General features: G+C 46.4%; 2 protein-coding genes and 3 long non-coding RNA genes across 12 annotated transcripts; 3 read left to right on the top strand and 2 right to left on the bottom strand.

Moving 5' to 3' along the window:
* Positions 1-54,742: 54,742 nt before the first annotated feature.
* Positions 54,743-207,399, top strand: MBNL2 (muscleblind like splicing regulator 2). 8 transcript variants are annotated; one of them, XM_028527067.2, is made up of 10 exons: positions 54,784-54,995; positions 103,974-104,738; positions 154,134-154,298; positions 163,190-163,390; positions 166,129-166,392; positions 172,729-172,782; positions 173,418-173,571; positions 179,914-179,949; positions 181,266-181,360; positions 204,620-207,399. In XM_028527067.2, the coding sequence occupies exons 2-10, from the start codon at positions 104,565-104,567 to the stop codon at positions 204,632-204,634; spliced, it is 1,158 nt and encodes a 385-aa protein (XP_028382868.1). In that variant the 5' UTR covers positions 54,784-54,995; positions 103,974-104,564; the 3' UTR covers positions 204,635-207,399. The 8 variants fall into 8 exon arrangements, with proteins under 8 accessions (XP_028382872.1, XP_028382873.1, XP_028382874.1 ...); XM_028527071.2 differs by lacking the exon at positions 172,729-172,782 and having other exon boundaries at positions 54,743-54,995; XM_028527066.1 differs by lacking the exon at positions 181,266-181,360 and having other exon boundaries at positions 54,768-54,995.
* On the top strand, positions 104,764-105,891 carry LOC118497308. The gene is made up of 2 exons (XR_004899832.1): positions 104,764-105,719; positions 105,781-105,891. It is a non-coding gene; the product is annotated as an uncharacterized LOC118497308 (long non-coding RNA).
* LOC118497310 lies at positions 129,524-133,762 on the bottom strand. The gene is made up of 2 exons (XR_004899834.1): positions 133,715-133,762; positions 129,524-133,515 (listed from the first exon to the last, which is right to left on the bottom strand). It is a non-coding gene; the product is annotated as an uncharacterized LOC118497310 (long non-coding RNA).
* On the bottom strand, positions 150,407-160,133 carry LOC118497309. Its single transcript, XR_004899833.1, has 3 exons — positions 160,123-160,133; positions 158,973-158,977; positions 150,407-151,100 (listed from the first exon to the last, which is right to left on the bottom strand). It is a non-coding gene; the product is annotated as an uncharacterized LOC118497309 (long non-coding RNA).
* A 43,516-nt stretch (positions 207,400-250,915) lies between the features above and the next one.
* On the top strand, positions 250,916-279,474 carry RAP2A (RAP2A, member of RAS oncogene family). The gene is made up of 2 exons (XM_028526684.2): positions 250,916-251,508; positions 275,754-279,474. Exons 1-2 carry the CDS (start codon positions 251,195-251,197, stop codon positions 275,989-275,991), a joined length of 552 nt encoding a protein of 183 aa, XP_028382485.1. The 5' UTR covers positions 250,916-251,194; the 3' UTR covers positions 275,992-279,474.
* Positions 279,475-288,358: the final 8,884 nt, after the last annotated feature.

Here is a 288,358-nt window from a genome sequence, read left to right as displayed (position 1 = left end):
TGAGAAGCCTGGGCTTCCTACTGGGGTGAGGGGGAGGGGGTTGCACGTTCCAGGGCAGAGGAAGGGATGCCCCAGAAGAGCACTTCCTTTGCTCCCCGGAGCACGCACCCACCTGCAGCTGCAGACTGGTCAGATCCGTGGGCTTCCACCTCCAGCCACCACAACGACAACACGACCACGACAAAGACCGCCTCTGTGCCTCCTGGTGGGAGGGCAGAACGAAGCGATGTGCAGAAAGAGCGTCCACCACACGGGGGCAAGCGCAAGCCTGCACTTTTCATGACCTGGACCACCTTCCCTTTTCCGCCTCTGGCCATAACCTTTCGGAGCCCAGACAGGAGGACAAAGAGGAGGAGCCAGACAAAGCATGGAAGCTGGAACGTTACAGAGCGCGTCCCTGGTAACTGAGGCAGCTGCGTCTGCCCGGAGGCAGCCTGCCCTGTGGACACCGAGAGGGACAGGGAACGCACCTGCAGGCACAGGACTCCTCCGCGGTGGAGGACTCGCCAACCCGGGAAGGGGGCTTCCGACCTGCGCGCTGCCGGGTCAGGAGGCGCTCCTTCTCCACACCTCACGCTGCCAGCTCGGGACTCCAAATGAGGCGGTTCTGAAAACCTCTCTGAACTTTAGCCCTTGGGCAGGGGGTCAAGTACTGTGGTTATCACAGGAACCTGTTTGCCTGAGCAGCCACCTGGGTGATTTGTGTGGCCGACTTTAAATCAAAGCACCCCTTGAGCCCTGGCTGGCGTAGCTCAGTGGACTGAGCGCGGGCTGCGAACCAAAGCATCGCAGGTTCGATTCCCAGTCAGGGCACGTGCCTGGGTTCACACACTGATGTTTCTCTGTCTCTCTCTTTCTCCCTCCCTTCAATCAATCAATCAATCAATAAATAAAATCTTTAAAAAACATAAAAATAAATCCAACCTTCTTCCTCTGGTTCCCACGGGCAATAGCTCTGACGGTCTCCTTCCCCCACCCCCAACATACACACACCCCAGCAACCACCACCCGCCACTGGCCTGCGGGTCCCAGTGGCTTCCTGCATCCTAACTCAGGTAGTTTGTGTGTGCCCAGCTGGTCGACAATTTGCAAACATAAACTTCTTTTGGGTGGAGGAAGGAAATGCTTGGTGGTGCAGTGGTCAGAAGTGTGGGACCCAGTGCCCCGTCATTCCTGCCCAGGTCTGAGGGGGCGCTCTGGGCCCATCTGAGGCTATTGTCCTAAACCAATTATTCCTGCTGGTGGCGCTGCCTTTGCCTAGAATGCCTACCATCCCTAACACACACACACACACACACACACACCCCTCCACATGCACACCACACACCATTTCTTCTTTCTTGACAATTCCCGCTCCTCCGTGAGGACCCAGATCCATTTTCACCCTCACCGTGAAGCAATTAGCTGACTACCGCAGCCCTCACCTCCAGTACGGCCGAAGGGGATCCCATTTGGAAACGGGGTCACTGCAGACGTCATTAGTTAAGAGGAGGCCAGAGTGGAGCAGACTGGGCACCTGGTCCAACACGACCGGCATCCATGTCGTAAGAGGAGACACAAACAGACGGGCAAAGAAGAGGACCCTTGGGAAGGCACAGGTGCACAGAAGGAAGGCGGCCACGTGACCACGGAGGCAGAGACGAGGGAGCTGCATCTACCACCCAAGGAATGCCGGGACTGCTGACCACGCCAGGCGCTACGAGAAAGGGATGGGACGGAGTCACCCCTCGAGCCTTCAGAAAGGCTCAGAAGCACGCTCCTGCGTCTGATACCTTGATCTTGGACTTCCAGCCTCCAGCACCGTGAGAGGATAAATTGCACTGTTCTAAGCCGCTTGGTTTGTGGTAGTTGTTATGACAACCCGAGGAAACTCATACAGGGGCCGTTCTCAAGATATCCCGGCAGTTTGCTGGTGCTCCCTCAACTGGAATGTAGCACTTTGCTGGGGCCCTAATCACAGCGGGATGGTTAGGGTTTACACGCCTGTCTGTAGAACTAGCTAGCTAGTGATTCTCAAGTGCCAACACTAATGAACACTCAGCACAGTGCCTGGCACACCGAGGTGCCTGAGGAACACAGAGTGAGCAACTGACAAGTCCATGCCAGAGGAAACAAAACTCGGATACTTCCTTACAAGTCTGGGTGAGGCAGAGCCACGGTCCAAAGGGAGGTGTGGAAATAACACAGCAAACACTCCTATTATGCTGTCGCCTAATGGGGATTTTTTTATAGTATTGCATTAATTTTTAGACTCTGCTTCTTTTACAGAGAGCCAAATTGAGACAACTTTTCACAATTAAAAAAGCAGGTCATGAATTTCCCCTGTTTCTAAATAATGCCGAAGGGAAGCGTGCTTCTTAGCTCCAGGGAGCCCCAATTCTCACACCCTCCCCCCGACACCAGGGGTGCCTTCAGTGACCAGGTCTCTCCTCTGTTTGGTCTGACCCTCCTGGGGGCAGAATCAGGCAGTTCTCGTTACCTGCCACACCCAGGAAAGAAAAACTGCCTCCGTTTCCAAAACACACTCTCAGGGGCCAGGCCAAAGCAGAGCCCGGGGGGAGGAGAAATGAATGTTTTTATCACAATCCTTTAAAAAGGAGAAATGTCACCTTAATTTAATTGGGGCGTTGCTATTACATCTCTTCTCTATCTGTGCCACAGTTCAACTCTATTATCTAAAGCACTGACCCAAGATGAGCTACTTTTCCTCAAAAAAAAAAAAAAAATCTTCCTGACATCATTTTCCCAACGTCTTTTGTACGTCCTTTGGTTCTGAATTAATTATTCAGAAGAAGAGAGAGTGATTCCGAATTTCAGTTGGAAGGTTCGGGAGCCTGAGTAGTCTGAAAAGCATATTTAAAATGGGGACACAGACGTGTTCCTAGAAAAATGTTTTAAATATTTTAATAATGCAAGGTTTTAAAAGCAAAGAGTGACAACTCCTCACCAACAGGGACACAGAAAACGTACATATCTGGGTGCCAGCCGCTCACCAGCCCCGGGACACTTCCCCAGGAGGGATGCTGTTTATCAGAATCTGGAACGTCAACACCGTGTAATTCGTGTATTTATGCTTATTGAAAAGAGACATGGCTTTTAAAAATATACCACCATGTCTCATGTTATTTTTTCTTTGTATAATTCATATGTATAATTTAGATCTTTGATTCCTTTGGGTATCAACAGCCTTGAAGTCTGTCTCCCAGCCGGGGAACTGGAACCGACTGCTTGGGCAGACTTCCGCCAGCGCTGGAGCTGTGCAGGCCCCTCTCCCCGTGGCTACTGTTTATCAGTAGGAACAAGTAACCAGACAAGTAGCCTGACAAAGTAACAAGCAGCTAGAGACCCTGTCTCCTCACAGGGGATACCTGCCATGCAAACACGAAGGAGCAGTTTGTTAGAGATCTAACGAAAATGGGGCAAGATTGCATGAGTCTCTTTGGAGTATGAGAATAGTAGTTCGTGTTTGTTAAAGACAATACATATTCGTATTAGGGGCAGACATGGTGATTTCTTAATGTAGGCGATGTATTGGTTAGGATGTTTCCTCCCTAATTAAATGCATTATCAGACAGCCCATGCATCATAGGAATTCAGAAATCCTTTTAGAGAGTCGATTAACATGTTCATGTACTTACAGTAGGGGGTGCTTTTCATCTCCACCTTAGCTGCAGGTGTGGACCAAACAGGTAGGTAAGGCATTAGACATCCGCATGCTGCCTCAGTTCTCTTCCTCCTTCTGGTCCAAGTCTGATTGCGGCTGGCAGGGCAAGGGGACCCCCAGCAGCCTGAACAATGCACTGCCCCCAAGGTCTTGCTCCACCCAGAATTTCCTTCCAGGGGTCTGCTGTCAGGGCCAAAGTCACAGAGCTGAGATACAAGAATGCCTTCCATTTTACCCAGCACAGAGTAGGTTCCCCATAATATTTATTTGGCTAATGCATAAATGAATATTGAAATATTACAAATGTGTGCGAATAGTGTTGGATGTGCTAAATAAATTAATATTCAAATACCTGCCTTTCTCAAGGATAGCAATTAATAGAATAAAATAGCAAAGGATCATGCCATCTGAAATCACAAGAATTACAGCGATAATCGAAATAACCAAATAAATCAAAGAGAACATATGTGTGAGAGTACCTTTATTTAAAGTAGACTGAATTCTTTTCGGAACTGCCTTTTGCTGCTGTGTCCACCTACCTGCTCCACAGGGTTCCCATTACTTATCAGTTATTTTTTTCAAAGGGTGGATTTGAGACATGAGAACCAGAAAGTAGACATTCTTATAGGGAAATCTAAAAGGTAAAGGGAATGAAGCAAAAGCACACAAACAAAAACCCATACCCAAGAACGCTACTGGGAATAAATTACTTCTCATGTATAAAAGTCTGTATTGCATTATTTCCAAAAAGTAGAATGAATCTCAAACTGGACTCATGCATTATATTTTCTCTTTTTTATAAGCCAGCTTCTTGAGCATCTTTAGACAGGTTACAGCTGAGTTTTTATTTAATCACGAAACTGGGTATTTCATAAAAGGCTTCATTTTTATACGGATCATAGACAAGGGCTTAGAAGTAATGTTTCTCTATCCTTCCAGAGTTCTTTATGTGCCAATGAGCAGAGACCTTTTTGCAAACAGGAAATGAGGTTTAGAGCAATGAGTGAGTGCATTCTATGCTGTCTCAGAAAGTGTCTTATTGGTCCCCTATTTGTCAAATGGTAGGTGCACTAATTTCTTGCCACGTTAGCATACATCGTGACAGGGAGAAAAAGAGAGAAACTCCAAAACTTGTGCTGGCATATGCTTTCATTTAAAAACTAAGAAGCGTTCCAGAAGTTTTAAAAAAAAAATCGACTTCAGCACTCATCAAACACGATCCCCAAATTAACTTGTATTTCCCTTGTGGCTCCCCAGAATTGTCAGCAAATGGAAAACAAAGGAAAAAAAAGAACAGATACGATTGTAGACAAAAGAGACTAGAAATATTCTAGCGGTCTTGCGCTCCCCATCTCTGTGCCTTCCTTTCCTACGTTACTTCCCCACTGAACTTGCCATCTTCTCATATTTACATAATGTTTACCTTTATTTATCATCCCGTGCCCCTGCTAGAAAGGAAACTCCGTGAAGGCACAGATTTTTTTATGTTTTATTTTCTGATGCCCCCTCAAGTGCTTAAGCTGTGCCCGGCACATAGTAGGCATGTTGCAAGTGTTGGACAAATTGAATTACCCTAAGGAAGGACCTCAGGTATCGTGGCCACATCAAACAGCTGAGTCCCAACTTCCTATCAGCGTGTATTTAGAACAGAATGTGGTCGAGTGCTCTCCCCAGGAGTACTAATTCATGCTTTACAGAAACAATAAACTAAATAACATTTCTATGGCACTTAAGCAATTTACAAAGTGCTTTTCTGGGCACTGTCTTATTGGATCTCCCAGCAGCCTCTTGGGGAGCTTTTATCTATTCTCTGTCACAAAGGAGGTTATTGAATCTCAGACAGATGAAAGGAGCTGTCCCCAAACACAAAGGCCAGAAAATGCTGCAGCCCAGGTGTGAAGCTGTGCCCTTTGATGGCAAAGTTTATCTTCTCTGCCCTCAGCCTCATGACTTCTCATTTCTGGATTCCTCTCAGGCTTGTGCAGGCTGCACCCAAGCTGCCCTCTGTACAACATCCCTTTCTATGGCCATTTCAGTGACCAGTGACTTTGGACCATGAATGGACCTAGGTCAGCTTGTTGAATGCTTACTAACTTCATGGTTGTCTTGCTTGACAACCATGTTCCTGCAGTTCTTATTGGACGCTATTTTACCCAATGAAATAGAGAGCACAATTTTCTCAGGTGCTGTTATTTCCTTTCATTAGTAATTCCAAGCTGTCGATCACAAAGGAATGCAACAATTAGGTACAGTGGTAAACCAGAGATGCTTTAAAAAATGATGGTTTCCATGATTTTTTTAAACCCTCCCTGTAAACTAGGAATAGAGAGGAACCTTTTTCAACTTGAGAAAGAATAGCTACAAAGAATCCTACAGCTAACATGATACATAAGGTGAGAAACTAGAACCTTTCCCTCTAAAATAAGTTACAAGGCAACAAGGTGCCCCTGTCACTCTCCTGGTGCACACGTGCAGGGAGTTCTAGTGGATACAGTAACACAAGAAAAAGAAATAAAAGGTTTGCCGATTGGAAAGGAAGATAAGAAACTGTCTCTGCTCACAGGTGACTTGAGTGTCTATGTAGAAAACCTGAAAGAATTGATAAAAACAAACTCTTGGAACTAATGAATGATTGTAGGAAGGTTGCAAAAAATAAGGTTAATATATGAAGGTCAATTACTTTCCTATGGACCGGTAATGAACAAGTGAAATTTGAACCTAAAAACACACCACCACTTAAGTTAGCACCCCCCAAAATGAAATACTTAGCTATAAATCTAACAAAACATGTGCAAGACTTACATGAAGAGAACTACAAAACTCATTAAATAAAATCAAAGACGAACTAAGTAAATTACGAGATAATTTATGTTTATAGGTAGGAAGGCTCAGCACCGTTAAGATGTCAGTTCTTTGGAAGTTGATCTATAGATTCAATGCAATCTCCTCGAAGTCTCAGCAAGTTATTTTGTGAATATTGACAAACCGATTCTAAAGTTTGTTTGAAGAGGCAAAAACCCCAAAGCCACCATGCTAATACTGAAGGAGAAGGACAGAGTTGGACGGCTAACACGGCATGACCTCAAAACTTACTGTGAAGCTACAATAACCAAGACAGTACTCTGTCCAGCAAAGCCATCATTCAGAACGGAAGGGCTGATAAAGTGCTTCCCAGACAAGGTAAAGCTAAAGGAATTCATCACTATTATATGACATGTGAAAGGGAGTTATTTAAGCAAAAGAAGGTCAAAACATTAAAATGGCAATAAATACGTAACTATCAACACCTGAATCTAAAAAACAAACTAAGCGAACAAGCAGAACGAAAACGGAATCACAGCTAGGGAGGACATTGCGAGGGTGGCCAGAGGAGGGGGCCTGGGGGCAAAGTGAAGTGAGCACAGACTGGTAGTTACAGAAAAGGCAGGGAGATGTTCAGAGCAAGTACAGGACACAGAGTTGCCGAAGAACTTACATGCATGACCCACAGACATGAACGAAGGAGGGGGGACTGCCAGAGGGAGCTGGGGGTGCCGGGTGAAGCGGGACAGAGGGGGAAACACTTGGACAACCATGATAGCATAATCAATAAATAAGGCAGTAAGGTACTGGCAGAAATATATACAGATAGACTAACGGAAGACAACAGAGACCCAGAAGCAGATGCCCATACATGCAGTCAATGGATCTTTGAAAAAGGAGAGAGGACGATATCATGGAGCAAAGGTCATCTCAGCAAATGATGCTGGAACAACTGGACATACACATGCCAAACAAAATGAATGTAGACATGAACGTTATACCCTTCATAAACATTAACTCAAAGCAGATCACAGACCCAAATGCAAAGTGGAACATGGTAAAACTCCTAGGAAATAACATAGGAGGAAATCTGGGTGACCTGAGCGTGGCGATGCCTTTTTAGAGGCAATCCCAAAATCACAACCCATGAAAGAAATCATTGACAGCTGGGCTTCATCAATACAAAAAAAAAAAAAAAAAAAAAAAACACCCTTCTCTGAGAAAGACGGTCAAGGCAATGAGAAGACAAGCAAAGGAGAGGGAGAAAATGTTTGCCAAAGACATATCTGATGAAGGACTATCACCCACAATATGCAAAACCAAAAATGCTTACAGCCCCAAAATAAGAAAACAAGCAACCCAATTTACAAATGAGCTAAAGGCTTCAGCTGACCTCTCACCAAAGAAGAGATAGAGATGGGAAGTGGGCCATGAGCACAGGAAAGGATGCTCTCCGTCATGTGTCGTAAGGGCAATGCTGATGAAAACAACGGTGAGATACAGCCACGCGCCTATCAGAATGGCCAAAATCCAGAGCCCTGGCAAAACCACATGCTGCTGAGAATGTGGAGCAATGGGGACTCTGGCACATGACGGTACAGACACTGTGGATGACAGTTTGGTAACAAAACTAAATGGGCTCTTACTGTACAATCCAGCAATCACTCTCCTGGGCATTTACCCAAAGGAGTTGAAACCTTACAGCCACCCAGAAACCTGCCCAGGGATGTTTGGAAAAGGCGGAACTATGGGGCCTGGGGGAAAAAAAGGTCAGTAGCTGTCAGAAGTTGGTGGAGAAGGGGCACAGATAAAAGGGTAGAACCCAAAGGGTTTTTTAGGGCAGTGAAACTGCTCGGTGTGATACTACTACACTGGATACATTTGCCATTACGCACTTGCCCAAGCGCGTACACTGTATGAGCATGGACTCAGGGGGACACAGATGTGTCGATGCGAGCTCATCAACTGTGACAGATGTACCCCCCTTGTGGAGGCTGCTGATAATGGGGGAGGGTGTACATGTGTGTGGGTGGGGAGTATATGGGAGATCTCTGTGCGGTCCCTTTGCTTCTGCTATGAACCTAATACTGCTCTAGAAAATAGTCTTAGCCCTGGCTGGTGTAGCTCAGTGGATTGAGTGTGGGCTGGGAACCAAAGTGTCCCAGGTTCAATTCCCAGTCAGGGTACATGCCTCGGTTGCAGGCCATAACCCCCAGCAACCGCACAATGATGTCTCTCTCTCTCTCTCTCATCTCCTTCCCTTCCCTCTCTAAAAAATAAAATAAATAAAATCTTTTTTTAAAAAAAAGAAAATAGTCTTCATAAACACACACACACACACACACACACACACACCCATACTGTGGTTTCAATTCTACCTACCCATGTCCAGACATTTCCCCAGATGTCCTCAACCAGAGATAAATGAGGTTGGAAATTTTGCAAAAGTAAGATTCCTCTGCCCTCACCGTGTTCTGAGAAAACGCAAGCTGGCCCATGCCCAATATTTTACTGTACTTTGAAAGCTTTTTCTGTCGCTAAGTGGCTTCATGAATGCAAAATGACCAGGCAATTGTCTTTTGCATTGAAAGATCTCCATCCTTCCTGGGGTTTATGGTTTGTATGTGAAAAGGTCAAGGTAGAAAGTCTGATACCAGGACCATCAGTCTTCCCTTCACACCACTCCTGCAGCCTGGCCGCCCCCCCGTACATGACCGGGACCACCCTTTGCAGCTATGTCGAGTACCTGCTTGCAAGGAACGAGCTTCCCGATTTTACTGCATGTCACCTGAGTGGTGTTCTGGGAGGTTATTTCTCCGTGACGCCGCCACACGGCAGCCCTCCACCAGGGGACTCCTGTGGTGCATACAATTTAACGACCGAATCCCAAGGAGACGGCTTGAAAATTTAGCACATCTTGGAAAGAAATTCAGTTGCTAATAAAGAAGCATCTGATCATTCTTTCCTTACATGGCTGCCACGTCCTAACAACCGCCTAAATCATTGAACTCCAAGGCTGAAGTTCTCGTAATCTTAGTAGTGGCTGTTCTGGTCATTCTGACACCACACACAGCGTCACCCTGACCCCTGTCACAAGGGCCACCATTCTGTGATTAGGACGTCCGTTCCCTTACTTGCTTGAGTTTGTCCTGAAGTCCAAGTACCAGAGGACAGTGAAGAGCTACATACAGGTTTATGATAATATTGGAAGTGTGTGTGTGTGTGTGTGTGTATGTAAATGGTGCTAATAATTATCACTCACATTTACTGCATACCAACTATGAACCAGCCACTATTCTAAGTGCTTTGCATGTGTTATCTCATTTAAAACGTTCAATAATGATTATGGGGCATAATTCATCCCCAAATGAGTGAGTACCTTGCCCAAGGTTGTGCAGAGAAGGTGCTGGAAGGATTTTCACCACACTTCAAGCGTGCCCACTTAATCATAACAATAGTTAATACATAAACACTTAGCACCCGTCATAAGTCAGACACCATGAATGCTGATATATTATCTCATTTAAGAGTCACAAATCAGGTAGATGCCGTTCTTACAAAGAGGAAACTGATGCACAGAGTTGTTACGGGTTTTCCAACACATCACACAGCTTTTAAGCCGAAGAGTTGGATTGAAACCCGACAGGCTGGCTACTGGCAGCAGCCTTGCTCATCACCACCGTGCTGTTGCCTTCTCAGCGCAACCAATACCCTTAAAGGTAATTTTGCAAAGCCACCAGAACTGCAACATTTTCTTTGAAACCACCTAAATGTGTCCATGTGTACCAACAGCACGCCGCACGACACGCACTGCACGCACAGAATTTGCATACTTCACACCCCTTTCTTGAAGTCGTCCCCACATGAATCGTTTAGCGTCTGAAACTTACGGAGCCAACTATAGGCCATCTGTCTACGGAGAATATGTCTAGAAAGGGCCCCCTTTTCCCTCCAGACAATTCGCACAGATTCCCGTGGACACCGAACCAAACAGAAGAGGAAGGGGACTCAACCTGCCTGCCACTCAGCGTCAGCCTCCCTCTCCATTGTCATTGGTCTGCCCCAGGGTGAGGCCAGGAAGCTCATTTCTGTGACCTCCAGGACCGCAGACAGCGACCCCAGGCACAGAGTGCTCAGGGCCCTGCCGGACACACTGTCACCTGTGCAGACTCAACCTGGTCCTGCTCTTGTCCCAGATCCTCGTCCACCAAGCCCCACGGACACTCCTCTCCTCCGTTTCGTTCTCCACGAAGAGCGCTCGCCATCTATTCAGGGCAGAGCTCTGATCTGGATGTCAAATAAAACTGATTGATTTGATGATTCTGTAAAGGTTACCTCAAAAGGTGAGACGATTTCTGCGGCAGAAGAGCACCTATCAATCCAGGCTCTTCGTGACAGGTCTCATCCCACCGGAGGAAGACGACTCTTGGATCTGCATCTACTCCTGGAAGAGCAGACTTTCCATTAGATGTGGCCTCCAGGCACCAGGGAAGCTTCCATGTATAAAGGCAGCGTGGTTAAATGGGAGTTTGTTGTCAATTGTTCCTGGAGTGGCACTGAGAAATCATCATACTATTCCACTGGCACAATAGAGCAACACCTCACTTAGTCACCTCGCTGCCATCAGCAAAGAGCCCAGAAGACATTGCCTCCAAAGGACTGCAGCGGTCAACATGTAACAACAGGCCATCGGACCCTCCCAGCTCTTCCAAAGCTGGAGGGCCAGGGGTTTTCCCTTTGGATGTCCCAGAGTAGGCGTGCACAAAATGAAGTTGACTGACTACATGCATTCCATAAAAATCTTTGACACGTCTTGAATCTCTGGGTCTCCTCAAAACTCTCTGGGATTCTTGGCTCGGCAAATGAAGGGTGAGAGTAATGGGAGATGCAGAGTGTGGTAGAAAAGTGAGGGAGGAATGGGAGGTATGTTGTGTGTGTGTGTGTGTTCTGTGTGTGTGTGTGTGTATGTGTGTGTGTACTTGTCCAAAAAAATAGTGCAACAATGGTGGGTGGGCTGTGGGGCATACAGATCTAAAGCAGGAAGATCCACTGAGCACGTTTACCTGTCATTTCAATTACCCTAAAAATAACTAGCAAAGAAAAGGCAGTAGGGAAAACTGGAAGTCGCCTAAAGACAGGAAGTGAGGAAGGGGAAGGACTACGGCTTCTGTGGCAAGCCCTGAGCCGAGCTGTGTGGGTGATGGTGGTCTCTGACACACAGAGTGACCGCCACACAGGGATGAGGTGGAGTGCCGTGATGCACGGATGGTTATTGGTGGAGCAATGATTCCAGCCTCGTCTCTGGGTGCAGCTGCTGCCCTTTATTCTCCTCGATTCCTGCTCTCACCCACCTGGTCCACGCCCTCCCTGCCCCCTGCCGGGCTGCCAACCTGCCTTGCCCTCTCTGTAGTCCTGGAGGTGCAATTGGTGATCCTATGGCCCCAGTGAGACCACGTCAGTCTTCTTTAATTCCTTGAAGCAGCACCACAGGACTCTACGAACTAGACCTTGCTCTTTGCAGCCTCCTTTAAGACCACGCTCCTGCCTCCCACTTGTGCCGTCAGCCTCACAGTTCACCACACGTAGCCGGCTGTCTGTCGCCACCACACTCGGAGACTCCTGACAGCCTGGCCGAGGCACTCTCAGACTGCACCGCAGTCCTGGGCCCTCCCCGACCACGTGTCCCCTTCCCTCTCCTCTCTCACGCGCCACACTGCACTGTAGTCTGAATGGTCTTCTTACGTACGCCGGCCCCTCCTCCTTTCTTCCTCATAGGCATCTCCCCCAGGAAATGTCTTACACACCTAACGCCGTCTTGGGGTCTTCTTCTCAGAGGACCCGACACAGGGGTGCTAAAGCGGTCCAAGCAAAGTGCTGAGGTGGAGCGTGAAGACTAGCCCCTTCACCGCCTGGCTGGCAGGGAGGATCCAGTTCTACCTGGAGCACGGAGCACAGTTGGTCCCTGGGATCTGCGGGAGCAGTGATTCCAGATGATCGGGTATTTAAGGGCTAAGAGGGGAACCCCCTGGCCGGGTAGCTCAGTTGGTAGAGCATCATCCTAATACAGCCAGGCTGCGGGAGGGTTCGACCCCTGGTCAGGACACATGTCAATAAGTGCAGCAACAAATCAATCCCTCTCTCTCTCTCTCTCTCTTTCTCTCTCTCTCTCCAATTAAAAAAAATTTTTTTTAAAAAACCACTAGGAAGGGAAGAATGGAATAATGCCCACAACCACAGGAAAGTTAGCTAGTAATTACTAATTTATATTGACACTTTGTGGAGGGATGATCATACACTGAGGGCACTAAACACAGTTCATGGCTAAATGTGAGAGCTGGAGGAACTCTCCTGTAGCTCACAAATGGGCCCTCCGTGGGGCCAGGCCCAGGCTCAGAAGGGAGGCATGGTCAGGAAGGCAAAGTGGGCCCTGGCCTGGGACACACACGTGGCGGGGACAGGGGGAGGCCGGAAACCCTCCCCCTCCCCCGTCAGGCTGTTCCCGCAGGGGCCGCAGAGTGGGAAGGGTGAGCAGTAGGGGGCTAGGTGTCTGGGGCTGCTCTGGGGCCTCCCAGGCAGGGAGCACACCTTGTTCTGAGGTCTGGCCTCACCCGGCGCCCCTGGGTCCCTGGGAGCCGGTGCACACTCAGAGTAGTGTGGGGCGAGGAGGAGTAGGGTCTGAAAGGTGCCCCTGCCGTTTTTACTGACCCACTGACCTCTCTGTCGCTCAGCCCCACAAATTCTCTCCTTATTTGACGACGTTAGCAGACTCCTCTTTAGGCTAAGCTACCACACTTTCTCCTGTTCTCTGTGCCCCTCTGGTCACTCCTCATCTCTCCAAAGCTTCTGCTTTTTTTTTTCCTACTTGATAGGCAGCTGTGCTCAGGGAAGTCCCCTCAGCCCGTGTGTCCGATTGGCCAGGTCCAGTCCCGGGCTCCCCTCTGAACTGGGCTCTGGGGCTGGCCCCCCAGCAGGACGTCTTCCTCCTGCCTCCTCGGTCTTCAGTCCCAGCCTTTCTGGCTTCCTCACTCGAGCTCAGCTAAGAGGAGGTCGTCAGGTCCCCTTGAACACGCCCTGAATCTCTGGGCCTTTTGTGCTCTCTTCTACCCTCAACCCCACCTCCACCCCCTGCAATCTCCTGAGAATGTTCTCTGGGCCTCAGAATTCACTTCCTGCTCATGCTCATCTGGGCAAAAAGCATGCCTATCAGCCCCACTGAAGGAAGGGATGCAGCATGTCCGAGGGGCAGAGAAAGACGTCCCAAGGGGCTAGAGAAGAGAGCGCAAGGGAAATCGTGACTGAGGATGAGGTTGGGGAGGGGGACTGGGGCCACAGGGCCTGAGGTCTTTTACTCAGCCTGAGGACTCTGGTCGTTAAGACCAGTAGAAGACTACTGAATCACTTGGAGTGTGGAATAGATGTGCTCAGCTTTTCATTAAAAAAAAATGAGCTCGGATGAACGCAGAGGATGTGTAAGAAGTGGAGGAGAGAAAACCAGTAGAGAATGGTGCAGAGGAAGAAAACGGTAATTGGGTTCAGGTGGGGATGGTGGGGATGAAGAGGTGCCGCTGAGCCCGGGAGATGCAGGAGGTGAAATGAACAGGACTCCACAATGACTTGGTTAGGGGCGAGGAGGGGAAGGCATCAAAGATGACCCCCAGGTTTCCGGCTTGAACAGTGGAGTAGCCGATGGCAGCAATCAAAGATAAAGAAGGCTGCGGGAGGACTGCGGGGAAAGAAGATGATAGATGTCTGAGCTGGAGATGTGTTTGAAACCTCTAAGTGAAGATTTTTAAGAAGCCGGCTGGACGTGCAGTTATGGATCATGGAAGAATCACCTGAGTTGGTGGATAAAATTGGTGTAGTCCCAAGTGTACCCATTTCCTGTCGCCTCTATAACAAATTGTCACAATCTCTTAGTGGTTTCAAACCACAAAGATCTAGTACATGTCAGTTCCAGGGGGCCGAAGTCCAAAATGGGTTTCACGTGGCTAACATCAAGGTGTTGACTGAAGTCGAGACGCTGGCTTTTAGGGAGAATTGGTCCTTTCCTCTGCCCAACTTTCAGAGGTCACCCGCATTCTGCATTCCTTGGCTTGTGGCTCCTTCCTCAGTCTTGAAAGCCAGCAGGGTAGCACCTCCAGATCTCTGCCTCTGCCTGTGTATGTGTCTCTCTGTCGCTGTCCTTGCCTCTGTCACTGTTTCTCTCTCTCCCCCAACCCCCTCTCTCTTTTCCCCTTGACCTCTGCTTCTATTGTCATTTCTCCTTCTCTTACCATCACCCTCTGGCCTCCCACTTTATAAGAACCCTTGTGGTTAGGCTGAACCCATCCGGATAATCCAGGCTAATATATCATCTCAAGATTCTCAATTTAATCATATCAGCAAAATCCCTGTTGTCATGTAAGGTAACACATTCCCACTTTCCTGAATTAGGATGCAGATGTGTCTGGAGGACCATCATGCTGTCTACCACAGGTACAGAGACACAACTCTAAAAATGTGTTGCCTAGGTGATTTTTTTAAATGAATGAAGTCTTTTAAAGGAGATGCTGTTTTCTTCTAATTTGAGAGGATCAAATTCAGAAAGATGGGGAAGCATAATCCGTGCATCAAGGGAAATAATGGAATTTACAGTGCTGTCGAAACCCAAAAGTTATAGGGATTTTTAATCCCTAAAGAAATTGTCCTTTTTGAACATTTGTAGAAGAGAGAAATTATTCCTGAAACCTGGCATCTTGGGACCTTGTCCCACAGTTTTTATGGAGGCATTCTCACCGTGATTTTGGTGAGCTGCAATACACGGCGTGTCTAGTTCTGTTACATCACCGCTCTGTGAGGGGGTGCTTCTCCTGGCCTTCTCACTCTGTGTACTAGTGTCTTGCTGTTCTTTGGCATGACCTGCAAGGCATACACAGCCACTATGAAGGTGACAGAGCTCATGGTTATATCCACTGAGATACTCACAAAAGTTTTTGCTTCTTGCTCCTGTGACTCCGGGATGTGCTGCTTGAGAAGTTTTAGCACCCGGTGGAGGCAAGCTCCTGTCAGGAGCCAGGGCGTGGTTCCAAAGGAGAAGCGCTTCTCTGCAACCTGGCTGTCCCATCACGCCACTCGGCAAACAGACAACAGAAGCGTTAACACGTAGGCTGGTGTGTTTCCCGCTGACCATCAAGAAGCAATACGGCACTGCCACACAAAGGTGGGAGAGGGAGAAATGGAACCAGGGAACCCCACAGATGCCTTATACCAGCCCTTACAATGTCCATTGGATGACTCATCGACCCAAACAGAGAGACCCACCCCGAAATACATGTACGGCCAGGGGCTCCAGTCAAAGAGAAACTGAAGTACAGGGTGGAGAAGGAAGTCATGAATGATCAGTTACCACCGAATGACAGTTACTAAAATAGTAATTATAATTATTAGTGATGTTTCCTTCTTTGCTCTGCATACATTGAATGTTTTACCTGAGTTCTCTTCTCTTTCCTCTCCCTGTCTGCCTTACCTTAGACAGTACTCGCTAGTGACCGATATGTCATTAGCTCATAGCTGGAAGACTCTCGGTGAAAGCGATGGGACACAATTGAACGCGAGGAGTGGGGGTCACTCAGATCATCTAGAGCTGGAAATGGATGGAGTCACTGGCAAGACTCTGGATTATCTTCCTTTTAAGAGAGGGGTTTAGTGCACTTTTGATGTGTCAGGAGGGTTAGCTTATGTCAGTTTGGGGCCTTAGATGTGGTGGATTTTAGGCAGCCTGGTTGCCTACATGAGACGTATGTCTCCTCCTTTTTCTTTGTTGTTGTTTTTGTTGTTGCTGTGTTGCACGGCACCTTTGAAACTTGTTCTGGGGAATTGTTTCCGTCCATTGTGCATTTCATCTTGTCACGCTCGCAAAACAAAAAGCGGACAGATGTTCCCCCAAGTATAGATATGTCTATTTGCATATGCAGAGAATGATTAACTCGAGACTTTCATAATGTCAAGATAAGTACCTGACTTTTTACCCCCGTAGAGTGAAGGCATACACTGTTTACTATACTGTTGCTACATGGCTCAGTCAAGCATGAATGCAGCTGTGGCACAACCAAATGTTAGAGGACAGGGCTCTCCTGTCACCTCCGGTCTCTTCTCCACAGGGACTGGAAATGGCTTAATGTACACATGGATATGTAGCCCCTATTTGGGTTTTGTCTTCCGCTCTGTTCGTTCAGGACCAACGACATCTCTGTGAGTCTGTTTGTCCCAACCACTCCTTCCTTCTCTTACGGTGTTTACTAGAAACCGTAGCAAATTCTCTCTCTCTCTCTCTCTGAGTAATTGCTCAAAATTTAGCAGCTATTTCTTGAACTCTAGTTACCTCTGTTCGTGCTTACACAGAACTTAAGGTTCCTTCTATTTCCAGTGCACTCATAAAATTCCTTCCCTTTGTTTGTGTGAGACTAGAATTGTCTATTTGGGAGAAACATTTTGGCAAATACCTTCACATCACCCCACTGATCTCTCTCTCTCCCCCTCTATCTGACCCCTCCCTCACCTGCCATCATACTCTGCCAAATACCCCGTGGGATGCCCTCTGTGCCCACCGACCCATTTGTGTTTCTCCTGAACACATAGTCGCAAACACCTGCTGTCTGACAATTCCACACCCTCAGGTGGGTGCACCTCAGAAAAAACCTTGGCCTGCTTTCACTGGAAGGTAAAACACGCACCCTTCACTGCATGCCTTCGCGCTTCCCCTTTCATTTTTCTCTTAATGCTGATTTTTTTTCCCTTAAGAACATGAAAGAAAAGGGATTGGAATCTTAATGGTAATTTCTGATCCTTGCCTAGGTGGGTGGTGTTTACTTACCTTCCCATGACAGGGCTGAGGGAGGGATTGTCCTACCTCCTCTGGCATTACCCAGTCTTTCTTCAGCGGTTGAAGTGCTTACATAAAAGTGCTTCCAGGTGAGTGAGCTAATGATGCGGCCCGCGGAGGAATCAGACAATGGGATATGAAACCAGAGCCCCGGGCTCTTTCCTTCACCGCTGTGCTTGCACTAAACATTCTGATAAGAAGACGAAACTAAGGCTTTCTACATGGAGCTAGAGATTTAGAGGCGGATATAAAATACTTCAGCTTAAATGATCACTCGAGACCCTCTGATCCAAGCACGCATGTTAAAAATGAGGAAACGCGGGCTCCTGAAATGGAAGCACCTTTCCCACGGTCCAGAGGAGGGAAGACTAAGCTCACGGTCAGTCGCGCCACTGCTGGGCACTGCTTCTCTTCCCTGCAAGACAGGAGGAGGGCCATCTTGGGAAAATGGGAAGTGCATGTTCAGCGTAGCCTAGCTCTTGCTACACAGCTCTGCCCGATGCTTTGGAAAGCCCTGAGAATCTCCTCTCTTCTCTTAAAACACACCCCCCAAAACAAACAGAAAAAAAAACATTTTACTTGCTTTTCTGCTCTCCAGCTTCCATGCTGGTTTGCTCCCATCTTTCCCTCCCTCACCAGTGACCTCCCCACGCTGTACCAGTGACCTCCACCCGCTGTACCAGTGACCTCCACCCGCTGTACCAGTGACCTCCACCGGTTGCACCAGTGACCTCCGCATGCTGTACCAGTGACCTCCACCGGTTGCAGCAGTGACCTCCACCCGCTGTGCCTGTGGCAGCCAACATGATTTCTCCGCGTCTCGCCCGCATTCCCACCTCGCCCCTGAAACTGCTCCTTCTCCACCAAGCTGCTGTCACTGTCCACCCCCCCCAAATTCTGCACCGCCTCCATTTCCACCCCTGCACCCCCTTCCTGCACTCCTTTATCTCTTCCCTGACTCAGACACTTAGGGCTTCTTTGGCACATGACTTTTAAAAAACTGTTTTAATTTGTTTTAATTACAGATTGATTGAGAATTAGAGAAAAGGGCCAAAGTATGATTTATATTCCCATGTTTCTAATGAAACAATTCTTCACTTGAGATAGTTCCTTTTGGTCTATTTTCACATTTCACACATTACCTCAATTATTTTTTGTGTGTTCCTGCATATTTTTCTTGCTTTGAATTGCTGCATAGGATTCAATTGAATTCCTAACGTAATGGATGATATTTGATATCTGTAATAAAGAACAAAATCCATGTCCATGATATCCTGAATCACTCTTAAGAAAATTTCCAAAATGGGAGCTAAGTACAAAGGATAAAATCTGTAGTTGACACGCAATATTGTTCATGGAGTAAATAATAACTTAATTTTATAGAAGAAAGATTTCTCGAATCTGAAATGCCTATGAATAGGAATCAGGTTTTTCCAGACTCCCTCTGTATTGCTAGAGTAGACTGAATAATTCTTCCCCCAAAGATGTCATCTCATCCCTGGAACCTGTGACTGTGCCACCTCATGTGACACAGGGATTTGTAGATGTGAGTATATGACCTTGAGATCAGGATAATCCACACTGGGCTCCATGTCGTCACAAGGGTCCTTGGAAGAGGGAGGTAAGGAACGAGAGAGGGTATTTTGGCCATGCAAGCATAGGTTGGGGTGATGCACTTGGAAGACAGGAGGGACCAGAAGCCGAGGATGCGGGCAGCCTGTAGAAGCTGGAATGGCAAGGGAAGAGTCCCTCCCTTCGAACCTCCAGGAGAAATGCCCATCTGTCAGCACCCTGGCTCTAGTGCCCAACACCCATTTCAGGCTTCTGACCTCCACGTGAGATGGGGAATATGTGTTGTTTTAAGCCATTGCACTTAGGATAATATGACATAGCAATCACAGAAAACCAACACAACCCCTTTCCACCCCCAAGGCCCAAGCTCTAGAAGCTTCCTCCAGAACCGCTATGGCTTTGCTCTAGTTCCGCAGGATCTCTTCCCAAACCCTTCCTCCTGCCTCTCCTTTCACTGCTGCTCCTCTTGCTGCCACTTTGGCCCGATGTCTTGTTTTCTTTCCATCCCGTACCCAGCCACTTTGGATTTGGACTAGTCAACTGTGTTCACTTCCACCTGGATTCTCTTGGGAACGTCGCCTTTGTCTCATTGATATCTGGAATTCTAGGCCAGAAACAGTGCTCTGAGCTCAGTGCTTGTCCGAAAGAAGAGATCAGGCAAGGATTCCCAGATCCCCAAGCCATGGGCAATTTGTCATTGTCCCAGAATGGTCCAGAATTCTAGCCATGTATGTGCAATAACATGTTGGACACGTCTACCTGGACTGGCCCATGGATGCATGAACTCAAGGTGTCTGAAACCGAAACAACAATGGTGCCCAATCCTGCCTCTTCTATCATATTCTCAACCCTGGTTACTGCCAGCACCCGGTCATCCACTCCTCCAGCTGCGGAGTTATTTTAGATCCCTCCGCCTTCCTGTGGGGTGCGTGCCCTGCTCACGCCCCGCTATGCAGAAGTGCTCAGTTGTTCGCTTTGTTTGCTTTGATTCATAGTCCTTGATGAACAGTTCACCCATTCATCGAGGATAATGAGTATAGTAGACTTTAGCTATTATTTTAGTATAATTGAGCTATCACTAGCTATTAATAAAAATTACATATGATACTAATCTATAAATAAATATAGTAGGAAAATGGGTTTTTCAATCAATAAAACAGGCCAGAATGAATATCTAACCCTATTCAAAGCACAGGTTTTTAGGTACACAGCGCTGTTCCCTTACTAACCCGAAACCCGCCCTAGACTTTTTCCCAGCCTAATAACAGCTTCTTTCCTCTATGACTGTGGCTACTTTGCGATTCTTCAGGAAGTCACAGCAAATCATCATTTTATTTCTTATAGTATAGAAAGAGGTTATTCTTGTTTTCAGGCTACCCTGATGATAGCGTTAAAAAGGATCACTGTAACCCATAGGCATTGGCACTTGATCAGACACAGAAAAGGAAGGAGCGGCACTCCACACGTGCCACCTCCCATGACCAAAAGAAAAAGAAAAAAAAAAAAGTGTTACTGGGTTAAGATGATACAGACACACTGAAACGGGATCCCAGGGACTGACTCCCCGGATGGTCGCTCCGTGACTTCGTTTTGCGGGGACCCATTCACTTCCGCCGCCTTGTTTGCAGCCTCTGACAGAACAGTAAGAAGGCTGTCCTCAAAGGCGTCTCTGTCCTGTGCATTTTGTCCTGCTGAGGATGAGATCATTAGAGACCCCATCTAATTTTCCCTAACAGATGACTGCTGAGAACTGAGGGAGTGCAGGCGATGAGACGTTCAAACCGTGCGCTTTGTGGAGTGTACATTAGAGAGAATGTAATTTTTCTTTTTCTACAGGAGAGCCAACCTTCTTGGGTTTTCTGTTTATAAAAAATATATATTCTCACTACAAAGAAGTGAAGATGAGTCTAAACTAAGAGGTATAAAATAAATACCATCTGAATCCCGCCACTAAGGTGTAATCACTGTTTATGTTCGGTTCAGATTCTTCTAGGGTTTTGTCTAAGGAGCAAGTAACTCAAAGACTTCTGTCTGTGCCAGAGGGAGAGAAGTGAAACAGAGAAGCTAAAAAGGCTCAAAACTGGGAGAAGCAATCTCCCGTTTGTGCTGCGGCAGCAAACACGGGGAACCAGGGCCCCAGTGCCTCGTGCGGTACTCCCTAATGCAATTAGGAAGCCGAACCTATCTTCCCTTCTGCCACTGGGAACCCTCAAACTGTGCAGCATGCAGCTAAAAAAATAAAATGAAACTGACACAATGTCTTTCCTTAAATGCACTGAGGACTGGAATGGTAGTCCCTAACCCATGGAGAATTGATATCGCTCTTGATTTACTAGAGAAAGCTGCGGGGGCACCGTTTGGTTTCTCATCACCACTGCGGACAGATTCATGCTTGGAGCAAGACTGCTTTAGGTGGCAGGAGGACTATTTTCTCTAAATTTGCCCGCAGAGTAATCGTCCTTAGAATGAAGCTACAAGAGGTGAGAGGGTCCTGAGGTGGCACTTGCGCTGACACAGGGCTCCACGGAAGCCATCACCGGAGAAACGGGGTAATTCCATCCCCTCTCCAGACCCTCACTGTCTCCTGGCAGAGTGGAGCTAGGAATCCATTTTCAAGTCGCCCTGCAGGGAGCTTCCCCAAATAACACCCCGTGAACCCCTGTGAGGGTGCTCAAGGATAACTACAGTTGGGCACAAGTACCAGGAATTGCCATCAGGCCTGGGGCCTTAATCACACCCCTCAGCCCAGGGTGGTGGATGTTGCTGGGGACCCACGTTTGCCTCTCCTCCCGTATTTGTTCGGAAGAGAGATCTCCACCTGTCACACACACATGGAAATACACAGTGCCTTCTCCTTACCCTGATCTACAGCTTCTCGGGTCTTTCCCAGCCAACTGGCTGAGGACGCCAAACATCTGCATGCAGCTGACACACGTGTCATTTCCCCAGAACATGGATACAAGTGAAAACCAAGCCAAAAATTTTTTGGAAAGAAAAAGGAAAGAGAGCCAAGGACAATACGCATCTTTGAAGCCTGATTTTTCACTAAACTCACCCTGGTTCCCTCTGGGCCGCAGGCCAGAGCCTCTTCGAGGGTGCGTTCTAATCTCCTTATTGCGATATCCAGTGTTCTCCCATACCCAGTTCCAGTCCGTCTCTTCCGGCTCGTCTCTCACTGTCCGACCCTCACCCCAACCAACCCTGACCTCACCTCGTCTTCTGTACTCTCAGCCAACACTGGCTGAAATTCCTGCAAGGGGCATGCCCTCTCCGGCCTCTACTCCATTGCCCATGCACATTCATCTTTCCCTCTGGGGCTCTTCCATCTCCATCTGCTAACGCCAGCGGACCCTTGACACAGCTTGAGCGTGCCTTGACCTGGGAAGCCATGTCCGTCACCATGAGTGAGAGAGAGAGACAGGCTCCGTGCTCCTTGTACTGACCCTACCAAAGCCCCATCTGCTGCATTCGAGGGGTCAGTTTAGTTGCCTGAGTGTTACTGCTAGAGTAGGACGCTTGCTTCCTAGCTTTGTTGTACAAGTACTTGGTGCCTGGTACAACTCAGCAAATGCCAGTTGTGGGGAAGAGGGAAGGAAGGAGGGAAGGAAGGAAGGAAGGAAGGAAGGAAGGAAGGAAGGAAGGAAATTAGTTCTAGGTGGAAATAGTACATTTGGGCTTTGCTAAGATGAAACTGAATATTTTGGTAGGAGAAAAAACAAAATAATTTCTTGTTTCTGTGAGAAAGGACACACACCACACACACACACACACAGAGGGATGTATATGCATATGTGCACGCACATGCATGCAACATATGTACAGATTGTGTCTGTGTACATGTGTGTATACATATGCACACATGCATGCATGCAAGAATACATACATACTTGTTCCAGTCCTCCTGGACCATCTAGCAAGATAACGGGGTAATCAACACAACCCACAGTACGTACAAATAAAATTAATATGATCGTCACTTAAAAGGACTGGTAAGGACTTTTAACCAATCTTCAGCAAATGGTTATTGATGCTTACTTTTGAACCACATGCACAGCATGTGCAGCTGGTGATGCTGTGTGGGCCACCTGCCACCTTGTGCTCCTTCAATCATGCTTGATTTCAAAGACGAGGGAAAAAATAGCAGATAGCCCAAGCTGATACGTGTTTTATCACTTAGTCTGTGTTGGGCAAAGGAGCTGGAACCAAGCCTGTCAGCGGTGTAGAAGGTGGCCTGGGGCTCCGGCCACCTGCCGCAGCGGATCCCTTGCTCGGTCTCCATGTGCTCTGGTGGCGCGACAGAAAGCCGATCCACCTGTCCACAGTAGGTGACGGGAGCTAAAGCTCAGCCCCGCCTGAAACCTGCCCGTGGCCTCACCGATGCTGACAGCCTTCTGAATAAATTTTCCAGTTCCCTTGTCCTGTGTAAGGAGATGTTACCAAGGAAATAATGATCCGCAGTGATAGAAAAACACGTTATGGAGACCGACACAATTATCCTTCGTTTCCTGAGAATGGAACTTCACAGTTTGTTCGGGGGTTCACACATGTCGTTTCATTCCCTCTTTGTAACAGAGACTTCCAGCGGGTGCACCGCAAACAGTTATAAAGCATGCAACACCTGAGTATTTAGTCAGGGACCCTGATCTCTTTTCCCTTAGATTGTCAAATTAAAAAAATGATAACAGCCAACATGACAATAGACGTCTGGTGTGAATGAAACAAAATGATACCTAATTTTTGTCAGATCATTAAAAAAGGGTAATTTTTTTGGTGTGCCACAGAATTCTAGTAATTAGTTTACGTGTGCCATGAGATGAAAAAGGTTGAAAAGCACTGCCCTATAATGATGGAGGAAGGAAGACAGAATGTGGTTTAAGAAAAAAAGAATGAAGACAATGAGAATGGGCAGGTAAAGCTGATTTCCTAGAATTACTCCAGATAAGCCTTGAAAAGTCACGTTTATTTGGATCAGATGTTTACTCCGAGTCAAAGCCGCAGTGGAGCAGAAGGCAGTGGGCCGAGAGGCAAAACGTCTTCACGTTTGGCCACGTTCGCCCGGAGGACTTGGGCGAGGCGTCTGCCCTCTCCAGGACCCGTACCCTCCTGAAAGCACGTTGTGAGTCCCCAACGGCTCCCTCCCGCCAGTGCCTACTGCCGCCCCGTGGAACGGTTGTCCTCTGCTCCGGCTGCCCTTCTTCTGAGGCCGGCCAGCCCGGCAGGGTCTGAGGCCTAAGGCTGACTTACACCACCCCGGGCACCCATCCGCTCCATCCGCTCCTGGCACCCCAGGCAAGACAGAATAGGTCACACCTTCCTCAGTCCCATACTGGTGTCATCTTTTATTGTAACTTATCTGGCAGCTAAAATAGCTCCTGTGGCTCTGATTATGGATAGCCACACTTAAAGCTTCCGTGAGAGATGAGGACTTTCATTAAAATAAGTACAGCAAAATGGAAAACAATGTCATTGACTTGAAAATCAATGCCTATCATGAAGTCATGCTACTGTGTAAAAAAAAAAAAAAAAGCAGGGGGCAGGGAATGACAAGCCCTGATAAAAGGGTTGTCACCTGAACCCTCCACAGGAACATTTTTCAATGTGCACAGCTTGTGATCCCCAAGTTCCCTTACAAGTTGGTTGCTCGAAATTTATAACTCGAGTCCCACAGAACAACATGTTACCCACGTCAGGCCAGCCCCGCGAGGCCTATTTAATCACAGAGTGGGCGAGAAAGGAGGAGTAATCATTCTGCTGTGCTTGGGAGTAAAAGGAATGTAAGTGGACTGGCACGCGCATCCATTCACCATCCTTAGGAGGAAATGAACTCAGGGATGGTCACTCGGGATGCTCCGAGTGCACATGCGCAAGTTCAGAACACTTGCGGCAGATGCCAGGCCGCCCCACCCCCACCCCCACCCCCACCCCCCAGTGAGCAGACGCCCCTGCGGAAGGGCCCTTCCTCTGCAGCTGCACCGGGCGCTTGGCACGGGATGAGAAGGGCTCTTCCCCCCGGAGCTGCCGTAGCCTCTCGCAGGAAAAGAAGAAAATGTGCCACCTACGCTTCGGGGCTCAGCACAGGACAGCCCTATATATAGGACATTCATAATTTAGGTGTTTATAGGTCAGGGAGGGACTGTGATGCATTTCCTAATTTCTATCCCCTGCCGTAGACACAGAAAACAGGCAGTCTTTAAAAGATTTCAAAGAAACAGAAATAACCTGGCCCCGGGGTGGTCAGCCTTGTTACTATGGCAGCCTGGCTGGCCTTTTCCAGCTTAACATTCAAATCCTCGAGCGGAAGTAAACAGTATGAGAGACTGACATCTTCAGAAATTGAGGCGGACGTGACATTAAAGGATATTTATTTGGGGGGGGGAGGAGAACAATCTTCATTGTTCATGCTTTCACAAAAATGTATCAGTTATCTAATTCCGCTTGGACCTGACCTCACCCCTGTCTTTCCAACGTTATTTTTGCTTTTAGGACAGATATGGTTCTGGGCTGGATCTGAACCGTCGCTAGGAAGTTCTAAGATCAGAATATGGCCACCTGGCAGGTGTGAAGTACAGGCAATCGGAATTAGAAGTGAAACTAGACAATTTGAAATGGAAGGATGGGCTAATAATACCAGAGTGGAATCAAAATGATGAGTGTTCGAAGAGTTAGGCCAGTTGGAAAGCAGAGGGAATTACGCACCTCAATGTAAACAAGGGTGCCCAAGGGTTGTTGAATCTGAACAGGCTCATAGGCGCCCAAGTAAGCACCTCTTTCCTGTCCACGGTTTGGCTACCAGGAAACCGGGATCTGGAAAAGCAGCCCGGGGCCCTGGCTGGTGTAGCTCAGTGGATTGAGCACGGGCTGCGAACCAAAGTGTCACAGGTTCGGTTCCCACTCAGGGCACATGCCTGGGTTGCAGGCCATGACCCCCAGCGATCGCACATTGATGTTTCTCTTTCTCCCTCCCTTCCCTCTCTAAAAATAAATAAATAAAATCTTAAAAAAGAAAAGAAAAGCAGCCAGGAAGAGCCTTATCTAGCAGAGGTAGGAATTGCCCAGTGTTTAGAATGACTCACGTGCAGGGATTCCAATCCCATTAATCCATGGCAAGCCCAGGCACCTGTGGGCCTCTCTATGAAAACCACCGTACCAAGGGACAGTACTACATTTCACCCCCAAACAAACAGGTCCACTGCAACCCCAATAAGGGAGTAAGTTAAGATAAAGAGGAAGTGAAATCAAAGCCAGTACGGATGCTCAGTATCAATCAGCAGCTTCACATGAACCCTGAAACAGGCCAAGGAAGCCAGCAGATGAAGCAAGAAAACCAGACCCATTCTGGGCTTTGGTCCCAAGACAATTTAATGAAGAGGGGCTCAGCGAATGTTTCCGTGTGATAACTCTGTTCCAAGCTTTGCCCATTTCCCACCCATGTATGAAGAGTCCTGACATGTTTTTAGCTGTGTGGTTACACAGAGGGCAGGAAGAGCTTCGAGAAAAGGTTACAGGCAGGAGCCTGGTGTGGAGAGCGGGACCAGAGGCAGCTTGGCAGGAAGAGGCCGGAGGGAAAGAGAGGAGGCCCACGGTGTGAGGAGGTCCCAGCAGCAGCACTGTCCGGAGAATGGGCACATTCTCCTAAGTACTTTCTTCCTTATGCAAACCAGCCCTGGGGAGAGATGCACTCCAACAGCTGGACTTGGTTCTGCCAGCGTGGTGGTCACACCCTGAGGGACCTAAGATTAATCGAGGGCAAGCTGTGGCGAGTCAGGACACTGAAAGATGTGTTTCATGGACACACGGACTTGCCGGCTTCCCCTGGGACACACGCTGACCGGGTGGGGAGGGGAGCATGGGGTTTAGTGACAGGTTCCACCGCTGAACCGTTTGCATCCTTGGCGTTCCTGCTTTTTGGCTCGAGAAACTTGGGCAAAATACTTAAATCACAACTATTTTATCAGTAAAATGCAGATAATTATAGTTTCCAAAATACCTCTCGGGTTCTTGCAGGGATTAAATGGGATAATCAAGGTAAAGCGAGTGGAAATTACTAGGTAGATTCTATCTATGATGGATATTATTATATTAAGGTCTTTGTCTTCTCAGGCCTTTCTCCATCAGTCAACCCCCTTCTTTCCGAGCGCTCCCTGACCACTGGCTCACCGATGCGTATTTCGGCACTCAAACCACGCTCGCTTTAAAATGAGCCGCTTGTCATTTCCTCACCTGCCGTTCCCTCTGCTCGTTCCCGCTTCAGCTGCCCTCGCCAGGGTCCCTGATGGCATCATTGCCAAACCTATAGGCACCTCTCCAAAGGCCACGTCCAGGACTCTTCACCGCCGCTGGCACCTGTCCACTCACTCCTCCTGGGCATCCCTCCCTCCTTCCTGGCCATCCCACCAGGTCCCCTGTTTCCCCATTTCATGAGCAAGTGACACCTTCTCGATGTCTGGCAGCTATGCTTCCTCCGCTCCACCCTTCTGTGGCTTCTGCCAGGGGCCCCCCATGTCTCACCAGCATGTGTCCATATTGTGGTCGTTTCCCCAGTGTGTTCTGGCAACCTCCCGAATCTCGGGATGGAAAATCTTCTAGGATCTAGAAGTCTCCCTCCCTGCCCCAAGTCCCACATGCCCCACAAAGCTCACTAAACCCACCAAGTCACAAGTAAAGGTGTTATGGCTCCTGTCCCACCCCACCCACCCTTGTCTTCAACAACTAGCTTCATCACTGATATGGTTGCCCAGACCGTAAAGCTAGCAATCATCTGTAATGGAATGCCGTCCCCTAAATCTGAGAGCCATGTTGAAAGGAGACAGAACGGTGGCCCCTCCAAAGGACACCCACCTCTTGCTATTTCTCTGGCAACCGTACAAGTGCCAGCCACCGTGACTTCCTCCCTGGACACCTGCCACAGGCTCGGCCTTCCTGCTTCCATGCCCGCCTATCTGAAGTCCGCTCTCTGCCTAGCGGTCAAGGTCATGTCACGTCACCTCACTCCTCATTGCCTTTAAATGCCTTCCAGAACATCTTCAATGCACTTCCAAACATTTGCCCTGAGAGCCACAGTCTCTCCTGATCTGACCCCCGCCAGCCCCTCCAGCAACATCCTGCTTCACTCTCCTCTCTCTTGCTCTGCCCCACCCTCACTGGGCTTTTCATTTCTGGGGTAGGTCTAGTTCCCCACCAATCCCAGAGCATGACGTTACTTGGAACATCCTCCCAAAGCGTTCTTCCGCCTGGAACATTCCTCGCCCTGATCTGAGAGTGGCTGTGTCTTGCTTGGCTTTGGGGTCTTTTCTTCCATGGCAGCTCCTCAGGGCAGTCATCTCGGAACAAACCCCCGGAGTCCATCCCTCTGCCTTCCCCCACCATCCTCCATACCAGTGCCACTTTCCATTGTACCAGCTATAATAATCTATACTACTTTACTCAATAGAATTATTTTTCTTCCACTAGTCACCCACCACACCTGCCTTAGAATCTAAGCTCCATAAGCCTAGGGACCCTCACCTTTGTGTCCCCAATGCCCAGCCCAGTAGCCCAGTATACAGAGGTAGGCTCCTTAAATCCTTATTAAATGGCCAGATGAAGTAAGCCAACTACAAACTCCAGTGGTCTCCAGAGATTGCACAGCACACAAGGGCCCTGCCTGCCTGCCCAGACCCTCCTCCTAGCACCTCTCTATTCGTTCGTTACAGCAGCCAGGGCAAGCCGTAGGCAGCTCCTACTTGGAACATCCTCCCTCGGGATAGGACCGCTCCCCAGACTGCTTGGCCTGTGTCCTGGTCCTCTGGAGAGCTCGGGCCTTACCTCCTCTATGATCTCAGCCTCCATCCCCTAGCCCACTGCAAAGATTCCGCCTACCCCCTCCTACCCTGTCGTGTTTATTCCACTCTGCATGCACCCTATTTGGAATGATGTGTCTCTCTGCAGTCCTGCCCTCCTTTGGGCTGTGTGTGCCTCAAGGACATATTATTTGTCACGGTATCATCAGAATCTAACACCTTACATCACTGGTGCTCAGAAAATTTTTTCAAATGAATGAATGAATGAATGAATATTTCTCTCTGGCTCTTAGAATAACTGTATTTGGCTACTCATTTATTAGTTAGTATGCTGATCAATTTAGACTAGAAATTTAATATGGCATATACAGTGAATTAGCATGGTGGAAGCCATCGTCCTAGAATTATATTTAATAGCATAATGATACCTGGTATCAGGTAATTAGACACGATAAGTAGCTTTAAAAGGTTTTAGGTGCATTTCACTAACGGTTAATTCTTGGTAAGCGTGGGCATTTTTAGTGTTGCCAATTGACACGTAACTTGGTAACGAGCTGTTTTAGCTGTGAGAGCCTCATCCTCAGCAGCGTCTCTCTCCAACGGCACAGGAAACGCTATTCTATACGTTGGTTCCACTGGACAGTCAAAGGCAAGTGCAGGATAATCTCCTACCACTTCCATGCTCCCAGCAAGACATATGTGTATAGGTGGCTGCATTTGTTTCAGCTTGGAGAACACTCGTTTTCACATAATTTTGATCTCGATCTTTCCCTCTCCGTGTCCTATGTCAATTCTATGAAGCAATGGCAAATATCAGCCACCTGTTTGTGTCCTACGAGGCTGACGGTCTGTCCCTCCAGCATCCGCTGGGCATGACAGAAAACTCAACGACTGAGAAACAACCGTGCAGAGGAGGAGGTGGATCTGGTTGCTATAGGAAGCAAACAGCTTTGCAAAGAGCCTATAATTCACCGATTTCTTCCCAGAAATGTTAAAATCACACCACATTTGAAGTACCAGAGAAGGTGTTCTGGGAAGTTTAAGAATATATAGTCTCTATTCTTTCATTTTTTTTTTGGTTGTCACTGAAGAATTACTTAGCACGCTTGTGTCCTTCAGGAAAGCAGCATCCAACTGAAGTGGTTCAAAAAAAAACCCAAAAAAGGGACTGTCCGCAAAGGAGAAAGGGGGTAAAGGCAACACATAGGAGATTAGCGCCAGGGGGAAGCCCTGACCACCTTTAGGTATGAAGGGGGGAGGGGAGAGGGGAAATATTGTTGGGGCCACAGGGACAGGGCCATGACACAAGCTGGAGTTATGTAGGGTTGCAGGCCCTTCCAGAAATGCCACTCAAGACGAGGAAGGGAAATTCCTCCTCCTGGGCATCCTGGTGACTCAGTCCATACAGAATCAACACCAGAAAGGTGAGCAGGAGGTAGAGACAACGGAGAATAAACAACTAGCCAAATTCCACGATTCTGATCACCATGACCGCCCCCCCCCAATACACACACACTTTCTTCTGAACCATCCCATTTTCCAAGATATTCTTTGTCGCCATGTTTCTTGGAGATTGGTCACTGAGAACCAGCAACCTAGACACACGCAATTTAAACTGAACCTTCCTTTAATGTCTGTTTTGTGATCTTTGTTATTCAGATTGTTTACTTAGACCAAGGGTCACCAATTACTTTGCCCCTAGAGCTAGATTGTGGAATGCCAGGAAATTGCTTTCTGTGATACTGCAAATTAAAAAGAAGAGTCACAGAACCTCAAAAGATGTTGATTATCCAGCCCGATACTTTACTGGGGAGGTCGGATACAACCCACACGCCCCCCCTACATTAACTCTCCCATCTATAAAATTAGCAAAAGGATTTTCCTCAACTTCAGTAACAGATACACTTTATTTTTTGTGTAGATAAATTGTCTTGATATTGTGCTTTTACCTTCATTAAAAATTACTGTTCTCTGCATGCACATTCTGCCTTATATCCTACACATTTACTGAATCAGAAGACATTCCAGGAACGAATTCATACTCTATGCAATATGTTCACATTTTTATAAGTGAAATTATCCATCACCCTTCCTTAGTTAGGACGACAACTTTTTGTATTTCTAGTTACTGAGTTTCTACGTTTATTCCATTAGTGTGCCAAAGTCAGCTTTATGTTCATTCGTTTTCCTGGAATGATATTGATAATCTCTCAAACATTTTCTACTATAACTGGTTTTATTTTCATTTGCCCTAGAGGTAGTATTTCATTTGTGCAGGCATTTTTTTAATTAGCCACTTTTTTTCAGCCGGTTGTGCTCATTCGCAAAGCTTTCCCGTATTTAACTCCTGAAAAAAAGTCACATGAATGATATATCTGTGTTCTTTGATCTACAAATGCACTACTACTTAATTTGAAGAACTTATAATTTCCCTAATTTTCATTTCCGTAATGTAATATTTCTGTAGAGAAGGGTATTAATGGGTATTTGGATTATATTGGTATCCAATTAAACTAGTTAAGGTTGTTAACTCAAATGTTTGCCTGATTTTTATCCTTAGCTGTCATATTTTTCCCCACTGCGGTTATGGATCGAGCCGCTATTTCTATGCTGCATATGAAGGTTAAGCAAGCACTGCTCCTGCTGTCAGGAAGATTTTAGTACGAATAAGACTTCCAAAACCGTGTCTCCTGCCCAGCCCTCTGCACTGAACCTCAGGCTCCCATTCAACTGCCTTCCCTTCGGTGTCTAGTAGGCATCCCAGACTGAGCGTTATGTCGAGCCCAGCCCTTCCCTTCCCTCCACTCATTTGTGTCTGCCAGAGGCTGCCCTTTCTGAGTAAATGCCAACCCCGCCCTTCCAGGTGCTCAGGCCAAAGGCCTTGGAGACCTCCCGAGCTTCTCTTTTTCTATCCCGTTTCACAGTAATCCTTCAGAAGACCCTTTGGTTCTATCTTCAAAAGACATACAGACCTTCCATCCTGATCCAAGCCACCATCGCCTCTTGTCTACTGCAACGATCAATAGCTTCCTAATTCGCCTTTCTTGCCCCACCATGGGCCCCCATTTTCTATCCTAAAAGCGGGCTAGATCAATTCCCTCCTTTGCTCAAACCTGCCAGTGGCTTCCCATATGACCCATTGTGAAGGCAAAAGACCTTACAGATCGCTTGCAGAAGGCCCGCCATGATTTGCCCTTGCTGCTTCTCCGGCCTTATCCGCACTCATCCTCGGTCTTGCTCACCTGTCCTGGTCACGCCGGTCCCCTTGTTGTTCCCAGAACACGCTGAGCCTCTTTCCCTTCACGCCTTTGCATGTGCTGCTATTCTCCCTGCAATACTTGTCCCCCAGAGCTCTACTGGCTGGCTCTCTCCTTCTTTCACATCTTTACTCAAGTACCGCCTTGTAGGAACACCCTTCCCTCCCCACCCTACTGACAGGGCCACCCTCTCCTCTTGACAATGACCATCAGTCTTGTTTTTCCCGGGGGCAGCTCTCGCCACCCCACATGTCATGCATGCACTCTTTAATTTAAAGCCTCCCACTAAAACGTGAACTCCACGGGGACAAGGAGTTTGCCTGTTATGCTCCTTGCCTGCTGTATCCCAGATAAGCTCTTAGGCAATGTTTGTTGAATGAATGAATGAATGAATGAATGAACACGTGCATCAATGACCGCTGTTGAATGTCAAATGTATAATTGCTCTACAGGCCTATGAGACAAGGGCTGTGCGTGTGCTGATAAACGATTACCTCTGGCTAGAGGACCAAAGACAGTTCGGCTTTTTTGGTGGAATGGCAGGCGGATAGCACAGTGGTTGAAAGCTCAGGCTTCCCGTCAGATGTACCTGGATTCAAATCCAGACCTGGCCACTTACAGGCTAGGTGACCTTTGGCACTTCGCCTTTCTGACCCTCCATTTTCTTAACTGTAAATGTGAGTAATTCCTGTTTCCTGGGGTTAATGTGAGACTGAACAGGTAAATACACGTCATGTTTAGCTGCAGCTGGGTGCAAGAAGCATGCCCTCTTGCATGGTTGCTCTAGGTTTTCAGACAAACAAGACCTGGAGGTGGCATCCTGGATGCTGAGACCAGGGAAAGCAGACAGAAGAGTCAGGCAGGCACAGGATGCAGCCTCTGAAAAGCAGAGTGAGCTGACCTTCCCGAATATGGGGAGCACCCAGGGAACAGAAGATAAAGAGAAGGAGGAGATGGTTGCGACCAGACCACGGAGGACCTTGGATGGCAGCACAAATGTGAACTTGATCCAATGGAGGCGCCATGGAGTCTTGAGGGGGTGGCATCTGGGTGTGGCTGGGGTGACGTGGTTGGGATAGACTGATTCTAGTCCCTGCAAAGGACAGATTGAGATCTCCATGTTCAAGTTGCTATTGCAGCATGGACTTTAGAATGAGATGAACCCAGCTGCCGGCTTTGCAATGTTCTAGCGAGTTACCTAATCTCTCTGAGACCTCAGTCTCCTCATCAGCTTCCTAGAGGCAGTAATGGTATCTGCATCAGCAGGGTTGACATGACGATTAAATGAGTTAATACATCTGAAAAGTTTAGACTCTGCTGATACATGGAAAGCTGGCTGTTAGCTACTTTCAGAGCCTTATTCCATAGTGAGATTGGGAAAAGACAAAAAGGACAAATTCTAAAGGCCATATGCTGGCAGATGGAAAAGGACTTACATCTTGCAATGGCTTAGTTAGAACTGAAGAGGATTCTGATGTTTTGCCCTTCCGTGTCTGTATCAGCCAGGTTTCAGAATCGTAAGTACATAAGCGAATCTGTCCTAATTGGATTATACATTTAATCCTGCCTCCCCAGCTCACAAAATCTTTAGAATGTCCAAAGAATGGGGCTTGGAGACTATTGAACAAGAACAGTGCACAAAGCATACTGCAAAGACCCTACTGTTGCCTCGGGGAGCAGACGCCACACTTTACAGCCTAGAAACAGGCAAGGGAAGCCAGAGCATCTATGCTTGCTGTCCTGGAAAGCCAAAAGCATCCAACTGCAACCCTTGCAAGAAATGAACTTGAAATAGTGCCTCCTCTATCCCATTTGTCTCTTTGGAGTGGAAGTCATGCCTGGCCGCTGCTGATGCGGGCAGCCTATGGCCAACCGTCGCCAGAGCTTCGAGGAAGGCTAGGAAAGAAATGAATTTAAAAGATGCAAAAATTGAAATTTGGGCTCAGATTCCAGTGGAATATTCAACAGAATACGTCTCGCAGACGTTTGAATGCGGATTCGGGGTGCAGAGTGGAATTATGGGGATGGTCACACGGAGGTAGGGATTGCTGAAGCGATACAAGAGTGTGAAGTTGTTTGCGAAACTCGTAATGTGTTGTTTTTGGACATTTCTGCTAGATTTCGCTTTTTAAAAACATTTTGAGAATTTAGTTATAGTTGGTAAAGTAAAAATATACAATGCTGAAAAATCTATGATGTTTGTCGTTATCAAGTGGCAGATTCATCTTCCTGTCAGTTGTCTAATAATTATTTAATGGTCAAAGAAATATTTGATTATTATTTAATGGATTATTTAAATTTTAAATTAGAATCATTTGATGCTTGATTGAATTATTTAACTTAATCTAGAATTGTTATTTAGTTTTCAGAATTGATATATTTTTATTAAATTAATTATTTAATTATTCAATAATAATTGTTGGGATTATTTAGTCATTTGGAATGATTTTTGCTCTTTCGGTCTTAATACACAGAATATAGATTAATAAATATCTTGCTGCATCAGAAAAGATCAGGTACAACTTGGTATTTATTATACAAATTGCTTGCCAATTTGGGGAGTTTTTACAGAAATTTTGGAGGATATTTTTTACTTCAAGTACTGATTGAATTTTAGTTCTGAAGAGTTTTCTGGCTTCATAGCATTGTTGCATCTGTCAAGGTCTGGCCAAGGAGCAGAGTTGCTATGTGCAATGAAACATAAGAGATCCGTGATAGGGTTAGACCCGTGTGCAGGTGTAGCTGCTGGCGGGACAATCTCTGCAGGCAGTTAGCTCTGCATCTCATGGTGAGCCTGAAGTGTGGAGTTTGGGGATCAGCCAGATGGGCAAATGGAAAGGGAAGCTGGGTGTGGTTGACAGCCAGGACAAATGGGAGCCCACACTGATGAACTGGAGCCCCAAGATGTCAACTGGAGCCCGTGGGGCAGATTGGAGCTTGCATCTGTCTCTCACCACCTTCAACCCCCATACCACGGGTTGGGGGCAAGGGGTTGTGGAGAAGCTGGTGTCTTGCAGCACCAGGGTACACGTGCTCCTGCTCTGTGCTTGGAGAAGCCGAAGGGACAGATCTGGGGGAGCTGGAGATAGGATGAGCTGGGGTGCTGCACTGCACCAACCAGGCCAGCGAGTAGATAAGCCACGACGTGCACAGTCTGCCACCATGCCTGCAGCCTCGCACTGACCTTCAACTCTGGAAGGCAACATGGCTATGGCTTCACTTCCACATCTCACATCAAATGTCTCTTGTGACCGGCCCTAACCCAGAGCCGTATAAGGAAAGGAATCTGGGGAAACACAGCCCCTGCTTAGCTAAGTGGACACACCACAGTTATAAGAATTTCTACTCATAATATTTGCATTTTATAAATTATTTCTGCATGGAATATTAATAAACATTGGACAAGAAAAACTTCTTTTGGACTAGGTTCTCGTGATCTTAACGGCAAACATTTTTAAGTCTATCTGGGCCCTACCTCTTTAACATGTGCAATTTACTTAATCTCTCAAATAGTACTTGTATTTGAATATTTTATTTGAAAGCCTAGCACCTACAAACAGCACTGAGATGAAGGAAACAACTGTGGAGCAGTTTGAACTTACTGGCTTTAAACCTTAGACCTATTGGATTACTGTAGGCTGAGGAAACACACTGGTCTCTCTATTCCCGGAGCAGACAGGTTGCATCTGCTTCGGGGAGGGAAGCTGAACGGCTGCTCAGAAAGCCTACGCTGCCCGACGTGCTGCCCAAGGTCCTGTGGTCGTACTGTGCTCTCACTTACGCTCTTTTAAATTTTCCTTTCGTTTATGAAAGTTCATTATTCATCATCCGTCCTTGTTCTTTGTCCCTCTTTTGACTTCAGACTCTCCTCTCTCACTGAGATTATTTCCTCTCTCTTGCTCATTAAGCTAATAACCTAAAAGGAGAAAAAACACAACCGTTCTTAGAAAACCCACTTCTTCCTTGAAGCCCTTGAGTGATAAGCTTTTAACGATCTATCCCTTTCTTCTTGGCAAAATGAGGCTGGGGGTCAGAGTCACTTGCCCATAAGAAGGAGAGTGGGACTTCAAAGACCCTCTTATCTTTAGAAACCCATAAGCCCCCCTGTCTGATTCTCATCTGAGTTCTCAATTCTTTCTTTTTCCCTCATATTACATAACAAAGCAATCACACTTGCAATGTTGCAGTTCATATGCTTGACTATATTGTGTTCTGTGAACAAGAATAGTTTCTTTTCAAGTACGTATTGTACAGAAACTACTTTTAGAATATGCCTCGCTGGATACATAGGTAGTTACATAAATGCATGGATGGAGAGATAGATTGGTGGACAGGTAGAGGGGTAGGCGGAGGGGTAGGATAAAGAGATAAATACACTGTGTGTCAGAGAGGAAGTAGCTGTATAAAGTCATTTACCTAGGATCATTCTTTTTTATAACACCAATAATCCCACTTTTCCAGTTAGAAAGATTTGTTCACTAAGCAAATCTTATGTATAAAATCCAATCTTTGGGGGATGATATATATATAATAAGTGTCAGAATATTCTAGAATTTGAGAATTCTGCATGTTAACTCACTGATAGTTCAAGCCCCTCATTTTATTACAGGAAACAGAGGCCCTGAGAGTATAAGTAATACGCTTAAGCGTAGAAGCCAAAACTTGAACTTAGATTTTCTAAATCCTATTGCTTTCTACTATGCCACTTGGAGAAATATATGGCCTAAGCAACTTGCATGTAAAATAGACTCATTTGATTAAGCCCCATTTAAGTGTTAATGCTGGAATACAAATGATATGATTAGCAGGTCAGTAGATTTATTTCTTCATCTGTACCAAATCATATTATACCTGTGAGCTTATGACCTTGTCATTAAATCACAGCTTGAGACTGCACACTTAAGGTTTTTGATGAATTATTGTTAGTATTTTTAGAGGTGAAAATGGTATTACGGTTATATTTTTAAAGTTTTCTTTTAGAAACACAAATTGAGATTTTTATAGATAAAATGATCTGATGCCTTGGATTGCTGCAAAATAAAATAGTGCGCAGAGAAAACAGATAAAATAAGACTAGTCGCATGTGGTAGTTATTGAAACCGAGGGATTCATACATCAGTGCGTATTATATTCTTGCCTCTACTTCTGTTAATGTTTGAATTTTTTCATAACAGAAAGTCAACTTTAAAAGAAGCTACTGCCACTGGAATGTTGGGGTGATGAGCATAAGCTCTGGAGTCAAAAATGAAGGGGACTTCCATTCCAGACCCACCACTTCCAAGCCGTCCATCTGTAGAATGGGTGTCAAGTAGCTTCCTCCTAGGGCTGTAAAATTAAATGAGATCACACATGTATGGCCCTTAAAACAACCACTCCTAGCACTTCTATAATTACTCAAACTTTACCTAATGTGTTATTACTGTTACCGAAGATACGTGCCTCAGCTCCGTGGCTCTCTGTTCTGCTCCACACCTATGGTAATGGTTAAAATATATATGTTAAATAAAAGACATGAATAGCATTATCCTAGGTTTTGAGACACAGAAGGGCTCACTAAAGTTTTCAAGTGACACCTTTAGGCTCTCTGAGCAGCATCATGGTGACAGCAGGTGCTTTTAGGCAGCGAAAAGGGAGCCAGGAAGAAAGTGGCTGACCCATTTCCTACGGAAGGTTGAGACGCTGTGAAAGCACCGGCTGTGTTCAGTACAGGAAACACAGGAAAGCACCAGTCACAGGAACTCAGAATCGCACCTGTGGGTCTCAGGGTCGTGCTTTTGCAGGGAGCCTGGCTGATCCGCGACATGAGGACGTTGCATCTAGAAAATTCAGGTGAACTCCTGGGGATGTTCGGGGCAAAAACTACTGGAGTCATTTCCCTGGAATGGATCTTGCCTGGGACAAAATGTGCTTCGTGGTCAAAAGATGGAGACCACAACTGAAGCTCATGTTGAGGTCAAGACTCCCAGCTGTCATTTGCTTTGTCTGCTCTGTGTTGGTTTTACTAGGAAACGCAACGACCAGATTCGGAAGACCTGTGTGCTCACCAGATCCGGGAGATGATGTGAATCGTGACCTGAGGGGTGCGGACAGATGACTGGAAAGACGCAAGCAATAAGTGCACCCAGATCACACTGGGGAAGACGGAGAAAAGGCCTGCCAGTCTGTTTATCTGCCCCGTGGTGTCTGTTAGAGACGTCAACGTGCTGAAGAAGCCCCGGTTCAAACCGGGAGAGCTCATGGAGCTTCATGAGGAAGGTAGCAGCTCTGGCAAAACTACTGGGGATGAGACGGGCACTGAAGCTGAACAAGCTGAGGGGTACGAGCCCACAGTCCAGGAATCTGTTTCAAATTCAGACTTTTACTGGTGACAAATGAAAACAAAAATCCTATTTGTGATATACAAATAAACTTAACAAAGAACAAGTTTTTAGATGAGAAACAGCAAGGAAATCGAAAGGTGAGGTTGCAGAGTGCAGAAAGTAAAAGAAATGAAGCGTCTTGATTATAAAGACGCACCTAACAAAGTGAAAGCAATCCGATACCGTGCACTCAGCTGAGAAGCAGGCACCCCAGGGGGCTCTGGCCTGGGGCTGGGCGTGTGCTGGCTGTCTCAGCCAACAGGTTTTATTCGTTGCCGTAGGAATTGTTCAATGTTGACACCCTTTGGCTATTCTTTTCCTTCTGTGCTTGTCTTTCTCCCTCAGTTCTCCTTCCACCGCTGATCTTTTGGCCTTTCTTTATGGAGAAGCCCATGGTTAGAGTGAGAGGCAGACCCCAAGGACTTGTCTGCGAGGGCTCTACCGGATATGGGGCAACTATAAGAAAGAATGGACACCTTTAACCAGAACTAAGGAGCCAGCACATAATTCAATAAAAAGGTCGAACCCCACTGTTTTGCAGAAGACTTTTTAGGTGTCAGCAGTATTTTGCCCATTTTCGACACTGTTAAGTGTATAGACGTGGAAACGAAAACCTCATATTGTTAATTCACATATATGTTGATAAGTGCAAAACAGATCAAGGGCCCTATGAATAGACCCAAAGGCTTTAGAATGTCATGCAAGTCCATACACTGTCTGGAGCACCCTAACTATCACCCCCACCCCCACATTTTAACTAGTCTGACATTTCCTCCTACCGCTTACATCCCTACCCCAATGCGTCCCAGCTTACGCACATCCTCATTTCAAGGTCTCTGGGCTTGTTTTCCTTCCCCTCAGAAACAGGACTCTCAAGTGTCTCCATGGCTTGCTTCCTTAGTGTTTGACAAATACAACCTTCTAGGTTCAGTCTCCCCTGACAGCTGATTAACACTGTAAACCACCGCCTGAACCTTCATTTGTTATCCCATTTCCCTGCTTTACTGTTCTACATGGCACTTGTCACCTTTTCACACACTACGTAAAAGTTTAAATTATGAATCTATCCCTTCCTCATGAAGACACGGATTTGTATTTACTTTCTTCTTTAATAGATCCCCAATGCCTGGCACAGTCAGTACTAGATAAACATCTGTTTAATGGGATAGATGATCATGAATGAATGACCAGGGAAAATAAATAGTGACAGCAATGTAGAGCTTGTCATTACCAAGCGTGGCTCCCTCATTTCCTACCGGCCAAGGCCTGTTCCCTCTCCTGCGTACCTGTGGGATCTGTCTTCCGAGTCCCAGCTATCTGCCTCAGGATCTGATCTGCCCCAGACACTCACGGCGGTGACGAATGTCCCCTTTCCGGGCTAACTGCCATGTGACCTTCCTCCACCGTAAGATGATCTCACGACATGAGATAGTCTCCGCAGTTTCTCCTGAGAGACACGCGGGGGCCGTGAGGGCTGCAGTGCGGCGTGGGGTCCCAGAGCTCATCTGTAGAGAGTTTCGAGGTCTGTGCCTGAATTGAGTGCCTTGATTAATTATCACATGCCTTAGAAAAAGGCTTATTTGAAGTAATAAAACATCCATTTTTAATAGTTTACAGAACATATTCAAAATAAGCCATCTAAGTACATAGAAACAACTCAACCTCTTAAACTACCAATAAGCAGAAGCATTTATTTACATAAACTGCTTAAATGTACTGTTTAAGGAAGCAAAAATATACACTTAGGAAAGTTGAGTAATTTTTAAAATTTATATAGCGGTTGAATGATTTATCAGCGTACGTAGGAAATCTTTTCTTCCGAAGGAGTCGGAAGGGGGTTGGAGCTCAGCCCACGTGCGGCTGGTTCCCCGAAACTGCCCGGTGCACGTTCCCCAGGTCGGCACAGTTGTCTATAAAACACCTCAGTGCTTTCCACAGAGCAAGGTTGTGCATGTGCAGTGACGAGAAAAGCACAGCATTTCCCTTAAACCCTCCCGATCACTGGCATTCCTTCTCAACAGCGAGTTAGATTAGGTAAGTCCTGCATTTTATGGCAGAGTACCCTCTTAGAAGACTCTGAACGTGACATTGCCGTTGGATCACACAGCACAGCGGTTTTCCTCTTATAAGCAGAAAACTCTCAGAATGAGGTCTGTCAGGGGGTGACAGCTGTTTTTCGTTGGATGTGGGTTGAAGTAAACAGTTAAGACAGTGGAGCTCTTACTAAGATGATTTAATAAAGCTCATTAATGTGGTCGATTTACATAGCTGACCCGAATAGAATACAAAATTTATCTCTCTGCTTCAGTAATGTGGCATCAAAATATATCGGCGTATTAAATGCACTGCCAGTGTTACATTTTAATTCTAAACTTAATCAAGCTTAAGACAAAGGACAACAAAAAGGGAGAGATATTGGAAATACTGGGAAACAGCTTCTACTTATTTTTCTTTGTTCCTAACCCATGTAAAGTGCTCAGTCCGCTTTTAGTATTAACAGCCTTCTCACGGTGATGAAAAACACAGACACCGAGTTATTTTTGAAATTATAGAGTAGGGCTATTAGATCAATCAATACACAAGCCCATGAGTAGTTAGAGCAGGGCGTTAGCTCTCGGTAAACATCCCCCGTCTCTGTCAGCTGTCCTCACGGTCATGAGTCAGCAGGAAAGCATCTGACCCAGCACTGCTCACCCCTCCGTCTGACTCGGGGTTCCTACAACACTGAGCTCTGGAGCGCTCCACCTTCAGCTCTGCCCCTCTCCACTAGCCACCCGGGGAGGGAGGACATCACACGGTCTACTTGGTACCAGTGTGACATTTCCCCTATGAAGATCTCTTCTTTTCCCTCTGGTTTCACAGAGAGGCAGGGGAGGGGGTTCTATTTTACTTTCGATCCCCTCAGTTCCTGACAGGCGATAACTAGGGCTTGGCTGCAGAACGTGTAAACTGTGAGGATTAAGCTATGAATAGCAATAATGAAAACAACTGGCAACATCTACGGAGTATTGATTGGAATGTTGTCAGGAAGTATTCAAAATATTTTCTGAACATCAATACCTTTAATCCTCTCAACAATCTCATGCGATTACTAGTTCCCATTACAGAGATGAAGAATTCTTGGCATAGGGGACACCGGGCAAATTCACACACATGCTGATCAGTGGGAGAGATGGGACTTGAACTTGAGAACCGGTTGAAGCCTGCACTCAGCCACTATACCATGATGCCTTTCGATAGCAGCAATTTAAATAAGAGCGTATATTGTGCCAAACACAATGAGAGTATGGAATTTGGAGTTAGCAATATGGGTTCAGGCTAAATCTGTGCGCCAAACTGGTAGTGTGAACTAAAGCAAGTTATTTGACATTCCTGAGTCTCAGTTTGCCAAAATGTAAGGTAGATTTCATAAAACGAGGCCAGGTAGCAGGCTTCCCTCCCCGAGTTCTCTCTGTCGCTCTTCAGAGATTCCTTTTCCTCCACTCACCCCTGTGGCCAAGCAGGCCATTGAGAAACCCAACTCTTTACACAATGAGAACCTTGGAAATGCTCAGGAAAACCTGGACATGGTCAAGGTCGGGCTTGATCTTGTGGATGCCACGAACTAGCTCAGCAAGGAGGGTGAGAGGCCAGGCGAGACTGTCCAATCACGCAGGGGAGCACTGTTGGTAGAACCTGTTTTTCTGTGGATTTGCATTTGCCAAAGTGCATTCTTGGTATGACTAGGAGTTACCAAAAATAAATAGGAGTCGGGGTAAAGAAAATTAAACAGATTTATTTTTTGCAGGACGTTTATAATACAGTCTGGGAGTCCCCCAGTGAACAAGGTAGTACACAGAGTTCCCTAAACACATCTACAAGGGAACTTTTTAAAAATTCTCCCAAGTCATCTTGCAGAACTCATAATTCAGTAGGAAAAAAAAGGGGAGAGTTTGGGACACGAGTGGCACCAGTAGGACTCAATGCCCGGGATTGTCCCTGCCGCAGGCGGAGGGGGATGACGAGACCAGCCCCCGGGCCTCTGATCCCTTTGTAGAGCAGGAACTCGAGCCTGTGGAGGGAGCTGCAGCCTGGCCCAGATTGCGCCACAGAACTAGATTGTTCCTAGAACTCTAGAAGGAAAAGCCGATCCACGGGTTTATCTTATCAGTCTCCCGGGACAGAGGAACCGTGGGCGCTAGTCCTGAGGCTGTTCGAGCGGGTGTGGCGCAGTCTCAGTGGTCGATGATGTATCTGGGTCAGGGGCTGGAGAAACACTTAAGGAAGTAATGACAAGATGTACGTAAGCCTAGAAACAAGAGAGAGGAGAAACAAAGATTATCTAAAAGCAGTCAACCTGTGACCAGCTGCTCTTTGTATACCCACCCCGATCTTAATCTGAGGCTGTTAACCGGGGAGACAGACCTGGGGGAACAGGCATCACCTAGGGGTGCACATATTTCAAGAATGATGACTACGGCCTGAATAGCGCCCGGGAGACGTGCCATGTGCAACCTCCCTGGCCCTGCAGAGAGGCCCTGGACTTTAACCTCGGTGACCGAGGAAGCTCACTGAACTGTGCTCTTGCGAAGTCTTACTTTGTTCTGGCAGGCCGTAGCTGGTGTGTCCACTAAGCAGAGCTCTTAAATGGAGAGGCCAAAAAAAAAAAAAAATCAAACAGGCCACCCAAGCAGCTAAAATCACACAGGAAGTAAATTTTAAAACTACCTTAAAGATATAATTTGGGTACTTATGAATTTTTTAATGAAACCTCTCTATTTTCTTTAGAACGTTGTAGGAAGTCCTCTCTATCTCCACGTTCCTAAGGCAATCTCTTCCCTTGTTATTTTCTTCTGTGCGAACAGGAAGACCCACCAACACGTCCCTTGCCAGCTCTCGGCTAAAGCGTGTCAGTTGAATATGAATCCTTCTCAGCTTTTGAGATTAGACTGTCTGAACGTTTGTGCCACCAAGGAGCCTACATTTTACACTCAATCCAGGTCCATCACCCAGCTCAGCCACTAGGTTCTTCTGAGACCCAGGGTGAGGTTCTCAACCTTCTGTGCCTTAAGTCCGCTCTATTTGTAAAAGGATAACAAAGGGTCTCCCCGATTATTTACAAAGTACTGTAAAGTGCTTTTCAAAAGACAGTGTGCAAGTGAATGCTCCGTAGTGATCTTTCCCATACTGAAGACACGAAGATAAACTAGACAACCCTCTTGTCTCCTCTGGGAACAACGCTAGAATTCATATTTGGGTGTCAGTGAGTGTGCCTGGGCAATAAGTACTTATTAGTTGATTCAGTATGAAAAACGTGTTCTAATTGCCCATTTGGTAATATTTACATTTTTCTGGAAGTCTGGGAACCTCTCGTTTGGCTGTTTTCAATATTTAAAAAATCCTTTGAAAGACAGACATTGATTTCTAACCAAAAGGCGAGTTCCTCATTAGAGCTAAATGGGAAACCTTGAAAATCGAGAATTTTGAAAAGTGTGGTCCAAATGATTATTAACTCAGTGATGTTATGTAACTCCAAGTATATAATAAGGCAGAGTTATAAATGCTTAATTATGTTAAAAATAACTTTAAGATTAAAATAGATTAAAAATATCATCTGTGCTGCTTAGTCAGGGATCCAGCAAATTAAGAACTTTCAACGTGCCTTGTGGAGCACGACAGCTCACGTGCCCGGAATCCCGCGAAGGGCGCCTTTGTCTCAGGGGCGCACGCAGCCTGCGGTTCCGAAAATTGGGAGCCAGCTCTCACCGTATGTGTGTGGATCGTTTTCTATTCATTGATAGCAATTTTTCCTGTCAACATATACCAATCTTTATTGCTGTAGATCAATATAACTTCAGTGACTCTGCACAACTGTGCATTTTGAACTGTTATGCAAGACCCAGGCCCGTGCTTAAACTTCCAAAGGGAGGCGACTGAGTCCCATTTCGGGTGCAGGAAGGGTTTCTGGCCGCTGGGGTCCAATAGCTCAGTGGGTGGAGGCGCTGGGCGTGCGCGAGACCGGGGGAGGGGTCAGGGGAGGGGTCAGGGGAGGGGCCACGGGAGGGGCACAGGGGTTGGGAGGGAATGGGACTTCTGAAGCAAGATCCGACGCTGCTGCGTGGAAATCCTTGCTGAAATTTTGAGCCACCAACTTCCAGAGAGTTAAAATCTTTTCTGTCTTTAATAAAAGGCAAGCATTGTGCTCCTGTCTGTTTTTCCGTGGCCTTCAAAGAAGGGACTAGAATCTAGATAAATAGTAAGGATTTCTTCCAGCCCCAGGATGCATGATCGTAATCTCCGCTAATCGCCCCAGGGCTGACCTGCTTTGCTAAATAAAATAATTGCCTGTGCGAGTGGTCAGACTTGTTGAGGAGGCCGGTGATCCAAAGGGTTCAGGGCTCAGGGAGGGGGCTTCTGGGCACCAGCCTGGCAGATCCAAGGGTAGGTGGCAAAAGTTCTGGCGAAAATGGGAATGCATGGGAAAAGAACAATTCTCATTTTGTCTTGCTGGGGGAGAGAGACCTGCTAACAAAGTTCGAGATCGTAATGACTCAGTGAATATTTAAATATAGTTCTTTCTTTCCCTTTTTAAAGCCTTTTAACTGCAGAGATCTGTAAAGGTTTGAGATTTTAGAGAAAAAAACACCGCGGCAGGAGAGCAACGTGATGCAACGTGATGACATCAGCATCAGACGGCTGTTGCTAAGTGAGCCAGCTTCCCTCTCTCCCCCGGATGCAAGGCTAAGTAATTGCCCATTTCGGGGAAGCCATGTATCTATGACACGAGCTGTGTTCTGTAGCAGATAAAACAAAGCCAGATGCTTTCTCTTTGCACACATTATTTTTAAAATAAAGATTAAAGTTTTATTATAAAACATAACACATGGTCTTGGAAGGAAGCTCAGAACGTTTTATATAAGTCTGAAATTTTAGTGTATCAAGAATATGTACTGAGATCTCACTGGCTATCAGGAGGAGATAGTAGGATGAGTCAACCTGAAAAGAGGAGTATTTTGAATTTAGTGAAAAGGGGGGTAGGGAAACATGCAGACTCGAAAAGAAAAATCTGTCACCTTATGATGGTTGGCAGAGGGAAGGCAGCCAGAGGAGTGCTGGGTTTGAAGACAGAAGCATTCTTTTTATGGCTGTTGACTGAATAACGGATTATGCCATTACTATAGGGAGAACAGGGCATCGCCAAGGAATACTAATAAAGAAACAAGGGGTGGGACTCGGGGACAAACTGGAGGCCAGTGCAGCTGGACACGGAAGTCCCTCCCACATGGACACCCTCCAGAGCGCTCCCTGGGGTTTGCATCCTCTGCTTGGGACATGTTTTTCTGGGGATCCCATGACAAACACCCTCCTTGCTGCAAATCTCCTCAGCACCTTCTTTCTCAAGGAGCCCTGAGCTACATACACCATGTAACACACACAGACCCCTTCCCAACCCCACCTCGGGTCATCCGATCCCCCTTACTGTGCCCTACCTTTCTTTTTTCCTTCGCACTTAACATCTCCTAATTTATCCACTGATCTTTCTGTTCCATGGAGAGCCAACGAGGTGTAGTGGTTAAAGAACACAGGCTCGGGAGCCAGCCTGCTGGGGCAAACGAGCTCCCCTCATGGCTAGTGTGAGACCCCAGAAAGGTTACTTAGTCACTCGGGTAACTCTCTCGTCCATAAGATTGGGATAGTGAGACCATGGGTTTCAGCACTGTACTCAACACATGGTGATTGCCATGTAAACATGGAATAAATAAATCATCTCCCCACTCCGCCCCCGAGACTATGGGAACTCATGAGAAGATGTTATTGTGAGTGGCATGTGGTACAGGAAAAGGAGGAGGCACACATTTTTTGAGACATTGGTGTTTTTGTTGGACTGTGTTAGTGTTTAGACAGAGGAAAGGTCACTGTGCAGCCACCAGGGGCGCTCTGCTGGTCAGAACAACCCGGGCAAGGAAGTGGTCTCCAAGCTGTGACGGAGAAGGAAGGCAGGGAAGGTGGGGCCAGCCGAGACATCCTGCAGTCCCAAGGACCTCCAGGTAATAACAGTGGTTCCCAGAAATGCACAGAAGTAGCATTGAAACATGGTGGATGACTCAGAAGTGTTGGCAAAGTGGAGGACCTTCCTCAAGTAGGAAGATGAAGCATCAGATACAAGTTGAATGAGGTAAGCAGATAGGAACACAGTCCAAATTACAGGAAAGAAAGGGAAAAAAAAAAACCAGGTTTATCTGGGCCAATGTTTCCCCAAATGCATCCCCCAGAACACCGTACTAATTAGGTGCTTTTAAATGAAAAGGTCTAGGGTAGTATAAATCCTCCAACATAGCAAACTACATACCTTTTTTTTTTTTTTTGGATATGCACAAAGCACGTTCCCAGAATAAAAGCTCTAAGACGTCCTCCGGTGGAAGCACATGTTTAAGTGGTTATTCCAACATTTCCTGAACTTACTTTTCTGTGGCTCTTTTTCCTCAAGAACATTTTGAGACCTGTGTCCAGAGATCTCCCTTTGGGGCACACTGTGTGGGCTCTTCAAGCTCTTCCGGGTCAGGTGGGCATCTCACTGGTCGTCATACCTTCCGCGCCTGAGCTGGGACCCACATACAGCACGCATTTGATACATTCTGATCAGATGAGGGACAAAGTGGATGTAGACAGGGGGCAATCCCGGGGGAAACGAGGAGAGATGGAGATGGGCAAGAGAGCACTGAAAAGTGTTTCCATCCAGGGGGCTTCTGTTGTATAAATCCAACCCAGTTGCGGTTGCTGTTTCAATGCAAGCTTGTCACCAGAGCCGCACTTACCATAAGCACGGGCCTCGTCTTCCCTCCCCCAGCCAGTTCATGCTTTCCCTCAGAGATGACAGTGTCTCTTCCAGGCAAGGAGCTCACGTACTCCCCCATCACAGAGGCTCACTCGTGACCTCACCAAGATCCACCTTTCGCTCACAGCCACCCACTTCTGAATCTCTCGACAAAGCAGCCATTCCCACTGCATTAAAGACCCTTCCAGGGACCTGGGCTGCTCGTTGACATACCATCAGGTGGCACCAATGTTGCACTCTCCACTGGTGTTGTTGACTCTCTCCTGCTTTGCAACACGTGGCTCTAATGGCCCTCGGAGGCCCCTTAGGCAGTGCCACCCCAGCTCTGACGCTTGCCCTTATGTCTCAAACAGTGTCCTCCCCATCCCGTACCACATTTGTCTTCCCACGTTTTACTCCCTTGTCTAACAAATATTTATCATCAGCCCCATGCGTCAGGTCCTGCAACAGGCCCTTGGAATAGACCAAGAGCAAGACAGAAAGAGCCGCCTGGCCACGGGGTGCTCACATCCCAGAGGACACAACAGACAACACACAGTGATCCTCAGGTAGATTGTGTGTCAGGCCGTAGCCGTCACAGAAAAGAAAGGAAAAGGAGAGCCAGGTGAATGGATGTCCTCTGGCCCAGTGGCTCCTGGACCCCTGTCCAGCTTGGCCTCTCATTCAGAAGACGGGCAGGAGGTAATAGATGGAAACGTCCTTCAAGTAACCCAACACAAGGCAGAGCGTGCCAGCTACCGTGAGCATTCCGGGTTGGGAGCGTTCATGTCTCTGTCAGAAGCACTAATATGAGCAGATGGAGACAGGGCCTAAGGATGCTCATCCTTTGTTACAGGTAAAACGGTCAAATTATAAGGAACGTGGAAATAACATGAGGAGAGTGTGGCCATCTCCGAACCAGCCTGTGAGACCAGAGGGGATGAGTGGCGAGGATATATGGAGCCTTAAAGAGAGGAGTGGTGGGGAAAAGACACCTTCCTCCCCCTTTACACCCATTTTTAGAATTCACCATTTCAATAGGCAAATGGCCACGGGCAGCTCCCCTCCCGTGAACTGCAGGCAGCTGGACAATCTTCTTCGTTTCTCTGCTCACTTCTCTCTTTGGCCTACAATCATCTGAAATTCTTAGGGACCATAAACCTCATCCCTATCACAGATTCTTCTTTCCACATGACTTCCGTTTCAGGGCTGGACCCGACCGACAGGATCTCCCTGCAATTTCAAATGCCTTCCAGCCTCAGGGCAGGAGGCCCGATGGTAACAGTTACACAAGAAAGGACAATGGGACGGAGGTCACTGAGGTTGACCAACCTTGCTGGGACCCTTGCCTTAGGGCCATCGCCTCCCAAATGGGGCTGTGAATCATCCTGCAGGGCTGACTGGGCATTCACGGGGTTTCCACTGGACATTTTCCATCCTGGGGGAAACACGGCCATGTTCGACATTTGTCAGACGCTGTGCGAACTACTAATTCGAGGTAATTCAGTTTCAGAATTAGAATCGCACGACGTCCCTTTCGATACTACTATTCGTCTTTGCAAAGCTGGACTTTCAGCCATTGCTAAGATGAAAAGCGAGTACTCCGCAAAAATCAATGTGGAGCAGGAAATGAGAGCAGCAGTTGCAATCTGAGGCCCCGCTTTGAGAATTGCACGCCGTGCCCAATAAGCGTTCACAATCCATTAATAACTAATTGGGCTTATCTGGAATGAAATAAAAATATTGTTTTCCTTTCAAACATGTTATATTAACTTTTCAAACAGCGGCTAAGTTGTTAAAACATAAATACTAAGTTGTCAGAACATAATTATTTAATAAATAGAACAATTATTTCTTGTGGCCCTGAGAGCATAGTGGGGAAAAAAAATACCGAGCATCAAACCAAGCACCACACACCAAGAAAGTGTAGAAATCTCTATTTTAGGCCATTCTCACTGTTTTGACGTAGTATAATCACTCTTCAGTGACGTCTCCCTAGAATTCTAGAACCTCACAGTGGTGACATGGTTGATGATGATAATAACACTAGGCATCATAGTAGTAGCTGCCATATACGGAGCTCTTAAGTGCCACATTCTATGTGAACGGTTTCTCAGATGTTATTTCATTTACATGCTTTATACAATTCATTTCACTCCATTTTCCTTACCCCAGAAATGTGGCTCTTCATTTTCCCCAGAGTCTTCTCTCTCTAGACCTATGGAGAAAATTTAAAAACAAATTTTAAATTTTGACCTTTCTGGTGGTAAATTCCATTGAAAATACTATAACGTTTTCTCTGACAATTATAAAACCCACTTTCTATTCCCTGCTGCATTTTCAATAATCGCCCATTTAAAAAAAAATTTTCCAGTCTCTTTTACAGGATGCAAATTTTCTCAAGATTCCTAAATAATAATAGCAATCCATCAACCAAAATCCACTCGGCACCGCTGCATGCTAGGCGCTGTGGATTCAGGAAGGCTGGGTGCAGGGTCTCTGCCTTCACGGGACTCTCAGCAGGGTGTATATACACAAAACAACCGGAGGAAAAAAAAAAAGAGCATACGATACAGGACTAAGTGAGTAAGTACAGGCTAGAAATATTATATCAAGAGAGAAATGCACCCTAATACTGAACTGGCCCAGGCCATGGCCACCTGCAACCTGTCATTCTGTCTTACTCTCTCTTACTGGAGACAACCCTCTCTTGCTTTCCAGCCCTCTCTTCTGGAATGTCAACCATTCTGTCGACCCTAGGATACCTACCATTTTCCACTTGAAGGAAAACTTTGTTTCTATGTAAATCACCTCCGTTTTAAACATCACCAGAGATTAATTTGCCTCTTGCCTATGAACTTGTCAACTTTGGTAGATCCAATTAAGGAGATGATCTCATAACTGCATTGTGCCTTCTGGCTTTTATATTATTTCTCCCTTCCCTTCCATAGCCTGTGTGTGTGTGCCCGCTTGTGTGTGTGTGTGTCTTTAAACCCATTGTCTCTATGGCTTAACTGTCATTTTTTTTATTTTTTGCTTGAGCCCTGCATTTTTGTCTTTGCCACTTTATCACTAGTGCTATTTTCAAGTTTACCTATTTAACCACTCAACAACTATTTAGTAAGCATCTGCTATTATATGGCTGCATGTTCTAGGTACCAGGGATAAGCGGATGAGCAAGAAAGACATGGCCACTTCTCCCACAGAGACTAGTGAGGTACATGCACAAGTAAGACCTATTTACAATAGAGCATGATCATTGCCATGATGAGTGAGAGGTCAAGGTGCCAGGGAAGTCAGGGTGGCCAGAGGAGACTTTCTCCAAGGGGTGGGATGAAAGCTAGTTTTCATACTAGAGGTGAAGCGGCACGGAAGTCAGTTCAAGAGAAGGAGTGAAGAAATATCCTTGAGAATTAATCAAGGGATTTATCCTGAAGATCATGGCAAGACATTGTATGCAGGCAATAGCAGCATTGTAAGATTTGTATTTTTAAAAGAGCGGCTTGGCTGCAGTGTCGCGGATAGAGTGAAAAGTTAGGGGCAAGGCTGAAGGCAGAGGAGCGAGGCGAGAGTGGTGGGGACTTGGACTGGAGACACAGCAGCGAAGATGGAGAGAAATGGATGTATTGGAGACGTAGGAATCTGTGAAACTTGGGAATATTTGAATGTTGGTGGCGAGAGAGAGGTGGGCATCAAAGATGGTCGTTTGCATTCACAGAAATTGGAAACATGAGAGAAATGCCACTTAATGTAATAAAAAATAATTTTAGTTTGGGGTGAGGTGAAAATGAGGTATCTCTGGTACATTTCAGTTAAGAATTAAACCCAGAGGTCAAGAGAGAAGAATGAAGTTATAGACCTTGAATTTCTCCTCCTCTGCAAGATAATTGACAACTTCTATTGGACAAAACAAGCGTTATTATTGTTTTGAAGTTTTTTATTTTGTTTTGTTTTGCTTTGGTTTGGTTTTATTTTTACAAATTCTTCCTTTACTTTGTCATAGTTTGTCCTCTTCTTGACATTGTTGTATGTTTTGTCTCTCAGCCATTCTCTTCCTCTTGAGTATATCATAACTTCAATAAACATGAACTTTCTTTCTAAGACTTCAATGTTGAAATACAGAAAGAAAGAGAAAAACCAGGAGGAGGAGGGTAGAGGAAAAAGAAGGAGGAGGAAAGAGAAGAAGGAGAAGAGAAAAAACAGAAAAAAAAAAACAAAAGTACAGCTTGGATCTGCTGTATGTGACATTGATCAATTCATTAATTCAGCACACATTTCTTAATGAGCATCTCCTCTCATGTACATACAGCCAGGTACATGCCAGTTTAAACCCTGGAGAGAGAACAGTGACTTCTGACGCTGACAATCTGGTTGAGAAGATAGATCTTAAGTAACTAACCAAAGGAATGAATGGTTATACCTAGTAAAAAGGGCTATAAAGTAAACAACATTTACAAAAACTTGCTGCCAAAGAGTAGTCCACAGACCAGCAGTGGCAGCATCACCTGGGAGCTTGTTAGCGAAGCAGAATCTCCGTATCCACCCAAGGACTACTGAGAGAGAACATGCATTTTAACAAGATCCCTGCGAGACTTGCACGCACATTACATTTGAGAAACACTGCTCCACAGCACAAAGGGCTGTGAGAAGAAACAACAGGTTTTCTCTTGAATTTGTCTTGGGGGTCAGGGAAGAGTCCCCCAAAGAAATGGCCTCTGATGAAGCTACCAAGGTAGGCAGGGGCTGGGTAGCACAGCAACCTCGAAGGCCATATTGAAAACTTTTATCTCTTTCCTAGAAGAGCAACCCAAACATGTTTAAAGGTTAGCTTACTCAGTCAAGCTGTCTTAATGAAATGCCAACGTCTTCAACAGGAGAAATCTATTTGCTCACAGTTCTGGAGGCTAAAAGTCTGCAATCAGCAGGCTACCAGGGCTGGGTTCTGGCGAAAGCTCTCTTCCTGGCTTGTAGATGCCTGCCTTCTCGCTGTGTCCTCACTTGATTAAAAGAGAAAGAAACATTTCACTACCTGATGGCTTTTCTTATAAGGGCACTAATCCCCTCAGGGGGCCCCACCCTCATGACCTAATTATGTCCCAAAGTTCCCATCCCCAAATATCATCAGGTCCGGGGCTCAGTGGCTTGGACATATGAATTTTCAGAGACAAAATTCAGTGCATAACAAAGGTTTTAAGCAAAGGACTGCGGAATAATCGGAATTCTACTTTTGAACATTTACTCTGATTGACATATAGAAAAGGCATTGAAGGGGTCAGGGATACATACAGGAGACCAATGAGGAAGCTATTTCAGGGGTCATGGTGGAAGAAAGACTCCAGTAGCTTAGACAAAGCTGCACTGGTAGAATTGGAGCAAAGTAAAACATTTTTAAATATTTAGGTGCTAACTTGGACAGGCTTTGATAATGGATTCCCTATGGTGGTTTCAGGGGAAGGGTCAAGGATGACTGCCAAGTTTTGGGCTTGTGCAATTAGATGGCTGTGATACCAATTCTTTGAGAATAGGAATCACGAAATCAGCAAGTTTGTGCATGGCATTTGGCTAAATGCAATGAACAATGGCCATCGCTTAGTGATCATTTATCATGGCCAGCCACTGCATAGATGCTTTACATATATTATCTTAATATACTACACAAACTTGACCTTTGGAGATAGGAAGATCATCATTCAGGCTACAAGAGTCTGGTGAAATGAGCAGCCCAGAACGCTTCCGAAGGAGAAGAACCTCAGGGAAGACAGTGCCAGCAGGAAAGCCATACCAGAAGAAAGGGGAGGCGTGCTGAGATCTAAAGGCTGGCTAATATTCTGTTAAGAGAAGCTCTTCGGAGTCTGGCCCGGGATGGACTGGAAGAATGGGAGCCTGGAGACGTATTCGTGACTCCATCAGAGAGTCCACTGAGGAACGGAGTGTCAAAGAAGCTGAGTAGAACGGGAGGGGCCAGATTAGGAAGGACCTTGAAAGTCTGTAATTTAGATTGTATAAAGAGAAGAATTTGAGCACGGAAGGAACATGACTCTACATGACAGGAAAACCTGTCTGGCGGCAGGGGAGCTTGAACGTGGGGAGGCTGGAGTCCCAGACGCCAAGTCATGAGCGTTTTATTATGCAGGGAATAGGTGAGCACTCCGGACCAGCGAGGAGGAAAACTCAATGAAACTCGCTTTCACTGGATGGAACTACATAATAGAATGAGTTAAAGACGATGACAATTTTAGGAGTAAAATGAAGAGAATGCTGGTGTCAGAGTCAGAATCAGGGAGCTCGGGGACAAAGCTGTGACTGTTCACTGACGTGCAGTGTCATGGCGGATCAGAGAGATCATTTACATTTGTGGGGGGAAGCTTGCAAGATATGATATATGACGGGTTTACATTGGGATAATAAAGAGTATAAGATTCAAGTGGAGTGAAGCACGGTACTCTATTGGGGAAATAGCTGAAAATCATAGGAAACATTGTGTTGTTAAGCTAGAACTGGCAAAATCAAAAGAAACCTTTGCATTCCACCCCCCAGCTACGACTTAGTTACAGACACACCGAACAGTTGCTTATAAACAATAGTGCATTAGATTCAAACTTTCCGATAAACGAGGCTTTGTTCTCGTCTTGGTCTAGTCATGTAATCATGACACAATTTTTTTTTTTAATTCAAAATGCTGTGTTTCGTGGAAGGAAAATGTAGGCTTTTTATACTTTCCAAATGCCATATGGTTTTTTCCCCCTAAAGCATGAGTACAGTTGACGCGGAAAAAAAAATAACCCTTACTAATCTTTCCTCTTCCCTGCTTTATCTCAGGGAACTTCAGCACTTCTAGAATGTTCTTTGTGGAGTGGCACCTGCGGGTGCCCCTTGGATCACATGCCGTGTGTGGTCAGCGGTAAACACCTTCCCACAATCGCTGCTTCATTAATGCCAATGTGGGCCAGTGCTCGGTGCCTGCCAGATGATACCGAGGGTACCTCAGGGTTAGGCTGAGGCTCACCTGATCGTCCCAGAGAGCCCCCCAAGAACACAAAAGGGTGGTGTACAGGTATCAATTGCATTGTTCAGAATCACCTATTCGAAGTCGCCAGCGGTCTGCAAACTTAGATGAAAGATACATGGGCTAGAGTAATCGGCCACCACAGTAAGAGCTGTTACACAGGAAAACTGTGTGTGCGGGGTGTAAGTGTGTTTTGACTTTGAACACGCACTCGGGCTCACACACTCCTGCTCACTAATGGAAATCACATGTCGATGTTTTTCTGTAAGGTATGCATTTTCACGGCCGATGTGGAGTTGTCTCCCCTTCCAAAAACAGAGGCTTTTGTCGGTGGTGTGCACCACCTGGATTTCTCTGGAATCTGCAGAGTTTTGCCTTTTCGAAAGTATTCCCAGAGCAGCCACACGCTTTGGGCTGGCCGTCTTCAGGGGTGTTTTCTCCAGCTACCCCTCTCTCTGCTCTGCCAATTATGTGCCACTCTGCCTTGGTGCTGTGATTGCTTTCTTCTGAGAGGGAAATTCCTCTTTCATCAGTATGGATGCACTGTTTTCACACACTGCAAGTGCTGTGTTGCTGTGTCAGTCATCCTATGAGGGCCAGTTTCAGACGAGCAGGGCTGACGAACTGGCTGCGGATTGGCTGCCCGCGGCTGGGAGGGATTTGTCGGAAGGGAGGGCTGCAGCTTACAGCAACAGAGTTTAGACTGTCTTTGCTTCATCATCTGAAGGCAAAATTTTCCAGCCAAGGCAGGCGGCTCTCGCAGAGTACAATAAGCAGGGAACGAGAACTATTTACATGGAAATTTCTTCCTCACGATGCAGGGGAGACGCCTGGGCCGCTTGATTCTGCCAGATGTTCCTGGGATGACTGTAAAAGGGAAGGAGAGGCAGAGCTAAACAAGGTAGGAGAAGCACCCCCCCCACACCCACCCCTTCTTCTTCTCCTTCTCCTTCTTCTTCTTTTTTGAATGTTTAAGGAGTTTACTGCAGTATGCTGCATTCCGTGTGTGTTGCTTGGGGAAGCCGGGGGAACTGGATGCCACTGATTCAAATGTAATACTTGCAGGGGATCCTGGAGTTTTACGTAACATTTGGATTTGAGCAAAAGAGATGGCAAAGCTTGCTCGAATCTATGCCGCCTGTTTGGGAGTGCGGCATCCGACGAGTTTTTATTCAAAGACTAGATCCATTTATTATTCCACAAAGACACATTGAGTTCTTGGGGGGCATTCTTATTATTTTGTTGTTGTGGTAGGAAAAGTGTTCATACTGCCACAGTTAGCTCCTGAATAAATAAAGTTTACGTGGATCCTATTATGTGAAAACAGACTTGTAATGAAGAAAAAAAAAACTTCATGGTAAATAATCGCCGATTGAATGTTTGTGCCCGAATGTATTTCTGTATTAGGAATTAGGGACCTACCTAACCCTATCATGCCGTGGCTTTGGTTGAGTTTCAAAAGCACATTTTTAACAAGCTAGCAGGAGGTAGCTTTCTGACAAGTTTTCGATACTGTAGTTCAATGTTTACATTTCTTTTCCTGGCGTGTCTGAGCCTTTGTTTCCAGCTTAAAAGTGGAACCATTATATTCAAAAGTAAAGCTGGGTTAATAATGCTTACTGCAATTATCTGGTCTTTATGCATTTTTAATGAGAACACACAGCCAGCAGAATAATTTAATGAGGGCAGGCGAGCTTTTAAAGCTGTGTTTTTGCTATGCTGAAGCCATATCAACTTTCTGGCTGAGAAGCAGCCCCGAGAAATGATGGAGAAGATTTATTTATAATACACTCTGGCCCGAGAGGAGGGAAGGATATATTTGCTAAAGAATTCTTTCTGCCCTTTCTCCGTTTAAAAATCTCTGCCAGGCATGAGGAAACTGTGCTTTTTTTGTTAGGCCTCGGAAGCATGTGTTTACAATAAATGTGTAACATTTTTAGAATAGTTAGCAAGCATTGAAGCGAAGAAAAAAAAATCTGACTCGCCTACCCACCACGGCCATGAGTGGTCTTCGAGAAACACGACTACCCTTTTAAAAGACAAAGGTTAACTGGAAAGATAGCTCGACTGAGTAGGATATGCATTTGGGGAGATAATAAAATAACCAAAAAAAAAAAAGGAGGACAGTCTTATAACCTTCCAATAAGATGAAGTTGCTTCGGTTATGCTGCCTGTTTTGTGAGAGAGAGTAGAAGCACTCGTTCAAATACGAACGATGCCACGTAGATTCTTCTAGACCCACTGTTTTTACTTTCAAGGAGAAGTGCAGGACACTAGCCCAGAACTTCTGACGTCATCTCCCAACTATTTCTGCTGTGTGTTCTTTTATTCCGGCTCGTGGAGAGCATTTCTTTATGTCCTGGCCAGGAACACTCTAACTCTCACTTGGCAGGGCTTGAGTTATGTCTTCATATTTCAGCCCGTCCTTTCCAAACCCTCAGCCCCGTCTCCCGCAGAAATAGGACATCTCCCCCTACCTGCCTGGTCTCGGGCAGGTCAGAGCAGGCTCTCTGCAGGGTTCTGGCTGCACTGGCCGAAGGCGGTGGGGAGTGGGGCACTGCCCAGCTCCCCCTCGGTGCAGCCCAGCACTGCCACCTGGGTGGACGGTCCCCGTGGCCCCATTCCCACTCCTCCCCGGGGCCACCATGTAGGAGCCAGGTTCTGCCACTAAGCTTGGGGCTTGCTGTGATGGTGGCAACAGCCGCTTTTATGTAAAGACCACCACGTCCTAGGGCAGAAGGGGCCGAAAGCAGGGCAGTCTACTACCGCAGGCCGGTAATCCCGGGTCACAGGTGTCAGGCTGGGCCGGAGACTCGGGGGAAGGCTCGCTGGTGACGGAGAGCCTCTGAGGGTGCACTGCCATGAGCCCAGGCTAGAGTTGCCGGCAGTCCGGGCCCTAGGTTGCCTCCCCTCCCGCACTGCTCTCGCAGCCCTGACCACGTCCGTGCCCCTCTGTTGTTCTGTCTCTGAACAGAATTGAATAATACTTGCTACACTTGGCCTCATAATTCTAGACTTGGCCTCTCATTCTGAGAGGCCTTGACTTTGTACCAAAAAAAAAAAAAAGTTGTTTGTCTCTTGGCACAATGAGCTATTTAAAGTACAAAGGGATAAAACCTCGTATTAATGAAGCTGTTGGCCCAAGTCTCGGGGTATTAAAACACATAGTCGTATATACAAAACCCTTCCCTCTATTTGGTGTTCATGTCAGTTTTCTAGGGATATTTATCCTTAGATCAACAGATACAATTTCCAAGGAAACCAGAGCTTTGCCGTTTGCATTTTCTCCATCCATCTAACGTAACACAGCAGAAGCTCTGCAAACCAGACCGTTTCCGACGTGGGCCCTGGAGCGCCCCAGACAGCATTCTGTGCTGTTGTTTTTGCTTTGACTTGTGCATTCAATCTGTGAAAGTAGGAGTGAAGAAGAGAGAAAAATAAGAGGAAAGGAGAGAAATGCGCTTGCAAAATATACCGGTTATGCAGCTTTCCTGGTTACCAGCCTGCCTTCTCTCTGCTAGTTGTTGTAATTTGCTGTTGCTATGGTGAAAACAAATCAATATCACATGGCTCCCGGCCAGTCCCGCGCTCGGGGAGCGCCACAGAAATTCAAGATCAGGTACTCGAGACGCCAGGCAAGAATTGGGGGAAGAGGATTTGGATACTGAGCTTAGGAAAATCCCTTGTGAGAGAATGACTAGGCTCAATCTCGCATGCCTTTCCTCTCCTTTTCTCCCTGCCCTTTGCTGCCGGTAACAACAGGAGATGGGAAGGAAGGCGTACTGATTTGTTTACGTTTTCCAAAATGACAAAACATATTATGGACACGGAAGTGAGTTTGTAACATTGCGAGGGGTAAAGGATTCTGATTAATGAAAAGGTCAGCCCAACCGCTGGGTACGTGAGTTGCTGAAAACGTGGTTTGCGGCCCTTTGAGATCTCCGGGGACACAAGTACCCCTGGGAGCGGTCAGGGTCAGAACCAGCTACTACTCTCTGGTCAGACAGAGACACCTGGCAACTCTAAAATGCAGGCGGGCGGTGGGGGCGAAGGGCATTATGGGAGGTAGGCAGGTATAAGCCATCAGCCACAGCAAGTAGCAAAGCCGGGGGAGAGCTGTAGGTCCAGAGTCAGGCCAGGTGTGAACATGGAACGCCAGGGGTGGGGCAGGACAGAATGAAAGGTCACCTAGCTCGTTTCCCCAAATGTACGTGAGGGCCAACCTGAAGGCTCAGCAAGGAAAGTGAAGAAGTGGCTGCAAAGAGAAGGAAAAGTATTGTTTCTGGAATGGTCCCCTGAACCTGATGGGCCTAGCTGTTTGCTGCTGGAGGGGCTGGGGTGGGGGGGAACAAAAACCTTGGTCTCTCATGCTGTGTTTTCTCTGTGAAGGATGAGGCAGGAAGACTTAGATGGGCTTTGGGGACTCATCACCACACTGTTTTCCTGCTCTTTACTCAGCCCAGTTGTTTTTCGGCGTGTGTTTGTTTTTCAATGTGTACAAACTGTTCACGGCAGCTATGGGGACGGATCTTCGCAGTAAGGAGTCCGTAGGTGGCACCACGGCGGTGGCAGGGCCGGTCTGCCCCAGGCCTGGGCCCCCTAATGCTCAGCGTGGTTTGGCTGAGGCTAGTCGCACCTCCACAGCCGAGAGGCCGAGAGTGAAAATGAAAATACGTGTGAAAGGCCAGGTCCTAAGGTTTCTCTTGTGCACCTGAGTCCCAGAGTTGATGGACGAGTTTTCAGCTGTCCTGCTTTCCTCAACATAGCAGAAGCTCTTGGTAACAGAGGTGGATCCACTGATTTACCTTGGTGCACGCTGACAAAGGATGCATTGTCTGGGAAACCCTAGGTCGGTGTATTCCACCCATCTGTCAACAAGTGTTTATTAAACACCTCTCGGGTTGTCTGGCTTTTGCTGTTTGGTTAGAACAAGTCAATCACCCAATACCCGACTCTGTGTGCGTGCAAAATAAAGGGCAGAAAGAAATGATGAAAAACTGTAAGTGTCAAAGACTTTAATAATAACTTTCCTGACTAATGTTGATTTAGTGTTGATAACTATCAGGCAGTAATTGTAGGCTTGAGACAGTTTTGGTGTTTGGGGGAGAGCAGAAGGAACTTTGAGTTTTAAATGCCTACATAGACTTTCTTCACCTCCATTATATTTCTCAGCATAGATGCTGTTTAAATAGCGTATAAAGACGTCAGGTGAGCAATAAACGTGGGAGAAGGATGTGCCCCCCACAAAATCCAAAATAGGAGGCTGCTGAGAACAATCACCCGGTCTCAGCACGCCGAGATTCAGCCCCAGAGTAGTCAACTGAGAAGTGTGGGCACCTGGTGTAAAAAGCCTTAACCACCCAGCCAGCAAAAGGGCATCCTAGACCCTCTCCCGCACTTTGGAGCCTCGGGGTGCCTCTGATAGGATGAGCTCACCTCCCCCTCCCAGCGAGAAAACCTGACTCCCGTCTCTGGAGGATTCAACTCCCCCTCCCCCCGCCCTCTTTATTTTCTTAAAAGCAGAGCTACTTGTCAACATCTATGTGCCTCTTTAAACCCAAAATTTTTGCTTTGTTTTGTTCATCCTAACACCCACATTAGTGCGTATTTTCTGGGGGCGGGCCAGTTGCAAGGGAAGGGAGCTGGTTTGGGGAGAGCTGGGGGCTGTTGGGGGGAGGCGAAGGGTGTCACTTAAGGGATTCTTTTCAGCTCTGGCTCTTGGCAGACAGCTGGGCAGCGTCTAAGGTTTTTGAGCATTTTGGGCAAACTGGCTGCTGTAGACGAGCTTTGGGGGTCGACCAAGGGAGGATGGCAGGGAACAAGGGAAATGCCCCAGGCCCCTGGTCCTAAGCAGTTCACAATCCACAGTCCCTGGGGAACGAGACACTTACAAACAAGATAAGAATAGGTCGCCACACAAGTGTCCTCAGAAGGATAATTAACATATGTATAGTTCCTTACTCTTTACAACCCGGCTTTCACAGACATTATCTCAATTAACAGTTCAGACGGAGGCTGAAAAACAACACACACAAAAACAAACAAACAGGAGCTGGGAATCAGTGCACTCCAGCCTCCCTGCGCTAGCTCCTGGAGGGGAGGAGTTATACACCGGCTTTTAAAACTTTCATCCCTTTTTTCTCCCCCACTAATGAATGGACTTTACACTTGAACATGAAACATTTACAGATGTCCCTGGTATATGTACGCGTGTCACTATCTCCTGTCTCCAAGTGCTTTCTATGTCTTTAATCCTTACCTGAGGATGTGTTTTATTGATCTGAGAGAGAGGGAGAGGGAGAGGGAGACATCAATATGAGAGAGAAACGTGGATCGGTTGCCTGCTGTACGCTGCCTGATGGGGGACTGAAACGTCAACCTACGTGATTGCTTTCTCGGACAACACGTCCATTTATAACTAGTGTAGTGGGCAGCCTAGACGCCGAGGCAGAGCAAGAAGAGAGGTTGGTTGGCTTTGCTCTCTCAGCTCTGACTGCTGAGCAGACACCAGGAGACAAAACCTATGCTGGCTTCTCACCCCAACCCAGCCACACAGGAGCAAGGCGGGCTACACTGTGAATGGCAGGGACGTGCTTCCAGAATATAAAATTCCTTAGTGGTTGTAAATGGCCTGCAGGTTTGGAAAAATCAAAGGCCACAGTGGAACTAAAATGCGAAGTATTCTATTTGCTGATTAGAGGTCCCTGTCCCTCTAAGTTCTCCTGAGCCTGCTGAAGTGGTGAGGGTACCCGGGGAAATGAACATCTGAGTGGCATGTGTTATAAACTAGGTGCCTCACACACACATAGCTCATGTCATATGAACCTTCGAAGAACCCAATGGAGTTAAGGTTATCCCCACACAGTTAATACCGGCCAATGGGAAAAGAGAATTCTGGAAGGTTCTAGAACCCAGCCCTGATCTCACAGCTGATACTTGGCAGAGCCAGGGTGTAAACTCAGGCCCAATTTTACATTTGAGTTCGACAGAGAGATGACACTCTGTCATCAGCTGAGCCAGTAAAATGGAGGAAACAAAAATAATTCACTTGCAGGAAGAAATAAAAGCCGAAGGAGGGGGTGAGGAGGTCGATTGCTTTGGAACTCTCAGAGGTGCTTCATGCTGTTTACATTATAATACAGAAATGCTGGGGGTCATGAGAACAGATTGTCTTACGTCCTATATCATTTCAGTTTTTATGTTTGTCGTCTTTTTCATGGTCCCCAAAAACCCTCTTTGTTTGCCCCAGGTTTATAAATTAAATAAAGACGGAATTTTAGCGAGGTTAAACAATGTGTTAAAAATGTCACTCGCCAAAAAAGTGGAAAAGCTGGCCCTCAAAACTGCTTTGAAGTCAAATTGCACTGCAGTCTGACGCGGGGTTTTCTGGCAGTGAGTGCTGCAGTGTGGAGGGGAGCCCAGCCCCAGCAATTTGGGGGCAGACGGTCATGTTTTTAATTAAGATATTGGATCATCTTTAAAATCTATACATTTCTGGCATCTTCGATACAAGCCTCAATTAATCAACTAAAGAGTATCAGTGAAACATATATTGTGTCAACGGCTTACTACTTGTCATTTTACATGCTCTGGGGGCTCAGGAAAGTAGAGATCTGGGCTGGATGGAGTAGCAGATAAGGCTCCGCGGAGGAAGAGATACTTCCTGTCCTTCTGAATGGGTCTATTTGTGTAGTGATCAGTGTTTCTGCAATGGGCCATCTACACCCCAAGCCGAAGGCAAGGTCATCATCCTCTGTGTAAGGAAACGAAATAGTTGAACTTACATCTTATATATTATTTAGCTCATCCTTTTTAAACGTCAATTGTCTTGTATGTTTGACGCCGTATGTAACATATTAGTATTGTTATGCAAGAATAACATTTATAAATAAGTAAATAGCCTGATAATGGCTGTACCTGCCCAGAAGTGATTTTTGTCAGAAGGGCATAGGATCAAAAACGAGTGGCGAGCACAGCAGTCAACATTCGAGAAATGAAGTTCATCTCAAGCAGGAGCAGCAGCTCGATGTGATGTGGGGGCCAGTGTGGAAGGTGACTTTGGAGAACAGGGGTCAGATGCCGGGCAGCAGCGGGAAATAGGGTTGGACAGAGTGGGGGAGGCCAGAAGGCGGAAGATCAGGAAAGCGTGCGGAGGAGTTGGGACCCATCACCTGCAACATCCCAACTACTGCCTCCGGAGGAGAGAGATAAGACTTGTAAGATCAGGTTAGAGGTTAGAAAGTTTTTAACGAGAGAGGCTGCTGGCTGTTACACTTTGGAAATATTACAGGCACGTGATGGGAAGGAGTGGATTAGAATGGCCACATGAGGGTAGGGAAGAAGGGCCAATCGCCTCGAAGGAAAAATAATAGAAGCCAATGAGAGCTCAGGAGAGTCAAAGCGACACTGTTTCTAGCAGGAGAAACAAAGATGGGACCCTAACAAAAACGGGGGGCGATGGGAAAGGAGACCCGTCAGTGGGAACGGGGCCAGGGGAAGGAGGGAGAAGGTGAGTCCTGAGTTTTGGTCATGGTGTTCTTCGCTAACAATGGGCTCATCCAAGCGGGGCGTCCCGTAGACATGGGACAGTGTGGGGACAGGGAACAGCCTGGGCACCAGGCTGCCCACGCGTGTGTTAAAGCTGTGGATGCGCACACTACTTCCCGTTCAGAGGGAGCATAAATGGAGACAGGCAGGTGTCTAAGGGGGAGCCTCGGGGAGGACGGCTGGGACCCCGAAGAGAAGAGGAGCTAGCGAGGAATCAGGAAAGCAGACCCCCACGCAGGAGCAAAACTCTCAGCCTGCAGGTGAGCAGCCGAGGCTGTTAAGCGCCATATATTGTCTAGAGGCACAGAATGTTGGATGGATAAGAACTTGGTAGCCGTATCTTTCTTATTTATAGTTGACTGCTTATTTACTTATTTATTTATCTATCTATCTACCTATCTATCCTCGCCCGAGGACATGCCTATTGATTTTAGAGGGGGAGGGAAGGGAGGAAGAGAGAAGCAGGGAAAAATGTCTATGTGGGAGAGAAACATTGATCGGTTGCCTCTCGCACAAGCCCTGATCAAGGACCCAACCTACAACCTAGGCATGTGCCCTGACCAGTAAGCAAACCCGAGACCTTTGGGTATATGGGACGACGCTCCAACCAACCAAGCCACACTGCCCAGGGCTGTATAGTTGACTTTTTAAATAATAAATCTCCACTAATAACCAAAAGAGAACATTTGAAGACAATAGCTAGGCCCTGGCCAGGTGGCTCAGTTATTTAGAGCATTGTCCCAATAAGCCAAGGTCGTGGGTTCAATCCCTGGTCAGGGTACATACAAGTACCAACCAATAAATGCACAAATAAGTGGAACAACAAATCAAGGCTCTCACTCTCTCTCACTCTCTCTCTCTCTTCCTCTCCAAAATCAATACATTAAAAAAAGAGAAAGCTATAAAAACCATAGTTATCAAGATTCCTGCAGCTATATTTCAAAATATAGATTTTTGAGTGTGGGTTAGGGCAGGGACTCCGGAGCAACTGGAGATGTGGCTGGATACTGGCCATCCTGTTCTCACACACCCGAGCGCTCGTTTATTCCTGGATCTAGTCTCAGTTGAGCCCAGCCATAAGGGCTATTCCAAAAAAAAAAAAAACCGAGAAGGTTCCCAAAGTATGCAAATGGTTAGTGCCCTCCTGCCAGATCCCTCCAGCGGCCGGACCGAGCAGCACTGGTCACCCTCATGTGCCTAGCCAGTCAGGTGGGGATCTAATTAAAAAGTGTGGATCCCGATTCAGTAGATCTGGAGCGGGGCAGAGCCTTCGAACGTGCTCCCAGAGGGTGAAGGCGTGGCTAGCCCACGGGGCTGCAGAACATGCAAACGCAGAGGGCAGCAGCGCGCATGTGTAGATGCAACAGATGGCCGCAGCCCACCAGGTCTGCGCCGGTGTTCCAGGAGTGCTCTGCACGGCTGAAGGCCAGGGCCCACCTACCTCCTTCCTCGGCGCAGTAGCTGCTTAGGCCGGGAGCAGAGCTAAATAAGCCTGAGGTCGCTCACCCCAGGAGCCTGGCACCGGGGCGGCTGTGGTCCGGGGCGCAGAGGGAGGGAGGGACTGGAGCAGGTCTGGCAGCCGGTGGCCGCAGACAGCCGGTCCGTGGGCGTGTCCCCAGCCTGCCACGGCTGTCTCTTCTGTGGACGCAGATTCCCATCAGCTCCTCTGGAGGTTGGCTTCCTGCCTCCAGAGGCGGCTAGTGTGTCTGTTTGTGAGTCTGTTTTGGAGATATGTTTTTTAAAAAGAAATACATGCGTTCAAAATCAGCCTCTGACTGTTTTCTGGAGACGGCGATCAGAACTGGAGCCTGCAAGTCTGACGTGCCTGTTGCAGCCACACCCTCAAGGCCTCAGTTTGGGGAACTCGGACAAACTCACGTTTCCTCAAGACGTAGATAACGCCCTCCTCCCCTCCTTCCTTCCAAAGAACGTGAAGAGTATGGAGGAAATGTATGCAAATTAAAATGGCCCTTGTATAAAAACGCTACTTTTAACACCTTGCCACGTGAGAGAAGCCATTAGTGTGTCTTCCATCTTGGTTTGTGTCCGTCTGTCTTCCCGCCCCCGAGTGCTGCCCTTTTCTCCACATCCCAGGTGAGGCCCGAGAGCCCGCCACCTCGCTACACTGATTGAGAGGAAGCCTTCCCCGCCCAGACGCCCACAGAGCCCGCCCACAGATGGCTGGTATTTTTACGCATTTTTAATTGACCAGCAACCTCTCAGGAATGAAAGGGAACAAGTGCTTATTGGGTTTATTGAGTGGCTACTAGATGCCAAGCCCTCTGCTGAGAGCTTTATATACATCAGCAGAGTGAAACCTTTTTACCAAGAAAATAAAGTCCGGGGAGGCTGAGTTGCGTGCCAAGACTGCACAGGAAGGAGCGCCGGCGCAAGGGGTGAAACCCCAGTGGGGGGGTCTCCAGACGTGCAGACCTGTTCCAATCGCGCTGACTCGGGGGCTGCCACAAGAAAGGCATTGGCTTTGGAGAACCCCCTCCTGCTTTCGCATGCACCGTGGGCAGAACCCACTGAACAGGTAAACAGAACACGAGCGAGTGGGGCCTGGCGTACAGCGCGGGCACCAGCTCAGTGTAGGCAGGGAGCTCCTCCTCACAGAGGCACTTGGGGAAGCGCCAGGGACGGCTGGAGCGCCGTGGCCTCCACGGCCCGTGGGCCCGTTCCTGACTCTCAGGTCCCCGTTGCATGCATTGGAAGGAGCCGAAAGACTCGATGTTGACAGCACGGTCTGGAGACCTGAGACAGGTGACATCTGCAGAAACTCATTGTCAGCGGGGGTCCTGTCGGAGAGGGAGGTGTCTGCGGTGTTGGGGCTTTGCCGCCCTCTGTGAGAATTCTTAGAAATCCCTCCGTCTCCTCCATCGGCCTCCCCCTGCAGGTGCGGGGCTGGGGGCCGGTCTCCCCACCTGGCCAGTCACCAGTCCGCTGCTGATGGTACCGAGGGCCTGGGCTCGCTCTCCGACCTGCGTCTGCTGTACCCTCTCCCTGCAGCCTCCCTTCCTCTTGCCCCGCGGCTCCTGAGCTAAGCCAGGGTCTCGGTTCCCAGGTTCTGTTCTCTCTGCTGAGGCTGTACCTGGCATCCCTACCGAAGGGCGCACGCACAGAGATACCTGGTGTTCCTGGGGTTCCAGCCACACCTGCCTGTGAGCTGATGGAAGGGATTATTCCTTTGCCCCCTTAGGAAAGCCCATCATTTGAACCTGAAGTATCAGGCTTCCTGGCAGCCACCACAAAGAGCATCCCCTCAGGAAACAAAACAAACCCTATCTCTAGAGTTTCTCCATTTCTTTCCTTTAAAGTTCCCTGATGCAACTAGGCTGCAATTAAGAGGCAGGATCAAAAGGGCTCACCGCCTCTGGGGTTGCCGGGACCTGCAGAGAGCTGAGACCCTTTTAACCCTTTCCTTCCCCGCGACTTGCCACTCCCATCGCTTCTCTGTTGCCTTGGGTGCTCAGGTACCCGCAGGGTGCTGAGCTGTGAGGAGACACAGCAGAGCCAGCCAAGGAACTTCTCACGGGACACAAGGGTCTGACCGCCCCTCCTTTGCGACATCCACCAACCAACAGCAACCACAAACATCGGAGGAAAATCAGAAGGGAGCCCCAAGTTGGAAGGAGTCGGAGGGCTCCTCCAGCACAAGCCACGGCCACCCTCTACCGTAGCCTCGGCAAGCAGTGTCTAACTGCCGCTCGGCCACCTCTGCTGGCCGGACACGCGTGACCCAGAACACTTATCGCCACCCCCTTTTGTTATAAAATTCGTCCTTGGGTGGCAATGAAATGTGACTCCCCGTGACCCTCCCTCCTCAGCCCTCATTCAGGCTTGTGGACTGACTCTTAGCAAGTCAAATGCCTCCCCGGCAGGTAAACCGCTCACCTGCCTGACGGTAGCAATCAGGCCTCCTCTGATGGGGGCCATTGGCACCTTCCCTATTCAGGATGTAATGCTTGTATTATGCAACCTAAGACACTCTGAGTTTTGTTTTTTTTTGGCAGTTTTGTCAGCTTCTTGACCCCCATCACTATTGTACTTGAACCTTGAACTAGCTGTATGGGAGAAAAGGGGGAGTCACTTCCTTCTCCTTCAGCTCTGTTTGGACCTGAGCACAGTGGGGACGGGTAGGGGGAGGCTGATGGGTGGAGGCGAGGTGGGGGGACAGACCTCTTCCCCAGCTGTGCGGAATGCTTCAGAGTTGCCTTGACTCCCAACGGGAGGCTCTGGGCACCTCTGCACGCCTTTGGCTAGATTCTGGGCACTGACTTGGAAAACTGCCCATAGGATGATCGCTAGACATACACAAACACACGCACACACAGAGAAAGCTATAGCTATACGTTAATGTATAGCGACGTAGATGCACACGGCTGTAGATTTAGGTCTAGATGATTGTAGATATAGGTTAGTATTCATTTATACAAATAAAGGTGGACATTTAGATCTCTATATACACACAGGTAGCTATAAATATAGATTAGCTTACATAGAGGTACAGATAGATACAGAGAGATAGGCAGGTAGATAAGTGAGAGACAAACAGATGAGCTTCACACCACCTGAATGGCCCACTAAGACAGTGTTTAGAAGTTAATTACACATTTTCGGTTTGTGTTGGTTTGGTTTGGGTTTGGGGCTCAACAAAACAGTGCCATTCGAGGGGCTGCCCTGCATCCTGAGGAGTTTCCCCGTGGCTCTCAGCACCGTCCTCAGCAGCTTAGAGACACGCTCCGCCATCAGTGTCTGCCAAGGTCACCGGAGGAACTCATTAATCCCAGCTCCCGTCAGCAGCAGGCTGCGCTAACCTGCCCTCCTTCGTCCGACAGGGAGAAGCCGGAGAGGATTTGCGCCCTCAGCCCCCCCTGGGCCCACTCAGGGACACCCCGAGCAAACAAAGGGAGGGTGAGGAAGGGCCGGGGAACCATTTCCTGCCGAGCTGGCCAGAGTTTCCTCTTGAGAAAGCCAGAGCAACCCTGTCCAAAGGCTTGCAGACTTGACCTGAGACCAGCCCTCCGGGTTTTCTTAGGAAAACTCCCAGGTTGATATTTAACCTCAAGATGCCCAGGCCCCGACTGGATTACCAACTCTGCCTCTTCCTCCCTGGGCTAGTAGTTTTGCTAACGTCCCATAAGCCCCCACCAACATTCCTTGACATGCGGAAAATTTGCCTTTCTAATTAAAACTACACATTTTCTAGCTAGCCGCTAGGAAGTGTCATTTTTTTCTTTTTTTAATGCTCGGGGTAAAATTTGATGCCGCAGATCTTGGACGGCACTCAATGATTGATCAGGAAAAGGAACAGGCAGGAGCGATTATTTGGGGGTGCCCTGGGGGTCACTAACCTAAGACGGGAAGTTGGAGAGCACTGGCGTGGAAAACACCTGGGGTAACAACAGAGGTCACGTTCGTCCCCTCATGCAGACCCAGGTTGTGTGTGGAGGTCACTGTCCCGCATCTGCGAGTTCGGATTTCACGTTCTGATCTCTTCCTTCCAGCTTGGTGACTAGCACAGAAAGTCACAGAGAAGCATGGAGAAGGCCCGTGTGTGCGCTTTCTCAGAGCCATCAGCTCAGTGGCGTCTTAGCCTGTGCCCCTCTGCCGCACCCCCGGGGCCCCCGAAGCTGCCAAGGCTGGGGGGGTGGAGGGGCCGCGGCCTGGGAGTGGGTCTCCAGTTACAGTCTGGCAGCGCCCAGCAAGCCCCGGAGTTAGCTCGTGACACTCTCTGTCTTGCTCTGCACTTGGAAACAGAAAACGAAAAAATCAAAACCATATGTTCGACACAATGCCGGGCTTCTCGCGCACCCTGGGCCGTGAAATAACCACCACCGCCCGGTCCACGTGGTCGGAGGCTCGGGCGGGGGCGGCGGCCCGCTCTGGCCAAGCCAGAGGCAGGTAGAGAAGGCAGCTCGGCCCGCTTCCCTCCCCAAAACGGCACGTCGCTGGCCCCCGTCCAGCGCCTAATGGGGGAAGCAGATCCAGGCCCGGCTTACTGACTTATTTCCCTCCTTCCCATCTTCCTCCTTCCCCGCACACTTTCAGGATTGGAAATTAGAAACACTTTTCTCCTACACACAAAATGACTCCTCACACACACTCTTCCCCCCACCCCCCCGCTCTGGAATGGCGATTGCTGCCAGAAGAGGCTTCTAGAAGAACACATGCTTTCCCTGGCCAGAGACAGTCCAAGGGCAGGTTTCCAGGGTCGCCAGCTAGTTCACAGTGGGGGCTGGTTAGGAGGGAGGGCTCACCCTCTGGAGAGGGGAGGGTTAGCGCTGACACAGAGCCCCCGGGGGGGTTCCTGGGGGCCTGATAATAGGTTATTTCTCAGCCTGGGGGTGGGTCACACAGATGAATCCACACTGTGAAACTCCAGGGACGCGGACACTTAGGATACGTTTGCTCTTCCGCCTGGAATGAAGTTTGTCCCCAGTGGCTGGCTCCCCAGCACGGTCTACAGGCCGAGAAAGGGAAACCTGCTTGAGAGTTTCTGCTGTGTCCTTCCTCGGTGCTCCCCCGCGCCTCCCCCCCCCCCCCCCCCCCCCCCCCCCCGACCCCGGTCTGTTTCTCTCCTGACTCCTGGGCTCCCGGCCCGCGAGGCAGAGAACAATGACACACCACGACATCCTGCTCCTGGGCCAGTGGGAAGTCCGTGCTTCCCATTCAAACTTGAGAAGAGAGGAAATCATGGCTGCTAACTGATGATGATGATGATGATGATGGTGATGATAACGATGCTGCTTGTGGATGGCGTACAAAGCATCTCCGTTACTCTCCACGTTTTTATGTCTTATAACCACAGGAGAGTTCCGATGAAAGGGTTTAGGTTGGTTTTGTTTCGTGTTTTTCTAATCCTGTTCGGCAATCAAGACTGGTGGAAGGAAGGGACCGTCTGGGGGCTGCAGATGGTGATGCCTTTTGCCCCTTCTTGCTCCGCAACCCGAGGTTCACGGCAGAGTTTAGGTCAAGGGGGTGCAGGTCTCAAAAACACATAAGGGTGGTGGAGGATGACAAGGGTCCAAAGCTGGCAGGTCATCAACACGGGTTTGAAGCCCGGACTCCCCTCGCTAGGAAGAACCGAAGTTACCAGATCACCTGGGACTTTGAACGCCTGGCTGGTGCAAGTCTAGATGGTGTGTCTAAGGACTTCTGTGCTGACTTGGAGAAACAACGTACCGGAAGTGCCCCCCACACAGTGAAAGCCCCCGTGTCGTTGGGAAGGGATCATTAATCGTTGTTAGCCTTTCCCTGCCCTGCCAGGGCAAGTGTGTTCTGCCGAGTGAAGTTTTCTTGGTGACAGAAAATTGTGCAGAAAAAAAGGAATACCTTGTGAAAGGTCATTCCTTAGTATGCCTTAAATTTTCCTTATTTCCTTTCCTCTCATGGGATTTATGCTTTAGTATAACACATAGATATTTAGTATAAACAAATCACCATGGTGAAGGTAATGCATGCCACAAGAGAGTTGTTAGGCACCCTGACAGTAGATTACTGCTGTCTGGGTGAGGCAAGGAAGGCTTCCTGGAGGAGGCAGCCTCTGAGATGGCCCCTGAAGGAAGAATAAGGTGGCAATGCACCTATGCCGTTTTGTCTGGTGTGTGGGGCAGAGCCTAGGGAATACTCGTGGGAGCACCACCAAAATGTTTGGTGTAGACTCAACGGTGGAGGCCAAACTATAGACTTACAACTTGATTCCAGAGCAGCCGAGTGCCACCAGATGTGGGTGACTGAGTGATTGATGGGGTGAGACGCTGCTTTAGGGAGACGAGAAATGCAGGCACCCAGGAAGTCGTGGGTGCGTTGAGCCGGAGTAGTGGCAGTGAGAACCCAGCCGAAGGTGACGTGACAATGCAGGAGCAACTAACTAGTTATGGGTGTGGGCAGGACTGTTGAAGCCGAGGGACAGGGAGGGAATTGAAGACCACCTGGGGACTGTGAACTTAGGTACAGAAACACACAGGAGGATGGGAGAAGGCCATGAGGTTGGCCGTGGCCGTGATAGGTTTGGAGTGAGGCTGGTGTGTCTTCACAGAGCTGTAGGTCTAGAATTCCGTCGAGTGTACAGCGAGATGTGCACTTGGGTCCGCCCACGGTGGAGTGGTGTGTGAGGTCACAACGGCGTTGAGACAGCGCAGGAAGTAAGTGATCTAGAAGGCAGTTGATGGCGCCGCCTTGAGGAATCTGACCCTGGCGGCAGGGGGGCTCCCCACGCCCACCTGTGCTGACATAGCAAACCCATGACAAGGAAAGGCCCATCGGAGAGGGCAGGTGTTCCTGGGGACAGGTATGTGGGCCTCGGCACATCTCCCAATGCCTTTGGATCTGTGAGAAGGGCTCATGCTATTCACTGTTTCCTAGAAATGATACTGGTCAGTGACAGCATATGGGCATGGATGAGGCGCAGGGATTTGGGCATCTCTGGGCCACAGTGGGAGAAGAAGAGTTGTCTTGGGCCACACATTAGATACATTGCGACACATGACGACAAAAAAGATCTCAAAATGTTTTAAGTAAATCTACGATTTTGTATTGGGTCACATTCACAGCCACCCTGGGACGCATGTGGCCCATGGGCTGCAGGTTGGACACCTCTTTTAGGGTTTCCGAGAGCCAGGTGAGAAAGGGAAGTAAAGCCAGATTCTCAGTAAAGAGAGCTCAGTGAAGGGGAGGATCAAGCCTGGTACCGTGACCCATGGATGTCCCCTGACCCGTGGACATCCCCTGACCTCTGGGAGACACTTTTGGAGAACAGTGGCAGGGGAGTGGAATGGCGAAGTGCCAGGAGAGTGGGGCGGGAAAACATTTAGGGGGTGTGGAATATGCAGAGCGATCCAAGGAGAGCGAGCAGAGAGGAAGCAGGGCTGAGATAAGGGGGTGCAGGTTTGAGGGGCAGCGGGCTGGGCTGGCCTGGCCGCACTGAGGACAGCGTCAAGCCTGAGGAGGTTGCATGGGGGGTGGGTGGGCTGAGATGACCAGGGCGAAATGGTTTTCGAAACTTCATAGAAAAATAGCACTGATGCCACTGTAACAGGAAAAGTGAGAAACATTAGAAAAATCTGAAGAAGGTGTAAGTGGGTATTTAAATGCTTCTTCAAGACTTTGTCTTGAATCGGATCCTGTTTTATTCAAAGTAACAGCAGAGGGAGGCGGCCAGTACACTGCATCAGTGCCCCACTCTTGAGTAAAGATGAGCATTGTGTCATCCCTGCTTTACCAAAGTACAAGGACTGCCGCTTCCTTCCAAGACGCTTCGCCAATGGTGTTTGTTGTTCTCCTGTTACTTTCTCATTTCCCCTAGTTTTCTCCTTAACCTCACGGGGCTCAGCAAAAACATACTTCACGTGCCTAGTAGCCTCTCCTACATAACAACATCCGCCAGCAGAGGTGTCACAGGTGGGATACTGTGAGTCTCCTCACTGCCCTTGTCCCCATGTGCTTTATACTTGAGCCAGTGTCTGGTACGTAGTAGGTGCTCAGTAATTGTCTGTGAAATGCAATCAGATGATTGAAATGTCTTATTCAAACAGGCATCTCTATAGATGATCATTAGCCATGAGTCATACTTACAAAAAATCCATAGTCCACCGCCCACCCAAATACACCCAGAAGTTTCTATTACAGCTGAAGGGAGAATGCACCCCGCTCCCAGAGACTGCACACAAGCCTACAACATTGTACTTCAGTACTGAGGACAGGCCAGCTACGCCCCTGCCCCTCCCGCCATGGCTCTTGTGGTCATGTGACCTGCAGAGAAGAAGCGTGGCTGACAAAGGGGAGGGGCCGAGAGAGACGAAGGGCAAAATGCAGAAGCCAGGGAGGGATCTGGAAGGCTCCAACTTAAAATGAGCTTGAGTTACTTAATTGCACGCAGGACAGAGACTTCTGGCTGTGTGCGGCTGCACAAAATGTACAGCACATCTCACAAAATGGATTGACCTATTTATTTGCCTTTGAGGGCCACTTGAAAACTAAGTGAAAAAAAAAAAAAACCACCACCACCAAGCCTGCCCACGGTCAAGGCCAGAATGAGCTTTTATAGCCACTGGGACAAGGTCATATTTCTGTATTACATTCAGTCCCCCACTCAACTTCCAGCCCCAGGAGAAGAAAGAAGTTGTGGTTCTTTTTCCCCAGACCCATGTCAAAAGCCCTTACTCATTCCTCCAAACGCAACTTTTGTCAGCGGCACAAACTCTTGGGAAAATTGTTAAAAAGGCAAATGACAACTTCTCAGGCCCCAGCCCCTGAGATTCTGAGTTGGGGTGTCTGGGGCAGGTACCCAGGAATCTACATTTATTGCAGAAGCACGGCGTGAGCGGAGTGCAAACGAGGAGCAGGCCTCCTGGCAGAGGGTTGCAGACATTTCAGACCCTGCATTCAAATTCCGCTTCTGCCACGTGTGGATGTGCAAGTTCAGGCAAATCTTAAAATTGTGTGAATCTCAGTGTGCTTGTCTCTAAAGTGAAGGTGTTAATACCCACTTCTCTGGCTGATGGTTAGGATTACACGAGACCCCCTATGTAAAGAAAACTCTCTATGCTGCACAGAATAAACACTCAACACATAATATTTGGATGTATTTGTCTGGGTGAACATGGGTTTCCTGGCGGATAATCGCAAATTAATGCTACGGACCCTCTAAACAATTCTAGAAAGAGTATGGACTTCAACACGACGATTGCTGCAGTTTCTTAAAGTTTTGTTATTGCTCACAAAAAAAAAACAACGTGACTGTTCTTGCAACAAAACAAAAAGATTTTATAGTCTACAAAATAATGTCCATGTCAGCCTCTTGGGAGTACTTACCTTTGGTCAGGATTACACAGAACACTGTAGCATGTTGCCCCAGACTAGAGGCTGACCGTTGCTTTGGAAAACAGGAGCCTGGGCAGCATTTGGGAAGCCTCACACGGTGCGTGTGTGAGGATGGCGCACTTGACCCAGCTCCGCCGTGGCTTGAGCTGCTCTGGCACAGATGGAATTGACTCTGGCCCCACTCGGGCCGTTTTTAGGTCATTCAAGCATATGGTAACTGGCTCACACGGGGACCAAACTTCTGAGCTTCAACTTCTAGGAATGAGTGAATGAACGGATGAATGAATGAATGCGTGCATTTCCTCTGGGGCCAAAAACACCCTGACATCTGCCAGCCCATCCTGGCCCTCTGCTCCCTGGAGAAAGCACGGCCCTTTGTGGCTTAGAGAACAAATAAGCAAGGATTGCTCCAAGGTGTTTCCTGCGACGACGTGCTCCTTCCTTCCTGGCTGGAGTGACCCAGTTGCCTGTGTTGGAAGTCTCGGTGTCCTGTGTCCTTTTGTCCTTTTTTCCCCACTGAGCGCCCGTCAGCAGCAGAGATGGTTTCACAAGTTAGGCGCTTGCCGGTGCCCCAGGTCACGAGATGTGGGTCACACACGAGCCGGAGGAAAGGAGTGTGGTGCAGAGCCCGTTTGATCAGCTCCCGGGGAGAAGGAAACACGGAAAAGTGGCAGGGGAGGGGAAATCAAAAATAGAGAGAGCGGAAAGAGAATTTTATGATACCCTGGGATGGAGAAGTCTTAGGGTCAACTCGTAGTTGAGACAGACTTCCAAATGTTTCCAAATCAAAGTGCATTTGTAAATCTTCCAATCCACAGTGAACCACTTTCAAAAGCTTCGTTCCCTGCCTTCGGAGAGCACTGATTAAAATCCAACTGTGTGCCTAGTACATTGATGCTATTTAAAGGCAGCAAAAACAGTTGTCTGGCGGCCAGCAATTGCACTGAGGTGCATAATATGCACAGGTGCATACACATCTCTCTTTCTCTCCCCCACCCCCGCCACACATGGATACGGGTGCACCCCGCAAAAGCCCATGAAGAACGCTGACACTGACCCTTTGTGGTTTAGGAACCCCAGACACTTAACGCTTAATCTAAGGCAGGAGGGGATGGGGAGGCCCCCGGAGTTGGGCCAGTTGGGCCCGACTCCAGCGGAGTGAATTCCAAGTGCAGAAGGATGCCTGGATTTAGACAGTTGCACATGGGAGCGGAAGGCAGCCCCTATCAAAGGAAACCAGTTAAACAAAAGCCAATTGGAGGAAATGAGCCCTTATTGTGTGCACACATGGGGTTCCAGAGGAAGGAAGCGGCCTGCTTCGGGACCCTTCCAGTGCCTCCTGAAGCTGCAAGGAAAGGCTGGGTCTGTGTGTCCGTAACCCGGAGGAGGTGTCTTCCTCAATGCCGGTTTGGCTGCAATGCAACTGGGAGGATTTGGGTGAAACCACCCACATTCCTAGACTTCCAGATACTTGGGCTGCAACACGTGCCCTTGGCAATGAAAGGCAATGCCTTGCGTTCTTCCTTGTGCATCGGAGTGTTTGGATCTAAGAAAAACTGGGGAGCAGGTGCTGGGTTTAGATACTTTGGTTGTTGTATGGGCAAAGCTCATGCAACAGGCAGCCTTTGGGCCGCAGGGCCACCTCTTGGCAGGGCCACCTCTCTGTAGGGTCCTTGCCAGCCCCTGAGAGCGCTTCTTGGCATAAGGACCCTTGATCCCCTAGACAGCAGTAGTGTCCAGCACCATCGGCAGCCTCGCTACCTGCCATCTTCTCTCCAAAATGTAGTCCTGAACACAAGCTTTTGATCGTGCAAGGTACAGCCCTGTGCTTGTCCTGGGCCCCCCGGGGAAACAAGGAAACGTGCATGGTGTTCCCAGTCCCCGGCGATTTTAGAAGGTCTGGAAGAGAAACTTTCATTCCAGCAAACACAAGAAACAGGGATTTCCCTGGCCCCTGGAGCCCCCCGGGAGGGACGGGTGGGGGCACCTGAGAGTTGTTCGAGAAGCAGGGAGCAAGCCGAACTTGCTATTCCTTTTCTCCTTTGTGCGACTTGATTGACAGTTTGAGTGCAGTTAAGCTTGATCTGTGGGGATGCTACTTACTGTAAGTGGTGTGTATTATGGAGTCATTTTCCACTGACGTCACCCTCTGAAAGTGGTGCTGGTGGAGGGAAAATGAAGGAAGACTAAGGAAGGCTGCATGCTCACAGCCCAGGCTGGGCTCCCGCCCCCACCTCTGCCCCCCCCACCTCCCACTGGGGGGATGTGCTCCTGTCTGCCTCAGCCTGGCTCCCAGAGGTCTGGCACAAGGTCAGAGTGTTACAGCCCCAGGGCCCCCTCCTCCACCCTCCCCCAGCATTCGCCAGTGGCAGGCGAGGACGGGAGACAGAGGAGAGAAAGTTGATCACGAGACAGCACTCCTTGAACAACACATCAAGTTCCACCGCAGCTTGGGTAGAGGGATTTTCCAGCCAGGTGCTGCTCTGGGGGCCGGGCTAGAAAGGGGGGTCATCGCCACACCTGGGCTCAGCCGGCTGGTGTTCTAGCCAGACGCAACAGCAACGAGGTCATTTCAAGGACAAAGGACTGAAGTACAGGAGGACATGGGGGTCAGGGAGGGTGACAGTGGCTCTCTGGGGCAGTGCGAGTAGGGGGCAGGATTGGCAATGACTTTCTAAGAAGGGACATTTGAACTGGGCCTTGGAGGATGCCCCAAATGACAGCAAGGAAAGAAAGAAGCGAAGGGTGTCACACTCCCCTCTAATGAGCCCACTCCTTCTAATTAGTGGCTGTTGAGGCTTATCATCTCATCTATAAACTAAAACTAATGGGCGGTTAGATAGACTGTTCTCCTTCTTTCTTCCCTCCCCTTGAAGGGAGAAAACACATGAATCAAGAGTTAGTCTGCCAGCAAACAGCATAATGTGGATGCAAGGAAACGTGACTGTTTTATTCAGAGCGGCCACGACTGGCTATTCAGGGAGGTTGTCACCCCCCCGCCCCTCCCCCGGCACAGGTCGGGTTTGGTTGCAAGGCCTCTGCAGCTGCGGGCGAAAGGGTAGCGCCAACCTCTTCTGCAGACTCCTGCGGGTCCTCCCTACACCTCTGTTTCCTACAGCGTCAAAAAAAAAAAAAAAGAAAAAGAAAAAAACAAGAGAAAGAACTGCACCTTTCTTGTCAGGCCACAGCGTGGACAGGATCTGGCCCTCCCCACTGGCTAAACATGACGAAATGCAAAAACAATTCATCTCACATGACACTGGATAATGGCGGTTTCAAAATTCCTTGCAGTTTAAAGGCTAATTTCCAGTATTAGGTCATCGCAGTGCTTGTAAAACTCCAATGTGATCTTCCGGTCATGTTTAGATTATTTCAAATATTACCACTTGCCCCCAGGAAAACCCCCCTCACAAAGGGAGGATATTTGCACTGAATTTAAGTCCCTTATATTCCAAACATCAGGACCTTTTTTTTTTCAGCTGTCCTGAATAAACAACACATTCTGTCATTTTTAAAGCAACCAACTAAGGGAGGGCCAGTGCCAATAATACTGGTAACTACATCAGGATCCGGGACAGCGATGGGGGTGGGGGGGCACATCGTCTGGTGAGAAAAATAAGGGAACACACAGAGACAAGTCAACTTACACTCAGGACGAGGCCCCAGCCCCTGAAGGTCACCTCGGACCACGCCACGCTGGCTTTTTCATGTGTTCACAGGGCTTTTGTGCTCCTGTTTTCCAGTGTGGACCAGCTGATAGTGCGCCTTGTTCGTCATTGACTTTGCAATCTCATTCTTCGCCACAAATATAATGGCCTGTTTGTTTTTCCGCCCATGCACCCCGGCCAAAGAATCGGACGTTTGTTCCGCCGTGCTTGTTGTGAAGAAATCAGTTCTGGGCACGTCTTTACACCGCCCGTAAAAACAGAGGCTTATCTGGGTGGAAGACACCTCGGGTTTGTGCTGGGGTAGACTTACAGGTAGCCTCGACTATAAAAAGGGAAATTGGGACATAATGAAACTTCATTCCCGTCTAATCACTGAGGCTCCTGATTCATAGACGATTCATAAAGATGTACACTTTTATTCATTATAACGACATACAGCAATTTAAACCGGCCAAGAGTGTTTTATCTCATAATGGCTCTTAAGAAGTTCTTATTAATGAAGAGATAAGAATGATTTATGAGGAGTATTACAGGTATTTATGTCTAAATGAATGGGGATGAAACGCCTGAGAAGTTGGGTCTCCTAAGTAGGGTAAATATTCCCTGGAGAAATAGGTTAAGACTGGTAATTTATTTAGCAAGCGTGCCCCTTCGGCCCCCTTTTCTCATAAGCAGTTCAAAGGTGACCTTTAGCCTGGGGGCGGGGCAGGTTCAATTCAGAAGGGACTCAGATTGGGCCGGTGGTGGCTGCCTGCCTGTGAGCTTGTTTGGAGAAAGTTTTGAGTGCCGAGTCTACATGCACAGGGACAGCACCCCGGGGTCCGATAGTCACGCCTGCCCTGGACGGGTGAGGTGAGCAGAGGGGGCCTCAGTGACATCCACTTGCTGTCCTCGGCACAGGACTTTCTGAAGCGTTGCGAACTTGAGATTCTTCTCAGCCGTCTCTGGCACGGACTGGAAGGTGACAGCCGTGCCCGTGATGCTGGACACGCACTTTTGAGGTGTCTCCAAAATTCAGCCCCGGCAGGAGTCCCTGAACTCTCGCGGGGCACTTAACACCCCCAAGGAAGGAAGCTGAGTTTACTAGATGTCGCTGTGGAAAATGCATTTTTACTTTCCTCAGACCGAGGAACAAAATGACCCTGCCACGCTCCTCTCTCCTGAACTCGAGGTCAGGGTCAGCACGGGGGACCAGGCCACTGGAAGAAGCCCTCGGAAGTGGAATTTTGATCTTTTGTTTTCATTTGAGGTGTCGCCCTTCGTGTAGCAGTTTTCGAAAGAAAGTGAACAAGTGCTTATTTCTCTCCACTAACAAAAGAATAATAATAATCTGAAATTCAGGGCAAGGCCCACAATGCAGCCCAGTTTTCCTTCACTTCTACGTGAAAACACAGATCACAGGGAGGACAGAGCGAAGGTACCATTCTAAAGCGCCCACTCTGTTCTAGGGACCCTGACAAGTACTTTCAAGATGCTAGGTTTTTTTTTTTTTCAAATTTTATGCTCCCCACTGCCCTGGAATATATACGGTCCCATTTTATAGATGAGAGGAGTGAGGTTTTGAAAGGTTAGTTCGGTATGGAGCCCTGCAAGCTGGCTGAAACTTCTGTTTGGAGTTCCGACTTCAAACATGCACCGCTCACCGTAACTGTTGAGCAGGACTTTTATAGTGATGCTCTGTGCATTGAGGAATAAGAACTCCAGAACTTGAACGTTTTTTGAGAGCCCTCGATCAATGCTGGCTTCTACTGTTTCTCTCTCCCCACCCCTCCCCTCTTTTCTCTCCCAGTCTCCCTCCCTTTGTAGAGATGGACATTTATTGAACTTCAAATATTTATTGCAAACCATGTTGCCTTTTTATTTCAAACAGAAACATGAATGCCTACTCTTTCTGTTAGAACATTATCTAAACCTAGAAAGGGAACATTTTTATGGGAGGATAAAGACCGTAACGTACACAATAAAGTCAGCAGTGTGTGTAAGAAACCAGAATATTGCCTTGACATTTTATATAGTGTGTCAATTGGGGTTCTAATCCCGAGGAAGTCTGCTTTGAGTGAAGCCCTCTGAATAAAGTCCTGTTTCTAAAATCCCCCGTCTCTATCTTTCGGTGGGTGGGGGGCAGTAGGGTTGGCAGTAAGAGAGGCTTTTTTTCTCTCTCCCTCTGAGAAGGCTTTTTATTAATTTCTCTTGCTGAATGTTTGACCCTGCCCAGGAAAAGAGGGCTATTGTGCCCGACCGCAGAGCAGGCGAGGCACCCCCAGACGGGATGTGTCCGTCCTTCCTGCCCAAGGACACAGCGAGCAGCTTCATGCGCTGGTCCCGGCAGCGTTATCGCAACGCCGGTCCGTAGTCTTAATATACGGACCGCTGCTCTGTATGCAGCGGGGGAGAGGTCGTGAATCGGAACCACTGATGGGGTCAGGATGAGGCTCGTACTGGTTAGTAATCTTGCAAAGACGAGGTTGAGTCGCCTGAATAATGGCACTGGACACTGGACTCCAGCCTCCCAGCCAGTCGCTTGCGCACCTGTGGCCTGCCTCTGAAACCTACTGACATGGTGCATGCTGGGAGCACGTGAATCACTGAATACGGCATTCTTTCTAAGTGCAGCTGATAATACTAATAAAAATCATTGGATTAAAAAATGTTAATTAAGGCATAAAGAGGGCTCTAAGATCATCTGCCATGTTTCTTTAAAAAGATGATTCATTGCCCTGGCCGGCGTGGCTCAGTTGGTTGGAGCACTGTTCTGTACACCAAAAGGCGGGGGTTCGATTCCTGGTCAGGGCACGCACCTAGGGTGAGGGTTCAATTCCCGGTCAGTACATGTATCAGAAGCAACCCATCAGCGTTTCTCTCTGTCACCAGTGTTTCTCTCCCTCTCTCTCTCCCTCCTCTGTCTCTAAACTGAAGTATGCTTACTTTGTTTCTTTACCTGCAAGACTACTTGGAAGAACAGGCACCTGGACCCTGGCTCTGTTAGTAATATATAAACCCTCAGAAAACAAGCTGAGATTTTTTTAAATGGCATGCCACTTTGGTTTTCAAAATTCTGAATGTCTTTCGATTCTTTTTGAAGGAGTGGGAGCTATATCCTAAGGTCTGGGACAGGAAACTGCTAGCTTTTACTTCTAGAACGTTCCTTCGGTTCTTCCAGAGCTCTCGGGGAAGGTGCCAATGTTCTCCTCTCTGTCTCTCCTGTCTGATGGATGACGTTCATGGCAATCTGGGGCACGGTTCTGTGGATTCAGATGCTAAGTGTCATTGTTGTTGAGGCAGGTGTTGCTTATACAAAACGTGTTTAGGGCCCAGGGTGTTTTCTTTAGCTCCTTCTTTGGTCAAAGAGCTAAAAAACAAAAACAAAACAAAACAACAAGCAGAATGGTTGGTCGACTCACTGTGGCCCCGACTCTGTGTTTGAATCACATTTTATTTCCGTGGCACTGTTTTTATTTTACACAGTTCATACTATAAGCAGCTCACACGATAAACAGTGCACATTCGAACCGGCAGACCAAATACTCCACCTGTGGTTTTCCCCCCAAACACAGGTGGACCCAAACCTGGAGAACAGGTAGTGTGGATGAAAGCCGAGGTGGCGATGCTTCCCCACCCCTTCTGGGCTAAAAATAACTGATCCTCAGACAATCTCTTTCTCATTTAGTGTTTTTCCATTGCACTAGAAGTGACATTCCCTGGCAAATATTCCTTCCCAGGTTCATTACTTCTGGATTTCACATGTAACTATTTATTCATAACAGTGTACTTTCCGTAGTTCATCGTCCTGGCTGAGGCTCTGTCTTGTATGTGGTGAACCAGCTGAGCTGGTGAAGTGTGGGCCAGGGATTATGGGTCTCTGATACCTGAGGCTCATGCTTCCTCCCGGACCTCAGCCGGCTGTTCTAAAGATGCACGCCATGAGTCCCCAAAGGGACCGCCACCCCACAGCACAAGATTTTTAACCGCTTAAAATACAAAAAGAAATTCTATGTTCATTATTGCTGTTAAGAATTAGAAGATTTTGATCACTTTCTTCTCTTAGAATCACCCCCCTCTTCGTCTACAACCCTACAAAGTCCAAGGAGGGGAAGAGAAGGGAGAGCCATCTCCACACATGTCATGTTAAAACAGTCTCACTCGGGGCCCCGGTGGTTAATTTTATATTACTCATGTTTTATTATTAGAAATAATAGCAAGCAGTTATAATTTCACATTTTAGGCTGCTCTATAAAAAGTGTTGTGCCAATTGTACTATTATTAGAAGGCTATTGTACAGTTTGCAAAGCCATCGTCACTCTGTTCATTATTTTATTTCATCTCTTTTTTTAAAAACTTGTCCGGCCCCTCACCACCACCCTCTCATGGTGAGTTTGAATGGTAATAAACTGTGTTGTACCTTGTAACGCAGTTTCAGCCACACTTTTTATCATTATAGTTTCTGCTGAGCAATGTGGACAGCAGGCTGTGATGTACAATATGCTTATAATATTATCTCACTGCGCCAAGTTTACAGTTGTACCAACAGTGTGTCCAGACCGAGCACAATAATGTGACTTTTCTATCTTGCTATTTTCTGGTACTTCGGGATGCTCGGTCCGGAAAGTGTATCCACATTTTATAAATGATCATCCCCAGCTCTTCATAACATTTGACCTATTGTTCTGTTTCATAGGAGGAAAAACATGGGTTACGTGCATAAGAGCCCAGGGGGCATTTTTAGAATTTTTGTCTCAGAATGTTTTTGTTTTATTTTAATTCCTGATGGTAAAATATTTGCTTCCTGAAGAAAAAAGATATATAAAATATTTGATACCATGTGATAAGCATTTGGAGCTGACATGTGACATCATTAGAAAACATGGTTTTGAAGAGCTGCTGAATTTCCAGCACTGTGGGGATGCTATCATTTATTTCGGTATTTTTTTTAAGATTTTATTTATTTATTTTTAGAGAGGGAAGGGAGGGAGATAGAGAGAGAGAGAAACATCAGTGTGCGGTTGTTGGGGGCCGTGGCCTGCAACCCAGGCATGTTACCCTGACTGGGAATCGAACCTGCGACACTTTGGTTTGCAGCTCGCGCTCAATCCACTGAGCTACACCAGCCAGGGCCTATTTCGGTATTTTCTGTTACATTGGTTCTAATTGTTTATCCTCATAAAGTATGCTGTGATTAATCTCCCGGGACACAGACATTTAATCCCGAGTCTGCTCTTTCCCTTTAGTATGTACTCCTCACAGTAGGATTCCTGGGAACCGCTACATTTTTAGATCTCTTGCATATTTGAGAATAGTTTTCGTTTTCACGTAGGAAGTGTATTATGATTGAGTACATTATTGGGACTAATAAGGTTTCCCTCAAAATCCCATTGCCATTTTCCTGTTGTCAGTTAGTGTTTTCTGGTGCGAAAGCAAAATCGGAAGCCAATCAATTCATTTGCAGTCAACTCTTTTGGGGGCAGAGAGGCTAAATACTGTATTTGGCCGTGTATGATGTGCACTTTTTTGCCCAAACTTTTTAGGGAAAAGGAAGGATGTGCATTATATATACATGGGTAGTACTAATTTTGTGTCTATATAAATGCTTTTAATTCTTTTATGTATGCTTATGTGTTAAAAGTGTAACTCTAGAAAGCAATAACGATATTGGGATATATCACAAATAATACCCTGAAATACAATCATCGGTTTTGTTTCTGAATATAAATAAATAAATAATTGAATTAAAAAATTAAAACGAAAGATTTTTTTTTCCTGAAAACCCTGGCCAAAAATGTGGACACACGTTATACACAGCAAAATGCGAATTTTAGAAATCTTCCTTTGTCTTGGCAACCGCCAGGATATTGGTTCTCAGAGTTTTCCGTTGGCTTTCCCTGGGGCATGGAAGTCTCCTTGGATCCTTTTTCTGAGCTCCTTTTTGAGCCTCCAAGATTCCCTTACCTCTATCTTTTAATTACTGGTCCTATTTCATCTGTGTTTTTATTTGTTTATTCTGTCCAAGGGCATTAGTAATCCTCATATTGTCAGGTGTTTGTCTTCTGAACTCCGTATCTGTCAATAGCTCACTGATCATTGCAATCTCTTTTCCTTTTTTCTCTATCACATAGAGAAAATGTCATTTCAGCTCCTTAACAGTTAAGGAGTCGTTGCCTTTATACAACCCTAAAATTATTTGGGCCCTTTGAAGGCAACCGCGAGGCTGATGTGCCCCCCCACCCCGCCCCGTGAAAATGAGTGTGACACCCTGCTCTGTGTTGTGTAAATATGTCTCAAGAATATCCTCCGCCTCACTGGTTCCATCTGATACACTAAGAGTGCTTTACTGCCTAAAATTCAGATTTTAATTCTATCGAAGTGTTGGTTCCTTCCCATTCCTTTCTATGTCAACCGACTGCCACTTTGATTTCGGGCTGTTCTTCAGACCCTTTTCAGTTCAGTCTACTGTAGTCTCTCCTTCTCATCTTGCCTGTGTCACGAGGTCACGGAGAAAGGACGAACGTATTGAAAACACAGAGCAAGAGTGTGGTCTCAGCATTTCTTCATTTTTTAAATGGCTGACCTCTAGCTCTCCATCTTGACCCTCTTGTTAATTTGCAGAATCTTTCCTGTTGGTCTCATACGGATCTTTGTAGCATATCTAGCTCATTTGTTGTTAGGTTTTCATTCATTCATTCATTGCGAGTGCCAAGAGGCCTGTCCAGGTTTGGTTCGTCTTTACCCAAGACAGAGCAGAGAACTCTTTGTGTAGCCTCGCACTTGCTGCCCATCAATAGAATTACCTCCTCAAATAATAAGCAGAAGACTCTTTGGTGTAAAATCAGCTGAGCCCAACGGTGCAGCAGCTTCAGCATGGTGCAGAGTGGGTTCAGGGCATGGGGCATGCGGCAGGGATGTGCCATCTCTGGTCAGTTTCTCGTCACAGAGCTTCTCCCTCTCTCTCCAGCATTTCCTTTACTTGGCCTGGATGCCAAGGTCACCACTCAGCGAAGCCACTTGCCGTTGCTATTTGCCGTACACGAGGGAGATGCACCACTAGACAGACTGTTGGCTTTCAGTGCAATCTAGCTACTGGGCAAAATTTGGGTCTTTTCAGTGTAACTTGTAGTAGCCCTGAGACTTCCAAACAGGTAGATGATACATTTTTCTTGTTTTTAACACTGCTTAAAACTTTCCTTTTCCATATTTTTAAAATCAATCCTTAGTTATATCACTGAGGATTTGGAGGGGGGTGGGGAGAGTTAGGTAGCTACTTGTACTCAAGTTGGCTTTGTCCAAGAAGTCCGAAGTTTGAAGTTAACACATACTGAAGCCATTAAAAATAATTGACCTTTTTGTTCTTCATTTGAATTTTTTAAATTCGTAGTAAGATTTGCATGCCTGTTATCAATGAAAGGCTCATCAGTATATACATAGTTTTTGCCCTCTGTGGATTATTTTTTTTGATCAAATCAGTAAGGAATTTATTTGAGGGCATAGTGAAAGTTGGATTTGTAAATTAATTTATTCCCTATTTTTTCAATTATTCTAAATAATACATATTGAATAAGGCATCCTTTCCCCATCTGGGACCCTAACTTCTTAGGTGTTCTGGTATCTCTTTCAAAATATTTTTAGTCTGTTCCATTGATTTAGCTGTCTATTCCTTCAGCAGAAACAAACCATTTTAACTGTTTTAAATTCACGGTATATGCATTTATCTGCTGAGGCCAGTTCCATATATTTTGATTCTTTTTCATAAATTTATGTTCTGTCCACATCTACTTCTTCCTCCAAATAAATTTCAAAATCATCTTTAAGTTCTTTCCCACACTCATAACAACCTCCTCTAAACAACAAAAACAATAATTTGAGCCTTTATTAAAATTACATTGAATCTATGAATTAATTTAGTGAGAATCCATATAATAAGAAATAATATTTTTAAGTGATAAGAATGCTAATGTAGAAATACCTCTCCACTTCATTCAAATATTATTCTATATCTCCAGGTAAAGTCTGTTCATTGTTATGTCTGTCTGAATACATTTTCAGTCAGCATTACTCCCAATTGTTTTAGGTTTTCTGTAGCTATTATGAATGGTACATTTTCCCATTATATATCTCCCTGATTATTGCTGGAGAACAAGAAAGCTGTGGGTTCCATTTAACTTCATTTAGTTATCTTATTTCTGGCAGCTTAACAGAACTCACTTTTTTCTGGTGAGAAATAAATTTAATTCTCTTGAATTTTCTGGGAACATAATCGTATCATCTGATGATAATGATAACATTTTTCTCCTCTTTTCCAATAGTTATGCCATAGATTCCTGTTACATATTAATGTATTGGCTGCACCATTTCTTGACTTTCTGAAAATTTTGAACAGCTGATCTTCTGAAAATTTTCAGAAATAATTGATTAGTGACAGTGGTTTCTCTATATTTTATATCCTGCTATGAATGTGTTTCCCCAGGGAATTTTAAAGTATTTATAGCAACCAGCAGTAGACTCTTCATCTTGCTAACTGAAATCTAAGACACCTGAGCATCTCATAAATATTAGTGTTGTGATATTAAAAACAAAATTTAGACGGAGTTTACGTAAGTTTCCTGCTTCATAGAAAGTATGACTTTGATATATAAATTTAAAATAAAAAGAAACATCTATTTTTTTTTTGCTCTGTCCTACCCATCTGTCCATCCACTGATCTACTCAACAAATAGTCTTGAACCCTGTGTCTGAAGCAACGAAATGTGGAGCGTAGTCCCAACCCTATAGAATCTCAGCCCAGACTTGTTAAGGACGCATAGTTCTGTTCGTGTTATTGGACCCAAACACACTCATAACTTGATTAAGTGGTATAAAATGAAAAGCTATGTACTTATTAAGTCCTAATTCCATTCTAATTGTATGCTTATGAGTTAAAACTTGGTCTTCTGAAACGGACATGTCTGGGGCATGTGCATAAAAACAAATCCACCTGTGGATCCCGTGTTTTCATTACCGGAGGCCTCCCCTGCCCACCCTTCAGTCTCTTGTATCCTGATCGAGGTTTCGCGGTTCAAGACGGTTGGCAGCCATGCGGATGAACGCAGGGAAACTGAACGTGTTCCAAGTTTATTCATTTGCGCATCATTGAAAAAATCATCATCTAATCCTCTCTTAATGAAATAGTGACACACACAAATTTTCTTGTTACGGTACCACCGCACATATTGTAATACTTGTTATCAAAATTAGCATGCAGTGGTGTCTTTGGAAATTTACATCGCAGGAAAATGTGCTAGATTTTTCTTAAGAGGTTTCTCATTAAAAATTTTCAAGCAGATGAAATTGTACCTGATAAATGTTGCTGAGTAAGGATCATTTCGATGTTGAGATTAAAATATGACACTAAAGTACTTTCAAATGTGTTAATGTTTATGATTCCTCTTTGAAAAATGAACCATAATTCATATCTAAAAATCTAAAAATCTATATTAATTTCAGCCTTTGAAACATAATGGAGGATTTTGTCACATTATGATGAAAAGGAAGGCATGTAGCAGTCTTCTGGGAGTGGCTCATGAAAAGTTTTGTTGTCAAAGTTTAAATTAAAACAAAAACCAATGGTACTGACTTACTCTGCCGCCCTTACTCTAATTTACCTCTAAAACGCCCTCCAAAAAGCATTTGCCTCTTTTAAAAATATTTTTTTCAGTCGAAACATTTGATTTTAATTTGCACTTTGACTCTCTGGACCTTAAACCCAGTTTTCCCGTCCTCTACCTTTGAATCTTAGGATTGTAGGGGTACAAGGTGACCTACCACCCAAACCCGTATTCCCATCACTGCAGTATCCTCAGTCACAAGGTACACTCCTGAGAAAAGCAGTTGATCTGCTGGGTTCCATAAAGCCGGCTGGACTGTTGTCAAGCCTGAGCAAACCCGACCAACCGTGGATGGCTGCTGCTTCTCAGTGGCCGTGAGAACCGGTCAGATGCTCTCGGCTGTCCCGGATACCGTGGTGAATAAATTGGTCTACTAGATCGCCCAGCCCCAACGGTGGTGACACTGAGCGCAGAGCATACCCCGTGGTCGTTTAGGCACCTGAGTGGCCTGCAGAAGCAGCGTGGTCTGCTCTGGGGAAGGTCAGCGATTGCGATGAAACCTTGGGCTTTAACCAGCCTCGTCGCCTTTCTGCCGCAAGGTAACAAAGCAAACCCCGATGGACCACGGTGTCTCCCTAAAGAGCCCTCTCACACGAGGCAAGAAACGTGGCTCTTGGCATGTCCAGGGGCCCTGGGGACCCTGCCGCGCGCTATTTCTCAAGTGTTCCTTCCCGCTGAGGCACCCTTGCAGCAGAAGAGGGAGGATGGCCTCCCGAGGCTCAGAAGAACTGACAGAAGTCTCTTTGTTTATCTGAAGTCTTCTAATCCGGCCTTCCACTCCGCTGTGTGTGCTTACTTTAAAATAAAGAATAACAAATAAAAAAAAAATTAAAAAAAGGCCCTGGCTGGCATAGCTCAGTGGATTGAGTGCAGGCTGGGAACCAAAGTGTCGCAGGTTCGATTCCCAGCCAGGGTACATGCCTGGGTTGCAGGCCATAACCCCCAGCAACCGCACATTGATGTTTCTCTCTCTCTCTCTCTCTCCCCCTTCCCTCCATAAAAATAAATTAAAATAAAATCTTTTAAAAAAAGAATAAAATAAAATCACTTGCCCCTTCAGCAATTTGACTTGCTCTTTCATCCCAACCATTTTTAAAGTAAAATCGATGCTTCCTAAAGCTGCACTATGTTCACCTTTGGCATGTGGTCACTCACACCTGTGTGTGACAGCCAGGCTCTGCCCAGCATGCCAGGTAAACGGAGGCCTGGAGAGGGATTGGGAGTGTCCCCAAATCTCCTGACTGCACAAACACTAGCACTCGGCTGTCCCAACTCCCAGCCCGACCCATCTCCTGCCAAGTCAGCGGTTTGGCTGCTCCCAAGAGCGGTCAAGTGCATTTCAGGTGGCCTTTACTTTTTATGCCTTTACGCTTTGGAAAAGAAATGCTAGTTGCCCTTTCCTTCTAGACACTGCCTGGGACCTCGTGAGCTAAGTGTGTTTTTACGGAGGGTAAGAAGAGCTGAGCCAATTACCTACAAAGCGTCCATGAGGTTCCCCTGGAGGTACACATGCAAGCCACCCGTCTTCCCTCTCACCCTCGAAGCCAAGCGCTTCTCTTCTTCTGGGGGGGGGCCCTCTGGGAGAGCCTAAAGCATCACCAGAGACAGATGAGGGGGAGCCCATACAACACCAGCTTGGGGTCATGCATCTGTATTATCAGTTTTCTTAGAAAACATTGCAACTACCACTGGAGAAGCTGGATGAAACCTCAGAGCGCCTGCCAGCAGAGTTGGCGGGAAGCTGGTTGCAGCAACCAGCACGGTGAAAAACTCACAGCCAGGCTTAATGAATATCTGCTGCTGCTGAGTCATGCTCGTTGGAAAAAGTGATGCAGGCAGGATCCTCCCCGCCAGGTGTGGCCGAGGTCATCAGAGTGGCCTTGAGCACGATGTCCACCGTCAATGAGGCAGACTTCTGCAGGGACATGGTGAGGACCCCAGGAATGAAATGCCTTATGCCAGTGCTCTTCCATGAGTCTTCCAAGGTCCTTCACAGACAGCACATCAGTAGTGTTTCAGCACAGCCCAGTGTAGGCGAGACGACGGGAGTTTCCGGTCCTGTGGCTTGATGAGGGGCATGTGTTTCCAGCACGTAACTTAGCAGCGTGGACTCAAGTAAGGCATCCATTTCTCGCCCATTAAAGGCCCGCTTTTGTTAAAACCGTAAGACAGTCATTTTGATCACTCCCAAGAAGACACATTCCAGTAAGTGAAACATCATTTACATCGGTACATAGAGTTGTATTGGAATCGTAACAATTATTTTGCATTCCACCCCTCGTTACAAAGAGACCGCATTCGCAGAATAATATCATCGGTGTGAAAGTATTACCATGTGATCATGTTGCTTTTTCGTGCCTGGTGTTCAGGACAAAAAAAAAATGTGTTTGGTTACTGGACTCAGCTTAAGAGGGTAAGCCAGGAGCCGTGTGCAACAATCCGCATTCCAGAAAAGGTGTTCTTCAGACTCTACCTTCTCTCCTCTCGCATTTTATCTTGTCAGATTTGGTTTGGTTCAAAGCCACGGGCTCTCTCCGAGAAGGAGGTCAGAGCAGCGTGAGGGATAAGCTGCATTAGAAGAGCAATTGAAGTATGCACATGGGAACGCAGGTGATAAAATCATTATGGAAAATAATGAACAAGTAACTTGAGAGCGTGTTGTGAGGGTGGGATCGCGGGTTACGCCAGGTTATTAATTTTCCGACTCAGCAGTGTGCCTCTTAAAAAACACTTAAAGGAAAATGGATCCGTGTCTGGAAGAAAATGCAATTGGTAGGGAAGAAATAAGGAACGGAGTGAAGTTCCCGGGAAAGCAAAACGACTTGCATTTAAGTAAGAACTGGGTAGTTGAAAAGACACGCGAAGTAGGCAGTGAAGAGAGCGGGGCGCAGCGCCTGCAGCAGCGGCCTGGAGATTTCTCGGTTTCTGTGCGCGATGCCAAAGCCCCCCACCCTCCCCGCGCTTGTCTGTTTGTCTTGCACTGGAGGCTTGTTGAAATGGTTCAGTCAACGTCTCATCAACAAGGGGGCACGGCCCCCTGGGTAGGGTGTGGCTGTCACCTCCCTTCCCAGGAGCCAGAGAGTGCCCTGGCCCGTGCCTCAGTTTCCCCTTCCACAAAATGGGAAGAAGCGCGCCCGCCACCTCGGAAGTTGCTCGTGACCAGGAGCGGCTCAGCCCCTGGCTGCTCCTTTTCCTCCCCCCACCGCCCCCACTTTCCCTGTTGCACTCCTCCCACGGGTGACCCACTGTTGCCATGGCGACACCACACAGGGTAATGTTGCTTAGAAATAATGACAACTGGTGGCAGCGGGGAGGCAGAGCCGGCGTGTCGATTGGCCCCAGAGGAGAGCCCTGCCTGGGCAGCCAGGCAACAACAGAAGCGGCTCTGGGCGCGAGGGGAGGAGCGCGGGGCCAGCTTGACTTATTTACGAGGTCGGGCAGGGAGGCTACCTGCCTGCGTCCCGCAATTAGCAATCCTGTTACCTACTAACCCAGGGATCAGCGCCTTACATTTCTACAGAATACACACTCTGTTGCCAGGTTTATCCTTTTTTATTACTCAGGGCTCTGGGCTTCAAGTCCAATAAACACTTGTTGTCGACCTTGGCTCCAGCAGTTAGCTCCATTTCCTGCGAGATAAGAGGGACTGTGGACTGGGGCTCCTGTCTGGAGTTTGCTTTTGTACTCGGGCCGGGGGCCTGGGGTCCTTTCTTGTTCAAGGCGGTTTGAAACCTATGGCAGGAAATTGATTTTTTAAAAACTTCTAGGGTGACTGAAATGACAACAAAGTAAAAACCTTGTGGCGATATAGTGTCCTCTGCCTGACCCTGCATTCCTAGGTCCTACCTTTCTGCTGGAACCTGACGCTGGTCTGCAGGGAACTTTTTGTTGTGTTAAGTATGAATGTGGTGCCACCCCCCAACCCCCGCCCGCACGTGTGCCCCGTGGGTGTCCTTCCGGCAGCGTTCAAACAAACAAGTGGCCTTCTGCATCCTCCGGGGTCTCCTGAACCTTCGGAACATCCACTCCTCGGGCCGTCCCTGGCTCCCTGCTCTCATGATTGTGTTCTGCAAAGTTAGGGGGTGCAGGTCTTCCCAGCGGAACCTCTCTGGGAGAGTCAACAGCCAACTGCAAACCGTAAGAAGGAAGGGACCTAGCCACAGCCACTGCCTAGGGGACCACGGCAGCAGCAGACCTGCTCTCTCCAGGCAGAGGTCACCTCCTCGCAGCGGGCGGTGGTGAAGGTCTGTGTGTCCGTCCCTTGCTAGAGCACACCAGGGCCCGGGACGGCACCTTGTGACGCTCAGGCTCACCGAGGAAGACTCTCACATCCACTCCCAGCACGCTGTTCTGCCGACTCCTTGGGCATTCAGGAAGTTCAAGGCCCGGGACCACAGCTGCTCCCACTACCACCACGCCGTCAAGATGGGGCTTTGGGGGTGTTTGCGGGTGAGCTCTGGGAGAACAGCAGCTTCTGGGTGCTGTTCTAGTAGGAAAGACAATGTAAAGAAAAGGGCTTAACCCTCTGGGGTACCAAGCCCCCAGATCTGGTGGTCCCTGTCCCAGCCTGGGACCTCAGATTCAACACCTGCTCTTTCCTGGATGCTGAGTGCAGAAGGCTGCCGCCCCACCTGGATGCCCCCTCGGTTCCAGACTCTGGAGCAGGAACAGAGTGGGCCCCCCAGGTGCCCCCCCTGCTCCGCCTCCCATATAGACACGCTTCTTTCGGATCCCACAGCGCAAACGGCCTGACGACAAATCTAGGCCAAACCCAGCCGAGCTGATAAGATTTCCAGAAGGGTTCCTAAAAATACACTTCTCCTTAAACCAGCCTTTCCAATCACTACAATCACAGAAATGTAACGGCAGAAGTGGCCTCAGACACTGTCGTACCCCCTCTATTCGAAAGCTAAGACATCAAAGTCCCCGAGCACTGAAATAGCAGCAAGAACAACAATGGTTGGGAAACATTTCAAAGCACATCCAGAGGATGGAACAAACACACCATAAAGGCAGGCAGAAACTCTGAGCTGTGTAGTACATTTATTCGTTTATTTGTTCATTCATTCATTTATTCACCAAGCACACATTTCTTGAGTGCTTGCCATGTCCTGAAGGTTTGGTGTTGCACTGGATGTCAGAGATGCGGACTCTGCCATCACAGATATTAATTACATTGTGGTCGGAGGAGAAAATGGTCAGTAAATAAGTATGTGAGTGTTGAACAATGATAAGGACTTCGTAGGGAAATAAAGCAGGATGGGCCAGAGTGAGGAGGTAGGACCAATGCAATATTACATCAGGAACAGTCTCCCCACAAGCTGTCATCTGAGCCCAAGACTATGGGGAGAAGCATATTCTTAGTAGAGGGGAAGTAAGGTCAGAGCCCTGTAGCCAGTGCTCGTTTGGCTGCTCAAGAACCAGCCAAAGGCAAGGGTGGCTGATGGGGAATGAACAAGGAAAAGGAAGTCAGGAAAGGTGGGGGCCCGTCATGGCGGTCAGCATGGTTTACGGCAACACTCTTGGCCTTCCCACTCAGGAACTGGGAGCCATTGGAAGTACCTGGGCAGGAAAGAGACGAGATCTGACTGCCTCTCCGAAGGATCTCAGTATCACGTGTTGGGACGGACTGCAGGGAGCAAGGGCAGACGCAGGCGAGACGGGTTCTGGGGCTATGCCGCTAACCCCAGTGAGACCACGGTGGTTGAGCACAGAGGGCAGCGGTCTGGGCAGGGAGAAGGGGCTGGATTCCGGATCTATTAGAAATGTAGAGCCGATGGAATTCCTAAAGGGTTAGAAAATAGGCGACCGAAGAGAGGAAAGGAGGGAGGAGGGAGGGACAGGTGACAGAGACAGAGAAAGGAGTTCCAACTTGGGCATCGTCACTGTCTAGTGGGTTTGAAGTCATGGACCTGGAGGTGAGGGCAGGGGCCAGCAGCCCGGTGGACTCTCGTGTCCTGGCCCTTTCCTCCCGCCCCGCGGTCTCCACCCACAGACAGGCTGGCTGCCCCTCTGCTCCGCAGCGCTGGCCACCGGGCACACACTCTGATGGCTCTCATCTTTATCACCTTTCGCCTCAAAACATTATGTCACTGGTTCTCAATCGATGTTTGCTCTAAGCTAGACCCTGGGGTTTGTCTCGCCATGAACGATGCTAACCCCAGGTTAGTCCTGTCATCCCGGGGACCTGTCCGACGGCGCTACGCTCCTGCTTCCTCCAGCGCCTGGCTCTCTCTGCTCACTGACACGTGCACACTCGTGATACCTTCCGTTCGGCTGCTCGTTCTGATCTAAGGGAGGTCGCTGGCGTGTCACGCGTTTGCAGAGCCCACGTGATTCTTCTGTGCTGAGCCCACGGCTGACCCAGCCCCTCTTGGTCGGGGATACTAGCCGTGCCCACTTCTGAGATCATGTGCACCTGCCACCACGCGCATTACGATACTTGATGATGCGCTGAGGAACAATCATGTGCTAACAGATAGCATCCCCCAAGGAGAGAAGAAGAGCTCTCCCCTGCCTCCTCATTTCCAACACCTTCACTTGTACTCTTGTTATAACTCAGACCTCCTGGTGACTTTAATTTTTTTTAAAGATCTTATTTATTTATTTATTTATTGACTTATTTATTTACTTATTTATAGAAAGAGAGGAAGGGAGGGAGAAAGAAAAGAATACATTGATGTAACAGAGAAACATTGATTGGTTGCCTCCCACACGCGCCCCCATCCAGGACGGAACCTGCAACCCGGGCACGTGCCCTGACTGGGAATCAAACCGGTGACCTTCCACTTTGCAGGAGGACGGCCAACCCACTGGGGCACACTGGCCAGGGGAGCCTCCTTGTCCGTTTAAATTATCCCACCTTGAAGGCCTGGGCCTTTGAAATTAGCAGCAGCTTGTCCCTGCCCCTGCCCTCAGCCCGTGAAGGGTGCAGGGGGAAGGCAAGGACCCATGGCGGCTCATTCCGGAATAACATCATGAGCCCCCGCCGAGGTGGTGCCTCCTGGGCCGCTGGACGTTCCCTCACTTTGTCTCTCATTCTCTTCTCCGGCTGCTAAGGAAGACGATGTCAGCCTCAGCGTGGGGAGTCCTCTGTAAGTCCCCAGCCCCGTCACTGCCCGCCTCAGCAGGCAGAGCATCTTACCTGGCCGAGACAGTGGGGGCCACAGGTCAACAGCCGCCCCGTTTCATTGTCCTGCTTTCCTCCTGAAAATCAGGCTGTCTCCCTCCCTTCCCCCTTCCTTCAGCCCCATGTCTGAGGAATGAGCGTTTTATTTCTCGCCAAGCCCCAGTGAATAAAGTCCAGGGGTCTTGCCCGCTCTCCCTCTCCTTCGGTGGATTCCAGCTCGCTGGCACCCCCGCCACCCTGCCCTCCCCCAGGGACCCCCTGTGTTTCCCTCCTTCATTCAGAAAAGAAAGGCAGGAAGGGCGATGGGGAAGCAAGTGCTCTCCTCTCCTAGGTGCTTTGCTTCCTACCTCCATCCAGTTCCCTGAGCAAACCTGGCATCCGAAAGGGTGCCTTCTCCAGAGTGCACAGGCAGCCCGTGCCCGCCGGCCTGCAAGACGCAACGAGTTCAAAACTCTCCTTGCTGCCCAGGCTGTTCTAGCAGCACCCAGCACCCCGGGGAGCCCCAGGGCCCTTCCCTCCCCCCACCCTGCTGTGGGCTACAGACACGGCCACCTGGAAGGTCAGCGGTGCCATCCTGCTTATGACGTCTAGCCCCCACTCACCGTCCACATGCCCTTGACCTCCTCGCGGCCTTGGGCTTTTCTGTCTACTCCCTCCATCCGGGCACTCCGAGCTCTCCCGGCGCCCTTCATGCCGCAGTAGGCAGAGGAGCTTTGGACTGCCATTTCCCCCTGTGCTTCGCTTGCTGCTCTTTTCATCTGTCACCTCTCAACAAGTGAATGTCCTGCGCTTGGCCCTGCTCAAGCCTTTCCCTTTTCCCTCCTAGATGGACACACAGATGCAGATACAGATACAAAAGCTTAGTGCCTGTCCCTTTCTGTGCCACTCACTTCAGCGTCTGAGGTCCTAGGGGCGTGTCCATGACCACAGCTCTGCGCCCCGCTTCCCCTGGCCCCCCGCTTCCCCTGGCCCCCCGCTTCCCCTGGCCCCCCCGCTTCCCGGTGCCCTTCCCGCCGGACCGCGCGGCGGTGTCCTTCCGCCCGCGCAGGATCGAACCGAACGTTGAAGTCTCTTTGACGCCTCTCTTCCCTGCTCTCCGTATTCCCGGGCCCCAGAGGTTATTTATTTTTAACCAGCTTATTTATGAACCAACGATCGGGGGTTGGCTCCTTCCCGCCACTGCGATGTAATTTCAGCCCGGATTATTCCTCTTCGCCTAGACCATTGCTGTAATCTCTAACCAAGTTCACCGCCCGGGGGGTCTTCTAAGTCTAGCGCACCCTGGAGGATGCTGCCAGAGAGAGCTTTCTCCAGTGGGGGTCCTGTCTAAGTCTCTCTGGTGCTCCCCCACTTCTGCGGCACTGGTGATCCTCATGTTTTATACCGTCTTCTTAGGTCAGATTTCTGTAGCCTAAGACCCTCTAGCAGTATTACCGATGGGAAAATGTCATCCCCTAAAGAGAACTTTAGAAATTTAAGCAAGCATTTTTGTCCCCCGTTTCTTAAACGACTGGAAAGCGTCTCTGGAATGTGGCGGGCAGGAGTGAAGGGTTTTGCTGTCATGCAGTGAATATGGCTCCCCCCGTGTTAAGAGCTGGCTGGTGTCCCATGACCTTGGACGGCCCTGCTGGGTGTTAACATAGAGAAAAGCAGGCACACACACACACACGCACACCTGTTCATCGTGATGTGGGTCAAGATCGTAACTCTGTTGTACACGTTTGTCCGAAGTGATTTCTCACATTTGTTTTGTATTTTTTGGACAGTCGTAATAAAACTCAAGTTTGCACAAATACCACAACTGTGTAAATGGAGGCAAAGTGTTCTTTCGCTTGTCAGGACCCTTAACAGGAATGGTTTGGCGTTTTGAAAAGCCACACACCCCTTGTCATACCTGTCGGTCTGTGTTTGTGTCCGTCACATTCAAAATAAGCCACACACACACACACACGGGTGTAACTATTCGACCACTTCATTCTGTCTCCTAATAGACCTGTGCCTGAATGTTGAGATTTTAAAATACATTATTTATTTTTATAAAAAGTTACTTCCTTTGATGTCTTAGTTATATTTCAGGTATGGCAATAGATTGAATTTTTTTTTAAATGTGTGCATGTTGTCTAGATTGTACGTCATAAAAAGTTATGCTGTGAAAATCTGGTCCAGAAAAGGGGTATCGGCATTAGCAGGTGTCCAGGCAGATGCCGTAGCTGGCCGGTGGCCGTGGAAGAAAGAGAAAAGGGAGACGCTCAGTGGCAAAGCGGCCCGCGCCCCAGAGCCTGCGGCCGGGGAAGGAAGTGCATGTTCCGACAGAGACTCCTCCGGGCGTGCAGGGCCGGGCTACAGGCTGCAGGCTGCCCTCTGGGACTGCAGCCGTGGGGTCCTGGACATCCGGGAAACCAGCAAGCACTGTCCATCTTAAATGGCATCTAATACCACCGCTTTTATTCTAGTAAGAACGGCTCCTAACAGAATTATAAAGGTTTAGATAGAAAACACAGATGCGGGGGAAAAACATACTTTGAATACAAATACGTGTTTGCATAAATTGTAGCTGGCTGTAGTTTCGGAAGTACATTTAGACATTTCTCCTCCTCTCATTGAAGGTGGGATTTCTTTCTCTGCCCATTCCTGGAAACGGCAAAGCAAATGGACTGGAGAATTAATTCCACGTGTGAACCTGAGCCCTGATTTTATGAATTTGCTACTTGTACTTTAAGAGACAAGATACGAGGGAAAGAATTAGTTGGGAGTTCTTCCTTCTGTTACCGTTGTCATGAACTTGTCCGACTCACTCTGTGACCTGGCGTATCCACGTATGTTTTCTTCTCCGTATGGAAATGTATTTGAAAATACGGCCACACGAGCAAAGGGCCACACAAAATGAAGGCATGGCCATTAGCCGTGCTTCTTACCTGGCTTGGAATGAACGTGGGTTTGGGGTCAGTCTCAAAAGAGCAAGTATCTATCAAAGGGTTGTCTTGGGGGAAGACTTCACAGTATGTCCTTCACAGAAAGGACCCTTCTTGTACCTTCTGCTACTGACGCTTGCTTCACTTGGCAGAACTTTGGCACTTTCACGTTTGCTGTGAGTAGAAGTCATTTCCACCTGTCTCGTGTGTGGGTGGACACGCACATGGGTGATAGATGTAAGGATGCCTCCTCTAAGGTCGGCGAGGGCTAGAGAGCATGCAGGGAGTCCTTGTAACACAGTACTAAATATACTGCGGTTGCAATATATGTATATATTTACGGCTTAGGTACTTTTCGCCCCCTGGGTTCCACACAAAGAAACTGAAGCTCAGAGAGCTTACGTGGCATCACACAGCTCCTTGGGGAAGGGGAGCAACTGGAATCAGGGTAGACAACTTGGTTGTTACCCCTACACCCTGCAGATGTTTCAAAACACCATTTCACTTACATGTGCAATAAAGTTAAAAAAGAAACCCATGTTAAGGTATTTAGGGGAAAAAATCTCTTTAAGGACAAGCACTTTTGCTATTCTCCCTTTATGCATTTTTCTATCAACAAGTCAATGAGGTTCTTGGTTTCTTTCGCAGCGGGACCTGTCTCGTCTCTGTATTTTTACTGGTCCATTCGGCGTCCTGGGGGTAAGACTTGCGAGAGACCTCTTCTCGCGAGGCTGTGATTCCAGGGCAGGATTGCCCCCACTCCTGGAGGTCAAGTGGCCCTCAGCCCAGTGCTCCAGCCGCACGCAGCTCCTGCAGGTCCCCGGTCCAGCCCAGGCGTCTGCATCTGATAGGCTCAGGATGTGGCCGAGTCGTTCATTGATCCAGGGAAAGAGCACATTGAGAGCTATTTTCGCAGAAGCTCCAGAAATAGAGGTGAGAGGCTCAAACATGAAACCACTCACAGGAAGGAAAGCTCAGTTCTGAAGAACTGTATTTTAAGAATTTTCAAAATCAAAGCTGGAAAACGCCGCAACTCCCAGAACAAGGAAGAGGAAACTCGGGGAGGCATAGCTTCTCGGTTATAATTAGATTTATGCAAAATAAAATTAAAGGCACCCCATAAATTACCTAATGGATAATGAGCCCTTGACTGTCTGACTCAGAAATCAGTTGTTTTGCAAGGATCCTTTAATCAGCTCCCTAGGAGGCCCAGGCCTGGCAGACAGCTAAAATACCGAGGATGACCGACAGTGAACTGGAGGTAGCTGTGTGCGGCAGAACTATTTTTCCTGAAGGCAGTCTTAAATTTCGAACAATCTCAGTCTCAAGATCGGACATGATGGATGCTTTTCCCTTCAAAACTGTACAAAGCAGCTACAAAGCGTTGGCAAGGCAGGGACACCTGGGGTCCAGAGTCCAGGCTTGTCTGAGACGTGTGGGAGGCAGGGCGCTGGTGTGGGAGGCAGGGCGCTGGCCTCCCCGGTGGTAGAATGATAGGCTGTCACCAGGCCACATCACGGGGCGGTTGTAAACGACTGTCGGCAGCGGATTCTTTTACGCTGTCCAAGTCACAGATTTCTGAAAATCGAACTCCGAGGTGAGTTCTGGATAGATTTGGAAAAAGGAAACGTCACGTAAGTAAAGACCCTAAAAATAGCTTGGGATTAATTATTCTGTAAAGTCGAATGGCGGGTCCTTTGATATTTCAGGAAATACAAGGAGAACCTTGTTTCTGCGTCCTTGAACTTCAGGCTCGCCTTCCCTTTGAGGATGAGTCACACGGTGAATCGCGATATTGGTTAGAGCTGGAGCTGTCTGCAGAGGGTGGGTGCTACAAAACAGCCCCTCTGTAAAGACCTCCGGCAGAAAGGGACCGAGGACTGAGCCGCTGGTCACCAAGGACCACCAGGCCCCTGAGACAGTCCACCCTTCGACAGAGGTCTTGTAAACAAAGTCCCATCCACCCCCACCCGAGGCCTGAATACAGCCTACGGATTATGCGTTAATTCTCATAGAAAGAGGCCTTATCTGGGACAAATGTCTCCGGTGTTTTCTGTTTAGTCTAGTTTTGTCTTGTTTTGTTTTGTTTGTTTTTATTGATCAGACACATAGCCACTGGGGGAAGCCCCCAGCCAGCCTTCCTACCATTGTTTCTGTGAGAATCCGTGAGCCCGAGACTGCGTGATGAAATGAGGACAGACGCCTTTGTTCCTGCAGCGCCCAGCGGGGTGCCTGGCGTGCAGAAGGTGGCGAGCATTGCTTACCACCGCGGTTCTCAGACTCGGGCTGGCTTCAGAGTGGCACCCCGAGAGCTTGTTGAAACAGATCGCTGGGCCCCGCCCCCTGGGTTTGCAATTCAGTCCCTGGACCTGAGACCTGAGAATCTGCACTTCTAACAGGCCCCTGGGGGGCGGTGGCTGCGGCGGCGGCTGCTGCTGCTGGCGGCTGACCCAGGCACCACACTTGGAGAATTTCTGGGTCTTGAAGTTCCGATTATTTTTCCCTGGGAAAGCTCTTTATTCTTATCCCCAACCTACTTGGCAGCAACAGGGCGAGGCAGTCACACCTGCTGGAATTTTCCTACAGGGAACTAGGGGAATCCCCAGTCTGAAGCCTGGTCCCTGCGGATTAGACTGTGGTCCCTATTGAAACGCAAACGCTCGTTGGGGGAGGGTCGGGAGTTCCTGTGACAAGCATTTGTTGAGCGTATTCAAGGAACCGGCCACTAAACCGAACTCCAGAGATTTGAAAATCAACACTTAGAGCTCTCGTGAATTAGGGAATGCTGGTATTTCCTTAAAAGTAGTTTTCAGACAGTGTTGAAAGATGGCCCATAGCGTGGCTGTCAAAGGGAGAGGAAGGAGGTCAGGCAGGAACACCGCTTCGGGGTGAGGTGGGGACTCCGCTGACCATTCAAAGGCAAAGAGAAAGACCCCCTCCGTGAGGGGCTTAGCAAGGCAGCAGGGGGAGACCACCGGAGGCTGCCGAATGCCTGAAGAGGACAGAGAAACGGCTGGGAACAGCCGCTTCCACACCCTGCCCGGGTTCTGCACTGCACGGGGCTCTTTGGAGTGGGATTACCGGGCTGTTGGCAACAAGACTGAAGCACGAGTCAAAAAAAAAAAAAAAAAAAAGTGAGAAAATGAAAGCCAAGCATTGGGAGAAACTTAGGAAAAAATTAGAAAATACTGTGAGTAAGAGACCCTATTTCTCAGTACAATCCAGAAACTTCTAGGACAGGTAGATTGTGCCTTGCATAGAATCAAGGCCAGTGCTGACATACATGGGACCTTTCTGGGAATTAGAAAAACGTGCCCGCTCCATAGAGATGTATTTGAATGGGGAGCCCCCGGGCAGATGAACTAGAAAACACGACCCATTCTTCCTCGCTCACCCAGAGCGTGTCCATGAAGCCCTCCAACCAAGAAGGCTCTCTGTCAATGCCACCAGCATATTCAGGCGACATATCACACCTGGGGTGACAGCTTGGGCCCTAAAAGGACTTCATTCATTTCCGGGTTAGTAGACGCTGGAGAAAGAGAGCAGGTTCAGGCCTTTGTAGCAACACTGTTGGTTTTGTGCTTGGAGAAAGTTCTCTGTGGGTCCCCTTCGGCTGCAAACTACAACAGTCTGACAGTCTGAGAAGTGGAGGGTGCTCCAGAGAAGTCAGCTCTTTTGGCTCTGAGGCACTGCCCTGGCTTCAGAACCCATGGATGGAGCAGACCCACCCCGGGCACAACCCTGGGCACTGACAGAGAACTGTTGCAGAGAGAGAGAAAGCCGTAAGGTGCATTTATTCGATGAATAGGTACACAGCAACTCCTCCTTTCATCCCTTGCATTTGGCTAGCACTTTGCTGTTTACAAAGTATTCCTGCGTTTCCTCTGCAATCTGTCCGTCGTGGCAGCAGCCTTATAAAGTAGGTAGAGGCTGTTATCAACCCTTTGCAAATGAGGAAACCGGAACTCAGAGACATGGACTTACCCAAGGTCATCTGAAGGATGCCTGGCAAAACGAGGGCCAGAAATGCTGGATCTTAGGACAGGGTACTTTCCGCTATTCCGGAGAATTCTATGTCGGCCAGTAGAAGAAATGCAAAAGCCACTAAGATAGTGCCATCAACAGAAGTATGACAAGAGCTTCACAGATAATTCTGAATTTTGAGGTGCTAAAAGGGAGTTATCATTTAACTTTAATGATAATTATAACAATAATATTTATTCCAATGTATTAAAAAAGACTATCAATTTGCCATGTAGTAATTATAAAGTAACATTATTATTTTATATTCAATATTAATGAGATGTTTTCGCTGTCTTCTTTTCATACTAAGTCTTCGAGATTACTGTGTATTTCCCACTTCGAAGTGTGAAATACACATTGATTTTATACGCCTCTCAACTCGGATGCGAAATTTTGATTGGAAATACTTGATCTTTATTTGGATTTCATAAACTTCACAACTGAAAAGTAGATTCACGTACTCAAGTCGGTCCAAGAACACTCAAAAGTTTTCCAGTAACTCGGAATCAGTTTTAAGTTAAATTTACACTCCTTAAGACTAAATACTATTCTTCAATTTCGTTCCTCTGTGGCACTGGCTACATGTCAGGGGCTCAATGTCCACGTGTGACAAGTGGCTTCTGTTTTGGAGAGTAAAACCCCAACAGATAACACCCGCCCCTTCCGACCCCAGGAACTTGTAGTCTGGTAGAGTCAGCATGTCTTTGGTTTATGAGTTCGTGTGGTTTGATCTTGCCCCTTGATGACCGTGTTTAAAGTCGTTCTCCATCCATATCCATCATGGCCCCTTTCCTTTGGTGGCGTCTTTGATGACAGGAGCTCTGCCACTTTTAGGAAACAGAGAACCAGCAGGGAGGAAGAGCGGATTTCTGGGAGGTGGAGGGGGCCGTCCACTGAGGTGCAGTGTGTGATGCACCTCCCTCCCCTCCTGGAACGTCTGTGGCATGCGCAGGACTCTGGCTCTCAGAGAGCTTGGCTGTTCTGCTCTTGAAAGCAAGTTCATCGTGATAGAGTTTGGTCATCTAAATTCTGGTTGGGTTTCTTTAGTGACTAGAAATGGTACTTTGTTCCCCCCCCCCCCCCCGCAAAAAATGTCTTGTTTTCTAAAAGTATAAGCAAAAGTGTACCGCCTTCACGGGACTGGGCTGAGCGCACGGCTCCTGCTTCAGGGATGCTTGAGTGGTCACGTGCCGTCCACGTATCCACACGGTCACCTGGTTCTTTCCCTACACGCGGAGCCTCTGCAGAGATGACGTTGCAGGCTTCGAGAATGAGCGCCTCCCGTGTCTTTCTGGTCCTGCAACTCCACTGGGCCTCGGTCCATGGGATTCAGGGGCTCCATAAATATGTTTCACATATAAATGCAATGTGTCCAAGCCAGCTTTTGACATGTCCTTATTCTTAGTGCCTCACCTGCACTGAGTACACAGGGAGAAGTATTTCCTTGTCCCTGGCTTCCCTCATGCTTTGTCCTCCACGGGGGGTGGCGGTGGGGGTTGGGGTGATGAGGCTGCAGGTCCAGGCTGGTCTGTGAAACCTGACCCGGAGCACATTCAGTTATTAAACTCATCGTCTTAAATGCCCCGAGTTAAGCTGGTTGATGTTAGCTGCTGGGAACACAGCGCTGCCTGCCAGGCAAGCAGGAGCCTGCCTGTCCCCTCAAATATTTTGCAGTTGAAGTTAGGTATGTGTCATAGCTTTCAAGGTTTCCAGTGTCCTCAAATGCACAGCCAGTTAAAACTCACTCAAACACATCCACTAAGAAGTCAAAGTATGGGGATGAAGTAGCACTTCCTACTCGTCCCAAGGGATGTGCTGCTAGATAAATGTTTCATAACCAGATAAGGCTGAGAGACCCGTTGCTTCTCTCCCCCTGTTAGAAAGTCAGTCAAGGTCAGGGGGTGGGGGGAAGCCATGTTGCACGGAAGCCCATTCAGGTTGACTTACCTGGAGCTAACTAAACTTAACTGAGTGTGGGACCTGCTCTTTCCAGGAGCACTTGCAAACCACGTAAGGCTTATTGTTTTCTGAACTTATTTGGAATATGCTGATTTCAAATAACCTACTTCCAGTCTCCATTAAGGTCTTAGTCATAAATTTTTAAAAAAGATATCAAGGCTAAGCACGGATTTAAGGTTACATGTGGCATATACAATGTATGAAAATGACCAACTCCTGCTAGTTACTCCTTTATGCATGCTTGACCCAATAATGTTAAATGGTTAAGGTTTTTAATAATTTCACAACCCTTGAAAATAGTAAAAGAAATGAAATATGCTGATTTTAGAAATCTGAACTTACTAGTTATATTTTTGCTGTAGATAGTTAATTCCAGCATTCCGCCAAATAGAGCATCTTTAGGTGGTAACTCCATTAAAGTCTAAACTGAACCTAAAATTAACTTGCATTCATTCAGTCAGTGAGTCAATCATCAGTCAAGTCTGTCAATAAATATTTTTTGAGGACCGAGTAGCCATGACCTAAGGCTCTAGGGATACGGAATTGAAAACACAAACAGTCCTTATTCCCTGAGTTCCCTATGCTTACAGCATAGAGGGGGACACGAACATTTAAGGAAGTAATAACAGTAGACAGAAAAGTATAAGCGATATGAGACTAAATATCAAGAAATCTCTATCTATTCATCTCTAAGTTCAAATCTCTGTAAACTAGGAAAGATATAAAGAATAAGGAGCCTGCATTTCATCCAGAAGAACAATATCCTTATTATATAGGAAAGACACATCCCAAATAATTGTTTATAGCATTTTCAACAATAAAATCAATGGCCCAAATGTGAAATTAATTGGAAGCTACAGTTCTATTACACTCTTTTGGCGATGGAGCGCATTAGATTGAATGGATTCGGAATGCCTAATTATTGTGTCTGCCACACTCATCTCTTTGAGCCACTCCTAACTTTTGGATGGCTGCCTGGCTCGTTTCTGCAATACGGATGCAGTTGCGTGGTTTTTTTCTTCTCTCCCCCCCCCTTTTTTTTAATGCATAACTTTCCCTACTGTACTCAAAGCTCAAAGGTCTCAGATGCCTTTTTGCAAATTCTTGATGAGAGCTAAAGAATTTGTTCAAGTGTTGATTTTGTTGAGTTTGGGTGCCCGTTGATATTTTATCGGTGTTTTGCAGGTTGATGATTTAAAAGTGCCTGTGTGGAGTCGCTGTTGCTGGACACTGCAGCCCGGGAGCTCTGGTTGTGTTTTCAAGTCTTGTTTCTGTGGCAAATTACCCTGACCTTAGGAGTGCGTGAAGATACCTCAACTGTCTGCTTTCGGAGCTTAAAAGGGTGGAAGGAAAAAGAAATCCTGCCAAGATCTGAACATCGAAGTGGCTTATTTTCCATCATCGTCCATAGCTGTAGTAAGCTTCAGAACTATACAGATTCTCCCAAGGAATGCCATGATATTGAAGCCGCTTTGTTGAAAACAGTGGTGTCTGCAAAACGGCCGGGAGACTCGGACCTTCACAGCCGGAGATGACACTGAGCACGCTCTTATTTCGGCCCACGGTTTTCCAGTGGGGCCTACTGATGGATGTCTGACTACCTGCCGACAAATCCTCCTCTCTCTCTGTTTCTCGGATTGGACTTCCCTGAGCGATTTATCACGTACCCTCAGACTTCCATGTGGGGCTTTTCGCCACAATAGTTCTGGGTCCTTGGAACTTGCCTTGATTTCACCATTTAACAGCAACTAACAGGATCCAAAGTACTTGGTCATCATGGCTTTGAATGTCGCCCCAGTCAGAGACACCAAATGGCTGACGTTGGAGGTCTGCAGACAGTTCCAAAGGGGAACCTGCTCTCGCTCTGATGAGGAATGCAAATTTGCTCACCCCCCCAAGAGTTGCCAGGTTGAAAACGGAAGAGTCATTGCCTGCTTTGATTCACTGAAGGTAAGACAAAGCGTTTTGGCTACGCCACATTGGACTGACATTTCCCAATGAGATGTTTTTCCCTTGTGCTTTGACAGAAGTTTAACAGCTGGTCCTAGATTCTGTTTTCTTCTTTGTGGTGACCACTGAGAAATTTTCACTTAGTTTTGTTCATATCAGGCATGTATAAATGTTTTACAGATCCCTGTTTAAATTAAAAATACATGAGGCCGTGTATTGGGCCTAGCTTGACATTCACATACCCAAGAGTTTTAAATCAAAGTCTGGCTTGTGAAAACTCAAGATGAATATTTTATTAACGTTTGATCTTCTCGAGGTTATATAAAGGTGAAGGAATTGAATGTGTCACTTTTGCGTGCCAATTATCCGATTCACCTCTCGAAGCATTTTCTCCTCTTGTGGCTTTCTTTCCCGGCCAAGGGCTTCCTAAAAAAAAATACATCTGAATGTGTTTTTCATTCTCTTGACAATCTGGTATGGCTAACAATGGTTAAGCACACCTTCAGTACTCCTTGACAACCTACTGTGGGAAAGTTAACACATTACACGGCACAGAAGATGAGAAGGGGGTGCAAGATGGCCCCCTTGATGGGCTCCCTGTCTGGGAGGGAGCATATGGCAAGTGCAGAAGCAAATAATGCAGGACAGAGAAGGCCTTGCGGAGGGACTGGAGAGGTGACTTCTCTGGGAGTCGATAGAAGGAAGAGCTGGCTTCCAGCTGACTGTGTTAAAAAAAATGGTTTCAGAGGCTGTGGCACCTGAGTTGTGTACCAAGTAGGGTGGAGTTTGGACTTGAAGAAATGGGAGAATAATGTAGTGAAAATGTAATGGAAGGAAATGGGGAGACTTAACCCATACTTCTCCGTGGTTTCTTTTTCCCCCAAATTACGGTTCTAGGAATCCCAGATTGTCTAGGACTGTCCTAACATTATCATGATATTGTTTACCATGCAGATAAGTAAGATATATAGCTTAACAAGAGTTTAATGGTTATATCTGCAAAAGTTTATTAAAATAACCTTACCAAACAGTAACAAAAAAGGCTGGTTCATACTCTTGATACAGGATTTGGGAAATTCCTGTGCTGTGAGTTCACAAAACAGTGACCTTAGCTTGTTCTTGGGTATTGAAAGGACTGGGTAAGTTCTGGAGGAAAAAATTTATCTTAAAGTAAAAAATTGTGTAAGTCAAAATTGAAGTATAAGACTTCAAATCATAGGTTTAAGTATACTTTCAAGGGGAAAATTTGTCTACACACTAACGACAGAAGAATATATTGATATTCCAACAGAAGTCTTTTAAAGTTTGAAATTTTTAAAAACACATGTACTATTCCCCTCACTAACTACCCTATTTTATTCCTTTTTTATCATTAAAAAATATTAGTTAGACTTTAAAATTATGAATCATTTTGTCTACACAGAAATGAATAGAGATAAATTATAATTAACATAAACTATAACAGTATAAACAATTTTTATATTACTTTTTATCTTGCTTTCATAGTCAAAAAAGTAAAGCAAGTATGTGTTTGCTTCTGTGATTATTACCAACAGGAGCATTCACTCTAAAAAGCAGTGTCGATTAAAAGTTAGATCTCAAAAAAATAAAATAAAAGTTAGATTTTAAGAACACCCAAATACCAAAACAGGCCAAAAAATGAGAAATTCATTTTCCAGGTTATCCTCAGTGCCTTCATTTTATTAACCCAAGCCTTCTCTGGTTGGATATGAAATATTAAATAAACATTTTAGCTAGTCTCTTAAAACTTTTAATTTGTTTTAAACTAGTTAGAGAAAGAGACCTGACTCAGGAAGGTTGGGTGTTTCCTGAGATCAACAGCACACAGATCCTTAGAATCCCTGGCCTCGCTCTGGCTCCTCTGGGACCACAGTTGTTGGCGGAGTCCAACCCACGCGACGGAGAGCAAGACCAGCCCTGTCTCCCGTGACACCAGAAGCCAAGCCCTGGGCATGCTGAGCACGGCTCCACTGAACAGGAGCTTTAAAACCTTATTTTTAGAAGTGTGCATTAGAACCGCTCTCAAGTGTTGAACCATACTTGTATATTGCCTCAAGTCATGGGCTCCATTTTAAAATGGTACATTTGCAGCTTACTTCATGGGAGTGTGTGCTCTGTATTTTTTTTTTTAAGTGATCAAACTGTAAAGAATGTGACAAGAGCCCGCAGGCACACGCGTAAGACAGACGGGAATCTAAATACCTGCTCCGGCACCTCCCAGCCTTGGGTGGGTCCTTTATCACTCCTTATCGCTGCTGTCTCGGCGCTAAAAGGAGGGTATCGCCTGTGAAACCGACTCGAGCATGCGCTGTGTCCAGCCTGGTGTCAGCACAGTCACCGGGCAAGGTGGTTGCAAGGATTACAGGTTTTTTCAACAGGGGCTGATACACAAAAAACTCACTCAAAGATTGTAGCTAAAAAAGGGGGATGGCAACGATAATAATTAAGCTACTTCATTTTATTCCCTTTACTATATTAAAAGAAGACAGTGTTGCCCAGTGGAACAAGCCTGCAGTAAGGAGAAGGGCGGGAGCTTTGAAGTTAGACGTGCCAGGGCGTGAACACGCCTTGGCCAGGACACAGCATGCTACCTCCTTGTTTTCAGTTTCCTCTTCTTTAACATGGATATGATAACTCCTGCTTCAACCGGCCTAAGATATGCCGGGTGCCCAGCACGGGGCTGGACGGGGTAGGGACTGGCCATGTGAGCTTCCTCCCTTCCACAGTAAGGGATCGCAGCAGAGCCCTTGGTTTGGATGACTGGCGTTACAGCAAGAAGTGCCCCACTGCCGGGGCATCCGACTCATAATGTGTCTAGGCTCGGCCCCGGACTGCGTGCGTGATCACACCTCAGGGACACGGATTAGTCACCACATTCAAAGCAGTCCTGGTGGAGGAAGATCTCATATGTCTAGTTATTTATACACCGTGTCATTATCTGCAAACATTGTGAGGTATTTTTATTCATAAAAATAGGTAAAAGGAATCTGTGTTGGCCTATCAATATAGAGCTAAGTCTGTTATGAGGCTGAGATATTCCTTTCTTTGCTTTTTTTTTTGCGTGTGTTATGGGTTATTTGTATACAGGAGTCATCTTCCATAAATACATACTAAATACATTTGCAGGTGCCTGAAAGGGAGATTTGCTGGGGTCTTTGAAAAGGGAGTTAGTTATACATCCATAAGTACTTTCATAAAAGATGTTTCAGAAAATATAGTCGGGTTCTTGCAGTGATATTTGTAATTTATTCACAACTGACTTACCTTGTTGCATTTTATGTGATGCAAAAAAATGTGATTTTTTAAAAGTTACACTATTATTATAAAGAATGGAATTGCTTACATCTTTTCTGGATGGCCGGAACATTCTGGAACATTGTGTTCACAGCTAGATGAACTTCACAAAATACAACTTGCTTCATGATCGACAAACATCTCTGTAGCAAAGGCCTTGACCTCCCACTTCCATACGTTTATGTCCATAAAACAATTGCCCTCACACTTTGAGATTTTTCTTTTCAGGTTCTTCCTCCTGTAACTGATAGAAATGAATGTGGGGTGTTTTGTTTTTGTTTTGTTTTGTTTGCAAATTGAAACATCCAGAGAGGAATAAATAGTTTTAACGCTTATTGAGACTTAAGGGTTTTTGGCATTTATCACTCTAACCAAGTATTTAATATATTTGCTTCAACATCTGAATTTGAATTTGGCTTAAAAAGGAAAACATTTTTTAAAGTATGTTGCTCATTTTTGCAAAAAAAAACACAACACCTTAGAGTACTGGGGGATGTTGTTTGGACCTTACATAACCCTTCCCAGTAAAAACTCGTCCAAACAGTGTGATCCTTTTCCTGCCTGCATCAGAGGATGCCAGTCCCGCAGTCAGGGCCTCCCCGAGGTGCCCACCTCACCCAGAGGAAAGCTCTTACGATCCTTCCAAAAGCTCTGCACAGCCTGGGAGATCGGCTTCCCGCCCTCCGCCTCCTGACTTCAGACCTACCCCTGCACCCTCAGCCACTCCGCTCCAGCCACCCCTCCGCTTTGTTCCCTGGATGTACCCACACAGATGTTTTTCACACAGTGACAACCGGGAACCAAAGATGAAAAGCCCTGGCCTGAGAATCTGTATCTGATCCCTGACTTTCCTGCATGCTAAATGTTAGATCATTTCATCTTGACGGGCTCCATTCCTCCATCTGCTCGTTCCTTTGTTCCCTCGTTCCCTCTTTAACAAACAGGAGATACAAACTCCAGATCTGCAGGCATCAGCAAGTAATGTGAATGAGTGACTCAGCACTTGCTGTTGGCACAACGCAGGGCTCACTGGTGGCCGCAGAGACTGAACAGAAGAGCAGGCAACCTGCAAAGGGTGGCAGCTGCCACCCGGGCCATGGGCAGCTGCTTCCTGCCTCGTGAGAATCCTGGGGATCTTTCCAAAAGAACTGGGGAGACAGGTTTTGGTGTGAAGCTTCTTGATGTCTTTATTTTTCATTTAATTTTCATTAAGTGGCTTGTCCACTTTAGTGAGGTCACATTGGTCAGTAGCCTTACGTGAGTTTCAGGCGTACGACATCATTATTCGGGATCCGTGTGTGCTGTGGCATGCTCACCACCAACTCCCCAGTTTCCATCATCACCACACCTATGGCCTCCTTTACCCATTTCTCTTCGTCCTCCCCCTGTCTCCCCTTCTCCCCCTGACAACCCCCAGTCTGTGGTCTGTATGGGTGAGTTCGTTTTTGTTTTGTCTTGTCTGTTTCTTTTTTTGTTTTGCATTCTTTCCACGTGTGAGTGATTGCATACGGTGTTTGTCTTTTCCTGTCTTACTTCACTGAGCGTCATCCCCACAAGGTCCACCCATGTTGTTGCCAATGGCAATATTTCTTCTTTTTATGGCCGAGTATAAATATACGCACCAAATTTTCTTCACCCGTTCGCCTGTTGATGGACACTTAGGTTGTTGTCATATCTTGGCTACTGTATATAATGCTGCAATAAAATAAGAGTGCAGTTAGCGTTTCTGAGTCGTGCTTTTTCATGTTCATCAGATAAATGCCCAGAAGTAGAATAGCTGGATCATTTGATGATTCTCTTCTGAACTTTTTGAGGAGCCTCCATACCGTTTCTCCTCAGGGCTGCACCTGTGTCCAATCCTACCAATCCAAGGGCTCGCTCTACTCCATCCACATCATTTCCAACACACCATTCCTTGTCTTCTTGGTAATAGCCATTCTAACGGGTGTGAGGGGATACCTCATTGTGGTTTGGAAGTTTCCCAATTTCTAAATCTTGGCAACACATTTAAATATTTTTAAAGCTTGAAGTTCAAAGAGAACGTATCTCTGGGATGGGCTCAGCCTGTAGACTGCCACATCTAACCTGAAGTAAACAAACACTGATCACGTGGCAGGCCCTCGCTGGGAGCAGAACAGCATACACAGCATCTCCCGTCAGGAGAGATAATTGAGAGCAGAGAGAATTTACTCTGCTCCTAATCAGCCTTGAGAGACTGTATTTACATTGCTTTAGTGATTCGCTCTCTAGCTTTGCCCTCACCTTGTTGGCAGCTGCTTCTCTCTCTCCCTTCCCAAATCTCCCTCCTTCTCTTGACCTCTACGTGCTGATGTCTCCCCAGGCTTGTCCTTGAACTTCTTCTCTACATTTCCTCACACCCCCAGTGGACACCCTATTCTTCTTATAATTCAGCAAGCGTGTTGTTGCCCCAAAGCCTTTGTCCTTTCTGGACCATCTGCCAGAAAACTGGACTTCCTAATCAGATGACCTCATCCAATCCAATGGCCACAAACATTTTCTATATGCTGAATATTTCTTTTTTTTTTTTAATATTTCTTTTTTTTTTTTTTAAAGATTTTATTTATTTATTTTTTAGGGAGGGAAGGGAAGGGGGGAGGGGGGGGAGAGAGAGAGAGAGAGAGAGAGAGAGAGAGAGAGAGAGAAGCATCAATGTGCGGTTGCTGGGGGTTCTGGCCTGCAACCCAGGAATGTACCCTGGCTGGGAATCGAACCTGGGACACTTTAGTTCCCAGCCCGTGCTCAATCCACTGAGCTACAACAGCCAGGGCATTATATGCTGAATATTTCTTAGTTTCTATGCCTATTCCTGATTTCTCCCCTGAACTCTAGACTCATGTATTCAATGGCCTGCCTGACGCCTCTACCTGGATATGTAAGTGACATCTCAACTCGAACATGTCTTGAGTTCTCCTCCGAGCTATTGTTCCCGTTGTGCCTATTCTCAAGAGATGATGCAATGCATTCATTTGATCAAATAAAACATTTTGGAACCCGCCTTAAATCTCCTCCTGCAATTATAACCATAGCCAATCCATTAGCAAGTCCCACTCTCTCTGTCTTCAAAAGATATCGTAAATCCAAGCACTTCTCAACACTATTTCCATGACCACCATTCCCCCAAACCACCATCGTGTCTCAAAGGACAGTTGGAATAGCCTAGAGTAGCTCTCACCATCCCCTAGCCTGGAAGACAGAGTGACTCCTAAATGTCATGTCATTCTCTTGCTCAAAATTTCCCAATAGATGCTCATATCACTTAAGCCCCCGTATGATCTGCGGTATTTCCGGCCCCATAGGTTGATCATGCTTCCCCTCACCACGGTCTCCCATCACATGGGGCTCTTTGCTCCTCCGGGCCTTTGCAAGGACTGTTCCGCCTGCCTGGAATGCTCTTCCCCCAGATACCTGGAAGACTCAATTCTTTACTTTAGTCAGGACTTTGCTTAAATGCCACATATCTATCCACAGCAGCACCCTCAGAATTTATCCCTAAGGGATGTTTTCTGTCTACAGGTGTCTTCCTTATCTGTCCCCACTGCTAGAAGGTAAGGCTGTAAGGTAGGGATCTCACTGTTCTGTCCGTGGACCTGGCAGCCACTGGGAACTCAGTCATGTTTGTAAATGCATAAAAATAGTCTCAAATTCTACACTTTTAGACATCACTTTTCCAACAAAACTCAAATCACTTCTCTGGTTATGTATTGCTCAATCTTGAAAATTAATTTATAGGCAGAAAACAATCAGAGTTAAAGGCTTTGTACAAAGAAGCTCTTTGGTTTCTATCCCCAAAGGTGGTCCCGGGTCATTTCGTGATTTTGGCTGTCCTGATAGGCAGGTCACCTGGAGACTGGCCCGCAAGTGTCAAAGAACTATGGAAACGCATGGAGTGGCTCGTCGGACCACTGCGGGCCACTCAGCAGTCCCCAGGGTCGGACAGTAGACTGACGCTTATGCTGGACATTTTCACTAATCTGTTGTAAAATAAGGACACCGAAATACCTTCATACGTTTGTCTTATTTTTTTTTATTATTGTGGTAAGAGCACTTAACAGGACAGCTACGCTCTTAACAACTTTCTAAGTGCACGATACACTATTGTTAGCGAGAGGCCCTGTGTCGGAGCAGCTCTCTAGAACTTACTCGTCTTGCATAACTGAAATCGCACGAAGCACTTCTTTTTATGAAGGTAAATTCTCCCAATTCAAATTCAAATTTGATCTTCATTCCAAGATTGCTTCTTCTTATTTTTCTTAATTATCATAATATTCTTTTCTTTTCTGAAATGATTGTCTTAATAGATAAGTTATTTTTGTTCTTTTTTTTTCCTTAATGTTCTTACTCAGTGAAAGAAAAAGTGGGAACTGTGTGTCAGTTTCCCATTGCTCTTAGAAATATTATTGCTCCTAGAACTATTATTGCTCCGTAAAATTCAGAGGTAGGGCCCTACCTCTCCGTACTATTTGGCCTGAAACCCCCACCATCAGACTCACTGCTTTGAGTCACACACGGAAGAAAGGGTTTGTCATCAGAACATCTCTGTTGAGTCCACATGTTACCCGAGAGGACCCTAGAAGTTCCTCAAGCCTCGTCCCTTTAGCAAGTGACAACAGCTTGATCCATTGAGTAAACCAGTGACCTGTAACCAATGTGGCACAAGAATTTGTAAAACATGCAGTACCTGACTATTTAGTCAGGGGCACTGGCCTCTTTTCCCTTGGATTATCAAATTTTAAAACATGACAACAGCCAACACAACAATAGCTATCCGGTGTGAATGAATCAAAATTATACCTACTTTTTGTCAGATCAAAAAACGATATGTTTTGGTGTGCGGCAGAATTTTAGTAAGGTTGAAAATCTCTGGACTAAGCTCATTTTAAGTTTTTTTTAAGATTTATTTATTTATTTTTAGAGAGGGAAGGGAGGGAGAAAGAGAGAGAGAGAGAAACATCAATGTGCAGTTGCTAAGGGCTGTAGCCTGCAACCCAGGCATGTGCCCTGGCTGGGAATTGAACCTGTGATGCTTTGGTTCGCAGCCCGAGCTCAATCCACTGAGCTATGCCAGGCAGGGCTCATTTTAAGTTTTGATGGGTGGGGGAGGAAGAGACCGGCCAGGGACCCTGAGACCCAGGACATGTCCAGTCCAGGGTACAGGAGCAAGTCCCCAGGCCACGGCAGGGGACTCCCTTTCCCCTGACCGGGAGAACCAGGGTTGTTCTGGGGTAGCCTAACCAATGACAAACCTCCCCTGCTTTCCAATTTCCCATGGACGGACCTGCTAATACTAAATAGCATATTCTTTCCACTTGGTTTGGTTCAATTTCCTCTGGCTGGAAGATTACAGTCTAGTGTGTATTACTTTCTCAGCACGGTCGTGGCCGAGAAGAATAAAACTGATAGTTGGAAAATAAATCCCCCCTCCACCCCCAAGCACCCTCCTTCGGATTTCAGGGAGTGAGTGGATGTTGACATATTTATTCGTAATCAACCTCACCTCCCCATTTTGTCTAGCCAACCAGCATTTTGGGAATGATACTGATGAGACTATTTTCTTATGACTGCTGAGGTCTTACCCTTCGTGAATCCTAAGCCCTGTAGGAGATGAGACACGGCCAGGAGAAAGGGAAAAGGAAAACGTCTCAGATGCTATAACCTAGTTCAAACCAAACAAAATGACGAGATTCACCTTCGGGCATGTTTGTATTTCATGTATATTTCATCTTACTGGAGCATTTCATATTCTTAAAAAAATGATTGCTTAGGATTTTTGACTGAATAAGTGATATGGATACAAGGTCCCTTGGTAATCGGTATTAACACAGGAACTTGTTGCAAAGTAGAATACAGCACATGTAAGCGTTTTCAATATGCCCATCTGGTCCACATCTCAAATCTCACTCAGAAGAGTATTTCAAGTGCTCCCAGCCCTTGGTAAAATCATTAATAATGACACTAAAGATATCATTTCCACACCTGTCATGGAACTAAGCACTGACCCAGATGCTCAGGATCTAAAATTAATCAGCAGCAGCCTCATTTGAGAAATTTAATTCGCATCGCTTCTCTCGCATTCCCGTTGGGCACTCGGTTGTTAACAAGAGCTGTTGTATCTGGAAAATATTGGGATAGCAGAATCCTTAATGAAGAATTCTGGCAGATCCAGATGTGCCGCGCGGTAAGAAAGCCGAGGAGAGAGAAATGTCATTTCCTAGAGAAGTTCGATCTCTTTATTCATTCATTTATTCTACAAGTAGTCATTGAACCACCACTAAGTGCCTGAACAAGACACCGGAACTTTATTTCCCTGGAACTCAGAAGGAAGGAAACAACAAGAAAACAAACTAATCCAATAATCACGATTTATCAGGGCTGCTGTTCACTCCCGGGGTACTGAGCGCCCACAAAGCGGGCAGGCGTTGGGCCGGGCCGTGGCCATAGAGCATGCCGTGAAAGCAGAGAGTTTTTTGACCTCGTGGGGATTTCATTCTCATGGGAGTGACAGAAAACAAATGGGTAGAAACAGTGCCCCCGTCCTAAAAAATTTAGTTATTTTCAAGCTGTAAGAAGTGCTAAGAGGTAAATAAGAAAGGTCCTTGTGAGGAAAACACACAACGGGGAAGGGTTCAAACTGAAGGGCGGCTGGGATGCTTGCTCCAAGGAGGTGCTTTCTGAGCAGAGAGCTGAAGGATGGGAAGAGGTGGCCCGAGTGGGAGCTGCAGGAGGAGGCCTGGTCGGGAGCTGAGTTCAGGAGCTCTTCATGGTCCATAGTACTGCCTGGTCCGTATTACTGGGGCGGTGGAGACAGAAAGAGAAAGGAGTGTGTAGACTTATGAAATTACATTTTGGAGGCAGAATTATTAGGAGAGGTGCATCATGACCGGTTGGTAAAAGAACCAGTTAATATGCATCCTGGCCCCATTTGTTCCTTGCCCTTATGGTACCTGGAACCACTGGTTTGAAGGGGGGACTTAGCCTTTCCTCGTAAGACTATTTCTCCTGGCCCTGTGTGCCCTGCTGGTTATTTTGTTCTTAATGCTTGTTCTTATCGTCTCTGTGGTCACTCAGGAGCTGGGCGAGCAGGAGCAGGACTCCAGGGAGAACTTGGTTTATTGTCTGGGCAGATGTCCAACCACCTAAGATCAGACTGCTACTATAGAAAACCCTTCCAAATGTGTACTGTGTAATTGATGCTCCTATTACTTTTGGGCTTTTCTTAGTCAAGTCTTGAGAGTGGCTTGAATCTCACGAACTTCTTCTTAGATACTATACTTTATTTTATTGTTTTACTTTCTTACTGAATTCATTGGGGTGACACTGGTTAATAACATGGCATAGGTCTCAGGGGTGCAATTCTGTATAACACATCCTCTGTAGATTGTACTGTGTGTTCAGCACCCCAACTCAAGTCTCCTTCCCTCAGACATTTCACACAGAAAGTGCTACTGGCTAATTGGTTTCTCAGAGTTATTTTTTGTCTCCAATCTCAATCGTAACTTTAAACACCTAAATTATTCTTACCTGCTTCTTTAATTGCACTGTAGAAAATGTCGCCAAGAACCAGATCCATCTCTCGGGGAGCTGCATGTCCCCCAGATTTCTAAGATCTCTAATTGAAGTAAAAATAACTTCTTGATAAGTGAGTGGTACAATTCCTTTTTTATCTGCTTATAGGTTTTCTTCTCATGAAAGGATTTACATTTTTCTGGATTTACATTTTTGTCAGTTCATTACCTATGTCACCAAAGTTTTCAATTTAATCACTCAAAAAAACTCATTTCAGTCTGTTATATGCCTCAATCTTCTAATTTTAATAACTGTACTTACACATTTATTTAAAAACTTTATAATTTTTCTATTTCTTCTAGTTTCTTCTTTGATTAGATTTACCAGATTTGCCAGAGACTGGTGCATTTCATTTGAAGACCATTTGCTTGTAGAACTGATTTGCTTAGCTATCAACTCTATAAAAGATCGAGTTCTTTTATCTCATTATCTTTCTTTTATTTTTATGTCTGTCTTTATTGTTTTCTTTCTCTCTAGCTTCCCTTAATTTCTTTTGTCTTTCTTTCTGAATTCCTATATATGCTGTTTAGTTCTCCTCCTGTAATTATTTTCTTTAGGCACTTAGGGCTGTGACTCGACTACAGAAAGTGGCTTTGGCTGCATCGCATATTTGTTGTTCAATAATGTTCTTACTCCTGTTACTTTCCAGTTTGCTTCACTTGGTTGTTATTTATGTGACTATTTCTAAATATCCAAGTAATTTGGGATTTTTTTTAACATTTAGACATTAATATCTAGTAATATTTTATTATAAAGATAATGAAATTGTGCAATTTTTACTTCAGAAATGCATTGAAATATGTTATGGTCCGTGTTTATAAATGGTACATGTGCTTGAGAAGATGCATTTCCTGATCTTAAGCACAAAGGAATATCAATGCATAGATATTTATTCAAACATTGAATAATTCATGTACTTTGTCCTTAATTATTTATTTTTGTCTCCTTGACCTCCCAGTTACAGTAATGCATGAAACTTTAATACGACTCATGTAATTTCTTGAATTTCTAACAACTTCTGCTTTTCGTAGGCTGACACTGGCTGTTATTTCACACTAGTGTTTCATGACTTTCAGGGCTATTTTATGCTTTTACTTTGTATCAATGTTCAATTAGCCTTTGGTCCAAGTTTATTATTTTTTAATATAAGTATACCGCCCCAGCTGTTTTTCTTCATGCTTTCCAAACATATCTTTTACTATTCTTTTATTTTTAATTGATTTGAAAGGCAGAGAGAGAGAGATGTCACTTTGTCATTCCACTTATTTATGCATGCATTGGTTGATTCTTGTATGTGCCACAACCGTGGCATTTTGGGACAATGCTCTACCTAACTGAGCTAGCCAGCCAAGGCCTTAATTTTTTTTATTTGAACTGTATTATTTATTTGTATCTCATGTAGGCATCATTTTTTGAATTTTATTTTTATTTTTTAATATTTTATTTATTTATTTTTAAAGAGGGAAGGGAGGGAGAAAGAGAGAGAGAGAAACATCAATGTGCAGTTGCTGGGAACCGTGGCCTGCAACCCAGGCATGTGCCCTGACTGGGAATCGAACCTGTGATGCTTTGGTTTGCAGCCCGCGCTCAATCCACTGAGCTATGCCAGCCAGGGCTTGAATTTGATTTTTAATTCAAATTAACTTTGAAACAGTCTCTGTCTTTTTCAGTAAAAAAAGTCTACCTAACTATTAAAGGGAGCCCCTCATTCTGACTTTGGGACTTTTATCAGGGCCCTACAGGATCCACCCTGAAGACGTTGTCAGAAGACAGAATTGCACCAAAAGAGGTAGAATTGATTGCTCTCTTGTGCTCCAGAAGGGCTAGAAATGCAGGAAATAATAACCTACTGACCACATTTATAAAGGTCAAGTTTGATGGGGTGGGGAAATCAAGCATTCCCCCTGAACTCCATCACTTCCACTGGTAGCAGGCCACAAACAAAATGCAGAAACTTCTTTCCAAAGCAGAGGCTTCTTTAACCTCCCCAGCCTTAAACTTTCCCAGCTGGACTCCCACGTCTGTCTCCTTGCCGGCTCTAACTTCTTCTCCCAAAACCTCTCACGAATCATTCAATGGCTCTGTTCAATGTGGCGCCGTACTCCATGGGAGAGACATAGAAACGTAAGATTCAGTCTTGCTCTGAGGGATTTTACAAAATAAGTAAAAGACAAAAAGCCACGTGACATTAACAATTAAGTACTAAAATATTTGATACTGATTGTCAGCGGAAGAGGCTGGTTTAGAAAAGAGAGAGAATTACTGGCTGCAATACAAGGGGGCTTCACAGGCTAGGTAGAATTCAGCGACTGATCTTCCTGTCCTGTGCCCTGTCTTCACGGCTTCCCAGTGCTTTTCCCTCGGGGACTTCTACAGACACCTGTTCCATCATAAGTCTGGGTCTGGATCCCAGGAATCTGTATGTTTAGAAAATATGACTTTAAGTGATCTCATCACACACTCTGAAAATGCTTGCTCTTATGCAGCGTAACATCTACTAAGCAGGCATCCCTGAAAAACCTTACTTAAAGTTTCTATCGGTCTTCCAGTTTTCCAATAAGGCACAAAAACTGTGTTATTTCCAAGTCAGGACCGCTTTTCTAAGGTAGTTACAAAATGATCAGGCACCTGCCCCACGCCACTTGACTCCTTATTTCGGTGCCAGTTTTAATTGCGACATCCAGCAACACAACCGCCTAGAAGTCACTAGCCCTAACTGTAAACTGTAAAACAGCACAAGTCAACCCCAGTTATTGTCCCCTTAAAATACTATGGGGAAATCATGGGAATGCATAAGTGAATGAATGAGTTTGCTATGTTTGTTCTGGAGGAAGAAAGATGTAGAGAAGACATGATAGCCATCTCCAAATATTCAGAATTAGCATGTTGAAGAGGAAGTAAACTTGCTCTGTGTAATGAATGGAGCCAATGCATGAGGTCTATAGCCAGATATTTGTTCAATAAAAGAAGAAATATATAAACATGCCAGGAGGGACAAGAGTTCCCATCTCAGCAACTGCTCAAATAATGCAAACCTGGGATTTGCATTGTGTCCTTTAAAAGGTGCTTTCTATGCCAAATATAGGAAGAGACAGCTCCATGCAAAACTAATTACTGAAATGGCCAATCTTAGCTTAGCAAGAGAAATTTTCCCTGGTGTTAGTGTTGGAACATTGTGTTGCCTAGCAACCGGTAAACATCCATGACGCAATGGAAAATCACTAGTTTGTTGTCTGAGCTGATTGTACAAACACCACACTTGGTTCATTTCATTGATGATAAGTATTCCCATTATAGTTTGTTACAAAGCAAGAGGGTGTTGAGCTGCAACTTGCACAGTGCTAATCTTTATCAAACACTCGCCAGCTGCGCAAGCTTAGCCACAGGGCACACAATAGAAACAGATGTTTGGTCCACGCAGGAGGGATGGGAGAAGAGGGTGAGAACAGAAGAGTTTGGAGACCTGTACAGCTATGAGATGAAGTGAAACCTAGTCGAGTTCCTAGACAAGTTTAGTCACGAACTCTTCAACTTCGGAATTCTGTGGATTTTTAGCAAGTGACTAATCAGAGCATGTAAGGTATAGAGCAAAGTTTAAAAATGTAACACATTGTCATCCGTAACTTTCTGTTCACAGTCTCCTACGAAACTGACAAAATGTATCTGGATAGTTCAAAAGTTCGATTTCATTTATAAAGAGCTGCTTTACATTGTAAGAACCAAGGAACTGCTCTTCATCAAACTTCCCCATTAAACATCTGCCAAGCTATCTTATCGAGTTTTCCTAGTAATAGTGACTCAGCACACGAAACAGGCCGTGGAGACCTGTCAGACTCCATCCACACTGAGTAATGGGGTACTCATTTCCCCTCCTCGGTCTGAGCTTGCAAACCCAAATCGTAATTTTCTAAAGTGACTGATTTTGATGAATTTTTCTCTTTCCCTGAAAGATTTAGAATTGCTCTAGGTAACTTTTTCTTAGCCAGTCCAAGACATTTGTACAGCCATATAATTAATAGCATTTTTAATGAAAATGATGGCATATTAATTGGTAATTTTTGGACAAGCGTTCTTCCTAATTACTTATTAACCTTTAAATCAGGTATACACAGGGGAATGGGACAAGATTCATATCTCTAAGTATCTGAAAGCTTTTCAAGGTGCTTTTTATAAAAAGAATCTAGAGGCACTGCTTCTCCCTCCCCCCGCCCCCCCCCCCACCCCGAGGAAACTCAAACTTACATCAGGAGAAAAGTGTGGTAGGATGCTTAGTACATTAATATGCGCAAGAAGTTTTTAGTGTATCTATTCTTGGCACTTCAGTGAATCATCACTAATAGAAGTATGGTAGGATAGGATCCTTTAATAGGATAGTAAAGATAATGCCATCAATTTTTCTTTATTACTTAAAGGTGTAGTTAGTTGCAAAAGTTACTGAAAAGGAAAAAAAGCTATTATTAGTTGAGATGACTATTATATATTCAAACTTCTACTTGAATATTTCAAGATATCTACTAGAAAATGAGGAAGGCTAGGTTCACGGAAGATTTCTAGATCTTTGGCCCCAAGCCACAAGTCTGACCTCATGGAGCTAAAAAGGCCTTTTATAGGTAGGCATGGTGAACGTGACTCATCGCCGTTTAAACAGTGGGTCCATTTTCGTGGTTAAAGATAAGCTAGATAAATAAGTGGCTGGCAGAGAGCAAGAGTCCAGTCCCATTTCCTCTGATGGGGATGGGCATTGCACTGCGGGCTCTCCCCTGTGGCCCTGACTTGCTCTGAGTGTCCGTCCGGCGTTTCTGTCTGTCTCCCATCGTTGAAGGGGAGTTACTACTTGAAGGTCAAAGTTGCTTTACGTTCCTTCTGGCAATTCATGTTGTACCTGTCCCTGACCTCTGGGCCTCTGCCCCTTTACCTTGTTTACTTTCTTCCTCTGTCTCTGCCTTACATTCATTCATCAGATGTATTTATTGGGACCCAATATAGTCCCAGAGCTCTGTCTGGCACAGAGGGTCCAGCGGTGAGGACAGGATGCCTGCCTTCAAGTTGCTGGAACTGAGGAAAGAGAGGGCAGTCAGAGGCCAGGATTAGGCCACTGTCTCACGGCACAATAAGTACTCGGAAGGGCGTCTGTCCGCCCTGGGGCATGCGACTCGGGTTTGATCGGGAAGCACATCGCGGGGTAGCCAACGCAGACTGGGAGCATGGCGGGGGTGGGGGTGGGTAAGAAGGCAGAGCATGCCATCTCTGAAAATCTTCCAATTCCACAAGGCCACTGATTTTCTCAGTTGCCCCATCTCTCTTCTTTTGCCCGGTTTCCGAAGTCTCTCCATCTTCCACGTCTCCCTACTGGATCCATATGTGCTTAAAGAGTGGGCCCTGTGGGAACCGTCCATCAGACCACTACACGGCAATAAAACGTAAGAAAATAAGACGCTGCTCCGAGGGCCTGCTGCAGACTGGAGAGGGCTGCAGGCTGACAAAGGAGTCTGGACAGTCAGTCGCCCTGCTCCGCAGAGTGACAGTTCCCAGAGGTCTGCACACAACGGCAGACAGAGTCACGGCTGTGGCTGTGCTCACCCTGCCAAAGAAGGGAGAGCTGCCCAGGGCAAGGGGCGAAGGGAAACCGCCAAACTGTAGACAGAGCAGCAATAAATGTGTCCGTGCATTTAGACATACATTTTTTAATGAATAAACAAAACGTTTCCTGGAAGGAGGAGAAGAGGTAAACAAAAGAAAATAGCAACAATCACAGCTGCCATTGACTGAGCACAGCCTCTACATCATCAACTTCTTCAGCCGTGTGCAGGACATAATATGTGATTCTTAAAACAGTTCTTGAAGGCAGATTCTTTTTCTTTTTAAGTTACACAATGTTTTTATTTTTTTTATTTTAATTGTTCAAGTACAGTTTTCTTCCCTTTACCCCCACCCCAGCCCACGCCTCCAGCCCTCCCCACCTCCCTCTCGTCTCCACCCTGCCCCCTTGTCATTGTCCATGTGTCCTTTATACTAGTCCTGAGGGCAGACGCTTAAAACAAGTCCTGGAACATTCTCTGTCACCAGGTATGAGCTCAGTAGCTTCTTGTGGAGTAAATGAATACATCAGTATTTCTGTTTGCTTGATGTCTGTCTCTCTTCCCCCAACCCCTGAGATATAAGTGCACTGAGAACAGAAACATCATTTTGCCTTTTCCTATACACCGAGCACCTAGACTGGAGGTTGGTACATGGTAAGCACTCGATAAAATGCCTTTTTTAAGATTTTATTTATTTTTAGAGAGGGAAGGGAGGGAGAAAGAGAAAGAGAGAGAGAGAGAGAGATATCAATGTGTGGTTGCTGGGGGTCATGGCCTGCAACCCAGGCATGTGCCCTGACTGGGAATCAAACCTGCGGTGCTTTGGTTTACAGCCCGCGCTCAATCCACTGAGCTACGCCAGCCAGGGAAAAATGCCTTTTTTAAAAGACAAGGGAACCGAGACTTAGTACGATTCAGTATTCTCTGCAAAATCACACAGAAATGGGGAGGATCTGGGACTTGATTCCAAGGGAATCTATGCTCTTCTTCCCTCTACACCACCCCAGTCTGGCCTTTCCTTCTCCATAATCATTCTCTAATTATCTCAGGCTTGTTCATTTCCAGAGACACTTTTCTGTCTATAATTCACCAACGAAGTTTTGCTTAAAGGCGTAGCTCATTAGCATGTATCGGTGAATCCAGTTGGCTTCTGAACGTCACAGAGGTTACAGGTGCCAACCCCCAGCCCAGTGAGAGACCACGTATAGCTTTCGATTCCCCCAAAACTTGACTAAGAGCCCACTATCAGCTGGAAGCCTTGTGGATAACTTAAAGAGTTGATAAACACGTATTTTGTAGGGTATATGTATTATATACTGTATTCTTGCAATACAGTGAGGTAGAGAAAAGAAAATGTTATTAAGGAAAATGCATTTACAGTATTTATTGAAAAAAAATCCATGTATGAGTGGGCCTGTGGGGTTCACACTCCTGTTGTTGAAGGGTCAACCATATTTAGCACGTACCTATTCTAGCAGCGACTCTCAGATTTCCTAAAAAAGAACTGGTGGGGTGGGGAGGAGGAGGTGGGCAGCGGGGAGAGATGGAAAATCTCATTCCTCCGGCCCGTGCCACAGAGACACCACAGGGCCACAGAGGCAGCACGGACTGCCTGTCCGCTTCAGCTGCGCTGGGCCTTCCGCTGCTGAGGCCAGGTATTGGGGTCTCCCCGTCGGAATGTATTTACCGTGTTAAAGGGTAAAGACAAACACACACTCACCGGTGCATTGTGGTCCTTCCTCGTAATTAAGAAAGGTCGTTACGATAACCTAGCGCATGAGCAGACTTCAGTCTCGCAGTGCAGGATCGCAGCGAAGCAGCTCCCTGGCAGGGGACCTGGCTGACCTGGGAGAGGCCAGAGGAAGGCGACAGAGGGCTAGGAATGACAGGATGGAGAGGGACCGTTGTTGCCACCTTCGGGATAGTCCAGGTGACTCAGAATGTCGCCACGTGTGATTGTTGGTGCTCCTGGCAGCTTGCCATACTAGATCCCAGCTACTTTCACCTTTTGGATTCTAGGTTTTCCTGAGTCTTTCTGTAATAAGCTTTGCTCTCTCTTTCTCCCACTGGCAGGAGAAGATGAAAGGTTGCTAACACTGACAGCGGGGTAGGAAGGTATGTGCCCCCGTGGGCTGCAGAACTGCAGGCTGGCTCCGACTTTCCCAGGACGGTTTGGACACGTGGCTTACACCCTTAAGTGTCCACAGCAGCCGACTCGGCAGTCCCACCTTTGGGTGTTCATGCTAGAGAAACACTGAACGGGAACAAAGCAGCACGTCGTATATTATTAATAACACTTACAAATAAAAGCAATCACAACACTAATCAATGAGGTAATCTGGTAATAAGGTCAGGTGGGGGGATGGTTACATAAACTGTGGATCATTGGTACTATGAAATTCAAGTGACATTTCAAAAATGAGTTAGAGTTACTCTATCCGTCTATCTTTGTACGGTCTACTTTAAGTGCATACACATCTGACTGGGGAAAAATCTCCAAAACGTGGTATTATTTAGTAGGAAAAAAGTTAGTTGCCATACTTTACACAGTATTATCTATTTGTATTTAAAATATATTTCAAGAGATATATTTCTACAGGCATATATATAATATACCTATATGCATGCATTATATATTATATTACATTATAATACCACATGTTATAATATATCATATAATGTTTATATAACATTTGCATATAATGTATATCATAGTATCATTTGCATGCATGTATAATGTTATATATACATATGCATATACATATATGCATATATTATATATAAAAATATATATTATACACACACACACACATATATCTATAGATATAAAATACAGCAAATAGATGCTGGGGTTCCCCCCATATCATGCCTCTGCAATTCTCTAAGCCTCAGAGCCTTAGAATCTATGTGGTCAAGCCTGGCTCACTGCCCTATCCAAGTTCCAACAGCCTCAAGCGAAAGGGGAAAATATGGGACATGCTCCCTCAACCCTCAAGGGCCCCAACTTGGAGACCGCACACAGCACTTCCACTCACCTTGGCTACCCGTCTACCAAGGAGGCTTGACAACGCAGCCCTCGGCCAGAGGACCGCACGCCCCGATTGGTGCAGCGGGAGTAAAGGGAGGACGTCTCGGCAGACAGCCGGCTGTCTCCCGCACTGCGTAAAAGAAGGTAACCACAAATAGAAAATGGAGGGGAACGTGGAGTTTTGCTCTAACGTGAGGATGGGGCAGCGCATCAGAGGAAACCTTTCCTTTAGCGGTGTTCTTCAAGTTTTGTAACGTGTGCAGGGGAGATTACGCCTGCCCCGGAGCTGGTCGTGCGGTCAGGTGTCTCATCTCTTGTCTGGTTCTCCGTGGGTGATAGATCCGCACAGCTCGTCTGGCCTGCCCCTCCCCTGACCCGTTGCAGTACTTTCCTCTTCATGCTCCTCTGCACCCTCAATACCTTCACCCCACTCTCCTTCCATGCTAACCCCCGGTGGAACGCTTAAAAAATCTGGATGCTCAACTCCCGTGGATTGTAATTTTATTAAAAAAGGCAGGATGCCTGCCATCCACCTTCATCCTGGCCCTGGGATTGTGTCACACACTCCGTAACTCACGACTCCATGGAGCATTTCTAACCACGCCACATACAGGAGGAAGCTGGGGGGACGAGACAGGCTTTTCCCTGATGCCACCTTCCCCTGCAGAAGGACCCATCCCACCGGCCAAACAAGACATCAGTGTCTGAATCAGTGAGTGACGGTGACAGATGATGTGCCCGAGTCAGTGGCAAAGCCATAAAAATAAGAAGAGCTTCAGAATGGTAAATGATCCCCGGGAAAAGGGGTCGCAGTGAAGATTCCTCCTCAATGAAATGAGACAGGAAGTGGGCCCCTGGGCAGGTGTGACGTCCGTGCAGACGTGAACACCTTAGCATGTGTTGGGAGCTTAGAGTGAACGTTGATTTATGGCTCGATGTCTTTGCATCCATTACTCCAGCTACCCTTACAACACATCATGAGTTTGCAGAGAAGGAAACTGAGGCAAAGAGCGCGTATGGGAATGATTCCCAGAGCTAGTCGGTGGAAGCAATGGGACCGGTGTCCCGACGCATTTATGTTCTGGGTAGACCTGGACCTACCTGGTTTCCAGTTACTCACTGTGCCTCAGAGCGTTTCCGGCAGGAGAGAAAGCAGGGGCCACGGGGCAGAATGAACGCGTGTCTGGTCTGTCGAGGTGCACGGAGGAGAGCAGGTTGAGTGGCAGGGCGTCATTGCACATGCGTCGGGGCTGAGGTCCCCCTGGCGTCTGAGCGCGCTCTGGAGCAAGAGGACTGGAGAGTTACTTGCAGGAAGTGCTGTGTCACGCTTCCTTTGGCACTGAGCTCTCCCCCAGCCGTGAGGGCAGAAAAGCTCTGTGAGTCACTCCAGCTCCACTGGCCTAATTTACTAATTTAACCACGCTGGAAAAGGGGTTTCTCAGCAGAAAACAACCCCAGCCGGTATTAGCTCATCAACAGCACACGGGGACGGTTCCAGGTCATGCAGAGTCACTAGCAACAAGAGCAGGTGGGTGTCCCTGCCCCAGGCCTACGAGGGCTGGAGAGCAGTCGGCTCCGCCTACTCCCCTGAGACTCCTTCTGCGGGGACCCTGCCCCAGGTCCTCAGGAGGTGACTCCGCTGCAGTGTCCTCTTAGAGACCGTGCCCTCTGAAACCGCTGCAGACTCCTGCAGCACAGCCCCACCTTGCAGACGGCTCAGCTCTCTGTCCCTGGGACTGCGGCCATCTTCACTGGCTCCTTCCTCGGGAAGTCCCTCTCGTCGTGGGAGACTATGCAGTTCTCTTCCTGGGCTGTTCTGCCTTCTTTTCTTCTCTGACGCCAGCCACAGACGAATTCCAAATGCCCTTTCAAGGGCTCTCCTCTCAAAGCGCTTCTCTCTGACTGGTCAAATGGGGGGCAAGAATCCCAGTCCGCTGAAAAGCCAGGGCGGGAGTGTTGGTGCTCTGGACAGCCTGCTGCCAAGTGGGGGTTTCGCACATTTCCTGAGGCGACCTGCTCAGTTGGGGAAAGACCTGGAGTCCCTCAAACCAGGTGTCATCCGGTAATAGCACGAAGACTAATTGCCAGTAAAATAGACCGTCTTATTACCATTACAGCATATTAATATGTGCCCAGTGCTGCGCCCTAATAGCATTCTTTCCTTTAAACCTCACAACCAACCCTACGAGGTTGGGCCCATTTTGTGGACGTGGCAACTGAAGCTTAGAGGGCTTTGTTCTTCCTGTGGCTGGCGTGTGACAGGGCTGAGTCTGACGCTGGTCATTTCGATCCCAACGCCACGGGAGCAAATATATCCCCGGAGCAAAGACAGAACGACTTCCAGAGGCTGGTGTGGAGCCCGGACGTGGCCAGGGACAGGACTCAGTCGGCTGCAGGAGCAGAACAGGAGGGAGGTGGGACAGCTTCCACCAGAAAGGCTAGCAGGCTGAGAGTAGAACGGAAATTGGGGGAGAGAGGGGAGGGGACACCCGCTGAGCGCCCTGCCCATGTGTCAGGGGCTGTGCCGTCCATCTCCACAACGACTGTGGGGAAAGATCTTCTTCTGCCCGTCCTGTGGTTGCACAAACAGAGTCAGAGGCTTGAACTCGGTCTGCAGCTCCCACGCGGCAGGCGGAGCCGGTGAAAGCCGAGCCCTGTGTGCCTTCCAGCGTGGTGTCCCCTGCCCTCCAGTGCACTGCTTCAAACGCGGCTTCCGCCTGCGGCCAAGGCCTCGGGGAGGAACCACAGTATCATTCCCAGAACTAGGGACGTTGTCGGGGAGAAGCGCATGTGAGCGGGCTTGGGGACAACCAGTGTGTCCGGGGTGCGGTGTCAGAAGCCTATCCTGGCAGGCGTTTCTTGAGTCTCTGGAGACTGGGGTTGGCAGCGCCAGCCAGGGCGGCTGACGTCATGAGGCTGCAGCCGCTCAAGGGAAAACAAGAAGAGGTGGGCGCAGGGGGGTGGCCAGGGCGGGGTTGCCCACAATGGGGCCTGGAGAAACCATAGAAGCCAGCGAAAGTCATGCAACAGCACCCAGGAGGCAGTAAGAGGGTAGGATGATCAGAGCCTCTCCACAGGGAGCCGGTGGGGAGAAAGTCTGCAGTCTGAGCGCATCTCAGCCAGCCGGCCGCCAGGTTCCCCCAACCCGCCGGGGCTGCCACCGCGCTATTTTGAATCGTGTCAACTTTATTAACACTCTATTACGTTCCATTAAGCTCTGTAACCACGGTGGACAAGGAGGAATTCACTCTCCCAGGAATCACTGCGGGGGTGGCAGAAGGCCCTGTTTTCCCTCTGACTGGGTGTCCTTCCCCATGAAGCACTCACTGGCTGAACATATTAGCCTTACATAAACAAACAGAAAAAGAGTAGTGAGTGTATACTCCCTTGGAACATCGTAGGAAAGTGGAGGCTCCCATTTAATGAGGTTTGGAAACAACAGAGCAGTTTTGATGTCCTGTCGAGCTTGTTAAATTGCGATTCTACCAGAATTTTACCTTCTGCCAGAACCGGCACGTCGCAGGGTAGAAGGGAGGCCTAACTGGATAGGCACCAGTTCTTTCGGGTCACCGGCCTGCCCTTTAATGCTGGAATTCAATAAAGGAGACTGCCGTGGCCTGAGAAGTTCTCTCCCGAGACTGGTAGCCCACTCTCGGGCAGTAACTGGGGAGGGCCTGTCCACTGTGTGATTGACAGGCATTTCGCAAACCCAGCGCCGCATCTGAGGAATGGCTCCCATCAGGGCTACGGGTTTCTATTTTCAATTGAGGGGTCAGGGACTGGCATTCGTGAAAAGTTCTCTGACCCGTTCTGATGGAAAAAAAGTCACATTCGGAAAGCACTGTTTAGGTTATTTGGGGAGGAAAGCTTTATTATATATTTCATCTGCCTAAACTTGGTCAAGGTCGACCTGGTGGGGCTGAGTAGGGAGGGGTTTATGTGATCATTGCCTACACCAACTATGAGTTAAAAATTAATGTTAAAAAATTATGTGTCATTTTACAGAGGTCAAAAATGTTGATGATAGACTTAATTTTTACTTTTTATTTTTTAACTTAATGATATTTGTTATTATCCTTTGGTATGCTATCCAAATTCTCTACTACAGCTGGTCTAGGCCAGGAGGGTAATGATGTGAAAAGTGAAGGATTTTGTAGTAGATCAAAATACAAGGTCTCTGAGAACCTGCCTTTGGGTCCTGTTGATAAGGCAGCTGACCTTAAGCAAGTTATTTGTGAAGTAGCAATAATAATGCCAGTATCTAGTCTGCACAGCTCATAGAATTTTCATAAACATCAAATGATATGAGGAAAGTGACAGTGCTTTGCAAACTATTAAATGCTTATCAATAGCCTTGGCTGGTGTGGCTCAGTGGATTGAGTATTGGCCTGTGGACCAAAGGGTCACCAGTTCAATTCCCAGTCAGGGCACATGCCTGGGTTGTGAGCCAGGTCCCCTTAAGGAGTGCATGAGAGGCAGCCACACATGGGTGTTTCCCTCCCTCTCTTCCCTTCTCCCTTTCCCTCTCTAAAAATAAATAAATAAAATCTTTTAAAAATATTAAATGCTTGCAAGTGAATGTACTACTATCAGAATGAAAGTCATACGCTCTATGTTGTGACCTCCAGGGTGGTCCCCGAGGAGAGAACAGTGGGAGGGGACTCAGCACTGCTTAGAGAAGCTTATTTGACTTTTCTGTCTTATATTTGTTTTAAATATTGGCTTTCTACATTAAGGTTTCATTGGAAGCCTGCTACTTTAACAAAAAAAAAGGTTGAAAATAACTCTTCTATATTCTATCGGGCTGTCTTCCCAAGTTCTTTCTCCTTTAATTGTCAGCCTCCCCCACCCCCACCCCTTAAGCAGGTAACTGCTCATTACCACCTTGCAGGCATTTTTAAGAGGTAAGATTCCAGTTTGCTTCCTTCCTTGACTTCCTATCAGGAGTTCTGGTTAAATTCTTCCTTTGAGTTGAAAACTAATGGTTAAAGTGTGTTTTTAGATGAATTACTATTATTCTCAAATTATAGTTTTACTACCCCTGTGCATAATTAAGAAATTACTACAATAGAATTTCTTCCTAACTAATTCCAGTCTACTACTGGGAAATACGAGGGAAATCTTAGACTTACACATGTACCGGGCAGGAGAAGCAAATCAGAAAACTGATCCGTCCCTCCTGCTCAGCTAATACTAAGTCGATATAATTGTAGTAAATGGCTTAAAAGCCTAAATCATTCCTTCAAAATCTCAAATCATGTATGTGCAGGCTTATTCTATTTTTTGTCAGAATCTTAGGGTAGGTTTCTTGCGAAGAGCTCAAGGCATTTGACAGAAAGTTACCCAGCCCATCGTGAACCTTTCTAAGAGGCCCTGCACGGGAGGGGAGGTGGAGGAAGGCACAGGAAATAGGAAGGAATAGAACAAACGCATTCCCACACACGCACGCACGCTGTGGCTAAGAGCAAACAAAACGAAACAGAATCCCAGGGGCGGCTGCCTGTGCTGCAAGCACAGAGGCGTGCTGACGTTGTTAGTGCCCGGGCTGGGCAGCTCCCACGGTCCGTGCACACCCACCCCCCCTGCCTCTCCTGCCCAGAGCTTGGCGGAGAAATAGAGAAATGGTCTGTAGCCACTTCCCAACCCTTGTTCACTGCCCTGCATCTGATTTTTGCTCCCAACAATCCACCCAAACTGTCCTAGATGAGATCCCCAAGAGCTACTTAAATGCCGTGTTCAATGATCAGTTTTGCAGTTCTGCCTCTTGCTCAGCCTCTCAGCAGCATTTGGCAATGCTGGGCGCTCTCATTTTCTCACCGGGTCACGCCACTTTCTCCAAGTCTCACACATTTTACACATTTGAAGGAAAAAAGATCTGAATGTATTTTCCCTAGACTAAAACCACACAGTTTTTTCCAGAAATGTACCAATGAACGACAAAGTGGTTACTCTGGAAGCTGACATGCCATTATATTAGATTTCAGAGAAGCCAAGTAATCCCATCTTTCACACGGCTCCAGGTGAAAGAAAAAGTATTTAGTCAGCAACAGGGAAGGGAAAAATAAATCCAAAAGCTCTCTTGTGCAGGTTTGTGTTATGAAATCTGAACAATATGGTAAATTACATTAGTCAGGGAATATGAGTCACTCTTTAGACAAAAGAATATTCATGACATTACTGCCGTTTAGAGATAACATAGTTCTCTTTCTTGATCATGGAATCATACAATCTTGGATCTGGAAAGACGTGAGATAATCAAATTGCTCTCCACCCAATGCCAAGACGGACTCCCTTGGGGCAGGGATCGTATTTCCTGCTTCCTCTTCGAAAAGTCCACAGTGCTGAGTCAAGGGCTGCACCCTCACGAGAGTCCCTTAAATAACAGTCCACCATGTGTGTGCTGTCCATTTGCTGCTGCAGGGGTTGAAAAGGAAAATCTCAACTCCCCTTTCCGGAATTGTCTTTCTCTTTGTCAGCCACCCATTTTGAGCCATAGAACTATAATAAAAGTAGGGAGGATTACATGTTTGGGATTTTTCCCTCTGTCACTCATTGAAATGTCACCCAAAGAGCTACACTGGTGCTTTTGTTGCCTGACAGGCGTTGGCCGGTTGCCATAAGGCCCGCAGGCCACAGTGTATACAGAATCTGCACATGAGCTGCTCATTCAAATATCGTGCCCAGGGCCTTACCTCTTCCAACCGCTCACAATGACTCCAGATCAGTATTCCTCTCCGAGTGGTCTCCGTCCTACCAGCTGTCACTTAAGGGTAATTAACACATCTTTCTCCATTATGCACGCTGGTGGAAGAATTTCAAACATTTGGCTGGATAGCAAATTCATCCCCTCTGTTCGAGAAAGGTCATTCCCTTGGCCATCTGGATATTTACTCTTCTTTAGAAATGAACTTCATGGAATTTTCGGTGAGGAGGGGAAAATGTGGAGGACAAAGGGAATTTCCTCGTAAAAGTAATTAGCTCCCATTCAACACATGCCCACACACCGGCGATCTCACACGTTACAGCCAACCCTTATTGTATTTCAATGCTACAGCCAACCCTTATTTTACATACTAACATGATGAACATACATCATGCTTAGTCTGCGTGGCGTTATGACAAGAGCTATGTTAGATGACCCCGCTGTGTTGTTATTGATCCCACAACAGAGTATCTCCTTTAGCTCCTGTGTGTTCATAAAAGGTAGCAGCAATCACTTAGAGGGGAGCTGGAAAAGAACGGCGCTGAGAGATGTGGACGGATGGGTGAGCCCTGACTCTTAAGGAGGATGCAGGATAGCAGGAGGGAACACGGAGTGCTTGCAACACAGCGATCATAATCCTTAACTGCCAGCGAGGTACCAAAACAAGGCCGCGTGGAGGAGACACGGCTGAGTGAAAGTAGGAGGTGGCAGAGAAGACACCGGAGACGGGCCGCTGGTGCGGAGGAAGAGGGCGCTCTAGGCAGAAAGAGCCGCTGGAGCCTGTGTTTGGAGGCGGGAAAGTGTGGGACGCTTGGAATCCGAGAGCAATGCAGCTGGACGGCAGGGTGGAGAGACGGGGGCGTGGAGAGTGAGGGGAGAACAAGGATCCATTACCACGGGGTTGTGGGAGAGCATCAACACCACAGGGAGGAATTTGGACTCCATTTGGTAACTCAAGACAATGAAAGATTTTGAAGAGGGAGATGAAAACTTGGAGAAATGACCTTGGCAACTGTTAGACGTCAAATTGCATCCCCCAACAAGTTCTTATGTTGAATTCCAAAGCATGCCTTTATCTGGAGCTGGGGTCCTCACGGACGTGGTCAGGTCAAAGCAAGGTCTCTAGGGTGGGCTCTAATCCACGTGACCAGTATTCTTATTAAAGGAGGACGCCTGGATGCAGAAACACACAGAGAGGGAAGATGAGGCAAAGAGACAGAGGGAGAAGATGGCCGAGAAGAGAGGCCTGGACTAGATTCTCCCCCAGAGCCTCCAGAGGGAGTGTGGCCCTTCCAGTACCTTGATTTCAGATCTTTAGCCCCCAGGGCTGTGAGACAATACACTTCTGTGGACTTAGCCTGCCAGCCTGCAGTGCTTTGTCAAGGCCACCCCAACAAACCAGCGGAGCACTGGTGTTTGAGAAGGAATGGCGTGGACAGAACCTGTGCGCTAGGAATGAACTACACACACCTCGAGGAGGGTGGTGTGATGGGGATCAAAGGAAGAGAGAGAGGAAAGACAGATGCTGCATAACTGGGTCCCCAGCAGAAATATCAAGGTGACAGGGAAAGCAACTCACTGGCTCCTCATGCTTTGTTCAGGGTTTGGGTTGGGCATACAAAGGCCTGGGTGCTCATTAGTTTTGGTTCTAATCCCATAATAGTTCTGTGCTTCCAGACAAGGCCCGTTTCTCTCGCCAATCCAGAGTCTCTATTGTAAAAGGAGGGGAAAGCGCTAGATCATCTTCTAGCTTCCAGATCCAAGAATTTATACTCTACGATGCTAATGAGAAGAAGTTTTATGTTAGACGCAATACATAAGGTAATACATGGGTATGTGTGCTTGCGTGTGCACGGGAGTGAGCTTTATTTTCTAATCCACCTGTTTCTTCAAGAAATCCGGGGGAACTGTCAATCCTCAGCACCTGGTCTTCCAAAAGAACAACCAGGTGGAAAATCGATGCGACGGAAACTAGAAACATATCACAGGTCACCTGAGATGAACTCATTCCTGGACTTGAACTTTAGCTCTAAGCTTCCTGGCAGTTCAGGCAGAAAGAAATGCATGTGCTCATTGTCTGATAAAAATCGAGGTAATATGATTAGTTCCAGAGAAAAACATCTCGACATACTGAGTGCTCAGATAAGATTACACTGAAGAATATGCTGATTCAAGACACCTTAAAAGCCACGCAAAAATCCATATTCCTTAATCCAATAATCCCACTTCAACCGAGGAAATAAAATGGGAGGGGGAAGGCTAGGTTGTGAAAACGCTGGTCACAAAATTATCTGTGAAAGTGCAAATGTAGGAAGAACCAGAGTGGGAGCAATAGGTAACTAACTTCCTCGTGGTGCGCCCGTTCAGGGGAGGGTAATGCAAACACAGGAAACCACACTCCGCAGCTGCTGGAGGGACGAGGGGATGATAAGCCCGATGACAATAATCGGGAGATAAAATTATTTGTTTTTCCAAGTCGTTAACTGTATAAAATATGGAAAATATCAAAGGGAGTCCTCAAACATAGTAATAATTACAGTAGGGTGGTACTCTTAAGAGTGACCCCCCCTTGCCGTAGCTCAGTGGATTGAGCACGGGCTGCGAACCAAAGTGTCGCAAGTTCAATTCCCAGTCAGGGCACATGCCTGGGTTGCAGGCCATGGCCCCCAGCAACTGCACATTGATGTTTCTCTCTCTCTCTCTTTCTCCCTCCTTTCCCTCTCTAAAAATAAATAAAAACAAAATCTTTTAAGAAAAAAAGAGTGACCCCCCCAAATACTCGCAAACTGTTAAACTGTTTACAACTAAATTTAAAAGAACAAGTCAACTCCGATACTCCAGTTTCACTTTCTAGCTGTGTTTTATAGGACTGCGTTTTTTTAGCTAAAAGAAAAGAAAGTGGTTTCAGAAAGGCTCTGGCAGCAAACTGACCTTGTATTCCATGGGGGGAAGTTTGAAATAATTTTTGTTTGTTAGAAATGTTTTTTAACGTGTGGCTGCTGGTGGCCATGCAGAAGCCCCCCTTGTTGGCGTCTGGGTAATTTAATGCTGAAGCCGGATAATTTAAAAATTAAAAAGAGGTGTGAGGACGTGCTGTTCAGGGGCCAGGGGTGGGTTAGGGCCCGTACGTCCTCTGCCCACAGCACCTTCCCAGGCCCGCACGCCTTGGTCCGATCTCCTCTAGTCAGCTCCAGGGCACCAGCATTCCTCCTGGGCGTGCCCTGCACCATCGCTCATTACAGATAACTCCTCCCTGCGCCATTCTCCATCTCGTTATTTCTTTGAAGGAAAAGAGCCTCTAACCCTGGTATGCATTCAAATGAAATGACCAGGAACTAACCCCTCATGTTGAGTCGAAACATTGAAAAGTTTTTAATTTTTAAAGCCCCATTTATGGGGGATCCGCTATGTGAGACCGATCTAGAAATGAGCCAGACTAGGCAGTAACTTCAAAAAGTTGGTTCACACCCTGGCTGGCGTAGCTCAGTGGATTGAGTGCAGGCTGTGAACCAAAGCATCACAGGTTCGATTCCCAGTCAGGGCACATGCCTGGGTTGCAGGCCATGACCCCCAGCAACCACACATTGATGTTTCTATCTCTCTCTTTCTCCCTCCCTTCCCTCTCTAAAAATAAATAAATAGAATCTTTTAAAAAATGTGAAAAAATGTCTTTAAAAAAGTTGGGTCAGAGGAGAAAGACACGGGTGCAGCCTCTGGCGAAGCACTTCGGCACACCCGAGAACCGATCGGGGGAATGTATCGCGCTGATAGAACGCGGTGGGGGGAGGGGCATCATTTCAAGGGGCTCAGGAAAAGCATTGGACGAAACTCAGCCGCCTCTGATGGTAAACAGAAGTCAGTTTGTCTTCTGCTCGTGGCCCTTTTCCCACTGCAGCTTTCTGTTCTAGTTTTTCCCTAATTTCCCATTTTTTTCATGTCTACTCTTTTCTTTCACCTGAGCCAAGTGTTAAACAACCTACCTGAGAACGAGGAGGAAGTATCCCCAAGAAAGGGTTCTGCAACGTGAGGCTCAGACACCAGGACACCCTCCGAATGCTTCTCCTTCCCAGTGGCCTCACTGGCTCGTGGGCGCCGGCCCAGCAGCCGTGGAGGTTAAAATGGAAATGTCAGCAGCCCATGATGTAAACATGCGTGTCTCGTTTCTCAGTTACTACGTGTAGGTTTTTGAAAAAGGAAAATCCCTTTTTAACATTGAAAAAATGTTTCCTTCGAGACCCTACACTACTAGTTATGTTTTTATCACCTGTGGATTGAAAACGCACCTTACCCAAGTGACTGGGAGTTCAATGAGCTGGCGTGCGCTTGCCTCTGAATGTCACCCGACAGCAGCACGGATCACTCTGGAGGCCGTAGCACCTGTATTTGCAAGGCAGCGTGTGTTCGGTCTGCAAGCAGTGTTTCAGTGGCATGCACCCCCATGTTCCTCTGGCAAAAAACTCCCTCCGCTGGAACAGCAATGCCCATGGAGGCTGGTACGCAGATAAGTCCAGAGTAAAAGAAGTTCCAGAAAATTCTTAGAAGGAGTTTCATGTCTATACGCCAGAAAGAGCTAAGTGCCCCAGTGCCTGAGGATCTCGAACTTGAAAATGGAGGTGCAATTTCCATTCCCCAGTGGTGCACCCTAAGTTCTAAAGCTCCGATGGCTCTCGGCACCCGCACATGTGCCAGGCTAAACGTGCAAGTCCGGTGTGTTCCCTTTAAATCCTGAAACTAGAAACTGGGGTTTCAGTGTGGTTATCCTGAGGCAGATTTCCAGGGCTTTTTCCGGCTTTCCTTCATTTCCATGTATCCAGTCGCACACCAGCCCCCCCCCCCGCCCCCCCACCGCAACACACATTATTAAGCCCCGCCCCTTCACGGAGGGCAAAGCAGGAGAAACTGGCAATCTCACTGGTCAGCGCTCTCATGCCTGGATGCTCTTCACATTAAAAAAAAAAGTCTCATTGAACAGAGAGGTGAAACTAGGGGAAATGAGATTTGAGGATTACTTGATAGTGTGAGGTGTAAATTGGGCGGCAGGAGTCAGACCGGGCGTTTTCTGTCTTAAAGATCTTTCCTTTTCCTCTCACCCCCCTTTGAGAAGCATCTGCAGCCCTTGTTTAAACAGCCTTTGGTAGATGGCCTTCTCCCCGCATCGCAGCCCCCGGAGGTGGTCTGAGAGGCAGCCCAGTCCTTTCCCAGCCGTTTGGATTTCAGGGCTGAGCAGGGGGCTGTGGGGGGAGCCACCTCTCTTCTTTCTAGAAGGAGAGCAGGGGGAAAGGTCTGGGGGCTGGCTTGCTGGAGATATGGTATCCCCCCCCCCCCCGCCAGCCCCCCTGCATCTGGGCCTATTGAATTTAAGCCGTTCTTGCTCTCCCAGCCTCTGGCCTGCCCCCTGCTCACAAGGGCAGCGCTAAATGGAGATGTGTATGAGATCAGCAATATTTCGCGATTGGGAGTCTGACATAATGCACTTTCTCATAATTTATTAAAGTTGCTAATACATTTCAAAACTGCGCAAAGAACACAGAAACCTCTGGGTAAAACCGTCCTGTGCATTAACCCTCCATTGATTTTTGCATCTCAATCAAAGTAAAAGCCCAAGTCCTCCTGATGACCCGGAAGGTGCTCCATCCTCCGGCCACCTCAGTCCCCTCACATCTTCCGTCTTAGTTACAGCTCTCGCCCTGGCTCACGCCGCCATAGCTGCACTGCCCTGGTTGCAACTCTAGAATACTCTCGGCACACTGCTGCCTCAGGACCTTTGCACATCCTGTCTCTTCTAACCAGGCTGTCTTCCTGCCCCCTCCTCACCAAGGCCTTCTTTGGTGCCCTTAACAAAAATTACAAAGCCCCCACCCACACACTTCCTACCATTGTTAGGTGGATTTTTCTCCCTAGAGCTTAACACATTCGTGCCCGCTATGTATTTTACTTACGGATCTTGTTCTGCCGAGTCTGTCTCCCCCGCCCTAAAATGTAAGCTCCCTGAGGGAAGGGACTTTTGCCTGCTTTGTTTGAAAGTCCGTCTTCATGCAGACAGCCCCGGCTGCCACAGAGGAGGAGCTCGTTTATAGCACGCACTGAGTGGATAGTGGCTGGAAATGAAGTGGGTTCTGTTCAAGGACAGGACCACTGGAAGCACCTTGTTGTATTACACCTTTCCTCTGCTGAGACCGTCAGCAGCTGGGACACTGAGGTCAACAACCACAGAGAGCGTAGAGGGCTTCCAAGTGGAGGGAGGGAGGGAGGCCAGGTGCCAGGGCAAGGAACAGTGCCCTTGGCTTTCCAGAGAGCTCGGTTAGAATCCTGACTCGACCAGCCACCAGCTCTGTGGCCGTCGTAGGTGAGTTACCTCTCTCAGTGCGCTCTGCGCATAAGAGAAAGACAAGGATGCAAAATCCCAGGGTGGTTGCAAGGGTCAAGGTCAATGCAGGTGAGACATCTGGTGTGGAGCAAGCCCTCAGAAACATAAACCCTCTTATTAGGTATGTAAATCATTCTTGTTAATTTGTAGTTGTTTGCGTTATTCATAAAAGTAGGAATTCACATGCTTGTTGGAATATTTATCGTAGGGAACACGCTGAGACTAGTTTAAATTTTTTTATTTTTTTATTGACTTGAGAGAGAGAGAAAGAGAGCCATCGATTTGTTGTTCCATTTACTCATGTGTTCATTGGTCATTTCTTGTACGTGTCCTGAGCAGGGATTGAACCCACAACCTTGGCGTAGCAGAATGGCACTCCAAACAACTGAGCTACCCAGCCAGGGCCACACTGAGGCTATTTAAAAATTCCTTGCAACTTTCTTGTCTTTTTATCCTTACAGAAATTTCCTTGTGAGGCTTTTTTTTTTTTTGTCCTCATAGAATTTTTTTCAAAAGCCTACTTCACACACTTTTATTAGATTCCGGCATGTATTTGTACTATTTAGGGATCATTAAGTGGGAAGAAATAGGCTCTGAAGCAGTGAAAACCACCTTCAAGGTGTATTTGTTCACTGCCAAGATCCTATCCCTCAAGGTTCACAGGGTCTTGCCTTGCAAACTCCGTGTCCTGCAAAGATTCCTTTGTTGGGCAAACATGGACAGTGTACAGGCTCTCTCGCAGGCACAGTGCTCCGCCTCATTGGCCGTTCTGAGGCGAATGGGGGAGAGCATCTCCCGAGGAGCAGCTCCCAGTGAGGCTGAGGCTGAGTCCTGACAGCCCCTGTGACAAGAGCGGGCATTTGGCTTCAGGTATCACCGCAAGGTGCAGATTGCTGGAGAAGGGCCAGGACGGCAAAGGTGCTTTTCCAGGGGCGGGCGGGGAGCAGTTGGAGGATGATCCATGCGGAGGAGGGTCTGTTACACTGGACCTTGGCTGGGAAGGGGCATTTGGACCATTTGAACTGGGGGAGAAGACAGCGGCGTGAGTGACAGTGGCGTGAACGAAGTCCTAGAGGAGGACGGACAGAAGGCAGCAGGCCTCCCGTTCCCCGCTCCGGCTGGACGGGAACCCAGGCTGTAGGAAGGGAGAGTAGGGGCTTGAGACTAGAAAGGAAGGAGGCTCGCTGTCTGTTCTTACCCATGGGCGGCCTTGCTCACGGGTAGGAACCTCTGGACACGACCCAGGAAGGAGTGGAGGTCCTAGGAGGTTCTGAGAGGTTCTGGGAGAGAGACGGGTGCCCCCGGGGCCGTAACCGAAGCGGTTTCTTCATGGCTGCCAATGCCTTTCACATGAGTGCACCTCCCAAACACACATCTCCAGGCCACACCGCTTTCCTGAACTTGAGGTTCCCGCATCCAGTGGCCTACTTGGCACCTCTACCCTGACATGCTATAGGCACCTCAAACTAATGTGTTCAAAACACACCTGCTGCCATTTCCCCCGGACCTGCGTGAACCGTGCCTTCTGCCCCTGCGTGGATGTCAGTCCTGCCTTCCCGAAGCCCCACTGTCCTCCTTGGCTTATCTCTCCCACCCGTCGTGTCCAGTGTGCCGGACCTCCTGTGGGGTCTACCCTCAAATACCACCAGCACCCACTTCTTCTCACCGCTTCTACTGCGGCCAGCCCGGTCTGAGCCGCCCCAGCCCCTCCCCTGCCCACTGCCCCAGCATAACTGCCCCCCCCACCCCCACCATGCCTACTCTGGCCCCTATTCTCTGTTCTCAACGTAGCAGCCAGGGCAAGCCTCCTAAAATGTCACCTGTGTGCTCAGAATCCCCATTTCCTTTCAAGTAAAAAAGTCGTCCTTACAATGGCCTCCACAGCCCTGCATGACCAAGCCTGTCACTTCTCTGACTCTCGTTTCCCCTCTGCCCGGCTCATGGTGGCCCGTCCACCGGCCTCGGATATGCCAGGCACGCCCCTCCTTGTGCGTTGGTGCTGGCTGTTCTCTCCACCTGGAGTGGGCTTCTCCCAGACACAGGCATGCCCACCTCCCCACCCGCTTCAAACCTCTGCTCCGAAGTGACCTTGTCAGTGGGGGCCCTGCCGGCGGCGCTCCCCAGTCCACTTCTCTCACTCCTTCTCCCCCAGAGAACTTGGCACATTCTGCTCGTTAACTGAGTCATAATACTTGCTGCCTGTCTGCTCCAACCAGAAGCTAAGTTCCGTGACGACAGGATACTTGAGAATTGTATTACTGATAGAACCCACGTCCCTAGAACATTTCCTGGCACATAACAGATATGCAACAAATGTTTGTTGAGTGAATGAAGGGCAGCGTGCTGAGGGGTCTATGGTCGGCCCCGGGCCACATCTGTGGCTCGCACAGGCCTGATGGGGGGCAGGGGGAATGAAAAGGGAGGGCAGGTGCCCCACGCAGAGTGGATGTGTATGCAGGACCAGATGACTCCACGCGGGAGACCTGGGGCTGCGTGAGAGAGGAAGGAAGCCACAGGCCTAAGACACCATGCTCCGGAGACAGGGGCTGCTTGCTTCACCCTGCCCCCTTGTCCTTATTGATCACTGAAGCGACCGGCTGAAACTGAGCAGATAAGAATGAGCAAAACACCGTCCGCGGAGCTGGCTCCACCCTGCGTGCCCTCCCAGCGAGTCCCACCACAGTGTGGCGGATGCCGGCGCACCCAGGACAGACAGACGCTTCACGCTGGGGTCGTCTGAGGGAGCAGGGGAGTTCCCCACCCCCACCCTGCTCTTCCCCAGGAACCTGCAGCTTTAGGGCTCTTCAATGCGCAAAGCACAGATGCAGGCCCCACACATGTCTGCATCGTTTGGAGGCTGTAGTTGGATAGATGCGTAGCCCATTCATGCCCCTGACGCCCAGGGGCCTCGGGTACAGATCTGAAAGCTTACAGGGCAGGTTCGAGGGCTGTGCACAGCGCCTCCTTCTCCTCGGGCACCCGGAGACGAGCTGGGAGTGGCCTGCTTTGGCCGTTCCCATCCATTATTAGTTTGATGTACTCACATTCCACCATATGTATAAAATGGACTCAATCACTGTAATTGGATTCATAAAACTGCATGATTTATGAAACTTCACTTGGATCCTCTGGCTAATATTAGACTTGACTTAAATATTACTTATTACTACGGTTTCTTTCCTTCCTTCCAGCCATGCGCGTATACATTGCAGGTCTATGTCTCCTGGTTCCTCAAAGAGAGGAACAATTTATTTTTCATCGTTGTATCCATTTGGGCCTGGTGTAGTACCAGCCATATGGTAGCCACCAATAGTTTATATCCTCTGAGCATGGCAGTTTTGGCTGAGCCAGGACGAGTACATTGAAATCTCGGATCTTCCCCTGGCAAGCTGTGTGACCTCAGTGAAGTTACTTAACCTGTCTGAGCCTTGGTTTCCATATGGGAAAATGGGGATAAAAATAAGACCTACCCTAGAGGCTTATAATGAACACCAACACGATCATTCTCATCAAGTACACAGCCCCACGCTTAGCACATCACAGTGTTTGATAAAGGACATTTTTACAATGATATGATCGTGTAAAAGAAGCACAGTGATTGAAAGCAGTGGCTGAGGGGCCGCATGGCCTGGGTGGAAATCCTGGTTCTACCTCTTGCTGCTTACATGAGCTGGGACAGGGTTGTTCATCCCCCCGGGTATCATCAGTTCTCCCGTGTAGCCCGTGGGGGTCCTAGTGGCCGCCTCCCCTTCTCATAGGTCCGTCTGAGACAATGCATGCAAGACACCGTAGCCCTGTGCCTAGCACATATATACTAATAAAGAGTCAATAATAATAATAATATCAATATTTATGGATGCCCAAGAAATATTACTAAGTATTATCACTATATATATGTAATTCTCTCCTTTTAAAAAAAAAAAACCAGTGGAGTATATAGTCGTGGAGTATGTAGTAGATTCAATTTACAAATACATTTGACGAGCAGTCTCTGAGCTCTCAGGAGCTTAGGCATCCAACCAGTGGAGACGGATGGGGAGCATTTGGGGGTTGCTGAGGGAACGTACTTCTTCCACAGCTCACAGGGAGGTCCTGAGAGGCAGATGGAGTCCAGTTGTATCTCGGGGCTTGGCTGGATCTGACTAGAAGGGACCCCAGAGCCTGGAGTTCATTCTGCAAAGTGGGCCCGAGAGGTGCTGAGCCCAAGAGCGCTGTCTCAGAGTCTCTCCCTCCGAGGTTCGAGTTGGAGAAACGTTCAACCACAGGAAGCCTGAGCAAAATCAGCAGGGCGTCTCCTGAGAGTGGGTGACAGCGAGGGCAAACCCGGGAAGATGGTCCCCGGTGAGGCTGTGGGTGGGCAGCAGCTGCCCCAGGGGCCACAGGGCCCCGTGGGCGGGCTCTTCCGGATGTAGAAGCCAAGCAGAGCTCTGGTCTGGGAAGGAGGCTGGACGACGGCAGAATCTCAGACCTTGAACTTGGAGGTGAAACAGCAAGCCCTACGGTGCCCTGGAGCATAAGAACTGAGACACCCAGTGGGTGAACAAGGTCAAGACAAAGGCAGGAAGAAGTTTGGAGCTTGGGTCAGAGCGGCCATCTGCAGCAAAACCAGACGTACCGAGTCTGGGTCAGCCAGGGCCAGAGACCCCGCCTGGGTCTGGGACTTGTCCTGGGGACCAGGGAAAGAATGAATAGGTGAAGTGGTGGGAAGGGTGGAGTTACGGGCAACCTGGTGGCAGACCTCTCTTCTCTGTCCCCTCCTCACTACCCTTGTCCTTGATGCGTCACTTGCCCGTGAAGGTGGCCTCATGAGTGAGGCCACAGAAAGGCCTATTGACCTTCATCAGAGCAACTTCACACTGCGGGCCAAATCCACACATTTCCTTTGACTTCCTTCCCCAGTACTCGACTGAATGGTCCCTGCCCCGGCACCGTGCAATCTTAACACCAAGAATGATTTTTATCCGGTTTTTCTCTGTAATCAGGATATAAAAATTATCCCAATATTTCTCTTTGAAAATGGAGCTTCAGAGGCTCAGTAGGCCTTTATGCATCACTAATGATTTCTTTAGTGAACCATTTTGTCTTTTGCTAAAATAAATCTCTCCCATTAAATCTTCCCTGTGAAAAATCTGGTCGCATTTAAGCTGTCTAGTTTCGTTTGTAGAAAATCTTTGTACTTGTTAAGGATTTAGGAGTTGTTACAGTTTGTTTTTGATCAGACAGAGGGAGCTTCTTAGCTGAGCTCATGGAAAAATTAGAACATGTAGTCGCAGAAACCAAATCTTTGTGTGAGAAGAGAGCCCAGGGCTTTGCTCGTGTGGCCTCCAGTCTCATGGGGGGAAATGGAACTTGTTATCTAGCATTTTTGTAGGCGACTGTATTAGCTTCCGAGGGCTGCTATAACAAGTACTACGAGTTGTTCTGGTGACTTGGAACAACGGAAGTCTATCCTCACACAGTGTGGGGGGCTAGGAGTCTGAAATCGAGGTGTCAGCAGGGCCCTGTTCCCTTGGATGGTCTTTGGAAGGACCCGTCCCAGGCTCTGGCTGAGCCAGATGTTCCTTGGATTAGACACGGCCGTCTTTTCTCTGGGTCTCTTCACACCATCCCCCGCCCCCCGTGTATGTGTGTCCCTGTGTCTGAATTTCTCCTTTGCATAAGAACACCAGCCACACTGGAGTAGCCGCTGCCCCAGTGACCTCATCTTAAAGTAGTGACCTCCGTAATCATCCTATTTCCAAATAAGGCCACATTCAGAGGAACTGGGGCTGAAGACATCAACGCATCTTTCCAGAAAGACACAGTTCAACCCCTAACACTGACCATCCAGTGTCACCTCCCTAACATTCGCTATCACACAAGGCTACCCATCTTTCACACGCCAGGACAAAAGTCTGTTCCCTACAGTTTCTCGTACTGGCCACTAGGGGCAGCAGTGAGAGTACGCTTTTCAGTGATGGGGGAGCGTCATCACCTCATGGCCTTGGGAAGTGCCTTCAAATCCCTCGGAGCTTCATTTTCCTTACCTTTACATTGGGATAACATATTACAAGAACGTTGTGAAGCTATAATGGGATACGGTTTTCAAGGCGTGATGCCAGTGTTTCCCTGGATTTCAAGCTTGTTGATGACAGCTCCGCAGGGGGCCAGGGCGCAGGCTCGGCAGCCGTGCAGGCTGCGATGGACACCCAGCCGCGCCACTCACTGCCCGCGCAACTGTGGGAAGCTGCTTTCCCTCTCCGCGTCTCTCTTTTTCTCCCATAAAATGAGAATATTCACAGTACCTCTGGTAGGATCTTGGACTGCAGATTAGACTGTGGTCTACGAAAAGCATTTGGCAACTGCCTCGTACAGGACAGGCGCCCTATTATATGCCTTAGTCATTTCTACAGAGGGTAGGACCGCGCGCATCTCAGTGCCCCGCGAGCAATTCCATCCCAGTTTCTGGCCCGGAGCAGATGCTCCAAAATGTGTGTTGACTAAAGGAAGGCAGTCTGCAGCTCCTGCCCCCAGGAGAGACCGTGGTTAAACCCACACCTCCTCCACGTGATGCCGCTCAGCTCACCCTCCCCCAAGCAGTGCACAAATCCCCAGGCGGCGGTGGGGCGAGGTGCCATTCCCTGCACCTCCTCCCCCTACGCCCCCCTCTGGCTGTTTTGTCCTGAACAAAGTGCAGCTTCCTCCTGCTGCAGTTCCCTTTGCAGGTCAGTCCCAAGCCACCAAGTGGTCAAACCGGCCAGAAGGGATTGTTCTTTTCTTCCATTACTAGGAGTGAATGCACTTTTTAAAAGACACTCTAACTTTCCATTTTCTTCCAGTTGCTTCTGCACCCAATAGTTCTTGTTTTCCTGGTGTTTTTCCCAATCTCCCTCCCCTTTCTGCCCACCTCTTCCCCATGCTCCAGTCCTACATCACCAACCCCTTCACCCACCTCCTCCTGGAAGCCTTCCCAGCTTGACACCAACAACCAGGCTACTCTGGATTTGTCATAATCATATTTGTAATCAGATGCGATATGCAAAATATTTTCATATACATACCTCTCAGGTGGGCAGCAACCCGTGGAATGCACCAGAGCTGGGGGAGGAGGGGCAGTGGTCACCTGCTAGGCCAGATTTAACCCTTTGATTCCTGGGATCCAGGAGGGCGAAGTGGTCAGATTTGGGGGAAAGGGTTCCAGTGACCGAAGGAGTAGGGGAAACTTTGGGACTTGACAGACTTGGGACAGTGGCTGTTTTTAAACGGGGACAGAAGTATTTCCATTATGTTGACAAATAGCACAGCCGTCTAGGAGCACGGCCACTACCTGTCAGACTTTAAGAAGGATTGTCTACCTGCATCCGAATTCCAGGAAGCCTTGCGTGAGCGTAGGTGGTTCGCCACCTGGTTTTCAGATCAGACTGAAGAAGACTCTACAAAAACCGAAGACGCATAGTAAGCTTTCGTGTCTTTGGATAAACCTCACTTACTTAGCAAAAGAGCAGCTTCTGGAATTGCTGACAACTGACCATCATGAAAAAAGAGGCCAACATCTATTTACTCAGCATTTATTCCTGAGCGTGGTTCCCGGTGCTGTATCGGAATGGAAGGCCTAGAAGGTGTCAGGGATTTAACCTCCCCAGAGTGGCTGTGAATGAGCCCGCCTTGGCTTTGTTTCCCCAAGTGCTAACTCTCCCTCCCCGCCCTCCCTCCCCATGTGCCCAACTAGATCATCTAATGAAGGCTTCTGTGTAAACGTGAACTGTGCCTTCATCTGCAATGTGACCATACAGCCACTCGAATCCCCATCATCGCATTGATTACTCTCTGTTTTAATTGCCTACTTAATATCACAGGGCTTGGTCCATGGAGGGGCCTCAATGAGATTTGCTGGAGGAGAGAAAGGGGAATGAACATTTTCTGACTGTGTTTGAGTGAGCCCCACGAAAGCATCCCTCTCCCGTGGGCTTTGAGAAGCATTATAAGACATGGGCTAGAAAGGCCTGCCCTCCCCCCCAGGAAAATTCTGTGATATTCATGTTTCACAGAGCTCCTGTTCCACCCCTGGCCCTGGCGATGCTCACAGTGACGAATGTGCTGTTAGTAAATCCAGACACTCTGAAGTCACGTGGCCACCAGGCTGGTTCTGTGTTATGTTGGTGCATCATCAGGGTGCACACCCACCAGTGTACCTCTGTGTCTCAGAAGACATTTACTTCTAGTTAGAGAAAATAATTTGCAAAGGAAGCATCCAATGTCCCAAAATTAGTTTCCTTAAATCTCCGGAGAATGGAGGGACTATTTTTGGTCTCACTGATTTCTCTTAAAGGTCACATTTGTAGTAAACATGTAAAGATAACAGGATGGATAATCCTTCCCAGTGTAGACAGGGCTTAGCCCCTTAAACTGACAAACGGCTCTTTCCAAACATAAGACACAAGTGGTATGAGAAACTAAAACTGCCCAAGCAACCAAATCCATTAAAAAAAAAGATTTAAACAGGCTTTAAAATGGCAAGCTACAAACAATTGACCCTCTTAGCTTCTCCGCCCCGTTTATTAATTTTATGCCTCACCTGTTTGAAATGGTCACAAAATGAGGTCTTAGCGGCAGAAGCCAGCCGCGCTGGAAGCATGGGGGCAGGGGCACCGGGACAGCGATGAATGAGCACGAAGCTGTTTGAGGAATGCTGCAGCTCACCCCGAGGTCTCCCCGCCTCTCCTCTCCCATGATCACAGGCTGCCCTAAATGCAAAGCTAGAGAGGGGAAGGCTCAGAAGCACGTGCAGCTCCCTCTGCAGAAGTTAAAAACACCAGCACTTGGGGAGACAGCTCTAGGTGTCCCCCCCACAACCACATGTGGCAGTGAATGGTAGATTGTGCCGGTTCCTATGGTTTTCTGGGGAAGAAATGAGAACTCAGCTCCAGTTTCTGTTCTGTTCTCGGCCATCCCTCTGCACTATTTGATCCCCACGTTTTCTTATCCTCCCCTAAACTCACCGTGTGCAAACACTGGTGGTGGGTAAAGCCGGAAGTACCGTAACTGCCCACCAGCCTGTGTGATTTTTCCTACTGTTCCATCCATTCCACCCATCGGCTTCTCCAGTCTTCCCCGTGTTTTCCCACGCACTTCCTCTGAATCATAGAAACAACAGAGCAAAGGAACACGCCCCAGAAAGGAGATCGTAAATATTCCCTTGTTGTATCTTCAGTGGGCACTTTTTGTGCTTTTAACAGAAGAGAATTGCACAAAGGATGAATTGTAATATAGATTGAACTGAGTTACGAATAAACAGAAAAGACTTCATATAAATTCTCAGACAGTATTGATGCAATGGGCAATTGTTCCATTTTACGGAAGTTCTGGTTATCCCTTGTTGGCTGGTAGTGATTCTCTGCACCCACGCTTTCCTCTAGTTCTCATGCCCTTATGGGGTTGAATTTTATTTGCTGCATTATGTAGTATTATTGTGCTGTATTATGGAACCAATAACACAAACAGCTCACGTGGTTCAGTTAGTTTACTAAAATTCAGAAGAAGTCTAAAATCTTAACCTGCCACTTGCCTTAGAGTACGGCCACCTCAGTTCCTTAGTTAACATTGTAGATGAAACCCTGGTGCATAACTAACCATTCCATCTGCCCACACTTCGCCTTGCCCGTGTCCTGCCACAAATGCGCCGGAGAAGGAAGAGAAGGTTCAGGCCGAATTTTAAACTTGGCCTTTGCCACCTGTTAGAGACCAATAAAAATGATGAACCAAAACAAACCTGTTCACCTACTCCAATCATTTTTTTTCCTGCTTTCAAAAGCCTCGAGAGAGTTTGAAACTGTAGGGACACTGGCACTGTGAGTGTCTGAATCACCCAGAGTCACCCAGCTGTCTCGGTCACTTAGAAAAGTCCACTCCACGACACGTGCATCCCCAGGACCCTGAAAGTGGTCTGCGTGATTGAATTTCTCACTTTCAAGCTGTGTACACTGTACGTACTTAACAAATCCTCATAGACTGCATCAGTTTTGACTGAATTGGCCACTTCTGCTGATACTCCCCCTCATGCAGCCTCCCCACAATTCTCAGCACCTGCCGGGGCTGCCGCCAGCACGGAACCGTGGAGGCGCCTCTTGCCGTAGCTGTCGGGTTACTTACACACGGGGTCAGGGGTGCCCAGTCCGGGGCCCGTGGGCCACTGCAGCCCGGGATGGCTGTGAATGCAGCCCAACACAAAATCGTAAATTTACTTAAAACAGTATGAGATTTTTTTTATTACAATGAATTTAATGTGCGGCCCCAGACAACTCTTCTTCCTCCAGTGTGGCCCAGAGACGCCACAAGGTTGGGCAGCTCTGCTAGACCAACCAGAGCAAATTGCTGTTTTGTTTTTCTTTCTTCAGAGCAACTTTCACTGCCTCCTGGGCTCTCACAACCATCAAAAGGAGTGGAGATGTGGGAGTATAATGACCCCCTTGGACAGATGAGAACACGGAGGCACTGCCTCTTATAAATTCTTTGTAAAAGTTCGCACGGCCCCTTTGGGATGAAGCCGCCACCAGGGTTTTCCAGGGTTTCCCCACTACGATCTGTAGCCGCTTTCAAGTCTAGACGAGCCGTGCCGTGTTCGGCAGCCCTGGTGAGCGCCGGCAGGACAGATATCAAAGGAACAGAGATCTGAGGCCCTTCTGAAGAGAGAAACGCCGGTGCTGGCGCGGGCGGCGCGAGCGAGTTAGGGGCAAAGACCCAGCAAAGGGGCCGGAGGGCAGCCCAGCGCTGGAGCCACTGAACTGGCTTGGGGAAGGTGGTGGTTCATACCGTGTCTTTTTATCGGCCATGCAGAGGAGGTGTGAACCCTGATGGTAATAATGAGGAGGAGGAGGAGGATGCTGGTACTTGCAGAGGGCCGAGGACTGTTCCAGCACTTTCTGTGGGTTAACTCTCAGTCCTTGCCAAAAGTCTGTGAGGCAGGGACTGTTGTTAACTTTCCCTTGAACATGCAGCAGCTGGAGGGCCCAGGTCCCCCCAGCAGAGCTGGGGTTTGGGCCAAGCAGCCCAGGCCCAGAGACTGGGCCCTTTTCCCATGAGGCTAAAGGGCTTCTCCAGGAGAGGGTCCAAGACAGCCGGGTGTCCGGGACAGAACTCCGGGACGAGAGCCTCTGCCACGACGTCAGTGTGTCACCCAGTTGGTTTCACACGTGTGGAATGCGAGGGGATCGGAGAGGTTCTTCATGGCTTTTCCATGACCCACTCGGGGTGCAGAACTGGCCCCTGGACTCAGTGTCCCCTGCAGGCCACTTCCGGAACACGGACCACCCGCCCTTGGCCGTCGGAGAAAGCTCGCTGGAAACCACCGTCATGTGCGGAGAGCAGGAAGGGGCCGAGAAGAGGCAGAGGTCAGTGGGCCCGGCAGTGACCCTGGCCCTCGGCGGGAACTCTCACCTCCCACAAGGGCATTCTCGGAGTCTGCTGATCGATGACGGGGCCCCCGCCAAGACACAGGTCAAACTATTCCCAAGCAGTCCATCCATACAGCAGAGAGGCCGCTCGACCCTTTCAGTCGTAGGTCACATGCAATGCGTTGCTTTTTCCCACGGAAACCGAATGGGACAGAGTTGTCTATGGGCTGCTCCTATGAGCAAAAACTCCTGTTGTTAACCCCTTTAACAGTCTCCTAATTAATGTTTTCTCTTTTCCTCCCATATTTTAATTGACTTTTTCAATTAGGAGCCTACTAGGAGAAGAGTCTAAAAATTACTTGTTTTAAAAGAAGCAATTAGAAGAATCTCATGTTCCAATTATGCTTTCTGTGTCTCACACACCGACCTGATTCTGAAATCTTTTCTTGGCCAGAGCTCCATTTATTCTCATTTATTCTCTCCCACGCCATGTAATGGCCGTGGAATTCCGATAGCTCTGATCTGTTGTTCTGCCAAGTACGTATCTCAGTAGTTTAGCATCTTTCTTCATCGTGCTGAGAATCAACATGGGTACTCTGTATCAGAATTTCCCACGGTGGCTGGTTTTAATAAACTTAATTCAGCTTTACATTTTCACTTTTTTTCTAACCATCCTCCCTAATCTAAATACTCCTGGAATGGAGGTTATCTTTGGAGATAGAATAAATAGCACCAATACTATGTAAACTCTGAATTACGTGATTTTTTTAAAATAAGCAGTCTCCAAAAAAAAATGTAAACTATAATACAGTTAGAGATATAAAATCTAATAGGGTAAAATTTCACCTGTGGCATAAAACATAAACCTGATCTTGATAGTCTCCTGCTTAAAAACATACAATGGCAATAAAATCTGTAATTTTGACTTCACTGTCAAAGTCATTTGGCTCCGGCTGCAGTCGGCTGCTTTCTGTTCCATCTTGTATCGTTCCTGCCACACCGACCCCCACCCCCTCTCTCCGCCGTCCTGGAGAAACTCGGAGAAAGTCCCCAGATGGTACCTTCTCTTCATCTTGTTCTCATTCTATATTCTCCCCCTCAACACACACACACACTCACACACACTCACACACACACAGGCACACCCTTCTGCCGCCACTGACTACTTTGCCAAATTCATTCTCAGCCGTCGGGTCTCCGTTTGAACATCACTTCTTCAGAGCCCGTCCTTGACTCACCCAGTCTCCATTCGGACCCTCTCCCACCCTTCCCTCCCAGCATCCTCCTCCAGGACACGTCTCTCAGTTTGTGAGCTGACACGTTTCTGTCATCGTTGGGGTCATCTCTGTCTTCGCCGCTAGACCGCTAGACTGCAGGCGGCAGGACGGGGGGGCAGCACCTCTTCTGTTTGCTCCCCTTTGGTTAAGTAGCACTGAACACGACGCCTGGCACGTAGTCGGGCTTCAGTAAATATTTGTTGATAGAATGAATGAATACGACCCTTGCCTGGAAGTACTGGACACCGAGAACGGTGGCGAGTGTGATCGAAACCACTTGCTCTCTCCACACCCGGTGTGTCCCCCCCTGGGGTGAGCTAAGAGCCGGAGCTGGCCCCCGTGACTCCGGGAATGCAGTCTACACACTAGTCCCCGGGGGTGAGCCCACCTCCCTGGGCTCCCCGCCCTCCCCCCCCCAACCCCCTCCACCCCACACAAGCTGTGACAGTGCCCTTCTCTGAGGGCTGGACCCCACACCTCCCGTATCTCTCTGGAAACAGTGTTCAACCCAGAGCTGCAAGGGAGGACGTGCTCAAATAAAACAGAAAACAACCCTAGCAGCCACAGGAAGACGTTTCCAAGACATTTTTATCTTCATGTCTTGGACCGAAACTGGGAGGCACTATTTTTGACACTTTGTTTTGTTTCGCCGTGCCGTACAAAGATGCTTTACATTTCTGTGCGCTGCCCTCTCCCATTCGGTTATGACAACCTGCTTTGATAATCAACAGTTTCTGTGTGATGATGTGCAGCCTGGCAAATCTCACACCTTCGCAAAAGCTCCCTGACAAATTGTTTACTGTGTTAGCTAGCTTGTTACATTCTGACAGTGGCTTTTCCTTTAGCAGCTCAGAATCCTATCAGATCCCTTCCTGAAATCCCGCTGCCTAGAGTTCCCCAGTGCTGGAATTAATATGCGTAGACTTCGTGGTACAACACACTTCAAAATATTAATGCACTGAACTATGGTTCAGGGCTGTCTCTTTAAACATGGGCACTCACAGAAACACCCTGTAGAGCTGAAAATGTTGTTAATATAAGATACCTGGGTAAGTATAATTAAGTAGTTTTTGTCATGTTTTCAAGTGAAAGTTTATTTTATAAAGGAATCAAAAAGCCAATCAAAATACAGCTAAACTTCTTACTTTACCTCTACTGTGAACAAAATGTCATACACACATATTTTTCTTTCTTTGGAAATATTGACAACACTTATTTTGTGTCTACTATTTGCCAAGCATTTTTTTCCAAACTTTGTGCATGTATTAACTCATGCAACCCCACAACAGACTTTAGCGGGAAACACAACCATTACTTGCACTGTGCAGATGAAAAAAAAAAAAAAACAGAGGCACAGGAAACTCACATAATTGGCTCAGACTTAGAAACGGTCAGAGCCAAAGTTATGTGTCCGGACATCTGCCTCTGAGCCTGTGGATTTAACCACTCCTCTGTCTTCCTGCCAATGACCAGACCCAGGCAGGTGATCTTTCCCCATTCCCAAATCCTCATATATATATGTTTTTACATTTCAGATTGTGTCCTGCCTTCTATTATATTACAGAGAATCACGCTAGATTTCTCTCCCCTCGCATCCCTGGATTTTAACTATTGCTAGTAAACAGCGTGGCGTAGTGATGTGAGCCAAGTAGACCTGGATGTAGAATCCAGCTCCAACGTCTACCATTTATATGATCTTAGGAAAGTTCCTTCGTCTTTCTGAGCCCATTTTGCACAATAAGGATCGTTACAGCTACTTTCAGGAGAAAGTGAGATAGCCACGAATAAGTTGTCTGGCACCTGGGTGATCGATAATATACCTAACCCCAGGCGTGTAAGTAAGAACACTAGGAAATTACATTAATTCTCATGAAAAAAAAAAAGAAACAAATCCACCAATAAATTACTAATTTGATATTGTCATTTATGTTCTATTGGCTGAAAATAGTTTGTACAGTTCCTTAAGAGTCCCAGTTATTTCAAGAGATAACAGCATTTACAAGAAGAACATATTTTAATCTAGCCTAAATTTTCATACACAGCTACAAGGCCTTGCACTAGAAGACAAGCGGTCAGACAGTTAGTTGTCTGAATGAGCAAAGCTGAACAGGCAAACTGGCGGAGGCACGGATGTTTCGAGAAGTCTGTCTCTATGCTCTGCTCTCCCAGGTCCTCCCCTACGGCCGCCTCTACCTTGGCGCACGTTGGCCTGTGAGTGGACCTTGAATACACGAGCCTCTCTGGGGTCAGCTTCCCAGCGAAGGGCCTGTGACCAAGGAGAGTTGGAACTGAGGTTATCACAGAGAAGCCTGGGGTGGCTTAGCCTCTGTACGAGAAATGTCATCCCGTTTCACTCTCCCTGGCCCCGCCTCCCGTGCCGTGGCCGTCTCCCATCAGGTGTACGTACAGGAGCACCTGGCATAAAGGCAGCCAATCCAGAAACGGGTCACACACCTGTGTTGCAGGAGCAGGTACGGAATACTTGCTTGGAGGTTGGACTTGAGCAAACTGAGAGACGAAAGCATTTATAAGGGAGGGCAGAAAAGGAGGGGAAAGAAGAGATGCCCGAAGCACGTTGGTAGGGCTGGAGGGACCCTGGGACGTCACAAAACAGGGAGCAACGTACAGTTAAGATAAAAACCTGACCCCAAGTCTTGCAGAGCGAAGCAGATGGGAAGAGAAAGAGACAGATTCCTCTACTGCTCTGATGCAGACTATCTTTAATCATGGTTCCACTTGACCTGCATCTTTCCAACAGACTGTCCAGCTCTGGACCGTAGAAGCTGCATGAAACATCACAACTTAAACCTGAGTCTAAGGAGACGTGCTGGCTTTGCTCACTGTGGCAGAATTTCCTTAGCAGAAATAGAACTGGTTCCTTCTGATGTGCCCAGTACCCGCCCCCATGTCCTCCCTGCAGAGGGTGACACCGTCTCTCATGCCGCTAACAGCGGAGCCTCAGGGCAAGGTCAGCTGAGGAGCACGGACCACCGGGACTGCGCCTGGGAGATGCCTGTCCTCTTCCAGGGAGATTCGCACCCCGGAGGGAGCCCGCGCTGCCGAGAGAGCAGCTCAGATTAGTGGGAAGCGGAGTGAGGACTCCAGATGTTTAGAATTAGGAAGACTATAAACACATTTGTATCCCCGGATCCACCCAGCTTGCTTTTTAAAATTATTTTTGTATCTGGTAAACAAACCCATATTCTCTCTTTCTTGGTTGCAAACAGACTGATTCTTTAGGGAATGGTAATACTCATACTGGGAAACACGGTTAGCTATTCTTTCCCCAGAAATTGCAGAATTCACACGTCAACATGATTCTCTCAATTGGTAGTTCTGAAAACTTGGGACTTCAGCATAAACACTACCATTTGCAAAACTCTTCAAGACTGGTTTTATGCATGTGTGCCACCTAATTTTTTTTTGCTTTGCCAGCCTTAATGTCCAAATGTTACTTTTGCCATAGACATTCTTCACTATGTCATATCAAGACATTGGACTTGATACAACTGTCATGGCGGTGGGGCAAGGACATGGGGTAGCGGCTTTTGTGCACCACACCAATCTGTTGTGAGTGATCATCAGAGCTTATGTCTGGAAATTTCAGCGATGCATCTGTGACTAAGAAGAGTCCACTCCTACACTACCATTGCCTCTTCTTCACTACTTTGAATCAGGGGTGTGTTCGCCGATCTGAAACACACATTTCAGGAGGTTCTTATTGTCATTCCTGCTTTGTCATCGCCCTAGCATGCACAGCCCAACGCAGAGCAGGTTCAAAGCCCCCTTTTGAGAAGTCACGATAAACAGGCCTCTCCGATTGCCCTCCACACTACCTAGCAGGAAGGTCTGTCTTTAGTCCAAACAGTCGCATGTCTTCACAGCCCACTCTCAGAGACAGACTCCGTCAAAAGCAGCAGCAACAACCCATCTCAGGAAACACCTCTACTCAACAGGTTTGTGCAAGGTTGATAGTCACCTCATGCCCGATTCACTCCTTGTAGGTTTCAGCTCTGCTCTGTGTTCCAACACATGCGTGCGTGCACATGCAAACACACACACACACACACACACACACACAGGAGGTCCTTGGCTTTGCGTGTACAGAGTGATTGTGATGATAGGGTTGAAGGCTGCGGATAACGGTCCTAAACCACCATGTTCATTTTACAGGGCCGTTGTTCGAGAGAGAACTGCAAGTATCTCCACCCTCCTACCCACTTAAAAACTCAGCTAGAAATTAATGGGAGGAACAATTTGATCCAGCAAAAAACTGCAGCAGCCATGCTTGCCCAGCAGATGCAATTTATGTTTCCAGGAACCCCACTTCATCCAGTGGTGAGTACAGCGCATCTCACGACGGGCTCGGTGATTAACGTGCGGGTGCAGGCGATGCCACGCTGACCTGAGGGGGCCTCCCTCAACTCGGTCTCTGGCCACAGTGAAAGCAAAGAGCTTTGAAGCTGAGGAGATGCGGAAAATAAGGTGTTTTAAAAATTAGTCCGATGGAAAAATGTGTGTGGAGACAGTAGGCAAAAACAATTTCTAATCGATATCCAGGAAATGCGCACCACTCCCGCTCGTCCTCACCAGGAAACACAACGTTTGTACCACCTCCCAGCAGTGATCACTCTCCATGTTCATTCAGAGGAGGGAGTGGTGGTCTTCGTTAACCAGAGGGTTTGGTGCCTGAAACGTTTTCTTTAAGCAAGGCAGCTGACAGATTATTTAGTTCAATGGCATCATTTTAAGAATGAGGAGAGTGAGGAATCAGAGAAGTGGAAGGATTTGGCCGGGGGGGCGGGGGGCAGCAAGTGAACGGTGGGGCTAGGGCTGGGCCTGGGACTTCTGGACCAGTCTGCCTGCCTGGAGCCCGGCCCCGGCCCCAACACAGAGCGCCTTAGCCACCCACGCCTCCCAGCCCTCGGAGGTCTGCGTGGGCTGCAGCGGCCCGGGCAGGGACCACAAGATTAAATGTATTGTATTGTGTGATCGTTTTCTTCACAGTATTTCAAAGTCCTTCCTTAAAGGTCTGGAAATTGCTTTAGGCATGAGGCCCCGGAGACAAGCAGTGCTTTTGGCTTTAGCGGATTTCATTTGTGTTTGTGAGTTATTTGTCCAAAACAAGCTAATTTTTTAAAAAACAAAGCCAGCGAAGTGAGTGAAATCTGCTTTTTGGAAAAGAGCACTACACAAAAGACTATTGTTTAAAAATCAGCCTTGATTGTATGAAAATTCTACATTGTTGAAAGCTGCTAAATTGCAAGGGATAGCTACCCAGGAGTTCAGTTTTCCTATTGTGCATCGGTGAGAGAGGACGGGGAGGGAGGGTAGGCCGACGCAGCTCTGGGGCAGGGGGAGAACCGGGTAAGTTGTGAGCGCCATGTTTTGCCGTGTATAATGCACGCCTACACGTTTGGCCCAGACTTTCAGGGAAAAAATCTTTTGTTTTCATTTTTAATTCAATTTGTATGTATTTATATGATACTTGTTTTTTGCATTACAAAGGAATTTTAGCACTTATCTTTTGAACATATTATGGTACAAGAAATTTTATGTAACAAATAATTGTAAAATGAGAAGAGATACACAGTATTTCAGGTACTACCCATATATAATGCACACCTTTATTATTCCCACAAAAATTGGGGCAAAAAAAGTGAGCATTATCCACAGCCAGATACGGGCAAAGCTGCTTCATCTCAAGGTCAAGAGTGGGGGCACAAGGTAGCCAGAAACTAGCTCTGCCCAGATTTTTAAAAAGTGCCAGGTGCAGTGGCTCCAACGTAAACCAGATAGGATAGTCTTTGGGGAACAGGCAGATTCATGGAAAGGGCAAAATAAGATTCAGGCCCAGGATGTTATGATTTTGGATGAGGCCCCAAATAAGTGAGAAGGACGAGTGGAAGTTAACCTAAGTTTAAGGAAAACACGAGTAGAGTTCTAAACACATCTAACACCGAAAATAGGCATTTAAGTAGATCTACTTAAAACTATACACGTATAAGTTATGGTTCTCTTTACGGATGCACGGGTAAACTATTTTATGAAATTACCTAAACACTAAGGTCATTGAGTTACATGGCATTAAATAATGTCTATGGGAATCAATGTAGAGCCACCAAAGTTAGCACAACAACGATGTACCCCACAGAGTGCTGGGGAAGGAAGGCCCCGTGAGTGTGGTCGGTAGGGTGATAATACGGGTGTCATAACTTATAGTTTTAATGTGAACATTTCCCCTGCAATGTCACATGCTATGCTTGAGTGTGATATCGTTATGTTACAGAATGACGTGCTTATGATTTTGTAGTAAAAGATTTTGTGATTTAAAAAAAAGGGGCGTTATTTCTGCTGGACCCTGTGTATCTCACTCATCTTAATCATTCACTTCGTATTTATTTAGAATAAATAAGGATTAACCCTGGTATCAATGGTGGCAATGTGAATTAAGAAAATTCCCTTCCCGTTGTTAAGTATGAGCTGAACTTTCTTTGAAAGTTATGTTTGTGTGTTATCTAAAATATTCATTAGAAGTTAATCATCATGATTACAAAAAAGGCACATTACATTTCAATATTTTAGCAGAGACTTACAGATTACAAGAAGTATTAGAATAAAAAGTGTGATAAACTTAATCATCAATTCCACAAACAAGTAATTTCAGAGTTTCGGGAATTAACTTGTGACTTAGCCCAGTGTCACAGGCCAAACAGTGGCCCTGAAGAGTACCCTGCACCTGTAACTGTCACCTTAAAAGGAAACAGCCTGTTTGTGGATGTGACTGAGTTAGGCATCTAGAGATGGGGAAATCCTCCTGGAGGAAATGCGGTCAACTCCCTCCGGGTCTCTATCCCTCCGACACCTAGCTCCTCCCCCAGAGAGTCAGCAGCCCCCGAAGCAGCAGAACGCAGTAGCCTGGACCTGACTAAAGGTCACAGGACCCAGGCTAACGATAACATCCTGACCTCAGTGACGTCTCATTTCCTGAGCCCTGAGGTGGAACCGCCCCCTGGCTACTTTCCCATGAAACAGAGCAGGGGTGACACTGAACAGACCTCAGGGCCGTCCTCAGGACCTGAAGAAACCATTCATTACCCTAACCTCCCCTCCAACCAGTCAGCTCCCCAGCACAGCCCCGAACCCCTAACCCATGATGTCTTATGACTTTGCCCTATAGAATCTGTTCCCTACAAGCCATTGGAGAGACAGTCCAGGCTTTTGAGCCTTAGCTTCCCATTATCCCGCCTGGTACCATTCATAATAAAACAGCCAATATTTCCCTATTGCAAAAATCAATCAATCAATCAATCAAAATAAAAATAAACGCAATCACAACCTTATGAGAGAAGAACAAGGAGAGAGCTGGCACGTTCAGAAGAAGAGGAAGGCTGTGAGCCCTGACAGGCCGAGACTGGGGTGACGTGGCTGCACACCAAGGGGGCCAGCCACCGCCGGCAGACGGGAGAGACCAGGAAAGCATTCCTCTCTACGGCTGCCAGAGAGAGTGTGGTCTTGCCAGCACCTTGACTTTCTCCCAGTTAAACTGACTTCAGATTTATGGCCTCCAGAACTAGCCGAGGATAGACGGATATGTGTTGTCTGAAGCCACTAAATTTTATGATAATTTGTTAGATCGGCCACAAGAAACTAATACTTGCCGAAATTGCTCAAGACAAGTAACTTGGTACACATAAGAGTGGCAAGTACCATTCCATTTTTAGGAGACCTTCTAAGTTAATCGTCTCTATAATTTTCCTCTCCCTCTTTCTCCCATCCACCTGAAATCTCTCACCAATGACCTTCCTATCTCTGAATTGATGGTCGCTTTCACCTTCATTGTATTCATTCGACCTCTTAGCAATATTCAGCATGGGTATCAACCTCTCCTTCATGGAGCACCCCTTCCTCTCCTATCTCTCCTTCCTCGCCTGTCTCTAGTATGTTTCTCTGCTACGTGCTGAGGCTGCTATGCATTGAGGTCCCCAGCAGTGGCCATGTCTCTCTCGCCTACCTTCTTCCTCCTGGTCTCATGCATTCCCGTGGCTATCCACCATCCAGAGGCTAGGGACAATCCCAAATGTGTGTTTCCAGTCCAAACTTCTCCTCTGAGCCTCAGGCCCCTATATCCAACCTCCTATTGGACTCACTCTTATTTAAATTTCCTCATAGGAATTCGACTTGTTAAAGGCCAAATTATTTATTCCACTGCATTCCCATCTCAGCAAATGCAACCCACAGTTTCAAACCAAAACCACGCGGACTGTCTCGTGTCCACTCCCTCATATGCAGTTCACCAGAAAGCCCTGACACTCTGCCTTCAAGGCCACCTACCTACTGCTCCACCTCCCGGCTCCCTTGTCTGAGCGACCGTCAGCCTATTTATCCACACACTTTATGAGGATTTCCTTTCTAATCTCTCCGTTTTCACTCTTGCTTTCTTTCAACATATCCTGCATATAGCAGTCATATCGTTCCCTTAGGTAAAATCTTTCAACACTTTCGCAGTCCGCTAGAGACAAAGCCTAAACACGTAACCTTGACTCTGATCTACAACACCGTGATCTGGTCCTCACCCAGCTCCCCAGATCACCACTGGTGATGGCCCACTGTCCCTCCACCCACTCAGACCAAACCAACCCTTCAGTGCCCTGAACACACAAGGTGCTTGCTCGCCTCATGGCAGTGGCTCTTGCTGGAAGTTACCCCATGACCCCTCAGATGTTACCCCATGACCCCTCTCATCCATGAGGACTCCAGATCTACTGCCATGGTTTACCCCCAGTCGCCACCACTGTCGGTGAGGCCTCCTCATTTCCACTTAGCCTCCAAAATGAATTGTAATTTTGCTTTTCTTGCCCATTAGAGCTGGAGCTCCATAAACGTACACACAGTGTTTTGGCACCATGCCTATATCCATAATAAAATGCACATCATTCTTTCCTGTCATAACTATTCTCTCTCAACTTCACTATGTGTGAAAAGTCCCCTTCCCTTTGTTCCTCCTAGCACGTTTTCTCTCCCCCTTCCTGGTCGAATATAACAGTAATTCTTCTTCTCTTTTCCTTCCCAGCATGCTGCTCCCCCTGCCACCACACACACACACACACACACACACACACACACAACCTTCGTATTCTCACTCAAGATAGAGAAGCAGATGGGAGAAGCCGTTAGTAGGACAGTGATTTCAGAGCCTGTATAGTATGGTCCTTGGAGCAAGGTCTTTCATTGAGTACTCTGCCCTCCTGGGTGCTCCTGGGAGTAAAGGGAGGAGGCGGGAGGGATGCCATGTTCTCAGCCTTTCATTCCGAGTGCCAAAGGCCTACCCTTTGAAGTGAAGGCTTTCTAAACACATGAACTCTCACACTCTAGTTTTAAGAAGTTAATTGACGAAATTTTACAGCCATTAATATCCCAAGCCACTTAGTCATGCCTGCTCAGTGCCACCCTTTCCTCGCCACTACAAAATATCAAAGACACGTGGGCGTGTATGGCTGTGTGTCTGTGTGCCCAGTCTTTGAACGTGGATCTACTGACGTAATGCACTGAGAAGAAAGAGTGGACAGTTCGGAGCAGAGAAACACAGAAATGTGAAGTGCAGAGGGGACAAAATAGCAAGACCAGCACTTCAGAAACTCTTTTCTCCCGGAAGACTGTCCGTGGCTCTCGTCCTCTGGCCTTCCTCTGGCCAGTCAGGGCTGCGGGAGGACCCAGGGCCAAACGGATCCCATCTCCATCAGCCCTGCAATGGCCCTTCTGCAGAAACCATGGGCCAGTGCTCCCGGGCTCCGGTGGGTGTGCTTCGAGGGGCAGACTCATTTGGGGGTGCTGCCCTCTCTGTCCTCAGCTGCCAGCTAAGAACCGAACTCAGACACCAGGACAGGCCATCAGCCCAGAGTCTCCCTCCAGAAGGGTCATTGTAATTGGGGGTCTGGGAACCCCTTTCTAGAGGCAAAAGCCCTGCCTCTCTCACCTGCAGGAGGCCCTGGGTGGTGGTGGGACACAGCTCCCCACCCGCAGTCCCCCCTTCCCTCCAAAAACATAGGGACCGCTGGTGTTTTTTCTTCTTCTTCTTCTGTTTTAAGAAATCACCAGCAAAATCGAGTGAATGCCAAAGAATGGAAATAGCCGCAGACTGGGAGCCAGGCGTCCCGGGTACCTTGCCCTGACTCTGCCTCGGCAGTAATGACCTTGGGTAATCCTGTTAGTCTCTGCACTAAATTGCTTTCGCCTGTGAGACTGCGCAGTTCTCGCTGCCACACTCGCTTGCCGTGGACAGTGACAGGATTGAAGAAGACACTGTGTGTGAGAATGCTTTAGAACAGCCAACACTTTCACAGATGCAAGATATTACTATCACCAATAATAATAATTAATAATAATGATAATATAGTGCCCATCTCTGAAAATTACCATAATAGCATTTTTTTTTTACTAATCAACTCCAACAAAAAAGACTGTATGTAAAAAATAAGGAAAATGTCTAATGGAATCTACCTTTATACAGCCTATGCACTTTTCACTTTCAGCCCCACGTGAAAGAAAAAATATAATTCCCCAGCCCATATTTCAAAAAAGAGAGGGTAGTTTCTGTATTTAATAATATTTTATACCTCTATTATTGTTTTTGCTATGCCGATGACATCCCTGCTTTCGAATCCTTGGATAATTTTAGGGGCAAACTTTACTAATACTACTTTTGACACTACTGATGACAGCTTCTGCTTACTGGGTGTTGACCGTGGGCAGTGGGAGAGAAGTGGCACCCCGTTCAGCCCGGCTCTGTCAGCCCAGTGGTTTTCCCTCCCTCCCCCCTGCAGATGAGGAGACTCAAGCACAGAGCGGTTCACTGCCTACCCAGGATGAGCAGTGGTAATGGGCAGAGCTTTGGGTTCGAATTAGGGTCTCTCTTCGTCCAAAACCCGTGTTTTCACTTTCCAATCACACGCCCGATGCACTGAGTTCCAGCTATCACCAGTAAACCAACCGAAACATCCATTTGAGATCATTAAATTAGATGAGCAGGTAACGTATTTTGGAAAGCAAAATTTAGCCCATTACAATAGATCTGTGGAGACCCACAAAGGTTTCGGTAATGAGTTTGGAGGTTCTGCTCTCCTGTCGACAGGCAGGGTACCCCCTGTTCCTGCGCTGCCAAACTGACCCCGGCTTCCATGATGCGCAGGAGAGAGGGCTGGGAACTGGCTTCCACAGAAAGTCAGAAACGGAAGGGTCTGGGTGGGGGGCTCTTTCCTCTCAACGTTTGCTTTGATCAATAGTCTTTGGGTGAAATCACACATTTAGTACAAGTCTTTCTGAATACTTCTTTTCCCTCCTTATCTATGACAAAGGCCCCCAAACGGGGCCACACCTCAGGTCCTGTGGTCAGTGTCTTTAATGCACACGTCAGCCTCTCGGGTCAGAACTTGCGATACCTCTGTTCATGAAATGCCCCCCCCCCCAGGTATTTCTGACGTAGCTGGCTCTTTGAATCCCTGATCTGTTGTGATTTATGACCTTTCAGGACTGATTTTTTTAAAAATCCTCACATTATATAATAGTCCTTATACCATCTAGATCCCTTGGCTTTGTTTCAGTGGTACTAAATGATAAAAGCCTCAGTTCCTGAAAACCACCACTTTCTGTCATTATGACTCAAATGGGTTGAAAATGGAAAACATACACACATAAAAGTTTGTAGAAAGTCCAGGGTGAAAAAAATCCAGCCGGCTATTTCCCATGTTGAGGCCTCATGTTGCAACTTTCTTCCAAAGTGAATTTTATGTCTGAGCCGTAAAAACCCCAGAGCCGCTTGCGAGGGTGCCAGGCGGGCAGCGGCAGCCCCTGGCCCGGCTGGCATGCCCTCGTCAGCCCTCCGCCACCGCAGGGGACTGTCTCCGCCTCCCTCCGAGAACCCCCCGCACAAACTCTCAGTGCTTCCCTGTTTTCTAACACAATCGCTTGTAAGAGGTATTTTTTCAGTTATTGCTGTCAACAAAAAAGTTTGTTGAATAAACAAAGATTGTTATTTCTCCCATATGTTCAACACCTCATCCAGAGCCTTAAAAATAGACAGGCAGGCAGAACGTTACCCACGACGCGTAAATCAAGCAGAAGCACGACAGCCCTGACAGCCCAGTTCCGCGGCAGAAAATTGCATGAACTTAACATTGCACACGCCCAAAAATAAGAAGGTTAAAAGTCATCCAATAATGGAAAAAAAAAACCAAAGCCACCAAGAAGAACTATTCAGGTCCAATTCGGTGTGAAATTTAGTCTAAGAACAATCTTGATGTAGCATCTTAAATTTTCAACATTGTTTTTTTTTAAAAGTGAAACAAAGTTCGTTGTTCTCTTCCATGGCCATCATTTTTTTTCTGAAAGGCATATTTTTAGGTGGGGCTTTCAGAAACAGTCATCCCATCAGACCCCTAGCAGATCTCTTCTTGTCCCTGCACAAGAAGTGTATCGGCAGAGAGGAAGTTTAACAGCTACTCCAGGCCTTTATCACTGCCGCTCTGGTTCCTCAACCCAGGAAACCCAACCCGATTTTAACAGCCAGTTGAAACCTCCAGCTTTTCCATCCCGTCTTTCAAGAAGGGAAGGTTAGTTCAAGACACACCTACTTGAGCTAGAGGAAGAAATAGCATGTCTGTACTAAAACCACGGATGAATTTTGGAACTAGACACGCTAGTGAATGTGGAAACAGTGGTGAGTGTGAGAAAAATAAATCCCCAAAGTAACTCGCACTTTCTGAGAATGTATAAACTTGGTCAAGCAACAATCAAGGTGTTTTTTTTTATTCCTCTTCCTTTGAGAAACATGTAGGAGGAATGAAAGATTATGAATCAGTATTTCATAGGCTTTGCTACATTCGTGTTATACATTTACTAGGTTGGAATCACGAGCAATTAGAGTGCATATTATTAGCTTAAGGATACTTTCACAGAAATAAAAGTTTAGCCCGTTCCCTGTCATTAGGCTTCTTCGATGATCTGTCATAGTTTTGTATGGTTTGGGGAAGAGAGGATCTATGCGGATTTAATTTTCATTAAGCAAAACAAGCAGGGAAGTTTAATGAACTTTCACAGTTCAGAATTCATTTGTGCAGCTAACATAGTCTTGCATACGATGAATTAACTTTGCTCAAATGACATTTGCCAGCGATTTTTTTTAAAGTTTCGTTCTAAACATATCTTAATCCTGTGTTGTCTTTCTTTAACAGCCCACCTTTCCTGTAGGTCCCGCCATAGGGACAAACACGGCGATTAGCTTCGCTCCGTACCTAGCGCCCGTCACCCCTGGAGTCGGGCTAGTCCCCACGGAAATTCTACCCACCACACCTGTCATTGTTCCCGGGAGCCCACCCGTCACTGTCCCGGGCTCAACCACAACTCAGAAACTTCTCAGGACTGACAAGCTGGAGGTACTTCCGTTTTACTTGTGGTTTGAAATGCATTGGTGGGAGAAGCGCCCTCCTATGGAGGGGGATGCCTGTAAGATATTACACACACACATTCATCTAACAGCCATGCGTTCGTGCCTCTTTGGTTTGAATGGAAGGCCAAGTAGGCTAAGATTAGTCTATGGGAAAAGAATATGTTTAATAAAAAAATCAGCTGTTCAGGGGCAAAATATTAACAACCAGTGGACCACTGAATCAATCGCTATGCAAGCCACAGCAATGGCTCCTGAAGGCATCCAGCTGTGCTAGACCTTAACCTTGACTGGACTCTGGATAGGTCAGAGGAAGGGCAAGTCAGAAGTCCAGAAGCCAGGGCGATGGGGGGCACTCAGGAATGAGGGTGGGAACAAGTATGATATGACTATTGACCAATGGTGTGATCATATTTCAATATTTTAAGAACTATTATGTCTGCACTGCAGTGTTCCAGATTATCAGCCCGGTTGTTTGTTAAAAGGGGGAATTGGAAGTTGGGAAAACTTGTCGTTTGAGATAGTTTCTTTAACGTAAATTTAAGTGGTCTATAAAAGTCAAGAAAACAAGCACATATATTTAGAAACTATAATTCTTAAGTCATGAGTCAAGCCAATCTGTCTATACTTGACTCGGTAGAATTTCTCTTCCGTCAGAAAAGAGAATTCACCCATTTCTCTTAACTACTATGTCCCATGGTGTTTAATAGAGCATTTTACATGGCTGTGCACAGATTTTAATAGGTCTTTCAAAGAGCTCCTTTAACCCCACTGCCAAGTAAAGTTGTTAGATGATACACGTATAGTTAGGACGTGCACAGAGGTTTATGTTGAATCCTTCAAGAACGTTCTTTCAAATGTGCATTTGTTTAAATAGTGGCCCAGTAAATCCTGAGGGCCATGCAGTGTTGCTGCCCAGCAATATCAGTTTCTATCCACAGCACATGGGTCTCAAAATGAAAAGACTCTAAGTTCTAATCGCTGCTGTTCTGATGTAGCATTTCCCCGTGAAAGTCGAACAGGCCTTGCCGGGGACTAGAAAGCGTGTTGGGCTCCCCCTGCTGGCCGCATGGAGGTTCGGTGTTCAGTGACTGTGCGGTTTCGAAAACACATTAAATCAGCCGCGTTGGGAACAAACTGTCCTTCCCAACAGGACTGGTGGACAAAGATACACGAGAAAAATGATTCCCCGTGACTTAAGCAGAGCAGCTCGCGGTTTGTTTCAAACCGGGAATGAGGTCGGCCACACACAGAGACACTCCCCGCACCCCCACCCCGGCAAATGCCTGGTGGCTGATCTGCCCCTCGGAGGCCGTCTCAGACCGAAGTCGCTGGGTTTCCAGAAGGAGGCTGACTCAGAACTGTGGGCACCTCTTAGTCATTTCCGTCTTGTCCATTTCCTGAGCTGGAGATGGAATGCTGGCTGATACTCAAAGTAGGAAGAAACAATGGGCGATTTTGTGATCTGTCTGTTTACTCTTCAACCCCGCTTGGCCGCTGGGCAGTGACACTGTCTCTCCCAAGTATGTCCGACCTTCACGAGATTGAATGTCACGCCAGGGAACCTTCGTATCGGATCACCTATGATCCAGATGTGAGCCCCCCTTGGAACACTCGTATAGCCACTTTGTGACTGGAACCTAAGAAGAAAATAACGTACAATTTTACTAGTAATTCTTCCCTGCTAATGATATTTATCAATATAAGTAGTATGCATTTATGTTATTCATGTTATTTCTTGTTACCAAGATCCAGGGCCAAATTAAGAATACTCTTTAAATCCTAATGCAAACTCTCTTTGTACAATAAACTCTTGATTCACCAGAATTTTCAGAGCCTGGAGCATTCTAGTTACTGGAGAATTCAGGGTTAAGGAATTAAAAAAAAAAATAACAACAACACACCAACACTTCAAGCTGTATCCTACTTCCCTTCATTTATTTCTTTCCCTTTATCTCTTCCCATATTTCTCTTCTTTTTATCTTTCATAAATATGTGTGTTTTTTCTCCTGTGCTATCTAAAATCGTAGTATGTTGACCTCCAGTTAAAAGCTTTGGTGTCTTAGATATTGTAGTTCTTCCGATTTAGGATTACAAGTGTAAGTTATGTTGTGGACCTAGGGGAAAACAGGAGAATTCAGATCAACCCCAACCTCTTCCCCATCCTCAGGGAGGAGGAACAAGCTTGTCTCTTCCCCTGGTTCTTTTTGGATTTGTACAACTACGACCTGGTAGCGTAAGCTATGGTGAAATTATCCCTCCCTGCAAAAACCCTGTAGCACCCCAGAATTGTCCCAGTAGGAGAATATTTGCATATACATGCGGATGTCCAAATTATTTATTTATATACATAGGCTTAGATATAAACTGCATGTTATTATATATAATATGTATATCTATCCCACAGACAGTGGGGGCCCTCCCAGGTGATTTTTCTTTGTTGTTTTAGCTAAGCTGCAGGTTTTGCCCCATTTTCTCAATATCAAGTCTCAGCCCAGAAAAGAGGGTGATGCAAAACTCAGAACAGTGTTTATTAGGAGTTCTGGTGACTTCTGGATAATCAAGTGTTGATTGCAAACGGCACCCAAGCCACCACGAAAAGAAAGGGAAAGGATGAACTGAAGTTAAAACGACAGCGTCAATGGCCGCCCGTGCCAAGGGGGCGGCGCTCAGGCGGCCCTCAGGCCTTCTCCTGCATTGTCTGCTCTTGTCCCCCGTGTGTCCCAGGTATGCAGGGAGTTCCAGCGAGGAAACTGTGCCCGCGGAGAGACCGACTGCCGCTTTGCACACCCCGCGGACAGCACAATGATCGACACGAACGACAACACCGTAACCGTTTGTATGGATTACATAAAGGGGCGTTGCATGAGGGAGAAATGCAAGTATTTTCACCCTCCTGCACACTTGCAGGCCAAAATCAAAGCTGCGCAGCACCAAGCCAACCAAGCCGCGGTGGCCGCCCAGGCAGCCGCGGCGGCGGCCACGGTCATGGTAAGTGGGGCGCTCCCGCCCTCCCCTTCCTTCTGCGCAAGCCCGGGAGGCGCGCGCCCGCGGGGACTCGAGCGCTCCCCAAAACAGTTGAGAACTAGGGAAGGCTGCTCTTCCTGCTGCTCCGCTGCCTAAGTTCTGTGGTTGTTTTCCCCGTTTGGTTTGGTTTTGTTTTCCCCTCCCTCCCCTCTTCAGCACAATAAGTAAATCCCTGGGGCGCGGGGAAGCAAAGGCGAGGGCGCAGGGCGCACAAGGGCGAGGGGCCAGCGCCCTCCCCAAGTCCAGGGCGACCAGGAGGGGCTTGGGCTCTTCCTCAGCGCGGGGCTCAGGGGCCTAGTCACAAACGGGAAGGTGGGCTCCAGAGCTTCAGGGAGTGGAAAGCGCAGCTGGAGCGCTGCCGCTGAGCCAAGGACAGCAGCCCTTCCCAGGGCAGCGCCTGGGCCGGAGAAGCCGGTAGGACCTGCCAGCGAGGGGCTCTTCCCTAGCCCTGCTGTTCCCCCGTCTTCTTCCACTCACCGCAAGGACGATGCCTCAGACTTTCTCTCCCTGTAAGAAGTTGCACGCAGAACATCAAGTCATGAGACAGATGAAGATGGAGTTCTATGGGCTGGTGCTTTAAAAAAATAAAATTAAAATTAAAATAAAATTTAAAAAAAGCAAGCCCAGTAACGCAGTCTGGAAGTCTCGAGGACTTGGGCCCCTGTATTGTTGCTTAAGAGACCAACAGCAGGCTCCTCTGTGGCAGCCCGAGGGCCTGTGGCAGCTCCAGCCTCCCGGGCCCCACCCCAGACCTCTGGGATCAGAATTTGAGTTTTAAATTAACCCCAGGTGTCTTGTGTGCATGTTCACCTTGGAGAAGCACCTGCCTGGAAAGAACACTGATCCTCAGACTCGGTAGTATTTTGAAATTACCCGAAGGAAGGCGTCTTGAAAGGTTCAGACACCAGTCCCTTCCGCTGGAGTCATTGACTCAGCTGGTCTGGATGTGGCCTGGGCAGTGGCCCTTTGTTTGGAAGCTGCTTCCAAACCGTGCAGCCACGTTTGAGAACCACCGCACTAGGTTTTAGAAGCTTCTAATAATCTGTCACAATGGGAGACCTCTGGCTTATCGGCAGTCTGTGTGAATACATGCCAGGCACCGTGCAGTCACCATTTGCTGAGACCTGCCACGTTGCTGCGTCGAACAAACCAACCAGGCGGGCTTCTCTGCCCCCCCAGAACCCCCAGGAGTGGTGTACAGGAGCCGTAATGCTCCGCAGGGACAGGATGGGAATGCGTAGCAGGGTCCAGTGGGGCGTGGACAACTCAGTGACCAGTCCTCCCTTGGGAAAGACAGCCCTTTCAAGGTGAAAGGTGGCGTTTACAGCACACTGTCCCAACGAGCGACGGCCACCTCAGACGTTATCAACCGACCCAAATGCGAGGGCAGTCGCTGTACGAACAAGTCCACGCTGTTCAGCGTTCTTCCCGCCAGCGTTTCTGAAGGCCTGGCCCCGTGATGAGCATCAGGGGTGCAGGGGTGAAGGCGCAGAGCCTGCCCTGCATGACCGCCGCTCAGCGTGGCCTTTCCAATCTGAGGCTCGTTTCCAAGGACCTGGAGGACTGGGTCCTTCGTCTCCCGCTGCTTCTTCTCAGAATCCCTGTCCACTCGGTGCTGTCTCCTCACGTCCTCCTTATGTTTCCTCCTTATGTCTCGGGACGAAACGGCGACTTTTCAGAATGCGTCACTTCTCCGTGTCTGCGGCCGTGTGCAATCCAGGGCAAGAGAGTCCGCACAACACAGAGAAATTCTCCCCACATCTTCCTGCTGTTGTGGTTGTTCTGGTAAAAGACCGGTTTTCAAAACCGGTTCTAGTTGGGAATGGGGATGTCGAGAGCAGGTGGCAGTAAATTGGTTACTTAATGCTGGGGAAAGCAAAATTCTTTTTTTTATTAAAGATTTTATTTATTTATTTTTAGAGAGAGAAGGGAAGGAGATAGAGAGAGAGAGAAACATCAATGTGTGGTTGCTGGGGGTTCTGGCCTGCAACCCAGGCATGTACCCTGGCTGGGAATCGAACCTGCGACACTTTGGTTTGCAGCCCGCGCTCAATCCACTGAGCTACGCCAGCCAGGGCTGAAAAGCGAAATTCTTGTAGAGAGCCCATGAGGCCTTTCGTTCGCTCCCCCAGTGTGGACTCCATCTCACCGTCCACGGGGTGAACATGTCCTCCTAGAAGTGAATTTTCTTCATCACAGCGATGCTCTGAGCCAGCACTGATGTGTGCCAAATGGGCTGTCGACCGCTGGCACAAAGAACACATTTTCCCGTCGAGGTGGCATGATCAGTCATCACTAGGTGTCAAAGATATCCTCCCCATCATGAGGACTCCAGGTGCCAGGGACCAAAACCCAACCTCAGCTGCTTAAATGAAGAAGCTGGACGGCGCTGGACCGTGTGGTGTCCTCCAAAGAGAGGGGCGATGACACAGGGCTCAGGGGCGCCTGGCTCCGAAAACTGGAAAACCAGTCAATACCCATTTTTCTCTTTGCTGCTTTTCTCGGTAGAGCAGCCCCACTCCCTCAGACCAGTTTGCCCGTGCCGCGCTGCCCATGGCTTTGCACACCTGACATCTTGGAAGGAGCAGTGCACCCACTCTGCGTACAGAGTGGATGACCTGGGGTGAAGGGGGTAAGAGAAGAAGCGCCATTTGCCCAAGCAGGTCATTCGTGAGCCTGTTACCTTTAAACCAAGACCGAACCCTCCCATGTGCCTTCCTGCCCGTTCTCCCATCACGCTCCTCAGGCTGCACGCAGGTGACCGCCGTGGATGGCAGCGTATTTAGTTACCATAGTTTCCTGCATGGTTACGTACGCTGTGCCCAAATTTGGAATTCCAACATTGCGGGGAATCCGGCAGCATCCTCAAAGACACCCCGAAGGAACGTAGGTTCAGAACAAAAGCCAGCTTCTCTCTGACAATGACATGCCAATTACTGGGCCTGCCTTGTTTTTGCAGTGACGCGAGAGGCTCATTGGAAAGCAGCCTAGGTGCACTGGATGAAGCCAGTTTGTTCTCCCTCTAGAAGCCAGGTTACTCAGTACACTGACAAGAAAAAAACCAAACCTATTATTCTATTTCCTTATTTGAAAGAACAAAGGGAAGAATGATTGCGGCCAGAAGATACCGATGTTCCACTCACCCGAGTTTCACATCTGAGCACAAAGAATTTCTGCAGTGCAGTTTTTAGTACCGTCCTCATCCCTTCGTTAATTGGACCCTGAAGATGAATTTAAAGCTTTGATTCCAGGAAAAGAGACATTTATTTCCATTAGAGCTTTTTTTTTTTTTACAATACCTCTTAAACACACGAGCATCATCTTCAGCAGAATTTTTAAAATGTGGAGATAAGGCAGACAGAGCTTCTCTTCGGTGACTGCCCCCCTACAGGGGGGGATCATCCGATCTTCGAGCGAGCCGTCTTTCTTCGCACTCGAGACCCTTCTTCATTCCACGTCTCGGAGGCAGCTCTGGTGGTCGCTGTCAGGGTACCCTGACCCCTCAGCTTTGGTCTTTGCCTGTAATGCCCGGCACAGGCCCCTAGTTTGTTGCCTCAGCCCACAGCTGGGCGGTTCCTTGACCCAGAACAAAGAACTTGGCTGCTTGTACACAAGCTGGAGGAGGCTCAGAGGGGGCAGAGGATAAAAATAGATGCATCTATCTTGGTGAAGCCAGCAAGAATGGGAGTGCACATAATTGAAGTTCAACTAACATGCACACATGCCAAAGAAACTCCCAAGAAGCACTGGGTTTGGTGATCTCTTAAGCATGTTCTAAGCCTGAAGATCTGGCAATATAACTAAATAATATCAGTCACAGAATACCCTCTCGATCAGAGCATCTGTGTACTACAACACCACACTGTAACGTGATTACTCATCCGTGCAGATTTCTTAGCACCGTCTGCTCCTGTGCCTCAGAGTATGAGGTATGCAAGATATTGATGTGTACGCTTGCTCCTGCCAGATCTGGGTGTTTCTTTCAAAAGACAAGATATTGGCGTCCAGTAAAGGCAACCCGGACTGCCAAGGGTAGAAAAGGAGGTGCATCATTGTCCAACCCCGGTCGGAGCACTGAGTGCATTTACGTTCCTAGATTATTACGACTCCTACGAAAATCACGTTTCGGAAAACCACAATCAGGAGAAAAAGAAGACATTAACCTTCCAGGTGATTATCCTAAGAAGAAATGTTTCGTATTTCCTTTTCTACGTGGAGACTTCATTAAGTGCTCCTTTGTCAAATCAAAATTTTGTTGGTAAACAGCAGCCTCTGGAGACATATGGCTCTTCTAGTTAGCACATCAGAGAAGATCCCCCCCGAGTGGATGTGCTCTGTGACTCCCAGGAACCGAACACGTGCAGGGGACCGAACACGTGCAGGGGAGAATCAAGGTCAACACGGTTTGGGCTCTAACCATCTAGTTCATGTTCTCGGTGCATTCACTGAGAGCAGGCTATGTACCCTTACACAGTTGGCACAGGCTAATTCAAGCTAAAGAAACGGCATTGCAAAACTACATGGGAATGAAAGGTTTTAAAGGAAAGCAGCATCGTGGAAGTTACATGACGGAGCACTAGTATCCGAGGAAAGAATGTCTGGTATAAAGACGCTTCCTTATTGTGGAGCTTGCTGGTTTATAAAAATGCTCACAATTCTACTTTCGGAACCATGATTTCGTAATATTTGATGGTCTCCATCAAAACAGTTTCTCCACTGGCCACTCTACATCTCTTCTCAACCCGCAGTCCTTTCCACTTTCTTTCTGGCCCCGCACCCCGCCTGACCATTGCTTTCTGCGAAGTGATTTCCTATCATTTCTGTACTTCTAATCCTGAATCATCAAATGGGGATAAACAGCCCATTATTTTCCAAGGAAAATATCATTTACTGTTTCCCATTTTGAGGGTTTAGTACTATTCCATTTTATCTCAAATGCCATAGTTCTAATGAAGAATTTTAGGATATAACATTTGAATTTATTACACAAACCTTAGGGATTTACTTATTGTGCTAAACATAAAAAGGGGTATTTCATTTTTTTATTTGCATTGGAGCTATTCTTTCAAGTTTTTTATTTTCACAGAATTTTCATCGTAGAATTATTCAATTTCTTGCAATTATCCAGGAATAGGAAAATTTTTCATTGTGGTCTCAATCAATCAATATTTGTTATTATTTCAGCTGTCTAAATGAAACTATCTGCCCAAAAGTATGGTTGTAAATTAAAGATATTATTTTATTTCTATTATTTCAAGCAGTACTTTGCCATTTTTCAGCTGTTTTTATTTTTAGTTATTGTACTTGTTCTAACAAAGAGTTCCACATCTCATTTACTGGGTTGGTCGCTGATTGTAGCTAAAAGTACAAATAGAATTACTAAATATAAAATATTTTGATATGTGAGGACACTAAATACCTTTTTAAAGGGTATTTTATTAGCATGATCCGGTAAGTTGTTTGAAATAAATTGAATTCTAATTTCAAATGTAGTGGAAAACTTAGAATGGATGATAAGTTAGTCATTACAAACAATATAATGGAATAAAAGTGGGAAATTTGAGAAGCTTACTCTCCAAATTCAAACCTGGTTACGTTTGGGGCCGTATTCCATGTCGCCAAATCCAAGCTAGCAGAGTGAAGAGAAGAACTGAGACAATTATCCACATGATTCAGACAAAAAATTAAGATCCAAACCCAAATAGTTTTGCCTAAATAATCTTGTGTTTGAATATTTTTTGCCTGAATTTTTTTGTCTCAGTTTGCCACTTCATTTTGTTAGGCTAGATCGTCGTTAAAAATTCATCAAATTTAAGATACTATCTTTTTTTTCAACTGGGATTGTATATACTCAGCACATTGACTATTTTATATTTGAAAACTAACTTATCAGAAGTTCTCCAATTCTACAGCCCTTAAAAGTTTTGCATTTTTTTCTGAAGCAATATAAAAAATGCTTATGGTGTGTATGCAAGCTGCTGTTTTGATTAACTTTCCTGAATTTCAAACATCTATATTTTACTCTCTTATATGCTTTTAACTAAGGTATAGTAGATGCATTTTTGCTTCGATACTAATTTAAGGTGTAATATTCATTTCTTTAGAGAACATTTTTGTTGTTGTGCATGCCTAGTGTTTTGTACGTTGTATATTGCATTCAGAATATTTTTTTCCTTCTCACCTATCCACAATGCAATGCCGTTCCCATGATGCACCTCTGCTTGCTGTTTACCTGTATGTTAATTCGCTTGAATCCCATTGGCCCACTGCCATCATGTGCTCGCTGCCTGTTATTAAAAGACTCAGTCGACTGCCAAAGCAATGAAGCGACCTCTCGAAGCATCTGTAGACCTGGTACTTTGACCTTTCACCTTTCGCTTTGCATGTAGCTTTTCAGAGACCCATCAGAGATTTGTATTACTTGTAAAATACTGGTTGCCAAATATCATTATTATTAAGTAATGAAAAAATTCAATAAGGTGTTTAGCCATCTCATTTTCATATGTAATATATAAAATAAATTAATCCTAACAAATTTTAATACCTTTTCCAAAAGAGTGAAGCAAATTTAAATTACTTGGCTCAGAAAAATGCTCATTATAATTCTTATTAACAATTAAATTCAAGAAATTGTCATTTCGTTAAAGAAAAGAATAGGTATTAATAACAACACAAATGCTTCTTTCCCTCCTTAGACTAGTGTAACTCATTTTAAAAGCTGAAGCCATTTTTTTTTGTTGTTGTTGTTGCTTGATAGTTTTTCTTTTCCTTAGTTGAGATGCTACCGTTTGGGTGACAGAAATCATGCTTTCGCTCTCAATAACAAATTCGCCCTCACTCGACATTGCCGCTGTTTAAGTTCAGGTGCATGGCAGGGGCGTCTCCTTAGCTGTCGTTTTTAAAAACAATGTTGCAATTGATGATCTCTTGGACACTGAAGATGGATCCGCCTGGAGTTATACACACCTTGTCCACTTCTTCACCCCTAGGCCTTTCCACCTGGTGCTCTCCACCCTCTACCAAAGAGACAAGCACTTGAAAAAAGCAACGGTGCCAGCGCGGTCTTCAACCCCAGTGTCTTGCACTACCAGCAGGCTCTGGCCAGCGCGCAGCTGCAGCAACACACGGCATTCGTCCCCACAGGTATGGCCCTGACCGCTCCGCGTCCTGTGTCCGTGTGCCCTTCCGGTCATGTGCTTTCTCCTCATTCCTTTCAGCTGTTTGGTGGCATCTAGTGTGCTCGGAAAGGTATGATAAATACAACCTGAAACTCATCGTTGTCCTAGCTAGCTAGACGTGTTTACCTTGGCTTGGAATGAATGATAGCTAAAGACCATTAGGAGATTCTAAAGCCAAATATTTCATACAGCGAAGTGACAGGTTAAACCCAGGAGAAGCAGATAGCACTTTAGGCCTTTTAGTTTCTCGTATTTTCCATACTCTGCGTACAAGTGTTTATGTAAATAAGACCTCTTATGTAGGACAAGTGAAATTTGTCATTAACCCTGAATGACCTAAAAAAAGCAATTCCTGTAAATACTAACCTTTTCTTTTCTATTCCTATTCAGAGCACTAAAAACAAATGAGACTATTCAAATTAAAGCAACCCTCTACTCATATTTTTACATCCATTCTGTCTCTTTCGCCATTCTTCTCAACTTCCACTAAGTTTACGAGTATAGACAGCGTTCTTCCTTGGTTTCTGAGCCAATGCCTCATAATATGAGATGCTAAGATGCATTAACTCTGTCATTCCACTAAAAGATGAATCCTATTAATCACAGAATCTTGACGTTGGAAGAATCTTAAAGATTCTTAATGATCTCCTGATCCAGCTGATGGTTTTACAGATGAGAAAACTGAGGCCCCCCCACCCCAAATGTGAAGCGACTCCCCACGTTGGCACAGCTAATGAGAAAAAGTCCCCGAACCTAGTTTTCCTCAGACCACTCCACTACAGGTGGCACGGCACCCCTGGCCCTCCATCCATGGGGCCCACAGAGTCCTCCTTTAAAGCTTCGTATAAAACATCAGCTCAAAGTGGAGAAACAAAATACAAGGCGTGCCTGCCCTCCTCCATTCCTTACCCAACGCCCGGGCCGCAGACTTCCGTCCACCACACACCAACACAAGAGGTCACCGGAAACTGACTGTGGTTCTCATTGTGTAGTCTGTGATAGAAGCAGGGGTAATAGTCTCATACTTTCCAGAGCGTCAGGAAAAAAGCAAGAATGAACCAGAGAGTAACATAGGCCTTAGTGAGAAGACTGTCTATTGGGCTCTTAGTTTCAAAGTCAAAATTCTCCCCTAATTGTAACTTAAAGGTGAATACAGATGAGAAACATTTTGATCAAAAAGGGCCTGTTGATCCTAATCCACAGGGTTGGATTTTTCGGGTTTATTAGCCATGTTTTTAAAATCTCATAGCATATCAAGGGTTAACATAGGAGGGAACTGAATAAATATTTTTATGGTATTCTTGGAATAAAATCTATACTTTGAAATGCATTATTAACCTGTTAGCAATATATATTATAGTAAAAACTATAAATTACAAGTAAAGTGGTTCTTAGTACTTAGTTTTCTTATGTTAGTTCTGCCCTACTCTTCAAAACACTCATAGACCTGTAGTAGCCTCTAACTCAGCACTTAGTAGGTCTTCAATTTTGTCTTATTACAACCTTAATTAGTGACATTTCAGTGCAGTTATAGCACAGCGGCTTTTGTACGGGTAATCCACCTGATATAACTTATTTATAAAGTAAAGACTAGAAGGTAAGCTTACCTCGAGGTCCTGTGTGATTTCTCCAAGTGCCTTATTTTCGAGACCTCGTCACGAGACAATTTAGAGGAAAAAAATTAGGGGAGGCTATACCGAGGAGAAAAGCATAAAGGGACAAGTCTGTTTCGGAAGACTGGGTGATAATGCCACTACCATTTCCCGGGGATGTCTGTGAAATCAGCCTGGAGCTAAGCGGAGCAAAAGACCAAAGGCCTTGAACTCATGTTGGACACTTCAGTCCAATAGTGATAGAGTTGTTACATCACTGAAAGAATCCTCACTTTAAGATAGTTCGCCTGGAGACCACTTAAACGCTTCCAAAGCAAGAACGAACATCATCCCTTAAGCCATGATTTGATTATTGTTGAAACGCTTTGTGTTGAAGGCCAATTGGCTGAACTGGCTGCTTGTGGTTGTGCACTTCCGCCCTCTGCTGGATTATTTAAGAACTGTCCAAGTGTGTCCAGCAACCCACAATTGAGTGAGCTTTGGGAGCCCCAAAAGTGGATGGTAGCCCACTTAATTATGTGAACCACAAGTGTTTCCTTCTACAACATGCTATCAATACCATCGTGAACAAACGTGTGGATCTCATGCGCTGAGGTGGTATTTCACATTCTCCCATGTTTCTCCTAAATGATGAAAGACAATAATTTCATTAAAAGGAATTGGCATGACCTTTCCCCCACTCCAATCTATAACATAAATTTCAGTGTTTATCTTGGCTTGAGTGGTCATTTCAGGCTTCCTTTCTCACAAATCACATTTTCAGCCTAATATAAAATGATCATGACAATAATCATTCATCGTGAATCCTTGTTGTCGTAAACCCCGGCAAATTAAGTGATGATGTTCAAAAATATTTTTTGTAACTTAGTAGGTGGTGGACCCATTATTTTTAAACTGGCAGATTTTGACTTTTCTATAAATACTTGAACAATTGCCATAAATATGAAATGAAGAGCATTTTATGCTCTTCCGGAGGTTACCCTTTATGGACAGGTCTCTCAGAGCAATGTTTTGGATGTGCTGCTAAAATTCTCCCACTGACACAACGTGAATTTGGAGTTTAGAAATTCTGCCCCTGGGCTGTGGAGATGTTAACATAAAAATATTATGGGAACGATAAGATTGTTCTTCCAAACCATGCTAAAGTAATTATCATCCTGGTTGATGCCCTAGCACATTTGCAGTGGGTGGGAGTTTTCTTTTTTTTTTCCCTTTTTTGATAGAGATTATTTTAACCTAGTAGTTACACTTTGTCTTTGCTATGTTAGGAAAGCAGCAAAACCCACACGTACTTACAAAAGTAGCAGCATAGTAGGTCTTGGTATTTCTCCAACAGGTTGACTCTGAGTTACTGTGACCCTTCTTATAGCCATTCTCACACTATCCTTCAAAACAGTTCTGCCAGTGGCAGGCACAATTATGTGCATTTTGCAGATGGAAAAACTGAGGCTGTGTCTATGCTGCCAAGTGGGATATGTAATTCATGGAATTATCCAGATAATGCTGAGCCACAGACTCTGGAGTTGAAATCATTTGTGCAACCGAAGCAGAAAACATTTGAGAAGGCTTTGTCGATAAGAATTAGCTCCTTAGTGAGCGGCTTCAGCCAGTAAGAACAAAGACGGCCCACTGACTCCCTCCTCGATTTATGTTGTTACATTGGAAATGTGGACTGAGTAGGGCGGGGGAAAGTGCTAGCACACACATTGCCTAGTGACCGGAAACTGTAATGTTACCTAAGGTTGTCACACATCTTCATGGAAGATGTGTCAGTATTTAGCAGAAATTGTACTTATACAAAGCCAGAACAAAATGTATGTATTCCGTTCAGTTTGACAAGCAGTTCCCGGACCTGTAGTGTGCTCTGGGTTCCTGAGCTAGAGAACGGAACACAGATGACTTCAGAATTAGGTGAAAACCGAATATAAGGCATAGTGTGAAGGGCTATGCTAGAGAAGAGGGAAGCTATTTGAGGGGAGGAGAAAGAGACAATGTATTCAGCCATCGGCCTGTACAGTGACTGGTTGCTATGGAGCAAGAAAGACTCCCCATAGAAGGAGAACTTTGCTTAGCCCTGTGTAGGGAAGATTTTACCAATGAGGGAAAAGCGTCCCTGGTAGGGGAACAGCGTGGGTTGGGAAGAGTGTATTGAGGAATAGCAAGTTGTCCATTGTAGCTATAAAGTCCTTACAGGCCCCGGGGGGCAGAGGTGGGGACATCGAGGTGGGATGAAAAGACAGAGATGAGGCTTGAAAGCAAGACCAGGACCAGAATCTGGCCTGAAGTCAGACAACTGTGCATAACAAAAGCTATGTGTTTGCACTGTTCATATCATGTTTAGGCCATGTACAGACCAGGGCTCACCAAATTAATGTAGCGGAGCATGTCAGCCCCACCGTGAACGGAAGCCCACGTGACTGGCCCAATCCTAGCCCAGAATGGCTGCAGGAGCTGCTGCTGGTGGTTTGCGACCCAGCGACATTCCCATTCACGACACAGGAAAGCCCTCCAGGGAAGTCCCTGTATATTGGGATGCAAAAGAGTAACATGTACTTTTCAGAGGGATGACTCTGAATCCAGCTGTGGTTGGCTTTAAAGTGAAGTCATTCACACACTGGGTACTTCAGTACATTTCAGGCACAAACGGCTCCCAAGACACTGTCACCAATGGCTGAGAACATTCATTCAACCAACCGGTCACCTGCTCTGTGTCCCAGAGACCAGGATGCTCTCTGAACCCTGCTCTCCCAAAGGGCACAGCAGAGAAAGACCAGCCTTCGGACATGTTACCTTTGGGACCCTTGTCGGACATCCAGGTGGACAGGCCTGATGAGCAGGTAGATGGGAAGACCTGGAGCTCAAAGGAAAGAACTGGGCACACTGCACAATTCTGGTACCTTGAGCTCAGAGATAGTATGTAGGTCCTGGAATGATGGAATGATGAATGATGCACCAGGGAAAGGTACAGAGTAGGTGAAAAAGAAGCAGAACAGAGTCCTAGGAAAAGAGCTGTGTGTATTATCAGAAAATATGAGGAAAGAGCGGTTCACTAGGGAGGGAGTGGCCAAGTGCTACATGTTCCCGAGACTCAGGAGCTGAGGTGCACGCAGATGGAAGACCTCCTCCTGGTTGTGGAAACGGGGGACTCTGCTGACATTAGCAGTTCGAGTGGAGAGGCGAATGTGAAAGCCGAATTGGAGAGGATGGAAGAACAAATGGGGGCAAGGAAATGAAAGTGTACATGTAGGTAGCTTCCAGGAAGTTTGATTGTGAAGAAGGTTAGAAGGATAGGACTGGAGAAAATTAGGGTGTCACGAACAGGATTTTGAGGTGTTGCTGTGTATGTCCTAAGCTGGAGACGTTAGCGTGTCTGCTCAACCATCCAGCAGTAGCCCCGTTAAATAGCTTCTGTTCCTGGCTGGTTAATGTTCGCCTGACCCAAATGTAGATCAGGCAAAAAGTCCCCCTGGGGTGGGAACAGTTCAGCAGGGAGAATGGAGAGCCCCAGGTCCCAGATTCTCTATCTGGTATCTCAGGAGGCGGTTCTCAAGCCTAAGTGGGCGCCCCTACCTGACACCCAATCTTCAGTTCTCTAAACCCTTACGTTACTTTTTCATCCCCAGGAACTGAACCAAAAGTAGAGCGCATTTTTAACACAGTTTGTTGTTGTTGTTGGTTTTCAGCCCTCCACAATATAGACTAGTTAGGACTTCTGGTCAGAATTTTCTGATTTGAGTACAGTAATAAGATCACCCACAGGCTAGGTGGCCATCCCCAAGGAAGGGCTAACATCCTCCGTCCCCACCTCCCACTTACCTGCTTAGACATCAGCTTCAGATTTCCTAGGAATTTTGCCAAAGGTCCCCCACAAGGATCACCTAATAGCAAGCTGTGACAACAGTCCCTTAACCCGGGTCCTCACTCAGCCCCAGTTCCGGGCTGTTTTACCTCCACAGTGTCTAGATGTGACTGCTGGGTACCACTCCCTCACCATAACGAGTCTGGGAGCAGAAAACAGATCACAGACGCATCCAGGCCATTCTGTCACTGGAACCTCCATCTCCCTGAATTGCAGAGCTCTCCAGCAGGAATCTAAAATCCACCTGCTTCGGAGGATCCAGAATCTTCATTACTGTTTTTGTTATCACATTGCTATTGACACAAAACCTGTTTATCACCAAACAAGCGACCTGCAATGCAATAAGGTCGGTGTAATTCAGCAAACACAAAACCTGACCTGGATTTCGGAATAGAATTCTATTTCTAGCCTTACCCTTGACGCACAGTACGCACGACCTTGGAGTAGTTACTACGCCTCAGATTTTTCATCTGTAAAATACCCACTTCCTACCTTGGAGGATGAACTTGATAATATCTGCAAAGTACTTGGAGGTCTTCGAGGAAGGACCCTGCTGCATGATCACGTGTCATGCTTACTGGGCTCACGTCCCTGCATCTGAATAGAAAGTCGAAAAGCAGTCTAAGGAGTGAGTTTCGAGTGATATTGGCTTGAAATAAGTCAGATCTATCCGTGCCAGGACTGAAACGGTGAATGACTCTCAAAAGACTGTGTTAACTAACCCTCCTTATTTCTGGTTGTGCTTCAATCTCACCTTGAATGTTAACTCTAAACCGCTAACCTGTTTCTTTCCCTTTGTTCACTTTTTTCCCACCTGCCATTGCATGACATGCAGGGTCAGTTTTGTGCATGACACCCGCTACCAGTATTGGTAGGTTTCAACCTTTCTTTTATTTGTCTTATATATTATGTACGGTACCTTCACTTGCTTGAAATTGATTTGCAAGAGATGGTAGGAATGCTTCAGGAAATGGTAGATCGGAAGGCTTATTTGGCTTTAGAGTTAACATAGAGGTTTGTTACATGTACTTGTATAGTTAAGAAAATGACCGTTTTACTGTGGCTAGGACAACCACGGTGCTAGAGCAACCGCTACAGAACATAAAACCACAAGCACAAGTCTGCTTTTTTAAATTACCTGTATTTGGTTTCTCCTGAGAGTTGATGATGTGTTAGCAGAAGAGAAAGAGCTTACTTTATCAGAGAGGCAGGCTAATTTCATCGATCAATGTTTTTAAAGTTTCCTAGTGGTGTGCCTTTATCTCCTCTTTGCTGTGTGTTAGAATTATCAGAGTTTCCCAGAAGTATTTATTTTTTAAAAAAAAATTATAAATGGATGTATTTTGAAAACAAATATCTGACCTGCCTTGCTTATTGTTCTTTTTAATTTTGCATTGATTTATTTGCGATGATTATTCATTCCTTAGGATCCCCTTAGATATTAACCTCAAATAGCATATAGTTATCCCCATGTGTCCTTATGCCTTGGTACAAAAGCCCGTCTTTAGGACGTATGAATTAATTCTATTTAGAGAAAAGAAAAGCAAGCACTGGCAAAATTTATCTGGCTATTGCACCGTAACTGTGCTAGAATTTACATCAAGGCTATGATTTTCACTCCACAATTATTAACCCAAATAAACCACAATCCCCAGTAATGTCAGTTCAAACAAGCAACCCCAAATTGACACACACAAAAAAATCGACTTAACTGCAATAAATTCAAAAGAAAAAAAAATCCTATCCTAAATTACACCTACGTATTGAACCTCTGAAATTTTAGAACTATGACCAACGGTGAATATGATGTACTCTTACTTAGCTGGACATTGCACTTCAGGTTTCTAGAAGCAACCGTTATGCCAGGCACTGTAGACTCTGAATCGGGAATGATCTATTGCTAGAAGTAAAATGTTTGTAAATACATCAACCAAAGTCATCTGCTTTGGCCTTTCTGGGAATCACTGATTATGTTTTAAAACTTCCTTTAATTGTACTTGTAATAAGCTATTTTCCCTTTTTTATTTCTCTCCCATGCTTCCTTGCTTTGCATTGTGATTGCATGCCATCTGCTGGTTTAACCCATGATGGCTTGCCGCTCTGATATTCACCATGCCAAAATACCACTTCTATTACCATAATGCTACACCCTCCTGTTCATTGCTCCCATGGTTCCCCTCCTGAAAGTACCCATGATGCACAGCGCTACGTCAGCCACTGTCTCTGCAGCAACAACTCCTGCAACAAGTGTCCCCTTCGCAGCAACAGCCACAGCCAATCAGGTTTGCTCCTTTTAAAGCTTTCTTTCACAAATCCCAAACTCTAAATGAGTGCTGATATTTAAAAAAAAATTCTCGGTGAGAATTTTTTTTTCATGTTTATCCATCAAATTTTATTTTTTTAATTAGTTTATAGCAAGCATTTGTGGACAGGTTGCACTTATTTAGAGTTAACATTTACTGCAAATAATGATGTAGCTATGTTTTGTGTTGCACTGTTTGTTTTCGTACCTAATATTGTGTAATTAACCTGACAGGCTTACATTCCTTTTAGTCCAGCATTGCGTATCCAGTGGTTTGTGAATGGCCACAGAGAAATTACAAAGCTCTCCTGCGGGTGCTTCGAAACTGGCTAATTTTGTTTGAATCCATTCAGACCCCATCCATCTGTTATGGAGGAAAAATATATATATTCTCCTCTTAGCAAAGTCTCCCCTTTTCCCTTAGCATCAAATCTGAGGTCTGAATGAGTCATCCCGGGTTAATGTTTCACCCTGGTCGGTCGTGCTCGCTCCCAGGCGCGCTTGGCTCCCCCTGTACCATCTGCTCAGACTCTGGCGGGAGAGCCAAATCGTACCGGAAGAAGAATACCCGGGCACTGAGTTCACAAAGGCTGGATATAACTGTTTAGGGATGTTTAACTCTGTTGGTTTAATGCATGTGCCAATAAGACCGTGGATGTACTGTTCCTCCATGAGAGGCGGTTGGCTGTTTGCCACTCCGTGGTCACAGGCGGACTGTGATCCTAACCCCGGCCAACCAACTCGCACACACGAGCTCCCCGGTTTGGAGATGAGGATGAGTCAGCAGTAACTCTCACCTGGCCTAGAAAAACACGGTACTGTGCATGCCCGCCCTGCAGAGAAGAGCAATCTTGGTTTTGTTTTTAGCTTAGTTTGGGGGTCTTTTTTTGTTGTTGTTTGTTTGTTTGCTTGTTTGTTTTAGATAAAATCAATGTCCTGACAAACGATGAAAAGAGATCTAGGAGCAGGCTGGAGGGCAGGTCCCAGCTAATGAGAACAACTGCAAACACTTGTGTCAGGGCGCACAGGGCGGACGCGAAACTGACTGCCTTCCGGGGGGGAGGGCTCATTCACACTTCCTTTCCATGTTCAAGCGAATAGCGATTCCAGTGCCACAGGTCGTGTCACTGAGAAGATGGGTGTGAAGGCACTTGAATGAGGGACTAAAAATGAAATCCCACAATACCCCTCCCGAGTCCCGGGAAGTGTGCGGAGTAGGAGAGGAGGGCGGGGCCGACGAGGAGGGCGGAGCCGACGAGGAGGGCGGAGCCGACGAGGAGGGCGGAGCCGACGAGGAGGGCGGAGCCGACGAGGAGGGCGGAGCCGACGAGGAGGGCGGAGCCGAGGCCACCAGGGTTCCCAGGCAGATACACAGGGTTCACAGCTCTTCCTGTCTTCACCTCCCTCCTGGCAAATGCCGACTTACCTCTACAGGAACTCAGCTTCAAGACAGAGATAACAAAGAGCAGCAAATAAGTTTGTTTCTTAGCAGGCGGGATGGGAGAAGGGAGGGACAGAGTGTGCCCTTCCATTATTCGGTTCAAAGTACCCCTTTTCACTACTCATTCTTAATCGGAAAGCCAGGTGTCTCTTTCCTTTATATATTAGTCCTGCCTTCCTGAACCATGTCTTTGTGACTTCTCATGGAATTTTTGTTACAAAGTCCCTTCATAAGAGCACAAGTTTGGAGTATGATGGAGTAGTACTGGTTCCAGTGCAATTTTGCCTATGCTGTATGGCAGGTTAAGCACTTCATGTACAGAGAGATCTTCTCTAGGAATGGAAAGGAAGTCAAGACAAAGAAATAATTTGGAGTTTTAGGGGAAATGAGTTTATTATGATAAATACTTGATCATGCATTATTTTAGGAAAAATTATTTTATGATGATCAATACTTGACCGTGTATCATAAATATGTTTCCAGCCAAGTGATTTTTGGGGGGGGCTCCTTTGGTAGAAAGAACTTTGAGAGAGAGATTATATGGGTATACATAGGTTTATATATGTGTGTAGTGAGGCAGGAGTAGAAAATGTGAACTACTCAGAATATATCATTTCGTGGCAGAGTGTAACTGGCAAAGAAACTAACAAGTTTAACTTCAGTGAAATCCAAGGCAATATAAGTAAAAGTGCACCTGATGGTGGATTCAAGAATCTGAGATTCTGGGTTTCGCAGCGTTGAATGGGCTGGTTGCTGCTTTGCACTGCGATGGGAAATCCTTTAGCAGCTCTTGATGAAGATTTGCTCGCACAGGAAAACCACAGAGAAAGGAAATAGCAGTATGCGTAAACTTTCAGATGGGATGTCCTTTATGTACTCTCAACGAGTTTTAAAGTAGCCCAGCAGCTACCAGAGAACTTGGGAAGTCTTTTCGGTGCCGGTGAATCCAGCATTCAGAGGCTGTGGATGAATGTAAAATGGCAAGTTCATCTGCTTAAGATTTCACCCCTTGAACGCTAATTGAATCGTATCCATGTGAATTATGTCATTTGCATGTAATGAATCTCAGTTCCCTCCTCCGTGAGAGGAAGACTAACTAGAATAGACTCCTTGAAACCCCTCCCAGCTTGAAGATTCCAGAAACTGAGTTTCCTTAGCTGTTACACTGGGCCCGGAGTGTGAGATCATCAAGGTAAACCAATGAGTTCAGAGTTCAGCCCAGGACAGGCATCCTGCCTCCTTTTCCTCCACTGGGAGATCTGTCTTTGACACAGAGTATGGCAGGATTTTGACAGGTTTTCAGTTCATTGGATCCATTTAGGCTGTCAGTTCCAATAGTTCAAATCTCACAGGTATCTGTAATTAGATACAAGCCATTCACAGAAGGAAGAAGACAGACCGAAACATCCTGTGACGGATCCTCCAGCTCAGTCTTGCTTAGCATGTCAGCCCCACCCCCTGTCCCCTTGTGAGCCGAGACACACAGACAACAGATCCATCAACTCGATCCTCGGGGCTTCATCAAAATGTCAGCTGTGACAGTTTCAGTTGAACTGGGGCTTGCAGTGTGCAATTACAGGAAAACAACACCCAAACACTTGTGGGAGATAGAAAATACTTTTTTGGCTATTTAGCTCTGGGAGTGGATATGTACACAAAAAGACACTACGTAAATCTCCTAACAACCATTTCCTGTCTCAGTTAAGGCCGTTGGGCCTTCATCTATAAATTACATCTGATATTACTATTATTTACAAACCGCTCATGTACCTGATGCTCTTCTACATGTTTTCTCTCCCATATATTATATATTAAATGTCATAGCATGTGTTTTCTGTTATATGAGAGAGCATTCATACCTTGTAAGCACAGATACACTCTATTCTCACGACAGTCTTTTGAGTGTGGTCATCGTCATCCCATCTCACACACGGTGGAGCTGAAACAGTTTTATCACCGTAGGCAAAGAGAAGCAGCCACACATGGTCTCGTTGGAATTTAATCCCTGGTGGTTTGACTCCAGAGGCCTTGCTGTTAACCTAGTAGTTAACTAGGTGACTAGGTAACTAGGATTACCTGGTAGGTGTTCATACCATGCTACACTGCCCTTCTCTATCATTATAAATGTACAAAAGTCACTTCTTCCACAAACATAACTGTCTTTTGAATGAGACCCAAGAGCAGCAAACTCTGTTGCTAATGCAGCTCAAACAAAGATGAATTCTAAGCAGGGAGATGAAGTGAGCACAGCTTCTAGCTAGTTCTGGAATAGCCAGGTCGTGTTTACAAACCCTGGAGCAGATACATGTTAGTTATAATATATAACCACATGATAATAGCCTCTGTAATACTATAGCCAGTGAGTAGACCGAAAATTGTGGATAATTTCTATACAAGTAAGATCAGTAAAAAGTAGGATATATGCAAAGTAAAAAAGGATTAGTCATTTATCACCATGAAACCAAGTTCATGGGCATATTTTGTGAATCACTGTCCTAGACTTCTAGCTTCTGCCAGTCATCACACAAATAGCTTGGTAATGAGCGAAATTGAAATTAAAAATGAGAATGCCATATAAATCAGCCAACGTAGGCCTCCTCACACAGATAGTCAGAATAGACGTGTCTATAGGTACTGATACGGAAACAAATTTCATCGCAGAGCGCACACTAAAAGAGGTCGCGGAAAACAGCTTAGTATCTGGATTACCTAGCAGTTTTTCATACTGCGAGAAATTTTATTGGCTAAAATGAGAGTGCAGATTTGAATTCCTATAATGTGAATTATTACAGTACCCTATGCTGTCGTTGCTTTATTATTTTTTATTTCAAAACTGCATTCTATTTCTAGAGGGGAGAAAATCATTTCTAAATAAAAATATTTCAAGTCTTAGGGTTTTTTTTTTTCATTTATGCACAGAGATTATTCCGTTTACCTAATCACATCCTCGAAGGCCCAATTAAAATATAATTTATACTCTGGGTCTTCTCCTGATCCCCTGCAGAATGACTTACTTTTCTTTTTTTTTTTTTTTTTAGATTTTATTTATTTATTTTTAGAGAGGGAAGGGAGGGAGAAAGAGAGAGAAACATCAATGTGAGGTTGCTGGGGGTCATGGCCTGCAACCCAGGCATGTGCCCTGACTGGGAATCGAACCTGCGACACTTTGGTTCGCAGCCTGAGGTCAATCCACTGAGCTACACCAGCCAGGTGACGTACTTTTCTCTCTCCTTGGAATTGGTCAAGGACTTTATCCGCACGCTCCTTAAAGCATCGTCACTGGAGAGAAAGAACGACAAGCAGGAATGTGCAAAGGTGTGCAGATAAGGCGGGAAAGTGTGAAGTTGAGCAGAGAAGAACTAACAATAGGTCGGTCCAGGCTTCTGTTTGCAGGAGTGGCCACAACCAAGGCTTCATTCATATTGTGTGGGGTCTTAAATGCCACGTGAAGGGCTGTGCCCCTTGTTTGGCCACTGGAGAGTTTTCAAACAGGATAGAAGCCTAGGAAGAGTGAGCAGCTGCATCCCAGGCAGGCGAGCCTGCCGAGGCCACCAGTGAGACGTTTGACCAAGACCCCAAACTGGGACAGTGGCAGCTGGCAAGCGGCCTGCTTCTCCTTGCCTTTGCTGTGACATGGGGAGAGTTACTTTTAGCCAAAGGGAAGCGCAACAGCTATTTCACACTGTGGCAAAACATGTCCAAACAATGCCACGTGGCAGAAAAAGAAGTTTGGGTGGACATGAAAGGTTAACCGCAGGAAGTTGCCTCTGTAGGGCCTGATCCACGTGCCTTGGAGAACAGCAGTTGGGTGGACAGCGCAGTCACGGGCCTCCAGGGTCTTGCCCCAGGTGCACAGCTTCCCACTTCCTCCCTAAATACACCTTCAGAGCCACAGAAGGTCAAAGACCTCCAGGCCTTTGCTCAGGAGAGAGAGAGTCCCTTCAGATTTGGTGTAAACACACATCGCCCACGTTTCCATGGTGAGAGCTGTGTGGGCGGTGGGTGCACTTGCTTGTCTCATTCGTTCTGGGTCAAGAGTCCCTGCGACGAGGAAACATTCTTACTTGTTGGATGTTAGGATTTTATATATTTTTTAAAATTTTATTTATTTATTTTTAGAGAGGGAAGGGAGGGGAGAGAGAGAGAGAGAGAGAGAGAGAGAGATGTGCAGTTGCTGGGGGTCATGGCCTGCAACCCAGGCATGTGCCCTGACTGGGAATCGAACCTGCGACACTTTGGTTTGCAGCCCCTGCTCAATCCACTGAGCTACGCCAGCCAGGGCTACGGTTTTATATTTTTTAAGCAGCATTCTGTCAGTACCATCACTACCTTTAAAAACTGGTGAGATCAAACTATATTTCCGGCCATACGTTAGGCAACTGTCACATTTTCCAAAAAGGGTAATTCATCTTTAAGATTATGACCTCAAAGTCACATCTTCTGAATCCTCTCCCAAAGATTGAATCCATTCAAGAGAAAGTTGGCCTTAGGAAGGAAGAGCTTATTGAAAAATTGTTGTGTTTTTTTTAATCAACAGAGGATATGTTTATTGGTTTTGAGAGAGACGGAGGGAGAGAGAAAGAAAGAGAAAAACATTGATGTGAGAGAGAGACATCTCCTGTACGTGCCCCGACTGGGGATCGAAACCACAACATTTTGGTGCACAGGACGACACTCCAACCAACTGAAGCACCCGGCTAGGGCTGAAAATTCATTATTAATATATCATATACTACACAACCCTTTATTTGTTGGAATATTTGATAAGTAAGAAAGTCCCATTTCCCAGACATGCCACCTGATATAAATTTACTATAGATAATCAGTTTCAAAAATATCTTATCAGGAATGTGAAATAATTACATGTAGTCAGATGTACATATTGTGTTTTGTCTGGCCTGCTACAAATTACTAGAGAGAAAAGCAAATCATGAGATTCTACTCATCCTCACATATAAATGTGAACACAACTTTGAAGCTATTTGTATACAGAGTCTTAGATGTATAGGTTAGCGTATACCAACCAAGAAATCTGGAAAGGCAAGGTCACGTTTTACTCAAACGCTCACCTCTGAGAGTTGTATAAAACATCTATTATTCAAAACCATCTGCCAGGACTAGATTCAGATGGATGTAGGAGGCATTTAGCATTCCCCGCCACTTGACCAATTTGGAGGTGGCACCTTCACAAGAAAACTCTCGGTGATGTGGGTTCCCACGTAGGAGGAGGAGCATTCTGTCAGATACCACTCCTGAAATACACAGTGCAGTGGCCGGCTTCTGGGGCTGGTCCCACTGTAAAAAGGCTCCTTTCTTGTGGTTTGCTGGTTCCAGGAGGCAGATTACAGACAGCAGCTGGGCAGCAAGTGTCAGAAGCCAACCCTTTAGAACCACACTGGGGTGGAGACATCCATCCCAGCATTGCACTGAGACAGTTGCTCAGCCCCAGCCACCTGTAGCTTCCTGCTGACAGTCTGACTGTAGGAGGGGTCCCACTGCAGCAGTGCGTCTTGTGGCTTCCTGTGAGGCAGCATTGCCGCATGGGACATTTTGTGGACAGAGGTCAAAGGGAGTGAGTGTGTGTGTGTAGGAGGGGGGTAGAGAGAAAGAGAGAGAATGAGCTTGGAGCCTGCTGCATCTATCCAAGTAAATAAAAAAAAAACGATGAAAATTACAGTGTTTTCATTCAGTGTATGCTATTAGTTAAAGCTTCTTGGCAACTTGAGTCTAAATCCCATGGTGCGGTGCAGCCAGGGCACGGGAATCCAGGCTGGCTAGTGCGGTCAGACTATTTTTAGAAGGCAGGTAGGAGGGCTCCTCCGTCTTAGGTGGACTTGGTTTGCGAGAGCCGCATGTATAGAGGCAGATTATTCTTTCTCTTCAAGACAGCAGAGCGTGAGAAGAAAATAGACCTTCTCCTGTCCTGCCTCAGAGGCTGCTGCCTCGCAGGACTACCATGAGGTTTAATGAGTAAGTGTGTCTGCAGACTTTCTCTGAGAAAGGCTAAGTTACATAAGTGGCATAATCCAGTACGTTTTCATTTTCCATGAATAATTGACACCTCGTGGTGAGAAGCTTGGGCGGAATTCTTCTGTGCATAACACCTAAAGACCTAATATCAGCTCCAATGTCGTGCAGTGGGAGAGAAACGTCAAGGGCTCCTGTGTAGAACTTGACCTCCTGGCGGGTTGTCCTACTTAGTGCACGTCAAATCCCGTCCTCTTTCCCATTGTGATGGAATTTGGGGGAAGCTTTTTAGATTGAAAAGTCATGCTCCCCACAGTATTTTGACTTTTGTTACGGTGATAAAATCATGCTCCGTTTTTCTAATTTGAGTGCTCCTCTTTCGAGCAGCAGGAAGATACCATTCATTCTACATGTATGTTTATTTCCAGCTCTCGATGTGTAAGGAAAGACCAGCTGCCATGCAGGAATTCAGACCCATTGCCAAGGGTTGAAAGGTGAAAGGGGTCTCATTGTGATAAACGTTGCCTGAGCAGAGGGAAATTTTGATTCAATAGGCATTTATCTCCCCGAGTGCTGCCACCACCGCCCGCCTTCTCGCACGTGCCCCTGCGCGTTTGGGGGGCTGCCAGCCTTCCTGAGTGAGTGATGGACAGGGGAGAGCTCTGCTGCTTCCCCACAAGCTAACCTGGCTGTCGCTCCCACTGCACCCGATAGGACAACCACCATGTGTCAAAGACAAAGTGGCATTCGGTCTGGCCTCTCAGCCCCTCCTGGCAGTCCCTCTAGGCAACAGCTTCCGGGGTCTGAGTCTGCTGAGCGTTCCAGAAGCCACCAGTGTGGGCAGGTACTAGAGGTAGCTAGGAGCCCACTGCCTAGTCAAAGAGAGTGAGGAAGGTAGAGAGTGTCACCCAGTGCCATAGCCATATGCTCAAGCATTACTACCTGGGAGGTGAGCCCACGGCAGGGCCTTGTGCCTAACGTGGGGAGGGAAGTCTTGAGGGATGTGAAGGAACTAGACAGGTAGTGGACAGGTGAGGTAGTTCCTGAGCAGTGTGTGAAAGTCAAGGGGTGAACACAGGGGTAGGGGAAGGGGAAAAGGGCCCTGACATTATAAATGCACAGTGTTACGCTTTACGGGTGCTCACGTGTAAGCCAATCAGGTGGGTCCTGTTCTTCATCTTGTGCACGTGACAGAGTCAAGGCTCAGATCTGGCCACATCTCGAATCCATAGTCGAGTCTGCACTTGACCTCAAGCCTATCTGACCCTGAAGCCAATGCTTCCCTCTTAGCCCACACTGATCCCCAATAGCCTGTGAGGTTCAGACAGGAGCTTCGGGATCAGTCTCGAACTTTCCCACGACAGAAGCTGACAGGGCAGCTAGTAACACATCAGCTCTAAAGAAGGGGCACTCTGGCTCACGTGGGCAACATGGCCTGGTCCAGGCCACGCTGCAGTGAGTGGGAGCGTGAAGGGGAGGATGCGTGTGGGCAGCACTGGAACACTCAGTGGAGGGGGCGAGGAGAAGGGAGGCTGTGGAGGGCCGTGAGGGGCAGGATGAAAGCAGGTCAGAAATGTTAAATGAGAGACTCGGGAACACTGACCTCCTGGAAGCGAGTGGGGAGCTAGAAACTGGGGTATATAGGCTCAGTGCAGAGTAACTGGTGAGGAAGCACTTCTCTGATGAGTGTTGAAACTGGGAGAGAAAACAGAAAACATGGGAAGGATGAACAATCAAGAATCAGGGAAATTCAGGGAGGCATTCGGATCCTTAGCTCTCCCGGTGGCTTTTCTCCAGGGTCTGTGTGTCTGTGGAATTCACTGGCCCCTCCCCCCACCACAGCAACCGTCTGCAAGACGGGTCTCCCGGTGCCCTACAGAGAAAGAATGGTTCTTGTTGACACGTCTTCACTTTTATCTGCACAGTAAAGGACAATTTGTGGACTGGTATTTTCTGACATCAGTTTATGGGAAAAAAACCATAGTTTTTTTAGCATTTAGAATCCATCATCCTTCAGCATTAGGTATAATAGGCTAGAGTTTTGGTCTCTTTGTTTTACTTTAGGTGACCAAATTACATCATCCTTATGATTACTCCACTTGCTCTGGAGTTTTCAAAGATCTCAGAGTTTCTGTTGGTGAGCTTTCCATAATCAAATAGAGGCCCTCTTCACTATGCACCGCAAACACATTTCTGGAAGGAGCATCGTTAAGCTGGTCATTGTAAAACGTCACCCATTTCCCCATAGCCACAGTTACGTCAGGCCTTCTCGGGGTGACCCAAGACCTGCGTCATCTGCAACAAGGTTATGAAGTGCATCAGTCATAAGAGCAAATTCACCACACTCATGCTGTATTTCTACAATCACACACACACACACACACACACACACACACACACAGGAAAATGACGATGCAGGTTATACTGTACATTGGAACAGGAGCCCAGGTCAGCCAGGTTGCTTACCCAGATTGCATAAACAGAGAACCAAGACTAGGACCCAGTGATCTGTGTGCTACCTAGAGCAGTGCTCTTCCCCTCGCACCAAACTGCCTTCCTGAGCTAGGGCTTTCAAGGGTCGTCTGTGGGGCCCGGAGCACTCTAGGGACCTGGGGGTAACTCAGGAGCTCTCCTGTATAAGCACTCCCCAACGACCTTATGCTAAGCCTAGTATAGGAATTGTCTTGCTAAAACCCAGAACAGTTCTGTAGGGGACTGTTCTTATCCCCAATGTGTACGTGTAGATGAGAAAACTACAAGTTCGAGACGCTAAGAAACTTGCCCATGATCATCTATCCAGTGGCAAAACCACATTGAGAACTTTCCTCCAAGCCCTTAACCTCTCATTTTACAGTGAGAAGAAGGACCTTGAAGGGTTACATGGTTCACTCAAGGTGACATAAGAGTTAATAAGAGGTAAAGACGCACCTCCTCACAGCGTGCCCGGTCCTCCTTCCACCACCAAGCCACGATCCATCGTGAATATGCAACTCTCCATTTTTTCTGAACAATCGATAGCTTGCCTCCTCCTCAGAATTTAGAAAGATTTTTGAAGAATCAAAAAGAGACCCCGGGACGTTAAACTCAATTTCTTCTTGTTCTCCAAATACTTTTTCCAGTAATGATTTTATGGTTCTTCCATTCGTCATTCCTTCAATAGTTGTCATTGTTACACTGAAATATTTGAAAGGGCCAGAGAGCCACTTCAGTGATGAGGATTTAGGAGAAAAGGAATTGCTTAAATCAATCCCAGTTATTCATCTTCTTTTCTTTGCCCTCCCCTGACTCCTGCAACATATGGGGGTGGCCTTGAGCAAGGAGAGAAGTTAAAATCAGGGGATCTAAAGATCGTATAAAGGATGAGAAGAAAACTTCCTTGTGTTCCTTTGCCTTGGAAAAAGGTGTTTCAGAGTTGCTTCTTTTAAAAAATATATCAACTTATGAGTTCCCTCATTCTTTCTGCTACGTGAGAAGAGGCGAAGGCTTAAAAATTGAAGTATGGTTGTTTATTAGGCAAGACTGGGTGTGCAGGGTGTCCATGAATAGGGGTTTGCTCGAAGCACAGTGCCCTGAGGTATATTGCTAATTGCTACACCTTGTCGAAACATTCATGTTTTGTGGCCTAGCCTAGGAAACTAAAATAGGTGAGACGAAATATTACCGTAGGATAATGGTAGCATCACGTGCTTGCTCCCACTAAGCTTTCGTTAACTAATTATCTACTCACAGCCACTCATGAGTTAGGGACAGTGTTTAATTCCCGTGACGCAGATGAGGGACACCAAGAACCAGTTACCCACGGGAACACATCTGTCAGGCCGGAAGCTGGCTTTGAACCGGGTCTGGCTCTACAGAATGGGGGAGGCTGCCTCTCGGGAGATGGTATCTGTCTGTCCTTGACATTGGTCATCGTATGCTACTGGCTGGAAATGTCTTTATATAAAAGATCTTAGTTTGAAGTGATTCATATGAATGGCAGTTGGGACTTTCATAAATAAATAGAGAAATTCAGCCTCTATTAAGCTGTCGGTGACAGGTCAGGATATACAAACACAGAAACGGAAGTGAATGCACTTGACATTTTAAAAAACCTTTGTCTCGTCAAAAATCAAGCATATTACCAGCGTAGATGGAGTTCCATCCAGATCATATTACATTTAAATGTACACTATTACTATTCGAATGCCTATTTAAATAGAAGTTGAAACCAAATTTTATATAAGATCATGAATCTTAAACAGACTAAGGAAAGGAAACCAGCATTCACCAACAGCCCCTATTACGCATCAGAGACCTTATGTACACTCTTCCATTCAACACTCAGCAGAACTCTGGCAAGTGTCTTACCCATTTTCCAGAGGAGAGAAAATCGTAAAACATAATTTACTTAAGATTAAAGAAGTAGGAAGTGGCTGCACAGCTTGAGAAGTAAGATTTGTCCGGGTCCGAATCCTGTTCTCTTCTGCATCCACCATATTTGAATTAGACATTATTATGGCCAATGTAGGATTGGGATTAATCTCTTTGTATGGTCTCCTTACACACGTCTAACTACTGAGTTTTAACTACTAACTGTAAAAGTTGTAACAACTTAAGAAGAAAGTTCTAGTGGAACTTTTAACATCCAGGTGTAGTGTTACCAGAAACAGTCTGAAAACATGGCTGGTTGCTGAGACCAACAGCGAAATGAAAGTTTCAGTCCAGGAAACGAGAGCTGGACTCTCGTCCTATGGACAAGGGCCCCGTCCTTGGGGGGTCACTGTCAAGTGACTTCCGGCAGAAAAGAGTCCACCAAGAGGAGTTCTCTCACCTGAAACTTTCATTTCTTAAACAACAATAATTTAAAAATTGAGAGACTATTTTTTCCCAGTCTTCCCACCGAGCCTTGCCTATCAAGCTCAGGTTAGATAAACGTCGCTAGTTGGGAACGACTGTGTTGTGCAGCCCGGACTAGGCAGCTGTGAAGGGAGCAACTAGAAAGTTCGTTCAGTTGTGAGTGAAACCGTAGAGCTAAATTAAGGAGCGTGCCAAGCAATCCAACGACGATTCAGGTGAGCTCCCAGGAGGAGCCAGGGTCCCATTCTGAAGCCAAAACACGGGAAGGATGCAAAGAAAGGCAGGAGAAGAGGGGAAAAAAAGAAGGAATTAAGTATTGGCAAGAAAGGGGAATGGGAACTGACTGTTTAGTGGCTGCAGGCTTGCAGACTGGAATCATGGAGAGTTCTGCAGACGGGCAGGGGTAACGGTCGCCCAGCCACGCGCGTGAACTACTCGCCTAAAACAGGTTAAAATGGCAAATTTCATGCACTGCCTGTTTTGCCTCCAAGAAGATTGGAGATTGACAGAGGTTGGAAAGAAGGACGTCTCCCTGTACTTAAGTTGTTTTATCAAATCCACAGTATAAAATTATCCTTTTCACAGTAAAAATTCTTGATGGCTGCCATGTCCCACTGTGAGCATCCGTTTTCACGAAGCAGGTCGCTGAGTACAGACGCAGCTTCTCCCCCGGCGAACCGTGTCTGTTGGCAGCCGGGACCATCGATGTGGAGGCGCCGTGCCGCACGAATGTCCACTGTGTCCTCAGTGGGGACACAGCGTCACACCTTTTTTTTTTTTTTTTTTTTGAGAGGGTTGGCAGAGCCAGCTGCGGCTTTATTTTAGGAGGGGAAGAAAAAACCAAACAGTTGATTTGGCTTTTAGTTGCAGGCATGGGTAAAAGGCGGTGCCCTAGGCAGCGAGCACCCCCACCTCAAGGTGCGCTGAGGCCTGGGACTGTGCCTGTCTGAGTAGATGTTTCCTAAGAGTCCAGTGTCCTCCGTGTAACACTCACAGCTCTGGGAACACAGTACTGACCAGACCGTCCCTGCTCTCGTGGGCTTCACACGGTCAGCGGGACAGGCGGCAAACCCACGTGCAAGTACTTGCAGTCAAAGTACTGGCCTGGCCAAAAAGTTCATTTGAGCTTTTTTTTTTTTTCATATAATGGCTCTAGTGCTTAGTTGTCTTTAACTCCATTCAAAACGATTTTGTTAGATTGCATTGTGACAGCTGCCATATCAGCGTGCATTAAAAAAAACTTATCAAAATTGGTGAATTTTTGTGCAGCCATTTTAGTATTGAAGATGGAAGAAGACACAACATTTTTGGTGTATTGTGCTTTATTATCTCAAGGCAAAAATGTAACTGAAATGCAAAAAAAAATTGTGCAGTGTATGGAAAAGGTGCTGTGACTGATCAAATGTGTCACAAGTGGTTTGTGCAGTTTCTTGGTATACTGACATTTTGGCCAAATAATCCTTTGCTGTGGGGCTGTCTCATGCACTGGAAGATGTTTAGCAGCACCCCTGGCCTCTACGCACTGGAAGCCAATAGTGGGAGATAGCCGACATACTCAAAACACCCAAATCCATAAAGTTATTGGTGAAAATGAAAACTGTCTCTTATTTTATGGGAAAAAAATAAACAGACTTTTTGGCCAACCCAATAATCATCACATAGTAAGGATCCTCTCGAAACTCGGAGATGCTGGAGGAATGGGCCTCGCCTCCGAGCCCTGAGGGAGGGAGGCAGTCAGTAATAAAGAAGTGAAAGAGGACATGGAAGCTCTCATCCTTCATATGTTTTCTCCCTTCGGTTCCCATCTCACTCTCTATTACACCCGGATATTTTGGCACTTTCTGGGGAGCTAATAGGGAGGACAGGTGGCAACCTGGTTTAATTACCCACCACACTGCGGAGTGAAAAACTAAGGCTCAGAAGGGTCACAAAGCAGGTCGGTGGCACAGAGAAGCCTCTAGAAATTTTACTGCAGAATCTGTTTTGATTTGTCCCTGGCACACAAGTGAGTGGTTTTGTTCATCTCTCTCTCCCTCTCTCTCTCTCTGTCTGACACACATACAAAAAGAGGCAAAGAACTGAAAACAAAACAAAGCAAATTTCGCTGGAAATGTCGGTGGCACTGCCATCCCACCAGTCTGAGAAACGTGCAAGGTGATTAGCAGACATACTTCACACCCTGTACATATTATTAATCGTACCGCTCTTTTTACTGAATCTTCACACTTTGCTTTTCTGCCTTTAGCATCTTAAAAGCCCGTTCTCCACAGGCTGAATGATACATGCTGCCCCACTGTTCAAATGAACGCTGGAGCCGAAATGTGCCCGGGACTCTAGGTCTCACGTAACGGCAGTGGGCACAGAGGCAGGGCACTGAGCTGCCCGGGTGTTGCACCCACCGGGGCGCTCTGTCTGGGATTTCTCTTGACCTGAGTCTTCAGTTTATCACTGGGGGCAAAACCGCACATTGAAAAGAGCAGGTATAAATGAATGCTTTAGAAAGTTCTTTTCAGTTGCTACATACACCATTTTTTGAAAGTGTAAGAAAGAGCTTTCTTAGATGGCACCTCCATATCTAAAGCTCTCCTTCCGTGAAAGAGCCTCAGGTGTGGGCAGCCCATTGAATCCCAGACAGCTTTGCTCGCTGTAAATCTTCCCATAAACCATCTTGCTGTAGGTATTCTAAAGATAATATTTTTAGAGAAATATTTTATATCTACTATTATGTTTTAGAATTTTTTAAATAGTGCGGCCCTAATAGTATTTATTGTTTCTTGATTTAGTAGAAGAATATAGCCTTCTTTCATATGCAGACAGTCCCTAATTTAAAAAATGTTTGTTTGTTCAACATTCCCTTTGTCACTTGGCTTGGGGCTCGTGATTTTCCCGTAGAGACAGTGGCAGACAGTGGCGGTTAGGGGTCTGGACTGCCTGCGGTAGGGTAACTCATGGCATTGCTCAGAGATAATACCGTGCTGACAGCATGGGACTGGCCAAATGCCATGTTCACAGGTGTTTCTGTGCCTCTGAGATTCAAGATGCCAGAAGCCTGTGCGTACCTCAAGCCCCAGACAGCTGTGTGACAGGAAAGACCTTCCCCCTCGCCACCTGCACACAGTCTAGGGACCATGATAGTGTGGTGAGTTCATGATTGGAATGTTCCCTGGGGAAGGCTCAAGGAGTACGAATGGGGTGTGAAGTCAAAAACGTCAGGGGATGAGTAAGGAGGTAGAAGCTGGGACCTGCTTGTGGGGGGCCACCAGCCGCATTCATATCGCCCTCTTCCTCCTCTCCCTCGGGCTCCAGGGCTCCATCTGCCCCCTTCTTTCTTTCTTCCCGGCTGTCACGTGGCCCTTGCAGTCCAGGGCTTTGTTTTGTCTTGACCTCTGGCCTCTGCGGCCCGAACATGGCCCCCATGGCTCCTCCCTTCCTGAACAACCACACAACTCTCCTGAGCATGCTTTTGTTTTAAACACCTCCGTGAGCATCAGGGGAAAGCACAAGAAGTAAAAAGTCTCCTCTCATACACCTTTGTCTTCTACCTCATTTATGCCCTGTAAGTGAAAACGTCACCTTTGGATAATGCACGGGTGTTTGGATGGTTTGGGGACTAGACCCCCATCTCGCCAGGAGAGCGACAGCAATGGTCCCCAGAATCCTCTCAGGAGATTGGGGCTGGGACTGTGGCAGAGAACGGGGCGTGATCACGGCATCATTGAAGTACTCAGAGTCCAGCTGTGTCCACACGTGGCATGGACTCATGGGAGGAGCGTGATGCTATTCAAATCAAGGGTCCCTATGCAGGTATTGTGTCCAGGTGATGCCAGTGTGGGCCCCGGTCAGTAATCTTCAGTGAGGCCAGAGTATTGCCTGCCAGCACAAAGTCAGTGACTAATACTGTAAATGACCATTGTTATATGTTAGAAAGTCTATCTATCTGAAGTGTTCACTGTGTTCAGGTATCACAAAATGGAAAATATTAGACAGAAATGAGTCACCAACACAATGATACGGCATTTAAAACAGGGGAACTAGAGCTTTGACTGGCACCTTCTAGCGATGGCAGGAGGCACAACAACGATCCTGACCGAATGCTCTTTAAGGCCTACTGCAAGTGGAGGGCATTCCCACTGACCCGAGGTTGCTCTTCTCGAGAGTGAAACTGATTGTCACATTTAATAAGTTTATGCCCTTTCTGTATAAGTAAAAGCCCCTTTTGTAAACAAGTCAGGTATGGCATAAGACACTACCATCCCTCAGAACAATATCCCCCCAAATAATTAATATGAGCATTTTTCAAAGTGTCTTTTTATATATCACTAATTATCTTTGAATTTTTTATACAAAGTGTATGAATAGTCTTGAAATTGGCCAAAGTTCTTGAAGTTGTCCATTCATTAACACACATCAGAATTGCTCTGATAACTATGTGTATCAAGAGACCAAAGACATTTGCATTTGACTTCAGTAACCAGTACTATGACGAAGTACAGATTTATTTTGCAGCCCAACATGTACAAACATCCTTCTGCCCTTGTACAACTCGCTGCAATCAAAATACTTCACCGGTTTTGCCTGTTGGACAAAGTCGAGAAATTTCAGACAGCCATGGTCGCCATGGCAAAGCTGGGGGGGGGCGTGGGGTGATGGGGAAAGGGTGGAGGGGACAGGAAACAAGGAGACGGAAGGAGGGGGGAACACCAGCAGAGCGCAGTGAGGATGCACAGGGCGACAGGGTAAGGAAACGGAAGAAATGAAAAGATGCTGGGACGGTGTGCCACGGGCAAACTTCCTTAGCCGGGCCATATTTTTAGGCATTCCATTGTTTTCTATTTTTAAATCAGTAATACGTTTTGTTTGTAATGACAGTGAAACATCCTTTCTTTAATTGCTTCCTGAGGGAACAGGAGCTTGTAACCAGGGAAAAAGATTTCTAAGAAATCAACCTAGTCTAGAAGTTTCCTTGAGGGGGCCTTTTTTTGGTTAGCTGCCCTGTTCCCACCCTCTGTGAGCGATTCTGCCCACCTGCCCAGAATACTTCTCCTTTTGTCTGTACATAATGGTGGAGGAATGGAGGGGGAATATACACATGGATGTTGTCGGAAGAGCTCTTTTCCTGCCTCCGTTGCTACAGCTTTCTCGAGAGTCCACTAGTTTTCTGTTCAGGCCGACATTGTGGCGTTGCAGCCTCGGAAATTCCTTATTTATTCAGCCGTTTGTGCAACCAACAGTCACTGAGTGCCTCCCACGTGCCCAGCCCCACCCTGGACACTAGAGGCATAAAGGTCGATGGGGCGCTGTCCTGTACTTACAAAACCAAGTCTGGCTGTGAACCTAGTCCCTGCCTCTGCCCTGCGTGGAATTGCCTAGTCAGGCTCCCACGCTACTGATTCCTTCAGATGTCAGCAAGGCCATGCACACACTTATAAGGTGTATCTTGTTTACTTCTTCAAACTCAACATTACACAGATATCATTGGATAGCTTTTCCCAGGAGGATTTAACTAAAACATCCATGATCCCCCTTCTCTAACCATTTCGTGGTTCGCATCCATAGGGACAGTAGGTCTTGTCACTGAAGTGTTTTCTATCAGTGAAGCCAAGCAGTGAGAGTTCTTACAGAACTTGACACTGAGCTAACATTTTCAAAGGTAACCCATTCGATGTCCCTGCATCTTGGCGATGAGCAGGTTTACCTAAGAAGTGTGAGCATTTCTAGATGTCACCTAGAATCTCCCAACCTCCAAAATTATTCATATATTCAGTTCCTGGAGATCAACCACAAGGCTGAAAACTCAGTACAAATGTCGGTGCCTCTGAAGCCCCAAGGAAAGTCTGTATTGATGTGTCTCCTTTCGCACCTGTTGCCTGCGAGCCGGTTAGCTCACCTGTTGCGTGCCCGCTGCCGATGTGCTCCATCCAGCTCAGTGTTGCAGCCTCTGCACACAGCTGTGCTGCCAGCCAAGAGCATTTCCCATGCTGGTCAGTTTTTTTTTTTTCAAGTGCCCACCCAGGGTAAAGGCCCGTGGATGGCTCAGCCTAAATTCACCATCAGCTTGGAAGAGACAGGTGACAGGCCCATTTCATTCCTGGTGAACCAGTCAAGGGGAGAACAGCGTTTTCTTCTTGGGGACACAGCACCTCTTGGTCAAGGACCCTACCCCTTTGGGTGAAAGCCAAGTGCCTAGAAGTGGCAGGATGAACTTCCTGTCACCGTGCTCTCCTGATCCTGCCCGCAGGGGTGACGGCCGCCTCCCTGTCTGTCACCTGCAGCCTTGGCCGCCGCCTGGCCCCGGAAGCTAGTGACCCAGGCTGAGAGGACATCCCCTCCAAGAAAGTAAGGCTCGACAAGGCCACAGACCAGCAGCGCATAGCTGCATTCGACCCAAAACACAGAGCTGTTTTCTATAATGTGAATTCATTGCTGAATTTCCAGTTTGGTTATTTTTTTTTAAATGGAAAGGTCCAGCCGTGGAGAGCCCAGGTTTCTGCAGGAAGCAGTGGGCTGGAGCTCAGGCGCTGCTACTCCATGCTTCCTGGACACAGGCCCCTCCCCCTGCCACGCTCTGTGCCTGACCCACTCACTCACATGCCTTTCCTGCCCCGCCCCAGAGGCCTAATATCTAGGCCCCACCCAGCCCAGTCTTCCTCTGACAAGCCTGACTGCCGTTGCACTGGGAGTCAGTGGCAGGCACTTCACCGAGGGTGCAGGGACCATCGAGTGGCTGGCTGCTCACAACACATTTGATGGGGAACGACCCATTCAATGCTCTCTGGGGCCATTCATGCTTTGTCTTCAGTAAATAAAGGTGAGACTAAGTGTGCACGGGGCCATAGGGGAGTAATGCAAGCGTGTGAAATAAGCAGAATCATCAGATCCTTAACCCAACCACCTGGAGGAGACGCTCATTGATGAATGGACATTGTTACAGCCAACTGATATTTTTGCACCACAGGCACTCTCGGTACAGCCAGGGGTCCACCAAAGACGTGTGCAGGCACTTACAGTCGGCACCAAGCGAGCCTTAGTTTCAAAGAGAGAACCGCCGATTTTGTGGGCGCCTGCTCTCCTCGTTTCCCCGCGTTCTCCTTCGCGTGGAAAAGGAATTGGAGATAATGCTTTCAGGCCAAGGCTTTGATTTACCACGTTAGACTGGCTCATCCTACTCAGGACTTTGCCTCCCTTCTTCGTCACGATTCTGCTTCACCAAATAATAGTTATTCGAGGGGCTCGTCTACCAGGGAGATAGAAGGGCAGAAATCAGTACAAGCAGCGGGCCAGCGGTTGGGTAGGGACCCCTGTTGCAGGAAGCAGGCACGTTTGCAGCACCCAGCGGGAGGAGGCGGGGTACAATGTGCTCGGCCACCCAGGCGAGGACGCCCCGTGGAGGGGCCTAGCAACCCAACGAGTCCCCCGTCTTGCTCCTCCAGACAGTTAGTCCCACCCGTGATCCTCTGCTCTAAGTCCCACCCCCATCCCTACCATTTTCTTGACCCCCCCCCCCAACCTCCCAGGGGAGGTCTGAGCACCCTGAGAGGCACAGACGTGTCCTTCGGAATCACTGACTCCCCCAGGCCCATCGCAGACTTGTCACTATGCCCTGGAGGGAACTCCCATGCCAGCGCGCAGTGAGCTAACCTCTCCACGCTCATGCGGGCGCGGGCGGGCGCTTGCAGACCGTGGAAGCCGAGTAAAGCTGTTCGTGCTCTCATTTCCCAGCCTGGGAATTAGGGCTGCAACACTGGCCTAGCTCTTGAGGCTCTGGCAACAATCTCTCAGCTCCTCCTGGAAAATCAGTCTATTGCCCTTAAAAGTGACGTTAATGATGCTTCAGAGAGGGGACTCTTAGGACACCCTGGGCGGTGGCTATTGCTCTGACATGTACCTAGTCTGGCAGACCCCCAAGGAGTTTTCAATTGCCCCCCCCCCCCTAGAAAACATGGGCTGCAGCGCCCACCAGTGGAGGAAAGGACTTTGAATATTGGCCTCAGCTTCCAAGAGTACAGGGCCGGGGGTGCAGGGGGAGGGATGCCAGGATAGCTGGACTAACAAGGTCACTCCGGTGAACTGTGGTTTAATTAACCTTTTTTTTATGGACCATCTCAGAATCAGAGCTTGTCAATGTCAGACTCGTAGCCCAAGTTCCGGAGCCATTTATAACCCTGTTCTTTTAGGAATCGATTATCTTTTGTATCTCCATTGAAATATTCAGGCACCTTCGGAAACTTTTGCCCCCCCCGACCATTAAAATTGCAGTGCAAACTGAAGAAGTTTTTCTGCATGAAGGACATATGTTTTATGTCCGTAGTGACCTAGTGTTGGAAGGAAATCTCTGAGAAGCCATAGGAAACGCACAAAATGCACCTGCCCGTCTTACTTCCCATTATGTTTCTGTGGTGCGACTTAACAATATGCTCTGACTAAACGAAAGCCATGCAAAAAAATAGGCAGATGACCTCTCTCTCCCCCTCAGAATGGCTTCTCCACACCCTCCCCCTCAACATGCGCACCTGGGTCTCCCTCCCAGAGCTGCACGTCCAGCTGGGGCCTGTCCCGCTCTCCCCGGGGGCCCCAGGGCCTGCGGGGTCCTGTGTCTGCTGGCATCAGAGGCGGCCACCAGGTGGGCAGTAGGTACATCAGAGGCACTCAGCTGGTAACAGCTCCTCATCTGGACTCCTGTTCTGTCTGTGTCCAGAGTACACTTCGCCCCAGAGTACACCCAGTTCAGACTGTACCAGCAAGCTGCATTTCTCCAAGAAAAATGAATAATCAATTCTATTTTCAAGAAAAGTGCTACCACCAAAAATAATTAAATACTCAAGCTTTTCTTGCCTTCTAAAATCAAACTTCCTTGAACTTCTTGAAGCTCATAGCTGCTAGGAGAGTGATTGATTTTTTTTATATATATATACCACTATACAGCCCACAAGGTAGCGAAAGACATAGACCAGGGTGTGGTTAGCGTTTTCTGGCCAAAGGTGAGAGGTGAGGCGGTAGTAACAGCTGAGAGTTCAGTAGTACCAGCGGTGACTTTTATTTATGTCGTTACCCACACGATGGATCGTGTGTCAGCTGGGCCCGAGGGGGGAAGCTGGGGAAGTCCCGTTAATGCTTTTAGCAAACCTCAAAGTCAATTAAACTGGAGTGACCACATATGTCTATTAGTGTACAGATACACTAATATATACATACTAGACACTATTGTACGTGTATACACTATTAGTGTATAGATACACTAATACCTATAACATAAATTTGCTCATTGCCGGGCTCTCTATGGAATGCTCGTTTTTCCCAGATGGTCAGAAATTTCATTCTCGATGGAATTTTAGTTTCAGTTAACAAGCAAGAACGTGAATGTATTCTCTACTAGGATATACCTATTTAAGAGACTACAGGCTTCTTTCCCTGTATATTTTAGAGAGACTCTTGCTAAAGGAACAGGAAAGAAGGAAGAAAAATGACGTGATTTGCTATCTTGGGCACATTCTTGTTTGGAAACCTTACAGGCATTGTTGAACCTAAGGAACGGAATAGAATAGTTCCTATTTAATAATCAAATATCTAAGTCTAATAATGATGTTATAATGTAACCATCTAAAGAACTGGATTATTAGCTATGTGTAATGTCTATTCAAAAATACTGTGATACGTACATGCAGTATCACTCATACCACTATTTTTATTTGTCTTTCACCATATAAGACAAGGAATGATGTTTTTCTCCGTTAATTTTAAATTCCTAGAATTTTTTAAAAACAAAGAGTTTAGTATAAATATTTATACTAATTCCATTCAGCATAAATATTTAGTACAAGCAAGTTCTACTTTTATCAATTCCCTGCACGTCCCTGTGTTCCAATAAAATAAAGTACACTCGTTTATTTCATGAAAGGAACTATCGGAGTGTTTACACCCGAACTGTTTTGTATTAACCACAGGAGCTCCCACCGAAAGGGAAAATAGCCAGATGTGTGAATGCTAACGTGACGGGACACAAAGTGATGCTTGCAGAAATGAGGCTTTTCTCAGCAAGTGGGTCCCGGTGTGCAGAAATACTAGCTGACCTTGTCCGTAAAGAATTTTTACCGGTGATTTCCTAAACAAAGACTCTTGACTGTTTAATAAGCAAACAGTGTGTTTATTTATTGTACAAAGTCTGGTCAGAGCATTGCGCAAAGAATAAATATTTTGGTTAGAATGTGCTGAAAACTTAGCTTTTAGGCTGGACATTGACGGACTGGGTCGCACGGGGCCAGCTCCCTGCCCTCTGCACAGGTGCGGGGCTGGGAATGAACTTGGGGGTCGAACTCCAGAGGCCATGTTTTGCACTTGATAGTTTAGCTTTAGCTGTGCTTCTGGATGATTAAGAATATTTTAACAGCTTTATTAGAATATTTTCCTTTTTCTCTTTACTATGGGACATGTAAACATGCCCTGAATTTGAAACTTGTTGTTGTTATCTCTTGGGAAGAAAATTACTTGGGATGGGAACACGTCTTTGAATTATAAATGCAACTTAATAAATAAACAATACAATGTATTGTACATTTTTAAATATTTATATTTAAAATTTACCAATAACTTCTCCCATACAAACGAATTCCCTCATTAGACTTCCTTAGTCGCCTTAACAAATATTAATCGAAGGGTAATGTGACATATGACAAAGAAACATGAAGCAAAAACGAAAAAAGGAAATTAGGATCTACAAATATGGCATGTCCACGGACACGCTGCCAAAGTTTTACAGAAAACAGTGTGCGCTGGAATCATCCTTCCTTCCAGCGGCCACATAGCCCAAGTGCTTATTAAGTCTACCTTTGCTCAGCATGAAGGGTGGGGATTGCGCCAAATTATAATTGCATCAGTAGTTGGGAAAAGTTGAAGAACATGCCTATTTTCAAATGTCTGTGTTCGGAGGGTAGAGCTGAAACTCATGACTTTTCCCTCCCAGGAGAATGTCTAAGTCACGCGTGTCTTTTCCTTTAACAGATAATTCTGAAGTGATCAACAGAAGTGGAGTGGAATGCCAAGAATCCGCGTTGAGAATAACAAAACATTGCTACTGTACATACTATCCTGTTTCCTCCTCAATAGAATTGCCACAAACTGCATGCTAAATACAGACCTAGTTCTTCTGGACAGACCACAGCTCTAAGAAGCTAGTGCTGCTATATCATATATGAGTATTAAATATGGTATGCTTAGTATATTCCAACCTAAGATAGTTAACTACCTGAGACCAGCTGTGATGTTTAAAGACATAAAGGATCAAGTTTACTTTTAAAGGGTTTCTCAACATAGTTTCTGTCCTAGGAATATTGTCTTATCTCCATAACTATAGCTCATGCAGAAAGCCCAACCAATTCCGACTCCAAATATTTCAAAGTTAGCAATAAACAAAGAGCATTAGTTTATAAACACCTATTCCAAGGGCAGGTTCAAGTCCAGCTCCAGTCACTGTCATTGCATTTTCCCACTGGATCAAAGGGTATGTTTCACTTCTCGACATGAATGCTGCAGCAGAGACGAGAAGTGAAGTAAAACACTGACACCTGCCCTGCAGGTCTAAAATCTGAATGGAAATTCAAGCACAAGGACCCCGGGGGGACGCATCCCAGCGTGGTGTTTGGTCTGCCTGGAGATGCCGTCTTGAATCACGTGATCCTAGAATTAACACTAACTAGATGGAAAAGAAACTTTGCACGGTATGAGCTTCATACCCCACCAAACAAAGTCTTGAAGGTATTATTTTACAAGTATATTTTTAAAGTTGTTTTATAAGAGAGACTTTGTAGAAGTGCCTAGATTTTGCCAGACTTCATCCAGCTTGACCAGAATGAGCGGCCCCATGCCAACTGTCTAATCTGAGGGTTAGTCTTTCAGACTCACCCTCCGTCTGCCTGTCACCGGATAACCCTTCTAAACTAGAGCCCTAGTCAGTCAAGGAAGCTGTAGGCGAGGAGATCTGTATAATATTCTAATTTAAGTAAGTTTGAGTTTAGTCACTGAAAATTTGACTGTGACTTTAATCTAAATTACTATGTAAACAAAAAAGTAGATAGTCTCACTTTATAAAAAATCCATCACTGTTTTGCATTTCAAAAAAAAGTTGGATTAAACGGTTGTAACTGACTACAGCATGGAAAAAAAATAGTTCTTTTAATTCTTTCACCTTAAAGCATATTTTATGTCTCAAAAGTATAAAAGACTTTAATACAAGTACATACATATTATATATACACATACATATATATACTATATATGGATGAAACATATTTTAATGTTGTTTACTTTTTTAAATACTTGGTTGATCTTCAAGGTAATGGCGATACAATTAAATTTTGTTCAGAAAGTTTGTTTTAAAGTTTATTTTAAGCACTATCGTACCAAATATTTCATATTTCACATTTTATATGTTGCACATAGCCTATACAGTACCTACATAGTTTTTAAATTATTGTTAAAAAAACAAAACAGCGGTTATAAATGAATATTATGTGTAATTGTTTAAACCATCCATTTTCTTTGTGAACATATTAGTGATTGAAGTATTTTGACTTTTGAGATTGAATGTAAAATATTTTAAATTTTGGCATCACCGCCTGTTCTGAAAACTATATGCACCAACCATATCATTTTTTAGAAGAAAGAAATTCACCATTTTAATTAATGTTAGTCAAAGTCTAATGACTATCTTATATCATAGATTTGATAACCCCATCAAAAGAAATCACATTCTAAGTGTAATCTTACATAGCGCTTGTATCGTTACATTTGTTTTTACTTTGTGGGAAAGTATTGTATCTAATTTGTATTTTTTTGGTAGTTTCATCTTTATGTATTATTGATGTTTGTAATTTTCTCAATTATAACAATGTAGTTATGCTACAACTTGCCTAAAACATTCAGACTTATGTTCTTTTTTCTTTTTTTTCTTTGTTAATTCACTTAAACTCATTGAATGCATAGTATACATTACTAAAGGGTAAATTATGTGAATCACTGAAATATTTTTGTAGACTAACTGTTGTAACATTGTCTTTATTTTTTCTTTTGTTTCATGATTTTGATGTTAAAAATTATTAGCACACAACTATTTTCAGCCCTTTAATAATGGAGCATCAAAAACATCAGCTGTATCCCCAAGCAAATAGAGAGGACTGTATTTTTACTACGATATCCATTTTCCAGAATTGTGATTATAATATGCAAAGAGTCATAAATATGCCATTTACGATAAGGAGGAGGCAAGGCAAATGCATAGATGTACAAATATATGTACAACAGATTTTGCTTTTTATTTATTTATAATGTAATTTTATAGAATAATTCTGGGATTTGAGAGGATCTAAAACTATTTTTCTGTATAAATATTATTTGCCAAAAGTTTGTTTATATTCAGAAGTCTGACTATGATGAATAAATCTTAAATGCTTTGTTTAATTACAAAAACAAAATCACCAATATCCAAGACATGAAGACAGCAATTCAACAAACACTGCAGTTAAGAGATGAACTCGTCACTTCTATGGGAACCACATTTCACTCTTGGTTTTTCCGGTATAACAGCACTTCACCGAAATATTCTTTCAGCCATACCACTGGTAACATTTCTACTAAACCTTTCTGTAACGCCTAAAGAATTCCCTCATTCATTACCTTACAGTGTAAACAGGAGTCTAATTTGTATCAATTCTATGTTTCGGTTGTAATATTCAGTTCACTCACCCAATGTACAACCAATGAAATAAAAGAAGCATTTAAAAGGATTTCTAATGTTCCTCCTTTTTGTGTTGGGGCGGACGGATCACCAGCCAAACGGAAACGGTTTTTCCGTTCACAGGGACAACATTTGGTCACTTCAAAGGGGAGCAGGCTCCGGTGTTCAAATGGGGGATCGACAGTTTCTGCTCTTGGTAGTGGCTTTTTAAACGTGAGGAAAGCAACGTAAAAGGATCCTTTTAGAAGCATTCTTAGTATTCTTTGAAATGAAAAGTAGACATGAACCCCACCACTCAGCCCTCTTCCTCAGGACTCTGCCTGAACGAGAAGAGACGTGAACATCAGTAACCGAGTGGGGAACCAAACACCAGCTTCATTGACAGACAGGAAAGGGCCCAGTGATCCACGGGACGGGCTTCCCGTAAGAGCCTGCTTGGACCACACGGCTTGGACCTGAGGCTGCAGAAGGAGCCAGAGTGGTGAGTCCCGTTCTGTGTGCACACTCAGGCCGGCTGGACCGAGGAGACAGCCAGAGCCGAGCATCATACCTGAGGGCAGGTGTTCAGCAGAGAGAGTGTGCCTTCTCAGACTTCCTTCCTCAGCCCTTGAGGCCAATGGCATTTCCCAAGGAAGGTGGTAGTGACTCTTGGGTAAGACAGCTCCTGGCCCTGCAAGGATCGGCAGGAACTGCCTCCTCTAGGGGAGGCGGGGGAGAGGAAGGTTTTCCCCATGTGGCAGGTTCAAAGCGCCGGGCCTTCTGGGTGGTGATGGTGTCCTGAATGAGGGTAGAGAACACAGACATGCAACAGATCAGGCCTACCCAAACACAGAAATAAAGGCACTCGTATTTTTAAACGATGTCACCAGGGATTTCCGAGGGTGAAAATACTTTTGCACATTTGTGGATATTTAAAGGACCGGCTACATGTTTGCACGAGCAATTTTTGTGCTGTAACGCAGAAGACAAGCGATCCTACCAGTTGCTCCTCACGAGGAAACATCCTCTGTTAATAGTTAAGTGCAAGCTGCCAACTGTAAAGAATAAGTAGTTAAAAATCGAAGACAGGCTGTACTTAAAATTTTTCACACCTGGTTTCATGAAGCGTGGTTTTTGTCTGTAGACTGAGTTTCTATGGAACAACACCACAATCAGAAGTGAAACTTAGGGGGGACTTCGGGTCAAGATGGCAGGTAGGTAAATGCAGTACTTACATCCTCCCAAGCCACATTAAAATTACAACCCAACCACAGAGCAACCATCATTCAGAACCGCCTGAAACCTAGCTGGATGCAAGTCCTGCAACTAGGGATTCGGAGAAGAAGCCACATCAAGACTGGTAGGAGAGGCAGAGAAACGGAACAGGGTGGCCCCACACCCACCTGGGGCAGATAAAAATCAGGAGGGATATCTCAGCTGTGGAGGTCCCCCCTGAGGAGTGAAGGGTCCCAGCCCCACACCAGACCCCCCAGCCCAGGGTTCCAGTGCCAGGAAGAGAAGTTCCAGTAACTTCTGGCTGCAAAAACCAGTGGGGATTGAGTTGGTGAAGGAGGCTACTGGAGCGTCCGAATATTGACTCTCTCTTGTAAATAAACATATCCTTGGGTGAGGATTTAAAAAAAAGTAGCCCAGCCCTGGCTGGCGTAGCTCAGTGGATTGAGTGCGGGCTGCTAACTAAAGCATCGTAGGTTCGACTCCCAATCAGAGCACATGCCTGGGTTGCAGGCCACAGCCCCCAGCAACTGCACATTGATGTTTTTCTCTCTCTCTCTCTCTCTTTCTCCCTCCCTTCCCTCTCTAAAAATAAATAAATAAAATCTTTAAAAAACAATAGCCCAACAGCTTAGGAAAATCTGGCTCATGAACTCTAAATATATCTCAGCAAATTGATTAGATACATACAAAAACAACCAATACGCTACAGAATAAACATGTATTCAACACTCATATACATATTTATATGGAGAGCAAACTAAACACGTGATCATCCATGAACAGAAAGTCGAGGAGGTGTCAGTGCTACAGAAAGGAGACATCGTGTTTGCATTTCCCCGCCATCCAGAGGTTAGGAGCCGCGTGCCTGGGCTGACTCTCAGCTCTGCTTTTCGCAGCTGCTAAACTCCCGTTTTTGTTCGTCAGTAAATTAGCTCTAAAAATAGTGCCCGCCTCACCAGGATGTTATGAGAATTAAGTAAAAGAACATCTACAGACCATGTACAACAGCCTGGCACGGCTGTACATTATTTTATTGTTCTTAAAAGAATATTGAAGTAAGCTCTTGTCTTTCCCCGATCAGTATTTATTTCCCCATTCTGTCCAAACATCTCTTGCCACCTAAGGGGCACCCCTTCTATTTCCTCGATGACAATTAATATTAGAAGCTGATGGGCAAATGACAGGGACTTCAGAATAACCAATAATGAGCTGCATTACGTCTGTGGAGGCCTGCGATCACTACAATTCAACAAATGCTCAGGGAGCCCTCACTAAGCGCTGCTATGCTATTCGAGGGATGTGAAGGTGGGCAAAGCCCAGTCCCTACCTTCAAGAAGCTTCCTGTGTGGCAGAGGAGAAAAAACAAACCTGCGAAAATGCAGGAAGGATGATGAGGAGTTCTGCATGACTTTCCTCGGGCAGCCGTACCGCAGCACCACAAAGGAGGTGGCTTACAACCGCAGAAAATCACTCTCTCACAGCTCCGGAGCCTACAGGCGTGAAACCAGGGTGCTGACAGGGCCACACTCCCTCTGGAACTCCAGAGAGGATCCTTCCATGCCCCATCTCCTGGCTTCCTCGGTGGCCGTCCAGCCGCGGTGCCCATTGGTTCCCAGTTGTGTCACTCTTCGCCAGCAGTGTCCAACTCATCTTCACCGGGGGCCACATCAGCCTCGTGGTTGCCTTCCGAGGGCCAAATGTAATTTCAGCTCCATAAGAGTTAAGGAGTAGTTGCATTTATACAGTCCTAACATTAGTGTGTCCCTTCGAAGGCAACCACGAGACTGATGTGGACCCCGGTGAAAATGAGTTTGACACCCCTGCTCTACACTCTGCTTCTGTCGTCACCTGGCCTTCTCCCTCTGCATCTGCCTCCACGCTCTCCTCTTGTGAGCTCACTGGTCATATGGGACTGGGCTGCCTTAATGACCTCATCTTTACTCGGTTATATTTGCAAAGACCCCTTTTCCAAATGAGGTCATGTTCACCAAGGAACACGGTTCGACCCACAACCAGTAATCGTGGCCTAAATGAAGATTGGTTTCTATAGGTCTCAAATTTTTTTTAAAGATTTTATTTATTTATTTTTAGAGAGGGAAGGGAGGGAGATAGAGAGAGAGAAACATCAATGTGCGGTTGCTGGGGGTTATGGCCTGCAACCCAGGCACGTGCCCTGACTGGGAATCGAACCTGTGACTCTAGTTCGCAGCCTGCACTCAATCCACTGAGCTATGCCAGCCAGGAGGTCTCAAATTTTTAATGAGAGGGTTTCTATTGCCTTTTCAGGACTTGGTCTTCTTTCATTTGTTTGTTTTGTTTTGTTTTTATTTGTGAAATAAAGAAGTTGTACTACAAGAGCTCTGACTTCTAGATGCAACAACCTCTGATTTGATTAGCAAACCAGCACATCCTTGATTGGTCTCTATTTTCTACTTACCATTTATGCTACTTACTCCCTGTACATTTTCCCCCATTCTCCCTCCCCTTCCCTACTGATAACCCTCCATGTGATCTCTATTCCTGTGGTTCTGTTCCTGTTCTAGTTGTTTGTTTAAATAACTAGTTGTTTTTGTTAGGTAGTGTTTTTGTTAGGTGTTTTTGTTTAGTTGTTTTTGTTGGTAGTTGCGAGTTTGTTGTCATTTTACTGTTCATAGTTTTTATCTTCTTTTTCTTAGATAAGTCCCTTTAATACTTTATACAATAAGGGCTTGGTGATGATGAACCCCTTTAACTTGACCTTATCTGGGAAGCACTTTATCTGCCCTTCCATTCTAAATGATAGCTTTGCTAGATACAGTAATCTTGGATGTAGGTCCTTGCCTTTCATGATTTTGAATACTTCTTTCCAGTCCTTCTTGCCTACAAAGTTTCTTTTAAGAAATCAGCTGATAGACTTATGGGAACTCCTTTATAGGTAACTGTCCCCTTTTCTCTTGCTGCTTTTAAGATTCTCTCCTTATCTTCAATCTTGGGTAATGTAATGATGATGTGCCTTGGTGTGTTTCTCCTTGGGTCCAGCTTCTTTGGGACTCTCTGGGCTTCCTGGACTTCCTGGAAGTCTATTTTCTTGGCCAGATTGGGGAAGTTCTCCTTCATTATTTGTTCAAATACATTTTCAATTTCTTACTCGTCCTCTTCTCCTTCTGGCATCTCTGTGGTTCAGATGTTGGAACATTTAAAGTTGTCCTCAGGGTTCCTAAGCCTCAACTCTTTTTTTTTCGAATTCCTGTTTCTTCATTCTGTTCTGGTTGACTGTTTCTTTCTTCCTTCTGCTCCAAACCATTGATTTGATCCCAGTTTTCTTCCCATCACTCTTGGTTCCCTGTACATTTCCCTTTATTTCACTTTTCATAGCCTTCACTTTTTCCTCTATTTTACAACCATACTCAACCATTTCTATGAGCATCCTGATTACCAGTGTTTTTGAACTCTGCGTCTGATAGGTTGGCTATCTCTTCCTCACTTAGTTGTATTTTTCTGGTGCTTTGATCTGTTCTTCCATTTAGGCCATATTTTTTTGTCTCAGCACACCTGTTACGTACTAAGGGGCAGAGCCTTAGGTGTTCAGCAGGGTGGGGCAACACACATGTTGCGAGGATGCTATATGGAGGGGAGGGGTCTGAGAAGGAACAGTGCCAATTGCTCTGCTGTCTGCTGGCTTTCAGCCACTTCCCCCGCTACCCACAAGCAAAGTGGGCCCTTCTGGTGCTGATTCCTGGGTGGGTGGTTTGTGTGCATTCTAGGACTCTGTGGGTCTCTCCAACAGACTCTCCTGTGAGGCTGGGAGTTTCTCCTGCTGCCACAACCCCCACAGGTGTTTGCAGTCAGAGGCTTTGAGGCTTTATTTCCCTGCACTGGAGCCCTGGGTTGTGGGTCTGTCTCACTCCCCAGTTGTTCCTTCCGGTTTATCTGCACGCAGATGTGGGACCACCTGCTCCTCTAGCTGCTGCTTTGCCATGAGTCCTCTCTGCCTGGCTGCCCATCTCCACCCCTCCTACCGGTCTGGGTGAGTGTTTCTTCTTCAACTCCTTGGTTGTCAGACTTCCACACAATTCCATTTTCTGGTAGTTCTGGTTGTTTTTTGTTTTTACATTTGTTGTTGTCCTTCTTTTGGTTGTATGAGGAAGTGAAGGGTATCTACCTTTGCCTCCATCTTGACTGGAAGTACTTACTTGGCAATTTTGATTTCTACATATATTTCATTCTTTATAAGTTTTCATTGACTGGATTAATTTTACTTAGACCATACTACAGAGACAGGCTTTTTCTTTCTTTCTAGATGCATGAGAAATTCTGATAATCATTCACAAGAACTCTTAGTCAAGCTTGGCTAGGAAGGTTAAATGTTGGAAGTGCAAACAAGAACAGTGATTTCTAACATTCTGTGCCCTTATACTGTGATAACCTCTTAGCATGAATCATCCCATTTAATCTTTACAATAACACTCTATGGTGTTATCAGCATCCCCGCAGAACACTTATTAGCATCCCCATTTATAGATGAGAAAAGTGAGGACTGCAGAGACTGGATAGATAACTTAACCAAAGTCACAAAGTTGGCGGTACAACGGGCATTGGAACCCAGGTGGTGGGACCCTAGATCCACAGTGCTTTACCTCCTCACTGCCCCACATGACCTGCCACAAGAACACCAGGAGACTCGTTAGAAATGCAGAAGCCTAGGCCCCACCACAGACCTACTTCAACAGTATCTGTCTGCATGTCAACAGACCCTTAGGCGATTCACATGCACACAGAGTCTAAGGAGTAGTGCTATGCAACCGGGGCCAGCTCCCCTTTGCAGGCTCTGCTGGCTCTGGAAAGCAGTGAAGGAAGGAGACCAATGCCAGCACATGACCATTTGGTTATCCCTCTTCAAAAACTGAACTCAGAAAAGTTGTGATTGATGGGATACAAACTGTGGTCTCTGCGATTTTACTCTTGTCCTTTCAGATCCATTCTTCTTAAGATAGAAATCACATCACAACACCATCCCCATCAGAGGCAGGTCCACTTCAGGCTTTGTGGGGTCTAAAGGTTATAAAATTGGGGGGAGAGGTCTTAACGAAAAGGAATCCAAAACATAAATATAGAATTAAATGTGAAAATAAATATACAGAAAAACAACATGCAATTTTTATGATTTAACCATGTGACACATTTCTATGTTTTGTTTAAATTTTTGACTATATCCTTTTGATTACATCCTCATATGATAAAATTTTCGTAATATAATTTTCTATATAAAGAACAGAAGGGTAATTCAATCTTTCGGCATAGCTGGTTAAAAACCTTTTTAGTATCAGTGTTTTTGTTTTGATAATTTAACATGCAGCTTCATACATATACATGCATGCACACACACACATTGCTTATTGTACCCTTACAGGTTTGTGCTCTCTAAACATAAGAATTTTAATAAGTTCTATTTTGTATTATTCCAATCTAAAAAGAAGAAATATATTTGAGCATTTGCCATCATCTGGACAGAGAAGCATCAATAAAGACCAGATCCTCTGCTTAGAATGTCATGCATCTGAAGTCTAGAATGGTCAACAGACCAGCTTCTACCACATATAATTCAAATCTTTCTCTCTCTTCCGCTCCCTGCTGGTTTCCAGGGCCAGGTGTTGCGGGATGCACTCTGCACAGCAAACCTGCTGCCCTGCACTTTCAGGTCACTGTACCACGTGAGCTGGTGCCTGTCCCAAGGTGGTTGGCAATGGTGGAACCGTACACAGAAATGACCAAGGAAATGGTCACAGAGTTACCTTTCACAAAACCCAAGCTGAAAGTACTCCCACTCCACTGTTTCAGAACCAGATGCCAAAAGTAACCACAGCCTCTCCGAGGTCACCTCTCAAGAGGAAGCGTGACAGCAGGGAAGTCAGGGTGGAAAGGGACAGCCATCTTCAACAGTGGCAGCATTTACAAAGCCACGACCACGTGCGCACACTGCCGGGGCTCTGCCCACATCCTTGAACGGACTCACAGAAGTGAGAGGTCCCCAAGTATAAACTTTATTCGCTTCTGCCTCTGTCCCCTGTTGTAAAAAGCAGAACAAAATAAACCCCAATTTTAGTGGCTTCCCCCTGCTTTCACGACAAAATCCATACTCTCCACCCTGGCCAACAGCATCGCCAGCCTCATCCGACACCACTCTCCACTGCACCAACTGCCATCCAACCCCTTGGGCCCCTTCTTTCTTCTCGGATACGCGGAGTCCTCGCTGCCTCCTGAATTCCTCTTCCTTTTGCCTTAAATGCTTGTCTTCTCTCCCTCTGGGCATGGCAGAAACATTTTCTTCTGAAGAAAATAGCACACCATCCCAGATGATGCCACCTCACCACTATGTTTATCGCCTTCCTAACGCCTGTCACACTGTGTGGTTATGTTGCTCACCGGATTTTATTTGCAATATCTGTTCTCTCGGTGGAGTGTACGCACTGTATGGCCCCTTGTCTTGCTCAGCACCTCTGCTGAGAACAATGTCTCAGAACCCTGCAAGGGTTCAATAATTTGTTGAAGGAACTAATAAAACTGTGGTGTCAGAAGGACAGGCATAAATGAAAATATAAAGCTAGGAAATTCAAATAGTTTCTCAAAACCTTCGCCTCCACCCATGCTACATTCTTGGCTAAGGAACTAAACAGACTAGAGATCCGCTCATTGAACAAATATTTTTGTACTATGAAATGCTCAAAAACAGGAAGAGCACAGAGCATCCATTCTCAGTCGGTGGTAAACAATCTGAAATCATCGCAGCCTAGTTACCATCCAGCTAGAGAAAAAAAATCATACGGATGAGAACAAAATATGTGTATGGAAGTGTCTCGTGATAAATCCCCAATTATTAAACCATTGGTGAGTGCCACAGGAGGTTAGTGAAGGCCAGAGTTGTCACTGGATGCCCTCCAGGAGGAGGAGTTTCTTGAGATGGACCCTAAGAAGTAGTGCAGTCGGTATTTGGCAAATCGGAAAGCATGAGAAGCAACAAGAATGAAGATAAAGTGGCCTTTGATTAGAATGGATGGAGGGTCTCCACTTGAAAGAGTAACAGGCATGCAAAAGCAGAAGGACACACCCCTATTTATAAGACAGCCACACTCAAAAAAGGGTGACCTAACACAGTGGCCGGTGCAGCATGCGGTCCTTCCTAATGAAGGCCTTACTCCCCAGAGTCTAGGGGCGCTACAGCGGTTGGTCCTCAGTTGTCAGCATTCTTCTGGAATCACATTGACTCAGGAGAGCTGCCTTGTCCAAGGTCGCACTCTCTCACCCAGCATGCCCTTGTCCTGTTGGTTGACAGAGAAGTGTTAAGGCCCACAGCTTTGCCCCATAGAAGGCAACTCGGAAGGACCATCCCCAGCTCCCTGTCGGGGGCGCTGTGGCCTTCGCTGACACTGCATTCCAGCACAACCTCTCCTCCTGCCCAATGACGCCTCCTTCCATCCCACTGGGCTGGGACTCTCCACCTCGGAGCCCGCGACCCAGGGAATCCGAGCTGCAATAGGGAGGCAGACCTGCCACTTATTAGCTTATTATTCAGGCGTTTGATTTCCTTTCAAACCCATGCAAGAAATACGTTTAAAGTCACAATTTGATTCTTTTTGACAAAATGATTTGCCTATCACGGTGTCTTGCCTGGGAGAGTACTAAATTAGTCATAGAAGGAAAAGGAGAATATAAGAAGAAGAAAAATAAACCTATGGTATTTTTTATTTTGGATTCCAACAATGGCAAGTTTTCATGTACTTTAAGGGAAAATGGGGCTTTTATTTCTAAAAGGCACTAGTGAGTCATGTTTTACTTTGTTCAAATCTTTCCTTAGCCTCTTATGTTCCTGAGCCCTAAGTCAATACTTCTTTGAAGAGAAACAAACAAAAAAAAATGATCGCATTGGTTCTCATGAAGGCCAAGTGTCCTCATATAAGGTTAAAACAAAATGTATTAAGTAAATGTGTTTGGTAAATACAATCCTGGGGCCAGATTTGGCTGCAGAATACAAGGAGTCTGAAACTCCAGAATGGAGCCATATCAATGCATCAAAGTCATTTTGGAGGTAACTAGAGCGGTTCTTCTGTATCATTCCTACATAGTATTTGCGAGTTGAAGTGAGTCACTCTTGGGAATTAATGCAGTTTATGGGCAGTATTGATAACAGCCTCCATTAAGACAGCAAGGAGTAATTAAGAAAACATACAAGTAATCAATGTCGAGATTATTCCAACTCCTCCAAGAGTCATCAATACGTTTTGAGTGAAGACCACATACTGAGTGGTTTTGCTCTGGTAAAAATCTTTACAGAGATCAATGAACATATTTAGTGCATGAACTGACGACAAGCTGAGGACCCAGAGACTGTAAGTTTCACACACTCTGCCCACAGGAGCCACTGCAGACGACAGGAAACCGTGGGGACCTTTGCTGCTCACTGGCCTGGGCTGCCAGCCACCACACTTCAGTCTGCACCGTTCAAGGACAGTACAGGATAGTGGTTCCGGTGTGGCCTTGGGGGCCAAGCTAGCTGTGTTCAAATCCCGGCTCCCCCCTTTCCGTGTGGCCACAGACAAGGGAGTGAACACCTGCGCCTGCTGCCCGTTTCTGTAAAACGGAGCTGAGAACAACAGTGCCGGTCTCACTGCATAAGGTTGTGAGAATTAAGTGAGTTAACATCTCACCAAACTGTTAGGACTGTGCCTGGAATGTAAAGGCACTGGCTGTCTTTGAAAAACAAATCAAACTTTAAAATGTTTGCCACTGGAAACAAGTTTCTTGATGTGTTTCATCTCTCCAGCGAGACAGCCTCGGGGCGCCGCCCCTGGAAAGGTGACTTGGAGGAGTCTGCCTGCCTCAGACCCTGGCGGAGCTCCGCAGGCAACTCGTCTTTCTGCATCTTATGGAAATGAACCTTCCAGACTTCCACTTCTGGGGCACAATAGAATAAACGCGATGAATGAGCCTCTGGAGGAAAATAACAAAGACAGCCGGATAAAATATTTAAAAACATCTCTTCAAATGCACTGTGGAGCTATCAGGAAAGTAAGTAACACACGGAAGCTGAATAAAAAGGGGGAATACTTTCCCACGAGCTAGCCCCAAATCTCCTTGCTGCCTGGTGGCACGTGCTCAACTCCGGACACGGGAGTCTCCACGTGGCACCGGGGACGGGAAGCCTGGCTGGACGCGGCGCAGGCGGAGAGCGGGCCGGGGCTGCAGCACCGGAGGCCAGCACGGTCTGCAGGAAGAGGCTGGTGTTCACTCACCTGCCTCGGGCACCGAAAAACCCAGGAATTAAAAGAAAGAATATTGTTAACGCAGCCTTTTAAAAATCAAAACTAATAGGAAAACGTCCAGGATGAGCAAAGTATCAAAACTGGGAACCCGCTGCGGATGCGTGTTTGACTTGCCATTCTGTGTCCCTGCGCAACGGGAACTGTCCCTTCCCATCGGCTCATGGGTCCCTGGCTGGGCGGGCTTGTGAGCATGGACACTGGCCTGACCTTCAGATTGGACCACGTGGGGCTTTATATATAGGTGTGTTTTAATTGTTAAACTTCTATTAACTTTTTTTACTTGGTCACAATAGAAGAAGACATCTTGAAAAGTGTATATATTTTGTATATCTGAGGTTATTTTGAAAAATACATCCGTTTTCCTTTTCCTTCAGGTTCCAATAAGGATTTACAAGGGGCTGCTAGCTGGGTATGTTTGGATGATTGAAATTACAACCAGCAGGGTAAAAGAAGCAGTGATAATAAGTCTCGTCTTATCTGTATATATCATGAAAACAATATTTTCCATAATTAGACGTTTACTATTCCCTTCTATATGATTTTTGAAGTCTCAGCCAGCCCACAGACTTGATTTCACAAACCCCAAACTGAAAGGCATGATGTAAGCTCACTCCTACGAGCAACCACGGAGAAAATAACTCACATTTGGGGGGGGGGAGAAAAAAACAACTAATCCAAAAGAAGGAGGGAAGAAGAAAATAAAAAGAGAGAAGCTGAAAAAAATAAAATAAATAACAATAAAATACACAAAAATCATAAAAATAAGAGTAGAAAGAAATGCACACACCATGAATGACAATAAATATGAATAGATTGAAGTCTCTAATGTATTGTTTCCAGAGTGGATTTTTTGACATCTAGATATATGATGTTTACAATAAACACATCTAAAACATAAATTCACAGAAAGCTAAAACGTCAAAACATGAGAGAGGATAAATTAGGAAAACTTATCATTAAAAAGCTGGCATAATTACATTAACATCAAATAACATAACCATTTTAAAGTTAAGAGTGATACTATGACATTTTAAAAGGCCCTTCTCTATGACCAAATAGCCTTGCACCAGGAAAATCAATTCAATACTGGTATGCACATAATAACATAAATGCAATGTGTAGGTATGAGCGAGAAAATGAATATAAACAAAAAGTGATAGAACTATGAGACATTCTTACCATAGGAGGGAATTTAAAATGCCTGCTTAGTAATTATCAAAAAAGATCAAGTACAAGAGGAAATATCTGAAATATTTCAAGAACACAATCCACAACAACAGAAAAAAAGAACACAATCAACATACTTGACCTAATGAGCATAGAATTCAAAGGTTAACAGGCATTATTTTCTTGCCCAAAGGAAACATTCACAAAAAGTCACTCTGTGCCAGGCCATTAATGCAGGTTTCAATAACAAACTGTAAACACTGCATGCCTAGTCACATTTTTTTCTGATAAAAAAATGTAATTGTTAGAAATTAATGGTGAAATGACTAGAAACTCCACCTGTCTAGTAATTTTAAGTCTTCTGAATGAAAGCATAATGAAATTTGGAAAATATTGAACTGAACCATAATGAAATATATATAATTTCAAAGATACAAATAAAATGATAAAGGACAAGTGTTTACATTAAAAAAGAAAGGCTTGCCCTGGCTGGCGTAGCTCAGTGGATTGAGCGCGGGCTGGGAACCAAAGTGTCCCAGGTTCGATTCCCAGCCAGGGTACATTTCTGGGTTGCCGGCCAGAACCCCCAGCAACCGCACATTGATGTTTCTCTCTCTCTCTCTCTCTCTCTCTCTCTCCCTCCCCCCCTCCCTCCCTTCCCTCTCTAAAAATAAATAAATAAAATCTTTAAAAAAAAAAAAAAAAAGAAAGGCTCAAAATTAATAAATCAAGCCCTGGCTGGCGTAGCTCAGTGGATTGAGCACAGCCTGCGAACCAAAGTGTCGCAGGTTCAATTCCCAGCCAGGGTACATGCTTGGGTTGCAGGCCATAACCCCCAGCAACCGCACATTGATATTTCTCTCTCTCTCTCTCTCTCTCTCTCTCTGTCTCCCTCCCTTCCCTCTCTAAAAGTGAATAAATAAAAAATATTTTAAAAAATTAATAAATCAACATCCAAATTAAGGTAGAAACAAAGCAGTGTACGTCCCAATAAAAGTACAAAGAAGAGAATAATAAATGTAAGAGAACTTTTCCATAAATTAGAAAATATATTATGTAAAGAATTAAGAAACTGAAATGTGGTTACTAGAAATTATTCAACAGACAAAGCTTTGACAAGACTAATTAAGTAAACAAAGAAGGTATAAATAAAAAATCTAATGAATGTAAAGTGACATAACTAAAAAGATTACAGCGCAGATTAAAAGAATAGAAAAGGGATATTATGCACAGCAGATGCCAGCACAATCTCAAGAAGTCATGTTACCAAAACTACTCCAAAAATACAAAAACATTATGGGGACATATAGGCCAGCTTAAGGAACATAGACAACAATATTGTGATAACTATGCCTAATTCAGGTGGGATCAGACTTATTGGAGAAATCACTTTATAAGTTATACGAATGTCTAACCACCATGCTGTACAGCTAAAACTAATAAAGTATTGAATGTCAGTTGTAGTTGAAATTTTCTTAATTTTTTAAAAAAAATATAAGCCCTGGCTGGTGTAGCTCAGTGGATTGAGCACGGGCTGTGAACCAAAGTGTTGCAGGTTTGATTCCCAGCCAGGGTACATGTCTGGGTTGCAGGCCATGACCCCCAACAACCGCACATTGATGTCTCTCTCTCTCTCTCTCTCTCTCCCTCCCTCCCTTCCCTCTCTAAAAATAAATAAAATCTTTAAAAAAATATATATATATATAACAAAAGTAGATTCTAGTAATCAGTCAAACTAATTGGCTCAAGGTTAAAATTAATCACGTACACACACACACACACACACACACAGGCACAGCCAACTTTATAAGTAATTTGTACCAAATGGTCAAAGAACAGAGAATCCAATTTCATACAAAGCATTTTAGGTGGCAGGAAAATAGAAGTAAGCCCTAAGTCATGTTACTACTGAAGTGATAACAAAATCAGGAAGGACAACAAACAAAAAACCAAGAGTATGGGGAATGTCACTCGTGAAAATAGATATTTCAGCACAATATCAGTTTAATAGAGAAAAATATGATCCCAAAGATGCAAATATATCAGTAAATAAAATATCCATTTATGATTTAAAAATCTCTTGACAACTTCATGATGGGGAACAATTTCAATATCCTGACATAGGACATACACAGCGTTACACTAGACATAGCAATTAATGGTACAATGTTAACAGAACAGCCTTTACTATCAGGAGCCAGGCAATTTGCAAACAACCGTAGCTCTTTTATTCAACATTGTACAGTAGGTCTTAGCTACTATGTAATACAAGAAAAAGAAATAAAATCCATTTAAAAAGTGGGGGGAAGAAAACAAGCAAAGCTCCTTATTTTCAAATGATGTGATTTTATGCAGAAAACACTAAATCAACAGGTAAATACTTCGATTAATAAAAATGCTTATCTAGTTGCTGAAATTAGAATTAATATGCTTTAATTAAGATAATCTTGTTTGTTGTAATAGATACATCTCACTGCATTAGCAAAATTAAAATGAGTTTCTCATCATGTAAAGCTAATTTAACGGGAGCAGGCGAGACACGGGGCTCCGCTCCACCCAGCCACTTGGGGCGGCAGCTGAGAGAGAAGGCACCCTATTTAATACGTGGCTCCCAGGGTCTTCCAGCCTCCACATCCAGTGACTCACAGGGAGTGGGGTGGGGGGCTGCAGAGGAGGTCTTTACGAGGTGCATCGCGGCTGCCCACCTTCCATCTGTCAGAGGTCAGTCCCTTGGCAGCACCTAGTTGGTATGAATACCAAAGATAAATATGTAGGTACAGGAAGATGGGAAACATCTTTAATGAAAAGCAAGGTTATCTCTGCCACATGATAAATAAAAACTGTATAATTACACTCAACAGCAGTTTAAAAACCAGCCTTTAAACAAGAGACCAGAGATGATAGCAACGAAAGTACAAAGTACCCAGGAATTAATTTAACAAAAGACATACAAAGCCTTTTTGAGAAAAAAATTCAACTGTTTTGAAAAACCTTAATAAACAGATATCCCATGTACACAATGGGAAATAAAACAATATAACTAAGATGTCACTTCTTCCCCCATCGATCAATAGCTTCCGTGCTGTGCACTCAAAGTACTAAGCACGTGTCTCTGGTTCCTGACAAACTGATTCCAAAATGGACGTGAAAAAGCAAAGGACTAACAATGCCACAACACACCCGAAGGAAAATATGGTCAAGTGTTTCCCAGTCAACATCAGAACTAATAAAACTGTGGTAACTAAGTGGAGAACCGACATAGCCTTAGACAAGGTAGACCAGTGGAATAAAATGGAAAAGACCAGAAACAGTCCAATGTATAAGAAAACTTGATGCATGACAGAGTGACAGAGGGACATGGGAAATCTCTGGGAGCAGGGGAGTCGTGCAACAAACGGGACCTGGACATTTGGCTACCCAATTTTTAAAAAGTAAATTAGCCTGGCTGGCGTAGCTCAGTGCATTGAGCTCGGGCTGCGAACCAAAGTGTCACAGGTTCAATTCCCAGTCAGGGTACATGCCTGGGTTGCAGACCATGGCCCCCAGCAACCACATATTAATGTTTCTCTCTCCCTCTTTCTCCTTCCCTTCCCTCTCTAAAAATAAATAAATAAAATCTTTAAAAAAAAACTTTAAAAAAGTGAACTGGATCTCCACCTCCCACCACACATGACAATGATCAATCCTGATTAAATTTATAAGGCTTACACATAAAAGACCAAAACTATAAATTTTCGAGAAGATAATATATAGGAATATTTTTACCATCTTGGGGGGGAGAGGTCAAGAAACATTAAATGTTTTACAAAAGCTCAAAATCATAATGGAAAAAGATGGATAAATGTAACTCCTTTAAAACTGAGAATTCAATATATTAAGAGGATCAATGACAAGATACAAACTAAGAGAAGATATTGGATACACATATAAGAGGTAAAAAATTAATATCTGGCATATGGAAAGGACTCCTACAAATCTATATGAAAAAAGACAAACAACCCAACATAAAAATGGGCAAAGGACAGGAACAGACATTTCATAGAAAAGGCAATATTATTATAAGTGGCCCCAAAACCTGAGAAAAATTCTCCACTGCATTAATAATCAGGGAAATGCAATTTAAAACCACAATAAGATATCATTTCACACCTATCACATCAGCAAAAAAACTGAACATGTAACAAGAGGTATTCTCATACAATGATGTTGGGAGTTAAGTTGGTATCATTCTTTCTGGAAGCTATTCGGTGTTGCAGGTGTATGGTAAAGGGCTGGGGGTAACCAGGTAAGCCCTGACCTACCAGTGATCACAGCAGCCCAGGGTGATAATAGAAACCGTGATAAAATCTGCGCAAGTCAGCGACTCACACCAATGCCCTGGTTTAGTGCCTTCCAATATGGCAAATAACGTAGCATGGCTGTTAAGCGAGGAGCCTTTAGATCCGATTGCCTGAGTTTCAAGCTTGACTCTGGCCACTTATTAATTGTGGGACTTTGCAAGACCCAGAACCTCCCTGTGCCTCAGTGTTACCATCTCTAACTGGGGACAGTAAGACGGAACATTTAGTGAGTGCTATTATGGTTACCAGTTCTTTTCAAGTGTCACCAGAGATCAGAATGAAAGTGTAAAGGGGAGGAGGATGGCCCAGGCTGGGGCACCACCTGTGCAGATACTTAAGAGTTTACTTATCTTCTGGGTCTACTGTCTGCTCAAGACTATTCTGCCAGGACTCTCTGAAGTGATGTTTTGTGTGTCTTTAAGTTTCTTAGCTAAAGCACGGCATGTACCTAACAATTCTGCGCGAGTCTGAAAAACGCGCTCCAATTTCATGTCCAGCTTCCAAGAGTAAATGAAGAAAATAAATTCACTGCTATTTTAAAAGCTAATTACTAGTGAAATACTCTCAGATTCACATTTCCTGTGAAATAAAATTCTGCCTTTCAAATAAAGGTCTCTGGCAGAGCTGCTCGGTAAAACCTCTGTTCCGAGCAGGGCTCTCTGTCAGTACAGAACACCTTGTCCCTTGCTCAGAAAACGACTGATCTCGTTTTCAGTCGCTCAAGAGAAGTGGGCGTTGTTGGTGAGTTCCTTCATTTTTCAAAGTGCTACTGTGAATACATGCAATAAAACAGGTAAAGGTGCCCAGTGAAGTGTCTGGATTTGAAAACAATAAGCAAAGAAATTTCATCACGAACCAACTACATTTGGACTACAGGTTTTAAAAGATCTTCACGCCCTGGCTGGCGTAGCTCAGTGGATTGAGTGCAGGCTGGTAACCAAAGTGTCCCGGGTTCGATTCCCAGCCAGGGTACATGCTTGGGTTGCAGGCCACGGCCCCCAGTAACAGCACATTGATGTTTCTCTCTCTCTCTCTCTCTCTCTCTCTCTCTTTCTCTCTCTGTCTCCCTCCCTTCCCTCTCTGAAAATGAATAATAAAATCTTTTAAAAAAAAAAAAGATCTTCACATCACCAAATTCCAGCCTCTTTGGAGGAATGGTCTCCCTAAATATTTTCAGAAATTCAATATTTTCCATTTTTATCATCTTTGTACGTGCATACGATTGGTTCTTCTCAAAAAGCTACTTTAGAGAAGAGGAAAGAATTTAAAGAAAAATCTTTTAGAGGCCTTTGCTCCCTAATGATTCAGTTCAACCTCATTCCAACTTGTGGACCTCGCGATTCAGACCCTGCGCCTGGTACCATGTGAATCATGAAAACTGCCTCACAGAGATGAACATGTTGAGCTCACAGTTCTGCCTGCGACACGCAGTTTCACATGTCAGTGTGCCTACACAACTGCCCAGACTTTTGAATTCTTCCATATCACTTGGTCTCAGGAAACAGAACACATTCTCTTTGCTTCTTCCCTTTCCCAGCTAAAAGCAAGGGTGGAAAGGGTGGTCCCCACTTGCCAGCTCCGTTCCCTTATCTCTGATTTACTCTTTTCATTTTGAAAAAGGATTATGCAATATGGAAGGCATGGAAAAAAAGCACATAGACTAAAACAATAAATGGCCATCTGCTATCTCCCAGCTTAATAAATAACATGTTTACCACGCAGGCGAACCCCAGGGAACCCTCCGAGATCACATGACCCTCCTAAATTTGCGCTATATAACATTCTCATGCGTCTCCACCGTTTTATCGTGTATGTGCCCTTAAACTGCATGTAATATTGTTTTGGATGTTCTAAGTTTATGCAAACGATGTGGCAGAGAGGGTATTCTTCTGCAGCTTGCTTTCCTCATTCATCATGAGTGAGAATTATGCATGCATACATATACACAGTTTATGATAACTCATTTCCACTGCTATGTAGCATTCCACCGTATAAATATCCTACAATTTACGTCCCGATTTAGTGAACGCTATAAATATTCATTTACTACTGTAAAGGAACATTAGTCATCTCCATTCTTCTGTGCCAAGTCCTCTACAGCTTTGAATATTGTCACGGTACATTTTTTTTTTTGCCAGTCTGCTCCCCCGTTGTGTTCTGACTTGCATCTCTCTACTTCCGGTCCAGGGACACCCCTTTCTTACAGTTAACCCCCTTTCCGGCCACTTGGGTTTTCTGAAAATTGTCCTACATACCAATCTTTGTTTGGGGAGTGGGGAATTTTTTTTCATTTTTAATACAGTCAAATCTATCAAGCCTTTTCTTTATGATTTAATAAATTCCTCCTTACCCTACAGTCATAAAGACACCTTCTTATATTTCCTTCTATAATAATTTTTCCTTTCAGATGATTCCACTGAGAATTGATTTTTCTGTACACAGCGTGGCAGAGACCCGATTTCATTTTGTTTCCCTCTCGAGAAGACTGGAATGCCCCCACGCCGTTTATTGAGTTGCACATCTTTTTCCCATTGGTCTGCAAGGCCCACGTAGACATAAATCAATTTTCTATATACGTGTGAGCTCCATACTCCTTCCTTCTGGGTTTAGTTTTTCTTTTTCAGTGGAAGTGAACTCCTTAGCAGTTCCTGCCAGAAGAGTGGGTGGGTAGTAATCTCCTTGGAAATATATAAAAAGATTTGCCTTTTCTTGAATAACATGGAATTGGATAAACCATGTAATTGCCCCCAAGTATTTTGAAGATACTCCATTGTCTTCTGTGGTCACAGGGATCATACCTGAGAAATGAGCTGTCAGTTACATGTGTTCCTTTGTCTTACACAATCTGTCTTACTTCTTGTAAGCTTTATATTTTTATTCTTTGTCTTGAATGCTCTATAAGGTTAATGGGATGTTTCTGGGTGAGGTTTGTTGTATTCATCTTGCTTGGTGTCTGTGTACCTTTTCAAACTTAGGATTCTTTTTTTGTTTAACTCTAAAACATTTTTAATCATTCTTTTTAATACTGCTTCTCCACCCTGCTCTTGAACTCCTCCCTCTGGGACTTCTATTACCCATATATTGAAGCTCCTTGTTTTGTCCTTCATGTCTCTTTATCTCTTTTTTCATATTTCCCATCTCTTTATTTCTCCATTCTGCATCCCCTGGGGTTTCGTCAGGTATATTTGACAATTCACTGGTTTTCTCTCCATCTGCATCCATTCTATTGTTTAATCCAGCTACTGATCTTTATTTTAATGACAATGTCTTTCATTGCTTAAAATGTCTCCTTCTTTTGTCAAGCCTGCATGCTCTTTTTGCCCCCAGAACATCCGGTTCTTGAAGGAGGAACCCTATTCCTTCTTTCATCCCTTTGGAGAGTTTAGCATTTATTTCAAAGTCTCTGAGAGACTACATCATTTTGTTTTTGAGTGTTGTTCCCTTACCCTCAAGTCTCCTCAATGTTTTGCATTTTTTCCTCGAGCCCGTCCACTCCTTCTGGACCAGTCTCTGTGTTATTTTACATTCAGGAGATTCTCTTTCTTCCCAGCATCCAAGCTTCCTCACGATGCCAATGAGTGAGTTGTCCTGGGCCTCTGACAAGATCATCCCTTTACTGGGTTCTGCCTCTTCCTAGACAAGGGGATCGCGCACTGGACTCTGCACCAAGTAGGTGTGCTAACCCGGATTACTCGGGTATGTTTCCTGTTCTGGAAGCTGAATGGGTGGCTTGTGACATCTTTGACCTCCTCATATTCATATTCTCCACGCTTACCCTCGGGAAATTCGTTCACTTCCTTGGGATAAATGCCACTGCTAATGTGTCAGCGTCTGCTCGCTACCCTAGTGGAGTTCCTTCCTGGCGGGCAGAAAGTAGCCCTTAGAGGTCTGGCAGGTATTTAGTAGAATTGGTATTTCAGCCACCACGTGTCTAGATGGAAGGTAGGTATTTCCGAATCCAGTGCCATCCGCCATTCCTAAACAGGACCTCCCATCCCCCTCCCTGGCGTCCCCCGTCTGCACATGTCCCCTCTCCGTGCCCACAGCCTTTCCTCCTGATCTTTGGTGCTCCCCTTCTCTTCTGCTCATGCCACAGATTATGGTCTTAAAGCTTCTGGCTCGGGCCCTCTTATCTTCATATTTTATGTGTTCACCCTTGGGAAGTGATGTTTAATTCCTGGTATAAAAAAGTAGAATATTAATAACCATTGTTCTAGGCCACATGTATCCCCTGACCTCTGATCCCCTGGGTTTTCCCCCCACTCCTTATATGTGCACCCCAAAATCTCACAGACACCTCAGCCTCAACATATCCAAAACAAATACACGATTTGGTCTCTTAAAAATAGGTACTCTCACATTCCCCATCTTTGTAAGCGGCACTTTCATCTATCTGCTCAGTCACTGGAGCCAGAAACCTGGGTGATACTGCCAATTTGCCCTCTCTCTCAGCTCACACAGCCTGTCCACCGTAACCTCTACGTGCTCCGCCCCTTTGGCAAATCTCGTGTCCATCCCCTCTCCACCTCCACCAGAACAGGCTGCGTTCTGGCCCAGAGTCCCCCGCCCCACCCCCGCATGACACGACGGTGGCCTGGGTGGTGTTCCGATCTCCCCTTCCCTGCCTTTGGTCTTGCCAAATTTTTGTACATAATCACAGAAAAGAAATACACCATGAGATCTGCTTATTATTTCTCTTTGTTGAACCACAAAATCACAAAAAGGAACTCCCAAATATCATATGCTTGTATTTGGTCTCAGACACTTCTGGATAGCGGCCTAAGATTCAGCCTTTCTCAACTTTACACTTAAATATACATGATAGTCGGGGTTGGGGGGGGGCGAGGATTGAAAACAGACTGTCAGGCATCCTGTTGCCAGACTATGGGAGGAAATTCCAATAACAAAATCTACGAAGCTAAATTGAATATTGAAATGCATGGGCGATGTGAGTCACACTTTGAGTCTTGAGAAAGAGCACACGCCGGCCTGCGAGGCAGCAGAAAGAGGCATTGTTCCTCCCCCATCATCCTCCTTGGGGCTCAAGGACCCAGACTTTACTAACCAGGACACTGGGGAGCCCACCTCTTGTTGCAAATGATACATTTTGATGCAACCTGAGTGTGAGTGTTATTGACTGCCCCTTGCACCCATCAAAGCCCACGCAGCCCCCTCCCCAAGCAGATTAAAGTCCCAAACCCCCAAACAGCAATAGGCCAAGGCAACAATGGACACTGGAAACTGGGGGAGGCCCCCTGCCTATCCCTCGCTGTCTCATGAGAATAGAATCCCAGCTACCTTAACCAAACCATGTTAACCGAGACTTACTGAAGCTTTTCCTGAATAGACCCAGTCTCCAAAATAAGTCCGGCTGTCTTGTGTAGCATCCAAGGTTTATTGTACGGATTCAACCTACATTTGTAATCTTGTTTCTCATTAAATCGCCAAACACAGGGAACCCCAGCTCCACAGTACCACTGCATGCTCAAGAACATTCGCTGTGCTCCTCCACCTTCTTTTCTGGGTTTCCCTTGTTCCTTCTGCCTAGGAGACTCTCTTCTTGATCTTTAAGCTCTCGGCAGCTTTCACCACTATTAAATATACACCTTCAAGGTCCAAATCCTCCACAAAGTCTTTCAAAATCCCTAAACTGAAATTAATCTCTCCTTCCCCTGTGTTCCCATAGCATTTTCTTTATATTGTCCTTTTAACACTATCTGCCTTAAATTGCTAGCTACCGCTTTGCTTCTCTCACTGGACCGTGAGTCTTATTTATGCTAGCTAGCACGTGTCATCATGCCTTCCGTGTCAAAGTTATGCGACAAACATGTACTGAGTTCATTGAAGAGGAGATGAAAAGAGCTACTCACCCTGCTCTCATTTTCACTACTCAGCTTTTATATTTATCCTTACAACAATAGCTGGGCTTTGTCACTAAGCCAAGCAGCAAGCTGAATAGGAAGTACATCTTGAACTTCCTTTGCAGTTGTGAAGTGGAGGTCCGAGGGTGACACCTTCCCTGACAGAGGAAGGGGGACATAAAGGCCACAAAGGGGTGGGGGAGGGAGGTGCTTGGGGTCACGCAGCAAAAGGAAGTCTCATTTTTTAGTCTCCACCAAAAAAAAGAGTCAAGTTGCTCATCTCCTCTGTTGCATTAGAGCCATCAAGTGTCTTAGAAGGTCAGATGTCACAATGACAAAGAGAGCGAGAATGACGTGTTTATAAGCAGCCAAGGTGCTCAGTGGTTCCATCTCCATTGTCTCTTCCTTTCTTCTTCTAACCGTGTGATAGGCAATTATTCTTAATTCTACAGCCAGGAATCTATTTGCTCCACCATGATGAGTCAACCTCCCAGATACCTTCCCTCATTGGGTCCCGACCTCCCACCCAGCCTCCTCGTGAGGCAGCTCTTCACGCCTCTTACACAGTCCCCGCTGAGCTGAAGTCCTATGGGGAACTTGTCCCTCCAAACTGCTCACGATGACACCGACCCCATAGTGGTTTTAGAAGCACAGGAATTATGATTCACATTCCTTTTCTCACGAATTCAAAAGAAAAATCGCTCCAGTGATTTATACAATAAATATTAAGCGATGCTCCAAGCACTGTGCTGAGAACTAGAGGCAAAATGATGAGAAGTAGCAGCCATGCCCCTGACCTCACGGAGCTCACTTTCCCTCAGGAGAGACACAGACCAATTACAGAGTCTCACGATGAACGTAAACTTCACTGCGAGGAAAAGAAGGTCTTGTGAAAAGTACTTGAGACTTGACACCAAAGGAACCCGAGTTAGCCTGGAGAACTGACAACGTTTCTCTGGAAAGGACTCTACCCTGAGATTTGAAGGTTGGATATGAGTTAACTAGGAAGGACGAAGGAAGAGAATGTTCTAGGCTGAGCAGAGCAGCACACGCCAACGCCTCGCTACCTGAAAAAAGAGGATTATGAACATTGAGGACAAAACAGCCTTAAAAGCCAACCGTTGTGACTACCATACACCCTCCTGTCTCCGTCTGCGATCCTGGTTGGTGGCCAGGTTCCTGGCGTTCTACGTAACATTACACTTAATAACAGTGAATGACTTAGCAGTTCGGAAAGCTTACAGTTGCAGCCTGTTCTAAGAAGCGGGGTGATAAACATGAGTTATATATAATATGAAGCAGGGGGGAAACAAGAGGCGAGCACCTAGGTGTGTCTTGAAATTCTGAGTTCAGGTTTTTGATGTTTGTTTGTTTGTTTGTTTGTTTGTTTTGGAGAGGGAGCAGCATCAACCCCCATTCCCCTCCTGCTCCCGGAGCTCAGATGCTTGGTCACAGGTCCAAATCTTCCCCTACTTTATTCTGCACTTTTCCTTACACATAAAAGGCAGCCGTACAAAAACCAACTCGGGATTTCATTGTCAGTTTTTCCGGGCAGTCGGTCATCGGACTTACTGGCTAAGCTAATAGGACATGCTGATAGCTTTTGCTTGAGGATCCTGGGATAGAAACTAATGTTATTTTTTTAAGTTACCCGGTAAGAGGAAGCTGGTATGCATGCCTGAAAGTTCACTTCTTAAAATTCCCAAAGTTCGTTTCACTGAATCAGAATGACCTTTGAAGCCATTATGTCATTCAGTGATTTTACCCACTAGCCGGCATCTTCTGATTTTTGCCTCAGCAGAAACCATACATTAACCTCCTCCCGCGATCCTGACACGCAAGATTGCCATAGCATTTATTAATTCACCTTTCACTTAAATTGGTTTTCTTTTTGCTTTCACTGCATCCAACATCTTGGACCAACTATTCTAGGTTTTTAGCATAATGTAAAATGGGGCCAAACCTCTACTTCTTCAGTTGGGTTTAATAAATAAAACTAATAGCTGAGATTGATTACCCTTTTAGACGGCCAACTACAAAGCCTAAGATGGATTGTATAATTTGCAGCTCTGGGGCATGTATTAAATTTCCAGACACAAGATAAATAATTCATGCAAATAACCAAGAGGAGATACCCAAGAATGAAGTTGTGTGGTTATCCTTTTCTAGCAGTGAAACAGATGATGAATTTCATTAGCTCTTGACTTGGGATGTCCTATAAATGCATGTTAACTAACCACTGCCTAATTGAAACTGGTGAATGCACCAGGGAAATTCTTTATCTGTCCTTATCTAGAGTTTTTCTTAATTAAATACCTAGACTCCTCAAGAAGTGAACTCTATGCTTATCGTTTTCTTCCCTTCTCTAAAGTCTACCTGCTACCTTGTGATTTAAGAAATTGAAGTCCCTCAGATAACTAGGCATGGGGGCGGGGTGAAAAACAAGCATAGAGGATATAGGTGTTAAATTCTTCTTCTTTGGTGCCAGGAAATAGAACCCACTGGATAAAATACAGAGTAAGTGTTGAATTGTGTTTATACTTCCCATGCTTACATCGGTAAGCTTAACATAATCACTTAACCCTTCAGGTTTCATAACTTGCAAGATAGGGATTAAAAAAAATCCATTTCATAGGGCGGTTTCATGGTTTAATTAGATTTGCGGAAGCCAGGATAATCCGGATATCCTCCCAGGGAAATGTAGAAATAAGAGCTGGCTTTTCAGGGCTTTCAGTGAAGAGCTGTGCCCACGGGCCCTGCCGCTGGGACCTTCAGGCCTGGGGTTCGAGGCAGTGGCTGGAGCACTAGACCACCCAGGACTGGATCTGTGGCGGGGCGCCTGGATCCGCAGGCCCCGGGGATGCAAAGATGAGGCCCCCCAGGCCCTCCGCGGCTCAGCAAGCGCTGGAGAGCGGCGGGCTCTCAGCACCGAAGGCTGCGCTGGCCGGCCTGTGAGGTCCTCCTTGAGCGCCTACAAGGTCAAAACTAGATTTTTCTGAAATATTCTCAAGATGAAGAGGCCCCAAAGTATACAAGGGTTGTTTATAATGGGAGCCGTGAGCAACCAACAACTTTTTTTTTCACCTTTAGAAGGAACTTCATTATGATTATCATCATGCCCGTTTTACAGATGAGAAAACAGGGAAGAGTTCCGTTCTTTGTCCAGGGCCGCACAGAGGGGCACAACGGAGATTCGAGCTCCAGCCTTTACCTCACTCTCTGCCCTATTGCTCATGTGCCTGGGGCCCTCTTCTGCGTTACACTCGGTTCTTTGCACAGGATGACAAGTTAACTAATCTTTACCGGGGAAGACAGTTTGAATGACAGGATCTCCTGGGTTTGGGTTCTTGGTTCAAAGTGCTGGAATTGGAGTAGTTCTGGGTATGCATTCTCCCCAGGAAGCATTTCGATTTCGGATACAACTACTTGGGTCGCTGGGCCTCCAGAAGCCTGGAAGCCGATGTGGCTGACGCAGGAACAGGCTCCCTCGCTTCAACAACCTTCCGGTGTGTGTCTATGTGCAATCTACTCTGACTCTTTGTAAACGCCAACGAGAAAAAAGAAAGGAATGTTGGTGGCCTGTGCGCATCCCGGCGGTTCCAGGCCCCATCCGTCCCAGTCACAGCACACAGGCGGCCGGGCACTGTCACGGAGCCCCAGAGAGCCAGCCGACCAGACCCCAAGGGAAAACGGAACTGGGAAAACCCTGCAGGGATGTGGGAGTCCGTGTTTACACAAACAGAAGGCTGTTACATCAATTTCCATTTTGTTGCACGACACCGCTTAGGTACCACGTCCTGTAATTAGGGTAACCAAAATAAGAGCCATGCTTAAAGACTTCAGGAACCTGAAAAATCCAGAACAGTGTGACTCGGTGGTAGGAACCCTCACACTACAAGGGTACGCGTCTCTAACCCGACCGAATTCCCTGTTCTGAGAGGGTTGCATCCATGATGGAGCGACTTCTTGGGGTGATCACCCCATTCCTCCTCAGAAAGGAACACTTCACAATCGCGACCTTGAACATGCCACAAATACTACCTGACCTCGTGTGCCTGTTTTTAGTCCAACGAGTAACCCCAGTCACTCCCCAAAGTTCAAAATGTGCCGTCTCACTGCCATCAGACTCGGTGGCTTTTATTTCAGGTATTAAATATTTAAGGGTAGGAAACTATTTCGTTTTCCCAAACAACCTTCCGTATTGTGATGGGCTCTGAGACCTTAGGTCCTGGCTGTAGTTTTCTCATGCCAATTCAGTTCATGACAAATATTAGACGTGGCATTCTTGGAGATTTGAAGATCAGGAGAAGTCAAGTTCTTGTCTACAATCAAATCTGGAGACTCAGTTGATGGGCTCTTGGTCCCATTCCAAACTTTTGAATCCAAAAATGTTGGGTAAACCATAGATATATAATTATATTGAAACCAAAATTGGAAGATGGAATGAGAAATCACTGGATATGAAAAGAGAAGAAATTCAAAGCTGAGTGGAAAACGGCAGTTGATCCAGGGGGCCGTCGGACCCTGATATAATTCCAGGCCCTGGGGAGGGGAGGCAGGTTGGGGCTTTAACACCATGTGGTTCCCACAGTTCCAGCCTCAAGCAGGCAGAGAGTTAAGATAAAGCCAAGACCTTAAGGAACTGCCAAATCCATGAATGGGGGACTGGAAGTTGGCAAAAAAACGACTATATTTACATCCTTCTCCTCAAACACAATTTAGACTCAGTTGAAAAAGGCCCAACCAAGCAAAAAGTCTCTTGGCACCAGAAGACTCAGTATCTTTACTAAGTAACTGTACTTCTGACCCTTGCCTAAGTCATGCATGTTTTTAAAGTTGGGGTTAAGACAATGCAGGTGAAATCAAGTTTTCAATCCTGTTTCTGCTACACATTAGGTGACCCATCATCCACAGTGTCTGTCCTCAGTTTCCCAGTTGTGATTCTCTAACTGTGACCGCAAATACCCTAGATTTCTCATCAAGACATCATAGGAGTGGGTTCCCCCCAAATGCTGTTTACAAGAGGAGTACTGGGACTCAGGCAAAAATGGTTTGTTAGTGATCAGACTGTTCTGCTTCACCTAGGAAATGATTAAGAACAGACTTAACACTATATGCAGAGTTCATCAACCCAAGCTTCTGATTTCACTGTCAGGAGTCCCATACGGGAAAATAGAGCTGCAACCCTATTGTAAATCTGAAGCTTCTGAGGGTTCTTAGGAGTCCTAACATTGTGGCCATCCACGACAGATGGCTCAGTAATGACCATGAAGGAGGTTCTTCTCATTCTCAGTGGGAACGGCACAGTGCTGACGAAGTATCTGTGGATGTGTGGTCTCCATCAGCACCCTCCACTTACAGACACTTCTGTGGTCCACAGGTACTGTACACAGTTTCTATGGAAACATCCCTGCTCCCCATTTTCAAGGAAGGCCTTGATTCCTGTTTCCCAATATTATCTTAACTAGAAAAACAGTCATGATAGCACGTATTACTGACTATAAGCTAGGACTTGTGAGCGTGTGACTCATATGCTTCACTCATTCACTTTCTGCAGATGAGAAAACAAAGACTCTCTGAGCCGAAGTAACCTTTCCAAGGTCATACATTAAGAAGATTAGAGAAGGTATTTGAGCCCAGGTATGTTTGATTCAGATAATGCATAAAACTCTGGTGTTATCTCACGCAATCTCTGCCTCTAATAGTAAAAGTCGGTATTAGGAATAGAAGAGTCCACTGGCAGCCCACATTGATGATATAAATAGTCCACAATGACCCTAATATTCTACTAGGAAAAGGACTGCATTTGTTGATTGTATCCATCTATAAATTTGGTGCATAGTGGATACTTTAACATACTGTACATCATTCAGGACTCACAATATCACTGGAAACTAGCTTATTACTCCCATAGCTAACCGTTCCCATGTGACAACCCTCCTTCCCATCTTACTGTTGACGGCATTCGGCCTCAGGATAATTAAGTAATTTTTCATAAGTTCATGGAGAAAATAAGTGGCTGGAATCTAGTCCAGATGCTTGATGCTAAACCATGCTGCCACCTTATAAATGCAGCATGAAGATTACTCTCATACTAAGTCTATGTACACGAAACATGTTTATATTCTTTCATGGACCCACACGGTCTCTATGTTGTATTAAGGAGTGGCCTGAATCAAAATAATGAAAACATCTCCCATAAAAGTAACATTTATTTATTTATGCATATGAGTATATATTATAATTATTTATTTATTTATAATGATAAATATTTATATTATATATACGCATATCACTGATCATGGACTGTTAAAATCTAAAAGGGACTTCAGGCTCATAAAATACAATCTGCTCAACCTTGAAGCGAGAAGCCTGGTGCCCCAGACCCTCCCCGGTTTACACAGCAGTGATCAGTGTGGGGTTGTGGGCAAGTCTCCAAAGTGGCAGCTAAGAATTCCATTTGTTCAAAAACCATGCCAATTGTGAAGATGAACTAAGTAAAACAAATAGCACTATGTCCATCATATAGTAACGTTGTCTGGATGATGATGATGAGGATGAGGATGATTAGCAGCTTTGTTCCAACAGGACTAGATTGAAATTAGGAGATTGGATCTAATGGTCCCTTACACTGGGTTCCTTCTTGTACCCACACACGTGGCTTCTGTGTGCATTGTACAACAATGACATTCTCCACCGAGCCACTATCACCATTTATTCACATACTGTACAAGTGCTTGTCTGGTTTCAACTGAGCACATAATGAGAATGTCTTATAATTTTTTTTCTAAGAAAGCCAAGGGCTTTGGGCTTCTCAGTACAGAAGTCACCAGAAACCACATACAAAGCCCAAAAGCAGCATGGTGACCGCCCAGTTCTCGTGTGGGAGCCCCAGATTATGCTTGGTGTCCTGCTTTGTTACAAATGGCACCCTTTTTACTCCTAAAAATGTCTAAATCTAGAAAATGAAGTGTGTGGTCTGAGTTTCATTTTCAAGTTGGCTTAAAAGTTAAACAGAAAGCTACTTTCGAGATGATGTCAAGGTTACACGTGCGACCTAGGCTACACCCCAGAAGTCCTATTTGTCACTTCACCGCAGGCGGGACAATAAGGAATTCCCTGTACTCACAGGAGAGTCTAGACAGTTCTCTGGGTAAGCCAGGTGACGTCTTAGAGGGGAACTAGCTGACTACATACCACTTTTTAGTTTCTCCAAAAGACAAGAACATTACCTATGTAACAATTTGTAAATAGATGCAAAATGCCCCCCTCTTTGTGAACAGCTGCAGGAAGCATGCAAATTCTCCTGAACCATTCACTCATGGAAGGCTGGCTCCCGGCTCTGTGCTTGGGTCTCTGAGATAAGCTGCATCCCAGGCCTCCCGCTGCATGGCGTGGCTATTACCTGCAGCCTTGACATTGCATCTTGTTACTAACACAGACAATAATAGCATGCGTGAGAGACAACATTACTATCCCTGCAGAAAGAACACGCTGTATCCTCCAGGGCACAGAGCAGGACCCTCTAACCAGCCATCGCGATGCAGCTCCGAAAGTCCCCGTCACAAGGTATGTGCACTTAGGCTCTCCACAATGCTTGGGCCATAACACAGAATTAACACTAACAAATTGGCCGCAGGATACTGTTCACTTCCGATGTAAACCTAACGGAGGCTTAAGGGAACACATCCTAATGCAATAGCCTTATCTTTGTCAGAAATATTTTCTTATTGTGATAGAAACCTACTGACATTCACTTAAAGCCATGGAAATTTTGGTGTCAGGTTGTAATGGGAGAGGCACCTCACGGGGCAGTGGCAGAAAATGCTATTGGATCTCCGCGTGAGCAGGAAAGCTCTTGGGAACTCAACGGGCCACCGCTCCTCTCCTTATGAGTCTGCTTCATTCTTTGGTGTTTCTCTGTAGATTGACATTCTCAGCTGATCTCTCTGTTCCCAGGACCCCCAAAGGCACCCCCCTAGTGAAGCTTTCCATCGCTCCCTAATTTCAGTGCCCACCTTTCTGAATTCCAAGTCTACATTTCTGGGAGGAAGCAAATCTGACTGATCTATGAGCTGATGTGACGTGCCAATGAGCTATGACCAGAGAACTCACATGCTCTAAATGCGGGCCTTCGGAAGCCTGACTGCAGCAAGCACTCCCAAAGGAACCTGTAAATGGATAGCAAATGGTCATGGGCATTTTTATGATATCTCTCTAGTACCAAGGAACCCTGTTTTCTGTTTTTCCACATACATTTGGAAATAAGTTGGGCTTCCAGGCACACGGAAACATCACGTTCTGAGTGGGCAGGAATGCCACTTTAGCACACTCAGCTGCGCCTCGGGAAACTTCTGTACAGATGATCAGACTGTGTCATTCACGAGGGTCACGCCAAGGCCCCCCCGACCGAGGCACCCACTGGGGACTCTCGGTGAGGAAAGAGCATTCACGATTCCCTGCCCTGTCTGCTGGCGTCTGGCTATTCTCGCCCGAGGCCCTGGGGAGTTTTTGTGTCCCTCTCCATCTCTGAGGTTTCCCCTCCTTCCTACACCAGAGTTTAGGCTAGAAAGGAAAAGGGGTATCTTTAATAAAGAGATTAAAAACATGATAAATATATTTCATCAGGCAGTTCATCTGAGTCCTGTTATTCAGGTGCCCTTGATTTCCAAGAAGCAAGGAAAGCACCTGCAATTTTATGGGGACGTAGACAAAGCTACATCAAAGGCTTTTTTTGAGTTTTTATAAATTATTCTAATATTTTTGACACATATCTTTTAAGACCCCTTTGCCTTGGTGATTTGTTTTATAAATGTTTGTTTATTTTTTACCTAATTAGAATTGGTCTCACTGGCTATTTTCAACTGGAACCTGATGTGGTTACATTTTAGAAAGAGTGTATATCAATAAGATAGAAAATATGAGTTTTTTCCCACTATTTTCCAAAAACATTTCCAACATTTTCCACTATTTTGTAAGATCCAGACATGTTTATTTGCATTTAGTACTAGTAGTTGGTTGGAAGATTAACAAATGATTACCTAAAGGTTGTGGCCCAGTTGTGTTTCTTGTGGATTAAGCTTAAATTACTACTCTTTGAAGAGTTATATTGCTTAAAAATTTTTACTGTTATAAAAGTAGCTAGTTTAGAGTTTAAGTTAAAAGTCATAAAATACCATTGATATTAAATACTATGAAAGTAAGAATAATATTTTAAGAGAGAATAATACAATAATTTGATAATTTATAACTTGATCATAACCTAAAACCATTTAATATTTCATATTTAATTCAATGTGATCAACATTTAGTACATATATACTATTGACTAGCCAAAGCATTATGGAGATTAAAAATATGGGGGAGAAATTATACCTTCTTCACCCTTCTCTCTCTTGCCCCAAACATCCATGAATCCATATACTAGCTAAAAGGACAGATGGAAATAAAAGAAATATAGGAAAAATAGTAGTAGACATAAGAAAACCATAGATTGCTTGAGGAATATGGAGAAAATAACTCTAGTTCAAGGGACGCATGGGGAGGTAAAATTTAAACTAGGCTCTCCATTTGGAATAGGTAATGTAGCTATTCAATATCCTCAGTAGCGATTTTCGGGTCACTACTTAGAGTATGATTTTACTTGAGAAAATACAGAATTATATTCTTGCATTGCTTTTCAACACAAGGGCATGTCAGAACCATCTAGAAGATTCTGTTCCCGTTCCCGTGCATTGATGGTTCACTGAGCCACGGTTAAACGTCTCGCTGAGCCTCAGCCTCGCCCCTGCCCATTGTCCCAAACCCGGAAAGAAAAACTCCTAGGCTTCAGACGACCCACCCCCTAGTGCACGCCCAGGATCGAGCCCTTTGGAACTGCCATGTCAGTATAGAACTCTCAGTAATATAAGCTGCCGGTTGGTTGCCCTTCTCAGTTATTTTATTTGGGTTGCTTATTTTGAGCACCATAATCCTGCCCTCAAAACACCATAAATGGTCCATTTTACCTCCTACCACATTGTCAGTGAGTAGTGCAGAACTGACTTACTCAGTTTCAGTCTGGGAGCTGATGGTTATTCATGTAATCTAATTATGTCAACAGGTTAATATTTCTTAATTTTCATACGGTATAGGATCTTTTTGTTGGAAATGATGAAGGTGTGCATGGGAAACAGCCCAACTCTTTATTTAAAAAAAAAAAAACCTACCAATACCAGAGACTAATCCTCAACAGAATGGAGTCAAGGCAACCTGTGTTGTATTATGGGATAGTACAACTTTGTTCAGCTACCCAGTACGCCAGGGCAAGTAAAAAGGCTTAGTACCCCTGAAATGTCTCCCTGGCTGCTCTCATCCTATCATGGACCAGTCATTTTGGCCAGCTGTGCCGTTGCACTGGGGCAGCACGTGACTAAGCAAACAAGATTTCTCTGTTTCACCTAGTGTACCATTTCAATGTTGTTAATTTCTTAATCGCATGTATTGGGGTGGCCTAGGTTAATAAAATTATGTAGGTTTCAAGGGTACAGTTCTATAATGCATCATCAGTATATTGTACTGTGTGTTCACCACCCCAAGTCTCCTTCCATCACCATTTGTCCCCCCTTTACCCTCGTCTACCTCCCCCACCCTCTTCCCCTCGGGTACTTGCCACACTGTGGTCTGCGTCTATGAGTTTGGCTTTTCATTTGTTTTTTCTGCTTAATCCCTTCACTTTCATCATCTAGCCTCACAATCCCTCCCCTCTCTGACAGCTGTCAGTCAGTTCTTTGTACCTATGCATCTGTTTCTATTTTGTTAGTTTACTTTATTAATTAGGTTCCACATGCTGTATGAGTGAAATCACACAGTCCTCATCTCTCTCTGTCTGACTTATGTCACTCAGCATATTGCTCTCCAGGTCCCTCCATGCTGTCACAAAGGGTAAGATTTTCTTCTTTTTTCAGGCCGAGTAGTATTCCATCATATAAATGTATGAATGTGGTTAATTAGGAAGCACTAATATTTCATGAAGCTGTGTGAGAAGTATTAATTAGGATAATAATAAAAGAGGATATACTGTTCTGTACAAACAGGAAGCTGGGCTCCGAGGAGATAAGTGTGGAAAGGAGGAGGGATGATTGTTCCTTAACAAAATAACTAGCTGTCTGCCGGGAACAGCCGGGTGGCCTTCCATCGTGCCTCCGCCCTCTTCCCCATCGTGCCCCAGTGGTGCGAACAGAACAGTGTGAGAACCAGACAGAAACCGACGAGCTCAGATAAGAAACACAGCGCCGAAGTCTGAAAAAGTCTTATGATCGCCGCTTGAAAATAAGAGAGCATTTGAATCAAATTTAAGAATCTAGTCACTGTGAAGGCTGGTATCGTTCGTGTTAATAGCATGTGCGGTATAAGCAATTAACCCCATCATTAAAAACTTAGCGTATGACACAAAATATGATGTATTGCCAGGGCCTCCTCAGGCTTACTCTGGGCACACACTCTCTCCACGACTGATGCCTGAAGCTGAGTACTGCCTGTGTTCGAGGGGAGGTAATCCTGTCATCGTAGAGCGTAGGATGTTGCTAGGGAAACAGATGCAGAGCAGAGGCATCCAGCCACCTCACTGATCCTAGGGATAGTCCTTCACAGAGACCGTTTGCACAAGACCTGATGCAATATACGTCCCACCTTCCCTTCTCAGTTTCCTGAAAGCTAAAATTGTAAGGGCTGCGTCAGGCACAAGCCCGTTCTGCCTGGCGTTTATATAAGGATCTTGCTGTTACCCGAGTACCTTCTCACTCATGAGAAAACCATAGAAAGAGCTACCTGGTCCCTGGCAGGAACTTAAAAAAAAAAAGGTTTAAAAACCCTCCGCCTTTGTGTTCTGGGTTGGCCCAGAAGGAACGAGGACCAACTGATGCCGGCTGTTGACGGGGCAGAAAGCGCCGCGGACAGTCACTCTGAGATGTCACCCTTCCCGGTGCTTTTCCGGGAAAGAAACCTGACTCAGCGAGGTGAAAGAAGTCACACCACTCTTTTCCTTTCACTTCCTCGAGGTGGTTGTCTCCACCTGGTTTCACGTCGGAGTGTTCGGCACAGGCTGTTAGGTGATCTGGAGGTTTGAGGAGCATCCTGTTTACTAACAAGAGCCAAGGAAAGACAAACCTAGTTCAGGGAAGCTGGTCGCACAAACACCTAGCAGTACCGCTGGGCGCGGGGGAGCACCTAATCCTACCAACACATCGAGAGGGACATCTTACAGCAGCGACCAGATCCAAAAGCCTTCCTAACCCAGCATCTAGAACACTTGCACGGCCCTTATGGAACCAGCGACAGTTCAGGGATTGCGGCGGATCGATGCTTTATTGGGTGCCTGGGGAAGGGGCTCTGGTGGTCTTCGGGGCGCCCTGTCGCAGGCGCTGCCGCCCTCGGATGAGGCACTCGGTGTACCACTGCTCCTGCTGCAGCTGCTGCTTCCAGCTCTGCAGGCGGCTGCGGGTGGCCTGCGCCTCCCGGCACAGTCGGGCCTGCCGCATCAGCGCCTCCTGCAAGCACTGGTTCTCGGTGTGGAGGTCCTGGCAACACCCCAGAGCGAGCCTCTCCGCCACGGCCTGCAAGGCCTGGGCCTTACTTTTCGGCTCCTTTCTTTTGATCTTTCCCTCTGCCAAGAGGCCCGCGTCCGGCTGCCTCAGCTGCTTCTCCAGCACGGCCTTCTCCTCGATGTAGTCCGCGTAGGCCTTGGCCTTCGTCTCGCCCCGGGGTTTCTTGAGCTCTTCCTGTAACGTCTGTATCTCTCTGTCCTGTTTCTCCTTCACTAGCGCGATGTCTCTCACGGCCCTTAGCTGCCGCTTCAAATCAAACTCCTTCTTCTCCTTCTCGAAGAGCTGTCTCTGGAGCTCGGATGTGAGTCTCGCGTACTTGGAGGCGAGGTCTTCCCTCCTTTGCTGCAGGTCCTCGCTTTCTCGCGCGTACTTATCCCACAGCTTGCTCATTTCCCGCCGGTACTCCTCCGTTTTGTTGGTCAGGTGGTCCAGCATGAATTTAGTGTCAGCCTCGACATGGAGCTTCTCGCGGAGCAGCTGCCTGGTTTCTTCCAACACGACGTTTTGCTGCATCTGAGCTTCTTTCACTTGCTTGTCCAGCTTCATCGCCTCCACGGTCTTTTCCATCAGCCGCACGGCGGCCTTCGTTCGCTTCTCGGGTCTCAGAAAGGCGCTTATCAGACTCAGATACGGCGTGAAGGCAATGCTGGAGTAGGCTGCAAATCTGCGCCCGGGCTCCAGGCCTTCCTCGCGCAGGTCGCTGAGAGCCACGGACGCCCAGGACGTGTTCTCGGAAACCTGCAGCTCGCGCGGAATGCTGCCGCGTGAGGAAAACGTTTGCGATTTGTCGGGTCTGGGCTCGGCCCGCGGGTCGCCGCGCCGCCGCCGCGTCCTGGCCGGGGAGGGCTTCGGCGGCACCCCGCCGTCCTCGGGACCCTGGAGCTGCACGGCCGTCGTGGACGGCGCTTCCGGCCTCCTCTCGGCTAACTCGGTCGCGGAAGGTCCTGCGGTCGCCGGTGGCTCCGGGGTCCGGGGCACTGCGGCGCCGGCACTGCGGTTGCCAGCGGCGCTGCTCCCTGCGCCCTGGGTGCCGCAAGCGCTTTTTTTCCGGAGATGCAGGTAACACCCCAGGGCACTTCTGGAGCTCGGCGGGCCGGCGGGCCGCGGCTCCTGCGCCTGCAGGGCCTTTCCGACCACGCTGAGCTCGCCCTCCCCCGGCCACCGGCAGCCTCGCTCCCACTGCCGCGGGCTCCACTCCATCGTGCGGGGGCGGCTCCCGGGCGGGGGCGGCACGGGACGAGGCCCCGGAGTCCCTTCGCTCTGCCCTCTCCGGCGGGCTCGAGCCCGGCGGAGCCCGTTCTACTGTCGTTCACAGTCCGGAACGTGGAACTGGAATGTTGGTGGCGCCCCAGGCACGTCTCCATGGTGATCAGGCAGCGGGGCGGAGCCAGCGGAGTGCGGGGGGCCGGGCGGGGGGAGTCGAGGCTCCTCCCCAGTGTCTGTTGGACTTCAGAATATTTTTCTTGGGGGTGGGGGCGGGGGAAGAATCAAGTTCCTACAAGACGGGTTGGTAGGAACTGCTTCTTCCTCTGATACTTCTCGGTGTCTTCTGTTTCTTGATAGCTTTTCTGCCCCGGGTGTGAGGGGGCGTCAAAGGCGTATCTGCTCTGAGGTCCCCCTCTCGCATTTGTCCGCAGGCCGTCCATTATCGGGGAGTCTATTTCGGTTGCCACAGCCTTTCTGGTGACAAAGGGAGCTGCACCAGATCTCGTGTCTGGGCAAGACTTGGCGCATTCCTGGGTTCCTCTCTGGGCCTTCGCAGACTAAGGCCTCTTGGCTTCAGAGACCCACCAGGGACGGCGCCGTGTCTTTGTGCCGTCTCCAGTCCGCGCGCGACGCCACGAGCCGGGTGGCCCGGCTCTGCGGCCCGGCGGGAGCGAAGCCCGAGGCCAGGGGCTGAAGGAAGGCCCGCAGCAGGGCCGGGACTCTCAGCCACGAGGAACCAGAGGGGAAAGGCGCCAGCGCGCAGCAGCCAGCGCCCGGGCTGCCTCCGGGAGGGGTCCGGTGGCCTAGCGCACTGCGCCCCCGAGGGCCTCTGGCCCTCTAGGTTGCCCTTCTGGGAAGGCTCGGAGCCGAGGCTCCTTCCGCGCACTCCAGCTGGGTTCGCGTGGGAGAGCAGGTGCGAGCTCTGCTGAAAAGATTCGTCTGTGGCGAGGTTTAAAAGGGCGCTCCAGGGAAAGCATTTTAAATTACACTGTTTACCAAAAAGACCATCTTTATGTATTACTGGCCTATTGAAATTTTTCTTTTCAATCAAATTCCATTCACTTTTATATAATGCATGTAACAGCTACCATGCAAATATAACCACAAGCAAACATCGCCCTCGTTTTTGCTACTCCTCCCATTTCTTCCTACTTCTATTTGTGAAAGTTCAAGTCCCTCCTTCTTAATGCCCTCAGGTCCGTAATTATCATTGTTTCATGACACCCACACTATAAAATTGTTCATTATTTTGAGTAATACCTTAATTTCAAATGTACCCTTGTATGCTTTCTGCTTTTTCTTCTGTATTTTTCCCCCTGTGTTGTTATTCCTTTCACAGTCTTGCTCGAAGACTTCTGGCTTCTGATTTTTCCCCAATAACGGTCCCTAGATGGCAGTGCTGCGGGGAATTAACGCACCCAGTGCGCCCGCACTTCCTGCATTCCAGGGTCACCGCAGTCCTGTTCTCTGCCTTGGTTCTTTGGTTCCCCTTCATCTGGACGCGCCCTTCCGCCCCCTCTCGTCTGCTCTTTGGCCACTTCCTTCGACACGTGGCTCCCCATTAATTTCCCTCCGGCAGCGTGACTTGACTAAACCCACTCCCGTCTACCCCCCTGCGTCACGAGACCGCTAGTTATTCTTCTATAAATATTATCGTGTACTTGGTATTTATTCTTGCAATCTCCATGCAGTTATTTAGTTACATATTTGGGAATAGTTTACTACGCACCCGTGTAATCTCTGATTTTGCCTTCTTATTAGCACTAATTATAGCTATTATATAATGTAAATGTGTAATCACTTGCTTAATGCCTGTCTCTTCTGCTTATAACTGTCTCTGTCTCCTCTTAGAAGGCAAGCACCTTTGCCTAATTGCATTTGGGTGTATCTTCAGAGCCTAGAATAATACGAGGTCTGTCCAGAAAGTATCAAGCCAGGTACTATGAAAAATAGAGACATTTATTGAAGGACTACAAGATACAAGAAACACTGTGCACAGGGAAATGATGCCTCTGTCCCCTTCCAAGTGGGCACCTCGGGACCTCACACAGCTCTCCCAACTACAGCACGGTGTTCCTCCTGCTCTGATAGCAGAAGCTGCAGACTGAATTTTGCCACGACATGTTTCATGTCAAGATCCTGTGTAGAAATCTCAGACACAGTAGCTTTTGGAATCCCCAGACCAGTTTCTAGTTCCCACACTGTCAGTCACCAATCTTTGTTGATTGCAGCCGGCACACGTTCAACATTCTCAGGTGCTCTGCTTGTTGCAGGCCTTCCAGAATAGGGATCACTTTCAATAATTCTCGACCATCTTTGAAGCTTTTGTGCCACACTGTTACTAGTGCTGCACCCATTGCATCATCCCCAAAAACCTTCTGAATCAACCAAATAGTTTCTGCAGAGAAACGTTCAAGCTTAACGGAAAATTTGATGCAGATTCACTACTTGACTCACTCAGTCATTTTGAATGTGACGGCCACACAGTGCACATGCTCACTCAATGGCATCTGCTGCCTCCCACTGACTAGTACAGTGAAGTCATCATTGTTCACCCATGCACATTCCAGTCCACTCTCTTTGGCTGCCAGGTAACACCAGCACTGTGCGAACCATTCTCCTTATACTAACAATGGCTGGACTTTTTCTGGACAGACCTTTGTATACATAGTAAGTGTTGAATAAATATTACATCTTTGAAATACCATTCAGGATATTAGTAGAATGAAAGTGCTCACAAATGCTTGCTGATTTTTTAAACACCATTTTGTCTCCACTCCCTCACACTTTCTGCATCAGTTGGCAGGTAATTAACTATAAGATGCAGAAAACCTAATGGACTAAAACTAATGGACTTAAACCCAAAGACTTAAATAAACTAGTTACAAAGGTGGGCATTTCTGATATCAGTTTGACAGTCCAGTGTTGTCACCCAGGACCTACGTTCTTCCCACCCTTCTCCTTCACCATCCAAAGCTTGTCGGCTTTCAGCCTCACTCATAAAGTGTTACAGCGCAAAGATGGTGACCACATTCTCATCCTTCAAAGTACAGAGCAGATGGCAAGGGAAGTGATGTCAAAAAGATTTACTCGCTCTTGCCCTGACTGCTGTGCCCCAGTTGGTTGGACATCCTCCTGCAAAGCAAAAGGTCCCCCGTGTGATTCCCAATCAGGGTATATGCCTGGGTTACAGGTTCGATCCCTGGACCGGGCAATGTACAACAGGCAACTGATCAATGTTTCTCTCTTGCATTGATATTTCTCTCCCCCGCTTTCTCCCTCCCTTTCCCTCTTTTTAAAAAATAAATATATTTTTAAAAATCTACTCAATTTTGTCAGAATCCCAGCCCCAGCATCCTTCTTCTGGCTCTAATGGCAAGAACCCAGCCATGTGCCTACTTTGGGACTCGCCGTGGGCAGAGGGGAAAGCATTGCCATTAATGGTCAATCCTGATTCATCCCATTTTTTTTTTCGGCAAAAAGAACGGAAAACACTGGTTATGCAAGCAACATTGTGCACACTTTTCTGTTATGTTACATGAACCACATTGAAGTTCTCTTTACTTCAGAAGCTTCAAGCTCTTCAGCACTTTTCTCTCCCGATTATTTTCATCATTAAGCCTTTTCCTTCAGAAAAAAATTTCTGCTTAAAACTGCCTATTGAAACACTTACTTTCCCAAGCAAAACATTTCTTCCATTGACTTTTTACATACTCAGTGTCTGCATTCTAATTCTTTTTCTTTGCAAACATGCAGAGACATACCACATTTTCTTTTCTGAAAGATTTTATTTATTAAGTTTTAGAGAGAAGAAAAGGGAGGGAGAAAGAAAGGGAGGGAAACATCCATCAGTTGCCTCTCGCACGCCCCCAACCTAGGACCTGGTCTGCAACCCAGGCCTGTGCCCTGACCGGGAATCAAACCAGAAACCTTTCAATTTGCGGGAGGTTGCCCAACCCACTGAGCCACACCAGTCATGGCAAGATATTACATTTTCTAAAGGGAAATACATCCTTTTGCTCCTTCCTCTCCATTCTTCATGTGTATGTCTGTTTCTGAACTATATTAGGAACCTCAGAGGCCAAGAAAATGCCTCCTTCTCTCTTTGTAATTGCCGGCAGCATGTCATAGGTGCTAAATGTACTTGACTTGTCCTTTCCCTTTATGGGTAATCAGAGATATATAGGCTTTAATAGGAAGCAAAGGGAATCAGACTTGTACAGCCAAGAAGCACTGGCCGTATTACAAACACCCTCCACTAACTTGTTTATGTTAACTTCTTTGCATGCTTGCTTCTTGCTGTCATCAGAGCATCACAGAACACAGTGTGTTTCATCCCACCTTCCCAATATCTTTCACAGAGGCTAAAAAAAAAAGGGAGCTGGGTTTCCATGGTAACGCAAGTGTAATAGTCAGGGGTATCTGGGCATAAGTGAGATAATACTCAGATTCCATGGGGAGAGGAGAAATGATGTTTCTATTTTTTTTTCTCCCAGCAATGCACTTGAGAAGCTAGAGAGACCCTGAGGTGTCACTGTACAGTGTCAAGTCTTCACTGTCACATGGATTTATAGCTCTTGAGGAAAACTTAATTTAATTTTGCCTCATTTTTACTTTGTCTTTCTCATAAACAAATGAATGGAGACATAAGTTTTTATTTCTAAAGTCACTGTCAGAAGAGAAAGTCCCCACTGGGAATGATGAAGGGATCAGGAGGCAGACACACCCAATTCTTCAGAATTCCCTACACACCCTGACACCCTTTCTTAGAGCAGCTAATCCAGGGGTGTCAACTCATTTTCACTGGGGGCCACATCAGCCTCAAGGTTGCCTTCAAAGGGCCGAATGAAATTTCAACTCCTTAATAGTTAAGGAGTCGTCGTATTTATAGTCCTAACATTATTGTGGCCCCTTGAAAGCAATAGCGCGGCTGATGTGGCCCCCGGTGGAAATGAGTTTGACACCCTGATAATCCTTCAGCCAGCGTTTTGCACACAGCCTCAACTCAATATGAGAAAACATGCTCTTCCTTATGTTTCTTTTGCCTCTCAGAGATCAAAACTCTACTTCCAGGGCGGCATTGCTAATGAAAACCAAGGCCTGTCAACATGAGACATAGGAGGTGCAACTACCCTAAGACCCGCAGTCTCCACACTTCTTATCAAGAAAGTCAGCACTGGTGAGAGGTCAGGGAAAACAAGCTGAGAAATGTCTACAACTCTCTGACTCTCAATTACACTAAGTGGAGTGTGTAGGGAGCCAACTCAATATTTGTGAGTGAATGTGTGTGTGTGACAACTTCTACCAGATGTACTACAAGCCTGAGCTTCTCCACTTCTAGGGACCTAGGAAATGACATGAGTTGCTAAGGTTACATTCTGGACCCAGAATCCCAATGCAAATTTCTAAAAAAAATTTTTAAAAAGTCACTGGACCTTTATTCCTTGCAAAGTAAATGGTTTTTCAGCTCCACGGGTACTAAACAGAAAATGTTTGATGCTTCTGCGCTCTCCTATTGGGCCCCCAACAAGCCTAGGAAGTCCTCACCACAACAATACACAGTTTGAATCTTCAAAAAGACAGTTGGTCTCTTTTTCTGAAAGAAGCTTAGCTGTTATTAAGCTAAAATAACCACAGAATAAGCAGACAAGTTTTACCAAAAAAGCCCACACATGAAACTTCATTTCATATCTATATGAGCTCTCTTAATGTTAATTCACTTATTCACATTACTAGTTTAGAACGAGACATCAGATCCTTTTGGGTTTCAATTATCTTAAAATATTCCTGGTTCTTAGTTCTCTTGCAAATTGCCTTTACTGCTAATTCTGACAGCTCAGATATAACTAACCTCTTATATTCTGATGATATGTAATCAAGAAATAATGACTGAGTTCTATTTTACTGCGTACTGTGACAGGGCACTTGTCCTCCATTATTTCAGACAAAAACTTGGTGTGTGTTGTACTATCACAAGATAATGCAAATGCAAATTATCCGTTCTAGTATAATGGAGCCACAGGGCTGTAGGGCGCTGCCAAATCTGAGTACATCTGTGAAGTGGTTTGATGATTTGTAGAAAAGGCGAGGAAAGGACCCCCGGTTTGTCGAGGAACTGAGACCCAAATCCCCTCTATATGATGACCTTCGGAGGAAGAAGAGTGAATAGGTGTGCCATGATCAAACATGAGAACTACAGAAACTTACTATTCCCAAGAAATACGAGATAGCAATGGATGAACGTAGACTAGTTCGAGAAGGACATCGTTTAAGGAAGGTGAATTCAATAACCGGTTATTACAAAATATAACCCAGAAATATTTGAAGATATAAGTTCTCCTAAATCTGACGTTAGGGGTAGGAGAGAGTGCGTTGTAACTAAGATTTGATGCTGCCAAGAAACAAACCAGTAAGTTTTAAAACTGCGTTGTTGACAATGTTTTAGGAGGCAGGCACGGAGGACCCGTGCAACGGCTGCAGCACGTCTCCCTAAGCACCGGGAAAGGTCTCACACTAAAGACAAAAGTCCCCGTTTCCTCGACTCTTCCCACGATTCAGTTCACCTCCCTCGGCACTATGTTCATGCCCATCATTTAGGCAGAATATCACGGAGACGAAGTTAAAAGCGAAACTCCTCACTCTCGCCGGAAACGTCTAATTCCTTCGCCAGAAGAGAGCGCAGCGACCCGCCCCTAAGTCTCTGACCCCTCCCGAACCTCACCAGCCCCGGCCGCGTCTCCAGGCTACCTGCCCTCGGTGGCTGGGGAATTGCGCGTTCTGGTTGGCTCAGAGCAAGCCTTCGTCATTCGTCAGCTCACCTACGATTGGCTGTCAGAGCACGCGCAGGGGCAATGGCCCAGCCTGGCCAGTAAGTGGGAGGTGGCTTGGCTTATTCTGCGACTAGACTTTTTCCCCATTGGCTAATGGGTTTGAGTCACGTGTTCTGCAGCGACTCTCTATTGGCCGAGAATGGTATCGGGGGTCCAGAGACGTGGACTGGTTGGCTGGAATGAATTCCAGTTTCCTACTAGGTATCCCAGCGGTTTGTTGCTATGAGGTGTCCCTGGGCGTTCTGCGGTTCGGGGATCCGCTCTCCCGGTTTTCCAAGCGCCTGTAGCTGGCAGGGCGTGGGAAGAGCTCCATTTCAGTCGAACCCTGAAGAAGGGCGGGGCTGGGGGGAAGGTGGCGGGACTCCTGGCGACGTCCCCTGGCGTGGGCCCTTTGGCCTTCGCCTCGGGCAGTGGGCTGCAAAGACCCGTCATCTCTCAGTGTACTGATGCTTAAAACAAAGCTTCATTTTGTTATGTTTATGTTCGGCCCCTTAAACAAAGCTTCTCGTTCTGTTTATACAACATAAAATCAAAACTCGGGTATGGTGAGAAAATGGGTGGTGTCGGGCAAGACCCTCATGCTCAGACCTCCTTTTTGGACTTGTCCGCCTCTTTTCCCTTCCCTGCTCTGCGATTGCTGCAGGCTGCCCTGGTCCCTCTAACATCTTGTCTCCGCCAAATTCCGAGCGTGGGATTCTCAGGTCGACGCGGTTCCCGTCTCCGGCGGACGAATTGCGCATGCTCATTACAGAGGCCCCGAGTTCGCCCCGGAGTGCGAGCGAGGGTGTTGTTGGGTGGCCAAGGTGGTTGTTTATCTAAACGCGGGCGGAGGCTACCCGGCTGCGCCGTGCCTCCCGGGAGCGCGCGCTGCCAGTCGCCTAGGCGACAGGGTGCAGGGGCGGGGCTAAGCCGCTGGGGCCCCGCCCCGGGCCGCCGGCCCCGCCCCCGGCAGCTCTGCGGCTGGAGCTCGGGCTCGGGCGCGCGCTCTGGCGCCGGTGAAAGCGGCGGCGGCGGCGGCGGCGGCAAGGCGGGGAGCTGGGCGTGGAGGCGCGAGGGGCGGGGCAGGGCGGGCAGCACTGCGGGCCCGCGGCTCGGGCGGCTCCGGCGGCTCCCACTCGCTGTTCGCTCTCATTGCCTACCCGCGCCGGCGGGACCGCATTGCCGCTTGGCTCGGCCCATGCCCGCTGCTCCCTCCGCCAGCGCCCGGGGGGCTGCAGCGGCTGTGAGGTGGTGGAGGCCGCATAAGGCGGCGGGATCGGCCGCCGGGGCAGGGTCCGGGGACGCAGCGCGGCGGGCGTAGGTCTATGTCGCGGGCGGTGGCGGCGGCGACGGCCGCGGAGGGACGATGCGCGAGTACAAAGTGGTGGTGCTGGGCTCGGGCGGGGTCGGCAAATCCGCCCTGACTGTGCAGTTCGTGACCGGCACCTTCATCGAGAAATACGACCCCACCATCGAGGACTTCTACCGCAAGGAGATCGAGGTGGACTCCTCGCCGTCGGTGCTGGAGATCCTGGACACCGCGGGCACTGAGCAGTTCGCGTCCATGCGGGACCTGTACATCAAGAACGGCCAAGGTTTCATCCTTGTCTACAGCCTCGTCAACCAGCAGAGCTTCCAGGACATCAAGCCCATGCGGGACCAGATCATCCGAGTGAAGCGGTGAGAGGGCTCGGGGCGCGGGCTGGGGGCTTCGCTGTGCAGCTGGGCAGCCGCCGTCCCAGGGCCAGCTCTCCCTCTCCCTCTCTGTGCTCTGGGGTGGCCCGCGGGCAGGGGGAGCCGTCTAGGGAGAGGCCTCTGGGGTCTTACGCTTTATAATATTTTTTCATTTTGCCAGCATTACCATCATCATCATCTTGAATCTCAAATTTGATGCTTTGTTTCACAACTCAAATTTGGCATCCCGTGAACCCAGAGCACAGCTCTTTGTCTCTTGGATATTATTAGTAGCGCTTGTGTAGAACCCCAGAGGAAACAAAGTTTGAAACTTGCAGGGGGTGGCAGGATGAGTTGGTTTGTGATGGGAAGAGGGCAGCTGTGCAAGTGTAGTGGAGACATTTTCAGGCTGAACAAGAAGAAATCTACCTTTGCAATATTTGACAGCAAAAACTGCTCACACATACAGTGTACTAGTAAAAATGTCAAATCGAGGGGAAACAGACCTTGCTCATCTCAAAAGATTGGATGATGCCAAGGCGTTTTTTAAATTGAACTCTTCAGTTAAGATGAAACTTTAAAGACAGATTATCAAATTATTTGAGGACATCTTAACAGCTCAGTGGGGCTGAAAGAACATTAACTTTTTAAAAAATCCAGCTGTCTTACCCTCCCCCCTCAGAAAAAGAAAAAAAAAAAAGAAAAAGAGGCATTGCTAGAAACAAAACAGAAGTTTCTTCAAAGCTGTAACTTAAGTATATTACCGATTTCTTTGGGGTTTTTAAAGTATATTATCTAAAGTTAATGCAGCTAAACTCTTTCATTATATAAACTCTTTTCTAAAGTATGTACTTTGGAAATATGGCCATATTTAAATAGCTTCAAATGTTTGTTTTCTCTAAATGGACTTAGTGTTTTTTTTCCTTATTTCAAGCATTAGAAGTATAATATTTTAGTTCAAAGTTTTAGGAAAATTTTCTAATTATTGTTTAATTGCACATTAATTCTTTTTTTTTAATTTTTAAATGTTAACATTTTTATTTTATTTTATTTTATTTAAAGATTTTATTTACTTATTTTTTTTTAGAGAGGGAAGGGAGGGAGAGAGAGAGAGAGAGAGAGAGAAACATCAATGTGCGGTTGCTGGGGGTTATGGCCTGCAACCCAGGAATGTACCCTGGCTGGGAATCGAACCTGGGACACTTTGGTTCCCAGCCCGCGCTCAATCCACTGAGCTACGCCAGCCAGGGCTCCCACATTAATTCTTATAATTAGTTAATAGTTGCTGATAATGTTGGTGTGCCACTTTATTTTTCCCCACATAATTCTCCTCAAAATTGGAAGACATTTACAGGAAGATAGTTGTAGGTGTAGACAGAGGCACATCGCGAGTCGGTTGGAGTCTGATCATTGAGAAAGAGCAAGGACCAAGTCCTGTGAACTCAAGGGGGCTCAGAAACGCATTACCAGCAGTGGGTTTTTATCTCAGGGAGGAGATCAAAGGGGAAATCCTCTTCCCAAGACCAGCCCCACCCCCACCCCACCCTGGCACATTAACTCATTGACTGCACCATGTAATAGCTAAACTAATATTTTGCATATTATTCCTTATGTTAAATTGCAAACTGGAATAAAATGGATACTTCCATGGCCTCAGCTGCTGTTCTGAAGTAGAAATCTGGTAGCTTTCTACTTCTCCATTCTCACTTAAGATTGCAAATGATTTAACCCACTGTACCTAAAGTATTATCATTCAGTATGTAAGCAGTATTCAAGAATTATTGTTTTGTTTTCCTTTGTTTTTCATACTAAATTTTCAAAATCCAGTGTGTAACTTGACACTCACAGGCCATGTTTTAGACGAGCTGTATTTTAAGTGCTCAATCAGTCGCCACATGTGGCTGCCGGCCACCATATTGGACAACACAGGTTTAAGGTGAATGTATTCTGGGAAAATGCTTGCATCTCCAAGCTTCAGCTTCCTTATCTGTGAAACAGAGTATAACATACACCCTCAGAGTCTTTCTTAGGATTAAATGAGATATATTTTAAGGTGCCCAACACAATACCTTGAACAAAGAAATTCCAAAATCCCAGTTGTTTTTTCTTTTAAGATTTTATTTATTTACTTTTAGAGAGGGAAGGGAGGGAGGAAGAGAGAGAGAGAGAAACATCAATGTGCAGTTGCTGGGGGCCATGGCCTGCAACCCAGGCATGTGCCCTGACAGGGAATCGAACCTGCGATGCTTTGGTTCGCAGCCTGTGCTCAATCCACTGAGCTACGCCAGCCAGGGCCCAGTTGTTCTTTTTAGTAATGATAACCTTGTCACCCTACCTTCTTGAAATTTTATTCTTACTATAAATGTAATATTATAGGAAATAAATTCGTGATTGCATTTTGAAATTCATTATATAGTGTAAACAAGAAAATAGGGTTAAAGTAATCCTTAAAAAGATTTGTGGGTGGTCTCTCCAAATATTTTTCCTTGCTGAAGTCAAATGGCCCTGGCTGGGTGGCTCACTTGGTTAAGAGTGTTGTTCCAGTACATCAAGGTTGTGGTTCATTTTCTTCCCACCCCCGCTTCCTCTCTAGCTAAAATCAATAAATAATTTTTTTTAAAGATTTATGGGCAGGAGAATGAACATTTAAGTTCAACTCTGGCACTAATGCATGACCAAAGAGTGAAATGGAGCTTTTCATTGAATTGTTATTGTATGGAAGGTTTTGCTTTTAAAAAATATAAAACAAGCCAATATCCCTTAAATATGTTCAGATGCATAGACATATGCGTATATATACACAGCCTTTTGTCAAAGCCAAGTGGACCAACTGAACATTACTACATTTATAAATTTATATGCTTTCTTTTTTAACTTGACTTTGGATGAGGTCACACAGGAAGAGTGACAGGGCTACAGAAAATGTCTCAAGTGAAATAAAACTAGAATTCTTTCCCATTTCGTCATTGCTTTTCTTATTTCTACCAGGGTAAGCTGTGGCCCTCACTTGAAGTACCTTGGAACAAGGCATGTTCGTCTTAGAGTAAAGCCCTGGAATCTTCAGCATGACTTCCAGGCAGGCGGAGTGTGCTCTTGCCCAAACCCCCACCCCCCACCACCCCTTGGCAGCCTCCTCTTGCAACACTCCTCATCTTTTAGATTCCGACACCCGCACCTTCTTTTAGTCTCTTCAAAGTGTCCATCTCTGGGCTTTCCTCTCCCTGTGGAACTCTTCTGCCTTTTGGAGAGTTCGCTTCCCTTGCTTAAAAGACTTCCTTCTCAGGGAAGCTTTTCTCCTCCCCAATTGAATGAACTCCTTCCCATTTTCCCACTTTAGATTAACTGCTTGCCCGGGCCCTTCTCTCACCCAGAGGGGCTTCAGACTTCAGCTGCAACCCACACTTCCCTCCTGTAGCGCTCATGAAAGCTTAATTCTTGTGTAACGATTTACACACAGTTGGCCATTGAACTTGAATTCCATGAGGCTAGCCCAGCGACTGGTACATAGGAAACAATCAAGAAAAATATGTTGAAAAAAAACTAGTGTTCAGAAGGAAAAGTATTTTTATTGTCCTTTAACCTCAGCTTTCCTAAACATTTTCATTTTGTAGATGAAGGAAATGATTCTTTAAAGCTCATTTTGCAGATGGAGTAGATGGTCTCCCTTCAGCTCGGACGTTCTATGAGAGTGCCTCTATCTAGTTAGGGCAATGGGGGAAGAGGTGAAGTTCAACATGAACCTTAAAAAAATCAGGAGCACAACGTCAGGAGGTGGGAAATGCACAGCATATGTTTGTCAGCTATTAAGTAAACCAGATTAGCTAAACTTGGAATTTATGTAGAAGTGTGAGAGGAGATAAGGCTTAAAAATGTAACCTTAAATGATAGAAAGTTGAAGACTTTGGACTTGATCTTACTAGTCAAGGCCCAGGATTCTAATTGTTACAGAAATAACAATATGGTGGTGATATGATGTATGGCCTAGTGGCAGTAGACCACAGTTAAGAGGAATAGTTGTGAAATATTGTGATAATCTAGTTTCTGTCGGAAGTATAAAGATTCTGAATTAGCATGGTGTCCGTAGAAACAGAAAGGAAAGAATGGACATAAATAATGTCATTAAGAATGAATGAATTAAACTGAACGGGAGGGGAAGGGGGAAAGGTCAAAAGTAACCTTGACATTTTGAAAATGAATGAACAGAATTATGGAACAGTAGCTGAGGGAGATTACTTCAGGCTCGGGCGATGGTAGTCATCCAGGTAGATGCACCTAATAAGAATAAGAATATTTGAGTCGAGCCTGAAGTGTCCGTTTATGTGTGAATCTAAAGACTCGCGATGAGCTGTGTGGTTCAGGTTTATGGAGTAGGTGAAATTTGTTGGGTAGAGTGTAGACAGATAGGAATGAGTAAATGCAGCCAGAAATAGAAATTAGGCATGAGTATAGCTAAGGATAGAACTTGAGAGTTGTAAGCTATATAGAGACTTCATACTTTGTACTAGGCCAGAAGGTGTTTTAAGATTGGGGAAAAGGTTGAAAAAGGGTGGTTGATTTGCACTCCCCAAAGTAAATGTTACTGGGTTTTTTTGTTAATATTTCTATGTCATTTAAGTGATCACCTTCAGACAACAGAAATGATTGTTTGCACTTTTTCTCTTCACAATAAGTAGCCACATAAAGAGGGAGGCAGAGTGCCCATCGCTACACAGAATCCTGACCTGTAACAGATGGGTGCCGTGAGCCGAAACCAGGAACACATCAAATAATGTTTGTCCTCGATAAGTCGACCTTCTGGAGTTTGCCATCATTCCTTTCTCCACAGACACCTCCTTCCCCAGTGTGACACCTCCAATAACCAAACTGTAACCGAAATCCGGGCCTCCAAGCCCTGGCCAGGTGGCCTGGTCGGTGGGGTGTCATCCCGCACACCCCAAGGTTGTGGGTCAGCTTTCCATTCAGGGCACACACCTGGGCTGTGGGGTGGGTCCCTGGCTAGGGTGTGTACCGGAGGCAAAGGATCATTCAGTGTTTTTCTCCCTCCCACCCTTTCTCAAATCAGTAAGCATATCTCAGGTGAAGATTTTAAAAACAAATCTGGTCCTCCAAGGTACAGAGCCTAATATCCATGAGTTACTTTTTATAGCCCAGAGTGATGTTTTAAGTACATTTACAATTTTGTGTTGGGCCACATTCATAGCCATCCTGGGCTGCATGTGGCCTGCGAGCCACTGGTTGGACACCCCTGCGTGATCCCCCTCAGCTCGAACATTCTCTGAGTACTTCTGTCCAGGTGGTTCTGTTACAGAGCAACAAAGGGGGGGGGCGAGGGCAGCCAAGGCAATACACTATTACCCAAAAGGAACCCCCCAGGTTCATTATGTCCGCCGCCAGAGTCAAGACATCTCTCAATTCCAGAGATTTGTGAAAAGGAAAGGAAATGTTTATTTAATGCTATACAGACTTAAAGTAGTGACCTAATGTCTTCATCAAAATCCCAAAGTCCCTTAAAACACCCACAAAAACACATAGTCCTTCCTCCCTCCTTTTCCCAGTCTGGGGTACCGTATCTCAGGAAAAGAAATAGAAGTCCGTGGCTCAGGCAGCCCCCGGTTCTTCCCAGTAATCCGTCTCGGCTGGTAGGCCTCCCTCGGTTCCCGGCACCATCAGCTGTGTCGCTGGGATCTCTGCTAAAGCCGGGTGGTGGTTCCCCCTTCTAAAGCTGCGGGGGTCCCCACTCTGGCAAAGCCGAGTGGTTCTCTCCCCAAAGGCTGCAGCATCTGGATTTAAATCCCCGCGCCAATCCTCCGCTGCAGCCCCATTTCCGACTCCGTCCACAATCGGCTACACCTGCCAGCACTCCCATATCCTTCCAGCTTCACTGGGCTGCCATCCTGAGTCTGGGCAGGTGTGGCCCCATGTCATGGAGCCAATCTTCTCCAAGCTCCCACTCAGGCACTGTAACTCAGGGGACCTGCCCCCCTAGTTACGTCTTGGTGGGGAAGTTACTTCCATCCCCCTGGCTCAAAGCATGGCCACAGCCGTTTAACATACCTATGTAACCAGTTAAAGGTTATAGATATGTTAAATGACCACACCAGAGGTTAGCTGCAAAGCTGTTGCTGTGCAAAACAGCTCTCAGTGGCCCTGCTCCATGTGTCCCTTCCCCCAACCCACACCTTTGTGGGGGTGGGGGGTGAGGACGTCCTAATATTTCTTAAATACCCTGAGTTCTGGACCCCATTTTAAATCCCTATTCGGGGCCCCCCTCTTGGCTGCACCCTGTTACAGTTCAATGAGGAAGAGAGGTCAAGTTGAATATGAACCTTAAAGAACCAGCAGCCTGTAATCTGCAAATCTTATCTCCTTAAGATTTGGTAATGATATCAATAAAATCCACAATCAGAGGAATCATTACAATGATTTTTTTTTTTAAGGGAGAGGGGACAAAAGTAGTTTCATACTCAGCCAGCGGGTCCACTGCATACCGGCAAAAGATACCAACCGTCCTGCCAATCGAACCCCCCCCCCCGCCCCCCACGAGAACAGCTGAGGGATGTGAAAGGCGCTGTGACCGACCACTGGGGGAGGAGTATTCAGGGCACTCGGCAGTGGAGAAGACTGACTTGCCAGCTCTCCTTTAGGAAAAAGTTGGATAATTAATTAACTGATAAACATTAGGGAGGAGATAGAGGAGCTGATAAAATGTTTTTAGAGGATACAGCCAAAGGAAGGGCCAGCAAAGCTGGAAAGTTTATCCGTATACTTGAGAAAATTAATTTCTGGATGCTGTCTTCTGTTCAACCATATATGGCACACTGAAATGCATAGATTGTACATTGATACCTGTTTCTAAGCTGTGATCCTTACATAAAAACCATGTGTACCATACTTAATGTAAGGATTTTTTTTTTAAGGATAATCTTTATTTTCTCTTAGCCATTGTCTTCAGAACCCAGGTCTCTGGGGAAGGGTGTGTGACTCGACTCCAGGGTTTCCTTTGCTTGTTTCAGCTTTGCCCTGGGACCCTGTTTCTCTCCACCTGTTCTCAACCTGGTGTTTTCTTGTGCACTCATGCTTTTGCGGCCTACTGTATGAAAAGAGTTGTAAGTTCTTTAAGTTTTGGAAGAGTATTTGTGTATGTGAGTAGACTTCCAAATGAGATCAAACTGATGGACACAGGTTAGTTATAAAAGTAAAAATTACAGATAGTATTTCTGTAGGAAACGTATCATGAAATGTTAATGATGTGCAGAAATACGCCTTTTTTTCTTTGCTACTTTGAGAGTTGTGGTTCGTTATATTAGAAATTATTCTCAACCTCATAGGAAAAAATTTCTTAAACATTCCTTCATGCTTTACCAAATTGAACTGAACCTTTTAGAAGAGTAATATAAACAGTGATAATGCTGTGATTGTAGACACCTGCATTTTGGTAAATTTTAAGGTTATAAAATACTTAAAAATAGCTTACTTCTAGTTGCTAAAATTTTATTGTGGTATGTACTGAACATAATATTTGAACAGATTTAACTTCAGACTTCTAAAAGATTGAAACCTTTTTGAAAAAACCAGCCCTAATATAATAGTTTAACTATTTTGCTTCTTATTCTTGTGGGAAAACTCTAATATACCTATATTATCTTGATTTCTAACACATTTCCATTGAAATCAAGGGTCACTGCTATGAAGTAAGATTTTTTAAAGCACGTGAGTTAAAGTAAGGTTACTGGGTGTCTGAATCAGATATCAGTGTATTGTTTTTAAGTTGCGGTTTGGGAAGTCCAAAAGCAAAGCAAGTTAGAAGTCTTTGGAAATTTGATGCATCCAATTGCTTAATGTTGGAAACGTGCTTGTCACACGTGGCTGAAAACTATCTGAATAAGCTAGTTAAAGTAGACTTTAGTGTGTAAATTAAATGTACTTGTAATTATGTATTCTTTTTTAGTCAAAATGCTGATGGAAAATGGGATAGGTGATTGGTTTTGTTTTGTTTTGTTTTGTTTTTTTAAGATTTTATTTATTTACTTTTAGAGAGGGAATGGAGGGAGAAAGAGAGAGAGAGAGAAACATCATTGTGCAGTTGCTGGGGGTCATAGCCTGCAACCCAGGCATGTGCCCTGACTGGGAATCGAACCTGCGACACTTTGGTTTGCAGCCCGCGCTTAATCCACTGAGCTACGCCAGCCAGGGCTGTTTTGTTGTTTTTTTTTTAATATGTTTTCCATTTTGCTGTAATTAATACATTTAAGATTTGAAAACATACCAAAACTGTTATTTTAAGGAAAAATACAGTGACTTACCATTTTTGTATGCTTTATTTATTGGTATTGAAGTATAATTCGCATGTAGCATTGTATTGGTTTTAGATTTTTCACTTAGTAAAATTACCCAAGAGTAACATTGTAACCCTTACTTAAGACATTTCCACGTGTTATTTCTCATAAAACATAATGATTTTATATATGTACATGTTGAGAAACGGTTATCAGAGTAAGTCTAGTTAACATCCATCATCACACATAGTTAACGTATTTTGTGTGCGATGAGAATTTGTATGGTCCACTGCCTTAGCGGCTTTCGGTGTGGTTAACCATAGTCACCACGGTTTATATCATATCCCCAGTACTCATTTATCTCACAACTGGAAGTTTGTGCTTTCAGACCACATTCAGCCATCTCTTCTTCCTCACTCTCCCTCCCCCACCCTGCCGCAGCCCGGCCTCTGGCAACTACCAATCTCCTCTCTGTAAGTTCAGTGCTATTGTGTTGTTTCAGATTCCACGCACGCGTGAGATCCCTCAGTATTTGCCTTTCTCTGTCTGACTTATGTCATGTAGCATATTGCCCTCAAGGTCCATCCAAGGTGTCCCACGTGGCAGGATTTTCTTATTTTTTATGGCTGAATAATATTCCATTTTATATATATACTACTTAATTCTCTTATCTATTCATAGGTAAGTGGATGCTTACGCTATTTCCATGTCTTAGCTATTATAAATAACACCACACTGACCCTGGGGGTGAAGATGCCTTTTTGAGACACCGATTTTGTTTTCTTTGGATAAATACCCAGAAGGGGACTTGCTAGATCATGTGCTAGTTCTATTTGTAATTTTTTGAGGAACCTCCATACTGTTTTCTATGGTGGCTGCAACAATTACATCCCCACAAACATTGCCAGGATTCCCTTTTCTTTATATCCTTGCCAACACTTGTTATTCTTTGTCTTTCTGATAGTAGCCATTTTACCAGGTGTGAGGTGGAATCTCACTGTTACTTTGATTTGCATCTCCCTGATGATGACTCATGTTGAGCGCCTATTTGTGTACCTGTTGACCATTTGTGTGTCTTCTGTGAAAAAAGGTGTATTCAGATTCTCTGCCCGTTTTGTAATCGAATTGTCCATTTGTGTTCTTACTGAGTTTTATGCTTTTATATACTTTGGATATTAATCCCTTATCAGACACGTGATTTGTAAATATTGTCTCCCCTGCCACATGTTGCCTTTTCATCTTATTGATGGTTTCTTTTGCTTTATAGAAGCTTTTGGGTTTGGTGTAGTTCCGCTGGCTTAATTTTGCTTTTTGTTGCCTTTGCCTTGGATGTCAAATCCAGAAAATCAAGACTGATGTCAAGGTGCTTACCCCCTCGATCTTCTTTTGGGAGTTTTATGGTTTCAGGTCTTACATTCAGGTCTTTAACCCACTTTGAGCTGATCTTTGTGCGTGTGTAAGAGTGGTCCTGTTTCATTTCTGCGTGTGGCTGTCTAGTTGTCCCAGCAGCATTTACTGAAGAGCCCCTTCTTTGCCCATTGTATCCCTTGGCTGCTTTATCATAAAAAAAGTTGGTTCTATATTCATAGGCTTATTGCCATGTTCTTTATTTTGTTCCATTGATCTGTGTATCCGTTTCTATGTCAGTACCATACTGTTTTGATTATTCTAGCTTTGCAGTATAGTTTGAAATCAGAGCCCATGATGTCTCCAGCTTTGTTCTTTTTTTTTCACAGTAACTTTCGCTATTCACTGTCTTTTGTAGTTTCATACAAATTTTAAGATTGTTCTGTTTCTGTGAAAATGCCATGGGAATTTGGATGGGGATTGCATCCAATCTGTTGATTGTTTTGTGTAGTATAGGCATTTTAACTACATTAATTCTTCTAATTCATAAGCACAGAATTACCTTTCCATTTACTTGAGTCTTCTTCGATTTCTTCCAGTGTTTATAATTTTTCCTTTTTAATTGTTATTTGTAAAAAAAAACATTAGTAAAATGTCACATTTCTGTCTCCTTCTCTGCCTTCACGCAGCACTGGCACACATTTGCTTCATCATGGCCCTCAGCAGAAATGCGTTTCACGTGGTGACACAGTGCAGACAGGCAGCAATGCACGTAACTGAAACCAAAGTTTCCTGAAATGGTAGTTACACTTCCTGTGTTGCTTGTATTATACTTTCTACTTTTGATTTCCTCTTTACTGTATTTTTTTTTTCCATTACCAATATCCTTTCCATTTTATCTCATTGTTTTTAAATGCTCCCCTTGAGCCACTAAATCAGTCTCATCACACACAATTTGAAAACTGTTATCCTAAAACATTTAACTCTAAGAAGAATAAACGGAACTTTCTCGTTAGTATTGTGAAACAACTCTTACCCTCTCTTCCTGCTTGTCCTGTTTTCAACAATGCCATGTGAACGCTATGAACATGAACTACTTCCCAACGTGAATTAATCAACGCTGCCTCTGTGACAGAGGAAGATAACATGTAGTCACTGGAAGAAACAAGATACATATAAAGTGTGTCTTTTAAGGAAGCGTTTATGACTGTTGTGCATATTAGAAACCTGAAGACATGCCTCTAATTGTGTGAGTTCTGATAAGGAGGGATAGCCCCTGGCTCGTAAAAATTTGGGGCACAGGAAGGGCTACTGTAGTAGGATTCAGACTGGTCCATGGTGGCAAGCACCATCTCCGTCACTGCCTCAGGTGACTGCCGAGGGGGCTGGGGAAACGGATCTTTGTAAGAGGTTTGCTGCAACGGTCCAGGGAAATACTGATTCAGCTCTCCCTGTAAGACAGTAAAAACACATGAAGATAACTAAACTTACAGATATCTTAAAATCAATTAGTAATATTACCCAGGAGAAACATTGTAAACCTTTACTTAAAACATTTAGGAGGTTTATTTCTCATGCTTTCCTAGGAGTAGCCCCTTAGAAATTAATAATTCAAGTGTGGAAATCCTACATCGTATTAATAATTCAGTCCATATTAGTATTTTCTTCTTTAGTAGGTGTCTTTACAGCTCTCCATAAATGAAATCTTACAGTGTTTTTCTCCTTTTTTGCATGGAGAATTTGGTTCTAAATTAATCCATCCCTAGGTTTCCAGTGAACATAACAAATAGTACAAATATTATAATTGCTGTAATTCAGTATTTTATTTAATTGTGCATACTGATATAATCTTATTTCCAAACACAGTTAAGTGGTACTCGCACTAAAACTGAGCTCCAGGACATATTAGTTATATAATTACGGTCAAGCTAACATTATCTTCTTCTCCATTTCCTCATCTGTAATGTGGGTATAATGTAATAAATGATGAGGCAACGAATGTAAAGTGTTTCTCTCTGTGTAACTCCAAAATATCAGCAATAATGTTTCGCCAAACCTGACAGAAATGGGAATGAAACCCAGGCATTTATCTGACCTTACACAATTGGGTGCTGCCTGGCGATTTCTTAGGAATTAGACTCCTCACTGTATGTAGATAAACTGTAGCCAATGTAGTACTTCACTTCCACGTGTCCCTTCGCCCTCTCCCCTGCATCTGAAATGCGGGAAGGGTGTGTATCAGATCTCAGGGCACAGACCGAGTGCTCCGGGTCTCTCTCTCCCCCCGGAGCCCGGGCTGGCTCTACCTGGGGGCCGTGTGTTTCTGCGACTCACAGAAGTTGATGATGATTTTTTAATACACACACTTTAAATATAAAAAATACTTGATAAAAAGCAATCAGGCATATATACTTGCTAAATGACTCTTTTTCTTTTTTTAAAAAAGTGAATAATAGACCTTCTTATAAATACCCCAGACTGCACAGGGGGAAGATGATTTTAACAGTCTGTATGGATAGATACATATTTATAGCAATGTGTTGACAATCTTTAATAAACTGGTCCCAGAAGTTTTGTCTGTCTTCGGATAAAAGTCATCACTGTCAACGTGAAACGCTCTGCCGAAGCTGCTTCGTTTCCATGACATCGCCCTGGGCATCGTGCAGAGTACGCGCAGGAGATCTCTCTGCCACAGTGCACTATAAATAAGCAGACAAGTAAACAAGCATTTGACAGTGTTAATTAGAATAGAGGCAGATACAGATTTTTAAAGATTTTCTTTATTTTTTAGAGAGAGGGGAAGAGGGGGCGAAAGAGGGAGAAGCACCGAGTGTGAGCGAGAAGCATCCCTGCGCTGCCTCCCGCACACCCCCACCCTGGCCCGCAGCCCAGGCGTGTGCCCGACGGGGAATCGAACTGGTGACCCTTTGGTTCTCAGGACAACGTCCAACCTGCTGGGGCCACACCAGGCAGGGCGAGAGATATTTTTTAAAATAATTTGACTTCTTAAGTTTCAAATTTTTTTCCACCGAGGACTTTGCTTTTTACCAGGCCACCTTTTCTAAGCACTTTTTCAGGCCCTCTGCATCATGATAGAAGTTCAAAAATGTGTCTAGGAGACGAATGCTCCCAGCAGGCACAGTCCCTGACTTCCAGGGGTTTGACTTAAGATTGTTTGACTTGATGATGGCGCAGAAGCCGTCCTCAGTCCATGGAGACCACACTTTGGACTTTGATCTCCTTCCGGACTAGAAATGTACGGTGTGCCACTCTGTCGTGACGCCAGGCCCGGCAGTGAGCTGCAGCCGCCCATCAGCCACGCGGTCGCGAGGGCAGTCGGCCGGTACTCACCGTGCACGTGTTGTGTTTGATGGTGCTCCCCGGCTGCAGGCCAGCGGGGGTGTTCCTAGTGCGTTTGAGGTCACCTAGGCTAAGCTGTGATGTTCAGTAGGTTACATGTATTCAATGCCTTTTCAATTTACAATATTTTCCAGTGACAATGGATTTATTGGGAGAAAATGAAGGAGCATCTGTATTTATTGTTATATGTAGTAATTCGATCCTCCTTGGAAATGAAGTATCTTATTTTCTATTTGTATTTGGTGATAGGATGGTTTGAGCAGAATAATTATTTTAGAAAGCGGTAGAAAAGTAAACTGATTTATGGAAAATTGAGAGAAAACAGTGCCAGGGAGGAATGGGTGGGGTAGTTTTTTATGCAGCAATAGTTATCTGGAAAAATGAAATGTTTTAAAAAATATTTATTGAAAGTAAGTGATGAGTGAATGAATGACTATATCTTAACTCTTAAAAGGCGGCAAATTGATGCAGGCACCTACCATCTGCCCCACAACTTATCTGTCCTGTGGCATTGTACTGTTCCTGCCCACACGTGACTAACTGCATTTTGAGGATCACATTTTACTGAGACTATAACATATTAAAGTTCCAGTTCAGGAGAAAAATCTAAGTATACACGATCTGTCCAGAAGGTATCCAGCCATGTGGTATGAAAAACGGAGCCATTTGTAGAAGATACAAGCAAGACACAAGAAACACTGTACACAGGACAATGACACCTCAGTCCCCTTCCAAGTAGGCACCTTGGGACCTCACACAGTTCTTCTCCCAGTTGCCATCAGCTGCCCTGTTGTGCTTTCCTGGATCTCATGGATTATCTGAAATCTCTCCCCTTTCAAAGGGATAATTCAAAACTGATTTTAGTTTTGGGAATAAGCCAGAAGTCACAGGGCGCCAAATCAGGGCTATAGGCGGGCTGAGTCATCTGGGTGATTTGATGTTTCACCAAAAAACTCTGCATAAGATGTGATGCCTGCGTGGGCATATTGTCACAATAAAGCTGCCAATCACCAGTTGCCCATAGCTGCGGCCTTCTGAACTCAGCTGAATACTTTCCACGGAGGAATGTGCAAGCTTAACACAAAATCTGATGTAAATTCATTGCTCTATTTGCTCAGCCATTTTTAATGCAGCGACCACACAGTACACAAGCTCACTCAACAGCACCTACTGTAAGCCCCCACTGACTAGTACAGTGAAGCCGTCATTGTTCACACATACTCATTCCAGTCCACTCTCCTTGGCTGCCAGTTTATATCAATGTCACACAAACCATTTTCAGTGTATTAACAGTGGCTGGACTTTTTCTGGACAGGCCTTCGTGTGTGTGTGTGTGTGTGTGTGTGTGTGTGTGTACACTAATCGTCTGCATTGCCTCCTCCCCCTTCTCCCTACTCACGGTGTATATTGTTTGTGAAAGTAGTTGACATATATTACCCAATTTATGTTAACAACAAAAAAAACCCTGCCATGTATTTGCTGGTAATCTGCTGTAGGTTGGCACCCAGCACCTGGTCCATAAAAAGCACTCAGTAAATGTTTGTTGAATTCATGGATAAAGGTCCCTTCAGGTCATCACCTTCTGAATTGTGCCCATTTCCTCCCAGATCTCCGGAGACCCCTTATACTGCCCGCCAGTTTCAGCATTTCAGTATGTAATGCAAGGCCTGATAAAGATTTAAAAACAAAAAAACATTGCACACAGTGTGCATCCAAAAGTGCTTTTTGGCCTGGTGACCATGGATATGTTTGCATTGTCCCTGTGACGTTTCCCTGCGGGCTCCACGCAAAGACTGTCATCTTTGAAGATCGTCACTTCATTCCGGGTTGTGTGCCTGCGAGTGTCGAGAACTGATCCCAGCCTGGGGCGGCGGGCGGCTGCACGGAAAACACACGCTTTGGCCCGCTCCTTCCCGGGCTCCCGGAGGTAGCTTCAGAGGCAGCCCAGCTGGCTCCAAGGTAGCCTGAAGGCAAAAACAAGACTTTGTATAAGGGCTCCTGGTTTTATTGAGTTTTGTTTTGTTTTTTTGTTGTTGCTTTTTTTTTAATTACCCCCCCAGTGTCTTACTAGGGCTTCAGAGCCGTGGTCCACATCTAGTGACTTGGCTTAGCAGTGTCTGGAGTGAGAAGATGAATGGAATAAAGAAAGATATTTCTGTTTAAATAAGATGGTAGGTGGTCAGCCACTGATTAGAGAGAAGACGCATCTACTTGTTTCTCTCAGACCTTTTCCACAAGGGTCAGTGGCCTTCCAGCCAAACCTTCAGATCAGGCTGTCGTCCTTGCTGGGGAACGGGCCCGAACAAGGAGGGGAGGAAGATACTAAGTAAAACTTCGTACTCTCACGGATAGATCGCCACAATCAAGATTCTAGAACTACTTACTAGCAGGTGGTTTGAGACACCTTAGGAAAGAGCAGTTAGCGTTTCTGTAGTATTTTACAGTGTCCCTAACACTTGACGCCGCTCATTGTAGTGTCTGGCACTGCCTAAGCCTTCTGCTGACACTACCCATTATCGGTGAAGTCAGCCCCACCGCCCTCCTTAACAAAATACCGAGGTGTCATTAACAGTAGTTTCACAGGTAAGGAATCTCAGAAAGGGCACGGGACATATCCAAGGGCTCAAAGCTAGTACATATGCCTAGGTCCTGTGAATCCAAATCCAATTCCCTCCCCCTTGTAATGCATTTCATCTTGATGTTGCCAGTGACTCCGTTGTGCTTGGCCTTGACTGTGAACACAGGCATAGACTTGATCTAGCGGCTGTGGGGTCACCACGGGTTTTTCTGAGGTGGTGGATTAGGGAGATTGGGAGAGGACTGTGGGAAGCGGTGTTTGAAGGGGGTGAAGTGACCTGTACGGTGGAATAGAGGGGTGAGACGTTGGAGGTGGGACCAGGCAGGAGATGGCTGCATAGCTCGGGCATGAGTCACTTTGGAAGGGGCAGGGTTGGGTAGTGGGAATGGAAAGACAGGCACAGACTTCCTCGCGCCCGGTGAATCCTTGCTCTGCCCGCCTCCCGTAGCCACCGCTGTGCTGGGCCTGTCGTCACAGCTTCTCAGCCCAGCCCCGTGGCAGCTGCGACTGGTGAAGAGGGTCTGCTTTCCACCCATTCTCCATCGCTCCCACTGCGAGGGCTTATAACTGTTTCTCGTTTCTTCTGCTTCGGCGTTGACGAATCCTGGGAAAGGGTCTGTAGCTCCTCGTTCACCATTGGCTGCTGCTGGGGACCGTCCTCCCTGCCGGGAATGCCAGCTCCCAGCTCCTTTATTGTGTGTGTGTTTTGTTTTGCTTTTTCCATCTGTCACCTGTTACTTCTCCTGGTTCAAATGAAAAAAACCTGTTTAATAGACATTGCCAGTCACTCTTACACCAGTTGAACAAACCAGGTCCATGTCATATATAATTGATGTCTTCCTCTCTGGAGCTGTTTATTGCTGGAGAGAAGAAATGCTAATTCTGTGGGTCCGATAACATGAGCTTTCTAGAAAGCTGGTAGATTTTTTGTGTGAGGTTGTTTTTTAACTTTTATTCAGTGCTCTGTATACTTACTGATTTGGAAATAAGAAATATTTTAAGATCTTACTATTAAGATAGAAACATTTCCTAAGATAAGTGCTCTTCTACTGATAATTTTAAAAGTTCCCTAAAAAGTTTTAGTTCTTCATAGCTTTGGTGCATTCTCAAATCTTCTTCATTCAAAGATATCTTTTAAAAAGCATTTGTAACTGCACTTTGTCTACCAAATGCATATGCATTTTTATTCATAAACATTTTTGCTAAGAATTCTGAAATGAAGCTGTGCTGAGAAGATGTACCTTTTAATGTTTTTCGGATAAAAATTTAGATAATTCTAATAACTTTTACACTCTTGAGCAATTGACTCATTATAGTCTTTTCAAGTATAATAGGCCGACTTATTTCTCAATACACAGGGTTCATGTTTCACCTCTCACTAAAGTTATGTCTGAACTTTATTATGTCCGAACTATGTTGTTCCTTTAACAGATTGAAACCTGTGTGTTCTTCATAAGTGTTCAGGCTTGAATTTTTCCTGCTATTTAAACTATGTAAGAAGAATCATACTTCGTTGACAGATTTGAATGTGACATTTTTGATTTGGTGACTGGATGTACATTAAAACGCAGATTGAAATTTAGCTACACATTCCAAGTATCAAATATAGATCAATGATTTTTTTCTCTACCTATTCTGGTGTCTTGGATATTTTGCTTTAAAAAAAATAAGACAGTCAATGGGTTTATTTAGACAGTTTTTGCATTTGGTTCTTAAGTGACAAGGTTTTAGGCTTCTCATTGCAGATACTTCCTCACCATTCATACATTACTTGGGTGGATCATCTCCATTTCTAATTTTAAAAAGCCAGATTAAATGTATTCATCATCATGTTTTTTCTTTTTAATGTGTATATTTGCAATACGGTGGTATCTTGATGTGCCTGAAACAGATTGTGGTCAGATGGATACAATTTATAGATCTGATTGTGAAGAAAATGTTCAGAACTGTTACTGCTTTTATTTCCAATACCGTATACTTTGGTACTAGCATTTATTAAACGTTTCGTCTTTGGCCCGTTTTGAGTCTAATTTAAAAGCATAGCACTTGGACAGAAATTTAAAACTGATTAGTAGTGTGCAGCTGAGTAATAAACTGACCGATCCGTTTAATCGTGCACTTGATGTGACTTCAACCCCACAATCAACATATGCGTTTACTCCGTTTGTCTCGAAGGTTATTTTACTATCCCTATTTTAATGAGGACATCTTTTAAATAATTACCGTACTTATTGATTTTTTTTTAGTTTCAATTTTTTTTATTGAGGTGCCGACACGTAGTGCAACCAAATCCCGGATGGAGAGGCAGGACAGACATTTCGGGCAACGCGGCAGGCGGCTCGCGTTCCATCCTCGACGTCTCTGTGCGCAGAGGCCGGCCCGGCTAGCCTGGCCCGCCATCGAGCCCCTGGCTCCGCGGGGCTCGTCTCTGTGGCCGTTGTTCACTCCTCGCCGAGAGGCACAGTGGTGCCCTTGTGTGATGCACTGCGGTGTCCTTGTTCCGTGGACGGGCGTTGGGACAGTTTCTGGATGGGGCGGTCACATGTGATGCTACCATGAACGTTCTAGTGCGTGTCTTTTGCTCATATACCGACATGCAGTTTCTCTTAGTGTATACCTGGCAGCAGAATTCTTGGGTCGAAAATGCGAGTGTTCAATGTGAGTCCATACTGCCAGATAGTTCTTTCTCCCAGGCAGCCATTCTGGTAGGTCACCCTTCTCCCAGCAGGACTTCCAGGTGTCTCACATCCTGGCCCACACCTGGTACTGTCGGGCTTTTTAATTGTAGCCGATCTGGTAACATTCTAAAGGGGTACCCAATGGTGATCTTAGTTTTTGCTTCCTTGGTACAGAATGATTTTGAGCACCTTCTCATATGTCTGTTTATTGACTATTTGGGTATCTTTTAAGAAATACCTAAGCATGTTGTCCATGAAAACATTGCGCGGTCTTCTGTTTATGTTTCGTATGAATTCTTTCTACATTCTGGATACAAGTCCTCTCTGCCTTGAGCAATTGTGAGTAAAGCCGCTATAGACACCAGGACAGGCTTTCACTCTCCCGGGTAAATACCGAGGATTGCGGGACGGTGTGGGAAGAGTGTGTGTCGTTTTGTAAAAACCCATCAGACTGATTCAAGGGGCTGTGACATTGTGCATTCCCGCCAGCAACGGATGAGAGTTCCAGTTGCTCCACCTCCTCCTGAGCGCGGGTCCGCTCAGCGTCCTGGACACTGGCCACTGGCCAGTCTCATCGGTGTGAGGCACTGTCTCATTCCGATTTGCGTTTCCTAACGCAAATGGTGACATAGGACGTAGAGCATCTTTTCACGTGCTTATTCGCCATCTTCGTATCTTTTTCGGTGAAGTGTCTGTAAAGTTTTTGGCCCAGTTAAAGTTTTCTTCTTGTTGAGTTTTAAGACTTGGTATATTTTGCATAAGAATCCTTTATCAGATGTTTATTTTGCAGATGTCTTCTCCCTCCGTGGTGTGTGTGTCCCGTGAAACCCACTGCTGCAGACAGGGGGTGTCCACAGCTGTCCCGTGGGCAGTGGTGTGCGGGCCCTGCTCTAGGTGGTGCTCCTCCTCTGCACGGGCCAAGGCAGGTTGTTGTGACTTACCCCATCCAGTTCTAGAAAAGAAGGGCAAAGGGCAGACGTCTGGGGCAAGGAATTTTCTTCTAACAAAGGAGTGCAGGATCCCACAATCATCCCCACTCAGATTTTATTGGTAGAACTGAGTGCCATGGTCCCACCTCACTGCGAGGAAAGCTGGGCTGGGAAATGGAGTTTCTGGTGAGCTGCCGTGTGGCCAGGAAGAAGGGGTGGATGGCATGGCAGGACAGCCGGACACGTGGCATTGGGTCCTTCCTGGCACTGGAGCCCACTGAGGTTTGCACTAGACAGGCTATGGAAGGGGCGCAGAGCAGTCTGGGTGAACAGTTCAGATGTCTCCGATCCCGTGTTTTTCAAAGGGCAGGTCTTGACCCATGATTGAGCCATGAAATCAGTTCAGTGGGTTGTGACCAGTGACTTTTCTTTTTAATGGAAAAATATGGAAAGGAGCAGAATAGAGTACAATAAAAAAGTTAAAGTATATTGTATCAGTAACTTGCATGTTATAAAGGCAAATAAGTTTATAAATATTTTTATCTGTATACTGGTTATGATATGAAATGTATTACTGACTTTAGGTCATAGTTTCAAAAGTCTTTTCCCATTTCCTTTCTTTCCGGATTAATACTCTTTTTAATCTTCCCTGGGTCTCCCTAGTACTTGCTTCACCGAATGTTCAAACTTCTGGGTCCACCTCAAGGTTATGAGAAAGTAAAAGACGCTTGCCCAGTTAGTAAGGGAGTGCTTAGAAGTTCGAGAGAGAATGGGTGATGTGCAGAGGGGAAATCGGTGGGTTTGTTTCCTAGTCTTTTTTTTTTAGTAATTTTTATTTTTTAATTATAGTTGATGTGTACAATATTATATGACTTTCAGGTGTACCAACCGTGTGATCAGACATTTCTGTAACTTACAAAGTGGTCACCCCAATAAATCCAGTACCCACCTGATACCGTATATAGTTATTAGAATGTCATTGGCTGTATTTCTTGTGCTGCGTTTACATCCCCACGACTGTGCTGTTACTGCCGATCTGTGCTTAATCCCTTCACCTTTTCACCCAGCCCCCAGCCCCGCTCCTGTCTGTCAATTATCAGGATGTTCTCTGTATTTTAAGTGTGTTTCTGTTCTGCTTGTTCATTTATTTTTTTTATGTTCCACATATAAGTAAAATCATCGGGCATTTGCCTTCTCCGTCTGACTTAGCTCGGTCAGCACAATACCCTCCAGACCCGTCGCGATCGGTCCACACTGTCACACATGGCAAGGTTTCGTCCCCTTCCGTGGCTGAGGGCTCGTTCCCTTGTACACGCGCTCCGCTTCTTTTTCATTCGTCTGTGGGCGGGCACGTGGGCTGCTCCCCGTCTTGGCTAGTGCAGGTAGTGCTGCAATGAGCGTGTGGGTGTGTGTGTCTTTTCAACCTAGTGTTTTAGGTTTCTTCGGATGAGTACCCAGAAGTGGGGTTGTTGGGTCTCTGTCTCTTGTTATAGCCTTGGGTGTAAAGTCTGTTCAGTCTGGGATAAGTATTGCTACCCCAGATTTTGTTTGTTTGTTTGTTTGCTTGCTTCTTTCCATTTGCATGAAATGCCTTTTCCCATCCCTTTTATTCTGAGTGTCTTTAGATCTGCGGTGAGTCTCTTGCACACAGCACATGTAAGGGTCTTGTTCGGTTATCTCCTCAGCCACCATACTTTTTTTGATTGGCACATGTAACCCATTTTCATTTGAAGTGATTATTGATAGACACGTAGCTATTGCCATTTTATTATTCATGGTATTTGCCTTTTTACCCTTTAACATTTCTTGTAATACTGGTTTGGTGGTGATGAACTCTAGGTTTTTCTTGTCTGGGAAGCACTTTATTTGTCCTTACAGTCTTAAAGGATAGCTTTGCTGGGTAGAGTCATCGTGGTTTTAGGTCCTTGCTTTTCATGACTTTGAGTATTTTGTGCCCGTCCTTCTGGCCGGCAGATTTCCGTGAAGCCAGCTGATAGTCCTAAAACTAGGGAACGCCTCACGAATTTGCGTGTCGTCCTCGCACAGGGCCCGCTGCCCTGATCTTCTCCGTGTCACCCCAGTTCCTGTGTGCGCGCTGCCGAGGCGAGTGCCCTCGGTGACCATTCAAAGCAGTGTTTAATCGCCTGAGCTGCAGCCGGGACCCGTTGGGCCCTCACAGTCATGCTGTTAGGAATTCATTCTTCCTATCAAAGGTCAATCCTTAACTTCTGTGAAAGCAGATTATTTTTATTTACATTGGAATGGAATATCCCTGATAGCTTTGAATGTTTTTTTTTAGCATCATTACTCTCCTTACTTAATTTTTACATTACATTTACAGTTTCTCTCTGTTCTCCTTCAGTATGTTTTCTGAAACCAAGAGAAAGTCAGAGCAAAAGGTTGTGATTTCCTCTCATTAGGCAAGCTGAGTTACCAGGAGTGCCCTTTAAGATAAAGTATTTAGTCACTTCCAAACAGGTCAGCTTGGAGGAAGAGGGCGGCCTCATTGCGCCAGTGTTTCCCTTGCAGGAGGCGCTGCTGCCCCATGCTGGCACGCTGCAGGGCCCGGGCCCTCGGCGCCCAGCCCCAGGCTGCCTTTTCCGCAGGCCTGCCGTCGCCCTCTGTTGGAAAATTAAAAATATCGATCCCACGGGCGGGGAAGCAGGCACTCTTGTCCGAAGCACTGGCGGATTTAGTGTACGTTTCGGGGTGTCCGTTGAGACTGCGTGTGTGTGCGCACACAGCAATCTGACAAACTGACCTTGAAGTGAGATTTTTCCGGTTCAGAGGGTGTGTCAGACACACACACTCACACACACATCCTATGCGTACCTTTGAGACAGAAATCACACGTCTAGGTGTACTTCGTCAGATCGTCGTTTATATCGGTGAAAAAGATGAGGGGGTGGCAGCCCTTTATGTCCTTTCATGGGGGAGGAGTGATTATATCACAGTACAGCTGTAGCCTAGAGTCTATAAAATGGAATATTACTTATCTATTAACATAGTGTAAAGCATAGATTGAAATAGAAAGCTCCGTGATAGTAAATAGAGGTTGAAACTAGTAAATAAAATAGGTATGATACTTTTTATAAAAATGTCTATGTTTATATAGATAGGTAACTGTATAAACTATTTTACATACTATATTCTATAAAATACACCAAATTATAGTAATTATTCTGATGGAGGTGAGAGGTTTTTTTTTATTTTCATCTCTACCTATTTACCTATTTCCAGAGACTTTTTAAATTATTAAGTATTACTTATTCAACTTGAAAAGGGAGAAAAGAAAGAAACTCTCATTTTCATTGTGGAGAAAAGAAAAGATTTCTCTGTTCTAAGGGTGGAGGCACTAGCACCCAGAAGGAAGGGGGAGACGGTACATTCCAGCTCATCCGTCAGGCGGGGTAAACCCTGTAACACCAGCGTCTAACAGGACTGGCGGAAGGGCCAAACGCACAGCCCGAGATGCGAGCGTTGTATCACTCAAGATGCTCAGACATGACAGTTTGGGAAGGTTGCCATGGAAGCAAGTGACTGACACACCAAGTGTTTGCACGTGTTGCCTTGAGACTCCTGGCAGGTGAGATTTTTTAACATCGGGTGGAGGATTGAACAGGGGGACCTATAAAAATCTTTCTGAGTCTCCTTTCTGAATTCAAAGACAATTTATTTCAAGCTGCTTGCAAAAAAGTAGCTAAGACAAACAGGAAGATAAAAGTCATGCGATGGATGGCCTTATAATGTCGTACTACAACACCCTCAAACGGAAGTTAAAGACCCTGGCAGTCCTGGGGTCTGTCCAGGATTTCTCATGGGTGGATAATGAAAGGAAGAAGGAACCGGTCCTGGGCTCACCAGTGTACAACCAGAAGCCAGGTCCCTACCCGTCCGGTGGGGGTCACAAAGCAGCAGGTTAGGCCGGTGATTCTGAACCCTGCTGGACTCCACAGGTGGTCTTGAGTGCTTCCGGGTCGTGATACATATTTTTTGTCTTGAGCCCCGATCCCACACATTCAGCCTCAGTTGGTGGAACAGGACCTGGATATCAGTATATATATATTTTTAAATCGTCAAGTCATTCTGATGACCAGCCAAGTTGAGGCACACAACCAAAATAAAATACACATGCACACATATATAACAAATATGCACATATCGAGACAGTTACAAAAAACTAGAGAAAACATAAGGTCGATGGATAAGCACATCAAATTCTTTGGACTGTTCGTATTTTCAAAGCTGCCTCACCGAAAGTCCATCCCCGTTCACGGCTGACTGACACTCCAGCCAGGGATCCTGATGTTTCATGCAGTGCGTTGAGCAGAGCCGCTTCAGAGAACTAGTTTTATTTATTAATACAGTTCGTCATCGCGCTCATCTGTATTCTCATGAGAAGAATGAGATGCAGTTGTACCTTTGCAAGCAGAACAGATTAGGAGCCGGCCTCGTCCCGACGAGCCCGGTAGGGCGGCTCCGGGAGAAGCTGCTACGTGTGGCATTGCCGGGACGGCCCGGGTGCGAGGCGGCTGACGTTCGGGGTCTGTCCAGCCTCACTTTCACTCACATCGCCATCGGTCCTCCCGAAGGCCAAGGGGGACATGGTCAATTACAAGAAACAAGGAAGGGCCCAAGGAAGGGCCCCGGGTAGAAGAAGCAACAGGGGTGGGCGGGGCCTCTTTGACTCCCTGGAGAGTCAGAGGCGAGGGGCCTTGGAGACAGATTGGGGGATGGGGGCGGCCCAGGACAAGCTGCCTCTGCCCCCGCTCCCCTGGCAGCCTGTCTCGTGGGGACTCGGATGCTCAGCTGAGAGGGAAGGAAGGTGTGGGCGTGCCCCCTGGAGGGAGAATGTGCCTCAAAGGGTGTGTAATTGATTAATTAAAAACATTGTGGAAAATTCACTTGTGATCCACTATGGGAGCAGCTCCTAAATGCCCTCAGGTAGGTGTCGAGCCAGTGGGGCGAACGATTTTTCACGCAACTACAGGGAGTATCTGCAGCAGATAGAGTACAGTGCCTTGTACCTATTGAACTTCGCACTAACTCTCAGAACGTGTGTGTGTTGTTCGTCCTCCCGTAGGTATGAGAAGGTGCCGGTCATCCTGGTGGGGAACAAGGTGGACCTGGAGAGCGAGAGAGAAGTGTCCTCCAACGAAGGCAGGGCCCTGGCGGAGGAGTGGGGCTGCCCCTTCATGGAGACCTCCGCCAAGAGTAAGACCATGGTGGACGAGCTCTTTGCAGAGATCGTGAGGCAGATGAACTACGCCGCGCAGCCGGACAAAGACGACCCCTGCTGTTCCGCGTGCAACATCCAATAGCATTCGGAAACGGCTGTCCGGGACACGGTCCGCCCCACGCCGCAGGCGGCACAGACCCGTCCGCGCGACCCCGGGGTCGGCAGGCTGTGCGGCGTGGATCTGCAGTGAAGGAGCAGCCGTCACCCGCCATTCAGCAGTGATCGTCCGTGGGCATCCCTGAGTAACGTTTGGGCTCTGCAGCTACAGGTCTTGCCTTTGTCCTCAGTCTGCCAGACGCACCTGCAACTTCAGGCACAGCCGATCGATGGATCTACGGGGCGGGACGGTCGCCTTTGAATGCAATGACCGCGTTGTCGCTGCGCTGACCGAAGCAACTCTGGTGTACATTGAAAATAATCATGAGGGAGAAACCAGAAGAATGCCTATGGCCACTACAATTAAAATATTTTATCTTCTTTAAAAAAAGAAATAAGTAAAGGAGAAATATTTTCCTACGAGAGTACTGAGTTTCAGGAATTGAGATAGTGCTTCTAGCCGCTGTATTCCGCCGAGTAGGACATTGGCGGACCTGCCGACCGCAGTCCGGGGAGACGCTTCGCTCCACGGGCGCATTTCTGTTTCTCGAAATCGATGCCTGATTGTAGACGTTATCCTCATTGGTGACACGGAACTGACTCCCGCATCCACCCTCGGCAGAGCAAAAGTCAAAACAGGTTGTACGCAAATGCAGCCTGGCTCTAGAATGTGCAAAATGACCTGCTTTGCCCCAGAAAACGGAGGCCCTCGCTAGGGTTCCATCCGAGCCCAAACCCCAGGCCCACCCTCTGTCGACCAGGCGGGTGGGGTCATTGCCGAACGAGAAGGAAGCAGCTGGGAGGCAGAGGTCACCCGGCCTCACCAGCCGGAAGCGCTCTGGTCGTAGGTTCACTAGCACCATCACGTAAGGGAAATGAAGCCATGTCGCACCCACATGTCCCCGTGTGCAGAAACCTCGCAGGACGGTACAGACACCTTGCGTTTTTCCGTTCGTTAAAGCAGCAGATCCCTTCTTGCCTTTAAGGGCTATGGTTGTGGTGTGATTCTTGGTTAACCTGCTTTCAGAATCAAGTTTGCTGCAGCACAGCTTTATTGCAGGCATTCACAGCGATTGAATAACCATGTGAAATCATTTGGGCTTAAAAGTAGAACATACATTATAGAGTGGAAGGTAAGGGACCCAAAAATAAAGTCTTTTATCTTCCCTTTTCCTGGAGAAGTACATAAAGATTTTCCTGTACCAATTTTGCCCTGATTGCTGAAGTGGCAAATAAAGCTAGAGAATATTTTGTTTTGAAAAGGTGCTCAGGCTCTGACATTTCTGGTTTCCGTCGCCGCCAAGTATCTGTCGTTGGCATGACTGACAGCCCAGGAGGAACCTATGCGTACGTTTTACAATCAAGTGTAGAAGGGTTTTTAGCTAACGCCAGAGTTCCAGATGCTAAAGAGAGTACCTTGAGCTGATTCTCTGGGGATGAACTTGGCCTTCAGAACTGCAGTATCACTGAGCCTGTGGTCTACATGCCGCCCCACACGCTGTTGGTTTCACTCTCCTGTGCAAGTAGCCTCTGGTCTTACGTGTGTAACTGAGAGAGTAGTGTGTGTTTGTGTGTGCATGTGTGTATTGTTCCTAAGAACTTGGCACAAGTCAGAAATAATTGCCTCTACTGAGAATCCGTGTTGCAGAATATAGTGTATCAAAAACATCTTTTTGTTTTAAATTATTTAAGTGTTCGCTACACATCATTGAAATCATTGGTAGCCACCCCTCCCCCGCACCCCAAGCGTTTAGTAAACTGGTGTTCGGCTTAAAGGTGGATAGTAACTTCTCATAGATGAGAAAACAGGTATGTGGGTAAAACCAGGCCATGGTGGTTAAAAGTCTTTGAATTGTGAATATTTGCATTCTTTTGTGTAGGTTTTTTTTAAGCCCAATTATGAAGCACCTTGTTTATAGAACAAAAACTTCTAGCCAGTTCGATTGAAACAGATTTCATTGTGTAAAAGTTGATTTGACTCAACATGTAGAGAAATCAAAGGTTCAGGGAGTTTGACTTACCTCCTGAAGTAGGAATATTTGCCAGTGAGTTGGTTGAATTTTGAAGCCTCTCACTTCTCGGAATGATTCTGTTTTTGAGAATGCCATATTCAATAGCAGTTTATGACAACTAAGATTACATATTACAAACATAAAAATTCTACAGTCTCACATAGTGGATTGCTATGCAGATGAGAAAAATAAGTCTAGCAACAGGAAAGGAATGGCAAAACGTGTGGTGGAAGAGATTATCTAAAAACTGGGGTTTTAGTTAGACGCGTGTGTCAGGCTGAAGGTGGGCTTCCCTGCGAAGGTGTTCCTAAGGACAGACTGGGCCGCCTGACCAGTGTTCCCTACACGTTTAGTGACATGGCATCAAAGACGCCCAGACCCGGGGGAACCCGGTGCACTCCTCCTGTTGGTGTTTCGCCTGGTGTGAATAGAACTCAGTGTGAATGAGTGTGTCTGTGGGGATGTTAATAAAGAGCTTAAAACCCGGAAGATTGCTTTGGTTGGCACATGAAATAATAGTGGCTACAGAGAAAAGCCAGTGACTTGGTGTCGCTGTTTGTTTTATGCCCTGATCAGACTAGCAACTAGATATGTGGACGTTTTTCTAACATGCCTTAAAAATATTATGGTTTGATCCAAAGACCCGCTTTTTTTTTTAGCTGTTATGATAACGTTTTGTTGTTGTTGTTGTTTTGTCTTGTTTTACTTTTATACAAAGGTGGCATTTGTTAAATTTTTTTTTTTATGTTGCAACTTTTTAGGGTTCTTTTAAGCTGTGATAGCAGTGGTAACGGATGCTTTTCATTCTGTTCATCGTACACACAACAAGCCAGCATCTGGTCAAAAGTATTACCTACAGTCTTTCCTACACTATTGAAAGGTGCTTCTCCCTGGGTTTGTAGCATCAGGGCTGAACTTGACTCTCATCGGGACAGTTGCCATCACCCACCCTCCTGTGGTAAAACTACTGAGACTTGCTTTTCTTTGTTAAAAATCGTTGCCTCGGCGTCTGCTCATTGTTTTCAAGAGTCGTCCAGCGTGAATGCTGTCGGTTTATGTGTGAATGTGAAAGTGCTTGTTCTGTCTGTGGCTGTTGAGTTTTGTTTGTTTTGTTTTTTACTTTTTGTTCTGCTCAGTAGCATTGCGTTAGCACTGGGTAAGCTTTACTTGTCTCCTTAGCCAATCACGTAAAGCTGACGGGGGTCTTTTCTTTTTTTTAATTAACGTGTCATTGTGCATCTGTTCAATCTTGATCAGGGTTTCAGGAATGACTGCAGTGGGTTTTGGAAACAGACTTATCATTGATTTGGGGTTTCCCAGAGAAAAATATAGTTCACAGTTCATTGTTGAGCTCTAATACAACTGACCATTTCAAATTGAACAACAGTTGATTGTTTTGTAACAATGTCAGTTGTTAAACCTTGACATTTCAATTAAAATAGGAATTGTAGTAATAACTCAATGCAAATTCAACAGTTGTATTTGGAGTTAAATTATTTTAACAAATAAATTTATTTAATGAAATTTCCTCTGGATTTCACTTGGTTTTGTGCATGTTCACGATTGAAATGTTTTCCACTTATACAAGAACAACTAGAAATCGCCACCGGATGAATTTAACACTCTTCACACAGCAATAGCCAAGCTGAATAAAACTGAGGCTTCATCCTATAAAAAGGGAGGTTAACAGAACATTTTCATACCCTTTCTAAAGAAAAAAATAACACAAGATTTAAAAATCAGTCATCACAAATATAAACTTCCAAAGGGTCCAATTTGTTAATGCTAGCTGGCTAATTTGAAGTCTCCGTGTCCACGTTAGCAGAATTTTTCTGGGTAACCGTAGCTGGCATTTGTGGTCCCGCTGGTATCACTAAAACGTATCCTTGTCCTAGGGCTGCCAGGGAGCTTTCTGTGCAGGTCCTGTGTCGCGTGCGGTGCCAGGAGCCGGGGGTCGCGGCTCCGCGGGGCTGCAGGACCTGCCCGTCCCGTACTCCCGCGCGGGGCCTGTGAATGACGACAGATGCTGTTAATTACAGACAGCTCCAGCTGCGCGGATAAGGAGCCCATTCATTCCCGGGGCCCATTTAAACGATGCCTTTTGGTTGCGTTGCCTGCAAACTGGGTGGAAGTCCCCTGGCAGCCTTCCACCAGTTTAGAAGCCCCATTGTTTTAGAATATAAGCACGATCTGAATGAGCAGAACAGAGGCGCTGTACGCAGCCACTCAGATATTTAAATGAGGGGGAGGGGCCTATATTTTGCTAGAGCAGATACGTATCTGCTGGCTAGCTTTAGGTTCCCCTTGGAAGCATTTTTGTAAAGTCTGTGCGTTGATCAAGTTCTAATTTCAGTTGGGAGAGTTTCTTTGTGACTGAGAAACAGTGCTTGGGCGTTCTCCCCAGTTGCAGGGCTTATGGGCCGGCAGAGGTCCACAGGCGGACTTCGAAATAAATGGCTGCAGGAATAAAGCGCCCCCAGTGTGGAGCCCCTCCGACCTCCGGGACCCGTGAGGCAGAGCAGAGTGTTACCAGCTCCCAGAAAAGGCCGCTGACCTCTTACTTGCTGCTTAATTTCAGTCATCCGTGTTTCCATGGAAATACTAAATGAAACATCGGGGCACTTCATTTGTTACATGGCTGATTTGAATTGGTTTTACATTTTTCAATATTAACTAACTTTTTCCCTCTGGTTTTAGTTTTTTTTTTGAAATATAAGGGGTTTTTAATAAAGATTTTATTCATTTATTATTAGAGAGACAGGAAGGGAGGGAAAAAGAGAGGGAGAGAAACAGCAATGTGTGGTTGCCTGTCACTTACCCCCTACTGGGGACCTGGCCTGCAGCCCAGGCATGTGCCCTGACTGGGAATCGAACCAGCCAACCTTTGCTTCTCAGTCTGGTGCTCAACCCACTGAGCCACAACAGTCAGGGCTGAAATATAAGATTTTTAAAAGATCTGTTCTTCCAGGTAAGGTAATGTGATATTTCTTTTGATATTTTCTTAGAACAGTACTGCTCATGTTACTAAGGATTTCTCCAAGATTTACTAGTGGAGAAGAAGGTAGAAGATTACCTCCTTGAAAGATTAAATACGAAGACCTTTATAAGTGCAAACAAGTTAGGGAAAAAGTAACTGAAGAAATGATTTAGGGGAATTTTTTAAATCAGATTCTCCCATTTCTAAAGCTCAGAAGTTAAATATTTTATTATTTTGCATACAGTTATAATTTTACAATGACAATATTTGGAATTAAACTTACATTTTCACCTTTAAAAAGTTAGTGATGACTACAGAGAATAAAGGGGAAAGCCACCCAGTTCCCAGTCAACCATGTTACCATTTGTAAACCCTTCTAAACACCTTCCAGACATCTTCCTGGGCCGATCACACAGACACGGGGAGAAGGATGAAGAACTCCATGTCGCTCATGTCGCTCATGAGAAACAGCCTCTAAGCAGGAAAGACAGAGTCACCCAAGATCACTCAGCTAATCACATGCAGCGTGAAGGTGCAGAGCCAGCCTTCTAACTGCAAGTCAGCTTTCCCCCACTGCTCATTCTTCGAGTGGCACGGCCACTCAGTCCAGGCTCCTGCAGCTGCCGCTCACTGCGAGTCCCTCCCACGCCTGGCCCGGTGCAGCACTGCACAAGCAGGCACGTCTACAGAATCCATGACACCGAAACCGGCTTCGCCCGTTCTGGCTGCTGTCACAAAACACCACGGACTGGGTGGGGCACACGACCAGCATTCGCGTCTGGCCCTCCCGGAGGCTGAGAAGCCTGTGGTCAGGACCCCGACAGGTCTGGGGTCTGGTGCAGCCCATCCCCAGGTTGCAGGCTGCTGACGCCTCGTCACCTCGCTTGGTGAGAGGGGGAAAGGCAGCTCTCAGGTCTCTTGAAGGACCACACCCATTCCATCTCAAGGGGCTCCTCCCTCCTGACCTCATCACGCCCCAAAAGGCACACCTTGTTTGAGTCTGCTTGGGGGGAAAGGGAAAAGCAAGGAGACTGGGCTAGTGCTATATAGACCGAAGGTCTGAATCCTTCCTTTCCTGTCCCCTCCAGCAGACACGCGGGAGCCCCCTGGCGAGGAAGAACTCACGTGCATCCTACTTTGGCACCTTTGCTATTTTGCTCGCCAATGCTCCGGTAACACAGGCCACGCCAAAGTGCTGGGCGCGGCCCCCACAGGCTGCCGCTGGCTCTCTGACTGCGCTCTTCACCAAGCCTGCTGGACCGGCCTGAGCTGTTCCGATCTGGGAATGCGAGGCATCTGTGCAGTGAGTGGGGGTGGATGGCAGCACCACAGAGCTGTAGGACACTTTGACTTCCTGAGGAAGCGTTGGGGCTCACAGTAGGACCTGCAGGGGGCCAGCTCCTGGAGGGTGGCCGATGGGGGCACTGAGCCAGTCCGGGGGCAGAGCAAAGCTGAGGGGGTCAGAGGGACCTGTCCGTCAGACACTACACTGAAGTCTACATCCTAGGTCCACACCTGCAGTTCAATACTAAACATATTTAGGTTTTAGTGAGATTTTCAGTTTAAAATGTCAGGGTTGGAAAGCATTTTCTGAGATGCTCCAACAGGATGAGGGGTGAGTCACATCTGCTTAGAGCAATTGAAATAAATCGCTGTTTAGCGGGGAACTACTGAAGCCAAAAAAAATTGTGTACTGGTCTCGGAAGGAAAACAGAATTTCTGCGAAGAGAATCACGAAATCTGAGTAAGACAGCAAATAAGAGAGTGTGAACCAAAGCGGCTGGGCCTTCGTTTATTTAGTCCTTGGTGCCGTCCCCACTCCCACCCCCCCCACCCCCCACCCCGTAAGCAAGTGAGAAAGCCACGTCCTGTGACCTGCCAGCCCAGCCTCCAGGGGGGCGTCTGCCGGTGGGACGTCCCAGCACGTGGCCAGGATTGATGTCTTTGCACAGGTTTTACCCCAGGCGTGTTCTGAAGGAGTCTTACGCCGTGAGACGTTTTGCAGGAAACGATTCTGGAGTCAAATAAGTTTGGAAAACTCGGCATAATGCATCTCACATCTTGGAAAAGGTCCTGAGAAATTCCACTCATGTTTCTAAAACTCACCCCAGGGCCCTTTCTTCGTACAGCACGTAGGAGCGCGCTCTGGAGCAAAGGTTTGGCAATGTTGCTGTTGGGTGTTTGTCCTCCAAACCCTGCTGCGGGGACTCTGTCCGGGTGTGGGGGTTGGGGTGGCGGGGGTGAGTCATTGGTGAACCTGAGGACCCTAATGAGTAAGACCCTGGGGGGCCGGGGCGGGGGGGGGGGGGGGGAGCCCCCTACTTAACCTTGGCCCTCAGAGATTACTTTTTTGAGAAAAGAGAAAGAAGGAAAGATAAAACCAAGAAAAATGTCAAGTCTAAAATAATGATTTTATTTTCTTCTGAAAGCCAGTATTGGCCAGTCTATATTTCTAATCCTAGGCCAACTCACAAGAGAGGGTCTTTTCTCAGCAGACAGCAGCCTGAACCTCACTCCCCACACCTAGGACCCACCCCATTGCGCCGAAACTCACCGGTGTCCTTGACCTTGGCCCACGTCAGGACAGGGGGAGCTGGGTTCCGAGAAGAAAACATTGGCCGACATACCCAGGAATCCGTGAACCTCATCATCAACCCTCCCCGTGGCACCCCTGAGGGAGGTGTAAGCTCCTGTGTGCCCGCCCTCACACACACACACACACACACACACACACACCCGCCCTGAGACCCCAGGCAATGGCTCCCTGCAGCTGTCCCTCCAAAGCTGCAGTGGAGAGTGCTAGCGTGCTGCCTGGGCCCCCCCAGACTCTGGTTGCCGAGGACCCTGGTGTAAGAAGCAGATCCAGGGCCCTGGCTCCTCGTGTCCTGGAGCTGAATCCAAATACTGAACCTGGCCACTGGGATGCGAAGAAAGGCCAGAGCACCTGTGCGGGTGATAAGAACAAAAAGGGAAAAAGAGAGTTTGATCCGGTGTCTAGGCCACGGGTGGCAAACACAAGGCCCGCGGGCCGAATCCAGCCCTCCACCTTGTTTTATCCGGCCCGGCACCTTGCTTCTACCCGGCGGCAGGGCTGACCTCCTTGCCCCCAGATAAGGAGTAGTTCCATTTATGCAGTCCTAAAGTGACATCCGGCCTTTTGAAGGCCACCGCGAGGCTGATGTGCTCCACCCTCCCGCCCCAAGAATGAGTTTGACGCCCCTGGTCTAGGCCACCTGTCAGCCCGGCTCTGATGGGAGCCTGGGGGGAGGCCACACAGGCCCCGGGACGCCCCGGGAGCGCCGCCTCCAGCCTCAGCTCACTGCCTGCAGGGGAAGACCGGTGAGCAGAGAAACCCCGGCCTCCGTCCTGGAGGGCCTGCCTCTCCGGCTACGGGGGGCTTATCTCTTCATCCTCCAACAGCAGACCAACCACACTTCTCTTACACGTAGACTGTAAATGCCTTTTCCCCTCCACTTATTTCATGTGTGTGCATCCTCACTAGCTTCCCATTCATTACACGCCCTGTATTCGTTCTCTGTTGCTGTGTAACAAATGACCCCAGAATGTAGCATCCGGAGCAGCGAACAGGTACTATCTCCCAGTTTCTGTGGGTCAGGAAGCCAGGCCACCCACAGGCTGGGGTCACCTGAGGGCTGGGCTCCCGCAGTGGTCGCTGGTGGGATTCCTTTTCTGCGTGCGGGGCTGTTAGACTGGGGACCTTCCGCTCTTGCGGGCCGTGGGCTGCCGCTGCCCCCACGGCCCTCAGCATAGAGCAGCTCACGGGTGGCCGCCGGCGTCATCCTAGTGATCACTGCGAGTGCGAGAGCAAGAGGGGCGTGCGGCGAGAGGGAAGCCACAGTCTTGTCTTTCAGTCTCAGAAATGCTTCACCGCGTTTGCGCAGCCCTCGGAGTCACAAGCGAGTCACTAGCTAGGTGCGGCCCACACCCCAGAGGAGGAGAACACCCCCGGGTCTCATCGTGGTTAATTGTATGTGCCAACTTGACTGGGCCACGAGGCACCCAGATATCTGATCCAATATTACTCTGGGTGTTTCTGTGAGTATTTTTGGAAGAGATGAACATTTAAATCAATAGAGTAAAATAAGACTCCCCTTCCTAATGTGGGCGGGCCTCCACCCATCCATGAAGTCCCGAGTGGTACAGAGAGGCTGACCCTCCCCCAAGTAAGAGTGACCTCTGCCTGCCTAGCAGCCTTCCAGCTGGGGCGCTGGCTTTCCCTACGCTCAGACTCACACAGAAACGGTGGCTCTTCCTGCGCCTCGGGTCTGCCAGCCTGGAACTGGAACGATACGCTCTTGGCTCTCCCAGTCCTCTGGCCTGCAGACGGGCACTGCAGTGTCGGCTCTGCCGGGGTGCCCCTTGCTGACTCACCCTGCAGGCCTTGGCCCTTGCAGCCTCCGTAAGCGCCTGAGCCAGTTCCTTATAGTAAATCTTCTAATATATAGACAGATGATAGGCAGAAAGGAGGAAGGAAGGGAGGGAGGGAGAGAGGGAAGGAGAAAGGGAGGGAGAGAGAGAGAAAGGAAGGGAGGGAGGGAGGGAGGAAAGAAAGGAGGGAAGAAGGAAGGGAGGGAGGAAGGGAAAGAGGGAGGGAGGGAGGGAGGAAGGAAGGAGGAAGGGAAGGAAGGGAGGGAGGAAGAATGCACCCCACCGCCCCGTTTCCCTGCAGAACCCTGGCTAACGCAGGAGTGAGCACCACAAGGCAGAGATCACCAGGCTCCCTCTTAGAAGGCCGCCCACCACACACTATTATAAATTTTATACCATACTGTCCCTCCCCTTAGAGCATTATGATCTACAGTCTAAGGATGTCACTGCATACTCTTTTCTTTCCATGATCTTGACTTCAATCTCTCCCCTACTGTCGTGGTACCAGCATGTTCAGAAAACATGTTCAGTGCGCCACAGACGTGTAGGAAATCGTCGTCAAGTTCAGTGCTAACTAGAAAGGCGGGAACTAATTATGTTTAATTATTGAATATTAAATTAGCACATGTCAATTTTTCTCCTCAGTAAAGCAAAACAATTTCCCAAATATTCATCTGCTGTATCAGTACAGAACTGGAAATAAATTGGCCTTCATTAAACAATAAACCAGACTTCCAACAGAACATTCTTTCCTCGGTGGGTCCTGGAGGTTATTCCAGTATTTGCGGAGGGTTGTGGGGGGAGGTCTGAGTATGAATGATGGGGGACTTCAGAGTTGGAAAATTTTAGCTTAAATAAGAGCTCATAAGCTTAGTAATCCATGTCTGTAAAAGCTTTTGTTCTGGGAACGGAAGGTGTGACCCACCCTGACTCCAGGAGACCATGGGCAGTCCCACCTTTGTGCCTCAGGAGGACTGCCAGCAACTCAGGATGACACCTGAGCCCTTGTGCTCCGGGGAGAGATGACCACCGCCCGGGACACAGCTGAAGGCCACTGCCTGGGGCGGGAATGCTGAATCCAGTGAACTTTTCCCTGAATTCCAAACCCCTGACCTACACTTCATTCTCCTTATAAAAGGGGCCATTTTTAAATGGAATTTAAGATGGTCTGTTAGGGTATGAACCCGCCATCTTCTCAGATTGCCAGGCATCTGAATAAAGCACCCATAAGGACTCAATCCCTGTCTCTGCTTATTGGGTCTCGTAGTGACAGGCAGCCCGAACTCCGGTGTCTTTTCCAGTTTCATTAACTTCTTATTTTGCTACCAGACCAAAGGGTTCACCTGCGTTGCATCAAAGCCCAATCAAATGCAACTAAGAGGTTGCAGCAAAGAAAGTGGAAGCTGTTAGTTGAGGGTGGTGCCAAGCCCAGAGTCACAGGTGAGCCGGTGCTAAAAAGTCTGGCTCTCCGATGGCATCCAGGGGATGGATTGTCCAGGGAAAAAAATATATCAACCATGGGGAGTAGTGGGTCATTGTATCAGGCGCCGATGTCAGCCGTGGAGCTGCTTTCAGATTTCATGACAGCGTGGTCAGTGGCGTTGTTTCGGTCCCTCGGGCCTGGGGCTCATGAAACGCAGCTGAGGTCGAGACGTCATCCTTAGCTGGAGCCCAGCTCTGTTTCTGGGGTCGACAACCCGGGGCTTTGCTCATCGGGCAGTTGGATGCTGACCGGAATCCGACGTCCTGAGGGCTTCCTGGTTACGGGAGGGAGTGAACGCACAGGAAGGAGGAGGAGGAGTCGTGTGAAAGTCATGGACTTTCTGAGCCCTTACAATCTGTAACCTCTCCAGGTCAAGGTTGAGACAAATTAATAACATGAATCTGAAAAATATTTAGAACCTGATCCCTTTATTTTTTTTCTTTGTAAAGTTGGTTCATAATTGTCGGTAACGAAGCAGCTTAAATCTCAAGCGACAGTTCATTTATTGTCGCTGTCCTGGATTGACCTCATTGCCCATGACCTGGTCTGGTTTATGCATTACTTGAACAGGCCCATGAAATGACATTATCTTCCTTCCTAGAGACATTCTCCCAGGGAGGCTGGGTGATAAAGGAGCAGCCGCTAAGATCTGGTGGCAGATATCTGGAGGCGAGAAGCTCTACCAAGAAGCCGGAAACCTGGGATGCCCCCTCCTGGCCCCCCCCCCCAGAGCCCCCAGTCCCGAAGACCGGTTCTTTCTGCGGCAGAGGGGCTAGTCAAAGAGCTGCACAGGACTGCCAGTGACGAGCCCCTCGCCCACCTCACTGTCCCTGCACCCTGACCCCAGGTGGCTGTGGCACCTTAGCCAGTGTAGCCCAAACACCAGCTAATCTGCAGTGGGGTAATAAGGAATTTACTAGTTCGATGTTTGTTTGACTCACAATATACCCATCGTAAGGTGCCCAGAACTTAAGCGGACACTTCGATGACACTTTACATATGTAACCACCAACCACCTGGAGACGCAGAACATTGCTGACACCCAGAAGGCTCCTTCATGCCTCTTCTCAGCCAGTCCGCCCGTCCCAGGGGGGACACGGCTCTTCCCTGCACCACCACAGCTCAGTTTTGCCAACTCTGGAACGTCATATAGATCACATGGCACAGTACGTGCTCTTGTGTGTCTAGATTCTTTTGTTCCCATTATGTCTGTTGGATGTGGCGGCAGTTTGCTCTTCCTTATCTCTGCATGCTATCCTGGTGTACACGCATCCTTATTGATCTATTTATGCGATCTGTCACTGACGGGCATTCGGGCTGTTTCCGGCTTGCGTCTATTATGAATGAAGCTGCTCTGAACGCTCTTGTGGATGACTTTTGCTGGACAGACACCATGTTCACTCTCCTAGATAAACACCTAGGCTTGGAACGTCTACGTCACAGTAAACAATTTTCTCAAGCAGCTGAAAACCACTTTACACAGTAACAAGCC

This window comes from Phyllostomus discolor, chromosome 11 (genome assembly GCF_004126475.2).
Source record: "Phyllostomus discolor isolate MPI-MPIP mPhyDis1 chromosome 11, mPhyDis1.pri.v3, whole genome shotgun sequence".
NCBI classification, from domain to species: domain Eukaryota; kingdom Metazoa; phylum Chordata; class Mammalia; order Chiroptera; family Phyllostomidae; genus Phyllostomus; species Phyllostomus discolor.
Note: the sequence above shows the minus strand (reverse complement) of the source record. Positions and strands in the feature narration are given on the sequence as shown.

Coding starts and splice junctions, on each gene's coding strand:
- MBNL2 (XM_028527066.1), top strand. CDS start 104,565: ATGGCTTTGAATGTCGCCCCAGTCAGAGACACCAAATGGCTGACGTTG. Junction 104,739..154,133: donor CCTGCTTTGATTCACTGAAG/GTAAGACAAAGC, acceptor TTCATTTTACAG/GGCCGTTGTTCGAGAGAGAA. Junction 154,299..163,189: donor GAACCCCACTTCATCCAGTG/GTGAGTACAGCG, acceptor TTTCTTTAACAG/CCCACCTTTCCTGTAGGTCC.
- RAP2A (XM_028526684.2), top strand. CDS start 251,195: ATGCGCGAGTACAAAGTGGTGGTGCTGGGCTCGGGCGGGGTCGGCAAA. Junction 251,509..275,753: donor CAGATCATCCGAGTGAAGCG/GTGAGAGGGCTC, acceptor GTCCTCCCGTAG/GTATGAGAAGGTGCCGGTCA.